The following is a 247941-nucleotide window of genomic DNA, read 5'->3' as shown; positions in this document are numbered from 1 at the left end:
GAGCCATAGAATTTATTTCTTAGAGCTATATACTTTTGATAACTGATTTCAGAGCCAGAACTGATGCAGCAGATGTAGACAATCTCTAAATCAGTAAGGTATTTATACAACAGAGGAAAAAAAGTGTAATCAAACTTCAACTGAGACAAGGGAAATGAAGAAAAGCTGTCAGACTGGGATAAGTTTTACAGGAGAACTCTTCACAGTGAGGTCTTGTACACCTACCTTGTTCATATTTGTAGTAGTGATGGCAGCACAAGAATTAGGCATGTAAGAAACTTACAAAAGCAATAGGAAGGATTATGCAAAATGCCTCAACATTAAGGCCTGGAGTTACATAAAAAGGGACAAGTAAATTTACAATAGTATCATGTGCAAGATCATATAGCTCTGAATTCATGAAAAGGCACCCTAAGAGCTCATCTCTTGAAAGGGACAGAGGATAGCTGGAGCTTCAGTTGCACACTGGAGGAACAGGAGCCAAGAATAAGATGTGGCTGTCAGAAAAAAAATAATCCTAGGAAGTTTTGGACGTATTTTTATTTTTTTAAATCTTATTTTTAATATAATGTGGTACAGAAATTTTCTAACATTTTCATTAAAATCTTAATGGAAGGTGGCTTGTTTGTAAATGTAAAATGAGGCAAGTCATGGGGCAAAGCATAAGTGAAAGGGTAATGCTGGCTGCAGGGTAGTTAGGTAAAAACTGTTAGCAATTTTCATCCACATATTAGGCAAAACCCTCATTTGAGTAAGACTCTTAAAGATTTACATCAGTGACAACAAGAACCTGGAAAAAGCTTTTGGGATAAAACTTGGTTGTTTCCAAAAGAGTTGCTATGGGATGGTTTTCTGCAAGAGTAGAAGACCAGACTCTGCCTCTGAAGCAAATTTCTTCCAGTTCTCTGGTACAGCTACAAATAAAAGCTATTTCACTTGCCCTCTTCCAGAAACATCAGTGCAAGGGACCCCTTTTAAGTTCTCTGCAGAGATTGCCTTTTTGCTCATTTCCTGTTTTGATTGTGAGCACGTTGCAGTGTAGGTCACAGAGATGATCTAACCTTGTCTTTGATACGACTGTGCCTGGTTTAACGGAAAGATTCATGTCTGAGATAACACAGATTATATTTGCTTCATGCTGTTCTGTTTCCAAGTATCTGATGTCTCCAGGTTGGAGGCAGAAGTGATATTATTTCCTTTTGAACCACCCAGCTGATAATGGTCTGTGTTAGACCGTTGAAGTGGAAGAAAGGAGCTACCTTCAGTTATGTTCTTCAGTTATTGCCAAATTCTGCTTGCTTGCATTTGGTTTGCTCAATAAACCATACATTGTAGCAATGTGCCCCCAGCACCCCGGGTTGGACATTTAATTGCTTGTGACCACAAAAACTGATAATCTGGTGGCCAGTGATGTGAGCAGCCCTTCCCTTCCCAGTGTAACAGAAATTGCTCAAGAGCTACAGCGCTTCCTGCCCTTCCGCGTGCGGCTCAGCAGCGCACGGGTGCCTGGGCAGGCACAGCCTCCCACAGCAGCCAGGGCACAGGGAGGCATTTCCAGCTGGGCCTCAGGACTCTAGGCTAACCAACCCAGCAGGAAAACCACAACTGCCATCACCTCTGCTGTGTGCCTGCTGCAGCTGGACAAGATGACTCAAACGTAGCCAGGAAAACCCTGATCTGCAGAGCAAGTGCCACAGGTGGCATTGCTAATGTACTTCATCCAGTGAGCCAAAAAATACAGGAAACATGGAACTGAAATCAGCATTAAAAAAAGGGGTAGCCCAAAGATTACAACTCTGTTTAAATTTTTCATATAACTTGGATTAATTTCTCCTTTGCTCAGGTGAAGAATCTCTCGTTCTGTAAAGGTGAAAGGAAGAAGGGCATAAATAAAAGGGAACATCATTTAAGGGAATATCAAAGCTCTGCTAATGTGGGATGACATTGCAAGACCAGCAAGTTTATGCTGCTTCAACCTGCATATAATAGTTTTCCATTACTATTATGTGCTCTTCAAAGTGAAGAGTTCCCTGGAAAACATACCACAGTGGTGCAGACCTGAACTCCAAACCTGTTGGTGGGTGTGGTTAAAACATATTATGTCTCTTTAAGAGCATGTACATACCTTCTTGTGCCTGAAGAAAACACAGTGAAAAAATTCCATTTAAGAAATTTCCATCCCAGTAACTTATCTGATACCTTATCAGATGCCAACATAGGATCAGGGATCTCCCATGGGGCAGAGTTTACTACCATAAAGGCAGCACATGGTATTATTTGTTTTCCATTAGTACCTGCAAACTTCTGTGCATCTGATGCTGCAAAATCCTGTTGTAAGAAATGAAAGAAGGGTTGAAAACAGTGATTTTCTTGGGGAGGTACAGAGTGGCTGTATTTGGGAGCCAAGACGAACTGAGCATGGCCCTGCAAAGGCCCAGTCTCACACTTCCCCATTCTCCATTCAGGTTTCCCATTTCTGTTGGAGGCCCACACTTCAGGCAGCCATTTCAGAATGTGGGAAAACGTCAGTGACCAGTCTGAACTCAGCTCAGTAACAAATTATTGTTACATATAACAAAAAACATTACATATTGTTACATATGTAACAAAAAACATATTTTTCAACTGGTGTGCATTTTCCCCAACAATCCCACAAGAAAATTCCCACTCAGCTGCTGAACCTACTGGGCATGCACAGCCTGAACTCTGCCTGCCTGGGCAGCTGCCAGCAAGAAAGTGCTCCCAAGCATCCAACAGCTCTTGATCCCATGATCACTGCATCCCATGATGTTGTCACTTTCAGGTTGTCCAGTGGAAACACCCAGAAGTGATATTTAAGTGTTTTAGTGCAATAATGGGTAAGTCATTACTTTTCACGTGGGAGCCTCATTCAAAGACACAGTTCTTGCTAAAAACAAGCTTGAATTCCAAGATGCACTGTTAGGTAAAGCTACACACCCTCAAATATCAGCCTGTGGGATGTGACTGAGATAAATGAAGAAATGGTGCCGGCAGGTACGACATGAAGTAAAACAAAGTCTGCCACAGACGACTGAAGAGACAGGCGATGTTCACTGCCTGTTGAAATACAGCAGGGGCTCGTCTGTCCCACCTCTGTGCTGTTAAAAAGTCATCACTACTGTGGCTGCAGCACTGAGCTCTGTTACCATCTCAGGGGAGTCCAGATGCTGCGGTGGAAATAGCTCAGAGAGCTTTCCAGGAGCTTGAGGGCTTAACCTAAGTGGACCATTTGTTTATATAAAGGTGAAACTAATTGACACCAGCTTCGTTAATCACATCTACCGTCACTGCTGCCGCCCAGCGAATGCTACAAAACACAACTGAGTATGGCTGCCAGGATTTCTTCTTGTCTTCAAAGTGAATCAGGCAGGACAAAAAAAATCATACACATCCTCAAATTTGCATTTCTATGGCTCTTTTGAAATGAGACATGTTGCCAAGCCATTTCTAAGAGAATACTTATTTCTTAGGGTTCAATATTTACTAACTGGAAAAGGTGTAAAGACGAGTAATTCCTGTTCCATTGAAAAATCTTTACCTCATTTAAAATTGTTCATAAAGGTCCTAGGCATAAAGAACAAGATATTTGTCTCAGCCCAGATTCCATAAGGACAGGTTTTTTAAATGAAATACACTTTCTGTCAGGGCTCTGTTGCCCAGTGACCTGACTGTGTGGAACCCTGGTGCTGCAGGGAAGGATCACACACACACAAGAATTCACCACTACCACCACCACCACCACCTCATGAACACCAGCAGGGAATCAGAGCAGTGTATGGGAGTGGTATTTGCTGGGTCCCCAGGATGAAGGAGGAATTGGTGAATCTGACTCCATGTTCTTAGAAGGCTATTATATTATATTATATTATATTATATTATATTATATTATATTATATTATATTATATTATATTATATTATGCTATACTAAAACTATACTAAAGAATAGAGAAAGGATACTTACAGAAGGATACTTAACAAGATCTTAATTAAAAACCCGTGACTGACTCATCAGAGTCCCACCACAGCTGGACAGTGATTGGTCATTAAGTAAAAACAATTCACATGAAACCAATCAAACAACCACTTGTTGGATAAACAATCTCCAACCACATTCCAAAGCAGCAAAAACAGGAGAAGCAATCAGATAATGATTGCTTTCATTCTTCTCTGAGGCTTCTCTGCTTCCCAGGAGAAGAATCCTGGGCAGAGAGGATTTTTCAGAAAATATGATGGTGACAGTATGGGAGTCCCTGAAGCACCACATTCCAGGAAATTGTCCAGCTGATCTCCTCACCCAGCCGCTCTTGTTAACAGTTTAAAAAGCTTCTGGGATATTTTTGGGCAGTTACCCCTCCTACCACCACCAGGCTCCCTCCTCCCACATGGTTTCTTCTCCCCAGTGCAGCACCACAAGGTCCCGGGTGGGGGGACGATGATGAAGATGATGACAAAGGGCTTGGGGAAGGCAGCAGCTGCCAGGATTCAGATCTGCTCAGGCCTGCCCTGAGCCCCCCCTCCTCCAGCCATTGGAGCAGTGCTGCCAGTGGGCTGTGTGGAGACTTTGGAACTGCCTTTTGCCCCCAGACCTCCCCAGGATCAGCCAGGGAGCCTCAGGGCTGAGCCCAAACACGCAGGGTCAGGACTCTGCCGCCAGCCTGGGAACAGCAGCACGGTCCTGGTTCCAGACCCAAAGCAGAATCACAGAATATTCTGAGTTTGAAGGGACCCACAAGGATTGTGGAGTCCAATTCTTCAGTGAGAGGCCCACAGGGATCAAACCCAAAAGTTTGGCACTACCAGCACCAGGCTCTCACCAGCTAAATCCCAGCACTGGGCTCTGTCTATGCTTCTGAGCACAGCAGCACAGGACTTGGTCTCCTGTGTTCCAAGCCCCAGGTTTGACCAAATGAACCTCCTTTAAGCCCCAAAGCTGCACCAGTTAATCCCCATCTCTCAAACCACAGGATTTAGCCTCAGTTTTTTGGCCTCCGAGTTGGCCAAACGAGTCTAGTTTCAAGTCCCCAAAAAAACACATGACTTGGTGTCTGTTTCCAAGCTCAACAGTGCAGAACTTGGTCTCCAATTTGCTAATCCCAAAACTGCCCAAATGAGCCAATTTCCAAGCCCCACCAATGCAGGACTTCAGGACAGTTTTTCAAGAAGTAAAACATAGTACTTGATATCAGTTTTCAAAAACTTAAACTGCCCCAGATGAGTCTGGTTTCAAATTTGTGAAACACAAGACTTCTTTTGTTTCTCAAGCCCTCTCAAAAAGCGCAATTTACTTTTTCTAAGCCCTAAACCTAGCCAGTTTGGAAAAGCCTTACTGGTTGCCTGAGGGCAGATGAAAGAAAAAATGTAAATTCAATTAAAATCTCATCTAAGCCAACTTCATAATTTCTAAGGCAGTGAAGAGAGGCAGGCAGTGTCCATCCTGCTGCTGCTCTGCCACTGGGATTTCTGCTTCCAACACTGCCTTCAGCCCTTATTTGACACAACTCCACTAGCAGCAAACTCCAGACCAGCTAGCACAGCCTGGCTGTAACCTTTCATATCCCTGACCCCAATCTGGCATTTCTGAGCCAAATTCACCTGCTCTGGCATGGCTGGAAGCAATGCAAGGGGGAGGATGGAGATCTCCTGGTGTCCCCATAGATGTGTACAGGTTTCCACCAACCATGCACTTCCAGCATGTTCCAGCTGCAGTTTCCTTTCTGGGTTGAATTGAGCTGCATTTAAATCAGTATCATCTGCAGGAACAGGTCCTGATGCCCCTCAGAAGGCTCAGTAGGGGAGCTGTTGGTTCTGTCAGGCGGGACACACATCTCTCTGCATGGTAATCAGTGTCTTTGGCAGACTCTAAAAAGGCTGAACTTTATATAAGCCTAAGAGCCTCAAAGCCTGCTGATTCCATAGACATTTGTCCCTGCAGCTACAGCCCCAGTAAGCCCAGCCATAGAGCTCTTTCCCATTAGTGTTATGGTGGCACATCAATAATTGTCACTCATCTTTGATGGATGAAAATGTAGCATTTTAATGGACACTTGGTCTCCTCTGTTTGATAGGCTTGAGCTGGAGGCCCAGTGCTTTACAAAGTTCTTTCTTTCTGTACCACCTGATGGCACACTTGCATTAGCACACTGCAGGCTGAAGGCAGCACAAGTCAACCAGCACATCCTGCCCAAAGTTGTTCCACTTAGTTTCTTCTGAATCATGAACATACCTGTTTAATTGATTAAAGCATCCTGGAGTATTGAGTAAAAATAAGCAGGGCGTACAAAATAATTATACAAAAAAAAGCCCTGTGTTTTGCAATTTTTATCCCATATGATACCTGGATAATTAGGGTTTTTTTCAGTTGATTTGGTAAGAAATTTGTCATTGCCTTACTGAGACTTGCTTCCCAAGGATGAGAAATTTTCCTTGCCCTCTATGAGAAGGTTTGTAGCAGATTTGTCAATCACATTTGTTACTAAACTGTAAATGGAAATTAATTTCTGTCCTTCAAGTAATACAATTATGACCCAACTACATACCAAAGAAACAAACTCCAGTGGGCCATATAGGAGTGCAAATTGTTATCGTGGAATATTTTGGGTTGGAAGGGCATCCCTCGTTAGTGAATGAAGTCAGCTTTCAGAGGCGCAGATTTAACATTTAAGTTATCACATTTGCCAGGTACCACTGGAGGGTTATCAATACATCAGCAAATGCTGCAGATGGTTACAGACCAGGTAGAACAACTTGCTGGTCTGATGGGTTTTATGACTTTGTGAAAAATGTACTATAATATTTATTAGCTCTTTATATGCAGGACCTTAATGGAGGATGTAAACAAGCTGTATCTGAACTTCAACATCTCTGAGAGCCTCTTGGAGAGAGCTTTTGATGCATTTCCTGTCCTGACTTCCTCCATTACCCACTGAATGGCATTGCCTGTGATAATTACAGCTTCAGGAAAAATAGCTGCTAAACAGTGATAGCAGAAAAGCCCTACAGCCATTTTCTCAATTAAATTAAGTGGAAATTTAGTCCTTGAGTGCTGCTCCTGAAACTGGCTGAGCAGAATAAGAGCAAGCACCCTGGTGGCTTGGAGGATAAAGAGGGCAGGAGCAAGACTGCTCAGTTTGCTCTGTGACTGTCACTCTATGCCCATCATCTGAAAAGTCAGTGGCCACCTCTGCCCTAGAGCTAATGCTGGCATGAGAATAAAACCAACAGATTGCCAGCTGAATCTACTCTAACAGAGGCCCCTCAAAGCTGGTGAATTTTGAGGAAGGCCATCTCTGTAGCAATGTTCCTCTTCTGGTTTTGGATCAGCAGCTTGTGTTTCTGCCATTATTTGTCTCAGCCACAACCTCTTGATCTCTGAAGGCTATTTTGGTATTGTTAGTATGCCCTTCCCACCTCATTTATTTCTATCCTTTCTGTTTATCCTGGTACTGGTGCTTTTTATCAACACCATCTGCAAACTCCTCACATTCGTAACTGGTTCTTCCAAATTTGGAAATTTTGTCTCTGTACATTCCTGTGCAAAGGGGATCTGGAGTAATTTTCAACAACGAAGCAAATATCTTTATTTGATGCAAACTATCTGAAATGAAAGGATGAAGCAAACAAGTAAGAAGTCTTTGCCATAATACATATGACAAATAATGTGAATCCAGGAGATTTTCTTCAAACGATATCTAAAAGCATTTACTCCAGCCTTCATAAAGGAAGAGAAACTGCCTTAATGAACATTATTTGGGATAGGAATAGAAAGGACAGTGTTTTATGGAAGAGAACAGCCTGCAAGTTGATAAAGCCTTTTAACATCTTTCTGCAGTGCTTAGAAAGTTTAACCCAAATATATGAAAAGGTTTTTAGCTGACCTTTACATAATGTAGCTCTTGAACTGTTGTCTCAAAGATTCGGGTCACAGATTTCTGCATCCAAATTGTTCTAAGTGCTCAGGAAAAAATATCTAAAGCTTTGGAAAGCAGCAAAAGCAGCACATGACTGTGACCTAAAAAATCCAGGTGCATTCACCTATGTCTGCCATCCAAAGCTTGTCCTCAGAACTGAATTTGTGACATTGTCCCCATAAAGTTACCAAGCTCTTCATGGTCCTTGAGTCCAGTCTCAAGCTCTCTTTCTCCCTTTCATAATTTCTTGTGCCAGTTCCACATTTGTTTTGGTGTATTTTGAGCAGCACTTGACCCCAGCACTGACAGGCACTTTATCAGTGCAACAAAGCATCTCTGTTCTCATGGGAAACAGAAGCAGCCATCTGTCAGAAAGCAGCCAAGACTTACTGCAGGTTGTCATGCAAAGTCAGAGACTGAGAAGAGAGGAATTGTCAGCTTCACCTTGATAAGCCCATGAGTGTGAAAGACATGTCACATGCAATTTCCATTACAGAGATCACCAGGATTCCATGAGAAGCAAGAATGAGTAGAAGAATCAGGCATACAGAAAATTATTCAGACCAGAAACTTTGGGCAGTTCCAGGTGTGCCTGTTTTCCACAGGAATTAAAAGGATCCTCAACACTGTCTTGCAAGATCAAGAGAAGATCACCCATTACAAAGTATATCAAGATAGCAAGGAAACATTTTCAGATTTACCTTCCTATATTTTTCCCCTCCAGCAAAAAAGATGATAAATCCTCTCACAGTCAGAAAGCAGTTTTGGTATCATCCAAAAATGCTTTATTGCTTTCCACTCAGAGCCATCTCCCTGTTTCACATAAGAGCAGTGTACTACACCCTCCTTGCCTTTCCCTGACGCTGGCAACTTGACCTGCAGGTACAAGCATCTTCTCCCTTTGTGCCAGGGGAAGGATATGGACTGGTGGGGCATCCCCAGTTAGGGAATGGAGTCAGCTTTCAGAGGCACAGAACCCCAGCTGAACTTACAATGAGAGACCAGGAACAAGCTCTTCAGCAGCAACTTCAATTCTGTAAGCTGCACGAACTGCTCCCAGCAAAGGCACTGGCATGCACTGTGCCAAAACGTGGGAAGATCCATCCAGGGGCTGGCTGCAACTGGGCAATGGAGAGGACAGGCTGGACACCTGCCACCCCTTCTTCTCTTCCTGAAGCACAGCAATGAATAATGATCTACAGTAAACATTTGCACTGCAGTAACACATGTCACATCCTTGAACTTAGGGTTTATCAGATGAGAAGTCATCTTCCTGAAGTTGGATGTTTATTGTCAGCTGGGAGAGACGCTAGGAGCCACGAAACTCAGACATTGTTTGTGCTTGTTTTCCAGGCTCTGACTTTGTTTTGAAGCTGGTTGCAGTTAAGGAAGGAAACAAGCTTTTGTTATTTACATTCACCTTCTCACAGAAAAAACCTCTGCACCTGAAAGCTGGCAGCAGAACAGCATATTTGTACAAGTTAAAAATACTATTTCACTTTGGGAAAATAATACCCCTTTGAAAACTGCAGTTAGCTGAATAAGTGGTGTAATATGCCTACAAAATCTTTCAGACCAATGCTACCCCTGGATAAACTGTTTGATCATCAATACAGTGCTAAAACAGGACCACTGCAGAAGTTCAGTGATGCTAAAAAAAAAGGCCTAGTTTTAAGAACTCAAGTGACATACTGGTTACTGTTGCAGGACAAGTAGAAGAAAAGTCTTCTTGTATCAATCAGTATGAAAATGTAATTTAATTCAGTGCAACAGTAATACCTTTTTCTCCTAGAACCTAAGATATTAGAAATTAAACTGAGTGTGCAATATTTACTTATTTGTAATAACTAAATTACAAATAAATACATGTTTGTACTTACAATTTTCACTTGGAAAGAGCACAGTCCACACTTTTGTTACATATAATTCATTTCTGTTCTGCTTTACTGCTTAGAAAAAGGAGGCTCACAAAGCTTCACATTGGCAAGTCTTACTCCAGTTCCGACTTCTTTTTGGTAACCAGCAGGTGGAGGCAATGCTCCATCAAACCAATCATTGGTGTCACTAAAGCAAGCTCCACAAAAGCAGGAACACAAACCCAAGGGTCCTTAAACTTTAAAAGAAACCCAAAACCAGAATAAACCCCTTTCCCCAACATCTACCTTCTCTAGAAAAGCAAAAGCACGGGACACTAATTCAAACACTTTTCAGCCCTCCAAAAATGTGGATTTGTCCATCAGCACCATCTTGCAGTCCAGGAGGACCTAGCTCCCAGGCCTGGGATAGGATATCTCTCAAAGCAAGCCAGGTCTCTCTAGCACAAACAAAGGGCCCTGTGCCTTTGCTTTGTCTTGCCCCATGCACCTCCCCACTGCATCTCCTGGCCTCTCTCACCTCACATGTCCCCACAAGGAGCACTTGGTGACCAGCTCCAGAACAAACCTCAGTGCCTGTGGCATGGGCAGAGCTCCTGCTCCAAGGGTGTTCAGCCAGTCAGGGCAGGCATGAGCACACAGGGCACTCACCTGGGAGGTGGGAGACCAGCAGCAGGGAGCTGGCAAACAGGGCTGCTCTGCTGGAGAGGACAGAGCAGGATGCACAGGTCACCATGCCACAGCAGCTTCACCATCACAGGGCACTCTGCCAAGCAGCACAAGCAGAGCTGGTGGCATTGACACGTCCCAGCATCATCCCAGCGACCATCAGACACACAAAGGCAAGGCCACTCCCAGGGCAAACCATGAAATCTGGTACTGGGGTGAAAGCTGGGGGCAGGAGGAGAGGTTGATGAGGTTAATTCTTCTATTAGCACCTTCACTCTGCCAGCTGGCTCTCCTCAGGCTGCTTGGAGTCAAAGATTTACCACTGGTCTATGAGGCCCAGTAGACACCTTAGTTTCTGAAATTCAGGCTGCATTTCCTTGGCTAAAACACTTTCCACTTGTAATAAATATTTCCATCAGTCTTCTCTCTCTCTTCTGACCTGTTTCTTGTGTCCACTTTTCCTGCAGCCCCAGCAGCCTGTGCACGCAGCAAGGTCTGCCGGGTGACAGCCCCGTTGTGCTGTGTCCTGCCCGGGAGGGCTGCAGCCCTGGTGCCTGTGAACCACCACGGTGGGGAGAGCTCTGGCAGGGGACAGGGCAGCCCTGCAGGGGGCCAAGATCCCGTGTCTCTGTCGAGGTCTATCAGCACCTGCTTGTTAAATAGGCCTTGGCTGAACAAGCTCAGCTCTCCAGCCCCACTGAGCTCCGATGCTGCTGAAAAAATGTAAATCCCCCCCTCCACCATCTCTTGAGCTGAAAATAGACCTATTTTGATTGCTGCCTGAGCAAAGGGAGTTTTAACTGTGCCCATATTTGCACCATTTTTCACCACTTGTGCAGATTCTGCTTCTCTGGCGTGTCAAAGGACACCTCTGTGGTGTGAAGAAAGTCGCTTTGGATTCTCCATCTCCCTCCACAGTGAAGGTTATTGTAGCTGGGGCAGGAATATTTTGGAGGTCCTTCCTTGCCAGCCATTTCCCTCACAGCAGTTTTATTTATATATGTGTGTGTTGACAGACACCCAGCTGTGTGTGCTGGGGGATTATCACATACCCCCAGAGCTGGCACAGCCCTCTGCGTGCTGCCTGTGTCTGGCAGGGCTGCAGCTGCATCCCTGCCGCTGGAATGAGAGAACTCTGCTTTGTCTCTGTAGATAAAACAAGGTGGGAAGCTGCTGGGCCACTGGGCAGGCATTTCTTTATGCAAGTGCTAAGATAAGGAGAGCTCTTCCACCATTTTCCATACGTCCCAAATTTTCTTTGTGCATTTACTGACTGCTCTGGTCATTCAGCTGCTGCCCACCCATTTGCCAGCACTATTTATACCACAGCTCTAGGGTTTCAGAGGGGTTGGAAACCGAGCAGCACGGTGCCATGGCAATAGGGATGCTTCCAGAGCCCCAGGAAGAGAGCCAGGGTGAGGGAGGCAGCTGGAGGCAGCGAGTGCCCAGGGAATGTGTCTGAAGCAGCCCACGAGCTCCCAAAGCTCGACCGAGAGACGCCTGTGAGCCGAGCCCGGGCAGAGCAAGGCTGGGCTCTGGGGCTGCCAGGACAGCAGGAGAAAAGGGAGGTTTTGTCAGCGCCACACAGAGCATGGTTTGATCCCACTGACCACAGCACACAAAGGACAAAGGGTGGCAGATGCCAAGGAGTGGGCTTTAACTGCCTGGGGAGCCTTCCCGTTACAGCTGAGTAACACTCCAAAAACGCAAGAGGCAGTTATAGGGGCTGTTTATCTTTTTATTATAAATTTGGTATGAATGACCAATGGAAAAATCACAATGGAGTACCAAGAACATTTTATCAAAATTTTAGCAGCATTTAAACAGTAATAGATTCCCAACCTCCTCTGGGCACCCCTTGCCCTTTGCCTCCCACACATAAATCAGTAACCTTCACTCAAATGTGCTTTCCAAAGGCGTGCAGGGGATGTAGCTGGCCATTTTCCCCTGAGCTGCCGTGAAAAAAATCTCATCCCAAATGCTGGTTACCATTCAACCTCCATCCACACAGGGCCAGGCTCCCGTCCCCTCCCTGCTGCAGGAGCACAGCAGGAGGCTGGCTGGCTGTGGCTGGCACGGCACTTGCCAGGGGGGAGGCAGCACCTGCTCACGCCCTCCCCTGCATGGATCAGCACTCCCGTGGGTGCCCATTGCCTCCAGGCACAAATCCAGGGCTGAGCCCTGTCCCGCCGCTGCTGCCCTTCGCCTCCGCGCGCGGGGGTGCCCCAGGGCCCCGCTCCTGTACCTGAGAGTGAGCTTGTGTCTGCATGGAGAGGAGGAGGGAGGCTGGCGCTCGGTCCTCCCACAGGAACCCAGAGCAGGGCAACCGGGAGCTGAGACTTGAAGGGGGAAGGTAGAAGGTGAGCAGTGAGATACTCGAGTATCAACCCACAAAATGAAGTCAGTCTACTATCAGCTAATGTGGAGAGCCATGGGCTGCCTACTAAGTACGAGAACTAATTTTTTGTGTGCGCTTTTTTTTTTTAAAGTTACATTAAGACATGAACAGTACTACCCTGGCCTCACTGGCCAGAGCTTGGTGAAACAACATTGAATCAGAGGTGGGGAAACACAACACACGTGGAGACAACAACATAATATCGGCAAGCTATTCCCCTGCTTCTTTGGTACTTCCTAAACTTTCTTATCCAAAATATATAAGGGAAATGCACCATTTAAAAGTTACTGTTCATAAGTATTTACACAGCCATAACCATCACACTATGATACATGAAAATCAATGTGATATGAACAAAGTTATTTTATGAAAAGCACTTCTGCACATTTTATTTTGTTCCAGTATCTTAATAGCTTTAAAAAAGTCATGTATTACACAGTCCTGTACCTCGCTTCTTCTTGTATCAAATGGACAAGAAACATTTCCTAATCCATACTCTTCTTCAAAAGATTAAAAAATAGCCACCAAAATGATACACTATGTACAAATTTTACTAAATATTAAGTTCTAGGCAATTATTTTCACCCCACTGATGATATAACTTAGGTATTGTTACCTACTATATGCATATATATTTCTTTAATATATAAGAAATGGCACCACATCACCATGTCACCAATATGACACATTGTTATGTACAGTAGATAAGAAGTTAGGTATGGAAGATGAATCCTCTCCGACTGCTTCTTTCATGGGAGCGTTTCTCCCATGGGTAGTAGCTCGGCCATTTCCCCTTTTCCCAGCAGAGGCGGCTCCTCAGATGTAAGGCAGGATCCCGTACATCAGCAGCGCCATCACGCCGGCGCTGAACAGGCCGGCCACGGGCACAGTCACAAACCAGGCCAGGAAGATGTTGCGGAACAGGCGCCAGTCCACGGCTTTCTTGGAGCGGATCCAGCCCACGGCCACCACGGAGCCAACCTTGGGAGCGTGGGGAAGAGAGAGGGAGACAGGGGGTGAGGGGTAGGTCTGAGCACCTGTGACATGCCCACGGCCACACCAATGCCAGTCAGCTGATACCAAGCGCTGCCCTGAGATAAAGGAGCCCCTGAGGATGACAATGGCGCTGTTCTGGTGTGCTGGCAGGAGGGTGACACTTCCAGGGTACTTAAACCTTTGTTTTTCAATGTATTTTTCATGGGTCTTGGGGTCAGCCAAAGGCAATAAACTATGCTGGTGAGTTTTTCTCTGCCCTGCTAACTCCTACATGAGCCTTCAGTGCAAGTGAGGCAGCCCTACACTTGACTCAGTCCACGGGGGAGAGAGCAAGTGTCCAGTGACTCTGGTCTGATTGCAGTTTAAATCAGGAAAACACCAAGAAAGCTGTTTTTAAGGCTCTGCTGGAGAGCATCTCATGGGGCAGGCCAGGACAGCTAGTATGGCTCCTGTCCCACTGCCTGTCCCCTTGCTGGTTTGGGATGCCCTGCCTGTTCTCCCAGCAGCTGCTGAGCCTCTCTGTGCAGCTCACAGCCCAGCCTCAAAACACCACATCCATATTGCAATACTGCAGGCCACAAACAGGATGGCAGGGGCAAGGTAAAAGCAGCTGAGCCCACCCTGTGGCAGTGATGGTGGCTTGGCAGGGGGCAGAAAGGCAGGGCAGGCTTAGACCCAGTACATCAAACCCATCAATCTGAGCCCTGTGAGGGAAACAAACTCTTCTGGACCAGCTAGCCAAGCAAAGCATCCAGAACTAAAATCCTGTCTTGCAGAAAAAGGCACCAGACTATATTATGGGGCACACTAACTGTCCAGACACCAAGAGGATGGTGGGGAATGGATAAAACACCAAGATATCCTTCAAAGACACTACTACCAGGGCAGCTGGGTAGGTCAGTGGTTTTGTAGACAAAACACACTGTGTTTTATGGGCAAAGCTGCAACCTTTTCTTCCTTCAAAGGTATTTTCACTTTATAAACTCAGGTATAAACCCAGCATATCAGTTTTTAAGGAAAAAAACTGGACTGAGAAAAACATTTTCAATGAAAAATTATACAAGAATTTCATAAAGACTACATTTTCTTTCTGCCCTGCAAGTGCTTTCCATGCTGTTAGCAAAAACAGTGTAAGTCTATTCAAAGTGCACAGTAAAGCAGCAAGAAATGTGGAAGAAATATCCTGTTTTGAAGGTAAGGAAACTCCAAGACACAGCTGGGTATGTGCTCCCTGAAGTGCCATCCCTGCCTCCCTGCTTATTTTCTTAATGGGAGTATCAGTCCCTGCCTATAGATCAAAAGATGGGTTGCTCCCCTTGCACAGAGCCAGGAAAATGATACATGCCAGGAGTACAGGGAATCAGGGAAAGATAGCGTGGGGATATAAAATCTGCATGTTTTGCTAACACCTGTTCAGCTTCTAACTACTGCTAAACATTTCTTTTTGGAGAAGAGTTACTTGTGGAAGACCCTGTAACTCTAGGAGGCCTGTGACAGAACAAGGGAAAACTAAACTTGATATTCTATGACCAATAAGGTCTCTGTTGAAAATTTGACCCAATAATGAAATTTGTTGGATAATATTTCATCTGAATACTCCTGGAGTGAACAATATGCTGTTCTGCAATTAGGAGGGGTAAGTGTGCTGAGGAGGTGGAGGTGTATCTAGGTGAAGAGGAACCCCACACTTGTGACTACATCAAAGCATTAACCCAAGAAACAGCATTTGGGTTTTCAGCAGCTCAGCTGTCAGGCTCAGCTTTACATTTGGTGTGTGTTACTTATTGAGCAAGGCTGCAGTCTACGTACGCTAATCTCCGAGTCCTTCCTGAAATTTAAATGGTATCAGCAATGATGGCATTGGCAATCTGTTGTAAACATGATTAAAGTTTAGTTTATTAATAGTGATTTTTGATAGACTAGAGGTTAGGAGAGAAGCTAATCCTTGGGTGTAGGCACACTACACCTTCTGTAGAATTTCAGATGGTATCTACTTTGAGATTGGTTTGAAACCAGTGCAGTTTGCCTTCAGTATGCTCTGCTTAAAGCATTACAGAAATGCTTTTGGCTCTCTTGTTCCTGTGCAATGCTGTATAATAAGAACACACAGAACATGATAATTCAATCATAGCAAAAGAGAGTATTTTTCAAAACCGCAAAATCATAATGGCAAAATGGAGCTGACAGAATGACCTCAGCAAAGTCACTTCTGCAGAGGAAAAGCATCTAACTGCTGCACTCTAATTTTATTTTACATGAACACACTCTGTTACAGCTAAGAAATGCCTATTTCTAAATCTCCAGTCTGAGAACAAAAAACAGGCACTCTAAGACTCTATGTGACCATTTGCCCACCTGGGCAGCAGAAAGGGAAGGTATGCATTCCCACCACTCTGGCCTTCCAGTGCTAAACCCCAGGGGAGGTTGAACTGGTGCAGCCAGAGCAATGTGGCTCCTGCATTCAGACCCACAAATTCCTTTGAGGCTCAAAAGACAAGGTCTTTCCTCCAAGCCCTCTTGACTTGGAGGCTTTCAAGGGTCTTTCCTCTCCCCTTGGACCTGTAGCAAAGATGAAAGTGCAGTTCAGGCTCTCAGCAGGCACTGGGTGTGAAAAAGCTGCTTGGCCATTGATGTGGGACAGGCACGTGGGGCAGTGACACCTCATGGAGACCAAAGGCTCTGGTTTAGGACCAAAGGCAGGTCCTGATCTGAGAGGGCTTTACAAACCTTTCCCAGAAGATAAATGCTTTTATTCCTGCTACCAACCTCCAGTTTGCCACTGCATCTGCTATGAGATCTGAAAACTGCTGCTCCGAGCTTCATACTTGGTCTCCATTTTTCATTACAGACTAGTGTTTCACTTCAAAAAGGTTTCCCTCCACCTCATCTGTTTCATGCTGCTCCTTATTTGCCATCAGTTTATCCAGCTGCTGCACACTCAGGTGACTGACACCCCTTCAGAAGGGCTTCCACTCAAGCAAATGCTATTTTGCAGTGGAGCAAATATTGAGGAAAAGAATAATTCCCAATCCCTGATGCTGGAGGCTCAAGATTACACTCACCTCAAACCTGTTTTCTTTTGGATTTCTAAGGCAAAATAATTTTTCTGCTGAATTTTAAGAAGGCATTTTTGACTCAGTGGTTGACAGCACTTTCAGCGAAGCACTTTCACATGGACCAAATGATATTTAACAATTCTTTTATTCCTTCCCTGGCCCTCAAAGAAAGCAAGGAATACAAGAATACATCAGTTACAAGTGTTTGCTTTATCTTGTGTTGCTCATTTAGGATCTTTCAACTCAGGATCTCATTTTGCTGAAACAGAGTCAGTTATAATAACATGACATCCCTGGAACAGTCTAATCCTATTGCAAAGTGGATCTTCCTATTAAGAATGATCCATCTAATGAGATACAGCAAGCTGCAGGGAGCAGACACAGACTAACCACATTAGCTGCTTTTATGGAAGTATTTTTAAAAAAAGAACTATTTTGCTCTGCAGTTAGAAAAGACCAAGCTTTTAGCTGCATTGAGTGAATGAATACCCCTCTCATTAGCTTCTGGCTTCCAAGACATTTTCTTTTTAAATTCAGTCTATTTGTTTGGACCAAAGTATGTTTTCTCTTTTACAACAGTTGGCTAGAAGTGTTTCAGGCATGCAACTGGGATAATCAAAGCTGTATTATTCTCCCTGGCAAATTCTTCATCATGCATTTGATATACCAGTCAGCCTAAAGGGAGGAGTTTCAGGCTAGCATTTTTAGAAGTGGATAACATTGTTATTATTTTTCCCCTCCCTGCCTTATTCAGAGGAACCAGAGTTCTGTCAATGCCAGGAAATCTGAACGGCCTTTCAGAGCAGCTCAGTCTTGGCTGCTTCTCAAAGAGCACCAGGGTAAAAGAACTAAATGATTTTGCAATAGAGGAAGGCCTTTTGAAGAAATGGTTTGCACTAGAAAAAGGCCAATTGAACCAACTTTGGGCATTTTGCAGGATGTGTGGATTTCATTGACTCTTTTACTGGAAAGCAGGTCAATGTCACAGGCAAGGCTGCCAGGCTTCCTGCCAGCCTGCCAGCCAAGCCATGGAGCAGTTATCCCCAGAAACCTGCCTGTCCCAGCCCCAGCCAGGGGCTCCCCAGGGTGCAGCAGGGAATCCTACAAGGACTGCCTTTTGTTAGGACTTGGTCTTGGTGGTGTGCAATGATGCAGAGGGACTGCCATTCTGGGTTCTCTGATTTTGGAGGGGCTTCCCCACATCCTGCCAGAGAATGAAAGAAACAAACAGCTCTGCATGTCCAGGAGCTTGAGAGTCCATGGAGAAACAGAAGGAAAAAAGACAGGATATTTGACCTGAGAATTTCCCAGGGAACAAAATTCCAAATTTCCATTATGATCTTCCAGTAGTGTAAATGTCCACATGCTCCCTCATATATACAAGCTATATAAATGTCTTCATGACACAATTAAATTGTGCTCATTACCCAGCCTGTATCTATACTACAAAGTGCTCTTTAAAAAAAAAAAAAAACCCAAACCAAAAAAGCAAAGTACCTTGTTCAAAGGACTAATTACAAGGGCCAGATTCTGTATTACAATGCACAAAAGTGAGGACAAGTTGGTTTAAAAGAAGAGAGACATTAAAATATTAGCTTCATGAGGTAGCAGTGGTTTTCATACAGGTGGTTTTAAAATACACGTAACTGGGTTCACACAGACTACTAATCTATGTTATTTTAATATGTCTATATTAGTTCAATACAACCATGTAGAGGTGAAAGACAGTCCAGACTTTTGTGCAATTAGTTAAAATGCTGACTTTGCTTGGCTGTACTGCCTTTAAAAGCGGGCCCCGATATTTTGCGGTCACGGTCTGCAGGGCATGGCACAGTGAAGGCAATCTGCAACAGTTGGTATCTCCCAGATTTTGTTATGGTTTGTCCTAGTGATGTGATTTACTGATAGTATCACTGCAAACTCCAATACCTTGCAATGGGTGGAGCTTATTGGAATACCCACATTTGAGGCTACAAGTACCGTTAGCGCACACATTACTTCAATGCAAAATCCACTGTGAAGAAATAAAAAAAAAAAAAAAGACAGATGGAAAACCTGTAGTAAAAGAGTTATATGCAGGAAATCCCATGCCATGCACTTATCAAGAAAGTCAAGTATAAATGATGAATGGTGCGCAGCCTCTGAACAAGGGAGAAATGTTACCCAGCCAGGTTCAAATGGCACCGTCAGAGGAAACCAGGCTCTTCCTCGCAATCGTTTGCTTTAAAATTGAGGTCAGGCTTTTGTAAACACTATTCTTCTTCACCAACAGCTATGGGGTTTATGCTGTGGCCAATTCCAGTGACTTTAATGTGACAACTCCAACACATTTTCTGGAAGCCTGATTACTTTCCCACATTGCTGGCATGACCGAGATGAGGCACCCCTACCTAACCATCCTCTGCCAGCAGCTGCTTTCCCCGCACCGTGCCATTATCCCTGGCTTGAGCAGCACAATTTTAAGATGAATAGTCCAGACTGCCTTGACTGCAGTCGCTGGGCAAAGGCATACCTTGCAGTGTGTAGTACTGACAGGAAGTCCAACATTGGAAGCTACCACAACTGTGAACGCCGAAGCCAACTCAATAGTGAATCCACTGCGGGAAGCATAAGAAAACACTTCACAATCACTCTTTGCATCAGCTCGGACTGATACCATGCAGCGTGCCAAAGTCTTACCCGTTTCTTCTTTCGACTCTTATCTCCAACTGATTTTTGGTCATGTGAGTAAGTTAAGAGGACAAGAAAGGGCTGAACAATGGGAAGGGCACAGGCTAGTCATCCGCAGTACCCCGTCTGCGCGGCTCACTGTGTCAGAGACCTCCGCTACTCTACGCTGCCGTGGATCGTGCCTAATTAGTAATTTGGTTAGGCACCAGCAGAGGTCGAGTAGGCATTAAAGACAAAAATTACTGTAATGAATACATATGGGTTTAATGGTCTCAAGCACACTGTAATCTTGCCATTTCCAAATGCAACTTCTACCACGCTTATTAGGTCATCAGCAGAAGATTCTGCTGGCCTGTTCATGCAGACCTCTATGCCTTAAACACATTCAGTATTACAGGGTTATCCTTTTTCCTTTCTCTCTTTCTTTTTCTCATGTTTTCTTTTTCTCCTTTTTCATTTATTTCTTTTTTTTTTTTCTTTAGAAAGATGGAGAAGTCAAAGCCAGGTTATCATTAAAATCAAAGCACAGCAAATCCAGCAAACTGCATTACAAACAAAATACTGGAACAGCAACTCCTCAGACTGGCTCACACACAAAGGTCACACAACCACAATGACACCTGTGGACCTACCTTGACGGTGTGATTGGAGTGAGGTCTTTACCCATAGTCTGGATAACTCTTCTTCCCCAGACCCAGAGGCCCACACAGATGCCAACACCTCCATAGAACAGCAGCCAGATGGGAGTGGATGCTTCCTGCATTACGGCACCTTGCTCATAGATAAGCCAGAGTGCGACGAGGGGACCGATGGCATTGCTGGAGAAACAGAAACGTGTCACCTGAGTCACAAAAATGCACAGAGTTGCCTTGAAAGAAGCCTGTTATTTTCTGCATGATTTTTCTTCATCATGGGCGCAGCACTACCCTGACTTGACCCTACAGGCAGCACCCTTTCTCACTTGGAAAGGGTGCAGCAGGAGACTCTTATCGTGTTGCTCTTTCAGTTGTCACTTCTTCACTGATAACCAGAGCAAGGCCTGAAAAAAATTTCTCTTTTACAAATAGTTTCCTGAAATGTCAGAGTTGGAAGTACCTTGTTATGTTTGTTCTGTGACAAAAATCAATATTTTCGGTACCACATTGAAACCTCAAATTTACCAATTTTACCAACCTCAAATTTTTCCAAAACCTCAATTTACCAAATTTACCAATACCTCAAAATTTACCAATTGAGGAGCTGTGCATCTTTAAAATTCAAGTATCAACATAGCTCTTTTTATCAGAGGGGAAAATAATGAGCAAAATTACCATCACAGACAATAATATAGAAATATTTTCTAGCTTGACAGCCTTTAATGTTTGGGATATGATCTGAGTGCAGCTGGGAAGGTGACTTAGTTATCTTCAAAGATGTTGTAGAGTGAGTTGGACTGGATCAGAGAGGAGCCTTTGGTGACACAGAGCTGAAGTAAGCCCTTTTTGCTGCTACTATCTGGAAAAACATTGGAAGTCAGCAACACTGAATTCCCCACTCTTAACGCAGGTCATCTGATACTCATGTCTGGAGTCAGACTTCTGGCTCTGTTTATTCTAAAAAAGCATCAAGTTTCTAGACAGAAACTTCTAGCTAGAAGAAAAACTTTGAAAGCCAGTATCCAATTACTTTGGAGGCTTAAATACTAAAAAGCAGATAAGAATTTCAACGTCCCTTTTGTTTTCAGCTCTTTTACTAAACCAAGTAGCTGCCTGCCTTGCTGAGCAGCATTTATTCACCAAGTAACTAGTGAAGCAGTGCTATATTTATGTCTAAATAATAGTGAAAAGAGCAGAACAAACCTGACCAATGTCATTCCAAAAATATGAAAACTATCAGGGAAGCTCCCCTCTCTGTAAGCCAATAGGAAAGCAGGTCACAGGGAGCACCGCAGGCAGGACTGACAGCCATGCTCGCCCCAGAGCCAGGACCTGCTAAATTTAGTTCCTGGTTCCACTCCAAAGCACACAGATGGAGTAAGGGCCAGTTTTAATGTCAAATGTTGTGCAAACCAGGCCACTGTATATGCCAGTTAATAATTTCCTTCCATCCTGTCTTTACCAGATATGAGGTGCCAGGGGCCGAGTGGTGATTGCCAAGAGATGAGGGTCACCAGCAGCCCAAAGCTGGCACATCTCAGCAACACAGGACCCTCCTGCCTTCATCTGGCCCTTGAGAAACTGAGCTCTGAACCCTGAGAAGTGATCCTGAAGCAAAGTAATAAGGAAAAGCTTTTCCCTCGTAAACACACGCAGCAACATTCAAGCTGCGAGGGAAATGAAAGTAGTTAAAAATGCTCTTTGCTATAAAAAAGAATTACCAATTTTTACAGATTTTGAGAAAGATCCTGAAAATAAATTAGTGAGCTAACATGAATAAGAAAATCCAGTGGGTTTGAAGACACTGGGTAGTACAAGAAGAACTAAAGACTCTAAATAAAGAGTGATTTCTAGCTAGAACACTTTAAAATTCTGTTCTGATACTGTGCCCAAGTAAGCATTCAATTCATTCAGTTTTGAAAGGACAGTATGTGAAAAGTCCTTAGGGCCTAAATGCAAGAATTATTTTACTTCCATGGAAGAAGAGATTATTGACTGAAGCATTTCTAATATTTTGAAATCAACCTGAAACTGTTTTTCCAGTGTTTTCAGGTGTGGATTAAATTACTTGCACACTTAAATGCCTTTTTGGGCACAGAAAACAAAAGGTAATTCAGTGTACGAAGGTACACTAATAAACTGATGGATGCTGAAGGATGGATAAAGGCAAATAATACATTGATCAGATGAATAAAGGCAAAACTGATCATCCCTTTTTATAGTGCTGTATGACATGGAAAAAAAAACTTCCCTGTTGAAAATAACAGCCACATTTGAAGTGAGATCAGGTACTGATTCCTGACTCTTCTGAAGAGATTATGCATACATATTTGTCAGTCCCAATGTAAATGAAAAGGCAGAAATGGCTTCCATAACTGCAGCAGCAAACTATGCTCTTCCATATCAAAGCCCAGTTTTAATTATTTGCAAATGCTACACCTTTGTGAATCAACAAAGCTTAATTCTTGAGGAAAAGGTTCTTATTTGTGGCAAGAGAAGACAAATCAAAACTCTGCTGACTTATGCTGAGCCTCAGACAATCTGAGTGGCTGATTCTGTCCAACAGAGCAGAAGAGATGACACTGCTATCCACAGAGGCAGCATTTCTGATACCTTCCCTGTAAGAAAAGAAAGCCAAACAGCACTAGGCTGATGATAGGCTTGAAAAGGCAAAAAGGTAAAAACTAACCTCATTTTCCTTTGTGGGTGTCTGCATCACTGGTTATCTATACCAGAGGGACATTTTTCCTCTCCCAGGAAATCATTTTCAATGTGACTTAAATGTTCAGCTCTTTGGAAGAGTGGCATGTCCCAGCCTGAATATCTGCAAGTGGCTACAAACAGCAACAACAGTGGCTTGAATCTAGCACCATAACAGCTCTCCAAGGGGCTCCTTCAGCTTCCAGACTTGTCCAGGAGGTGCAGTCCAAGGGGCCTGTGGTATCAATGCTCCCTATGCCAATGGAAAACATCTCTAGAAGAAGCTGCTGGGCCTGTCCCACCATGAAACTGCCAACAGCTCAGAGCAAATGGGTCTGACTCAGGCACTGCAGAGCCTATCATCTTGGCTCTGCACAGAGGTAGAAGACAAAAAGCCACTCCCAACAGCACAGTAAGAGAGGGTAAGGGAGAAACAACACACTGAAAAAACCCAGCAACAAAAAAGGCATTGTTAGATAAGACAGTTTGCTTAACAGATGTCTCCTACAGCTGAGTGACTAACCAGATGAACCACAAGGATGCTGGCTAGACTGGGATGTGGCTTTCACAGTATTTCCCACTGGTTCTAGCTCACTTGATTCAAGACATGACTAGCAGGAAAGCAGACCTCAAATCTTCCATGCATTTGGCTAAGACTCACTTCACAAGTCTATTTTCAATAAGTTATTTTCTCTTACTCTTCCACCCAGGTTTCTACTTACCTTAACTAACTCTCCTTTCTGCTGGAGCTCCACATCTTATCCATTGCAGTTTAGAGAAGAAAAAAGCCTGACATGGTCACACAGGGGCTCTGAACTCCCATCCACATCTATCTATATGTAAAACTGCCCTCAGGTTCCTATGAAACTGAAGTGCTTTAAAGAATTTGCTGTATTATCTACCTGTTGGGTTTAAAACAGAAAATAGGCTGCTCCTGTCATGGTATTACTTTAATTTTGCACACCTAATACACACTTTCCCACTGAGCACAAGGGGGTGGCCAATAGAGTTAATTTTAGGATGAGTTTATGAAATGTTATGGCATAAGAAGCCCAAGTCCTGAGCCTGCCTGCTGCAAAGTGTATTCTCCACATCCACACTTCCCCCACCTCTGCTGGGCTCCCCCAGCCCCATCACTCGCAGGGCACAGGGCTTTGCAGCTGGGGTGCTGCACAGGGGCTGTTTGCCTTCCCTGGAGCTGCAGTGCAGGATTTAATGCCACCCACAGCAGTACTTGCACTGGCAGAGGGGTTCCATGGTGGCTCACTGAAGGGCTGCTCCATGGTTCTGAGGTGCTGCCTGACCCTCGGGATGATTTTCCTGGCGCTCTCGGCTAACGTGAATTGGCACAATTCTCTTCTGCTGCTCACTGGTGCCAGTTTAGAATCTGTCACACAGCATTTATAAAACTGTTGTGAAAGATAGCATTTGACAGTGAATCTGAACTATAAATAGAGCTGGCTTCTCCTCTCCCCTGTGAGACAGATAGTATTACCAACAAAAATAACCACCCCACATTCAGCTATCATGAGACAGGCTTAGAAATGACAGTTTCCCATGCACACACACACACACAAGCAGAAATTTTTAGGTACCTTTGGGTCACAAGTGCAAGACCTTCTCTGGAGGAATAAGGACTAACGCTTTATTTTTTGGTAAAAAACAAGGGGCTTTTTCCCAGTCATTCAACCATCAGCTGAATGCTCTGTGACCAAAGCCCATCAAGCTTGTAGTAACATGTTATGATGCAGCAACATTGCTATTTCCTGGCTGCTGTTTGAGGGGAGTAGTGAGTTGCTCAAAAAGAAAATCTAACTGTATTTGAAAACTACACTCTGAATATGCTTTGTGAATAATGTATTGACTCCTTGATGACCATGCTTAGATTCTCTGCCACCTGAAAAAGGAGATTGCTTTTTAGTCCCTTTTTCTAGTGGAGTGAAAGAACCATTATCACAAACTAAAGCTGAATGATGAGCAAAACAGCCATCTGAAAAATCTGTAATAGGTGTCCAAAATTACAATTACAAAATGTCCAGCCATTTGACTATTTCCCAAACCAGGATTTCACAAACAAACCTTCCACTGGGAAAATCAGTGGGATGATATTTCTAAATAGGCTGCAGTTATGTCTTGAGACATCACCCAGCTGAGCAAGAGTGGAAGACAGATACGTCTGTAGGTAGCAACAGGAAAAAAAACATGCTCTAATCTCCAAGGTTATCAGATTATCAGGAGAGTTTTATCCTACTTCAAATAACTGGACAGCCTTGACATCTACCACAGCACAATAAAAGTGTGTCAGAGCTGTGCCCTGTGAAGTGCAAGCTTTGGGTGTGTTAATGAGTCAGGGTGGACATGCTTTTATTCCTGCAGCTCATCTCTGTGTCCTGCAAATGCTGGCCCTGAACCCCCAGCCCTGGATCCTGGAGGGTTGGGTCTGTGCCCACCAGCATCAGCTTTTCCCCTGGCAAGCCCAGCCATGAGCCCTGCTCACAGAGGGATGGGGAGGGATTCCCACACCCACTGGAGACCCCATTTCTTGCTGCTCTTCTCTGACTTGCCTGCATGGCACAACAAAAATGTCCTGTACATGCACAGTAAAGGACAGAAATGAAGATTCACATCTACTTGGGCACCAGCTGAATTTACAGAATGGACTAAAGGGAAGAAATCAGAAATCAGGCTTCCCTCACTAAATATAACAGACAGATTAGCTTCCTAAATATTCGAAGTGATCTTGACTGCAGCTCTCAGGGAGGAAATAAGAAATACCTGTTTTGTAATCCAGCCTTACTATAGCTCCTTTAGACTCCTTATTTAGCCAAGAGGCTGAATCCCACTAAGCTCTCCATGTGCAGTGAGATACTGGCAATGGTCTGGCTCTTCCCTCCTTTAATCCCATTGCCTTTACTTCAGGAAGAGGGGGAAAAGGTGAATCCTACTGCTGTTTGTGCACTCTGACCTAAACTCCAGTGAAATCTGTATGAAGGTGAGAGGAGAAAGCTCCTCTTCATGTATTTTGGGCAAACACACATTTCCTAGTTTCTCAAACTGTTTTGCTTAAAAATGAATTCCCTACCTAATAGCAGCCAGCTTCCCTAAAATCACTGAAAGAATGTGCAGAAATATTTTTTAAAAATCAAATATTTTTACTATAGCTCTGAAATGGTTTTAAATCCTTTTGTCAGTAAAGTAGCCTATATTGTTTGGATAATGAGAGGCATTCTTTCTCAAACTTGTGCCATAAATCTATGTGACATTACCTGCAGACTCTAACTCCAATGACCCCTTTTTCCTAATATCTAAGCATGAATATGCAAAGGGAGTCCTAAAGTCCTCCACAGGAAATTTAATTAGAGCAGACACACTCCAACAATTTATGCAGCAGGAACTCAGGAAAACTGAGATCCTGTGAAATGACTGCAGGCAGGTTTCTCCTCCCTGCAGCACCTACCAGCCAAAGCTCAGCACTGCCTGTCCCTTGGCAGCATCACACCTCCTGCCACTGCCAGGGCCCTAAATCAACCTTCCTCCATGGGCCCAGGTAGCTGCCTGCTCACACCAGCCAAGGCACACAGGCCATTCTGACACCCCCAGGGTTTCTCCTGTGACTGCAGGAGTGATGGAGGGCAGGAAGGGACAGAAGAGGCTGCCCATTTATAGGAGAAGGAATCTGTGTGAGAAATGACTGAACACATGCATGGACAGGTGTGGAGGAGTACAAGGCTCAGGCTTTCCTCACAGCATAAACAGCATATTTTAATCAGCAAAACTCACACTGACCTACAGCATCTCTCTGTGGGTCATCCTGCTTTGATTGCAAGAATTCAAGGAATAACAAGCTCCAGAGATTGCTTGAGCAATCAACAAAAGCATCTTCCCACTTGTTAGGATAGGACTGTGGGGCAAACACTCTTTGCTCATAGCTTTCTCATTCCCAGCCCAGTAGCAGAGCAGCCACAGCCACTGCTGTGCTGAGCACCAGAGAAAACACAACTCCCTGTTCCTTTTAACACACAGCTGCCCCAGCCAGCATCCCTGCTGAACAGGGAGCCCTGATGGCTACAAACAGCAGCTCCTACAGCAAAGATGGCTGATTTCATTATGATGCTAAAAAGCATCATCTCAGAAGAAACTGGGGTCTAAACTACCCCAATGAGTTAGTTAGAATTAGTTCTGTAGTGAGGGTAAAATATTGCTTTAACTCTTCCAGGTCTGTGGGTAAATCCTGGACAAAGAAACAAGAGAGATCTCCTTATGCTCTTCTGCCCACCAAAGTGCTGTCCAAACTATATGGGGTATTTCTGACCCATGAAGTTTTTCTGAGCTGTATCACAGTTCAGTCTGTACTGTATACCTCATGCTTAAATATGCTCCAAAACAGGTTAATCATTTACCTTGCAACCACTTGCAGTTTTTAAGTTTCATATTAGCTTTTTGAGGTTAGCAATCCTTTTTAGCCATGTCCAAAATAGCCTGCCCATCTGCCTTTGGTTTTGAGAACTAGTTAATTCAGACATGTTTCAGACTTTAAAATACAGCACAAACCCTACAGCTTCAGCAACTGTTCTGCTATTTTGTTGTTACACAGGTAGGCTGCTGTGGCTGCAGCACTGAAGCTCCAGATGACAATTCCTGCTGAATCAGCCTATATCTACAGAAAAATAAGCTCAGTCCAACTCAACCATAGGTGCATATAATCCCTGCTGGCCGACAAAGCCCAGCCTCCCAGCCTTTCTGGAAAGCTGGCTCTGAACAAGCATTTAGAAGCTGGCAGTTCTCCTTGTGTCACGCTCCTGGCCCAGGTCTTTTTTCCACCCTGCCCTTTTTATTCTCCCATTGCCCTTGCCCTGACCTGACGCACTCCCTTTGTGCTCACTGCTGAGCCAGTGGGTCCTGCTCACTTGGCGCCGCTAATTAACTTCAACAACAACGGGGTTTTTTCAGCGCTTCTGTCCCAACACATTTATTTGGGATTTTAAATTCTTTAGATTTCATTCAGTCCATGTGCATGGTGGTGTCACAAGGCTCTGGGCCCGGCTCAGCTGGTCCCAGCCCTGGAAGGGCTCCAGCACCCTTGACACAGTGCACATAAGCCTGGAGGCAGGGCAGGAGAGGATGGTCCGAACAAAACAGTCACCCAAATAAGGAGCTACCATCACTGCCTTCTCCTTTTAACACACAGCTGCCCCAGCCAGCATCCTTGCTGATGTCAGCCTGAGCACAGGCCCTGATGGCTACAAACATCAGCTCCTACAGCAAACATGGCTGATTTTGTTATGAATATAAAAATCATCATCTTAGAAGAAACTGGAGTCTATAACCACCCCGTGAGTTAGTTGAGAATTAGTTCTGCAGTCAAGGGAAAAATACTGATTTAACTCTTCCAGGTCTCTGGGTAAATCCTGGACAATGAAACAAAAGAGCTCTCCATATGATCTTCTGTCCACCAAAGTGCTGTCCAAACTATATGGGGCACTTCTTATCCATGCAGCTTTTCTGAGCCACATCTATTCTGTATGTACTGTATGCCCCATGCTTAAGTATTCTCTAAATTGCAGGCCAATTGTTTACCTTGCAATCACCTGCAGTTTTTAAGTTTCATATTGGCTTTTTATTTTTATCTCTTTGCTCCTGCAAACAGCCTGAAGGAAAATAAATAGAAAACATGACACAAGAGTAAGTTCCAGGATATGGAAAGAAAATGTTGCAGTCAAGTCCAAAAAAAAGGTGTGGACAATGGAGGTGCTATCTTAAATACATGAGTGAGGAGCTTAAAACGAAATGCAGAGGAAAGCAGGATTTTAACAACAGGATTCAAGGCTAAGGAAAAACGTTAGAGAAACAGCTTGACAGCAGCACCTAAAATGAGCCAAAGGAAAGTGTATGAAGGAGGGAGATGAAAAGGTAGCAGTCATCAGTGGAAGATGGACCTGCCAGGGCTTACTTCCTTACATAAATGTGAACAAAAAGCTGTGCTACTGACTGGGTTCTACAGCATCATTTTTTAAACAATGCACTGCCTTTTGAGCCCTGCAGATCTTCATGCAACATGTGGCAGAGCTAAGACATCTTTTGCTCCACTAGATAAAGACTGACAAAACATCTCTGCTATATGATCCACAGGATAGACATCAGCATTCCCAGGGAATTTTATCTAATAAATCTTCTAGGTATATGAAGGGGTCTTTAATTTTATTGTTTAGCTGGAATTCAGTGCAATTGCAAGGATGGATTCCTATCCAATATCCTAGACACATGAGCACCTCCCTGCTTTTCTACCAGCTTTGACAAAACGAAGCCAACTTGTTCTTTAATTTTGCAATTATATGATTTCAGCTTAAGAAGAGGTTCTGGAATAAACAGCATTTAATAAAAACACGTTTCCTGGCAAATTTGATAGGATCACCAACAGAACTAGGGATCTGAAAAACACTAAAAGCATTTTCAGGAAAGGATATTGCTACACTAACAAGCTAGTCCAAATGCCAAATTCTAAGGGAATGAGGCTGTAAGATGCAACAACACACACAGCACAGAGTCTGAACTTTGTATTTCATCCAGCTCCTGTCAGCACCAAATCTGATTTCTGAACTAACTGCATGCTTACAGATCACTTCTAACAAAATCAACTACCCTTTCCTCCTATATAACATGCAAGTGATGCATGCATAAACATGTGCATAAACATAAGTATCACCTGCAGGGAATAAAGGAGCTGTGACACCTGCTGAGGTAGGCTCTGAACTTTCTGCATAATACCCTGGTATTTCCCAGGATAAATTACAAGAAATATCAGCAGTCTTTGTTCTTATCCCTGTGTTCCCTTCAGCACTCACTGCTGGCCACTTGCAGAGCTTGGATATTGACTCCCATGGGTCTCTGCTCTTGGCCAGTATGCTCAGAGCAAAGGTCTTTAACAACAGAGACCATCTGAGAGGAATGAAAGCTACACACCACTGCCCTCTGATCCAGAGGATGAGGGGCCTCTGGATTCCTTCCCAGAGCCAGATCCCTGTGGATACCAAGGAAGTACAAAAGGCTCTTCAGAAAGCCCTGGTCTGAATTCCCAGGATGCGGGATGGACGGGGAGCAAAGAAACACGTTTGTAATTGTTTTCATGATGAGTTACAAGTTAAATTAGGAAGCTGACAAGAGCATGAAGCACTAAGTGTTGTCCTTGAAGAGTGGAACAGGGTGTGCCCAGAAGGCTAAGGAGGACGATGAAAATTATGAATGCTGTAAAGTCCTGCTGGAAACACTGAAACCAACACCATAAGGGCATGGCTGACACGGCAAGGGTCCAACAGAAAGGGGACTCAGTACAGCCCCAGCCACAACCCAAATAAGGACAGCTGCTCCAACAAGCCACTTGAGAGAATTTCTCAGGGGACCTTATCATGATACTGGAAAAAGCATCTATTAAATACCAAATGGATTGCTCCAGGTCTAGGGAAGAGGCAGCCCACCCAAATCCTAAAGGAAAAACACAGAGTGTTCCCAGGGCACAGAAAACCCACCCAAACTGCTCCTCAGCCACATGCCACTGAGATGGTGAGGTGCTGTGTGACAAGAGATGAAATTCATCTAATGGTAAAAATAGTCTGAAACTCCTTGTCTGTTGAAAGTTTCTGATTTCGCAGTTAAAATAGGCTTCAAATTCTGCAGGGCTGGGATTGTCCTGTTTGCCTTTACAGTCGCTGGCATGTTGGGTGGAGTCTCAATGCCTCCAAGACTGCCAAAATTAAAGGTAAATTAAACTAATTACTTCACAGTTAGTTAGCAAATAAAAATATTTTACCCTTGAGAAGAAAAGAAACCATAGACTAAGCAGTGCAATTCCTGGCAGGCACTGAGGACACTGATGATACACAGCCCTGATGATCATCTACCTGCAGAAATGAATGTGCTTTCCAACCAGCAAAGCTGGTAAACCTTGCTCCATGTACTTAGACTGTAAAATTGCTGGCTTGTGAGATCTCCTCCTCTTACCTGACATCATTGCCTCCATGGGCAAAGGATCCAAAGCAGGCTGTTAAGATCTGGAGGAAGTGGAAAAGTAGATGGACCTGAGAGGTGTCTTTCTCTTCCTTATCCTCTTCCACGGGATCAACGGGGGGCCGGTTGGGATCTGCAAGTTCCGAGGCCAGCTTCATTTCCACCCCGCCTTCCTCCGCCTCAATCTCTGCCTCGGCCACTGCATTGCAGTAGCTGGAGTAGCTGTCGTAGCGGACTCGCTTCTTGGAGTAGGAAACAGTGTCTCCCACCAGCTTCTCACTGTCCTCTGGAGTAGATGTGTCCGCTGCCTTAAAGGAGGAATGCACGGGCATGCCACAGATAGCAGCAGTGTAACAGGTGTAGCTGTTGTTGCGCCGTAGGAGTTTGTAGTTGTTTTCTGCATTGGGCCTCTCATCGTTGGCCCTGTCCAGGTGTATTTTGTGGAGCAAGTCTTTGTACAAACCTGAGTCCTTGTGCACAGTGTGATACACGTGGCCATCGCTCCTCACGTGGCCGTCGAAGCTGAAGGTGCCGTTGGAAACAGGTGATTTCACCGAGGTGTGCGTCACCGAAAATGCCCTTCCTAGAAAGGCAGAGATTCAGAGGTTTTGTTTACACAAAATGCAATACAAAAGCCCCCTTCCTCCAACACAAGACAATATTGTGGCCAGCATCTGAGAATACAGGACAATGAAGATCCATTTGCACTACATGTAGGAATAAACCAAGATTCAATTTATTGCAAAATAAAGTCTCATCTTCTGCGCAAAAAGAGGTTTCTTCCAGTCCTGAGTCTCCCCTGACATGCTGCATGACCTCCAGAATCACTTGGGATCAGCTATTTGAATGTGATACTTGATGGTTAAATCCTCAGGTTCTTTGAAAATAGAAATTTCCAATAAATTCCTTTCTTGTAAAGCAAGCTCTGCTTTTTCTGAGCTTTTGTCTACATTGAATAGGAATAATTAGGATTTCTGAAATGTGGTTTACTGCATTTTCATACTGGGACTTATCTGTTTAAGAGACATTTATTTCATACTCATTTGTTTAGGAGACATTTACATAGCTTTTAAAAATAATTAAAAAAAAAACAAATTAAAAAATTCACATTCTTCAGAAGTATTTCCTTAGTTATTGCAACATTTTCCATAGACTAGTTCTATGAACATGATGATGTATATTCCCACTGTATACATTTAATGTTAGCATACACTGCAGGACACGCATCAAAATGTATCACAGGTAATATTTCTGAAGAAACTGTCTTTTTCATTTCCTGACTTCCCGGATTTTCACTGTGCAACAATCAGAACTGGGTTTAGCTATTTTTAAACTGGAAGCACACACTCTAAGGGCTCCACGTCATGACTTATTTGATTTTGTAAGAACCAGTTGAATATATCAGGCATTTATTAACCAAATTACAAGGCTTTGTAGATGTTAGCAAAGCGATATCAAAGTCAGCAGACCGCTAAGTGGAGGGGGGTGTTCCCACCACGTGGCAGAACAGAAAGAGCTTTATGCACAAGTCTACTTCTTGCAAACATATGTTCAGAAAACAATGTGTGACATTTTTCCAGTGGACATGCTCCAAATGGTCATACATTTATCGACTAAAGTCCAAATCTTTTCATCTCCTTTTGTAGTATGCTAATCATCTTTATGCTGAATTTAACCTTCATACATCAGCAATCTGTGTGCTCTGTATTTTTCCACTGCTTGATAGGATGGAAACACCATTAAGAATACAAAGCAAAGCAATGCAAAAAGGCAAGTAATTTTTTTTCAGCTGTTTCTAAAACTGAAATACAGCCAAACAAAATGTAATTTATTTTACGTCCTCTCCAGAAAATGTCACTTGTAAATGAGCATCTTTCCAAACAAGCACTGAAAAGGGATTAGAGATGGAAATTCCAAACTCCAATTTACTATTTACAGCAGAGACCTACTTGAAGTTAAGAAACCTCATTGAAGCAGGAAGAGGACAAACCGTCCAAGTTGTCTTAGCTCCTTACCATAGGGTACACGTGGATGGTTTCCATTTGCAATATTATCTGATGCCCCAGCAGCTTCTGTTACTGAGCCAGTAAGGGGAATCGTGCTCTCATCAGATGCTTTGGCACCAGGAAGCTCTTTAAAGACTGGTGTTTCTTCTTCCTGAATTTTATCAAGACTTTCATCTGATATCCTTGACAGTGCAGCATCTTTCTTTAACCGGCCTAAGGAAAGAATAGTACTGTAATTTTAAACCCAAGGTTACTTAAGTTTCCACTGTTTGCATCAACAGCATGGTTTAACTTGGCTACAATAACCAAGCTTTGTTTCATACACACACTATTTATTTCTAACACTCTACTAGGTTCATGCGTGAAAATTCTAGAACATCTTTGTTTCTTCTGATAAAATTCACCAAAGTAGGTAACTGAAGAAAAACACGGAGCTGTTCATCTGTTAATGAAACCTGACACTTTTCTCTGCATTTGTTGAGAGTAGCAAAGCAACTAAAGCTGTGATCAGCCCAACTTACTGTAAAGCTAAAACAGTCACTTAATGATGATCAGTCTGACAGGCTTTTTCTCTAATCTTTTCTTAATAAAATATAAACCAAATTATATTCCAGGTTTTATTTTGCTGTTTCTGCTAGACTTCAGAACTTAGCACTCCAATGGCTTGCCTAACAAGGTTTTGAATTTCTACCACTGCAGCTTTTTCAGAGCAAATTACACAAATACATGAGGAATAGTTTAGGCACATCCTGCCTGTGGGTGGGAACTGAACTAGGTGACCCTCAAGGGCACCTCCACCTCTGAAATGTAATATTCCATGATTTTATATCACTCACATTTCATCAAATAACTACTTACTTTCTATTTTTCTCTTCATCCAGGGACACACAAAAATCCAGACTAAGACAGCAAATACTAAGGACACACCGATTGATATTAGAGCAATGGCCCACATTGGCAGGATCAGTCCCAGTACTGTAAAGACAAAGCAATAAAACTGAAGCAAGCCATTAATAAACTTGTCTTAATTATCCCAGGCAGTGGAAGAGCAGTCTGTAGCAGAAAAGCCAGTGTCCACAGTGTATTCAAAGCCAACATGAAGGAGCTGATGACTTTTAACACATTACCAGTTACTGCAGTATTTAAAGGTATAGTTGACATGAAAACATTTGCAGGTTTAGTCTTCCAGTTTCCTGTTGCCCCACTGTGATGTTATTTCCCAAAGAGCCCCACATCAGGGCTGCTAAAACAAGTTTGCAGTGCTTTTATAAATGAATGCACATTAAACCACATTGCCCATTAGGGTTAAGTCTTTACTTGACCTTTGCTCTGGTCCATAAAGCCTGATGCTTAGCTTGCTCTAAGCCCTTATTTGCTTGCAATATGAGCTTAATGCAGCTGAGGCTTCGCCCTGCAATGCACAGCGACATCAACAACTCGTGTTTCTGTCATTATTCCCCCAACAGAGATCCTTGCACTTGTTCAATGAAACAATCTGACTCTCAGTGAAGAAAGAGCTTGGACTCTGATCTTTCAAACCCATATATACATTGCCTATCTTTAAACCTACATGATTAATTCATCCTTGTGAATGTTGCCAGAACAGAGGCCTTGGAGAGTAAATATGTTTTTCCCCAGTATCGAAAATGGAGTCCCACCTTTTTATTCACACACTTTAGAGACTGCTAAGCTGAAACAAAGGGAAAATTAAGATTCTTATTTCATTTATTTTGCTTAATGAGTCAGTGCAGAGTGCCTGACCTACTTCTGCAGTACAACTAATGAGGAAATGTGAGTTATACAGCAGATTTACTGTTAAACATCTTGGATACATAGCCAATTAGACTTAAGAGAAATAGTAATGTTACCTTCAAATTGGGAATGTCTCAAGTTTTTATTAATTCCAGTAATGTTATGCTATGGAGTAGGGTCTATCAACTGTTTTTATCTAGTACATCTAATGTGTTGGATTTTAGAGAAATATTTCCATTTAAAAAAAGGTCACTTTCTAAGCCTGCTTTCTTAATTCAGGGCCATGTTCAGGAGTCTATCTTCAATTGCCTCTTCATTCATGGTTCTTGGACAATAATCTAACCTAAAGACAACATTTAATGATCAGAGTCTTCAAAAAAGTAGTTGAGATCACTGAATAGCTTTGTTCTGAACCCCTTTGCTAGAAGTGTGTGTTTAAATATACACCACTACAGTAAACTATAAAAATATAAATGGAAATACATAAAACATGAGAATATAAAATATACAAACATAAATATAACAATATAAAAATTCAACTAATATAAAAATTCAGATATAAATATATATACGAATAAACACAAACATGTAAGAACACATAAAATATATAAATATATAAAAATATAAAGTCCTTCAACTTCATTTCCTTCTTCTGAGTTGCAATCAAACCACAACATCAAAAAAAAAAAAATGAGATGCATTCAATGAAGAAACAGGTTTGGGGATTCTTATCATTAAAGAGAAATAAAGTAGTAAATTTAAATAACAGTCTTGGAGCCAGACATGCCAGAACAGCGACTCTGCTGATGTCAGTGAAGGAGTGAAGGTATTACACTGACAGCATAAAGCACCTGCTCTCCACCCTGCTCTGAACCTTCACTCCCTGATGCACAAACCTAGAACACCTTTTAGAGCTCAGCATGTGCTCAGATTTACAAAGCCAAAGCTGCCTCTCAGTAATTTCCCTTCTTCTAAAGAGGGATTCTGTTTGTAGCTATGCTCTTCCCCACTAACCAGAGTGATCAGGAGGGTGTCACAAAAACACACACACAAACAGAAGCATGTGGGGAGGTGAATGATTTACTCCTGCCCTTGTTAACTCCTAACACAGGAGATAACCCTGTGGTGTCTGGGTGACACTGGCAGAGCATCCCTACACACTGTGGGAAGCCTCCCTCCCATGCCTCCCTGGCTCACTCACCTGGTGCCCCAGTGTACATGATGGAAAACACGTTAATAGCTATGGTAGCAGCATAAAACACCGGGAGCGCGCGGAGACCATTGGGCACGGGGTCTTCCTGCAGAGAAACCACAGAAAAAAAGGAAACATTAGCTGCATTTCACACCAGATTATTCATGTCAGCATGAACCTCCATGTGGAAAACATGTGCTCCCAAATCAGTGACAGGCAGATGGAGCTTTTGGATGTTGAGGAAAGGATAGTGATAGCTTGGTTACACCCAAGTCCACAATGCTGGTCCTGGCAAGTACCAGCACTCTGGGGGAGCTTGACACTGTCAATGGGAACCAGGGACTCATGTTGTACTTTCCAGTCAGCTGTTGAGTGACCTGGGGCGGGTTTCTTTCTGCAGGTGTGTTCTTATTTATTTTGTGTCCGAGATGAGAGTCCCTTTCACTTAGCATGACTGAAGGGCGCCAAGCAGGAGAGGGCTTTGATGTTTTGGACTTGTGCTACAAGCAGCAGTGCAAGGCATCCATCTCAAAACCATATTCCCAAGCTCTCTTCTTCAACTAAGACAGCTTGGCACTTCCTACCAGCTAACAGAAATCCCCGAAATGCCAGGTGTCTGGCTGCATTAGCAGGTGACACACACAAAGTGAGCAGGCAATGTTTAGCACGGCACCGTGCCCGCTGCCCTCAGCGCTCACAAGGAAAGACTCAGCTGAGAGAGCAGCGGAAACGCAGCATGCGAGCCACGGACAGAGCCTTTGTGAGGGACTGCTCTGGCCTTTCCAGGGGCTCCACGTGTTTGCAAAGAGCCTGGCAAAGCTGAGGTCTGGCTAATGTGGTTTCATTTCTTGCTGCCATGAGCTGTAAAAGGGAGCTGAGAAAAGGCTGTGGTCACCCTGTGCTATGCCCGGTCCCCAAGCAGGATGCAGATGGGCTGAATTTGCAGGGCCAGCTGCTATTCACTAACATCCCCAGCAAGGGCATGGAGCCCTGTAACAGGCCACAGACTCACAAGCTAGAAAGCTGCTCTTTTTTTATGCATGCACACAAGTCACTACCTGCTTATGTCAGAAGCTCTACAGATCTTACTGCTTTGTGAATGGCACAGACGGCAGTTGGGAGGCAATTTCCTTAACTTGAATTTTTCTGCCTCTTGAATGTTTAAATATACAGCTTTAATACCAGAGTTCACATGACTTTGATGGCTAATTTCTTAAGTTGCTAGGCTTTAAATACAATAGTGGAACCTTTCCTTATCTTTCATGCAACTTGAGTTATTTTTTATTCAAAGCTGAATCTTATCAAATCTATCATCTGTTTTTATCACTGACGTTTATTTAGAGCAGAAATGAAGAACGATGAAGCTGAGGTTACAGGTGGTGCTATTTATAGCAAAAGAATTAATCCCTCATCTATTTAAGTTCCCTGTATAACTGCTAATATAGTGTCCCTTATTTTAGGTCACTGTCATGCTCTTCACTTCCCCATTTTAGCAAGTTGAATGGTGTGAGAGAAATGGAAAAGGCAGTTCAAGTTTCCAGACCATGCTGGGTGGCAGGCAAGTCATCTTTTGTACTGGAGATACATGGACCAATGTTACCGCAGGTCACTAAAACCCATTGATTCAGGTTTCTTGAGAGTCTACAAAACAGGCAGATGCCCATATTCTAATGAATGATGTGCTGGAAAACCAAGGCTTAAAATTTCACAACTTCAAAATCCAGTTAGAGTATCTCCAAGGGAGGACTGCTCTTTTTAAACCACAGAGAGAACAGCAATTGTGAGGCTAAGTCAATGCCAGCAAGCTTGTGCTAATACAGAAGCAGCCTCCATGTACCATGCTCTGACCTAACAGAATATACAATATTAATTATCACATAGCACCTTCTAAGCCTCAAATACTTGTCAAATTACTTACTGTGAGCTTTCAGAACTGCTAAGAGCAAGTATAACTCAAATGGCTATTAAAAAAATGCCTGGTCTCCTGTCCAAAAAGAAGTCATAAACTTTCAACTATGGAAATGGCAGCACTCAATGGGAGGCTAAAACACAACCTTCATACTAAGCACTCATTATAATAGTGAGATTTCTTTACCTTGTTTAAAATGAAGAATCTGATCAGCACAAATAGGATTCCAGACATCAAGCCAGATAACAGTGGGGAAATAAACCAAGAAGCAACTGCGTTGAAGAAAGAATGAAACTTGAAATAAACAGTATTCTTGCATAATAGTTAAGTACATTGTTAATGAGCAATAAATCTAAAACAATTCTTGTACAACTGGAATGAATGTTCTGTATGTTCACTTACAACTGGTGCAACTCAATGTCCACCGACACTCATGAAAGTCAAAGTAATGCTAAGCACCATTAGAAACAACAGCCAAAGCATTTCCTGCTAATTTTGCAAGTTTAGCAATCAAACTCCTCAGGAAAGTTTCTTGTAGTTTGAATCAGAGTAGACCAAGAAAGCATTGTAATTTCCTAATCACCACCACCATGAATGTTGCAAGCAAGTAGAAAGCAACTGCATCCAGCGGGATGACTTGCTGCTCCCAGGGTAAGAGTCTTGAGCTCCAAAATGCCACAGGAGCATCAACTGTAATGTATGATGCATGCACATCTTTTGCAGGCCAGCACTGCAAGTGTCCAGGATGATTTAACTGAAGTAGGTGGCAAAGCTCCCACTGATTTCAATAAAACCAGATTAGGGCAGCACTCTGGAAATCTCATCCACAGTGATGTATTGTTTGCAGCATGGTTAACAGATTGATTCTGCTGTCACTGAAAACTCTTTTACTATTGACAGAATTTTAAAAAACCACATGCATTGCTGAAGTTATAATATATTACCATGCCTTCCTTCTAATAGAGACTTTAGACTGCACCTCAAGTTCCAAAGGCTTCCAAAATAATAAGAAAACACTCCATCACATCCCTGCTTGGATGTGCCACTGTTCTTGGCAATGGGAGGCTGTGAGTTAAACGTGCTGTGTGCCCTGAAGGTGGTGGTGGGTGGAGGAACACGACTGTGAGCATTCACATGATAGCATTCATATTGTTGAGAGCAAGAACAGGGTAGTATGAGCTGCCTCAAAGAGAATTAGAAGAGGAGGAATGTCACCTTGAAGCATGTTTCTTGAGGGACAATGTGTCCCCAGCTTACCACTGGGGAAGTACACCTTTTGCCTTACCCCCTTCTCCACTGGAGACACACTGCAGCCCTTAATGAACATGGCACCAGTGCATTTTCTGAATGATGTGACAGGGGCGGAAAATAAATTAATGAGGGAGTTATCAGCACAAAGCAGATTTCTGGGAATGTTTTTCATAGGCAGCACACACTATTTCACACACTCTCACACATAAAAGGAGACAGCACTTACCAATCTTGACAAGCTGCATCCACTGCACACCCTGCGTGCCAATTGCCACCAGAGAAAATCCAATCGTAGCACCTACAATGCAATGGGTCCCTGATATTGGGAGCTTCAAGAACGATGCAATTAGCTGCCAAACAGCAGAACCTAGAAACAAATGAACCATATGGTATCGAAAACAATAACAACAATGTAACGCAGAAAATTCTTTGCCACACATTCTTTTACAAGTGCTGCCTACACTCCTCATGCATAAGAGAGATCTTCTAAAGAGGGTTTTGTTCCTGTTCTGTCTGTAAATGCAGATACTAAGACAGTTTAATAGCAGCTTTGAATGCTACATCTTACTTATGACTGTTTATGACTAACAGCTCCCTACAACCCATGACAGTTCTGCTTTCAGTATTTACAGCCTGTCTGATTAAGTACACAAACTGCTCCCAGTGTACATCAAGCTTAGAAAACCTCACTCTTGAGAGCTGACCCTGGAAGCCTGCAGGTGATCAGCATAAGGAGGCATTCACCATTTCACTAGTGAACCACCCATGCTCCTAAAGTTGGATACTACCAGAGAAAGGTTCAAACTGTGGGACAGAGAGATTTCATGCTTCATCTCAGTGATACACAGCCATCCAGTCCTCTACAGGAAAAATGGACTGAGGAAAGAATACAGACTCTCTCACTGCCTTCATCTGCAGCTCATTGTTGCAGAGAAATTCAAGAAGGATTCCAAGAGAAATTCAAGACTGCTGAAAAGGCTTATGTTAGTCACGGAGAAGCCAAAGATACCCTGGCATAAGGAAATAAGTTCCCCTAACTAACTAAGGGACAGTGGGTAATGGTCTGTAAAGTAAATGCAACATCTGGCATTCCAGCAAGAATTCCAGGAAGAATGCTGGCCAAGAGTACAGGGGGAAAAAAAGTATCCCAAGCACCTCTTTCAGGAGTTAGATCAGACACAGCTGGCCACCAAGCTCTCGAGCATGCAGCTCCATGCTCTGACTCCTTTTCACTTTGCAAAGACACAAAATCCCTGCTCCTCTTGCAGTGGCAGTAACCTCAGGACAGCAAAATACTTTTGAGAGTGACACCAGCTTTCTGTGAACCCCCCCTAATGTTAGAGAATTCTTACAAAGACCTCATTGTAATACTTCATGGCCTTAAGACTAAATCTTTGTGTGTTGAGTCACCAGTGGCAGCAATCAGACTGCCATAAGAGAGCCATAAGAGAATTTTCTGGCTCATGCCTCCTCTCTTAACAGATCTGCAGCAGATACAGGTGATAAAGCAAGGTCACTGAACATATGCTGGCAGACTACCCAAAGTTTCAACCTCCATCCTCAATTCCAACATGAGAAGATGGTTTGAAGGTCTTGAAACAGAGCCATCTGCAAACAGTGATTTGCTGGTATCATATGTGGCTGCATTTGGAAGTCAACCAGTTTGTAAAACTGATCTCTCCTGGCGTACTATCCCAAAACAACTGTTACTTCTCTTGCTAGTGGAAATTCTAGATCAATCAAGGAACACCTGCTCTTCAATTTTTTGGCTTCTTTTCCCCTGTACTAAAATAAAAATAAAAATAAAAACACTTTGAGACCTTTGACATGAACTTAGAGACCAGCAAATGAAGTGAGGAGAAGGAGAAATCAGACAGTTACATCTGAAAGAAGCCAAACAAAAGGCAAGCTACCCATAGATATGTAATTACAAAATACTTAGTATAAAAAATAGGGGAAATGCAACCAAGCCACAGCTGCACTGCAAATGTCTGGTGAGGACTGGATTTATTGTCAGGGGAAATAGAGGGAGTATGAAACGATTTCTTGTTCATTTAACTTCATAGAATCACAGAATGGTTTATGTTGGAAGGGACTTTAAAAATCATCTAATTCCAAACCCCGTGCCATGGGCAGGAACACCTTTGACCATTGCTCAACTGAAAACAAGCAGTAGAGAAAGAAACAGGTGGTGAAGGACCAATGGATGGCCTGAGAAGGACAATGCATAATCTAAAGAAGTTTAAGGAAGTGTTAAGGAACAGAAGAAAATACAAAGGAAGCCAGAACAGGACTTTACTCTGGGACTTGCAGTGCTTTAACTACCTACATCAAAGCTTTAAATCCTCTTTAACATAAAATGTATGTTCTCAACTTTTACCTTCGCAAAACTAACTTAGGAAGCAGGAGGCTCACTAGGTTGGGTCAAAGAGTCCCAAATTCTGACCCTTCATGCCTGTGGACACTGTGGCCCACACCCTTTCCTCTGGGTTAGCATCCCCTGAAGACGGAGCGCTGCCTGCAGCCTGCCCCAGCGTTCGGCCAGGGTGCGTTTCACACTCCCCTGCCACTGAGGGCACCTCGTTCTCCTGAGGCTCCAGCGCTCAGTGCCAGCTGTGAGCCCACACCAAACACCACAGCACCTGCAGGACTAGATTAGTTCTTGGCTCTGCTAACCCTGGCTGGGATGGCCTCTCTGTTGGTGGCATCTCCTCAGTCACATCAGCTGCTGACTTCAGCTCGCACCAGAACCTCGAGAACAACACACGGGCAAGTCCTGACAATAACTTGACAGTCAATTGATGCTGGGCAAGTACTACAATCTACCCCAAGAGCAACAGTCCTTAACTTCTCATCTGCCTAATAAACAACATTTTAATGTGCTCCAAACTACAACAAAATGCTACATATTAAAATTTTAATCCCATTACTTCCCGCTTCCTTTTCTCTTAGGAGAAGAGGTTGACCTGAAAATTACATCTGCTGTTTGCTGCAAGCATCAAAGGATCTTCCACCAACATCTGGAAAGAGGATACAGTGACTTTTGGTCTCTCTCAGACTGTTGACTCATTTAAGCCTCATTGAAATTCAGAAGCTAAATCCATTTGCAAAAACATGATCATGAGGCATGAGAGAACAGGGTGGGGGAAAATGCAGAGCAAAAACAGAAAAAGTAAACATCCAAAAAGGCAAAGAGAAAACACAGAAAAAATATCATACATCCAGAGAAAAGCTAGAGATGGATTTGAGGGAAAAAAAATACTGAAATCTGCATTTTGTAACTTGTGATTAATTCTGAGACTTATAATGTGGAATTTCTTCCTAATGCCCCTACTGGAGGAAGGGAATGCAACTGGTCATGAAGTTCACACAGGCTTATGTAAATAGGCATGCAAATAAGTTGTTTTCTTTGAGCTTCTGGCCAGTTGCCTCTACAGGGGGTATCTGAGACTTAAAACTTTGCCCTGCCAGTATCAGGATACCAGAAATAGATCCAGGAAAGAAAACGGACCCTTCCTTCAAAGGGAATCAAGAACATGCAGGTCACTCACACTTCAGTGCTCCCAGCTCACCCATGGGAAGGGCCTGAGCCATCTCAGCAAGCACAAGGATAACAGATGCAAGTGGGATGGATGGTGCTAAATAGCCACCCTCCACCTTGAGGGAAAGAGCAAACACCCACAGCTGACCCTGCAAGGTACCAGGAAAGAGGAACTGATGGGGTGGGGGGCAGGGAAGGAGCATCTGAGGTGGGTTAAAGTGGCACCATCTGTGGAAATGGCTGCTGCCCCAGGGATCTCTTGGTGACCAATCCCTCTTCCCCTTGGGCAAGGAAAGGTGGCCAATCTTCAGGAGGCTCAGAAACAGCCACAGAACCAAGGGAACTACCTTCCCACTCTCAGGCACACAAAGCCACCTCTGACAACTCCAGAAACTGTCACTGAATGTCCATTTTGAACCATAAAAATAAAAGAACTTTTTTTTTTAAAGGCACTCAATTTTCCCTTTTCCCAAAGGAAACAGGAAAATAACCACATGTAGTAAATCTCTGCACAGACTCACCTAACTCCTGTGCAGGTCTCACGTAAAAAGTGTGCAGAGGTTAGAATGGATAGGTGGAAATAATATTTAGGTCAGGTTTAAGTAGGTTTAAGGAAGAAAATCTTCAAGTGGAACATCCCTCTCAAGCAGAGGATGCTGTGATGCCTGTGTAAATCACCAAGCTGCCAGACTGAGGTGGGAGGGCTGGCCCCTTGCCGGGGCTGCCTCTCCCACAGATAAAGGGTTTCCTCCCTGCTGCCCTTTAAGAGAAGGTTTGCTCCTTGGGGGAGCTCTCTAAAAGCTCACAAAGCCTCTTGCACATAAACAAAGAGTAAATACCGTGGCTTAATGTTACTTACCTCAGAATATGCTGTTTGTTCTGAACAGAGATTTAGTTAACTACAAACACAAGCAAGGGGAGCAGACTCTAAGGGCTGACCTGCTGTCGTTTGGGTCAGAAAAACTAAAAAGACCTTAAATGTGTGATTATTTTTACTGCTCCCTTAGTTTTGCCGTGGGTAAGGGTGAAATGTAGGACTAATTGCAATCGCTCAGCCAGGCAATCAGTTTACAGAAGCGTTTGGATTTTCTGAAACTTTTTAAAAAGGATTCTTCCTCATACACACTCATTGCAAACTGCTGATTCTGTAGGATCTTCTGTACAAACACAAATGCTAAACTTTTATATTTTCCATTTACCATCACAAAAATCTCCAAAATAATTTTTTTCAGTGTCTTATACACATATAGGATCCACTGTGTTAAACATTCCTTTTCATCTGTTAGTTAAGTGGCTGAACCACTGAAAAAAGTAAATTGTTAGAAGCAATTTAAAAAAACATAGGAGACTTAAAAAGGAATACAGGCCCCTGCATTCACACAAAAATGGATGTGCAGGTCCAGAAGATGGGAAGACTGAATTAACAGTGCTCACAGTTAACAGGGTGACAAATACAGAACAAACATTACTTGGAATAGGAAAGTGTTACTTACCAACCATTGCACTCACTTCTCCTGCCATCAGCAGTGGGACAGTGTTGTTGTACAGGTTAACATCAATGATACCTTTCCGAATTGTTTCTCCTACTTTTGCTCCCAGTAACACTGAGCCAGTGGTTTCAAAAACTGAAGCCAAAATGCAAGCCTGGCGTAAAGTAACAACACCAGAGCCCACGGCCGTTCCGAAAGAATTTGCAACATCATTTGCACCGACCGAAAAAGCTAAAATAAAAGCAATGATAAAACCCACAATGACCATCCACAGGTACTCATCCATTGCCATCTTTCCCCAAACTGTAGATTAGCTTCCCCTTTGCAAATAGTTAATAGTCAAGGCTGGAGGGCACCGCCACGGATTTGGAAAGCAGATTTCTTGTAAACAATGAGTTCTCTCTGGAAAGTGCTGGGTAGTGTTAGAATGTGAAGAAACTGCTAACTGCTGATTTTCGAACTACTATAAATACTGTTCATTTGGCTGCCTTCGGTCAGCAGTGAAACACATTCCATATTTTGCTTCCAAACCGGTAGGACTGCGATGTTCTGTCCTGCAACAGAGAAAAAAAAAAAGAAAAAAGAAAATTAAAAAAAAAAAGGGGAATACTCAGCAGAGCTCATAACAATGCGTGTTTTCAGAAGTAAACAGATGATTTAAACCCACTAATGGGGTCCTACCTCAGCATGTGACTGCTCTAATCATAAAGCAATTCAGAAAAGATTCAAATTGGGTCACCTCCAAAGCAATATGTTTCTTGCAATATCACTGACCAAGAAAATCTTTGGAGCAATTTAAAAGGATTTAGAAAGTTTGAGAATTTTGTTAGTGTTGAATTTACCAAGCAGAGCAATAAGCCCTCTTTCTAGCAGGAGGATTCCTCTTGGCTTTTTGCACCCAGTGAATATAAGACAAAGGGTACACAGACCATACCACACAGCCTGACTCCCAGCTGATACAGAACACCTGACCACTGACCTCAGCAGAGCTCTCAACATTTTATCAGCTGCAGCCATGGATATGCTCCTTTGAAAAATTGTTTTATATGCATGTCTGTCTAGGAAATACCACTGAAAATACTCTGAAGAACATTAATATTCATCTGTTGTTGTTGTTATCACATACACATAAGAATATAATTTCCTTACAGCTTTTCAGTCACTGAAACAGCACAATAATTTCAATATTTCCATGTATTCCTACTGGTTTAGAGAAGTCTATGAAAAAGGTGCAAGGAAATCACTGAACTCTGTTTTTTCCTATAGATAGTTACCAATTACTAACAGTTATTATATTCAAACTATTGTCACAGATGTCTTTGAGTATTTCTTTTGACAGTTTCAGTTTTATGGCTGCCTTTTGAATTACATCTTTCTTAGTCCAATAAAAGAGTAAGCTTCTTCAAAGCAAAACATGGACACGGAGAAAGGGAGTTTAAAAAATTAAACCTTCATCATCCAAAAGACTGTTAAATGGAGTGATAAGGCTCACAGTGACAGCAAGATGGTCAAAAGCTAGAAGGAAATTTTCCCAAACCACCTGCCTCCTCCAAGGGCCAATTCTCTTCTGTTACTGGCCACCACAGAGACTTCCTGAGGTCCTGTGGCAAGGGGTTAATGAACATTTAGCAGCCAATCTGCATCAGCCAACTCCACCTCTTTGAAGAAGCACTTCTAGAGAGCAGGGAATGTCAGATTAAAGCCCTGAGCCCACTTCCTGCTCACTCTATTTCCCCACAGTCACTTCAATACAATGTTCCCACACGGACAGTTTCAAGACCATGCTTAATTTCTTTCAATTTGGGTCCTGTGGTAGCAGGGAGGAAGGGTCTCTGACACCCCTGCAATAATAGCAAAGTTAAAAAATTAAAAGAGATTTTGCATACCCAGCATCCTGAGGTGCTGGGTTCTTGAGAACAACCAAGAGGAAAATAAAACCTCTATCCATAAGTGTTTCCTAGAAAACTCTAAAATTGATGTCAAGGATTGATGCTTCCTCTGCAGAAACATATTCAGCAAAAAAAGATGTCCCTCTTTCTTTCTGCAGGCTCCAAACTGGCTGAACAACTGTTGCTCCAGTCTTTTCCAGACATGGAGCAGACATCAATCCTTGAATGCCTTACACTCTAAAATAACATTTCAGAAGGTCTTAATGGCTAAAAACATTTGTATAAGGATTTTTATACTATGAGATAACATGAGAAAACGAAGCACCAAAGCATGTTTTCTGTTTGAAGAGTTGTTGCTTTTTTATAATTCATGAGCACTCAGCCCATTGAGTGGAAAAGGACTTGACAGAAACAGAAAAGGCTAATGATATTTGGAAGAAACAATTACAGTTAGCACTTGTTTGCCTGTGAATGAAGACCAAACCCCACTAAAAGCATTTGTTAAAAAATTTCTATTATGCATGTCAGATTTTTGCCAGGAGATGAAGTACTGGACCAGGGTCCTTCCTTGATCCTGGAGATTAATGATTAAATTCTTCATCCTGCATGCATTTCCACAGTACCTTTGCCAAGTTAGTCTCAGTGCCCCAGTTTCTTCTCCTGAAAATGGGCAAAGCTGACTGAGGTCCACGCATGCACCCACAGACTGTGATTATACAAGACCCATTCCTTTGGACCAGCTAGATAAAAGCACACCCTTATTCCCAACAGAGATCTGTCTTTCCTCCACTTATCAACCAACCTACCAATTTATTGTGGTGGCCCAGTTCCTGGGACTGAGAGAAAGAGCAGGGCGATTGTGACATTGCCCCACCACAAGAGAATTCATGGGACAATGTTTGCCAAATCTGGCTCCTCCAGCCACGGCGAGTTCTTGCAGTTACCAAAATAAACCACTAAGTCACAAGGTTGCCTTTATTAGCTTCCCTGGGAGGAGGATGGGGTGAACTCCTCCAGATGGTCCCAAAGAAATGAAGACTTCAAGAGTGCGTATGTGCGCTCCTAAATCACCTCCTGGAGGCCAGAGAGTCTCCAGGAGACTGTCAGCAGGGCTTCTGGCAAAGGGCTCACAGAGGCAGCTACTCAAACTCCCTCCCTGTGAAGTAGGATACGTGGCCTCAGGAGAAAAGGATGTCTTAAGTAAGAAGTCACCCCACCTGTCATTTTATGCAAGGTGATGGTTCAAAACAGAGCTTCCTCCAAAACTTGAGAGGCTCAACTGTGTTGGCACAAGCAACAGCACCAAGCAGCAGCTAAGCTGTGTCTTTAACAAGATGGAAATCAAAAGGAAAAAGGAAATAAACACATGTTTAAAAATTAACATGTAGGTTGCCTGTGAATGGCTAGGTGTTACTACTTTCAACCTTAAAAAACGATAAGAGATTTTAAATGCTTATAAAAGAAAAAAGGAAAAAAAAGGCACATCTCTGCTGAGAAAGTTTTCAGAAATGCAAAATATCCTGCAAAGCAGGCCAGTGACTAAATACAGACTAAATCTTAGTCTGCTTCCTTCTAGAGCCCAAAATACATTTGGCATGCTCAGACATGCTGAACTATGCCCCTCATCACCTAATGTAACCCAAGAGCTTGTGATGTTGTTAGTGGGATGAAAAAGAAACTGGAAAAAACACCACACAGGAGGGAATGGCAGGTGATCTGCTCCACGTGTGACACCTGGAAGTCACCAGCCTGTGTCTCTCCTGTTCTCATATTTCATCAACGTGCCTCTATGCAATCCAAATGCAATTCAACCCGACCTGCTGGGTGCTGGGAGATCCTCCCAGTTACCTCTGGGACTGACACCTCCTCTGCAGTCAGGTGTGCTCTGCCACCACAGCAGACTCTGGGTGGAAAAGTACATTTTCCTATTTAGGCTTTGGATAACTCTTCCTGAACCAGCCCAACTCGTTCTGCCATGCTGCAAACTCACACTTGGGCACTAGCAGGGCAGAGGAATTGTGTTAGGACCAGGAGCTGCAGGACCTGAAACTGGAGTGTGCATCTCTGATGGATGGAGAGAAATGCACAGAGATGGCATTTCAAGCTGGAAGAAGCTAATTCTGCATTAAGGCAAGTTTTTTAGCTAACAGAGTTTCCTTACAGTCCACAGTCAGTGCACCATACTTACAAGGTTTGAGTTGAAGCCTTTTAAATGGACTTAAAAACTTGCACCTCAGCAAGAAAATTTTGATTTTTGGAAATGCTAAGCACGTCCCTCTGCCTCACTGGCAGATGATCCAGACAATCCCCTCGGACTGTATTTTATTATTCACTTAACAGCTTGTTATAACTCTGTCAAGACAGAGTGCTATTTCTTCCCTAAGGGAGAGATGAGAACAAAACCTAGGTAAAAAAGCACCTCAATTCATGCACAATGACAAGTGAATCCTCAGGAAAAAGTTAGGATCTCGTGTTAAGCATGAGATCATTTTAGGACATGTTTATATACAGACATTTACTAAGACAGGTCTCCTGGAAGCTGTTCACAGTACACTACTGAGCCTAGACAAGTTTTAGTGAAAAAAATAATACTAAATTTGAAAATCAGAGATGTCAGGGTTTGGGGATTTTTGTTTTTGCTAAACAAATTGCTGCTAAAGAGAACAGAGAAGTATCAAACAGCAGGAATGAATGGATAAATAAAAACTCAGGACTAAGTTCAAATTCTAAGGAAGTAATCAGAGTGCATTACCATCTAGCAATCCGACTGTGTGACATAAAGGAACAAACAGAGATCCCATAAATGTCCTTTAATATTCTCTTCACTGAGAATTAGGGAAGAACCTACAGCATTTGTAAGGCATTGAAAGGTATGCAGCTCATACCATATATAAATCATGCTGCATGCAGCTCTCCTACTCTCAGAAGTTGCCCCAAGCTGCAGCTGAAAATTTTCTTCTGCTCTGGATGGGACAGAGACTCTGCGACATCCCAGTTTTAACTGATTTGTTGTTGCCCAAGTATGAACAAAAATCAAAGGACAGCAGCTAGTGTAGCATTTCCCAAAATAATTTATATGACTACTCCACTTTGCATTATGGCAAGGCAGACAAGGGAGGACAATTTCTTTTCCTCTGCTGTGTTGAAAACAGTAGATGTTTAATGACTGACAGCAGCACTGGATTTGTACTGACAGGCAGGTTCACTTCTAGTTACCAGTGGGGGAAAAGTCTGTCTAAAATGCTTACCAGACAGCAGCTCCTGGGAGGTTAGTCCGTATCCTCTCTTTTATATCCTCAGCTTTTTATATAAAACCAATCTGTCAGGTTCCCACCTATGTGTACAAACTCAGGCCAGATCTGGCATTCCAGTCTCCGAATCTCCACTCTCCAGTGCTCTGAACGCAGCACTGCATAGAAACCGAGCCTGGTTTATAACCAGAGCTTCTAATGTGGTTCTTATCAATAGTCCTTATCATTTCCAGTTCATGCTCAGGCCACAAGGCTCACAAATTATTTACTTAAAATTACTAACGCTACATTCATGATATGAAAGGTAGTATTGAATCAAGTGGTTCCAGACAGAGAACACCCCTATATGGCTCTAAATTACATGCACAGGACTTGTCACAAGGCCAAACATTATGCAAGTTTAATGCTCCAGTACACAAAAAGCACTCTGAACTTACTATAAAAGAAAAAAATCAATTACCACATCAGCAGAAGCAGGTTTTTCTATCAATCAGTTCCTATTTTAACACAGTCACAATGTGTTTAAGCATACTTCATGCTACTACTTGATATGGAAACAAGACTGAAGTTGATAGCTTTCCAAGGATTCCTGTCCAGTTTAACATTGCAGAGAGGGACAGTCACTGTCAGCTCCCAAAACTTCCAGAGGATGCTTCCTTTTCCTAGTCCCTATCAACCTTCTGTTCCCACCACTGAAAGGTCAAAAATGGATATAAAATACCTAGCATGAGATTTTGTTGCTGAAAACATTCACTAAAAACACAGACAGCAGTCACTTTAAGCAATTCTACAAACAAGTAAGAAAGGTGAAGTATCAGCAAACTCTCCCATGCATTTGCTGATAAACATATTTTTCTCTAACTAAAGGACAATTTGATCCTTCAGTGACTTAACAAAGTCTTTCTAACAGGCAAGTAGTTTTATGACTCAATACTAGAGATTTGCAAGATCCATTCAGAGAAAACAAGTGTTCATGGTTACAGAAAACATGTTTTATAAAAGAAAACCATGCAGAGAAGTCTTTAAAACTCACCCAGTATTTAAAAGTTTTATCAAGAGAAAAATGAGCAAAGTTCTTCTAGCAACCTTTCCTCCTGATCAGAAATACAGGTTGCAGTCTAAAATAGATATCCTATCATTCAGCACAGTCACATCTGAACATGCAAACTTTCAGAGGGTAGAAAGAGGGCTGTAACTTACACCAGGCAGTCCGGGGATAAAATTCACTCCGGCACAGGAGAGCACACAAGACAACACTGAGAAGCATCAATGCGAGTCCAGATTCTTATTCAGTAGGTGAAAATCTGCCTCCTCTTAAGCAAAGAATTCTGCTGGGGGTGGGCACTGATAAAACACAACACTGCGTCACGACTGCACCAGAGAGACAAACCAATCCAATGAAGCTCGTATTAAAAGCAACAAAACGCTCCCTTCCCCCTCCCCACCCCCAGGCATAGCCATAGACAAGAAAGGAAATCTCATTTTTGACTGTCAGTTGGGTGTTTTGGTGAGATCAGGTAATCTCTGAGGAGTCCCAGATCTTTTATTTGCAAGCACACTTAAATGCACTTTTAATTCACGTGCCTGTGACAGTAGGGTATGTACATCCAATTTGGGAATGATGTTGCACGCTTGCTACTTTATCCATGTCAGTAGAGGTCCCACAGGCTACACAGACTGCAGAAAGTTAAAGATGTGCACGAGTTTTGTCTGGATCGATGCCTAAGCAAACAACTTCACTTTCAACAGTTCAGCCTAAATTATCCAATCCAGATTCCTTCAACCACTTTCCTTTAAGTGGGAAACATTTTTTGCACATAAATCAAGGCAAAACTAATGTTTGCCTAAAAGTACCCGGCTTAGCTTTATATAAAATAATTGCTTTAAGACTGTATAATGCAATTAAGTTATCATATTCAGCAAAAAGGAATTCAAATCAAAACTGCATTGTCACAGTTAAAAATCTGACAAAAATTTATTTGCACACTTTTATGGTTTATAAATTTATCTGCTAGGTTTTACTCCATTCAGAGTAATTAAAATGTGTGTAATGATATTAGAACTTAATATAATTAAATCTGCACATTTTCCACATCCTGAACATTTGAGAAAAACCAAATCAATTCAGTTTTGTGAACACAGACTTGGAAACATAATCCTTCCTGATCTATTTTTTCAAGTTTGAATAAAGGATATTTCCTAACAAGAAGTCAAAAGTTTTCTGAATTGGTTAAATTCAGCTGCACATCTGCATGGGTTATTTGGTGATAATAAAAAGTATTTTACATTTCTTAAGAAAACTCACATGGATTAGCAAGCCTACATCACCTTCTAAAAAGAATTAGGAAAAAAACTCCAACTAGAAATCTGCAATGAAGAAATGACATTCAAATCCCCCCCCCCCCCAAAAAAAAGAATTATACCTATCGAGCCATGATTATTTTTAAGAAATGGTGATTCTTTATTTAAGGTCGATACCCCACTACAACTAAGTCTGTGATACAGCTGCTACCTTTATGAAAAGCTACATCTCTTTAGTCTGGTTGTGATGTCTTTCCTTTTGCTCCTGTAATAGCTGACAAACAGGCTTCCAGTTTTTAGAAAACTGAGGGGCTAAGACTTTCACAGTGGTTTTCCCTTTTGGACAAAAGCAACATATTTTAACAACAACAGCATGTTAATCTTTTCCTGCAGATTATATATCTTAATACCTTTTTTTACTTTTTTTTTTCCTAACAAGTAGCACCCATCAATTCAAGTGAGAGCGACCATAATGGTAAACATTAAGTCAGCTTGTATTTATAGATCTGGATTCCAAAGTTTTAAGAAAGCGAATAAATAAGCGCAGAAACTTCTTGTAGCACTTGTTTAACTTTATAAGGTAAAAAGAAAAAAAAAAGGCAAAATATTATTCCATGTTCTGTTTATAGCTGATGTCTGCCTCTCCCAGTAAGCGTTAAATCCATCCTAATTCTCCTTTAGAGAAGCCAAGGACCATTCCCCCAGCTTACAGCAAGCACCACCAGCGTGCAGGTAAAAACACTGCCCAGGGCACATGTGACCTGAGAGGTATCTATTTCAATTCCAAGCCCCAGAAGCTGCCAGCCTGACCTGTGGGAAGCATCTCAGACCCAGGAGAGCTGCAAACTGGAACCATTTGAGTGCTGCTTCCCACGAGCCAGCCTGGCCACAACGGTGGCTTCTTGTTGACCTAAGCTTCAGAGCTCGGTCTACACACAAAGCAAAGGATATAATAAACAGCACAGAGAAAAGGAAATATCTTCAAAGTTTCTGTTCTGCTACATCAGCATTGTGGACTTCAGGCATGGGAAAATTCAAGCCAAGATAGGCTGACCATTAGAAAGAGTTATAATTTGGGACACCACTAAAGAAGCAAGCAAAGGAAAATTTATAAGACCACAGAATAAATTGCGAGGATTGGGTTTTGGAAATGGCAGCACCAGTTTGGTTCCCATCAAATCAAATATTTGTAGAAATGATAAATTACAATCTCGATCAGATATCATAATTCGGTTTTAATTGTAATTTATTTTGGTAAATCAATAATTGATAGATCCTTGTTTGATTCAACAAACTCATGCTAGGCAGATTTATATTCAGGCTTAAATAATGTAATAGGACAAGCCAATTTAAATATTTCATTTTAAACCCCCTTTGTTCTGCATTTCTGGATTAGCTATTTTTTGAAAGATGCCCAGGTTCTCATTTCCCAGTGACCACTAAAACAAAGTTAATTTTGCAACTAAGGGTAACTTTTATATCAAAGGTAATTGGCTTTTTTTTGCCATTCAGGTTGCAAGGCTACATATGTAAATGATTATTCAGATTTTAGAACGCCTACTTTTTGAGTAGAAAATAATGGGGGATGAGTATAATTTTCTAACATAAAAACCCCTAAGAATTGGAACCTGAATGCCTGTAAAATGCATTTACTCATGAATAGAAATACAACAAAAACATCCAAAAGCTGCAAGCTTAGTGACCAGCTACAGGAGTTTCTGGGCTCTCACATACCTGCTGGTACTCTAAAACTGGGAACCATAAGCACCTGGAACTGGAGACACTGACCCTGCCTGGGAACCCTTATTCCCCCTCAATCTATAAACAAAGGAAATCAAATCAATGAGGAGGAATGAAAAGGGGTGGCAGACAGCAGCCCATCATACCTCAAAGAAATCTCCAGCCCTCTTCTTTCTGGTACTTAAGGCCCCCATGACCATCTCCACCATGGGAGCCTTGAAGGACACCACAGGCCAATCACTACCTGGAAATCAGCCCTGAGGCCCTTCAGATTAATAGAGATTTAACCAAACCTGCTCTACCAAACACAGCACCACTTCTTGGAGCTCTGGTAGTTCTATTATGCTCAATGAATACCAACAAAACTCTGAGCATCTGCTCTGTAGAGAGCTGCAAACACAGTTTAAGTTAAAAAGAGCCAATAAAGCACATCTGCTTTTGCATATTGGATAGCAAGTTCTGAAACATTCTGTTATCTATCAGGATAATCTCCAAAAGAGATACATCCATGTTTCACTGCAAGAAAACCATCTCAGGGACTCTGCAAAGTTTAATGCAGTAGATATAAAAATTAAGAAGTCATTTAGCAGGGAGCAACTCCTCTGCTTTGATTCCTCTAAGGAATCAAACCCCTTGGATGGGCATTCTTGATGGCTCTGAACTCTGTTACCCTGTCATCCAAACATCTTTTTTTCCAGCAAGCTTGTGGGCTCTCAAAGAGGACATCCCACCCCAGTCAAGGGACTTCCACTCCCAGTGGTCGAGGTGAATTAGCTGTGCTTGCACAGGCATGCATGGAGAGCTGCCATGTTACAGCATGTGACTCTGCTTGAGATCACACTTGTCTACTGAGTGAGCCAGCCCTGGGAAATGAAAGGGAGGAACCCACAAGTGGAATTGCTGGAGGCCAAGGCTGGCGCATAGGATGACACAGGCTCCGGGTGCTGTGTGGCCTGGGAGAGCCATGCTGACTCCAACCTCTACCACAGCACAAGCCCATGTCCAGCCAGGAGGAGTTCAAAGGCAGCAAAGCAATTCTGAAGGAGCAAGGCTTTGGCCAGTGCTGATTCAAGCTGGGAATGGTCCTTTCCCAGTTAATACTGGGAACTGGACTTGGATCGCCTGTGATTCCAGCCGACTGACCAGAGACTGGGGCACACCCATGTCCACACTAAGACCAAGGAAAAGGGTGAGCTGCTGTTCAGAGCCACCCTGAGCTTAATCTTCCCCTCCCCAGACCCATATCCAAAAGAAGCAGTCAGCATGGGCACAGTACTATAAAAGCCCTGGCTACTGCTGACAACTCAAGGAGCATTATCCTGAAATATTAATGGACCTGTACCGACTTTACACAGAACATAAAAACTGCCCACAAAACACTCCTCTGGCAATCCAAAAATATGCATTTTGCAAATTCAGAGGCATATGTAAAGATGCCCTTGGTGAAAAGCCAGAGTGTGGTTGACAAAAGTCAACAATGCAAATTTTTCAGATAAAGGAAACCTGACACATCCAGCCCCAGATTGCCTGCCATTTCCATTTCAGTTTGGGTTTCAGAGAACAACCACTGTGGAGCCTTCTGTTTGAGACAGAAGACATGGCTGGAGCTCCCCTGAGTCCAGCAGCCCCCTCTCTTCAGAGCTGGAGTGAGTGAGTAGCTATCAACATGCCAAACCACACCGGCTGGCTCTCACTGCCGACCTCCAAAATCAGTGTGGCCCACAGGACAGAAGACCAAGCACTCCTGATCTAGCTGAATGTCAAAAGGAGAAAAGGACCAGGGCTATAACCAGAGGAGGGACAACACTCACAGAGGTGTCAACCAGGGTTATGGGGGTAAATGGAAATAGATTAAGCCAGTACACTCTGGCAATGGAAATTTTGCTGCTTCTTTTTCCCTATGAGCATTGCAGTAATAGAGATATAAAGGGGGAAACAGCAATGAAAGCTGTGACCTTGGCTTCATTTCACAGGAATCGGAGACAAATATTCATGCTTATGCTGCCTGGCAACCATGCAAAGCTTGGCATCTGCCAATTAATAGGCCTGTTGCCCCCTCAAAGCCCAATAGCTGCTGATCTCTGTTCTTGAGTCCATGTAACATCCACATCTGTCTCCTGCAGCCTTTGCTGCTAGAGGCATGAGGACCATGATGGGGAAGCAAATACCTTGAGTTCCACCTACCAGGCAACATTAACCTGCTGGTAGCTTTACCGTAGGTTGAACAAAGAAGTGCCCAACAGACTTGTGACATGGGCTACAGATTAAATCACTGTCAATGCAACGTGCCAAAGAGCGTCCCACAGCTGGGTTCTTGGCTTAGCAAACACCTCCAAGAGGGCTTACTAAGGGTGTGTGGTCATATGAAGTAGGTTGAGAAAAGTTAGGCTTTATCTCTCCTGGAAGGCCGAGGAACAAACCAGTGGTCCAGTGCCAATGTCCAGGTGGAGCACAAAGAGTCTTCCTAAAGGTTTGGGCAAGATAACAGGACACAGAGACTGATGAGCATATTCATCTTCCAAAAGAGCTTGAACAACTGAAATTTCTCTGCTTGACCCACAGGCTGCAGGGAAGAGGAAGTCACTAGGCAGCAGAATGTATTTGAGTACTTGGCACCAGCAAACAGGGCCGGTGGCCTCTGTGCCTCATCCTCAGGATAACGCATTCCTAGCTAATGATGACACCAATGCATCTCAGAAGCCCCATGGCTGCCCAGAGGAGAAGAGATAGAATGGATGCTGCTGAGAGGTCAGGAATAGCAAAGGGGATTCCATGAGGAACCCCCCCCTCTTCCCTGCCTGCTGGTGTGAGAACCAGGGCTGGCCATGCCATGATCCTGCTGTGGCCACCATGGCTCAGGCTGGGACTTCTCTAGACTACGCATCCCCCATGCAGAAAATGACCAACCCAAAAATGGGAGTGGCACTGACACAGACCTCTCTGCTCCACACAAGCACTGTGAGAAGAGTCACACCACTCCAAGGAAGGGTGCAAATTCCAGAATTAGCTGAAAAAATCAAGCAGAAAAAGAGAAAATAACCCCCAAAAATAAATAAAATTAAGTCTATGGCAGCCACCCATGACAATCACACCATGTCAAGAGTCCTCTGAAATATGGAAGAACATGCAGAGCACATTTCTTGCAAGACCTGAAAGGGAACAAGGACTATCTCTGTCATACTGATAAGGAAAATTTACCCACTGTTATCCGTAAAACAAACGAGCAAGTAGATAATCATATAAACAAAGAACACTGAATACACAGGCAAAAAGAATATAAAGTATTTTTTCCTTTAAGGAAGTAATCAAGGAATCTACAATTAATTAAAAAATGGTTTCTTGTCACCAAGACCTTCAGAAGTCACATAAATCTATTCCTCTTCCATCTCTTCTACACATAAATTAAAAAGGGGAAAATTAATTGTGACATCTCTTCAACTATCAATCAGTTTCTCCACTTTGAATTAAGCAGATATTTAATTAAATCAAATTAATAAAATTATGTGAGGAAAAGAGTTGCTCTGAAACAGTGGAATACATTACTCCCCAAATGGGCTTAATATTTCAATCAACACTGTCTCCAAGCCTTTAACCAGATATCTTTCACAATTTGATTTTTTTCTTTAAAACTTCAGCAGACATGAAGATATCTTAATCACTTAATTTAAAACTAATAGCTAAATAGATTACAATAAATTTGGGTTATATTACAAGTTTGTTTCTTTCAAATCCAAAGTACTATGAGTTTACAAGAAAAATAATACTTTTCAGTTTAAAAAATTCCTCAATTATGCAAAAAGTATTTTCCATTCTCTAAAGTAATCCAGAACCTGGACTGTATTATTCACTAATGTACTTTCCATCTGGGATAGGCTGGTCACTAATCATATGTGAAATTCAGGGGTACAGAAGACCGTTCTCTATCTACTTGCAAACACTATCATCAATTACTGAAAAATCTACTTAGAATTGGAAAAAAATAACAAACTCATCCACTGGCTACTCTAATCCTGGGATTCTGTTTTGACTGAAATTCTCTAAGGTTTATTCAGAAAACAGATTAATTGCACAAACTCAAATGCACAGTTCTCCATCAATAAAGTCTTCCACAAGAACATGCAGGAACCCACACTGAGTGTGCCTCATGGGCAAACACCATGAAAGGAGTAATGCTGGCAGAAACACTACGTGAACACAAGGGTACAGGTAACACGAAGAAAACAAATATGCAGATTTACTTGTTCCAGTCAACAACAGTAGCTGAAGTTTATTGATTTCAGTTTCAGCAGCTAAAAATCCATGAAAACATTCTTATATGATACAGACAGTACTATCCCATATTCAAATTTCTATCAAAGTAATAAAATAGGCGAGGATTTTCTCACAGTCATTGCAATTTACTTATCAATTATTACAATAAAGCCTATTTTAAAATGTAAATATTATAAAGTGCAAATAGTTTTTGTATCCCATTGTGATGTAGCAGCTCGATTATATGGAAATATCTAAGTAAAGAGACTGAAAAAAATCTAACTGGAAAAATATAACTACAAAAATAGCTGGACACATTCTCAGCCACTGTCTCTCAACTGTTCCCCTTATATCCACTGTAAAACTATTTCCAAGACACTAATCACATCTATTCAGAAGAAACTAAAATTATATGATTTCAAACTATTTTCATTTAAAAAATAGTCCTTTAACAACTGCTTTTACTCTTCTATCTAATTATATACTCTTAAAGGCCAAATATTCAGTCAGTATACAAAAATAACCATAGCCTTTTATTAAGGATAAGACACCAGATAGGAGTTGATAAGAAAAAAAAAAGATGTCCTTTGCCTGCCACTACCACCAATACTTTTCAATACAGGAAAACACATTTACTTTTAAAATTTTAAATACATATACATCAAAGTCTTAATAACTTTGTATCAGAGACTTACTACAATCAAATCTGTTCACAGCATCATTAAGTTGTTGGACTGCATGGCCAGTATTTCCTTCGAGATACTTCACGGCACAGCCAAGATGCTCAAAACCTCTCTCTCCAAAAAGCTCTCTCCTAACTAAGAAATCTGCGCTTATAACCCTACAACCCTGGCAAGAAATCTTACCTAGAACATTTTTCTGACCAACAGTCAGATAGAAAAGATAAAATTGATTGATATTTGATTCTGGCATCTGCCTAAGGACACCACAAGAACAATACATTATAAGGTTACTCAAATTATAGGGCTAGCACTATTTTTTTTTCTTTTACCTATGCACCTGTTGTCATACTTTCTATGCAAAGGCTGTTTATTAAACTTAAGCAAAACCTCTAACTTCCTATTTGTAATGGTCTGAGCTTTTCCATATTCAATGTATGTTTCAACAAGAAAAACCCCAAATTGATTTAAAGTACAAAGCAGCAGCTATCTCATCCACAAATGAAAACTACAGCGATGTTCTGCTCTTCCTAAAACAAGCTTGAAGCCACGATTATATTAAAGACACAGATGTGAGGGGATTTTTCAATTTCCAAACAGACATGCAAACAAAGTATTACAGTTCAGGGGTGCAGGTAAATAAATAAGCAAGAAAACTACGTGACGTCTGTGCAGCGTCCTCTCAAATCCTGCAATCCCTTCTAGAAAGTCTGGGTCTACATCTCCCTCTTCTTTACTCATGTTCTTCTCGCATGGCTTGGTCTCAGAAACTTTCCATGCCTGTAACGGAAACTTGAGCCAACTTCTTAAATGTATGATTTCTTCATCTCCACTCATCATCCACTTCTGTTTCTGAGAAGCTCCTCATCATGACACCTGTATCTCAAGAAGCAAAACAGGAAACATCACAGGGATGAAGCAATGAAAGATGAATAATAATATGCCTCTGTGTCTTTAATAAAATCCCAACTTTCATTCAAGTTCCTTTTAGGAAATCAGAGTTCCTTTCACAAGCACAAAGCTTACAAACCTAGTTTGGCAAAACATCGCGTGCCAAAAACGGGGTAACCAATCTCCCAATCTGCACCTCTGATCCTGACACCATGAGCAGGAGAAATCCTGCACCAGCTAGCCTTACACACTGTGGAAAATATGACCTGGTGCCAAGCTTGCAGAACTAGTCTGCGGCAGCCAGCTCAACTAAAAGAAACTGCTGACCCATCTGCTGACTTACCCGCTACTGAAAACAATGCCAGTTATCTTTACCCAGGACTCACTTGTCCAAGTAGAGCTCAAGCCCACAAGTTAGATTAAAAACAAAGATGTGAGTAAGCTTCTCCTCTACTTTTCCCATTGCTCCCTAATCTGCACAACTTCCATAGCACACAGTTTGTGGTTTTATACACTTATCAGGTACAAGAGAAGACAAAGCTTTCTCTGTGTTACAGCAGCTTAACTACAAGGTGACAATGGCCTAAGGTACTTGCAACCTATCATAAAACTTGGCATTGGGGTAGAGGGCACTTGCCTGCTTCCACCATCCAAAACTTGGGGTCAAACAGGCCCAAAGCCAAGAGCAGCACTGTTTAGAGTCTAACAACAGAACAGCAAAGGGATGACTCATCTGCAAAATGGACACACAACCCTCTTGTGTCCAAAGCTGCAGCTTAAACCATCTGCCTGCTTTACAGTTTTGCCTGAATGCTGAATAAGGGGGTACAGGAGAATTATTTCTGCAGCCTCCCCAGCCATGAAGCCTTCAGAGCAGATAAGCAGGCACCAAAACCATTCTGCCAGCCAGCTCTCAGTGAAACAGAAGCATGAAAGCCATTTTATCTCTCCCTTTTAGGGTTAAGGCCGCATTTAAATAAACATTAGCATCAAAACCTCTTTGTACTAGAAGCAGAGCAGACCCTACATCTTATCAGCTACCACCTAAACTTCTCATAATTCTACATCCCATCTAAAATCCTTCTTTATTCTGCAAAAACAGTTGACAGCAGAATGCTCCATATGCATGAATCAGAAAGACAGTGTAGTCCTTCCCCAACTCCTCCCTGTGAAACAGGGCTCATTTTGGCTTTCTTACTGCAGAAATGAGGGACAGCTGTAGGGACAGAGTCCCACCAGAGCACAAAGTTTTGGCTTTGCTTCTTGCACATCACAGTTGAGAAGATAACTGAGCCTTAGTCAAATCAAGAAACCCTCTGAGAGCGCTCTGGGTATTGCAGAAAAAACATCTTTTAAGTAACTGGACAGAAATGTATTTGCTGTGCTGGGATTACATGTCAAAGAAAAATAGATACTTCCCCAATTCTGAACTCTTGATTAAGTCCTTACCCTCAAAAGTGATCAGAAGGCAAACAGTCCTGAAAGCTCGTGCCTCAGTGATCATGCCTGCTACTGAGACATGCTACTGCCTACTCAGGAAAGGTAACTATCACAGATTTCAAGAGCTTAAAAGCTTTCAAAAGCACTAAAGCTGAGGCAGTCACAAATATCCAGCTGTCAGGACATCCAGAATTATTTTATAATATATATACCATTCAATTATTTTACACCACAGTGATTCTTAATCTTTTAGCATGATGATCACTGTATACAAGAAGCAGAAACCGTAATTTTACTGTTCGATAGTCATCATAACTCCATATTCTTTCTGAGCAGCAGAAATTAACTGAGGACAAGTAATTCAATCTATTATTGACATCTTCACTTGTTAATCAGATGTCTACAGTCAGCTTACACACCATACACACTACAAGACATCCAGGCTGCTCACTGTGGCATGCAGAAAGAGAACTGCAGGAAAAGGTTAATAGTTGTCCAAAAGATCTGATGCTGGCTGCCACCTGAAACAACCTAGGAATTTTCAGTTTTCTTTTGAAGAGACAATTTACTGGCAGGCTGGTGCTTCTAACTTTGATCTTCCTTCCTTCCAACACCAGCAGAAGCTCAGTAACAGAAGTTCTGAAGCTTTGTAGCTCAGTAACAAAACACAGAAACCTCCCAGAATGTTAACTCAATTACAGTATTTTGGCAGGGAAACCTTTCCCTTGTACCTAGGGGGAAATCTTAAAAGATTAAACAGTGCATGTTTTAAAAGTACACACACCTCAATTATTTGGTGTAACTCTTCATTCACCTGATTGCTTTGAGAGAAAAAATATTCTTCAGTAACTTGCTTGAAATACTGAAAGCGTTCCTTGTTTCCCAAAGAAACAATGGTTATACAACCCCACCGATTGTTCCATGCAAGGAAATGTAAACTATAAGACCAATTTCAACCTAGTCTCCTGCAAAAGTTAGGAGATTGCAGAGGTGCTCAATTCCCACAGCAGACTTGCAAAAGTAAGCAACCAAGGCAGTCACCTGAGCAAAAGGTCTGGCTCTCAAACATCAGGGAGACAGCATGTTTTGATTAAATATGCCCAAGAACTAACTACAAGGCAGTGAGAAGCTGCTCAGGCACTGTGCTGTGGGGAAAATCAGGGATGCTAACAGCACTGCTGTGTAATGGAAAGAGAGAAAGAAGGAAAAATGTGTAAGGTACTGCAGTGCCACCAAAACCAAGAGAGCTGCAGGAAAGATTTATCTTCAGTAGTTCAGCTGCTCACAGAGCTACCTTTGAATCTATGGAGCAATACAGCAATGCCTTATGAGCCCATCACATCTTCCATCTCTACGTGGGCTGCTGCTGACATGTCAACAGGCAATTCTCAGGATTCATTAAAGGCACTTGGACAACAGCTGTCCTGTTTCACCAATGGGAATCTGGAAAAGCAGACATACACTGCAGCACAGGTGGCCTCAGAAACCACCCCCCCCAAAAAAATATGCTTTTCAAACCCTTCAACAAGATCCTACCCAGGCACTGGCACGACAGGTCAGACTGCTGGTCCATTTTTCTGAGAATCCTGCCTCCTGTGATCAGGACCAGATGCTACAGAAGGTAGAACAGTTCAGGTAGTGAGCAATGATGTAATTCCCCCAAAAGGGAAATTCCTTCCTGACCTCATCAATAAGCATGAAGGTTTATGTGCTTAATTTATTTTTAATCCTATTTACAGCAACTCTGGACATTGTCATTAAATATATAAATGCCCAAGTCTGCTTGGAATCCGACTAAACTTTTGCTCTCGGTACTATTGTGTGGTGTGTTTATGCCTAATGTCATTTAAATATCCCTTTGTTCTTGCACTATGGGAACTAGCATAACCATTAACCATCTCTGTTCCCCTTCCAAGAGCTCCAGCCTGCCTTGCACCATAAATTTCCATGCCACACTATGCCCTGTGACAGGACACAATCTGAGGATCTTCAAGGAAACTACTGAGCAAATTCTATTAGATATCTAGCAACATTTAAGCTACACTTCTGGGATCTGCAGGAAAGTTGGCAGTTGCACCAAGATTTCAGCAGGCTCTCCCTTCTAGATCTTGCAAGCTCACTTTCATGTCGTTTTCCACTCCAGGGATGCCACTCTTATAAGCAAGATGTTTTGCTCTATGTTGTGCACTTTGAAACCCTCCTTCAATATTCTGATAAATTTACTTAGAACAGAGGGCTGTACAGGAACCTCTCTGAGCAAAGAACTGCCCTCTGATCTCCATACCTGAATAAAGAACAACAGGGCCAAACCATGCAACACCAATCCTATTTTGCTCTTGGCTGATGTTCGTGTGGCCTGCAAGTTCCCCTGTGCAATAACTTTAGCCTGTGTTGCTACTTTTGTTCCTTATGCATGAGCTCATGGCACATTCATCATGATTATTGCGCCAAGTACTTATTAAAGCTCCAGTGCTCTCTGCTGTTTCTGCTCACACAATGTATGCATCAACGTATAAAGCCACACCTTCATTCAACAAAAGCTTGGTGGGGAAAAAAAAATATATATGCAAGCAGCAGACAAGAAAGGGAGACTCTTAAAGCACACTTGAAGTTCTGGATCCTCCCCAAAACCTGCTTTCAGTCATTACTTGGGCTGCATTTTCTTCTCCAAGCCTTTGAAGCTAAAACTTTGGACTCCAGGCCACAGGTTCTCAGTCCGAAAGTCTTCAGGAAAGAAAGAGAGAAAGGCTGGTATCTCATGGGAAGATGGCCTCCCAAGGAGATGACAGAGTTTTTACAGCATCTGTGAGAAATACCACACAGTCATTACTGTTTGACCACAAATGTTGTGATTACGGGCTTGGAACTGGTAAGCTATGGTAAGAGAATACTTCTTTGCCTCAACCAAAATGAAAATTATACCATTTCATCTCTCTTTGGAACAACCTTCAGGCAAGCAAGGGGGTGAGAGAAAAAGCCTGTTCCAGCTTATGGTTCAGAAACAAATGAAGTTCTTTAATGATCAAAATAGCACTAACAGAAGTGGTAAAAGGCCCCACTTTGTCAACAGTTACCTCATTAAATAATCCAAACACATGCAACTTTTTTCTCTATTTGAGTATCAGAGACTGATTAGTCAATAAAGTGACAGGTCTCATAATGGCAGTAAAATTGTCCTTTCACATATTTCTCAAAGACCTCTTCATGCTGTTTAATAGTTACAGAGGTCTTAGAAACTCTGTTTCAGAGCAAGGATCTTGACGGTTTCTTTCCAGAGGCCATAAACGTTTTCCTGTTCTTCAGTCTCACATGTGTAAAGACAATGTACTGAGCTGGGTACTTGTACAATGCTCTTAGGCAATGCTGAAAGAGTGGTCCAAGCCACAAGGCTCAGAGCACTGCCATACCAGCACCGCCAGGACCTCGGATCAGCCAGCGAGTGGTTTGCCCTTGGCATTCCAGAATGTGCTGAGGTTGAAAGGGAAGACAATAATGATACAGAACAATTCTCCCATCAGCAGTGGCAAAAGTAATCTCAGAGGCACAGAGTGCAATGCTTTCACCACTTTGGAGTCATTACTGACTTTGAAGTTGAAGTGATATTTTCTGTTTGTCACACACAGAAGCAGACTCTGGGTAAGGAGACTTTTTTTAACGGACTCAACTCAGGTATTTCTGGTTGCTAAAATTCTCAATCTGTTGTGATAAAATTAGCTTTAAATAAATGTACAATACAAGCAGTACATACTTTGCCTAAGAAAAAACCTGCTGGCCACTTACAGATCATGTGAACCCAGTTATTTAGCTGAGCTAAAAACATCAATTATTCTGAGCCTTATCTGACTGTAGATTTGGATCTGTTTAACAACAGCACTGCCACATATCAAAACGCATGACAACCCACAGTTCTTTACTAAAGCCAGGAAAAGTTCCTGCAAACAATGGTTGCTGCCATTTAACAATACAGTCATGAAGAAAAGAGGTAAGAGGAAAAAACCTGCACCTTTGCCTCTATCTGAAAAGAAAAAGCAACTTTCCCTCTTCTGTCAGTCCACCCTTCCTTCCATATTACAGCAGAAAGAAATGGGCTGCCTTCAACTACCACTCCCTGATGTTCACCAACCAAAGCTATGGAAGATGATAATCTCATTTTTTTCCCCCTTTGCAAGGTTTTCATCAACCAGTACAAATTCTGCTCTGTTCTTTCAACCAGTGTCACAGAACCTGGCTCTGTACTGCTTATCACCATGATCCAAGCAACAGCAAAATAGTCACTCAAACATACCTAGAGCTCAGTGGTGGGTAAAGTTCACAGCAGCTGTTTGAGTCCCAGAAAGACATCTGAGAGAAGCGCCATAAATAACGACATCACATGGAGTCTCCCATTGCACAACCCACATACATCTTCCCTGCTCAGGAATTCACGCCTCGCACCCTTCGCTGTCAGTCAAGAGCATATTACAAACCATGTTTCCAAGATGATCCAGAGGATATTTTGGAAAGTAATACAGCCCTCCTGTTGGCGGAGTCTTTTCAAAATACCTGTTCTACTCCATTACAAAAATGACAAATGTTGCTACTATCTTATCAAACCATGGTCTTTCTCAGGAGCAAGCTGTAGATCCACCTGTGCATTTTATACATCACGGATGTCCAAAACCAGTTCCAGCAAGTCTGATAGCCTGGCAGAAACTGAAGGGGACTACTCCTTCGCAGACTCAGGATCTAAGTTCTTCTTCAGATATGCAAATGTAAAGTATTTTCTCAGACTACAGTTTCAGTAAACCCCAAATTTGAACAGCCCCTTTTAAAGATTAATTTATTTCACTGCTAGATTAAAATTAAACCAAATTCTCTTAAAATACCTCATTCCTAGGCATTTGCAAGGAGAGAATCACTTTTCAAAGCAGTGCCTAGATATAATTTTATAAAAATGAGATTTTTTTTCCTGGAGTTTTGCCATAAATTGCCTTTGAGGGCTTGGTTCAGAAATTCCAAACTTAGTTTATTGTTTTTCATATTGAGAACTAATTCCTTTTAGCAATTCTGTTAATCTTGGAGTTTGAAGTTATTTTTATTAAAGTAACGCCCAGAGTTTATATATTCCATAAAAAGATCAGGAATTATTTTTATTAAAGTAACACCCAAAGCTTAGGCATTCCTTTCAAAAATAAGGCAAAGCACCTTCATTCTTAAAAAGGTTCTTAGTCTTTTCAATGCAAACACAAATTTCACAAAGACAGCTGAGCACTGCGAAGTTTTATCAGCCATTTTTTATCAGAGACTTGAGGAAAAAAGTAATTAAGGCAGGATTTTTCTATGTTTCTGCCTAAAAAAATCATGAGCCTTTTGCTCCAAACAGTACATGTGTCTTTTTTTTCTTCCTCCCTTCTTGCCTTCTGTTACAGAAGAAGCAGCACCGATTTCCACTCCCTGATGTCAGATTTCTCATGAGACATTTGTGCTGGCTCTGGGCTGCTCTGCCAGCAGTCAGTACCTCTGGTCATCCTCTGTATCTCTCCCTCAGCCAGCAGCGAGGCCTCTCAACCCAGGCAATGCCAGCTTCTGGTGGAGCTTGTTAGACTACAAAAAACTGGATCATAGCCCTTAACTCTTATGCCACAACAGATGCGGGGCTGCAAAGTGAAGGCTCTTACCTCCATTCTCGAGGGCCTGAGGCACTGAAACCTTCTGCTCCTCAGCGGCACCCCTGTCTCAAGGACAAGACCGAGTGCTGCCTTTTGTTTGCATGACTACATTAATAAACAACACCCAGGTTCCTCACCATGACTAAAGTGCAGTTTAAGTGTTTGGAGGGGACAGGGAACGCCTTTTGATCACTGCTTCTGATCTGGAGCATAAGCAACCATGACTGAAGACTCCCCTTTGTCAGCAAGCCTCCTCCAATTGCTGTTGCTCCTTAGGCATAACAGGCCAAAGACATCATGGATTTAATAACACGTTTTCTAACAATGTGCTGCTTCCCTGTTGAAGAAGGCACGCAATGACAATATTCAATTTCTTTAATGCAGAAATTAGGGCTGGGACAAAATCTTTTCAATTCCTCCAAAAGAGATGTTAAGTTGCAACATCCCCACCTTGCTCCCTGCAGCGTGTATAATTTCAGCTTGCTCAATAGCATGGGCACTCCTGAGTTCAGGAAGACTTTAAAAGGAGCGATTAAAGCTCACGGAAGTAAGCTAACGTGAATAAACTGCCCAGGCAACAGGAAAACATTCCAGAGCCCTGTGCTGTCACCAGGCTTTTGTCCAATGCTGCTTAATCATATATGCAAAACATAAATTACAGAAAGATTCATCACTGGTTAGAATATTCATAATTAATAATTTTGCATTGCACTGAAGGAGCTTCCCTGCAAACTGTCCTCAGACAAAAGCACTGGGATCTTCTCTCCATTCTCAGAGCTTCTACTGGCATCATAAGTACTAGTGGTACAACAAAGGCTTCCTCTGTGGGTCTTTTCAATAGGTCAAGCAGTTTTGCAAGGAAAGTTTGAGAGCAAGTTTAGGACCACTCAAGCATCACTCTGCTGAAATTCCTAAATCCTGTGGCTGGCTATAAGGCATCATGGCAGCTGCTGCAAGACACGTTCTCATCTGGGCTCGGCTTGCACATACCAGCTCATACTATCTGGGCATGTAACACTGGACTGAAACACAAAATGCTCATGGCACAGGGGAGGAAATTTTCACTACAAGGCTCTCAGAGTTTACGACGTCTTCTTTAAACACAGACATACTCATAGCTTAAATACTTAAGACCCTCTTGAGCCTTGTCACAGAGCTGTATCAAAATCCTTTGATCTTCTGCGCAGTGCTGAGTAAAAAACCTAGCCGGCCACATTTTGGGTTACGAGGAGAGAGATGACTTTTCCACCACTTAACAGAAGATTATAGTTTTCACATAAGATTATAGAGGCATGGTTGTAATGCCATCTGAAGAATGCATTTACAAAGATCTGACATTCAGCAGCTCACGTGGAGACAACAGAGTGGTCAGATTCTCAAAAACTTTGGAGTTATAATTGAGAGCAACTTGTTAATGACTTTCTGCAGTATCTTACAGATGTAAAGTTTTAACTGCTTAGAAAGCCTTCCCTCACATGCTTCATGTGATCAGACACCATTTAATCTAGACAGCATAACAGCTTTTTAAACAGTATTGGGTAAGCTAGAAACAGTTCCCTCTGTACAGCATTCTCAAAAATAAATGTAACTGAAGATAACTTTGGCCCAATTTTTGTTAGGTCATAACTTTCCCCATCCAGCATATCCAAAGTTCTGCATTAACTAAGTTCTATGAGAGTTTGAGAAGCTGCTCCTGTGCATGCCTATAAGCCTGACTACTAAAAATGGATGCATAAAACAAATCTATTGTCTCTCTACCCTATCTGCCTTTGCTTTTAGAATCATGAATTAACAGGTAAAAATCAGTGCAGATATTTGACTACAGTCAAAAGCTGACTACACCTTCTCTCCCAACACATACTTGTACTGTACAGCTGAAAACATAAACCCCCCTGCAGAACAGGGTATAGTTTCACTGGGACAGAACTCCCGTGGCTGCACTTGCCAGGAAAACAAACCACGACCTGCCCTTCGCTCATGGCTCAAGCAGCACACTTAGAACACCCTAGCACAGGCAAAAGGCACGGGCCCTAGAAAACCTTTTGCTTTTGCTACTTCTCCTTACAAGCTTTTTGCTCTGGACAAGTAAGTTTGAGATGCCACCGCCCCAGGTCCATGAATACAAACGAAGCCGCACGCTGCTCCAGATTTCGAAGCCCTTCACGGTGCTTTCAGCTGAACTGAGAGGCAAACCGTGAAATGATTATCTGCAGCCCGAAAGGCAGCTGTGCTGGGAAAGCGGCAGGGCGCCGGTTCATTCTCCGCCACGCAGCTCCACTGAAGCGAGCGGAGCCGCACCGGGGCTGCGGCGGGCAGCGGCGCCGGCCGAGATGCGCCATTGGAAAGGCTCCGTTCCCTGCCGGCCCGCCGGGTGGGCAGGGCCGGTGGGAAGGAGGGAGGGCTCAGCTGTCCGGACCGCCACGAGCCCCCGTGCCGGGACATCACCGCGGCGCGAACGCGGGCACGGGACACGCGGGAAGCGCTCCCGCGGAGGACGGAGCGGAGCGCTCCCGCGGAGGACGGCCGTGCCGGCCCGGCGGCGGCACCAAGCCCTCCCGCGGGAATGGAGCCGGACCCGGACACCCCTTCCCCGCCCCCGACCGTGCTTTCTCCTCGGGCGACCCCTTCCCGCCTCGCCACGGCCCCCGGCGAGGCGCCCCTTCCCCTCCCCTCGGCGCGGACGGGCGCGGGGGGCGGCGGGGGCTCGGGCGGCGCGGCCCCACTCACCGCCCGGCGGGCGCCTCCGGCCTCCGAGCAGCAGCGGCAGCGGCGGCGGCGGCAGCAGCGGGAGCCGGCGCGTCCCGGAGACGGAAGCGCGGGAGGAAGTGAGGTCGCGCCAAGGGGAAACGGCGCCGTTTCCGGGAGGTGGAGGGGGGTGCGGACCGGAGATTTCCCCTGCGCCCGGGGAGCTCTGCTGGGCGTGGATCTCTGTGCCCCGTAAACCCCGCGGAGTGACGGGGACGCGCTGCGGAGCGGGGTCATCACACGGGCACAGTAACGTGGGGAGGACACGGCACCGGCGGCCCCGGGGCTCCGCGCCCTCCCCGCTCCCCGCGCCCGCCAGTCCTCGGCCCCGCGGAGTGACCCCGCTGTTTTCCGCGGTTCCTTACAGCGAGGAAGCTGTCACAGGGAGCCACCATTCACCCAAAGGAGCCTTTCCATGGGGCAAACCTTCTGCCACTGTCAGTTCGGCCCGGGTCACGTTTTACAGTCCCTACAGACACTGAAGTACAGATCACTTCAATATAGTAAAATTTGGTGCTCAAAGCCAAGTTTCTTAATATCCAAATGTAACCGCAGTGGTACTCACCACTGCTCCAAGACTTAATAGATTTCAGAGCAAAACAGGTGAGAACCTCTGGACATAAACACCCAGCACTGTGCTGGTTGTTCATCATTCGCCCAAGTCACGTTGTGTAACCTTAGGAATTACAGCATGATACATCTTCAAATAGTTTCCATGATTAGATGCTTTTATTAAAAAGTAATTTCTGCAGAATCCTTTCAATTAACTGATTTTGAGATGTACCTAGAAAGAAAAAGTAACTGCAGTGTGAAATCTCTTTTGGACAAGCTGCTTATACCAATTTTTACAGGCAGACCCATTCTTTACAGCAATTTGACTAAATTAAGCTAACCACCTTTGCTATTAACATTATAGTGGCTTTAAGTGTCTTCTAGATGTGTAGTTCACTGTGTACGTCTCAAAGTTTCTCCAGGAAAGGTTCACAGTATTGCATACACAACTCCCAAATAAACAGAGAGCAGAACTTTTCTGCACTACCACCAGTGACACTCTGGGCTCTCAAAGCTTCACCTTCACCAGGCAGTATGACCCAGTGCCTTCAGTCACACTTACTGACTGTATTCAGCAAATTCAACAACTCATCATCAAGGAACACAAGGCTTTCCAGGCAGACAGGTACTGCCTCGCTTTCTCCAGGGTGCTGTTGCCAGAGAAGGTAGGAGCTGATTTCCAAGGTGCTGGCAGAGAGAAATAATTTCAGACATTGCTAAGACTGCACTTCCCTGCCCTCATGTTCCTCTGAGCAGGTCTGCCCTGTGCTGGGTGCTTTCATGCTGAATGTTCCAGTGAGCACTCGCTTTACCGCACGAGGGCTCAGAGAAAAGCTACTAAGAACAAACTTTTAGGGACAGTCCACTCCCTTTCCCCCTTGCCTTCAGCTATGTGTCAATTAAAAACCATTGAAAATAGCTCCACATTGACTCTTAAAATCAGCACTGGATATATGTCCTGAGTTCCTACAGAACTGTGGGCTTCATTCCACTGAGAGCTGTACGCTTTCAGTCTGTTTTGGTGGCTGCTGCTGCTGCTGTTCATACTTCCTTGCTGAAAAAAAGAAACACCAATCAACAACGATTATACAATTTATTTTATATTATTGTTACTATTATTGTATTATTTATTACATACATATACATACATGTACATATATATGTTTATATATATATTCATGTAACTATGACAACAATCAAGAAACCGACGTAACATCAGAGAACCTCATTTCAGCCACACAAGGCGAAGTTTCAGTCACCTTGTGGAACTTCACCTTATAAATGCTGAACAGTAGAGTCATAGCAAAATGTCAGTGAATCAATGGCAGAGAACTATGATTCCATTCAGGTCCTTTTATTAAAATAAAAATAAATAAAATTAAAGGCTATGGCTTCAGAAGTTTTATTACCGATGACCTGAAAGGCTCAATAGTCACAAGGCTGATGTCCACATTTCTCATCTTCTCCACAATATACAAGCCACAAGCTAACAATTACACTGACTTCAAAATTAATCTGGTTAGCAAGGCAAAGGGAGATCAAAGAGCTGTGTGCAGTGGTACAAACACCATCAGCAAATGCCAGCAGGCATTCCACTGTAGGAAGAACATCCAATTTTGTTCCTACAGAATGCAATCGCCTGGCGTAAGAATCTTTACATCAAGTCTTTGCATTTAAAAGGTGGTTTCAGACCACTAAGAGGTTTCTCTGTATTTCCTCTAGGCATGCATGCAGGACAGGTGCGAAGCAAGGTTGTGTTTCTCTGAATTGGACCACTGGACTATCATGGGCATGGGGCTCTTTCCTGCCTCCATCCTGACCCTCAGCATTGAGATTGGAGCAGCAACACTTGTTGGTACAGTAAAATTCTAATTTATTTTCAATTTATGTGGTTGTCTTACTCATCATTCCACAGTCCTCTCAACTTTTTTACAAATCCGTCCAGGTATTCACGACACCCAGACCTTCCTAGCTCTTTCAAAGTGTAACATGGGATTCATTGTGACGTTTGCTTTAGGACGATTGCACAGCCGCTCCCTCGCTCCGTATTTCCTCACGCAGCAGTCCTGCGGCCCCGGCTGCTGCCCAGCCCCTGCTCCTGCTCCTCACAGGGCGCCACAGCACCGGGGGCGTTCCCGCTACACCAGCCTCGAGGCCGCCCCTCTAGGAACGGCCCCCAGCAGCCCGCAGGCCCGGGGGATCCCCGTTTCCCTCCGACTTACCGATGGAGTACATCTCCAGCTGCTGCCGCAGGCGGATCTTCTTCATGCTGTCGTAGAAGTTGGGCTCGGGCGGCGTCTCGGCGGCCGGGGGCAGGGTGAAGATGCGCATGATCCTCCTCTTGTTCCTGCGAGCAGGAGGGAGGGGGGCGCGGCGGTGAGGGCACGGCGGGGAGGGCGGGCGCCCCTGTACGTGCGGGCCCCGCGGGAGCCCCCGCCCTGCCCCGCCCGGGCCGCCTCTCACCGCCGCGCGTAGACGAGGAGGGCGAGGCTGGCCAGCACCACCAGCAGGTACACGTTGGTGGCCTCGTTCCACGCCTCGTGCACCGAGTAGTCGATGGCGCCGCCGTCCCCCAGCGCCGCCGAGGCGCCGCCGCCTCCGGCCCCCGCTGCCGCCGCCGCCGCCATGGGGAGCGCGGCCGGCAGGGGCGGCCCCGGCCCCGGGAAGTGACGTCAGGACGGTGCCGCGCGCCATGGCGGGGGGGCGCCGAGGGGCGCCGGGAGTTGCGTTTAGCGCTGACAGTGAACTGTGCCGGGGAACGCTAATGCCGCTGTTTGCCAACATGTATACGCAGGAAAAAATTTTGATAGTCGGCGCGCCGGGTTTGTGGGACACCACCCAGCACCTGGGCTTGTGCACTGTGAAATAAATCAGAGAATCAGTGAGTTTGGAAAAGAGCTCTGAGGCCATCGAGTCCATCCCGTGAGCGAATACCTTGTCAGCCAGACCATGGCACCGAGTGCCACATCCAGCCTCTCCTTAAACACCTCGGGGAGGGTGACTCTGCCACCTCCCTGGGCACACCAGTCCAGTGTCAAATCACCCTTTCTGTGAAGAAATTCCTCCTAATGTCCAACCTAAACCTCTGCTGGCACAACTTAAAACCACGCCCTGTCACTTGTCACCATGGAGAAAAGGCCGACCCTCAGCCGTGTACAAGCTCCTTTTCAGGGAGCTGTAGAGAGAATAAGCAATGTCTCTTTCAGAAGAGGTTCAGATTGTCACGAGCTCTCGCTTTTCATATAGGAACTAAATGTAACAGTTTAAATTTGTCAAAATAGAAAAAGCGCTTTCTGAAAAAGCGCTTTCTGAAAGATTTTGTGCCTTTTTTTTTTTTTTTTTTTTTTTTTTGTACCAAAATGGGAGTTGCTGGATATTCAGATGCTGGAATAATATAGCTTTATTGATGGTCCATATGATGCTGTTGCCAAAAAAGCATAATTCTAGGATTTTGCTTTGGCAGAGCAAGTGTTTCAGCTCAGAACCTGGAAAAGTTTTCTGAACTGCTTACTGAGATGCAGGTAAACTAGGCTGCTCTAACACTCACACACAAACTTTTTCCCTAATGCCTGATGTGGAATGTTTCAGCTACATGACAGCTTAGGTGTGCTTTTCGCTAGGGCCTTCTGCTTCTTTCTATCCACCTCTGATACTTCCTTTTGCCATAGCTTCCTTCAGATACTAGAACTGTTACATTTTAGGCATCAGTGATATGGTCCATGCTCAGCATGTGTTTGGGGTATGTGCTTGTGTTATGGTTATCCATCTTCACCCTTTATAAGACAATAAAGGGGGAAAACTCAAGTATTTCTAGGGTGTGATTTATTTAACCTGTGTCAAACATTCAGAATCATGCCTCCTGTGCCTGGGAAATGCTCTGATCCCTTACTGAGTGCAAGGAGTCTAGACACCTCATTTGGATGGCACTTGCTTTGCAGATGTCTAATCAGCCTGAGGAAACTCTATCCTTTGGGGAGCTGTGTTCTCACTGTGAGATGCTCCAAGTCTTTCTCTTTCCATGGTATGGAACAAATTCATTTTAAGAGGCTTTAGATCAGGACATAAAAGAATATGAGTGAAAATGACAATATAAAAAAAACAAAACAACCTAAGGCACTGGTGTCATGAGAAAAGTTCCTTGCCCCACATGGTGTGGGAAAGGAGGATAGAATAGCAATTAGACATAATTCTAGGTCATTAAATTGGGATGGCACCCATTCACAGAACTGTGGAAACCACTAAGAGAGATTAAAAAAAAAGTCACTTATGCAACACGACAAAAGACATTTAATTAAGCATGGTTTCAGAGGGATTTTAAGCAGTTTCCTGTGAAGTTGAGGCTTTTTGTTTGCTTTTCTAGTATGTTGAACTTCTCTGCTAACAAGCCTGACAAGAAAGCATCACACATTTTTGAAGAAAAGTGGAAAGAACAAATGTAAGTAACTTTGGTGCTCTTTATAGTGCATTACTGTCTCTAGACCTCAGCTGAGATCAGGCTACTTTGGATGGGGAGGAGAGAAGCTGCATTTAAGCTGTAACTAAAGGCACTGTTTGTATTAACCCTGCAGTTCGCTCTGGACAAGCTGGGAAGGAGCTGGGACACCCCAGGACTCTGCCCACAGCCTCCCATGCAGAGGGAACCAAGGATTGTCTCCACAAAGCATGACCTCAGGTCCTGGCATTTCCTCTGCAGCCTCCAGCACACAGAAACAGACTGCCTCACTCAGCATTGCCCAGCTCGTTGAATTTAATGAAATGGTTGATTTCTAACTTTGATTATCCACCTGCCCCCAACCTAAAAGACAGGCAGAGACAGATTTTCTGCTTCCACATACCCCTCTGAATTTAGTAAATGTGAATCAGTGGATAGGACAGGGTTAGACTGAGGAGCATAACAGCTGGTGCTGCCCTGAGTGTGACAGCCTTGCAGACCTGAGGAAAAGGGGGGATCTTCCCCCTGTTTGACTGTAGAAATAGGAGTTCTGGGGGTGAAGGCCTTCTGCATGACTTCCTTGAAGAATCTGCCTCAAACAGCAAAGGACTCTTAGACCTACAGGTTAGCTTGCCTGGTACACTGTTATTTCCTTTTAGATCTTGGGTTTTTGTTTCAGTCTTGGGCTCCTAAAGCACGTTCAGAAGTGGGAATGCAAGCTGCTCTTGAATTCAGTCAGAGCACGGTCAGTCCTTGCAGTTGCAATTTTGTGTTAGAATTGTGTTACCTGTCCATGTAGGTTAGGTAGCACATTTATTTGTGGCTTGGATGAGGCAGCATGGGATGACCAATACTTCTGCATGCTGTTCATGCATGAGGATGAACAGCATGCACAAGTTGTTGCTTTATATTTTCTTGTACAAAAGCTGCATGTAGGGAAAGGACAGTCAGTTTGTGCTGTGCCTTTATAGCATCTGACCTACAGGATCCTGGCCCATGACCAAAGCCTGTAGGCACCAAACTAATAATATGTAATGATAATATATGGCACTGGCATAAGCTTAACATAGTTAATGGAGACCCAAGCTTAGTGGCTAGATTTCCAACATTACAGGCAAATAAGCCTGGAGGGTTTCAGTTTGAGTTAGACACAGCACCCTACTCTCCCTCCATACCAGGAATGAGCTCTTAGGGAGAAAAACACTTTTATGGAGACTTTGTTCATTCCACAAAGAAATCCAGAGTGTACTTGACAAAAGTACTCACTTCAGTCTCATAGATTTATCAAGAGAATTGCTGAAAAGGGTCTTCCAGCTCTACAGGGAAAGAATTCACTTTCCAAAAGTCATTAGCATCCAGCAACTACTAGAAATTTGACCGAGAGCTACTGAATATTATCAGTTTTGAAAATCCGGTTACTGCATATCCAAAATGTGAATGCTGAAACAGTAAGCTTGGTCTTTTAAAAATTATAGCCAAAGAATGTGTGTGTGTGTGTGTGTGTGCGTGTCTATATATAAATACATCTTTTTTAATGCATTTTGAGTTACCCAGAGCTAAACAGAATCAAAAATTGCTGATATGTAAATATCACTGTAATGTAAATATATTCACCATTTAATCCTGATAAATACTGGATTGTAGACTTCTGAACAGAGACTGACAATTATTGGAAACCTTGTGGTCATCTCAAGTATACAGTGCCTCAATTAAAATAAAACCACAAAATCCTTTTCCTTTTTTAAAAGTACCATGTAGCATATAATTTATTTGCTTGGACTCTACAAATATACACATTATATCATGCCAGAAGAACTTGAGAACCACTTTTTTCTTGTTCCCAGGGTCTCTTGACTGTTGGTAAGACGTTACAGTCATAATGATAGAATCGGTTTACAGTTGCATATTCTGCCAAATAGCTCACAAATTATATTTGGCAAACAAGACTGCCTCTGTTTCACAAAGATAATGATCTGATGTTTTGTTTATGTGGAAAGGAAAATATTATTTTAGAGATTGTGACAGAATTTCAAAAACTTTGTGTGGTATTCTCAACATGTGATACATTTAAAAGTTACCACTCTATTAAATACAGAGTAACACAGATTTTCAACGGATCCTTCAAAAAGAAAAAAAAAATCAAACAGGAAAAAAAAATCAAACAAATGTTCAATTAAATACATTGTGTCCATTTTACCTCCTCCGTAGCTACCCAGACCTATACAACAGCTGATGCAGATATTCATGCACTGCTTTTTATGTCTGATGGTGTCAAACATACAAACGAGTTGCCATGTAGGCTGCTCACCCCTAGAGGATTTAGTGTTATAGGAGTGCTTTCAGGATGAATTCTGAAATCCATAGTACAAAATGGGAAATGCTCCATCAGACTTGACCCCCCAGAAGCGTGCAGCCAGCAGGCAATGTGGAAAGTAAATCAGCATAACCTTCACAGTGCTATTCTTTGGATGGCCCTGAGGAGAAAATGAAAGGAGCAGTGGGTCTCTGCTCTGAGACAGACCTCTGAGGTGGTTTCTATTCTATAACCTGCAGTACAAACCTGCCTGGTCAAAGCTAAACTTTAGTAGGAAATCCACTGGGAATTTGTTTTGGCAGCAGCATTGGGCCAAGGATAGAGTGCACCACAGCAGTAGTGGGCCCTGACTCAGCTGCCACCATAGCCAGACTGTCAGCAGGCTCAGCTAGCATGGCCTCAGTGTCCTGCTCTCCTCCACTGCTTGCACAGCAGTGTCCCAGCAGAGCTCAGTCTGGGAACCAGGGGCTATTTCTTGAGTCTGGGAGAGGGCTTCTGCTCTGATTCTTTGTCTAGCAGCTGGGTGGGTGAAATACGCTGTGGAACTGCTGCAGGGATGGCAGAGATTGCCCAAAAGAGAAGGGTAAGGTGGTTACACTAACCTCAGCAAAAGGGTTGCCCTGACCCTTGGAAAGGGGCCAGACCCAGGGCCTTTATCTTGAAAATGACAGCAAACAAAGGCCTGGAATGACTGGGATCATATCTGCCTCGGCATTGATTACCTAGGGTAGTTTGGGGAACCTCCTCTGAAGTTTTCTGAAGGAGATAAGCATCAATCACTGTCCTTCTTGTGTGATCTGCATCTTTGTGCAGTTTCTTTGACTGGCTTTTTGGGATGGAAGAAGAGTAATACAATAAGAAACATGCAAATGACCATTGCCAGAGAAGCATATTTTGTGGGAAAAGACAGGGATGTGGGACACTTGATCAGAGCTTGAGATAAGAACCAGCAGCTGTTGTTGAGGTTAGGCAGAACTGCGGCAGTGGTCTTAGCAGGGGAGGTCATGGCCACTGGTCTAGAGCTGGCTGGGGACTTGCAGGCTCCCAGCTGTGAACAGGCCTCTTCCTGCCCTTCATCTCCTGATGCTTTCCACTGGACAGACAAGAGGTGCTTGTACTGAAGCAACAAAGTCCCTGAATGTTTATCAAAGGCTGTGACTGGTGGTAAAAACTGAAATGCCCAGAAAAGAGAACTGGAAAGAGGGGAGACTACTGCATGTAGGGCTGTCCTGCCTCTTTTCCCCCTCTCTGTCATGCCTTGCCTTTTTCCTTTAAGGGAAAAGAAGCTGGAAATGTGGGAAAGACTGGAGGGATTCATGCAATCTTGAGATTGCAGAAGGAGCTAGCAGGGAAGAATAGAAAGATGCATAGGGTACAAACACCTGATTTTACAGAAAGACTGGAAGGAGGTGACATGCAAACTTGGTTTTGGTCTCACCAGGTTGAGATAGAAACGGACAGTAAAGCACACAAAGACCACGAGCAAGTTAAAGGGAAGTGGCATGTGTGGCATGTGAGGTCAATAGGTCAGCCCCTATATCTATCTGTCTTGTTCCTTCAAACTCACTAAAGCAAATACAATGAGATCTTTAAGCGGTTTACCTTTAAGGGAAGTTTGCTAGGAAAATACTGGCTGCAAGGCCAGATTCTGCCTATGTCTGGGCTTCAGAGGCAGCTGCTAATAACTGACTCTAAACTGACCTTCATGCTGCCATCTAATGTTTCCTCACAGACAGAAACAACATCCCAAAAAAGAAAGTGCAGCTCCATAATGTTGTATTCAGAACAAATCTGATTTATTCCTGCTGGAATAAATATTGAAATACAATGCTGGACAACACACAAGCTGAAGGAGAGGGAATGGGAAAGAGACATGGAGAAGCCACTGCTCAAAGTGAATGTTTAGGGAGACACCTCTTTTTTAAAAAATTTGTAACTATTTCATCAAGGAACAGGGAATCATCTCCATGGCAAGATAATTATTCCGAACCAGAATTTTTCCACATTTTTTTCACTTGGTGAAATTAATGTGGCTGTTTGCAAGGTGCAACAGTACACAACAAGGCAAGAATCCCAGCAGAAGCTTGTCTTAACCAAGAGACACCAGCACAAGATGTTTGTCAGGTTCTTGTCTATCCTTGCTACACTCTTAAAAACCCTTCATGGAATAGTTATTTACAGCCATCAGATGATGATTTCCCTTTCAAGTGTACATGATGGCTAACAAAAGGTAACAAATTATTGTGGGGGAAACATGCAGAAGATGTGACTTATCCCTGGCTTCAAGGTGCTGTAACAGGAGACTTTTTCAACTGCTGCACATCCTGTATTCATACTGGAACTGTAGTACTCTAACCCTAATAATAACAAGTCAGGAGTCCATGGGTTGGATGATGCATTTTCAACAGAGCATTTCTTTTCCCCATGCTTCTTTTAGGCACTTTGAGTCAAAGTCCAAAACAAACCTAAAGCATCCACAATCACTGCTCTCTTATGGAGAAGCTGATTTCTAAGCTTTGTCTCCTGACAACCTCAGCAGGAAAGCTGCAAGGAAGGAATGAGTAAATTAAAAATGTCTAAAGTCTAATTTAAGAAAACACACTGCCCAGAGGGAAAGGAAAGGCATAATCAGCAGCTTATATTGTATGATATCAGGAATTAATTTCCTTATTTGCAGGAAATTTTTCCCATTTATAATAAAATTCTGATACCAAGATTTGAACATTATGCATTATGAAATGACTGCATGATCTCAGTGCAGTCAGAACATGGCTGGTTTATGTGCAGAGGAATAGCAGCACAGACAAGAACAAACCAAACTCTTCAAAAAGGAGCAAAAAGGACAGTGTGCTTCTCTGCTTACAAATCACCTCTCAGATCACAATATGGAAGTTGTCTCTTAGGCCTTTCAAAGATTTAGTCCACAGCAGAGAAAGTCCTCAGGTGGACGATGGTGGAGTCCATGTTTCTCATTCATATTATTCCTGTTTTTTCACCAAGGGGACTACATCCTGGATCCCAGTCCCACCAAACACAGCCTATTGCTGGATTAAGGCATCATTGCTCTTCCTTTCTAGCTGTTGGTACCAGGCTGTTACATCCATGTAGTTTACCTCAAGCTTTTTCCTAACACACCAAAAAGGTTACTTTTTAGCAGCCTTCCTCTATCCTTAATGGACTTTGAATAGAGTTGTATGCTCTGAATACAGGAATTTTCTTTTCCAAAGCTTGTGTTTAATGCTCATTGCTGTGGAAGTCACATTCTCTTTCAGTTCCTTGTTATTCTCCTCTCCATCAAATCATGATGACACTAAGCCAGGATAGGTAGGTGAATGAAAAAAAAAAAAAAAAAAAAGACATGCTTCAGCTCTTTTCCAAGTGTTCAGCATTTCTGTGCTTTACAGAGGAGTGAGAGACTTGCATTTGACAGCTTCATCTTGGAAGAGCCCATCTGGGAATACCACAGGACAAAGGCTTGAAAACCAAGAACCTGTATCTGTAAGCAGACTCTTCCGAATCTGCATCATCTTCTTGCTTCCAAAAGTGGCCACACACTTGCTATTGTGGGGTACAGGAGCAACAGCCATACGGCTCCAAAAACAACCTATGCCCCAGCCAGCAGGGAGAGACTGTCACTGCAGCTCTGGCACTGGGGCTCACCAAAACCTGAAGTGAAACAGGGCACTCCTTTCTGAGTGACCACTGCTTTTACTGCATGGGAAAGAAGATGAGGGCTCTGTAGATACAACATAGGCCAAAGCCACAGTAATCAGCACAAAGCTTGTGGGGGGCATGCCATGGTCTCTGCTCTCCAGTCTCCACCAACAAGTTAAGGTAGACCAATATTTTTTTAGGTGTTTTTCTCTAATTTTTAAGATATTTTTTGTGTAAATGTTGCAAAAGAAAATTTATCATTTCTTAAGGAACAAATTTTCCCTGCACCCACACAACTTCCTTTCTCTCCCTCCTCCTCTTCCAATGGTAGATTAAACATGCCAATGGAAAGCTTGCACAGCTCTTGGATTGGGGGGATTTTTTTTCTTTTAATCAAGAGGTACAAGTTCAGCTGTTCTTTTCTTCTCAGTTTTGGGGACAGAGATTTTGCCCATCAGGCAAGCTACATAAATAGGAACTAGTGTGTTGTTTGCCTCATGATTCACTATAACATTTCTCTAGTACCAGGCATGGCTGCCTCCCGAATAAGCAGAGTTAAAACTTTCCTGTAGGTGTCTAAGACCTCTTGGGCAGAGGGCCGTTCTGCCGGGTCCTTCTTCTTACACGCTGCATGGATGTCAAACAGATGCAGTCGTACAATGTCACTTCCTTCAACATGGCCCAAGAAAAAATTGGAGACATCTGGGATTTTCCAGATGTCTGTTTTCTCATCATAGGGAGGCATGAGGTCATCTTCGAATGGCACATCTTCTCCATAGGGCCAACGCTGCTCAGGAGCTACAAACTCACCCCGGAGCTCCCTGTGACCACACTTCACCAGCCTGCCAGCACTCCTGTTCACAAGAGGCAGAGCGTCCAAATCATTCACCAGAACGTGGAAGTCACTTGTCAGGAGATACTGGGAGAGAACCTTGTCCAGGTCATTTGAGTCACACATCACTAAGGTGCCCAGGGGGCTGTTGTGCAGGTACCGAATGACACTCACGTAGTCTATAGCAAGCATCAGCCTGCGATGCCAGGTGTTCATGCCCTTGTATTTGGGAATGTGGAGAGTTTCATTCAGGCCTCTCAGTGAACCAAGAGGATGGTACTCGGTGAGGATTGTGAACTGCTGCTCACAGTAGCCAAGCAGCCGGACAACATGCTTGCTCTGAAGGGCTTTCAGCATCTTCAGTCCATGGAGAAAGTCCTCCTTCAGCTCTGAGTTGGTGAGCTGTGAAAGGACCACTTTCTTTTCCTTCCACTCAGAAAGGAAGACCTGAGAACATACAAGAAACACATAAGACATGTGGAGAGCCTTCTTCGATGAACAGCTACCAGCTGCTGCCGACCTCTTCCTGTGACTGCTTAGTCACAACTGCAAATTACAGTCACCAGGCACAGTCAGCTTTAGGTAGAGCAGTGTACCTATCACAGCAAGCCCCTTCCGATGCCACAGTTATATCACGATTTCCTACGTTTCCTTTGGCATGGACAATGCATATGAATTAAGTTATTTTATATCACCCAAATAGCCAGTCTCACTCTGCCAGGATTGTACCAATCTGTGATTCTGCTTGTATAGCTGGATGTCGTTTGGTGTCAGAGAGGTGGCCCAGGTTATGCTCTCGTACCTGTTGTGTTTGCCTTATCAGTAGCCATATGGTCCAGGATGCCTACAGTAATTAGCTGCTGAGAGGATAATCATAACAGCAGTGCTGGCGTTAATTAGCCAGCAAAATGTGAAAGCTCTTTATCCAGAGAAGAGAAGAAAGAAAATCCAAACTCACCTTTTTCACAGCACCTTCACCAACACATTTGACTTTCCTGACTTCCCTATTTATGGCCTCGCAGGAAAGCCACGGGGAACAATTCTTCACCGCTCCGAATTTGAAATGCCCAAAAGGGCAGAGGCCAGAGTCCGTTTCGACACGTCCCAGAGAGCTGGAAAACTTGTTGAGGTACAGGTAGAGAAGGGCATTAAGGAGCAGGACGGCTGCAAGCAGTAACGCCAGCGAGATGGATGGCACCTCTCTGGGAAGAAGCTCTCTCCTAACGAAATGCTGTTTCTTTTCCATGGCCGTGCCTTCTGCATCCTCCGTGAAAGACGGAGGCTAAGCAGAACCTTCTTCCCAGCCCGGGGATGAACGCCTGTACGGCTTTTTCAGTGCCGGCTGCCCAGCCGTCCCGCAGGCACCGCGCCCCGGCGCCTGCAGCCTACGACGAGAGGCCACGCGTGGCAGCGGGACGTGTTAAAGGCGGCCGCAAGCTCGACGCTCGCCGCGCTGCGCATCCTCCCGCGTTTCCGCGCAGGCGGGCCCGAGCTGCGGGCGGGTAGGGACGCCTGACCCCGGAAAACACCGGGAAGCGCGGCCCGCGGGGCGGTGGTGGTGGCGGCGGCCCCGCCCCGGGGCGGAGCGCGGCGCGATGGCGGCGGCGGCGGGGCTGGTGGCCGCGGTGGCGGCGGCGCTGGGCGCGCTGCTGATGGCGCCCGGCCTCTCGCAGCCCGACGGGCAGGGCGCGCCCGGGCCCCGCGGCGGGGCGGCGGCGGCGGCGGCGGAGCGGCGGCGGTCGGGGCGGATGGACCAGGCGCTGCTGCTCGTCCGCAACGAGCTGCCCGCCCCGGGCCTGAACCTCGCCGCCCGCTCCGGCTCCTGCCACCAGGTGAGGGGCTGTGCCGGGCGGGGGTCACCCCCGGCCTCCGCTTCTGACAGCCCGGCCAGCGGCGGGGCTGCTCGGCTTCTCCGGCGTCTCCCCGGGGCTTCGTCAGGTCGCTTCGCTTTGGTTTTACCTTCGAGCAGCACGCAGGGAATTCCCGCAGCAGGAGATGCTCCAGCCCCGTGGCATCTTTCCTTGTCTTTGCCACCATCCAAGGCAGAACCCCGTTTCACTCTTCTTTGGCACTAATGAGCTCCCTTCACCCTCTTCTTCCACAGTGCTTGTATCAGTTCCTGGCGTTTGTCCCACCAAGCAACGAGAGCCTGAGAAAACCAGGCACGGCGTCGGTAATGGTTGATACGCAGCATCCACTCACCCTGCTGCTCAACAGCTCTGTGGGTGACAGAGATCTCTGCAAGTAGGTGGCCCAGCCCCAGGGAGTACATGGATAGCGCTAGCCTCTATTTGTGCTGGTTTGGTTTGTTGTTGGTTTTTGGTTTTTTGGGTTTTTTCCCCTTGGAGCCATGTGCCTCTTCACTGCCTGCTCATCTCCTCCTTTTTCCCAACTGTGTAGACCTAGAGCTCAGTCTTCACCCGACTGCTGTAACAGTGTGGTGCACTTTGGAATTGTGCTGAAAGGTGCGAGCAGGAACAAAAACGGTGTTCATTGAGGCAGCATGTGCAAGCACCTGGTTTCTCTTGCAGGGAAGTCTCTAGTTCAAGAAAACAAATGATGGCAGTGCATGTGTGGTAAAAAATTGGTGCTGGGCTAGGGGAGGGTAATGCTTGGAAAAGGCAAGTTCCATGTTAGATCACAGTGTTGGTCCAAGTTTTTGGCTTGCCTTTCCTCAGGCTGACAGCCCCCCTGAGTGCTGCAGTGGTACCTGCATGTACTGGGGGTGGCTCACAAGTCTTGTTACCTTTATCATTTGCAGGATTCAGTATCATTTTGGAGAGTTTGGCAATTATTCCCTTGTGGTAAAGACCCTAAGTACAAGCAACCAAACTGTTTCTTGTGACCTAATCATCAATGAAGGCCCTATCAACAGCTACCTCCGTATGTAGAGCTCTCCTTTTCCCTTTCATTCTACAACCCACATGTGCAGCCACTCATGTTGTGCTGGAGAGTTGTCATGAGCCTTCCCCTCTTCTTTCCTGACATCCTTGCCTCCTTTTATACATCCGTCTTGAGGCCCTGACCAGGATCAGGCCTCTTCACATGATATCCTGTCTGCCCACAACATTTTTGCAGCAGGCATTAGTACAGAAAAATCAGTGGGTACGTGTCTGGAGGGAGCTATTACTTCCTGTTTCCCTGCATGTTTTTGTATATATGCAGAATCCTCCCTCTTCTTCCCTCTATCTTCTCTCACAAAATGGGAAACAATCCACACAGTGTTTGTTTGGATTTTTGTTGTTGCACTTTTAATTTAGAACCTGACCCTCTTCTTTTTTGTTCATCTCTTATCCAGGACTGTTTCAAACTCTTGTCTATGTCTGTTCTTTTCCATTACATTATTCTTCAGTTCTTCCAGTTTCCTAACTGTAAAGAAAAATTCTCCATGGTTGCTAACTAGGTGTATTGCCCTTTCCCCTATCTTCTGCACGTTGAGGCTGTTTTTAAATCTCTACTTCCTTCTTCAGAACATATCACAGCACATCAGCTCTTCTCTCACTAGTGTCTTGTGATGCAACGCGGTTTTATTTTGCTCTTTTTATGCCAAGATGTGGAGTTACTGAGCTGCACTTTGAAACTAACCTGCTTTTGCATTGGATAGTTTGGGGGTTTTGCTGTTGGTTTTTTTTCCTCTGGGATATTTATTGCATGGAGAAGGGGGGATAACGATCAAGGAGTTGGGCTTTGTGTCGTGTTTGTGTCTCATTTGGCCAAGCCCAGGTTGCTGGATGGTTTTGTTAGATCATTTATAGAGTTGTGTTCTTCTTTTTCATGTAGCTATTCTCTTTGCTTTCCTGGTTTACATGGGGATCCTTGCTCTCCTGATTGCTGGGCGCCTTCTAATGAAGTAAGTGAACTTCTTCCTTGCACGTGCCAGTTTAAGACCACACATCTCAGTGTGGCAATACTTTGGAGTCCCACTTGTGGCCCTGCTTGCAGATCAGATCCTGTTATCAGGTTCCATGTGCACGTTGTGGCACATGTGGCAAGAAATGCAGAGTAATGCGATTTCACTCGAGGGATATCTTGCAGCCTTGGTAGTTTGTGTGCAGAGCAGCTGATGTTCACTGTAACCTCACAAATGCCCTGCTGCACCCTGATGTCCCTTGTTCCTTGTCTAGCTCTGGATCAGTAATCCAAGGCAGTGGGACCAAAGTGCATGTAACAAATGCAACCTTCTACCCTTTACTGAAAGGTGTAAATCATCTTTGCCTGTAAGCAACCCGAGAATAAAACCCCCAAACATGAGCTTGTATCAGTGTATTTCCACAGCTGGACTTAACTGAGATCCTAGGTGCTGGCTGAATCTCAGTATTACCTATGTGAGCTGTAAAAACAGAAATAGGAACTGTCAAAACTTCTGTTTTATTCTGCTAAATAGCTTCTTTTAAGGTGAAATTAACTATAAAGTACTTTCAGCTTTGTTTTGTGTTTTAAACTGTTACTCATTTTCAGAATTGATCCAGTCAGAAACTGGGTTTACAAGAAACTGAATCCCAGAGCAACTGATCGTATGATTAACTCCGTGAGTGACCACAGTATCTTTAGTTTGCATTCTGTAGTGTTTGCATCTCTGAGAAACACACACTATCTGGACATCTGGGGACTTGTTTATTACTAATCATCTTCCCCTTGCGTGTGTTCCCCTTAGCAAATCTTGTACTTCTGTCAGATAGGCAATTTTATGTCAATGGAGAGTGCTAGACTGGGTTTCCATGCAAGTGTAGTGGATTCCCTGTAAAGCTCTTGCAAGTTTTGAACATACATCTTTGTGCCCTCTTTAATTCCTTTGAAACAAATGTGTTGGTATAAATACTGTTCCCTTCTAACATAGTCAGTGTAAGGGAAATCACAGCCTTCATTGCTGCTTCCAGCAGAGCAGGAATTTAGCAAAAAAATGAAGTCAGAATTTCTCTGGCACCCTAGAACTGGCATTTCTATGTGATCCTCATTTTGTAGTAGAATGTATATAGTTCATCAGAGTCTGGGCTTCATATCTAAGAGGTCCAAACCTGTCTAGAATCAAAAGACTTGGAAGCAGAGCTCTACAGCAATTTCCAAACAGTCTCTCTGTGGTGTCAGACAACTGCTGATGGGTTGGGAGGTCCTGTTTGAGAGTTAGCAGCTGGATCTGCTCAGTTCTGCTGTAAACCAGTACTCAGAGTGTTGGCAAGTCTCTGGTTGATTTGGAGGGGACCCAGCTCTGATGAGTCTCAAGCACAGGCTCATTTCACTGCACTCTTGTTTTGCCTGGTCAAAGGTAGAGTCTGGAGCATCTGCAAGCATTATTGCAATGTGGTGAAGCCAGGAAGAGGTTAGAGGTAGACAGAAGAAAGACAGGGAGAATAAAGACAGTGTGTGTGAAAATTTGCAGTTTACTATCCTTTGTTCCCTAGTCAGCTGGTGCAGCTGCTGACGTGCTCTTCATGTGTCTGGTTTGTTCCCGAAGGAGCTCGGATCCCCGAACACCACAGACTCCATTAACTGTGATCCTGCCCCGCAGTCGTGGAGCTCGGGCTCGCGGCAGCGCCTGCGGTCCCTTGACACCTTCCGAGGGTGAGCCTAAGAGCTTGCTCAAAAGCAGCTCCTCCAAGGGGAATGAGACTTTTCCAGTGGTTTGACAGTGCATGGCAATATATAGCAGATGGACAGTTCAAGGTGGTCTGTTTTACTTGGAAGTTAAGATTTTAATTCTCAGATATTCCAAAATACTTTGTAATTGATCTAATTTGAGGAGACGTCAAAGTTGTGGCAGAGGGTGCAAAAGAACGTGTTCAATGTGGAAATGCTGCAAGGAGCTTGCCTTGGTTCACCACCAGCCATGATTTTTGAAACATGGCTTACTGGTTGGTAAAGCTGGAAACCTAGGAAATCTTGCTTTAAAAGTAAAATAAATCAAATCTCAGAGTTAGAAATGCATTAGTGGGAGTAGTAATCATTAACTTTGTGTTCATAAATATGCATTTCATTGACATGTGATACTTTGTGGTTTTGTTGTCTTTTTAGGCTCTCTCTTGTAATTATGGTGTTTGTTAACTATGGAGGAGGAAAATACTGGTTCTTCAAACACGAGAGCTGGAATGGTAAAGTACAGTTGAGACAGTTGCTCTGGGTTTTAACTGCAGCAGTATCTAGAAATGGTTGGTGTTGCAGCTGCTGCAGCGAGCTGTTGCTCAGCCAAAGGCTGGGATGCTGTCCTGGTTTGCCTGAGCAGGGAATCTGCATGTTGTTTAAATGGGCAAAGCAGAGTATGGTCCTCCTTGTGACAGCATGGTTTCACATCACAGTCTGTGTGTAACCTTTTCTTTTGTGATACAGGGTCAACTCTCGTATGTTGCTAAATGACCCTAGTCAAGCTGATGTTGCTTAGTGTTGTAAAAACATAATGCCTTGATTGGTAAGCTGATGGGGATGAAGTCAAGCATTTTAATGCCCTAGTGGAGAATAGCAAGGATCCCATCTCTGAAATCTTTCCCAAGGACAGCAATCAGTTTTGACCCTATTCTTGAAGAGTGGTAAATGAAGTGAAGCAATATGATTGTTTGTAGGTTTGTAGGTTTTGTTTGTAACATGTTTTAGGTTTTGAGACATGAATAATTGCTAGCAGCCTGCAATTCCTCTAGAAAATCAGCAGTAATATTGTTAAATGTGAGGAGGGTTCAAGGTAAATAACACGCTCCTTTGTATTTCTCTGTAGGATTAACAGTGGCAGATCTGGTGTTTCCATGGTAAGTTTTCCTGAAGAATAGTTTTTGTATCAAGTGATTCTTTATATTAAACATTGCAAGTGGAACTTTGTGTGCACCTTGCCTCCATGTGGAAATGTATTTGGAAGGATGAATTTGTGTTAAACAGTCAATAGGACTCTGCCCCTACAAATAACAACATAACCCTTATAAACCTGTAGAAGAGCTAAGTGGTTTTGGTGCCCCACATCCTCCTTCTTCCCACACACAAGGCCCAGGGTTACCCTGCCAGTGGAAGTGCAGTATCCCTGAGAAGCTCAATGCCATGCCACTGTGTTAAAAGCTGCCAGTCTGGCAAGATTCAAAGCTGGACTGGTGTGTATCCATAGATAAAGGAGCCAAATAAATTTTGGATTAAGCTGATATTTCTATAACCAAAGAATGGTCTTGTGGAGAAGCAATTATCCCATCTGCCCCTAGCATGCTTCTCTACACCAGCTGTGGTTTCTGTTGGAGTAGGGAGCTGGACTTGGACTGTGAACCTAAGCTAGAGGAGAGGAGTGGGTCAATTCTGAATTTGAATCATAGATTTGAAGCTGGTGTTTGACTGTTCTGAAGATGCTGATTTAATTTTGGGTAATGGATTTTTTTGGTATCATGTGAATTGCTGGAAAAAGAGTCGACTGCAATTACAACCCTACCTCAACTGACCACTGAAAAAGGTAGAAGTGTCCCATAGTGCAAGCTCAGTAGCCTGGAAAGTCCTAGCAATCAGAGGAAATAAAATCACCCAGTTTCACTCAGTGCATGCATCTCTGTTGGACCAATGCAGGCCACTCTGCCAGCTTTAGTGTTTGCTGTTACTCATACATGTTATGAGACATCTGTCAGCTCCATTTCCCATCTGCTCTGTTCTCCAGGTTTGTGTTCATCATGGGGACATCAATAGCATTGGCACTGGGCTCCATGCTGAGGTGGGGAAGTTCCAAGTGGAAGATGCTTAGAAAAATCATCTGGAGGAGTTTTGTGCTAATCCTGCTGGGAATCATAGTAGTGAATCCCAATTACTGCCTTGGACCTTGTGAGTGGAACTTGTCTTCCTTGCATTTCTGTAACTTGTTCCTGCCTCCTTGGTATCTTGTGGAGTGCTGTTCAGTTCTGCACTGATGCAATTCTCTCTGTTAGACTCTTGTGCCAACCACTGTTGATTGTCTTAGTGACTTTCCCAGGACTTTGACGTACAGAAAATTGGGATGGCAGAGGGGAGGTATCCCTTGTACCCGCAGGTGCAGTGGATCTCAGCTCTTCCTGAAGAAGGATCACTTTTGTATTTACAACAGAGCCTATGTCTGCTCCTCTTCCACATTGCTTGCATGTCTTCCAGTGTCCTGGGATAATCTGCGTATTCCAGGCGTCCTCCAGAGGCTGGGATTCACATACCTGGTGGTTGCTGCTCTTGAACTCCTGTTTACAAGAGCTGATAGTGGGACCTGGGTGAGTTATGTGGGGAGATGACACTGAACTGATGCTGGAGCAGGGTTTGGGAGCCTTTGCTCTTGTTTGGGCAAAAAGAACACATGAGAAACAACATGAAAACAAGATGTAACATCTTGTTTGATGTGTGGTGCAGTGTGGCCTGGCAGGGGTCAATGCTGGGTATGTGCACCCTTCAGTGTCGCACTCTGCATTTTGTCACATCTAGCTTTACTATATTTGAGGATTTCAACAATCCATTCAGATAGTGCTTAAAAATAGGCATTCCAAGACACTTTTGATGACTTTTTCATTGCCAAGGAAGTCCAGGGACAGGCATCTCTATGCTGAATCCTGTAGTCTGTGTTTTGTCCAGTTAATTTTGGCAAGGATTTTTCACAGCAGGGGAAAGTAATACTGGGTTTTGGCCTTTCTGTTTTCCCAAAAGGCTTTTGTTCTATGCATGAATCAAAATTCCTTTTGACATTTTCCAAGTTAAAAAACATTAAGGGCTTTTGTTTTGGTTTGTTTCTCCCCCCTGCCCCAAGTAACTAAGTGTCTGGAAATTGCTTGTGAAAATGAAAGGTCTATTGGTGGAACCCAGTTTTGTAATGACATCTCCCTCTTGTATCTGGGGTGCAAGACTGCCTGCCAGGAAGTGCAGGTTGTCCCCAAGGGCATGTTTTTTACTTGCCAGCTAACACCCCCTCCCTCCATCTCATGCAGGAAGGACGATTCCCTGCTCTGCAGGATATCCTCCCCTACTGGCCACAGTGGATTTTTATTCTGGTGTTAGAAACAATTTGGCTCTGCCTGACCTTCTTGTTACCAGTGCCAGATTGTCCCAGGTAAGACCGTGCACTCAGACAACTTAATGTGGGGTATCAAGTTGGTTCTCTTCTACTGAGTAGAGGGCACATTTTATTAGCCATAGTGAAAGAATGAAGGGAAGAGCTTTCAGGCCAGCAGGGTTAAAAGAAGCATCCATCATGTGAAAAAACTTTCTTTACTTTGGTACTAAAGTACCAGATGTTATATGATGTCACTCTTCCTTTCTATTTATTTTAAGAAGAGGACTAAAATCTCCCTCAGGTCTGTGTGCAGCAATATATGATCACTGCAGTGCCATCAATGTGTGCCTCTAGCCTGGGAAAACAGAGCATTTAGTGTGCTGGGTCAGTGGGCCAGTGGCTGTGCAGCTGAACTGTAACAACATTTTGTGCTACAACCTCTCTACCTCTGTCCTAGGGGCTATCTTGGTCCTGGGGGCATTGGGGACTTTGGAAAGTATCCCAACTGCACTGGAGGAGCAGCTGGTTACATTGACCGTTTGCTTCTAGGAGAAAAGCATATGTATCAGCATCCCTCTTCAGGTGTAAGTAGTTTCTGGTTTGCAGTATGTCAGGAGTGGCTTGGGAATGATACGTGCAGGGGATTTAAAAGAAAGGAGTTTGGTTGCTTGGGTGCTCTGTAACAGATGTGTTCTCTCTAAGGTGATTTACCAATCAACGATGCCGTATGATCCTGAAGGGATCCTGGGGACCATAAATAGCATTGTTATGGCATTTTTGGGACTGCAGGTACCTCATTTTCTTTCTGGCTGCATGCTATAATGGGAAGATTTGAAGGAAACTTGGAAGTGGGGAGGCAACTGGGTTTCTTTACTTAAGGCTGAGACTGGTTCTAACAAAACCTTTTTCAGAACAATGCTTTCGCAATGGCTTAGCCTGAGGTGAGTGCCAGAGAAGTGGAAGCTAACATAGCAGCAGCTTGCATTAGATACACTGAGACTTCTCAGTTTTTGTAAGGGATGGACACAAGAAGCTTGCAAAATAGCCACCTGGTGTTCCAAGGCTGGGCTTATGCTGGGAGTAGGCTGGCTCTGCATGTTGGAAAATAAGGCTGAGACACACAAACTTCACAGCTTCATTGTAAGGGTTTCAAAAGTTGCCGATGTACTTGCTCCCCCTTGCTGATTTTCTGCTTGTCATGCAGTGATAACTATCTTGCACAGGTGCTGTGTGCTCACCTTCCCTGACAAGAGAGATGCAGGGCTTCATACTGGTGTTACCAACACCAAAAGCTCACAGCTCACAACTGCTTATAAGTACTGTACTTTTTGATGCAGTTTTGACGCACTGCTGGTTTTTCTGACGGTACAGCAGCTGTGAACCAAACTGGAACTCTTGTGCTGGGAAAGAAATGTTACCACATGTAGCACTGGGTAAAAATTGATTGGGAATATCTGTGAGGCAGAGCTTGGAAGAGAAGTGTGACACTGAGGAGTGAATTCTCAGGACATGTTGCTTAGTGGTGTATGAAAAGAAGCATGTGCTCTGGGCGGGTCAGGGATGCTGTGGAGAAGCTCTTGGGGCTCGCTCTGGTGGTGTTCCTTACCAAGGGAGAGGGAGCTCAACTTATGTTGTGTTGACCTAATAAAGATGCTTGTCCCCTTCCTCAGTTAATAGTAAGAAAGGGAGAAAAGGTGCACCTCTACTGCTGATTGGGTTGCATTTGCATACTTTCCCCTTGTGTGTCCATTCTTTACAAAGAGTCCTCATTTTGAGCCTTTCAACCACCTGGCTGATAGAAATCCCATTCGTGGTCTCTATCTTAGCACAGGTAGCTGGTGGAAAATATATCTGGCTCTTGAAATGTGGTTACATTAATGGGCATTAATTATTTTTTTGTAATTTTTTTATAAGGCAGGAAAAATTACTTTGTTCTACAAAGACCAGCCCAAACAAATTATGAGTCGGTTCATCATATGGGGCATAGTAATGGTAAGTCTGATAGTTATGTAGCTCTTTAAAAGACATGTATTTTATTGCAATGCAAATATTTCTGAAACATGCTGCAGTGGTTATATAAACTTTACTTTCTATTTCAGGGAGTTATTTCTGCTATCTTGACAAAATGTTCTAAAGAAGAAGGGTTTATTCCCATAAACAAGAACTTATGGTAAGCAAAGAGATGGAACACTTCATACGATTTCATTAAAGCACTATTTTAGCTTAGAGACTGTTTTATCTTTTGTACATTGAGATCTGTATCACACAGTTCTCTAAATATTACTCTTTCTACTGAAAATGTTTGTAGGTCAATATCATATGTGACAACCATGAGCTGTTTTGCCTTCATCCTATTACTGCTGATATATTACCTTGTGGATGTCAAGAAATGGTGGTCAGGTGCTCCATTTTTATACCCAGGTCAGTAAAACACATCAGGAGACATATTCCTTATGATTCTTTCTGCACTGATACTATTCTTTTGTTTTCTTCGCTTCCATTGTCTGTAAGAAAGTAGGGATTTAGACTGAGGTAACCTGAAGGATTCCAGAATGATTGAGTGGAACCTTTACATAGAACTGGGACACTTGAGACCAGATATTTAGGAGAGAGGGACAATAAATTCTTTAAATGAGGGCTAAAAGCTGCTATTGCCTAATGACTGTTCTGAGTTTGGTATCAAGTCAAGGTCTCAGTGAACAGCTGCCTAGTACCAAGCAAAATACCACAGCTGTTCAAAGTTGGTTTTGGAAGGGACTGCTGAGACTTGTGTAACCTAATGGGAAACTCAAAGGCCTGTCAACAGAGTAATACCACTTCTGAAGATGTGGAAGACTAAATCCCCTGGGCAGCTGTGTAGGTTGTGTCTCTGTGATTTTAGATAAGCATGTTTCCCAAAGTATGCCACTGTGGTTTGAACCACACTGGGCACACAACAAACATGAGTAGAGAATGCAAAGCCACAGCAGAGGGGACCTTTCAGCAACTTTGGTCCCTGTTGTCTGGGTAGGAAAATAGGCAGGGTGACAGCAGGGTATCTTACCTCCTACCAGAAACCCCAGAGCTTTGAAGGGCAGTCAGCATTTGTTTGTAAAGGCAGCAGATCTGACCAGATTGGTTGGCACTCATCCACTCTGAAAACAGTTATTATTCTCCTTATTAATATCATTGCAGCATACTGATTTGGTTGTATTTTCAATTTAGCACAGAGATTATTTGTATTTCTTTTAATAAATGTTTTGGGGGAGAGAACCCCTCAGACTGTATTTGAAAACAGTGTGTAGCATCTTTGGGGCAAATGACATTAGCTGTCGTTGTCTTGGTGCCACTCTCTTTTATAAGCCTGGCACACCTCTGCCTGCTTGCTCTGAAGCAAGCCCATACCTGCTCTTTCAGATGGTATAACCTGTGCTTCCTTTCAGGAATGAATTCAATCCTGGTATACATTGGACACCAAGTGTTTGCAAACTACTTCCCTTTTAAATGGAAGATGCAAGACAGTCAATCCCACGCAGAGCATCTGACTCAAAACCTCACTGCAACAACTCTTTGGGTCATAATATCATACATACTTTACAGGAAAAGGATATTCTGGAAAATCTGATAGAGGTGGTCAAGGTCTAGCAGGCCTAGATTCTGACGAGGCAAGTCGATTAGCCTGAAATATGATGGATTAGCCTGAAATATTGCCACTCAGGCTGTATTACTAAAAAGGGATACTAGTTCAAGTTTACAGTGCCATCATCAAGACTTTTATGTGACTTAAGGGACAGTATTTTCCTATTTAACAAAAACTTACTAGTCTATTACAGTTGCTCTCTGTTTTCCATCTTTTGTAAATATTTTACTGATTTCCCTCTTTCATATAGAGAAGCTGAACATACCCTAACAGTTGGGCAGCCTAAGACACCCTGATGGTGTTCATGAAAGGAACTGCAAGGGATGGGGGATGGTGACTGCAAGGAGTTGTCAGAAAGGGCCTGTGGTAACAGTCCCTGCACGTGACACAGAACCCTCTAACTCAGGTGGTCTGGGGTTTGTATATATCCTTGGCACCTCTTGCATGCCTGTCCCTTCTGGTTACTGGCACACATTTAACTTGGCCAGTGACCATCTGGGAAAGCTTGGGGGCACCTTTGTGTCACAGCCTGGTGGTGCTCTCAGCTGATCATGCTTCATTGTATTTTTCCCATTTATTCAACCAAACCCTTAGGTTTAGGATCCTGCTGAAGCCCAAAATCTCTTCTATTGGCTTATTAATCAGCAGGCTGCTCCTACAGGTTTAGCAGCCCATCTGTGCATGTTCTGGGCCTTTGTGTAACACACCTCTTGCATGGCCGAGGTCCAAGTTTCATGTGCTACACTCTAGGAGTGCAGAAAGGCCATTTCCTATTGACTTTGCATAATCACTTGGGTATTACCAAATTTCAATCAAAACAATCCTCTTTCTACATGAATTTACTTAAGGACCCTGAATCTGAAAACCAGCAATACAGGTAGAATTCTGCAGACAAGGAAGACCTAACAGATCAATTCAATGTAAGATAACAGTTTTTGGAGATTCAGGAAATTCACTCATGCTGTGATTTCCAAACTAGTGCTAATAAAAAACCTGAAATAACTTGCTATGTTCTCTGTGTATGTGCAAAGATAAAAAGAACTATGACACACACCTTAGTATAATGCTATGGAAAAAAAACCCAAAACAAATAGGATATTACAAAGACTTCTTAAACAATGTTTTATTTATAAAGTTTGATCTACTCACGTAAGAAATCAAGCAGTGCAGAACCTGTAACTTACAGGGAACTTCTTGACCCTCTGAACAAGAGATTTTCCACTGCTATGCTGCTTGTTCATACAAAGAGCCTTCCCCTCTCTCCATAAAAGACACTGCATCAGGATCCAGTCCGTTCAAGCAAGAGTCTGCAGCAGCAGTATTTTCTCATTAATGCAGAACCTGTGCAAGACCACCATGAGATTTTCCCCACAGCGCGAGACCTGGCGCTCCATGGCCAGGCGGAAATCCTCCTTCACTCCTTTCGTTATACCCCGGGTAACTGTGTGGTGCCTTAAGCCGTGGAGGAAAGAGAAACAGACAACATCAAATCATGGTTATCTAGTGAACTACAGGCTTTTAAAAGGTACTGTGTGTCACCTACTATATATTTATGGTCCATAGCTGAGTTTATTTAATGAGAGTCAAAGAGCCTGAGCTATGCTATTTTTTAAAAATCATGTTTAGTAGTTTACAAGTCTTTCAACAGTTAGAAGCTGCAAAAAAAATCTATGTTCTCACTGCTTTGACTATGACTGCTGAAGGGGGAAATAATGTCAATCTTCTGGATAACAGGAAAATCTATTCTCTTAACCCAGCAAGTACAGAGTTCTCCTTGCTTGGGGAAAGGAATTTTTTTCCCTCTCTACCTTTGCTGCCTAGGCCACTTCTTCCCTGCAATCACCTCTATAAATGGTTGGGGTTGAAAGAAGAGTGAAAAGATGAACTTTCTTTCTCTGGAGCACAGGTGCCACCATAAAGAGCAGAGGGCATCTTCTATCAATATCAAAGTGCAGGAAGGAGCTTTATAACCCTGTGGGCACTGATAATGCTGTGGCTAGTGAAGGGCACAGTGAGCACAAAACCCAAATCATGCCAGGCTGCATCAGTAGAAGCCAGCTCTTATGAAGATACTAGACACCAGGCAAGGGGTTACATTTATTCTGAACACAAGTTCAGGACTTACTTTCAAACAGAACAAAGGTTCAGCTACTGAGAAAGCTAAAGCAGTGCTGGCTGGGGAAACTTATGGGATATTGCTCTGTTAAAGGCCATTTTTATGAACAGTTCTTTGTCCTCATGCTGGCCTCAACACCTAAATCTTGTCCTTAAAACAATGTTCTGCAGCACCAAAGCACTTTACTTGCACAGGTCCAGAATTGGGTAAGTAAGATCAAGACTTTGTAACATCTACCTGCAAGCCCTACTTGGGAAGGGGAGAAAAAGACATGCCCTGAAATGAGAACCTTAACACTACTGAAGGAACCAACATAAATTAATTTAGAGAGAAAAGCATAATGCTAATGCTGAGATGAGTCCTGAGTCACGGGTAAGAAGGGAATAGCTGGTCCAAACCCAGCAAGCCCACTGAAAGACAGAAAGAAAATAAAAAATAAAGGGTGAGGGCATCTGTGCCCATCCAGAGATGCTGGGAACGAGGAAGGGAAACATCTCAGACTTACCAACAATACCACACAACTTTCAGGTAAGTCTGGCATTTGAGAAGAGACTTCTCTGCCAAAACAGTAGAGACCTTTGCAACACATGGAAAAGGCAAAGCCTACTGGGCAATTCCTTGGTGAGCTATGCTAAGCAAATCCTTGGTGAGCTATGCTAAGCAAACCTAAACTGAAGACACTACAGTATATTCAGAGGCTATGGGATAAGTCCTGTTTTCAGTCTTTACTGTCTTAAACATTGCTGGCAGCTGAGTGCTACAGTCAGTTACAGCCTAAAGGAGAATATGCAACCTACAGCTACTGAGCAAGCCAGCAGCACTTTAGAGGATGAGTTATATTACAGCTGGAAAACACAAAACAGAATTCAGAACAACCTAAATGAAGAAAAGTTGCTACAAATGGATCCAGGAACCAGTATCTTGAAAATAAAGGGTTATGCTCTTGCTAATATATGATGGAACATCAGTAAAACTTTTGAGGATTTCTACATTATTGTTTAAATTCAATAGCCATTACTAAACTGAAAGGACACAGATACTGGCAACTTATGGGAAAAAGAAAAATAAATGTTATTATAGAACAACATGGTTTGCCAGGCAATGTAGGCACAAATGAAGAAATAAAAAAAAAAAGATAAATATTGAGTAACAAATTGCTGAAAACCATGGGCAGTAAAACATGTTGACAAAACACAGCACACTATGAGCAGGGTTTTTCCACTTGGTACCTGTCAGCAGTCTGTATGCTGGGCTGTAGCACAGGTATGAATTCCTGCTGCAGTAACCCCATGGGAGGGCTAGAGGTCCTTTAAAAAACAGCAAATAGCAGCATTCAAACACCCACACACCAACTCCCCCTCTGGTGCAAAACAACTCTCCAAAAAAGGAGTAACAGAAAACTAGGGTGAGCTCACGCCGAGCAGCCAAAGGGGTGCAGGACTCTAACAGCATCAAACATGCAAATATCTCCAGATTTCATTGCAAGGCTGTTCTACAGCTGTGGTCTAAATATATACACGTATTTTTGGACAGTTACACCAGGAGAAAGGACAGCAGCAGGTGCAAAACCAATACACAGTTGTACTCCGATGAACTGTCACAGCTCTTCCAAGGAAGCATGTCAGTCAGAAAAGATTTAATCAGAGGAGCACTGCAGATACCACAGCTTCCCTTCAGTACTGGCAAGAGCATGTCAGCAAACTGGGAGAGCCCACAGCTTGGAGCCAAGGGATTGGCTGCTGAGCCCAAGCCGGGTGCATGCACAGCAGGTATCGGCCAGGTTGAGCACATGGCAGTATTTGTTAAAGGTTGCCCAAGTATCTTTTCATTAGCCCACAGATGGACTGTTCCACCTTTACAAATTCTAACTGCATATAAAAACAGCTCTTAGAGCATGGTACAATGCCCGAGCACAAATGCCTGCTCAAAGCAACCTCCTATTTATGACCAGGGCTACAGGAACTAACCACCAAAAGCTGTCTCAGCTGAAAGACTGTTTGTCTTCTCCAGGAAATTACATTTTTATCTCTGTGTGCTATCTAGAACAAGATAATAACCTAACAGGTTCAGTCTAGAGCAATACCCCGCTTCAGGAGAAGAGAAAGGAGAAATTTGGTATATAGGAGAGTGGTTTAGCTTCTTAATCTAAGTCTCTTATATCACCTAAATTTTAATAGGTACCTGAGAAGTGAGTGCACCATTCACCCCCAGAGATGCTATGAAGGGAGCAGAGAAGCAAAACTCATACTTAGATTCCTGTAATTCTGAGTTAAGTGCCTACCTTCAGATCTCACAGGTGGGCATTTGGGTTAGCATCTCTGGTTTATTGATAGATACAGAGCTTATAGAAGTCAAATAAAGATGAGACATTTAACACTCTAATACAGCTACAATGACCTGAAATAAAATAGCCACAAAAATTATTCCACCAAATGAGGTAATTTTTCAAGAGTTCTTGGCATGAGTAAGTTCAGTACTTGCAAAAACGGACATGGGAAATAGAAAATACAAAGGACCAGTAAGATGTTATTGGTCCCAGAGTGGCAGATGTTTGCAAAAGGAATTCTGTGCAATTGTGTCTTCACTACTGTTTGCAAGATCAGCAGTCAGAACTAAGCATACCCATGTGCACAGAGTAAAAATTACACTTTCAATATACTTTGTTTCACTTCAAAGCAACTTCCACAGTCCCCAAGGAGAGAGAGATGTGATGGGAATATGAGTAAAAGGAAGGACATAGCTTTCTGATGAAGTTTATGCCATTAGGTAGGCTATGATTAGATTAATTAGACAAAGATTTATCAAAAACAGGAGCAAGATATTAAGCAGCAATAAAGAGGAAAAGAGCAAATATTGCTCTTTTCCTCTTTAGCCTCACCAGCTAACACTGCCCCTACTGACATGAATATCAGATAAACTGTGAAACTTGGCTTTTCTAGAAGGGAGTTCAAAAGCACTTAATGGTGCTAGATTCAAAGCTCATAAAACAAATCTTGTTGACACCACAAATAGAATGAGCTGGCTGTATCACCAGTTAAAACCAAAACCATGGACCTTCTCATTCCCACAGTAGATGCAAGCAAAGGGAAATATTTTACAGAACCTAATTATAAGTCTGTAGACTACAAAGATCTTACTTCATCTTTTGTAAAAGTACACTGCAGTTTGCTCTACTGACTTCAGAAAAAAATATAATTTCCTATGAAGTATAAAGTACTTAGAAAAAAGTACTGGAAGAAGAATGAGGAATTCACCTGGGGAGAACATGCCCTGTCAGTCATCAAACAGCAGTCCTTATAAAAGACATATATTATCTGCAATACATTTCCCATCCATTAAGATGCAGGATTACTACATTTATGCTGAGAAAAGATCAGACAAAGGAACAACTGCTTTATCTTTGGCCTGTTGTGTTGAACTCAGAGTCTTTCTGAGCATGAATGAACAGCATCTGAGCTGCTGTTTTATGGGAGGATGGTGCAGCAGCTCATCATCAACCAGAACTGGTGATAAGTTTTGAAAGATGTAAGCAGTCTGCAGATACTGAGCCTACCACCCATTGTCCCAGGAAACAGGGCTACACTGGCACACTTTAGCAAAAACCCAGCTGGGGGAGGCTGTGAGCTAACCAGGTCAACACTGGTGAGGGACACCAGCCCTGGGCCTCACAGCCAGTCCAGCTAAAAAAACATCTGCAGTACCAGGGGAGTAGACATCATCTCTGATCAGTGGCTTATGGCCTCAGCTATCCCTTCCATGGGCTCTCTGGTGAAGTGCTTCCAGTCCTACACAGCCACATGAAACGTTGTACACAGCTTTTCCAGCTGGACAGGATATTTAACTGTTCTGGCTCAGTGAGCACAAAGAAATGGACTTCTCTTCTACAAGCCTTTTCGTCATTGAGAAAACATCACAGATCAAAAGGAGGTCAAAGAGAGATTCTATCCTGCTAGAAACACTTCTCCTACCTCCTTCCTGACCGAGGGGGTCAGAACAGAAAGTGACTGTGGCCACGCCAATCAAACAGAGCCAAGAGAAACAGCGCTGACCTACTGCAACGAAATGGAGACAGCAGGTAAAAGTTACCAGATGGAGTCTTCAGTGCTAAGCCCTCTTGCTGGCACAGCTTATTACTTAACAGCCTATGTGGTGCAGCATGCCCTGAAGCTTGTTTTCATACAGCTGGTTACAAGCAGTGAGATATGGCAAGGGGAAGAGTTTGAAAACCTAGAGCTTAAAAAAGAAAATTCTCCATCACATAATTAAGCATTTGAATTTCTACTTTTCCTTTAATTACACCTAGTATCTCATTTTTGTGTTGGTTACCTAGATCTCTGAAAAATCTATTTACTAGTTAAAATTTGGATCCCATTGTCTGATGTTAGGCTCTCATTTTGAAAACTTCAGCCTATTTCTGGTTAGTGAACAGACAGAATACACTGATCCTAAGTGGAATTTCAACAAACTTTAAGCAGTCCCCCTTTTAGGAAGCAAAATATTACAAGTTCTCATAAACAACCAGGATACTCCAAAACATTATGTCACTAAAACCCTGCAGCAGATAGTTTTGAGTCAAGACTGAACAAGTAAAAACACCTAGGAAGTTAATCCAAATTATTAATTTACTTCAGCATCTTGTAATAAGCTAAGCAGAATAAGGTGACCTGCTAATTCTAACAGACAGATTACTGGAGTGTAGCTGGAATGTAATTGAATTTGTATTTTTACTCAAAGTTTTCATCATTCAGTGGTCTTTCATAAATTTTGTTTACAAAAATAAGCAAAATAGTGCTTCTTGCTCAGCATTACTCTTCAGCAAAATTAGTAACAACACCTTGCACTCATGCCTAATTACTTGAAGAATTCCTGCAAAGTGCAAGTGTCTACTTGAAAGAGCACAACTGTAATCACTTGAATAGCAATCACTCTAAAGCAAATGCCACACTCAGAAATAAAGTCCTGTAAAAGGAGGAATTAAAGCTGAAGAACCCCCCCCCCACCACCAAAAGAATACATAGATCAGCAGGAGTCAGAAAAAGAAACTCACGGCCTTGTTTGAACTCATTAAATTTAAGCTCAAAGACATGACAAACTATCCAGAAGATAACATGAAAGCAAAGACAACCAGAACATACTCCCTTTTTTTTTTGCCAAAGAAAACAGTAAATGCTTTTTTATCCTTACTTGATCAACATTGCTTGATTTGGCAGGAGTTCCAGATGAATTTTCCCTCCTTCCTGTGTTCTTAAATAAGCAAATTCCTCCAACATATCAATATCTGAAGAAAACGTTAAAGATTTGAGTAGGGAAATGACGATTGAGAACATTCTTTCTTATGCCTCCCATCTGAAGCCACATTGCTGAAAGGAGAGTCAAACTAAAAAGCTATTGAAGTACCTCATTATTAAAAGTGATAGAGAAGATCACAGCATGTGTTCCTAATCCTCCACAAACTGATGAGAAATGGCTTTTCAAAGTGAAGATCACATCCGTTAGTTTCTTTTCTTTCTTTATTTCTTCTTATGTAGTCAGAGGTAAAGAAGGCTGATCTCAAAATTCCCTGGGTTTCACTTCCTTTTCCTGCACTCCAGGTTATGAAAGCAGTGCAAACTGAGGCAGCATCTGAAGCAAGTGCCACCACAGTGGCACATTATCACCCTTTTTAGTTTTCTACTTTGATCCCTTATTTAGCTGCTTGCTTTGTGTGGGTTTTTTTCCCTTTCCTTTGACACCACAGCTTATTTAGTTGTCACAGACAGGAGTTAGACCCCCCCTGCTTCCTGAGGCCCATGGCTGGATGTCTATTTAGGTTAAACATGAAACTGTCCATTTGTGTGTACGATGGTCAAAATTTATGTCAGATATCTGAATAGATAAATCAGACATGCTTTGCATGATCTTTGACATAGCTCATTATCTTACTCAACCCACACGTTACCCGCAGCAAGCACTTCACAAACAAGAGCCAAAATCATTCAGCTCTGCAGCACAGGTACCACTTTGTCTTTTTTGTTAACAGCCTTGTACATAATGCCCTGTATTTCTTAATGAAGAGATTGCTGTCACTTGCATGAGCAGCCTGAGCTCCTGCTGTTTTCCTGAGTGGAAATGCCATGGCAGTGTACTTAAGGGTACTCTCATGTGCCAGGGCACAGGAGGCATATTTACAGTCCATTGTGTACTGAGCCTACTACAAGAGGTTTTCTTGGAATGAAAATAAATACAGAATATGTTTCAGAGAAAGAGCTGCTGTGGAAACTAACAGCTTTTTCAACACTACAGCACAGGATGTGAAAGACATTCTTGGTTAGAGAAAGGATACTTGTGACATAGTTGAAAAAATTCTCATACTGGAAGTTTCCTTGCTGGCAGATTTTGTTGATGGCTTTCAGGAACAAGTTCTCACCCCTCGGCCACTCATGCTGGAGCAGAACAACTACATGGCCCAGGGCCATATCATCTCTGCTGTCTGTGAAAGCTCTGAGCTTCAGGGAAAAAAATTACATTCAGACAATCAGGAAATACATGTTGCTTTCAAAAACATATAGGATTTATCTCATCTAGATCTGTGCAAATAGAGAAGTTCTTTAAAAGTATGTATTAAGGCAGAATGAAATACACTTCTGAAGTAAGCTGGAAATTTCCAGCTAAAATACCAAATCCTCTCCCACTGACCTATAAGAGAAGTCTGAACAGTGACAAAAATTTTGAGATCTCGTCAATCTTCTCTGCTCAAAAATTAAACAAATAGAGAAAAAAAGAGAAAACAAACCCTCCTCCATCAAAACTCCACTCCCCTCTCCAAAAGAAGACACTCCCCATACCTACTTAGGTAAGAAGGATTGAGGCACAGCCCTGGGATATGGCCATGCAGTTTCAGGATATATAAACTAGGCCTTAAGGACAAGAAAGCTCCAATTACCTTGGAGCTATCTTACCTTGAAACAAGCTAACAACAGATGAAGGCAGTAAGGCATGATAGCTCTACTGGTACATGGCCAAAGTTTCAAATCAGACCCTGCAACAGAACAGTTCTTTAGGGGTCTCACAATAGGTAGGTTGAAAGAAATTTAAATGGAGCAAAACAAATCCAAAATTACCACATCTCAGGTAGGGAGGAAAGCTTTAAATGTAAATTATGACTGATTCAAAATGTGAAGTGAAACATTTAAATTTTTCTTCTTCACTTCTCTTTTCCTGAGGTAGGACTTTGCCACCGATATACTTTAAAAGGTACAAGCAAGAAAACCTCAATACAAAACCAAAAGAAAATAAAAAACTTCCTCCCTTTTCATAACACAAAAATTCAGCTGACATTGAGTTTAGGGTAATAGCAACTCCATACCTTTCCTGAATTTTGACTTGACTTTAGGTTGCTCCTCTTGTACTTTACCTCCTTCTTGTATTGGAAGTAAAATACAGCACATGAGGTCAAGCACTTTTTCGCACGTTTGCTGTAAAAGAAGGGACATGATAATGCTAAATTTAAATTCAAATTCTTAAATATTCAGATATGTTAATAACAATAAAAAATTTCAGACACCACAAAAGTACAAAACAATCCCAAAATTCTTTTCTAGAACTTCAGTTGACTTAATACACAGTACAGTCTGGCTAAGCAAAAAGATTCAGCTGTCACTAAACAACCTCTGAGAGCCTACATAACATCACTTTAATTGTGAAAAAATTGTATTGGCATTCTTCATTTCAGGAGGATAAGATCAATAAAACTGCAATCAAAAATTCTTTTGTTTTGAAGGATCAAGTTTTTAAATGAATTATTAAAATAGTTTTGTAAAATTTATTTTGTTCATGGTAAAAATAGAAAGGAAAATGGCAGTCTGACAGCATGATGGAAATTAAATGAATTTTTCATGCTATTTCCTAGCAAGGAGTCTGTGGGAATATATGATCACATTTCCAGTGAAAAAGTATTAAAGGGGAAGGGACAAAAGCACTTGTCCAGCAGTACCAGGATGAGGTAGATCCTTAGAGACAGAGCCTTTATTGTCAGTGCTGACTCTGACTGACCTCAGACCATCACACACTCCTGCAATATTAAAAATTGCAAACAAAACATCTATTGCAAAAGTAGAGCAAGTTCAGAGGTCAGGCCAGACAATATTGTTCTGGTGTCTCTCATATTGTCAGCTAATAACTAACTTTCTTTTAAGATGATCACAGAAGTTCCTTTACTTTTTCTTTCTCCTGTCCCATGAAGCCTGTACCTAAAAGAATACCCCCTCAGTTTAAGGAACTAATTCAGTAAAGTTAAGGAATTCAAATTAAGGATACATTTACAGACAACTCAAACACATGTGGCCACAAAAAATCATAACTAACCCTCCAAATCTTCTCTATCAAAAAGACTATACACATAAAGAGTGGCTAATGGACAGTCAGTTAATGTGGCACAAAGTATAATTCTCCCAGTACAGCATGGATTTTTCAGTAGACCCTGGCTTATGTTTGATATGCTGCTGAAAGCAGGCTCACAGGAAAATTCTAAGGGAAAAGAGAAATGGGAAGCACAGGGCCAGCTGCTGAAGGCCCAGGTGTGGAATGCTGTACGTACCCGATATTCTCCAAGGGCAAAGTGGCACGATGCTAACTGGATCAGTGCTCTCTGGTTTTCTAAAGATCCTTGTCCTGTAATTTGCTGGGGAGAATGAGAGCCCTGAAGAGCTGCCAAGTGATGTAGGCTGCTAATTGCTTTTTTGTACTGCCCCTTTGAAAAAGAATATTAAAAAAAAACCTGTTAGAGTCTTTTCTATACAATAAGTAGAAACACAGAGAAAAAAATATCTTACAGAAAGCTTTCAAAATGGTTTGTGTCCAAGCCTTCAAAATTTTAATCAAAACTAGTAATCTCCAGTGATGACTTGCATACAAGACTGTGTGGGGGGTCAGTCATTTACAAGGCAGTCAGAAGGCAAACAAAATTCTGCTTTAAAATGTCAGTTTACAAAGTCATATGTGTAACTGAATCAAATAATTATATTCTTGAACTAATCATTACTTTATTTAGACTAATAAAGTTTGAAATAGCTCTTGTTCAGGCACAAGTAGAGGCAAAAATAAAAGACTCACAAAGGAAAAATAAAGAACAAGCTTTCTTCTGTAGATGGTATTGGAATGAGCACAGTTATCCTAATTTTTGTGGAGAACATAGATGTTTTTCCACATACCAAAATTAGCTGGTATTAGCTGTCCCCCAGCTACTGGGAAAGGACCATCCAAAGTAGGGTACCAAGCTTGTGGTGCAAACAGTGTAGCTCTATCCCCAGAGGAGTCTTACTTTAAGGCATAAAATCAGTAGACACTATAAGCAGTCAAACTGGCTAATCAGAGTTACTATTTACAAGAAAGAAGTAAATTGCTTTTACTAGAAGGAAGAGCAACACAAGGATGGTGTTTTTCCTAGTTTATAGCATATTTTTTTTACCTGGTAGATGATCATGTCTGTAAGAAAGATTCTTAACCAAAGCCAGGTTTCTGTCTTCCATGACAAACAAATTCTGGTGAACTCTGTGTTACATGATTAGAGAAGAAAAAACCAAAGAGAATATGAAACGGTTCACAGCTTTAGGTTAAACATTAAAAAAAAAAAAAAATTATATATATATATAACTGAATTTAAGAATGGAAAAAATGGCACCAAAACAGTAAGAGGATGAAATCCTTCACATATAGGATATTCTCTTCCTATACACTCATTCTTTGATTATGCTTCTCTTTACCATGTGCAAGAAACCTAAAAGCAGCTAGGTGGTACTGTTTGCCTGCTTTTTAGGAGAGAAATTCTTTTCAAGTTTATCACACCAGTTATTATCAGAAAGGGAGACACAGTAAAAACACATGTTCTTAATCATGAACTAAAGCAGCACATCCTCACTGAGCATTATCAGCCCTACTACTGACCAACTGCTCCAAGAGAAGTAGGGGTGAATGAGCAAAGATGCATCAAGAATGAAATGCAATACAGCAACGAAATATTCAGAAATGCAACGACTGATAAAGCTTCTTACTGGAACTTCTATCAGAAGTACTCAGGACACAAAGCAATTTAGATTTTAAGGATTCATAATGGCAGGAATTCCATTTTAACAATAAAAAAAGTGATTTCTATGCCGAGCAATGAAGTCTAAATGCAGTTACTTTACCTTTGTCAAGTGATTCCAGAGAATAAAGCAGCTCCCAGCTCTCTCTTGCCAGTTTGAAACTCTCTAATACTTCAATGGAGTTTGCAAGATCAGCCTTATTTACTGTAATATGGCGACTTCTTGCCTTCCCAGAAGGATCCTCATCATCTGAGCTCTGCTTAGAAGTCAGTATAAAACACAAAGATGAACTTCTTAATTTATACTTTCTTCAGGAGTTCCACTGAACACAAGAAAACAATTATGTATAGAGGTGCCACAGTCCTAGTTTAAGTGGCTTTAAGTGATTTTTCACTTAGCTTGTTTTAAGGTTAGATCCATCTGCTTTGCTACCAAGAACTCAGTGGCACAGTATGATGAGCAGTATCCCAAACAAATTTATTCTGTTTACCACCACTGAGCTTCAGCCAGATTATCTGTTGAAGAACATACACACTTCACACTTTATGACTCAATTTAAACCTACAGTGGCATAATGCAAAGGAAATCCTTGTATTCTCTTTATAGCAGAGAAATTCTATAAAATAGTCATTTTCTACCATTAAAGCAATAGATATATTGACAATTTAAATCATGAAAAGTCAATTACTTTGGAAGTTTACCTGTAGAGTATCTCACTGCTATAGCTACTTTTTTAAGTGCCTCTGCTGAACTCCTTTAAAAGTTCAAGCACTTACAGCAGAACATGTGTCTACAGCAATTGCTGCAGAAATTGTTTCATTCTTGCTGGCTTTAGAAAAAAATGTTTGAAAATTGTGGTCATAAACAGCTAATTCAGGGTAGCTCTAAAAATATGTCTTTTACATCTATGTCAAAACCACTGTTGTTTAAATTCCAGTAGCAATGCCATTCTTGTTATGAATTAAAAAGTCTACAAAAGTTACCATTGTTTTTTCTCTTCCTTCAGCAAGTTTCCTTTTCTTGTGTATGTGTTTGTTACGATCAATATCTGTATCACCATAGATGTTGGGTACATCCTCAAGAAGCACCAGTGGAGTTTGGTTTGGAGCATTTGGACCTGGATTTAAAATAAATTAATTAAATTAATAAAAATAAATTAATAATAATAACAATAATAACAAATTAATTCACAATTGCCCTAAACTGATCTGAAAGGTCTTATGCCTACAGCAAGCTGGTTTATTTTTTTTTCCTTCACAAGTAATGACTATAATGCTACAGACAACAATCCTGAATTAAGTCACTTAAATTGCTTAAACTGTTCTGGTAAAGCTGTGGTTTCCTAAATGCAGCCATACAGTGAAGGTCAGAATGCATTTACCAGACATCACCAGAGTCTGATTGAGAGCTTCAGAGTATTTCTGAATCCCTTTCTTCTGGAGCAGGCACAAAATATACTCAGGCAGCAGGTGCCCTCTGATCAAGCATTATTTGCTTTAAATAAGTACAATTATTCAACAGATGAACTCTGAAGCACAAATGGCTCTGAAGTTAACAGCCACAAATATGGCAAAGCACAACAATATTCTCAAAATATTTCTCATGAGAAACCAAACCAGTATGCTGACAGACAACAACCCCACAAAGAAGTTTGTGTATTTTATGACAAGATTTCCCCAGCAGGATCACTCAGTGTCAGCTTTGTCCCCACCAATTTTAGTAAACAGAATTAAACCTTTAGTTGACTGCCAGAGCTCATCTTCACTCCCAAAAAATAGAAAAGCCTCATTTTGAAACACAGAAAACAATTTCTACTTTCACTGGTGTCACAAAACATCCAGCAGGATCTGGTACCTATTATTTCACACCCCAGTTTTTAAGTTTCACTAGACATAAAATAGGAACAACAGTACTTCTTAATCTCAATCAACATTGATATGTGATCACTAGTGAGACAGCTTTCCTTCCAAAACCATTTTCTCCTGCACAATCAAGCTGCATATAGATGTGCAAAGCTCAGTCAAAGAGAAATGTAAAGGGAAGAGGAATCCTTTAAGCTGTTTTCTCTTTCTGAAATCTCTGTAAGACAGTAGTGCAAACAAGTATTTTCAGTTTGTGTATTTCTTCTATTTGCAGAAAGATATGAGGCTAAGGTTTCATTTGTAACTGCAAAGAACTAATTTGAGAGTTTAGTAGACGATTCATTTTATCTCTTGACATAAAAAAACTTCTATTAAGCTTTTCCCATCTACTCAAAAGTGATGTGGAAGGAGTTCACTACAACAGAAGCTCCTCTTAGAAGAAACAACCAATTTGGTCTACCTAACAAATACAGGTCAATAAATACAGCCACAATAACCAGGTCAATCAATACCACCATTGAAATTGCACCTACAGCACACTGTGATCACCTCTCCTGTACCATCATGTATTCTACTATGTCAGAATCTCATGTGTGAAAACTGAAAATAGAGCCAAGACATAATGCAGAATATTCATATCTGTTTCTCATTATGAATCTGTTTCATTCATTATGAATGCAAAGTACCACAACTGGGATGCTGGAGGAGTTTCACCATTAGAACCTCAAGAGCTGCGTAGTTTTAACACCTGAGAAGAAAAATATTGGGTTTTTCTTATACTCATACTGACTTAAATTATTGCCAGCTAAGTGCTTTGCTTTCCAAACAAGTATACTCCTCCCAGTACTAGAAGTGCACTGCAGTGTTTATTCCAAAACCTCCAGTCCTAAAACAAAAGAAAATCCACTGTCACACTTGACTGGGGCTGCAGATCTTCTCTTACAGTACTGAAAGTCACACAGGCATACAAAGAGCAGCATTGTGTTTTTCTGTCTGAGCTCTAGAATCAAAGCTAACAGAGTTTTTAATTGTTTTCTAGCAGAGAGTGTTATAAACAAACCCCCAAAAGCATCAGCCCAAATATTAACTCCTGCCAAGACTGGAGGCAGCCTCAAATTATGAGAGGTGTGAATTGCCTCATTCATTTCTCAAGTCTTCAGCAAAGCAGATACAAATTATGTAAGAAAATTGCATTGAAAGTTTTCCCTCAGGAAGCCTCTTGCAAATCCACACACATGAGAAGAGAGTCACAGATCTAATCCTCACAGATGAGGAAACAGCATTTTTCTCAAAAACCATGCTTCCAAAATATGTAGGATTCTACATTTCTACAGTAAGCCCTCCAGAGAGAAGGAGAAAAAATTCTAATGATAGAAAAGATATGAAAGGCACTGAATACCACTGGACTTCCATGCTAAAGCAGAAATGAGTAAAAGATGTCTTGTTAATATGTTCCTGATATCAGAAAATGACAGAGGGTACCAGAAAAGTTGCACAATAGGAACTGCATTCTGTGACTTCAGTATGCATTCTTTTTCTGGTGGTTCAGTCAGAAGATGTGAGCTTTGAAATACTCAATTGTACAACTTAGAAATGAACATTTTCCCTAGCTCTTTACTTTCTTTCTTCTTTACCTTGGAATCAAGCAGCTAAAACTACATGCACACCTGAAGTATCTTCCTGCCCACCATAATCCTTCTTTCTTCTGGACAGAACAAAAACTCGATTCATTAGTTAATTAGCTTCTGTATTTGTTAAAATGACTGTGCTCTTTGCATAACAGTTGCCATGTCATTTGTCCTCTGAGCTTAGCTATCTACTGACATTGTTCAGCTGATCCCCCAACACACTGTACAGCTGTTTAAAACCCATCATTTGTATTGCCTACTTCCTTACTCAAATGATCATTTGCCCCATGCAGAAAAATGTGATGAAACTTATGATCACAACACACAGAATTAAAATTGTAATTTTAACATGAATCAATAATTGTAGTATTAATAAGTATGAATTACCTATAGTGACAATTGTTATTGTTGCAAGGAATTTCCTATCACATAATTAAGAGCTGAAATTTCCTCTTTGTGTTGCTGTCTATTTCAGTAAGTTCTAAAACAAAATGGAGCTTAGAAAAACTTTCCTCAGCTTCTGGGCCACCCCTGAAAAGTCCAATCAATCCCAAAAGATGCAATCCAAGCAATCTAGCATGTCTGAAATGCAGATGGAGTGGACAGGAAAATGCACAAGTAACACACATATATTAAACACTTAATTTACCAATAATTACTGATTAGGAGTAATGTACAGAACACACCTCAAAGATTATGCTTAAGCTATATAAAGAAAGACAAGTTGGAAGCTTGTGAATGTCAGGAAATCTTTTCCTATTCAGTTTTATTTACTTAATTACAAATTTGTGTGTTTCCAGTGCAAAAATATTTTCACTAATTTTGACTGAAGAAAAGCAGGAAAATGTCAGCTTCAATGAAACAAAATCAGAGGAGAAATGAAACAAACACAATGCTCATGGAAGAATAGGAATCAACCCTAGGGATGTTTCCCATAACATTTGGTCTGTCCTTTCTCCTTGCTAGACAATCAACTGCTACTGGCCAGGGCTGAAACCACAATGCTAAGCTAGACTGATCTTTGGTCCGATCCACGACACATTTGTTATGAACTGCTGTTGGCAAGCTTAATGACTTGGGAGAATTATGACAAGTCATAACAAATGTAAATGTTGTTTTGTGAGATGACAGTTTCAAAAGACTAATGAGAAAGTATCTTTAAGACATTAGCAATGAACCCACGAAGGGCTCATTACAAAAGTTGAAACATTAGAAACTAACCTTGAAAGAGTGACGGCTGGATGTTGCTGACATACTGAAAAGCATTTTTAAAGAAGACCAACATCGTGGAATACACTACTTGATTCTTGTATTTAATGTGGGCTTCACTATCAAAGTTACTGATGTATCTGCAGAGATCTTTCATTCGATGCAGAATGTCACCGTAACTCCTGAGGGGAAGAGAGAGAACAAGAATTCAGGATGTTACACAGACTCTGCAACTAAAGAAAATAATGCATACTGAATATGAAAATCTCAATGTTTCTGCTGAGGATATCCCCGAGCATCATGTCAGTGGAGGCTGGGAATACATGCTAGTGAAATTTCACAAAACATTTACCATGCTTCTCTTTACTGTGGCACATAGGGAAGGTTACCCCACAGCAATATAGTGCTTATGCTTGACTTTCATCATCAAAAGTTGATTTTAGAGACTAATTTGAACCTCTAGAACCCCATTTCTGCTTTACATTGTACAGTCTTGAAAGAAAAGCTGCTGTGAACTTACCAAAAATGTTTTTGTGTTAAAACTGTTTTTCAATGAGAATTGTTCTTATTAAGAATCAAAAAGCCAAATTCTCCATGAGGGGAAATACCCAGTAAAGCAGAGTTTTCTTACCTTCTTCCCTTATCCATTTGCCACTCACACCTCATTCCCACCACAGACAGTATTTTAAACAGCCTCTCCCAAGGATCTGTAATCTGGGATGATTTCTCTGTGAGACCATCTATTACATATTTCTGAGAGCTGCGCTTGCTTGGAGACATAATATCAGAGGAATCTTGTGAACCTAGGAAAACCAGCACATTTTTCTCTTCATAAAGAAATCAAACAAACTGATGCATTTTCAAGAAGAAGACATGTAAAAATTACATTGGAGCTTTCAGAGTAACCATTCTTTACACCGAAGTCTAAGAGGGAGCAGCAAGCATTTCTGCCTCTTTGTACAAGAGAGCTGACAGGCCAGATAAGGACATCTTGGACATTCTGTCCCACCTCTCATATGCTGAAGCATCATAAGCAGCATGACTAAGTAACTGAAGCACCATCTTAGTATTTTGGAATCAAAGAACTAAGAAACACTAAATACTACTATTAGTGGTATCCTTGTCTGTGGGATACATTAACATAAAAACAATGCATTTTTTATTTATAGATTTAGATATTTCAGTGATACTAAGACACATTCTAAGAAAGCTTGATTTTGTAAAAATATTCTTACCTTGATATTGACTTTCTGTCTGCGTAGATCTAGTTACGTAATTAATATAAAATTCTGCTGCTTTATTCAGGTATTTATATAACAAGCTGGCAGGAAGTCGTACATCAGGGTTGTTAATTATCAGAGGAAGAACATCACAAACTAAAATGGAAAACAAACAAAAAAATCCTTTAAGTTTGTGGAGTTTTTTGTTCTATTTCTCCTAGGTAAGGTTTCTCCATCAGCAATGGGATGACCATACACCAGAAAGAACCTCACATGAATGGCTCCAGGAGAATTTGTTCCATATGGCCAGCCTGGATTAACATGACCTGAGCCTCTTCTGACTAAAGCAGTTTTCTAATCATAGTATCATGAAAGAAGTTTACTGACCTCAGAACATTGCCATACTAAAAAGTTGTATTGTAAAACAAATACATTAGTATTTTCTTACCAAATAATTTTCTAAAGCAATTCACTGGAGATTCTTGGTCTTCAATACTTTCAGCATCTAATAATGTTTCTCCAAGGCCTACCTGTGTGAGCAGAGGTGACAATCAAACACTGGACCAGTGGTTTCAGAAACTTTTTAAACTGCAATTTAGTGGGGTTGAACAGTAATTCAGTAAAAATTCTATGGCAACAGCATGTGCAAGTCTCCAAATATACAGTTAACTATCCACACATAATAGCAGGTGAAAAGCAATGTCAGAAGATAGCAAAACCAGACCAAGAGAAAAACTGTGCATGAAACTGTTTCAATAGAAAGATACACAGACAGGTGAAAGCGATATCTGGCTGATATTCTTTCATTTACAAAAGAAACTATTGTTTTATTTGCTTCCATTTGTATCCTGCCCAACCCCTTCCTGGTGGTAAACTCAAGATATAGCAGTCTGAACTATATGTCACAATCAAACATAAATAAAAAGACCCACCCTCTCATTAAGGAAAACACATTCAGTCTGAACTATATGTCACAGTCAAACATAAATAAAAAGACCCACCCTCTCATTAAGGAAAACACATTTCAGCAGAACCTCAAAAAACTGAGTGCCAATATCCTTAATAATTACTGTGAGTTTCCCTTCTCTTACCCCATGTTGCACGACGGTCTCTGGGAAACGCCGCAGAAGGAGAAGGAGCATTTCTGCCCTTTCTAATGTGTTAAAGCACTGCTCTGTTGCCTTCAGGAGCATTTCACACTGCACCCGACCAGGAAGGGTCTCAAATAATCCTTAAAAAAAAAAAAGAAAACATTTAACTTGTTGTGTCTGAATTGTAAAGATGGCAATATGACAAATAATTGTAAATACGACAAAGCATAAAAGTCAATTGACATCATCCTGCTTTGCTGAACAAAAAGGGATTTCCTTATGCATTTTCTGCTTTTAACACACATACCTGAAAAAAAGTCTGTTTCTTTCAGAGAAGACGAAATAAATATTTATCTGTAATAGTGTTTATTTGGGTGCAAGGAACTTGAATTAACAAGTAAGACTACTAGTAAGTGGAATACTCTAAATCCCAATACTTCAGTATTTGACATTTCAAGATGCTTTCTCAAAACTGTTTATTTATTTTTTTACTTACATTCTACTTCTACAATTAATACTTTCATTACTAAAATGTAGGGTTTTTTCAATTTAAACATCCAGTGAGACACTAAAAAGAAATTCACATATTCTCCCATGTGTTTTATGTATTTGCTCTAAAAAATAAATACACTCCATGAAAAATCAAAAGTTTTCTTAACTGGAATATTCTTAGAGCTTCTGAAGCACGTATTCAAACAGCAGATTATAGTTTCTTAGGTGTGAATCCTGCTTTCAAAATTGCCTGTGGTTGCCAGCATGAATGCCAAGCCCTTCTGGACACCATTCATTTTTATAACCCTCCCTACATCAACAAGAATTCACTCCATTTTTACAACCATACACTGCTCTCTGCAATCTGTGGGACGGTGATTTTTAAGTCCCATTCCACTTATTTCTATTCAATTGCTCTTCTATGTGCTTCTTGTTCTGGCAGAGTAAGCCTACCTGTATCAGAGACAAAGCAATGGGAATCAGCTTGTCATGTCCATTTGTCTTCCTTAGCCTAACACACCAAATGAAGTCTGTATGAATGAACTGAGGGGAAAAGAACAAACCCTGCAGTCCACAGGCAAAGTTAGAAAAACTGACATTTACTTGTCAAACTAGATAAATAATCAGAGGGCTCATCTTTAGATTACCTCAGGATAGAATCCTTACCTCTTAAAAACTGTGTCTGCTTGTCCTGGGAGTCATTCCTTAATGCTGATGTAATAACACTGATCTCCCTCCACACAGCAGGTTGGTCTGGAAAATTCACAAACCTGTAACAAAGTTTAAGGAATGTACAGTGATCTCAAAATCTGTCTCAAAGACAAAGCTTTCCCATAAAAGTATGTGTTTGGGCAAAACAGAAAATAAAACATTCCTTTGTTTGTTTTTAATTAATTAGACTTTTTGTGCTTAATTTATCCACACAGATTTTCAAAAACTGTAAGTTTATATTTTTGGAAATCCTGACATTTGTCTGTCCACAGAAGGGCAGTGCAGCTGGTGAAGGGTCTGGAGCACAAGTTCTGTGAGGAGTGGCTGAGGGAGCTGGGGTTGTTTAGCCAGGAGAAAAGGAGTCTCAAGAGTGTCCTTATCACTCTCTGCAAGTCCCTGAAAGGAGGCTGTAGCCAGGTGGGGTCAGTCTCTTCTCCCAGGAAACCAGTGACAGGAAAAGGAGACATGGTCTTAAGATGCCAGGGAAGGTTTAGGTTGGATATTAGGAGGAATTTTTTCACAGAAAGGGTGATTAGAATTGGACTGGGCTGCCCAGGGAGGTGGTGGAGTCACCCTCCCCAAGGTGTTTAAGGAAAGACTGGATGTGGCACCTGGTGCCATAGTCTAGTTGACAAGGTGGTAGTTTAGTCATAGTCTGGACTCAATCATCTCGGAGGTCTTTCCCAAACTGATTCCATGAATGGAGCACCTGGGATGAAAGCAGAGTTCCAGCTCTGATTACTTACATGTCGTAGAGCAGCCTGCCTGCAGACGCTGTCCTCTCAGCATTCCTCTCAATAGTGTACATCTCATACTGCAGCACAAGAACACAACATCAGCTTTCCCAAATATATTTATCAATCACATCAGTCCCTCCACTCTAAAAAACTGCCCTCGATTTACCACAACAGTCTGCATAATAGAAAATAAAAGGACTGCAACATTTGCTGGAGAAATTAGAAGGTGCATTAGACTATTTAATCACATATTGATTTAGACATAAAAATCTTCTTGACAATATACTTAATATTATTAACACTTACAACCTTCTAGTATCTAAAGGAGGCCAACAGAGAAGTCAGAGAAGGACTCTTCATCAGGAAGTGCTAGGACAAGTAGTAATGGGTACAAACTGAAAGAAGGGAACTTTATATTATATATAATGACGAAATTCTCTAGTGTGAGAGTGGTGAGACACAGGAACAGGCTGCCCGGAAAAGCCGTGCGTGCCCCATCGCTGCAAGTGTTCAAGCCCAGGTTGGATGGAGCTTGGAGCAACCTAGTCTAGTGGGAGGTGGCGCTGCCCATGGAAGTGGGGTTGGACCAGACGATCTTTAAACCAACCCTTAACATTCCATGGCGAATACACCGGCTTAATTTTTACACAAACTGAAAACTTGGAATTCAGAGAGTCCTTTGACCAGGGTTTGAACCCAGTCGAATGCAATGCAAAGCCATTAATATTCCACAAAAGCTATAATGAGGAGAGATACTTTAACTAACAGTAGTAGCAGTAGTAGTAAAGGGTTTTCTTTGTTTTTTAACCGCGAAGGCACCACGACACCCAGCAGCCCCGCCCCTCCCGCTCCCATTGGCCGAGCTGCCTGTCAATCAAGCAGGGCCCCAGCACGGCCGCGCGGGGGAGGGCCGCGCGCCCCGATTCCGAGCGGTGCGACAGCGCTGGCGCTCACTTGGATGTTGAAGTCGGCGGGGTAGAGGCTCCGCGCCGTGATGAGCCAGGCCTTGGCCGCCCACAGGTCCCCCGGCACCAGCTCCCGGGCCCGCTTCACCAGGAACTCACAGTCCCCCTGCGCCGACATCTTGCACCCGGCGCGGCCCGGCTCCGCCCCGGCCGCCGGGCGGCGCGCATGCGCTGCGCCGCTCCCCGAGCCGCGCTGCTTCCGCCCAGCCTGGCGCGCCGCCGGGGAGCGCCGTCACTGGCCCGAGTGTCGGAGCGGGCCCGCGATTGCCGGTCTGGTGGCCCCGAGCGAGCCAAAGCACTGATGTGAGCGGCAGCGAGCGCTGCCCTACTAAAGCTGGTGTTGCTGCAGGCCAAAGCCCGCTCTGGAAGTCCAAGGCATTGCTGCCTGGGCTAGTGCTTCTCTAAAGTTCTTACAGTCCACTACTAAAGTCACCACAGGCAAATGGGAAGGAAAAGCAGGAGCTTTCACCACAGATGTGCATCCACCTTTCAGCAGCTTGGAACAGAGTCTTGCTTCTTATAATTAGATTTTAATGTTAGGACGCTTGATTACAAGCATAACCCCTTATGTTACATAGCAGGAGTTCTCTGTTTCTTTCCTTGTCACTTTCTTTGCTCCTTTCAACTAGCCTCTTCCTTTCTGATGTTGCAACAGACCTTACAGACTTTGCACTTGGGGACTTCCACTGATTAAATCCATAAATTACACATCTAAGAGCTATTGCAATAAGCATTTCAGCAAATAGCTTTAAGAGACTTGTAACCTCTCTTACAGGTAAAAGGCAAGGTCCTTGCTTTCCTGCTGGGGTGACTGCGGTCATTCACACAGAGACTGTGGCCATTTGTCACCACAGAGAGGTGACAAAGGCACAGCAGAAAGTCAGTCCCTCATAAAACAGGTGCCTCCTCTTCTCCTGCTCTTGCCGTCAAACTATAAACTGCTGTGGGATGGCACAGGTTCTAAAAAAGGCTTCACAGCCCTGCAATCCCCTGCAAGTGCAGCAATGTTAATCACTGGCCGGTGTGTAGGTCTACCCAGAGCTCTTCTCCATGTCCCTGTGCAGATGTATACAGCCAAATTTGACTGAGTAATAATAATAATAATAATAATAATAATAATAATAATAAATTAAGAATTATATAATTGCATTGTGGGACTGAATATGGTAATAAAGTTGTGTATTCTGTCTCTTTGGAAACTGCCCAGCAAGAGCTGATGGGCTAGTTGGGGTTCCCCCTATGCTGCTTGTGAGGCCAGAATCAGGATGCTGCAGGAGTGAAATGGGTGAGCAGGGGATTACCAACAGTTATTTCTGAAAATTAATGGATGTGTGAGGAGTGCCCTGAAAAATTGCTGGTGCAGAATCACCCCTAGCTAGACATCAGCTAGGCAGGGAGATGGTAGTTTTGGAACCAGTTTCACAAAGTATCCTGAAAGCAAGATTGCTGTATTTAATCCACTAGGCAAGGGGGAATACTTCCAATAAATTAGAAACACCCTTTTATCTTTTTGTTTTCCTTTTGTGTGTGCCTGTGTGTCCTCTGGACACTGGATTTTTTTTTTTTCAAATTTCTTTTAAAACTGTAAATAATCTGTTGGGTTTTGTTGTTTTTTTTAATTTTTTTTTCAAATGAAGTACTGCTGTCTCTTGCAGACAGTTGTTGAATCCTTGCTTCTGCATTCCAAATGCTCCATGTGTTTGCCAGTCCACTCAGCCCCCCCAGGAAAGGAGAAGTTGAGGGTCCACTTTTGTATGGTACAAACAGCATAACTTGACAGAAGAGGACAAGTCTGAAGGGCACAGTCTGGTTGGGGCTTGGAAGAGTTTAAACCTAAGGAAAGACTTACATTCAGGCTGCCCGACCTCTGGACTTTGGAGGTAAAACTGTTTGCTCTGTGATCCTCACATAGATACAAGACAAGCAGCAGGATCAGACTTGCAGGGGATTGGGGCAAGTGATTCCACTGAGTAAGCAGGAAACACCACTGATGTTTCATTTGTGGATGGGAGGAAGAAGAGCACTGTGCTTCTTCAGAATATGGGCACTGTGTCTGCAACAGGTGACATCAGACTAGCATTTGAAGGTACTTGGAATACAAACTTGGTTTTCAGCCAGGCTGACAGTTTAGAGCCACTGCTGTTCTAAACTTGAACTACTGATGTGCTGCCAATGGCACTGCATGCTCCTCTCCCATTCCAGGAGCCAGGCATGTAGGTGGTGGTGGGGTTGGGCTAAGCCTGTCAGGGTCTGAAGCTTCCTCTCCACTTACAGTGGCATTCCTGAGTTCTTCCCCAGATTGTACTGTTTGGATTTCCACAGTGCAGGACATGCTGAATCTCAATGTTTTGGCTAGACAATTGGAAGTGCACTCAGGCCTCCTTCCTGCAGGAATACAGGACTCAGCTGAAATACCTACATGAGCCTTGTTTTTCAGGAAGAGGCTTTGTGACCTTCTATAGCAGGAAAGAGGCAGCACTGACCTCAAGGCAGTAGTGAAGCATGATTTTTCCCTGGGAAGATTGTCCCATTTCTTGAGGAAGGCCTGTGAGTAACAGAGATATTTCAGGCAGTGTAGCTGATGCAGCACAGGGATGGATACATGGATACATGATGTGTGCAAAGGTCATATTGTAGACCTTGGTGGTAGTGCTTAAATTCCTTCTGCACCACAAAAGCGAGTCTTCATGAGTCAGAAGAGTGTTTGAAAGGTATTGGGTTGGCACTTGGCGGCGGCAAAGGGCTCTGAATGTCATTCTCCACCTTCCACATTTCTGGATCAGTATAGTTCCAGCAGATAGCATTCCTTCTGTGTTGGATTTCCTGGCTTGCTGCCGTAGGCTGCTGTCACTTACACACGACTGGAGTATTTACAACAAGCCCTAAGGGTGTGCAGGTTGGGTTTTAGGTATGGGATAAAGTGGTCTATGATGTGGCAGTGCAAATGTTGGGATAAATGCTGTGCTGAGTGGTGAGGGCTTGAATTGATAGCCACTCCTTAGCCTGGGGAGCAGGAGTTTATGTCTGGCATGGGTAACAAGGAAGCTAAATTTTTGCATAATACTGACAGGATTTGAAAGGGGTCATCTTCTCAACATCTTCTAAGTGAGGCCTTGGAGAAGACAGTATGTGTTGAACTAGCAGTGTGGTGGAGTCTACACAAAAACTAGGGAACATGCAAAAGGTTTTCTTATTTTGTAGATTTTTTTGTCAATTCTGTGTCCTTTGTGCAGAGGAATTTCTAAAGCTGACATGAGTTGTCTGGGCTTTCAGTCACTCAGAATTCTCAATGTCTTCTTTGTCTCTTGCAGCAGAAGGACACTAAATTGAGATTGGATGACTGGGTGATAGATAAGAAGGGGAAAAAACCCAGAGATTGGGAACCCAAGAGTGGAGCAGCAAGGGATGTGTTGGAACCAATACAGCTCTCTCCATAAAGTGATATCTATTAATGATGTCACAGACAACAATATCATTACAAATGCTTATGTTTTATGTTTCAGCAGATCTGGTAGCTTCTCCCAAAGGGATATAATGGAGATCTTTGACTCTGAAACTGCAGCTGACAGTCAAATCCAAATTATGGCTTCAAAACACTGAAGTTGGCCACAGTCCACCTAATTTCTGTAATAGCCTAAGGCAGCTTTTAATAATTGACCTCATTTTCACAGAATCAAAATAGTTTAGGTTGAAAGGGACATCAGGACATCATCTGCTCCAGCCACCTGCTCAACTTGAAAATTAATCTACTTTTATTATACTAAATTAAACAAAAAAAATCAATTTCAAGAAAAGAACAAATATTACCAGTTTCCTTCTACTTGCAGTGTGACCCTGATGAGTGGTGGGGAGTCTGGATTTATAGGGGGAAACATTTAGGTAATCTTATGAGCAGATATTATTATTGTGAGAGTATTAAAATACCTGCCTAGCTTTTAGGTCTGGGGAGCTGAACCAGATTGTAATTATCTTCCACACAGCACAGACAGAATTATTAATTACTCTATTCTCATGTGGCCAAATCTACGCCCATATCACTCCAGTGACACTACAGCTGGGGCTTTGGACACAGTGAGTTGTCTGGTGTTGTGAGAACACAATAAAGCAGCACACTGCTTGGTGCACAAATAGGACCTTGCATTAAATTTATGGGGCTAAAAGCTTAGAAAATGCTGTATTTCACTTCTAAGTTGAAGGTACTTTTTGCAAAAGCTTAGTCTGTCATTTATGGAAACACTTTTTAGGAGAGAAATTCATTTTCACCTGGAAGGATTTCAAGAGAAGCTGTTAAACCAGTAATTTTTCCATACAGAAGTTCATAAAGTAGAGAAAGAACACAAATAGAGAGAATTTAGTTCCTGCATATACTTCATTTCCTTCTGCTGCCTTCCCACATATTCAGGCTCATTATGTCCCTGTGGCAACTCCAAAAGTATGTATAAATAGAAGAGAAATTCTAAATCAACCAGCTGCATATGTTTGTCCCCACTTTTAATTCTGCAGTCACATTGAAAAGTGTATTCCACAGTTTGTATTTTCCCTTTTCTATTCCTGTCCCTTACCAATGGTATTCTTCCTTGCAAGTTCTTTCTGCGCACATGTTGCAGGCATTCATCGCCTTGTCATTTGGAGTGGCACTCATCTCTAAAAATGTTGCTGTCTGCAACCTCTTTTTGGGAAAGCCATCATGGATTCCCTTTGTAGGCAGTGGAGCCCAGAAGGCAGCTCAGCAGACCAGATGCAGGTTGGAGTAGGTTGAATGCCTTTGCTTAGGTCTCCATGGCTTGTAAAAGGAATGCAGGGCGCTGTCCTCACCTGCAGAGATCTGTGTGGCAGTTTCCTGTATGTGGTAATGAGTGTGGCTTTACTAATGTTTAACCAGGTTATTCTGTTCACCTTATGTACACGGGTTCAGCCCCTAAAGATGTCCTCAGTGATGGAGCCATCATTACTGGGAGGGATGGTTCACTCATTCCATGTAGCTGCAGTCTCTGGTGGCTCTCTGAGCTCTCTGCATTACACACAAAGCTAGGCAGCAGCATGTGACTACTGATTTCCTTTAGTCAGAAAGCACTGCTGGGGCTGCAATGTCCCAGTGGAATTGCATTAGAGGTTTCCTCTCTAAGTACTGTGCCTTTCAGGATTGCTTTCCAACAGCACACTGAATGGTCTAAGTGGGGAAGGGAGTTTTAGCAAGCAGTCAGTCATCAATAGCATCCTGCTCTTAAGCCAAGGTAATGATGGCTAGTTTGAGTGTGCCTGCATTTTCCCTAAGTGCCTGCAGTTCTGCTCCCTGAGTGCAGGTATGTATACGTGTGCAATTGCCCTCATCATGTGCAGCCAAGCCAGGAGAACAGTGTGTTTATAGAAACTGTCCTTAAGAGCGATTGCCTCTTGAAGGAGTAGAGCCCAAATAAGAGGAGTGGGACTGTCTCCAGCCAGCCCTGGGAGACGATGCTGAGAGCATATTGAAAAGCTGTCTTCAGCAAAAGCTTGCCAGTTTAACAACTCTGTTCACTGTTCCTATTGCACAGTGGGCTCTTTGACGCAACAGAAAGAGCTGCCTTTTTTTTTTTTTTTTTTGCTTCCTCTTAAATCCGCCTGGCCAATTTAAAGCTTGTGGATATTTCTTCCCCCTCGGGGAAAGCTTATGTGAGGATTTTCTTTTTTAACAGTTCATTCCGTGAAACCATTTTTTTTCTCCTTGTTTGCTGTTAGAAAATGTTGAAGCTGAACATAAGGCTTTCATTGCAGGTCAGTGACTGAACTCTTGACCAAAGCATTTAACATTTGAGTGTCACTTTGGTAAGCACTGTCGTTTGGGAGGAAAAAGCAAGTTAATAAGGCTGTATCGTGTGAGCCCATGTGTGCCTTCTACTGGAATAGAAATCTTTTTATGTCTCCAGTGTCTGGGTTCTGTGTGGATGAATTTACAATCTTCCTTTTGTGGACAAATGTACTGAATTAATATTTTAGTGAGCATGGAGGTAATATCACAGTTAAGTCTATATTATCTAATTCCTGAATGTCTCTACTCCCTTAAAATGCAATAAATCATACTATGAATTTCAAATATATAAAGTTCTTGTCTTTTTTTTTGCAAGGATTGTCTTTTTGAGTTTTAATTTTTTATTTCTTTTCTGCACTCTTTACTGGGAAGTGTGTTATTCCTGGGCACATGCTGTCTGAAGGAAAGATAGTTATTTGCTACTTTGTATTTCTGCTTAGATTGCTATCAAGGGAACTAAGAAAGGATGTAGGCATATTGTTAATGTCTCTCTTCAAGCTGTATTTGAGGTAAGGCAATTTTTTATCCTTATCTCTGAAATTAGACTATGAAGTAGATGCAGTATTTACTTTCATTATAGTTGCTAAGATTATCCTGTTGCAATTTGTTTTTCTTATTGATAAAATATGTTTATACTTGTCACAAAACTGTTCCTTCTCTATGTGAGACTTAAAATCCTGTATTTTTATTTCAACAATGTCTACTACATATCTGCATGTTCCTATTAGCCTGTGTTCTCTGGATCAATGAAAGATCATTTTTTGCAATTGCTTTGATTTTGTCCACTATGCTTATCATATTGTGTGGAAGTGAGCGGATTTCTTGACCTGGGTGGGCAGTTCTTATGCAAACTTTGTAAAACTGAGTTTCAAATTGTTTCCACTGTGAATCACTTTCCTTGTAAAAGAATTACTTTTATGGTAATGTTTAACTTGAGTAGTATTGTTTTCAAACATATACAATGTACTTTTTGTGTATTCTTTTTTAAGAGCAGTCCAAATAAAATAGTTATTCATATCAAGCTGTTTACTTCCTTGTCTACTTAATGTTGCTTCTTACAGGAAGTATATAGCTTTAAAAGGTTGAATCGTTATTTTTGAGCATCAGAATAGCTGAAAGGTGTCACTGCAACATTGCCCAATGCAACTGCATTGAAAATGGATTTGTGTGGGACACCACTATTGGTGAGTTCTAGTTAATACATGGGGAATTAGAAAATACCACTTCTTGTTTATATTTCTTTTCAAGCAATTTAAGAGCTTGCCATTCAAGGGATGTTAACTTTTCTTTTCTGTATCAAGGTTGCAGTTTTCATAATTCAAGATTTTTGCTCATGCTTTCTATAGTTTTCTCATTATTGAAATCAATCTAGCTGAATATTTGGGGCATCTCTCACAAAGGGAGTTTGTATCTTTTAAGGCAGACATACTGTACTGCATGTGTAGAAACACTTTTGATTTAGCAAAATGTTTTAAATCTATCTTGTTTGGCTCCTCGCATCTCTGAAGCTGTTTGCTGTTTGAATTCCACCTAGTGTTAGCTCCATTCAGACGTGTCCTTTAACAGTTTGTCAAGAGGTTTTTTTTTACTTGGGATGGGGTAAGGAATGATAGAGGGCAGAGTTACAAAGTTACACTAAACTATTTTTCATTTTATGGAACAAAAATATTTACCACTGTAAACATTTACAATATTCAAATGAATAAATTAATTCTAAGAAGGTTTAAAACTCATTGAGGCTTAACTTTCTTTAATCAACATTACACCAAATCTTATTATTTTCTGTCATCTTATTTTTTGGAGTTAGAAATCCATATCCTGTCACAGTGCAAATACCCACTTTATGTCTGCAACGTCTTTTCTCTGTCAAAAAAAATTTCCTTTATTTCTTATTCTTAAAGTTATCTCAAGTTGAATGTTCCTTTAAAAACTTAAAATTAAGCAGTATAATAAACTAATGCAGTCTTTATAGAACATGTTTTCTGAACCTTTTTATGAAAAAAATAGATAGGATCTCTGATTCACCATCCCTGGCAGAGGGTGTACTGGGCTGCCTCCCTTCCCTTCTGATCTCTGGTTTGTGAGTAGCCAGTACTGATTTCCAAATCTTATTAGAGTCTCACCATGATGTGTTGACATTTCTATGGACATTACTTTGCCAGAAAACATGAATGGAAAAGGAGGATAAGTGATGTGTATGGCTTGGTGTGTTTTTTGGGAGTTGATGTAGTATCTTACTGGATTCCATCCTTCTTGCTTTCCATGACTTACTGGAAGGTGTTCATTTTTTTCCATGATGTTTGTGGTGTCAGCTTTCTATCTAGTCAATGTAGCAGAGCTCATGGCTTGCTATATTTCACCTTGCATGCCCCAAACTGGGCTCCTATTACCTGGTTAACTGAGTGCTTGTTTTCTTACCTGTGTCTTGCCAAGGAAAGGCTCATTAATCTAAACCATGCACTATTCAAGAGAGGTTAAGTGGAAATGCACTATGAACTTTTGTTTGTAACAGTTAAAATCAGCAATGCACTTAGAAACACTTACTGAAGATATGGACAAAAAACATAAGGCAAAAATGCTGAATCTATTTACACCTAGCTTCTATTTTCTTTCACCCTGTCCTGCTGACTTGATCCTCTTCTGACAAAATTTTTTTGTTTGCATGTAGCTTACCTTTCAGGCCACATCTTCTAGAGAAAGCCTGCTCACAAGCCTCCATCCGTTAGTTACCCTCTGGTGAGAGAAAGCTCTGTCACACTGCATCTTTGTCCACACCAACATACCTCAGGGCATTTTCTGATTCTTGAAGAAACTCTCATTTTTTATTCAGTTGCACTACAAAAGTTTTGAGACAGTGCAGTGTTAATCTTTCATCCTCAGCTGTTTGTGTGTACCCAGATAAGATGTCATCATTGTCCTCAATTGTTTCCTTGTTAGAGACTCACAGATATCTTTATTAGTGTAGGTGTTACATTCTTATATTTGACTGGTTAGTCAAAATAGGAGTAAATGTCTTCCCCTCACTTTGGGACTTAGTTTTCAGAAAAATGTCTTCATGGTGAGCTGTATTCTCTACCAATGAGTAAATTAACACATTCAATGTTGTGCAGAGCTGTCTCTTTCCTCTGACATGGAGACAGAAAGTTGATTGTCAGAAGATAGCAGAGAGCTGTGTGTTTTTTGGTTTTGTTAAGGTACCTCAGTGTGAGAGTAGTTACAGTTCTGGATTCTGTTTTCAGGTTTATCATCAACAGGTTTATGTGTTTTAGGCTAAACTGTACTTTTTTAGCCCACTTCCATGCCAATGGCAATGTTCTTAAAAGTACATTGCATTGAACATTGTTTAAGGATCATCTAGTTCCAACCCCCCTGCCATAGGCAAGCACACCTTCCATTAGATCAGGCTGCATTGCCTTGATAACAGAAAAATGTTACTGAGTCACCTGGACATGAGCATCATCCTCCTAAAGTAACAGAACAGTGATGGAAACTCTACTGAAGTTAAATCCTCAGAACTGCTTTTTCCTTTTTCCTCTCCATTATGTGTCTGACAGTGGTTTGCAATTTACTGGCAAGAAGACATGGAGCAATATGCACTCCAGCAACATTGGAACAGTATGTAGATACCCCTGGGAATTGTTTCTACTGGAGATGGCTGGGCAACAAGAGGTTTCTGGCTCGCTGTTTCTTAAAAGAATTTTTTTTTTATAGCTGAGGCTATAAATAGTTGACAGTTCTTAAATTGAATAATCCCAGCTTCCTTTCCAGGATAAGAAACTGGATCAAGATTTTCAAAGCCAAAAGTCTGCAGCCCAATATATCTATTAATCATCTGCTCATAATGTTGCTCGGATTTTGAGGCAATTCTCTTATTGTTCCTGTTTTGTGTATGGTGAAAAGACTCACATGGAATCTTGCCACTGGCCCAGTGGCAGAACCAAAAGCTGGACTTTTATGTCCTCCATTTAAGGTCAGATTTTTGCCTACTAGATTATGTTTTATTGTATAGCCATATTTAGAAATCAGAATCACTTAATTCAAACTAGTTGAGTGATCTGTAACTTCATCTGGTTTACTAAGAGATAATTTCTTTTGAAAGTTGGCTTAATAAAGAATTACAGGCCAAAATGTTCAAACCACAGGAGTGATTGAATATCCAAAGGCCTCCCAGGCACATGCACCAAGGCAGAGAGTTTCAGAGAGTTTCATGTTACCCAGACCAGTACTGAGGTCAGTGGTTTGTGTTGCACTCACACCTTTTGCTAGGATGTGAATGGTGAAAGGAAAGGAGATGTTCTGTCACCTGTGCTGCCATTCCTGCTACCAAGGCGGTACTTCAACTACATCTGGGAGGGCAGAATATTTCAATCTTAAAAGTGGGATTTTAATACTTGTACAATTTTAAGATTTTTCCAGTATTTTCCCCTATGAATTGATTTAATAGAAGGTAGTTATGAAAGTCCTGACCATGATCATAACAGAGTTAGACAGAGCTACATGTGCCAGGGATCAGTGGTAATCACTCAGTGAAATAAGTGGCTTCCAGTTTTTAAGGGTGCAATTTTATTTTTTAGCTTTTGTAGCCAGTCACCCAACCCCTGATAGGACAGTTAAATTTCAGCTTGCCCAGACCAGAGTATGTCTATATTTGAGTTCTTTGATTCATGTATCCTATCCTACAACTGATATTTTCATTAACATTTACAATGACCACGTACATACCGTCTTTCTTCACAGAGGGAAACTTTGAGTTGTATTGATTTTGAAAGGAGGAGCTTTACATCAAATAGTCTTTCCCATGTGTGCTTTTAATGTGGAGCCAGTATTTTAGGAAAGCATTCCTCTTCAGTTAGAATAGTCTGAAAATAGAGGTAATAGAGGTAAAGTTTTGAAAAACCCTTTGTACAGGAAACTTTGTATTATTTTATTTGTGAGAAGGTGTAGCCTTTAGATTTCAGGGAAGAGATTTTAAATAAACTTTGGGAAATCTTGTAAAAAGCTATTAGCCAAATATAAAGTGGTGTGCATAGTGAATCATGTTACCTGCACTGCTTTTTTCTCATCATACTTCTATTAAGTAAAAAAACTGTCTGAAGGGAATATATAACACATCATAATGTTACCTCTAATCCTAGCAAATTTAAACAGAAATAATTTTAGATTAATGAACTTACTGTGAAAGTATTGGTTGCTAGCTTAAAAATTGATACAGAGATTTGTTTGAGCCACAGGGATAGAAAACATGCCACTGACCTTTCAATTTACAGGATAGTATAAGATGATTTTATGAGATAAAAGTCAGTGGTGAAGTTTTCTGATACTTAATTGAACTATGTATATAAATTTATGAATTAATAAGCTACTCCAAAAATATAGCGGCTTTCTCTGAAAATTGTTCAGGAAATGAAAAGCACTTACATAATGTTAAAGGAATGAAAGGAAAATTTCTTAGCATTAGAGAAAGGAAAATAAAGCTTCACTCTAAAATCCTTAGGAACTAACTACACTAAGAAACTAGATCTTCACAAATTAAGATACCTGCAAAACAGTTTTGAGAGCACATCTCAGAACCCCTTAAAAGTATTGTTATGAATTGGTGGCCCTAGTTTTCTGATGGGGACAAAAAAAGTTTAGAATTCAGTGGGTATGGATGTTTGCATTTGTCCAGTGTGGTTTAGACTTCATTTTTCTTCCTTGCTATTGGATCTGCCTTTTGCTATGACAGCCAGATAGAAGAAGCTGAAGAAGGCTGCTGTAACACACCTTGTTTGCCAGCAATTCCAGGGAGTGGCAGGAGAGACAGAGCTATGTGGGGTGCCTGCATGTGCTGTGTACTCCAGCTGCATGAGTATGTGGGGAGCAGAGCACTTCAATTTCACCAAAGCACCTCTTATACTGGAGTGCTGGTTCTTCCTGGTTAGCACAGGTGGGCAAGTGAGGAAGTGAGTCATGTCCAAGGAAAATGTAAGCTTTTTTTAGAGATTTTACAGATGTATGTGACTGAATTTTTCCAGTAAATTCAGGGCCATAATTTTCTTACTTTCTTTCAAGCAGTTAATCTGCTTGAGTTGGTGAAAACAGGCTCATCTGGTGGTAAAGCTTTTTCGTTTTCTTAGGGTACTTGTCCATTTCTCATACTCTGATTAGAATCTTTTGGGCTATTAACTACTGCTAAGGTCAAAGCTTCAGAGCCCAAGTAAAAAACTTGTCTGGCAGCTACTTAGTAATATTGTAAACTTATTAAACATCAAGAGAAAAAGAGACACAAAGGTGTGGATTAGATTTATGAATTAGGATTTAAAATAAAATCTCAATTTTACCTCTTTTCTAGGAGAAAGGAGCTTGTAAAATGCATTTGAAAAGGCTTTGTATCTCAGTTGGAACCCTCTGGCATTTTACTGAAGTGATATTAATTTGTTTTCTAACGTCCATCACTGATATCAAGGATTTTTCACTTGTTTAATATTACACTATGATTGCACTTTCATGCAACTCCGGCACGCCCTTTATGTGGGTCACATATTCCTCGTCCTCCTCTATATTGGTCTAGCATTTCTAATTATTTCCATATTCATGGAGCTCAGTCACTACACAGCCAATTGAAACAGGCAGGCTGCTCAATGTCTTTTCCACTCCAGGAGTAATTTAATCAGGGAGTGATTGCATTATTTTTTCAGAGAGCTGAACTGTGCGTGCCAGGTGATCTGCAGCGGAGAAGAGCATCATTATTAAAAGGCTCAGACGTTCCATGCCATTTGTGCTTCTGTGACTTGTAGTGCAGCTAACGGTACTGTCCTGATGTTTCTTCTCATGTGCATGATTCAAATGTAGTCAGTTAGAGGAGGTAGAAAAGAGGATGGATGGATGGATGGATGTATCAGGGGACTGAATTTATGCTGCATGAGACTGAGTTTCAAAGATGTTGGGTCCTGTGAGATCCTTCATCGCTGCTGTATTTGTTTTACAGAAGTGCTGGTAGTCACAGAGCAGATTAAGTGTATTTCTTTAGCTTCCTTTTGAAGTTCCATCCTGGAGTTAAAAAATCTTACATGGAATTTTGATATTGGTTCATTCCCACCTAAATATTTCAACTTTCATAAAGCGGCAAAGGAGAGATTTAGCTTTGGGGGAAAAGCCATCAGGGAGTTCTTGCATCCATTATAATCTTCATCTGGGCTGATAATGTGCTCAAACAACCAGAGGGAATAGGTAAGCCTTGGCTGTCACAGGTACCTTAGAACCATGAGGATTTCCTTCCACTGAGAAGAGCCAAATGGGTGTCCCTTGCTATCAAAGGGAGTCCAAGGGAAGGGTAAGCTCTTTTCCAGAGTTACCAAGGAAAGAGAGAAGGTGTGGGTGAGGCAGATCACAGAGGGCTTGTGTCACAAAGAGCTATGCTGCATCAATTTCTTGCTGCTGGGGACTGTTATTTAGATGAACATTGGGTACAGGGGACAACTACATTTTTCTTTGGAGTCCTTGGGCTGGATTACAAGCTTCTGGGCATGATTCCATGATGGAAGAATGGCACAGGTGAGGTGAGCATCGCCTTGGGAGTGCCACTGCAAAACTATCCTGAGGTCCCCTTTCAACCTGGTATTCTATGATTATATGATTCCTCAGTAAGACTTTTCTGCTATTTCTTTTAGGAGTTGTGTTTTCACTTTTGTATTGTCTTTCAAAAAAATAGAAATTGAAAAAAAATTATGTATTCAAATGATGAGAGTCAAATTGTGTCCACAGCTCCTCTCAGCTGAGTATGCACAATAATTAGGTGATTGGTGATAAAATCATCTGAATCTTACAGTCACAGAGTCAGTTAGACTCTGTCTAACTGATACTTGAACCTTTACAGTGGCATGTTAAAAGCTTTCATGTTGGTCTAGACTTCTTTAGTTTCTTGTTTCCTCACTGCAGCTGCCATGGGCATCGCCAGTCTGGGCACATTTTCCCCCTCCTATTTGAAGTACATAGACATTTTCCAATTAATATTTATGATAACATACCTGTGGAGAGGGAAAAACTCCAACCTTCTAGAGGTGAAAGTCTGATCTAGAGGTGAAGTCTGGTCTTTCACCCTGATATTTTTGGAGAAGCAGTATTCAGCGTATTAATAGTGATGCTAACTCTTACACTGCTAGGGTTGAATCTGGATTGTCCAGTTCCAAAATGCATTTCAGTTCAGTATCTTGTTATGCTTCCTTGCATGATAGTGAAGAGAAGAAGCTACAGCAAGTTATTTCATCTTAAGTACATATCCACTTCTGTTTATTTTCATCATCTTATCTAAATGCATAATATCAGTGATGATACAGTGGGCATCATCATTGTCTTTGCTACAGCTGGAAATATCAAGAGGAAGACAGGGAAATGACTTGCTCAGGATCATCTTACCTTCAGGAAGGAGACTTGGCCTGCATATGCTGCTGTTCAGTCCCACAATATAGTGACATATATATCTGTCATGTAGGAATTGATCAGGACTATCTTCCAGACCAGTTTCCAGACTCTTTCCTTTGGAAAGATATTGGAACCTGCATGTGGTGACCTAGGAAGTGCAGTAGTGTTTTGAAAAGTTCTGATGTGCTGCACGCTCGTCACCTCAATGCACGGAGAGCTTTTGCTCTTTCTTACAGTGTTCTTTTGTTTTTACTCCATGGGCTTTCTTCAAGAGAGGACCTATTTCGCTATATGAAGGCTGTAGTGTACTTTTGCCTGCTGAATGATACAACTTCTGAGCTGTTGCTCCTCAGCTTATGGTACACACTTAATACTAAACTTTTGGTCTTTCTCATCAAACTGATGTGTATGGTCAGTAGCAGTTCAAGGCAAATATTTCAGATCTCTTAGGACTGAAACAACAAAGCCAAGCCAAAAAAGTGTTACCAGCACTTTTTATATTGCACAGGACAATTTCCATTCAGCTATATCTATTTTCTGGCTAAATATTTATTTGTTTTCCTTGGATATTACATCTTTTTCTTAATTTTGATCTCTTTTAAATTTTTTATTCTCTTTCATCTTTCTGGTGTTCCAGATTAAAATGAATTCACTTGCATTCCTCAAGATTGTATCAAGGTAGAGGAGAAGAATTTCTAAATTGCATTGTTGTTTTTTAGATCAGAAAGCAACTATGACATGAAAACTTATCAGTGAAGATCTGTTGCAATTTACAGAGGAAAAAACCACTGATGTCCTTGTGTTTTGATACTTATGTCAAAATTAAGGCCTGAGTCTGCATTTGATTCTATATAAGCTGCAGCTAGAATTGGATTTTTGACAGTTTCCAAAGCTAAAACTGACATGGAGGTGCCTTTGTTTTCACAAGTTCCAAAATAGCTGTTTTAAAATTAATCCAGAGAAGGCTGAGGTGATACAGGAGGCAACACAGAAATGAAAAGCTTCTGTCTTGCCCAGTGTATTATTCATCAAGCCTAGGATACCAAACTGGGCTGCAGTATCACCACTCTGATATATTGACACTTATTGCCAATACTGCACTTCTGTGTTCTCATCTATTGAATAATCCTGTTTAACGCCCAGAAATGTCAATTTAACGGAAATCTGGTAGGTCCCAGTAATTTAAATTTGACTCCTGCTGAGACAAGACAGCGATTGTATGTTGTTATTATGTTTCTGCCTTTTTGGTGCTTCATACTTTGTGTCCTCATACCTGTCTCCAGAATACAGTCTCTTATGCTGAATATCTGCTTTTGTCCAGGTTTCCACCAAGTTGACAGCCTCCCTCTTAGGCTGGCCTAAATTGTGATGTACTTACCACAATAATTTCTGTCTTTCCTCAGGCATTTCAGTATGTGCAGTCCTGGGAGCCTGGACTTGATGTCTCTTTCCAGGGTTCATTTGATTTCTCCTATTTTTTCCTCTGTCTCAATGTCTGATTAGTTTGATACAGTTCACATAACTGTACTGTGATGCTAACTGCATTATATCTGAGTAATCCAAGACATGCAGACTGACATTTGATTTTCAGTGGAATAGCAACTGGGGAAGAGGTCTGGTTTGTCTTCACAAATATATTCACATGCAACCTATATTGTCATACGTTATTTGTGCAAGGATAGGCTAAAAGGTTCTGAAAGATGGAAAATAATAACAAATTCCTATGAAGTAATGTTGGGGTGCTTGGCAAGCAGTGCAGATATGTACCATGGCCCTGAAGTTCCACATGGTAGAAGGAAACACAGAGAGGCTGACAGAGATCAAAGAAGTAACACTGATAACCTATAAGGAACTGGCAAGATCCTCTTCAGTTTCTGCAGAGGAATCTGGGTTCAAGCTTTTTGGGGATGTTTATTGTTCTCTGTCTCAGGAGCTCAGTTAGGAGTCCAGAGTGCTAAGCTGAGGTGTGCTTTTGGTCAGAGAGCAAGTGCAAATTTATGCCAGAAATTTCCTCAGAAAATGATTATTCCATGTGGCTTGTGGGAGATATCTAGGCTATGTTTTGACCTTATATTTCAGGCTCTGTTGCTGCTCACCATGGCAATGGGAACTGTGGGGAAATGCTGGTTGTAAATAAGCACTGATACCTTTGATTCAACTGCATCACAGGACATGTGACCAGGAGTGTCTGAAGTGCAGAGCAATGGGCCTGGGGAGGGAGGCAGACAGTCAAAAGTCTATGGGGAGGCAGAAAGCCAGATAGAGGCACCTCCCTAGGGTCAGAGAGAAGGACTAAGTTTTCATGTGGGGATGTGTCCTTTCTGATGCTTTTTTTTTTCCTGCCCTGGTTTACTAAGTTCCAGTAAACAAATAAAATATGTTCTCTTTTTGATGTAGCTTGGCTGAGTCACTACATTTCATAACAGTCAGAGGTGCCCAGAAAGTTTGTTGTAGCTGGATTCAGGCCTATTGGACTTGCTCAGATAAATACACTTGGTAGAAAGAGGAGTGTTAAGAGCTTTCTAACCCAGCCTACCTTTGGGAAGAAAAAAAGCTGGTAGAGGCTGCACAGGGAAAATAAGAGAGCAAATTGAATGAGGATCCCTGTGCACTTCTTCCTGGGGAGAAGTGTAGTTCGCATCCAGCCTCTGTTGAGCTCTCTAAGGCTCTTCTGATGTTCTCTGCAGATATGTACATCTTGAACATGTGGGGAGTTTTGTTGTTTTGTTGGGGATTTTTTCCCAAACACATTTCAGAATCCAGGCCAGCTACTACAGCTGCTTCCCTTCAGCAAAACTGCTTCAAACCATGCTGAGGTTTTGTGGCTCTTCGTAGCTGCTAACCTACTCACAGCCAATTTCCTCACTTTACAAGGGTATTTTAGCAATATAGTAATTCTAAGTTGTTCCACAAATGCCCTGTTTTGTCTCCATTTGTTTACTCCTCACTTGTTTCTTCCAAACATGTTTTTCCATCCCTTTAGCAAAGCCAAGTGAGTCCATAGTGCTCCAACAAAGGTATATCAGTGTTGATGGAGGAGACTGGAGGAATGCTTGAGGACAACACAATCCACCATTTAACCCAGTCCTTTCTGATTCCAAGGATGCAGATTTCAGGTTTAAGCCGAGTGGTTTGTTTTCCCACAACCATATGGCTTCTCTGCATGCATGTGGTCTGAGCATTAAGCAGCAGCAATAAGCAGCAGCAATCAGAGCCTGCAAACAGCCTGATGCATTAGGAAATCTAGACTGTGCTGCTTGTTTACTTGGATTGTAAATGTCATCTTGGCAAGTGATCTCCTGTCTTGCATACACAGTTTGTAAGTTCATTGCTGAGTTTAAATGGCATCAGCTGGGTAATGAATTTTAAGGTTTGTGTTTCTGTTCTTTAGTGACCCTGTGCACATGACGTGAAGGTGCAAAGCACCTCTGAAGCTCCTTTCAGATGTTCAATCACAGTGTATGTACTGAGCTAATCAGAGGGATTTGCCATTTTGATATTGAATAGATTAACTAAGGACTAAAAAAATATTACTGTAATTTTCAATGAAGTCAGGCATGGACTGGTCTAAATAATGGCTCTGGTCAGATGGTCTACTTGCAATGTTCATTAATAGCAGTTACTACTGCTGTACTGATGTTTTGGATGGACAAAATGCTTTACAAAGAATCAGTACTGATTGATATTCAGCAGATAATACTGTTCTATGCCTTGAAAAGAACATTTTTTTTTTTCCCTCCTTTAGAAATGAAACTAAAATTTCCACAATAAATCATTATGACCTTGGTAATAATTCAGTTTTTCCATTTAGGTGATACATAGATACTCTGCATTTTTTTTCATTCAAGTAAAATTTGGTAAATAAGACAAACCCAAAGTCTCTTGATCCCCAATCACAATGGCATTCCAGAATAAAAGGGAAAATTGTTGAGAACATGCCTGCTTATAGGGGGGGAAGTAGCGAAAGTTAACTAAATGTATCCAGCTATAGGGCTCTAAAAATAATTTTCATGTTGTGTCTGCACCTTTGAAATCTACCAAGGATGCATAAAATCAGATGTGTGAAAATGTTTGCTTTCCATCACTACAGCTGATTTGCTTTTAATAGAAAATTACAATTTGTAAATTCTTTCTCATTTGATTCCTCAGTAGTTACTGAAGTCAATGGTGTGACTTCCTCATGTTATCTGACAAGTATTAATAAAGTGTTGTGTCAGTGTTCCTGATTTTATGTTCCCTTGAATACAGAGGATTTTGTCTCTGGCACAGGTGTGTCTTGACGGTTTTCAGTTACAGCAGAACTACACATTACAAATGTTCCTCTTCTAGTATCATGTCATCATTATCTTGACTCCTTGTGGAACTTCCCCTTTTTCAAAAGAAAAAAATTTAGTGACCATCACAGTAATATCCTTTTTGTAAGATTTTTTTTGGTTACATGTTTCAGTATCTCTAATGAAATTCAAAGTTGAGCTCTACTTTCACAGTGAACCATCTCCTTTTAGCACCTCCTTTCAAGTAGTCTGTGCACTGTTTTAGTTGTGTGAGAAACCTTATCTAGACACCTCATTGCCACCCTGGTGAAAAAAAACAGTGTGTCCTTTAGAAAGCCTCCTCAGTGTTGCCAGGAATGGATGCAGTGTTTCCAGCTGAGATTGACCAGGTGTTTATTACACCAGGAAATGGCCATGCTGGGGTCTTCAAAATCATGCACTTCTGGTCTATAAAGTGTTTAAACTGTTCAACCGGGCTGTCTTCTGTGGGTGTGGTGGAAGCATTTTTTCATCATTTTGTTATTTTTTTCTGGTCAGCTTTGCAGACTGAAATGGATCACACCTGAGAACTGATCTGTCTAATGAGTATAGCCTGCATCTTGCAGTGTTGTGCCAAAGTGTGGGTTTGAGCTGAGGGATGGCTGTGTTTTGCCAGTGCTTTAGAGCATGAGCAGTTGAACTTTATTTCTTCTCAGGCCATAAAATATGCTGCTAACAAATGCTCTATTGCATGAGCCTCTAGTGCAGTGTGTATTCAGAGAAAGACTCTTAGATTGAGCTACTCTGGAAAAGGAGGCTGCCTAAAAGAAGCAGCTTCTTTTTCCACCCATTATATCTAGTTGTCTTTAGTTTTGCCCCCTTTGGCTGGACACCAGGGACCCATATCTACAGGGACTTCCATGTGCAGTTCAGCATCTGAGGAAGCCACTTCTCAGCTGCTCCTCTTGTCTCTCTTCAGGCTGGGAATCCTTTGCTGCCTGTGCTAATGGATATAGAAGGCTTATCCTATAACTGCAGGCTGGGGGTTTTGTGTGTAGCTGCCCTCCTTAAACTGCAGCTTTCTGCTTGTAAAGGAGAATGTGCTTGGAGGGAGTGAATTTCATGGGGCATCTCTTCTGGAAGTCAAGGAGTGTGTAGAGCCTCCACCCAGCAAATGGTGCACACATCAAAATAATCGTCCTGAGGGTGTGCCCTTCTTAAAAGTAGGAGGTGGAAAATGATGCTGTGAGATCATGGCAAGAGTATTTACCTCACATTTGCTCCTCAAATTCCTCCTTGTGCTCCTGTGTGACAGACTCATGTGAAATTCCAGATCTGTCAACAAATAAGGAACCTCACTGTGTAGCTGCAATATGTGCACAGTATTTAGTTTTAGACTTCTGATTTTAAAGGCTAGATGAGATTACAGAGTTCTAATTTCAAGGTATTTACCATTTTCTTACCCTTTTTCCTCTGGGCTGGAGTCACAGTTTGTACCATATTTAAGGTTTCCAGGCTGATTGCCAGCACTAATGCTTCATTTCAGTAGACCAGCCAAGATGGTTCTGCCAGGGCCTCTGAAGTGGCCTGCACATCTGTTAGGGAGAAAGAAGAAGCTATGGGCCACCATCTGATATTTGATACCTTGCTGTCATAACAGATTCATTGAGGGCCCAACTGGACCTGATTTCTACTGTGCAAAGTGTTGAACAGTAAGGAACACAATTGTTCTGGGAAGGTTTGCTGTGGAGAAATAGAAAATGGGTAGGAAAACTCACTAGAGAATGTGCAAGGAGTGATAGAAAATTGTGTAGCTTTCATCTGGAGTAGACCCCACTGACTGGGAGCCTGGACATTCTGAAAGGAATGCAGCAAGAACCCAGGTAGAGCAGTTGGCTCTAACATCACTGATAATGATGGCAATATTTGCCTCTGGAAGTTGGGATTAAATTGCTTTATTTCTTTAACCATCTGTTTGAAATAGCTTCTTACCATCTTTTTTTCTTTCATCCACAAATTACTTTTATATCAATATGCCACATTTTGCTGTACTAAGAGCCTCTCAAAGGCTTGCTATTTTTAGGCTTGTAATAATGGATGTGTGCATGACTCCTCAGCTAGCAAGCAGTTGTTAAATCAGACTGGTGCCTGGTTCTTGCATCTTTTTATATTTTGAGTCAACTGTATCTTTTGAGGTAGAATATATGAAATAAGCAGAAGTAGGTGTATAAAACCAAAGGGGAGGCCAAAACCATCTGATTTTCATTATATTCGTTCCCTTTTCTGCTGAGTGCATCTTGGGTGTGTTGGACTTGCTGGAGATACACTGAACTATTGCACTGTACAGGCAGGCTGATGTCTTGTAATCCTGTAAAAGTAACTAAAGTTAGAAGTAAACTGAATAAACAGTAGGACACTGGATTAGTCTTACAGGGGGCAAGTCAGTGTATAAAAGCTATCAGGAGGGATTCCACTCCCTAGAATGTTACCTTAGTTCAGTTGTGGCAGTAATGAACACACTGCAACTATGTAAAATAAGTTAATTGGCATTATGTGATGATGACTCTTAGGTGATTAAGTTAGCCAGGTAAATTCCCTGGGCTCCCATCAGGAATGTGGCTAGATGGAGTCCAGAAGACAATTCAGGAGCTAAGTGCAGGAGCCTGACCTTAGGTAATGTAATAAATGAGACCTCTCAGCAGCATATCTCTTACAGTAAACAAGGGAGAGTTCTGCCTATGATTGTCTGTAAGATATTCATGTTCTTTGAACTTTCCAGTTATTTACATATAATACACTTTTCTTTGTCTTTTTTGACTGCAGCTTAATAGAATCAAGTACTGATCAAGAAGAGTAGCTATTGAAATTGGTTGTCCTCTTTCAGAAGTAGCTAAAAGCAGTGCCTAAGCATGTAGTAAATGCAACTTCTCTGAGAAGGAGATGGGAAAATACCAATTTTGAAGCAATGAAAGTCAAAATTAGGGTAAAAATCCACAAAAGTAATGAAGGAAAGTAACATTTCCCAAACAGAAGAATTGTTTCTTGTGCATATCTGCAAAAATACAAACTTATGCTTGGGGAATAAATTGATCATCAAAATCAAAACATTAAAAAGATTTCTTTGCTTACAAGATTTTTTTTCACCTTCCAAAGCACTTGGTATCCTCTAAGAGATGCAATGTAAACCATTACAGAGATGGTTGATATCATCTGCTCTATCAGACAATTTTTCTTACCTATATTTTCCTTTAAGAACACAGGGATTTCCCACAGCTTCTTCAGTTTCACTGAGTTTTTGTCATGCTTTCAATGCAAAGTTTGTTGTCAAGGGTACGTGCCACAGGAGAGAATTAAACCACCAAAATCCCCTGGGCATGCACCAATCTAGTGCTTAAAAATTCTCCCTCTCTGTGAATTTTGTTTGAACCAGGTATGACTTGCTTTTTATCACATGGTCCACATCCACATGCTGACACCATTTGCTCATATTTCATTCTTTCCTGTAGGAACTTTCAGCTGCTGTTTAATAACTAACATGTTCCACCAAAAGTTACTTTCCTTCCTCTTTTAGACAAAAGGCTCTTAAATTCTCTTGACATTTGTCCTTAAGATGCCAGTCCTGGAAAACTCTGCCTGTTATTTTGACTGCAGTTGGAAAAAAGAGCTGCTTTTACATCCTTAGGAGAACAACTTTTCTTTTAGGGACTAATGAACTATTTGTAGTGAGACATTTCACTGCTGTTTCTAATAGCCCTTGTTGAACCCTTGCTCTGTGGTAATGGAACAACACAGGGAAAGAAAGCAGTGGAGATGTAGGGAGTTACACTGAGTTAAGCTGTCACAAGTTGGTACTGAAAATGGTATGATTTTAATATTTCACAGAGAACTGTGGAATATTAGGAGGGAATGGAAGAAAACTGTAAAGGCACAGCAGCAATTTATTCTTTTTGTTTCATTAGCTTACACAGCTGTGCCAGCACACATCCTAGCCAATCTTTGTTAAAATAAAAATAATGCTGTCATTTGAAGACAGGTTTCCATGTGGAGAAAAACAAAGACTCAGTAGCATAAAGCTTAAACTCATAAGGAAATTTCTTTAAGTATTCTGGTAGGCTATGAGATTACACTTTTTTCTCTATTCCTGTTTTCTGAAAAGCATTGCACCTAAGGAACAAGGATAAGCAGAAAAGTGTTTTCTTAAAAAAAATTAACTATCCTTAAAAAAAAAGTGTTTGCATCAATTTTGATACAAAGTTACATTAAACCGAGTCAGAGACTCGTGGTACAATGAGGAAAAATGACAGAGTAAGATCATATTGTGTGCATTATTTCATAACTTCACATGGAATGGTTTTGCTTCTGATTGAAGCCTGAAGTTCTTTCAAGGGATAGGCTCTTTGTAACTTTTCAGGAAATGCTGAGCTGATTGCAGGGTTTTCCTCTCCTGTGTAACAAAAGGGGAAAAAAGGATAGCTCTTGCTGGTAGGGGAAACTGACTTTACTTATGTCGTCAATCAGCTCTGTGTTAGGGAACCAGGATGCCTCTTGTGTAAACTGTTAACATTTAATGTATTTCTAGCTAAATGACTGGGTTTAAGGGCTATTGACAATATGCAATAACTGCAATTAAAATCTCCTTAATAAACTACAGTTTTAATCCCAGATACCAATACAGTCAATGAAGGAACTGAAATTTCTTAAGAACCAATGAGAAATTATGTTTATGGCTGTAATTTGGTATATAAGAGAGGTGTAAAATAGAATATCAGACTACTTGTTTGAATTACTTGTTAGAATTGCTTATAAAGCAATTGAAAGATAGATTCCATTTTTAATATGATTTGAGGATCAGAGATGAAAACTTAACCAAAGTAACTGTGATCAGGTGTCTCATTAACACTTGAAAATGTGGCTTGGTTTACTTAACTAAAGGATATAGAAATGTGAAGACATTTTTCATAAATGTAAAAGAATATTTTTTTCTTGTAGCCATTTGACCAAAAGCAGTTTTCTGTGGACCTGTGTGCATTCTGACACCTTCAAAGATACAGAAACTGACAGGAATTGGAAATTTGAAGCCCTGTGATTTGTTAAAACAAAGTAGGGATTCTCAACTTATTGAAATATTCTATTTAAAAATAAATCTATGTAAGTAATAAAATATGATACAATGATGAACATCTTCATTCTGTTGAAATCAATTGACCTGAATGAAAGTTTGTAGACAGCTGTGTTTTGCAAGATAGTTCTTTAATTTTTGGTTGTACTCAGGTTTGGTTTTTTTAAAATTCCTTTTTGGAAGAAGAATTTCATGGTCAAGAGGATAGAAAACTGTATAATATAAAATATTAAAAAGCCTTCCTTTCTTTTCATCTCTGCCTAGACCTTTGCTGTGATTTATCTTTTCAAGTTCCCATAGTAAAGAATAAGCTAGTTTAATGATGAAGGTGAAGTCAGTGAGATTCAAGTATTATGTGAGCTCCAAATTAAAAAATGGAAAACATATTTGGAAACTTCTTCTAGAAAGAGGAAAACTGTTTTACTGAAATAACTGAAAGAGCTTGGGCTTTTCAAAGAATTGCTAGGAGGTGGTTTCCTGGTATATCAAGGAAACCCTGGGCCTTTGACCAAAACCACGTATCAAAACAGTGGTGCTGAAGGAAAGGACACCTTGTGGCACGTTGTTTTCGAGTAACACTAACCTGGAGGAGGAAGGAAGTGGGGGCTGAATCAGGGCCCTGGCCTCTTCCTGTCAGTACAGACCAGACTGACAGCCAAATGCAGATCAGTGGAGCTTGGGGGCTGGTACAGGAGAGCTGTTAATGCTGCATGTATTGGTGCTCTGTGCAGAGCCTGGGTAGCTTCTCTAATTCTGAACCAGGTTGCAGTTGTTTTCTGCCTTCATGGTTATTAGTTTGTAGTCTAAAACTTGATTTTCTCCTGTAATGTAAACCACAGATTAAAAGTCATTTTGGTCAGCAAAATTAGTTCCTATCCTGCTAATTCTTGCTCAGCCTAGATAACCTACCTAATCCTTAATACCTTGGCTATCAAAATGTTTTTTTCTGTTGTCTCTTTTGCTCTTAATTATTTTATTTAAAGCTCTGTATTGATACCATGCTACCCAGAAAATTTAATTTCAAGTACAAGGAGCTCAAAATTTAGGGCTCTGCATTGCTATAAGAATATAACATTAGACTTCTGGGAGCCAGATGTCTCTTCTCAGTTCCCACATGCTGGACTCAGGAGGGAGGAAACCTCTTCCCCTGCCAACTCTGCTGGAGTTAATGAAGTTCAAGTCCACATCCAGCTTGGTACAGAGCATTCTAGCTGTACCAGGGATTTCTGGCAAGGAGAGGAAGACATAACCTCCAGGTCAGGCTGGATTGTTCAAACATCTTAAATCTTTATTGCTACCTTACAGGGACCTTGATGGGATAGATACCTCCAGTCCCTGTTACTGTACTTTATCACCTCACAGTTTTTCTCAAATCAGGGGGGTTTCACTGCACTGTGCACTTGTAGATGAAGGCCTGGACTGGCAGCTAAACATATGAAAGGTTTTATAGCCTTGACTAAAGAAGTCCTAGTCAAATATGGGAAGAGATACAAAATGCTTTCCACCCTGCAGCTCAGCCTAGCTAGGCTTTTCTGTTTCTGAACACAACTTAGCCATGCACGGATAAATGATGCTTTTGCTTAATTAGATAGGTGTTAAACCCTCCCTGATTCATGACCTACTGGGCTTCAGATTTCATTGAAAATCTGGCTGTGGAACTTTGGGATGTACATCTGGGAGAATCTTTGGGGTTCCTTGCATAAAGTGACATTAATATGAATTTTGTACAAGAAAATGTTTTAAGTAACACTCATGAAGAGATGGTCTAAACCAACAAGCATTCACAGAGTGTCCCCACATAGGTGTAGATCTCTTCAATTTTACAGGGCTTGATGCTGCTGACCTGAGCTACTTTCATAAAGCTGTGGACACCTTCATTCTTAAAAGGAATGACTGCTAATTCCTGTGGTGGCAGTCAGTTTTCTTTTGCTTGTGTAAATCACTGAGGGTGCATGTGTAAACATTTCAAAGTGAAATAATAGCATTTTTTCCGAGGTACAGAATTAAATGGATAAGCAAAATGTATCCCATTATTTGTTTTAATCAGGAAATACTAAAGGATTTAGTATTACTACTAATAATTATTTAATAATTTAATAATACTCTGATTCTAAGATATTTCAGAAGCTGGTATAGATTGGTGTTATGCTAAAGCTGAGTTAGTCTATCTGGAAGCTCTCTACATGCAGAGAAATTGAATTAGATCTTAAAATGAAGTAAATTAGAGTAGCATTATTTAGCTGTTCCCTGGATGTAGCTTGTCCTTGTTTTGTTAGCTAATTTCCTACAAAAAGAAACTGTTCTCAGCATGCTGCTATATTTGATGCTGTCTTGCAGCATCATATGATTGGACAAAAATGCTCCTCTTTTCCATATCTACAAAACAGAGATGGTACTCACCTAAATGAAATTAAAGTGATGATCATGTTCAGAAGATGCTGATCTTCTGGCTAAGTTGGACATCTCAGATGTCCAGCCCTGCCATCAATTTTTAGTTCTGGAAGCTATGATAGTTTGCTAATTTGCTCTAAAAAGACCAGGTTGAATTCCAGCTCAACTCAGAAGCATATTCCTCGTCTCCATTTTAGCAAAGTTCAAAACTCTTTTGGAGTAACTGAATTCCTAAAACTCCAGGCCAGAACCTGATTATGAGAAATGGACCTTTAGAGAAAAACCTTGTCTTTTTTTCTTGTAGTAGCATGGAGATGGTCTTTGTGAGTCACAGCATCTCTGCAGCAGCATTGCATTCTTGTTATCTCTTCTCTGCATTTTCTCTTTGGAGCCTGACAAGGCATGGATCAGTCATGTCCTTACTGGAGGAAGGACAGAGTGGTGGAAACTTGCAGAAAAGTCCTGTGAAGGCTTTTGGAAGTGCCCTATAGTACCCCCAGGTAATAGTTGCACTGAGGATGTGCAGGTTGTACATCTATAGATCAGCGTGTTTAGCAGAGAAGGGTGGTGTGTTTTGGTTGTAAAGTGGAAATCTGAGTACCTCATACAAAAAATAGCATTCCTAATACAGACCCTTGGAGTGGCTGGTTATTGATCTCTCAAGAACTGCCAGGTCTTACACAGATAACATTGCTCTGGGGCAGAGAAAGCAGTTTTAGGAGTGTTGTAGTTATTTGAAGTAATGGGGTTTTTATCAGAAAAAACAATGTTATTGGAGTGTGGAGATAATTTTAGGTTCTTTTCAGATGTAGTTAGAAATTAATTACTGCTTATCCTCTGTGTTTTTTTTTAACTTTAAAACTAGTTTTGTTAACATTGGAGAAAGGAAAGCAATGGTGCTTTCACTCTTTTGTGTGTATACACATTGATAAACCCACACACAGAATAGGTATGCACTGGGAGGACCAAGGGACCTCAGTACTCCTTTTGAGTGCTTTGTTTAAATAGAAATGATACTGTAGAAGAAATAATTATTACTGGATGTCTACTGTAAGAGTAATAATGGCTACTGTAGAAGTTAAAACAACTCTGGCATGTTTACTGCATATGACAGCAGAAGGCTTTCAGAGTAATCTTGGTTTCTGTTCTGGACTGTCTTTGGGAAAGTTCCCTTCATGAGCAGTGAGACCACATGTAAGTGGATGGTCTAACACAAGTACACATGGAGCTCAGAATTCAGCTAAAGTGGCACAGCAGATAAAGTTAATGCTTCACCCTTATAAGAGGAACCCAATTAAATTAGCAGAAATAGGGTCCAGATACTATCAAAGGCAAAAGTTAGGACTTCTGCACTGGTTTTGTAGCTTCCAGAGTGAGAAGTCTATAGCAATATCTTGAATATAAGCTGCTTCTTGAATGAAACAGCTACTTCTCAGTTCATTTACAAGAGGAAAATACAATATTTCCAGGACTGTTAAAGTTTTGAGGGCTTCTTCTTTTGAAGTCAGCTTCTAATTGTTGTTGTAACCTATTTGCAAGAGGATCAGTCTGTAATTGTTATTTACAGAGGGGAACAGTGTAATTGTCCTTCTGTGGGCAGGGTTAGATTTTGAGGATTTCTGGAGAACATGTGACAATGTAAGTAAGACTTTCTGTTGAAGATGACTCCAGAATCAAAGATTAGGAAATGAAGAGTTTTACAGTAAGTTGTCTACTGTCTTCAACTATTAACATTTAACATTTTCATTCTGCATACTATTTCTTACTAACCCTTTATTTGGATTGAAGATTGGAAACCAGATGTTAAGATTTTGAGTGGTTTGTTTGGGATGTGTGAGTGTCAACCCAAGAGGGAGCGGTGGCATTTTTAACAGGGAACAATAGAAGAAGGCCAAGAAGGTACACCCAGTCCATTTATCAGACAGGCTTTTTTCTTTATTCAGCCTTCTGTTTAATTTAGCCCTAGACAGAAGAACTGGGCTGAGAAGTAGTTGAGAAATCATGATCTAGCCATAAGGAGAAATAGAATTAATTTTTGCATAAAGTATGTAAATTGTTATGTGAGACTAAATTTTAATCCCTGTGACATGTTCTATTCTGCTGAGGGTCTTGGATTCCTGTTGAGAAGCTAAGGGGAAAAATCTTGCTCCTAACATTTAAAGCAGACTAATTTGTCTGCAGTGCTATGCACAGTCCTTGTAATTAAGAAGTTCAAGGTAAATTACAAGTGGCTGCAGAATGTCTTTCTCTATTTTTGTAAGGCACTTAAAAGTCTGGGTGGAACATCTGTTTCCTCCTCCCCACAGCTCATCTCAGAGATTATTATGATTCTACTGAAATCTCACAGCGACATGTGCTGCTATTCAATGAAGATGTTTCAAACACCTACACAAAACCTAATTGCAGCTTCTGCCACTTACTGCCTCTACTGAAAAAAAAAGAAAATAAAAGGAATTTCAAAGTTTTGTGAGCTAAAATGGGAGTTGCCAGTCTGAATTACACCTACAATAAGAAGCTGTGGCAGAAAGTACTTAAAAACATGGAATTATCCTGCATAATGTCACATGTGCTGAGAGACCACTGCCTCTGCAAATATGACTGAGCTTTTGCCATTCATTTCTGTCCTCAACATGAGGAGTGCAGAAATTGTGAAGCTCAGAGAGGAGATATATATACAGACATACTTTGGTTTGAGTCCCTTTCTCCTGCACAGATTCTCTGTGTGGTTTTCGAGAGTCAAAAATTCAGACTTGAAATACATTGTCATTTCTGTGCAGAGGTGAATTTCCTGTATCTCTACAGTCCAATGAAAGTTCAGATGTTGGTGAGAAACAGTGATGGGTGCATACCATCTGAAATTTCAAACCAACCAATTTTCATTTTTTGCCGCTCCCTGTGATTGGGTGCAGCACCCTCCACTGTGCAGGAATGTTCACAGAGTGCTTAGAGTGATGACAGAATCTGTTTCTGTGTTTAGAGCATTTTTTGGGCCCAGGCTCCTTGAAAGCAAGTGAAAAGCACCTCTGTGAGCAGGGCTGACCTCTGGCTGGGCTAACAGGTTGAACTGAGGTTGAAGATGTTTTTGCAAGTGAAGGCTTTTTTAAGAATTAATTCCCTTTCCCTCAGCCACCAGACTAATCACTGCATATTTGTTACAGCTTCTCCTTGCAAAGAGACTAATACTACTTGATGCAGCTGACTGCTGTGAAAATACAGAGGCGTTTTTGTCAGTTCCTAGGAAAAAAAATAACATTTCAGTTTGTCTTCTCTTCGTCTCGGTTGGTGTGAAACTGTGTTGGTCTGGTGAAATCAACAGAATGGTTGTTAGGAGGAGTTACCATCCCTGGCTTTCTGGTACTTGCCTATGCAGCTGACATGCCTTAGCTGTGACCACCTTTGGTGTTGATTTAAAGTAATCTGCTTTTTTTGGCACTGACCTGGATAGGGACTGCTTTCACAAGCATGCCCATGAGATAGTAGGACAGTAACAGCTGTATATTTAAATGTCAGTCACTGTAAGGCAGTGCCACTGAAGCTACCAGTACAATTTAATAAGACAGATCCAGAGTGCAAGCAATGAAAGCTTCTTGTCAGGATGCCTCCAGTCATGATGGTAAAATCCTGTGAAGAAAGTTAAAGTCCCCATGGTCTCAATTCCTTACTATGAAAATGGTGTTTCAAAGGACAAAGCAGCTCTGCTAATTTACTGTCCTGAAATGTTTATAAAGATCCATCTTTGATGGCAGAGATTTCAAACCAGAAAACTATGTAGAAAAGAGATAATATCCTGAAGAGAGAGATACTACATTTTAGTGAAGATGGCTATCTATATACATATATATTCTTAGGTCAATGTTTGAAGAGCTCTTTGACCAAAACTCAAATCTGTTGCTGCTTATAGAAATTAAATAGTGTGTTTATCTAAGCCATTGAGATGTAATTTCAGTTTATACCATGTTAGTACAACTAATCCTTTCACTGATGTTCAGCTTCTGCCAATTCAGTCAATGGACTAATTGTGTGAAGGGAAGCATACAAGCACAGCAGTGTTTTATGTACTACATCTCACCACTTCCTGACCCTGTCTCCCTGCACACTACCTTCTTACAGTCTTCTAGCCAGATCTGTTGTACAGTTAGAAATGCCCAGATTAATTTTCCCTGCTTTGACAAGCTCCTTTACATTGCAGGAGGCCAACATTTTTAGTGCATCCATAGGAAGCGTCTCCACTACAGCCTTTCACCACACGAGAGACAGACTGAAGATGTAGGCAGCTGACAAATATGAAAGCAATGAAGAGGTGTTCTGAGGTTGACAGCACTTTTCATAGTACACTCATTTTCTGGGAAAGGCATGAGAAGGGAGATAAACAGGCAATGGTTTTGGCAAGCTGAGGAGAAGCTGTAGCAGACCAAGATGTTCCAAAGAAATCACATCAAAAAGGTAAGGGCGCCAACTTCATCCTGTCCTTTTCTCCTGCTGCTTGAATATTTTCTTGAAAATCAGCAATTCTTTCTTTGAAAATGCTGACATTTTCTGGAGAATCCTAGAAATGCTATAAAAGTAATTTAGCATTACTTTGAAAAAAACACAGTACTATTTTTATGGCTCATTCTAGCCCCCTCAATTCCTGCTCAAAGTTGGGTTTTTTCCCAGAAGCTCTGCAAACTGATAAAATAATAACAGTCCAAACATCAGAAATATCTCTGTGTAACTGCTGCATATGGAGTAATAGTCAATCAAGATTGGGGGGGGGGGGAAGCCACAGAGCAGTTTATAAAAAGTCCTACATAAGACTTTGATTCAATACTAGAAATAACTGAAAATAACTCTGAAAGTCTTATTCTTAGTCAAACTGCTTTTGCTTAAGGGTGTGCCAGCAAGGATGTATGCCTAAAAGGACTGTGACTCTCTCTGTCAAAAGAGTAAAACGATGTCATGCATGCATCCAAGGGGAGAGCACCAAGGGGTTAATTTGATTGTGTTTGTGTCTAACAATGTGTAATCTAGGATGTCACTCAGCCTTGATACCTAAGTGTACAGTCAGCTGGGTATATGATAAAGTTCCTTGCACCAGTATGGGTTTAGGCCAAACCCAAGGGATTTTGAAAATCTCTCTGGTAATGTTCTCAGCACAATTGTTTTAATGTAGCTTATAGCTAGATCAATATTCAACTTCAATAATCTAATTTTTTCCCCTTTTCTATATATACTTGAAGAAGTTTTATTAAAAATTATAATGTTCCCAGTTCCACCTTCTCTGTGGTCTATAGTCCTAGGCAGACTGGAAAAAATGGTCGTACTGTACATTTTTGCACAGATTTTCATAATGTTATAAGAAACAGAAGAGGGTCTTGAAATATTAAAATAATGTGCAATGATGACAGCTTCAAAATTGCAACAAAGCTTCTGTTGAGTTTGGGTAAAATTGGTCTGAGTGTTCCTAGAATATGTCCTCTTCCTCATTATCTGTTTTTTATGGGAGCATCTGGTAGGATATATAAGACAATGATAGTTGTGGTAATTGGCCTTGATAACAGTTTTTAGTTTTCTGGTAATCAGATTTCTACTCCAGGTCAGGCTTCATATGTTCAAATGGACTATATTTGTCATCTGGCATTTTTGAAAAAATCTGCCTGGAAGCTAAAATGTATGCGGTAGCTCTGGGACTGAGTGCCTTCCTTTCAAAACTTGAGTGAACACTCCAAGATTTGAGAACACCTGAAGGGCCATCAATGCCTGGATGAACTGAGCATTTTAGCATCCGACCACTAGACTCTTCCAAATTATTGTGAAGCATGGGAGTCTTTGAGGCCTGGACTAGTTTCCCATGGCAATGGGCCAAGCCATGTTATTAACAGTGAAAGGGATACATATGGGATTTTTCACATAAGGACCTTGGCACCTTTAGGGTCTTAGCCCAAGCACTTCACAGCTTTGAGATCTGCTAGAGCAGCTGAGAAACAAGCTAAATTAGAACACGCTAAATGGTCTGGACTGAATGACCAAATTCTAACTTGTCTGTCTTTGTCATTTATCTTTCAGGTCCTCAGGCTCCATCAGCCACCGTCTGATCATATTGCAACAACATAGGTGTTGCCATGAGGATCAGGACGTGTCCTGTTTGCTTCACAACTTGTCTTTTGGTCCTGCTGGGTACACACCAGAGAGAGCTCCATATAGAGGCAGAGCACACATTTCAGGAGAGCTGACAAACCAGTTCCTGCACATACATGTATCTGTGTAAGAGTACTCCAAGACCAGAGGCCTCTGTGGCACTGCATGGACATAAGAACTGTTGCATGTGTGGGGTTAGACTCTGCTTTTTTGAGATATGATGCTCCGACGAGGATTTATTCTATTTCTTCCCCGACTTGTAGGCCTGCTGGTGGTGGCCTGTTGCTCAGTGTCTATTGTTTATATGTTGGCTTGCACACCCAAGGGTGACAACCAGCAGCTTGCCTTGCCCAGGGTGCACAGTCCAACTGTGAAGGAGGGATATGAAGCCATTCTGCAAGAGCGAGAGGAGCAACACCACAATTACATCATCAGCTTGAAGAAACAAATTGCCCAGTTGAAGGCTGAGCTCCAGGGCAGGACCGAGCAGCTTAAGAACATGCAGAACCAGTACCCAGACCCCTTGGACATTCAGCTTGACCACAGTAAGCCAGAGAAGGCCCAGGCCAACCTGTTGGCCTTCCTGCGTTCCCAAGTAGACAAAGCAGAGGTGCACAGCGGTGTTAAGCTGTCCACAGAGTATGCAGCAGTGCCCTTTGAGAGCTTCACCCTCCAGAAGGTTTACCAGCTGGAGACAGGGCTGACACGGCACCCAGAGGAGAAGCCTGTAAGGAAGGACAAGCGAGATGAGTTGATAGAGGTGATCGAATTAGCAGTGGGGAGCCTGAACAAGCCAGATGGGGTCAGCAAAGCAAAACCCCGCCTATACACAGCCTCCGACTTCGTGGAAGGTTCGTATGCAGAGAGCAGGTTAGAAGGTGCACACAGTGCTGGGGAGGAGTTCTGCGTGACTGAGTTGCTGAGGGAGATGGGAGCTGTGTCAGAGCACAGATGTCTGGGATAGTGTCAGTGCTGTGACCTAGTGATGCTGTCTCGGGCACTATTGCAAAATGGCAGCTTTCCTGGGGAACAGGACCTGGTGACAACGTTGTGTCCTGTAGTGACACCAATGTGTTCTCACAGCTCTCTAGTCATGCGCTTGCCTCAAAACTTACAAAGCAAGGAGCGACTGACCAGGCTGCAATCCCAGATCTATTTCCAGAGTTAACATTGGCAACTGCAGTTCAAATCCATGCTGCCATTCTCCTCCTTTCTGTTTGTTGTTTAGTTTATCTTTTCAAAATATGTTTCTACAGTTTTTATAGGTGCTGAACAAGCAGATATGACGGTTTGGCACCACCTTTTCCATGTGAGAGGGTCAGGAGAAAGATGTTTCCTGAAACACATTGCTTAATATCAATTAAGCTGTGAGCCTGCCTTTATGCATAATTAAGAGACTTTGACAAGGTACCAGTGCTGTGCTCGGGGAACAAGTGCAGGAAGATGCGGGGAAGAGATGCATGCTAGTGCTGGCTCTGTGGAGGTTCTTCATGCACTAATGGTCTTGCTGGCTTTCTTATACCATGGTGAAATTCTCCAGAGGGAGGAAGTCTTTCACATGACTTAGAGCTCAAGAAACTGGAGGCCTCTGTACAGCTCAGTCTGAGCTCAAGGAACCTTCCTTATGTCCTCCCCTGTGAGGCAAAAAAGGACCTGTGAGGCAGGTCCTTACTTCTGCAGGTGCAAGGGAACAAATTCTAATTCTCACTCATCAGGGCAGACTGATTTGTTTGCCAATGCAGTGATCCATGTATTGGGGCTGGAAACAAAGAGACTTGGCAGAAAATTTCCCTGCCAAATCCCTTTGGACATCTCTGTGACTTCTTGTCACTCTTTTTTCCCCCCAACTTTATTCTCCCAAGAATGGCAAAAACTGCCAATCAAAGGACAAATCCATTGCTCTGTGTAACTTCAGTATGTGTAGGGAGGACTGAATTATCTGTTCCAGTTCTGCATTTCAAGTATATTTTGGACTCTGAACTTGTTTTGGAAACAGTGCTCTGCAGGTGCTACTGCCTACACAATGAGTAATAAGCTGGATTCTGTGTCAGCTTCCGGCAACTTAGTATAAGTCCAGCAACACCGCAACCACGAGTCGAGTCCATTAACCCAGCCACCAAGCCAGATGTTTTCATTTTCTGGAACTGCCATGGGCAGCTGGAGATTTCTGGGAGTGCCCAGATTTGCACTGAAAGTAATAGCACTAACCCTCTAAGTGTTTTCCAGCTGCTTAAGCAATAACAGCACACAAAACTGTGTGCCTCTCATGTTAAATGTGGGGCTACTGCTCTCATTGAAAGGTTGATCAGGTGGAGAGATGTGCTGAAATGAAAATCAGGTAATCAGGGTCAGAGACAGGATTTAAAATCTGAACTGCTGCTGTCAGTATGTGGGATTTGTGTCCTTGTTTCTGCTCTACTTAGAGATGCCTTTGACACCAGCTTTGCTCAAGTGTGTTGCTGATCCTGAGTCTAGCTAGAAGATAGAGTTGTGCACAGTAATCTTGTTTTCTCGACCTCCTGTGTGGATTTTTCTTTTCTTGTGGATCCTGGCACCTGCTATCACTTTTTCAGTACTAGTTCATTGTTAGGTAGAGCGGTGGTGTGTGGCAATAAACTCAGTTGGGGTCTGTATCTCTTCCTTTTTTTAATTTTGTGCATTTATTCTTGTCTTTGCAGAGGGGAAATGTTTCTTCAAACACTTCTTGCATTAAAGGAGAAATGTTTTATCTCTGTGGCATCTTAAAATTAGTGTTGCATTCTCTGCAGTTTCTAGACAGAGTAACTTGTGTGTGGAAATTAGACTATGACCCTAGTACCTTAATCGGAGTTAAACTCCTTCTCAGCAGATTTGCTGTTACATGAAATTTGGATAGGATTCTCAGTTCTCCTTCCAGAGCAATAGCTGACACGTAGTGGAATTTTCCATTTTTCCCCCCCTTAATCAAAACCAAGGGAGCCACACCTTCTCCCTGGAGCTGGAGATGTATCCATCTGGCTGCTTCTCTGCTTAGCTTCTCTCCTGACAGAGGCACTTGGACTGTTCAGCTGCTATACTGCTTCCCTCTCCCCTTTATTCCTCCCACTTATGAACCAAGTTCACTAGCTTTCTGCCAAGGGGAGTCAGTAAGAAACAGCATGGGGAAAAAAAAAGAAATTTCTGTGTATTATAAGCAGGCAAAGGACTGTTCTGTTTCCAGTAGAAAGCCACTTGCTCAGAAAGCAGGATAACAGGTCTGGTCATTAATTTATGTAAATAGCAGCAGCACCAAATAGATCTGGGAGTTGCTCATTTTCTCAGAGATGGAGATGATAATTCAGAGACTGACAAGCCTCAGTATTGTGTTCCATAAGTGAATGGAATCACTGCCTGATGATATTCTTTCCTAATGTGAACAGCTCCAGAAAGTCCCTGGATTTTTAAGAAATGCCCTGCCATAACACCTTCAAATATGCTGGATCAAACGTTTTCCTACTTAAAGTATGTGGCTGTCTAGTGACTGGAATTTTAATCAAGGTCTCAGAGGCAAAGGAAAAAGGAATAGCTTTGCTTCCTCAAATGGGCAGCTACTGGTAGCGATCTATCTGATGGAATTTTGCCATGGCTGCTTACTGGGAGAAAGGAATTATGCTTTTCATCAAAGGATAAGATGCTGTATTTTACTGCATGTGAAGTGGGAACACCATTGTAGTACTGAGTTAAAACGAGGACAACAAATTCTGATAAATCCTCATAGTGGCTCCTACATCATCTAACAGAAGGGAATTAATGAACATGAGTCCAGGCAGTGTTTTAGAGACACTAGGAGACTTGAAGCCTGTAGTCTGTAGAACTGAGGCTAGAATTGTCATCCACTCAACAGCATTTTGTTCAGAATGCATGGCTGTTTGCTAGTTACACATTTCATGTCGATCCATATAGTTGGCAGTTGTTTGCCTGCCCTGCTGAATAGACATCAGGTGTTTTCCATTTCTTTAGAGAGCTCTGGGAATTGCTGCCCTGAAGACTGGAGACTTACTGCTCTTTCATCAGTTCTTCAGCCCAGGCCATTTTTGCCTCTCACTTATTCTTTCCCTTCATCTTAGGGCCATTCTATCTGCTGACACAGAGTTCCTGTTTACATTTTTACATTAGGTTTCCAAAGGCTTTGACTTTTCTCTCTGTCTCTGAAAGGAATGGTGCATATTCTGAAACATATCTGCTGTAATGGAAGCAATAGATGATCAATTAACATTCTTTTATCCCTATTTAATATCTGGCCTTTCCAAGGCTTTCATTTCAGAAGCAATCTTTGAAGGAAAAGGGTTTTTTGTTCACTTTTTTGAGACTACTTTTTCCTCCCCTCATAGTTCATATCTCAGAATTGAGGCTGTTTAACACATCTTCCTGGATCACGTAGAAAGTCCTGGTGGCACAAATAAAGTAGAGCCTTTGGAAATGGAAAGCATTTGTTAAAGGCAGGATGTTCTGCTGGGCGAGTCACCAGAGTGACTCAAGACATTCAGACTCATTTCCAAAGCTCACTGCCTGTCCTTGGGCAAATCACTTTGTTCTCTGCTTCTAAAAAGAAGATACTTTAAAAGGAAAGAACATTTTTAAAAATGAAAAACAAATAGTTTAAATATTTGTGAAGAATAGCAATATTTAATTAGAGGCATTAAACTTGCATACAGTTCTCTTCATTATAAAATGTTATGACTATAAATTATTGGATTACCATTTTGTATAAATGCCTACACCTAAGCTACTTGTTTTCAGCCATAGTAGAAGTACTAAACAAGAACAAAACTACAGATTTAGAAGCAGCCTCTGTGTGTATAGCCCTGTGAGGGACCCCAGCCAGGTCACAAACTTGCATTCTTCTTTAAGGTACTTCTTATTTGGCAAGGTTTCCTTTATTGGATAGTACATCTCTCTCCAGGGAAGTGGAATTTGTGGGGTCACTGTTTCTTGGCTGGGTTAGGTAGAAGAGAATGTAAAAGCAAAAGCTGAAATATTGTGTGGTAGATACTATTAGATTTGTTAATTAAATTTAGAACTTATTTATTATGAAAAAATGTCAGTTCACTATGTCAAACATGTGAAACACGTTTGAAACAGTCCTATCAATTTATCTCTAAAGGGAATGAAAATCAGATTTAATTTAGAATTTTGTTTATCTGAATGTCAGAAGGTTGCCTTAACCTTTCAAACACAAACATCTTTGGTAAAACCTGTGTTCAAAAACTGCCTGAGCAAATGAGTGCAACCAACAATGCACTCAGATCATCAGCAGGCTTTCTGTAAGAATAAATGGGTGAGCAGAGTTCAAAGGCCCAGATTTCTACTCTCTGGCCACCAGGAGGAAGAAATCAAGGGACTATTAGGCCACTATTCAGATGAGCTCCAGTTCAGTAACAGATGTAGTTCATGGTCTGCAGCTTGGGCAGACTTTCTGAAAAAAGCTAGGAGGAGTCAAGGGCACAACTCTGAAAGATTAGCAGCAAAAGAATTATGGAGCTGCTATCTCCCTAGATTCATTTACTATGCTAGAAGGAGGATTGGAGCATTTGTTGAATCAGCTTATATTAAAAATAAAACATGAAGTGAATAATGGATCAGCAAATCTGCATATATTATTAACCAGCTGAAGTGTTCATTAAGAATAAAAGACTTGGAGAATGATAGTGAAGATAAGACAGCCCACAGAACTCTCTCCAGATAAAATCACACCTCATTAGTTTTTTGATTATACCAATGTAAAAGCAGCAATACAAGATGAAGAGATTATGTCACTTTGCTCTTTGAAGAAAACTTTGACCCAGACTTTCACAAGAAATACAGACAGAGCTGACAGCCTATGGGTCAGATGTTCAGCAATGTTACACATCAGGGAGTAACCAAAATTTTTTAAAAAGCAAGCCTTATTTTGGTCTTGTTTTTCATAACCAGAAGAAGCTATGCTTCCTAGCCAGATGGAGAGGAAAAAAAAAAGAAAGAAAAACAAGTTAAGAGGAGGAGTTTTTTTCAAGACATTTGTGCTTGTCTCTTTAACTTCTGCAAGAGATGGAAGGCATTGCAATTATACTCTTGTACTGATTAAGTTGTTAAGATGTTTACAGTGGCTTAATGACTAGTTAGAATTAGCATTAATTTTTCTTTCTTAAACCTAATGGATTTCCAGTGAAAAAGCTTTATTTCAGTATACACTGTAGGGACTGAAGTATCATTTAGAGTGGGTAAAATCTATAGCCTTTTTGCCAATTTGATCTCATTTAGGATATTATAGTATTTCAGTGGGGCATGATCGAGGCTTTTATAGTTCATGTTGGCTCTCAGCATGAACCAGAGCAATTTCACCCATCAAGTATGTCAAAAGTTTCTTACATACAGGAAATAAATACATGATTGTATGAATTAAGTATCCTGGTCTAGCCTCTGACAAACTGTAGTGTTATCCTTGCAGACCATTACTTGACCAGGAGTGGGCATTCATACAGAAAATAGCAGTCTCTTGAGAGCTGAGTAACAGGAGAGTTTTGTCCTGACTGACAGTGGGTGAAGCTGATGGCTGGGGCCTGTTTACACAGTTTTATCAGGGGACTTTCCAGAGCTCCTCCCAGTGCTCATCAGGAAATGGCCTTTCTGGGAGATGGCCTAATCCCTCCTGTTGCAGAGAGGCAGACTGCCTTTGCAGTCCCTCTGCATCCCATTACCATACATGTCTGCAGTGTGCAATTGGAGCAGTCTGAAAAATAAGGACAGTACATCTGCTGGGTTATACTGAGAGTGAGCAGTTGGCAATCTTCAGGGGTTTGTAACTCAGCCAAGCTTTGGAATGTGCCTGCAAGAATACCAAACAGCTCCTGCAACCCAGGGCTCTGTCCCTGCTACAGTGATGGCCTCCTCCAAATGATAGTGGACTGTGTATTGGTATAAAAGTAAATATCTCATTGCCTCTGCTGCATTTTCAGCTTAGATGTAGCAACTTAAGACTTTCCCCCTTTTTCCCCCTAGGAGCCCAACTTTAATACAAAAATCTCTTCATTTTTGTTTTCATGCAGGGATCTACCGTACAGAAAAAAATAAAGGCACCTTGTATGAGCTGACTTTCAAAGGAGATGCAAAACATCAGTTCAAGAAGATTGTTTTATTCCGGCCATTTGGTCCTGTAATGAAAGTGAAAAATGAAAATGTCAATATGGCTGACACACTTATTAATGTCATTGTGCCGTTGGCCAAGAGAGCCAGCAAATTTCGGCAATTCATGCAGAATTTCAGGTGGGTTTCCTTCAATGCTGCTTTACTTTTTCTTACTAGGAAAGTAAGATGCAATTAAAAGAGTTATCTGTGGTATTCACGTGCCCTCTGAACAGAGAGAAGCTGTGAGACAAGCAGAGAAGAAGGAAAACACAATTCTTATCTCACTTACTGTGCCTGTGTTTTGCCAAAGTAGAATGCAATATGGAGATTGTTTGCCCAAAGTGAGGATGTTTTGTTCCCTTGGCCCATCAGGGCCAAAAAGGTGTGTGTGTGTCAGGCTGTCACGGGACAGTCACGAGAGAATCAGAGATGAGTGCAGTTCTGTGCAGTTGTGAGCAAGAGTGAGTGCATGGCAGATTCAGTTTAGATGAAATATATATAGTATAGTATAATAAAGTAATTAATTAGCCTTCTGATGATGGAGTCAGATGCATCATTCTCTCTCCCCTTCGTCGGAGTCGCCTTTGATTTACAATAGTTATCAAAACCTCACTCACTGCTACTTTTACATAACAGCTCATTGTTCTACACAGTGATTTTTGAGATTACAGACTGAAAGGCATTTGGTTGCTTAATGCATTGTGATTAGCGATAAAAGCAATTATATTCCAGTCATCAGGGTTTCTGATTTGCATGTACCTGACTCAAGAGTCTCAATCTATTTGTTGGGCACATACAATTGTGGCAACATGAGAATGCCATGCACTAGTTGCAAAGGAGCATTTCTCAGGAAAAGGGGAATCAGTGCTCCTAGACACTTTTCTAGGCTCCATTAGATAAAATATTAAGGCAACAAAAGGCAAGATAAAAATGTATTTAAGCTTTCAGCATAGTTCCTCTTAAACTATTATTTTTTCAGCACAGATGTGATGTTCAGAGGAAGAACTGAACTGAGATGTAACTTTAAATAGCTGCCCAGAAAAGACTGTGTTATCAAAAGATACTTACTCTTACAATGGGATGTTTTGTCCAATTACAGCCATCTAAAAATAGGCTCCTTGTCTAAATTAGCCTTCTGATTAGTATTCTGATAATCTTGTTTTAGACTGGGAGAAATTGCCCTCTGGTCATGCTGATCTCTCTGCTGATTATAGATGAACTCTTACAAACCAAACTTAGTGCAAGTGAGGCACGGTTCTAGCATTTGCTCAGATTGGTCTTACCCTTGAGCTACACATTTGATCTCTGCTAATACTTAGGTTTTAGTTAATGCCAAAGATCTGAACTCTGGAATATCTGTTGCAAAAACTCAAGGTTATGAGGTAGGATATTATAAAAATCCCCTTTCTCATGTTCTCCTGAGTGCTGAAGTTATTGCCTGCCTGATCATTCTTCCTGGGGCTGGATGGCCTCTTTTAACAGTGTCCTATTAATATAACAAATGCTGCTTAGAGAGCTGGTACGTAATCTGCCTGAAAGACTTCTGTCTCTTCTAAGGGAGAAAGCGAGCAGCTTTCTCAGGACAAGAATGCCTGTCAGTGAATCACGTCCCCAGGAATGCCTCTGAGGTTCACCCTACTCTGCCTTCTCCAGCTGCTGTAGGTTATTGAAGGAAGGTAACTTCTGGAACAAGTCACAAGTCTGTCTCTTTTCTCCAGGGAAATGGGCATTCAGCAGGATGGAAGAATTCACCTCACTGTAGTTTACTTTGGAAAGGAACAAATGAATGAAGTCAAATCAATACTTGAAAATACTTCTAAGTAAGTACCTGAACATCTGGTACTGTTTATATGCAACAATCCTACATGAAGTGGAGACTTGATAACTCAAAACTCATAGTTGTGCCAAAAGGTTCTAAAGTGCATTGCAGAAAATAGCTTTCTTTTTGTATCAAATAAAAATGGTGTTACCCAGAGTCCCACAGAGTGGTCTTTAGAACTGCAGAGCAGATTTTAACTCAATTTACCTCAGTGCAACTGCTTTTTTTTTCCCTCCCCCCACACACTGGTAAATCTTTAGTTCTTTGAAAGTGGCTTTGACTGTTAGGATGGAAAACTGACTTCTGAAGGCAGGTGGAAGACAATTTCAGTAGAGCACAAAGGAACTGTATACTTTTGGCCAGTTCTGCTCTGTTGAGTTTGGTTACATAGCTGTATTTGTCAAGATCATGTGGCACCACAGCCTTTTGCTTGACTTCTTTGTGTAGGAAGAAAACCCTTGTATAGATACAGTAATGTAATCACAGGTAATTGAAATTTGCATACTGAAGATATTTTTGTGAATCTAAACTTTGTTGGGATTTTTGTGAGATCTGTCCAAAGAAAGTCTGTGGCAGGAATGCTAGCGTGTGCTTGGCACAGGTCAAGCTCTGAACGTAGATACGAAATCTCCTCAAGAGTCAAACAGGACATCTCTTCCCTCCAGTTGCTCTCAGAACTGTGATACTACAGGTTTCTATTAATCTGTTAATTCTTTCATAGGGGGTTCCCATCCCCAGCTTGTATTAAGAGCTGGATGGACAGGGTAAGTCGCTGAATATTTTCCTTTCTAGGTCAGCCAACTTCAAGAACTTCACCTTCATCCAGCTGAATGAAGAGTTTTCCAGGGGCAAAGGGTTAGATGTTGGTGCTCGATTTTGGAAAGGAAACAATGTTGTTCTCTTTTTTTGTGATGTGGACATATACTTCACAGCTGAATTCTTGAACTCCTGTAGACTGAACACACAGCCAGGTACTGCTCCTCATGAAGTGCATTGTCTTTCAACAGGTTCCACCTATTTTGTAAAATCCTTCACCAGAGTATTCTTGTCTTTGAATTGGTAATGAAGGTACTGTAAATCAGTTGTAACAGTTCTTGCTCCAATTGTGATAGAATCTCTTGCCTTCAGCACCTTTCTTTCTGGAACAGGATCTTTTTATTAATTATATCCTCACATTTACATTCTTGTGGAAAGAACATAGACTTAGTGCAAAACTTGTGTGACTTTGTCTGGATATGGTCAGGTCTGGACTGTACCATGTAAGAGACAAGTGTGTTTTATACAGCTTTTTTTAAAAAAACAACCCATTGTCATTTCCAGGGAAGAAGGTATTTTATCCTGTTCTCTTCAGCCAGTATAACCCCAGTATAATTTATGGTCATCATGATTCCATACCATCTTTAGAACAACAGCTGGTAAGTACATGCATCTCTGAATGCCTGCTTCTATTTGAACAAAGCATTTTTTAAAGGTACATGTGCTCTTGGATAGCATTTCCCTATTCCTTGTGCACAGTGACCACCACAGAGACAAAATTAACTACAACACTCAACTTACTGTGAGTTCTGCAGTGTTTTTCACTGGGAAGTACCTTGGTGCCATTTATTTTAAACCTTTTTGAAGTTTTTACATGGAAACTAAGAATTTTTTAAATGTCTGCTTCTCTCTTAGAAGGAATTTCCTAACTAGTGAATAATTCCTCCATGGTGTGCTATTTTGGGGTGACAGTCATTGACTTGCTCTGATTTCTTCCTGTCACTGAATACTATTTGCATTTGAAGACATGACATTTGTAAAAAGCAAAGCTGTCCTCAGATCAGTCAGTAAAAGGAGAACTCCAGGAGCTGTCACAGTTATTCCCTACTTACTTGAACACCTTACAGTGGCCTTTCCCTTCCCACAGTTCATGACTGAACTGCCTGTGAGCAGACAGTGTGTTTCTGAAGTGTCTGACTCAAATCACATGCTTGGAACTGTCACTTTATTCTGGTACTGATACAACACAGCACAACTCCACTGATTTTCATCTCACCTGCATAATTTTGATGTGAGAAAAAAGCAGTATTTTTAAAAACATTGCCATAAGGCATATGATTAAGAAATGTATGAGTCTCCTGAATGAGGAGGGAGCTGTTGTGAGGAAGAAAGAGCACACAGATGAGAGGTTCACATGAATGTTAGTGACCAAGCCATTGCTTGGCACTGCTGCAGACACTGTTCTCCATTCTCTTGTGCTCTGGTGTTGCACTGCTGTTGGGCCTAAAGGCCTGATAGAAGGGAGTCTTGCTTCTCTCCAGAGTCAGTGGGTCAAAGTCCTCTGCCCACTAGTGCTGCTAAGTGGCTGAACTTTGAAATTGAAACATAAGCCAACTATGCAGCTTCATTCAGTTCCTCTGGGCCAGGTCCTAACCTGCCACATCTGCCTCTCTTACTGCCAGGCACTGCACTTACTAGGGCTCATCCTGTCCCAGGCTGGACACTGTCCCCAGAGCATCCCAGCTTCTACTGTTGTTCTGGATAAGTATGAATTAAGGGTGGTGTGAGCCCAGAGACAGTCACAGTTGAAAAAGATCACCTGGTGTCTGAGTCCAGTCTTCTGTCATCACTACCTCCACCTTGTGCAGTTCCTCCATAAAAATGAAGAATGAGAGTTTGAAAAGTCAATCCAAAATATTTTAAAGTAATTTTTTAAACTACTCTGTGTTATGAGACATATAGCCAGAAAGCCTTTTACCGAAGTGTCTGGAAAATTCCTTGTACTGTTTTTATTTCAGAAGAAACTTGTTCTGATCATACCATGGGATTCACATAAGCTTTTCTTTCTCTGCTCAGAGCCTGTCAGGGATCCTCAAGCTTGTAAAAATTGTGCTTAGGGAATGAAATAGAGTTTAGCTTTCAAGCTAGCATAAATTCCACAAAGTATATTGTCAGGATTGTGAAAATATTTATAGCTAATATTGAATCATAAAATGTGATGCTTATGTCAGAAAAGCTTTTTGATTTAAAGAAGTACAGCCAATCACATTTTTATGTATATTTTTGTACTTTTAGCCCACATTAGTTGCCAGGCATAAGGCCAGATCTATGCCAATAAAATAAGACTGTGTTGGCTCTCCGTCCTGGAACTTGGGCTTCTGAGGAGAAAAATCCTTCAGAAATCTTGGATAGAATTTGATTTGTGCAGCAGCCACTTGCCCTAATGGGAAATAATAATGCTAATGCACATGAGTAGCTTGCTGTAAGGGCATCGTGATGGAGACTTCTTGTTACAGTGCAGGCCTGACAGATTCAATCTTATTTCCTTTTAATTGGCTTCTGCAGTGACTTGGCTTTTTCAAGGAAAGGAGAAATGAGAAATGAAATGTATAGCAATGTAAGCAGTAAAATAAATTTTTTAAAAAAGCATTTGAAGTGACAAGAGTTATAAACAAAAAGAGGAGGCATGAACAATAAATCAGGAGAGAAAATTTTGGAAGAGCATTTCTTCATAAAGGAAATACTAGGATTTGTAAAACCAGAAATGGAAGTTCTTTTTCCTCATCTTCTGAAATTCTGTCACAACTAAGTCAAGATTTTCTAAAGAAGCTGCTAATGGATAGGTTTCTAACCAGGCATTCAAGAGTGTGAAGTACTGCTGACTTGCTCAGAGGATTTAAATGCCTATCCCAGTCCCTTGAAGCTCTTGGATGTCTCACCAGATTGGGTTAGGTCACTCACATGCATGAATTATGACCTTAGAGATCTGTACTTGGATATCTGCCTTTCAAAATTATAGCCATAGTTTCTCAGTGCTCTGATTTTCTACCTGTAATACATAATATTTTGATTGTCCATCTCAGGAAGGCAGACCATTCATCTCTACAAAGGCTTTCATGGGATATATATCTATCACTAAGCATTTCTGGAGTTCAATTTTAGGTGGATATAGCATTTTCTGTAATGGAAAATTATTCTTGTTACTCAAAATCAATGTAATCAAAAAGCTGTAGATTGTGTGATCAGATTAGAACCACTGTTTTCTTCTAGAGCTCTTGTGGTCCACAATGCAGATGCCACCATCTGTTCTGACAGCAAAGTCTGGCTTCCCTGGTTTACCAGTATGTTTCTTACATCAGGTGTGAATCCCACAGAAACTAACAGTTTTGGAGGATGCTTTGCCTGCAAAGAAATTATCTCCAGAGCTGTGATATTGTTCTACTTGGTCTACAACAGCAGGAGTGGAGCAAAACCTGATTGTTCTGGATCAGGGGGGTTATCCATGATAGCTAAGAATACAGCTGTTTTGGGGGGGCAGATATATAGATATATCCAATGAATATCTACAAAAACGGGTTCAGGACCAGCTGTGGATTCACATGGGGAAGAATAAAAGGGCAGTTGCTCCTATTTCTGACCACATTCAGGTCAGAATGCTCACTCTGAAAGCATTTCTGCTTCTATATAAATATTCCTTTCCCTCCGTGCAGATTATTAAAAAAGAAACTGGATTTTGGAGAGACTTTGGTTTTGGGATGACTTGCCAGTACAGATCTGATTTTATCAACATAGGTAAGAAAAATACATTCCAATACACCTGCCTGTTTGCTAAAACATAGAAAATTATGATTAGCCTCCCTTTCCTTTGCCAATGTGTCTGTCTCACTAATTTGCAGCAGTGCTGTGGTTAGATGTTCAGGCATTTCCTAGGTGTAATAGAATTACCAGAATCTAAACACTGTTTACAAATAAAATTACAAATAAAGAACTTCTCTCTGATGGTGAAATATTTGAAGATGGGCAGTTAAATGTTCACAGAAAGTGTGTGTGTTTTAAAGGGCTGACTGGAATCAGAAAACAGCTGCAGTGCAATTAATAGCATTGAGTTTGCTAATGGATTTCTAGTTTTATTTTGAATTTTGTCTGTGTCAGGTGGCTTTGACCTGGACATTAAAGGCTGGGGTGGTGAAGATGTGCATCTGTACCGCAAGTACCTTCACAGCAACCTGATGGTGATCCGAACGCCTGTTAGGGGTCTCTTCCATCTGTGGCATGAAAAGCAGTGTCTGGATGAGCTGACTCCAGAGCAGTACAAAATGTGCATGCAGTCCAAGGCCATGAATGAGGCTTCCCATGGCCAGCTTGGGATGCTTGTTTTCAAGCAAGAGATTGAGACACACCTGCAAAAACAGAAATTGAGCAGTAAGAAGACATGAATACAGAAAGGGAGGTTGAAAGCCTCTGAACTGGACTCCAGGGTGTTTTGGAAAAGAGGTTTTAACCAGAAAAGTTGGGATGAGACTGAAAGAGGATGGAGATTCCAGCAGGATGGCAGCAAAAGAAGAGGGAAAGCATCTGTCCTCCAAACTTTTGTTTTTATTCTAATGAGGTTTTTAAGTACTCCACTATCCTGACTGTTCAGCACTTGCTTCTGGAGAAGACTTGAACACTTGATGAAATTCAAGGTCACATCATAGAGACAATGAACATTATATGTTATTATGTGACCAGTGTGGTATTCACACTAACAAATGGATGTGCTTTTCCTTTGAAATGTTTGTAAGATGTGTACAGTTATTTAAAGGACTGATCTTTTGGTGGGCCAATAATTAGGAGTTATTTCCTACATCTAACTTGACATATCTAAAAAGGGCTATTTTTTAAGTCCAGGGACTCCTGCTCTGAGGACATCTGATTGTTAACCATGGTAAAGCTGGAGTGACCAAAAATACTTTTTCTTTAAGGGGCTGGGATGGGGGCACAGCAGCAGTGCGTTAACAGGCCATTCCCAGTTAATCCAGAGAAAGAGCTTTCTCAGAAAGTGCTTTCTAAACTTAAGAAAGAGAAAATCTTACTGGTCAAGTGTGATGGTTGAAAAACCATCAACTGGACGGTACTGTTTGTTCTCCTCTGTGGACAGTGAGCCATAAGCAATGAGCCACATCTGTATCATGTGAATCACATAGTGTATTTCTGCTTTAGAATGCTGTATGTATTTCAAGATTTATTTTTAAATGAAATTCATTTGGCTTGAGAATTATTTTGCCATACTTCAGGTTTTCTACTTCTAGCCTTAGTAGGAAATAGTACAACCTTCCAATGCTTGGAAAATGCTCTGCAGATCTGTGTTCCTGTGGATGGGAACTGGAATAGATAAGTGATTTTTCTACACAACCTGGGCATTGGAAGGCAGAAGCTTTATCATGCTAAAGAAAACGAAATACATATCAACTTGCAGTACTGATTTAGCAGGAGGCTTTAAACTCCAGATGCCAGATACCAACAGTGATGAACATTTTCTGACTTTATGCCAAAGTATTTCTTCTAAACCAAATAGAGTCTTGCCCAGGGTATAAAAAGCTTTCTGTAATTAACAAAATAAATTTTTGTGATGGACTACTGAACCCTGCAAATTCTCTTATAATTATAGGTACTAATTGTAAAAATTAGTCATCTTCTTGATAGTTTTTGTTGCAATTGCCTAAAACTGTTGAAAGTTTGAGTTACTGCTCGTATAAAGCATTTTCTTTTAATGCTGACTGCTATTTACCATTTTAATATATACTAGCCAACAAAAACTGCACGGGCTTGTAAATCCCATTTGCTTACCTAAATGCTGTTTCTCTGAGCAGCCTCTTTGTTTTTTGGATTCAGATTAATTCAAGGCAGTCTGAACCAGATTCTAATTTGGTTTTTGGCTTGCAAAAGCTGGGAGAAAGAAAGGTAGCACTGAACAATGAATGAGCCACTCTTTGTTGTGCAGCTGTGCAGTAGGAAGAGCACTATGAACCTCTTTTGAAAGCACTGCATGCAGGTTCTGCAGACAGACACCATGCTGCTATAAGTACCTTTCCCTTGGATGGGTTTATATATGTTTGACTTTTACTGGTGCAAAGGATCTGCATTGCACTTGCCTTGCAAATCACCAAGTGTCCAAAACACTGCAAAAGTACAAAAAGAATAGAAACTTTGTATACTTCAAAACCTCAACCCCAAAATACATCACTTACCATAGAAACTTCAGTAATCACTCAAGTAGATCCTCCAAAGAACTGGTTTGTTCCCAGAACACGTGATAAATTATTTATAAAGGGCTTTGTATTGATGAAGTAACTTTACAAACGTTATGCAATAGGAGGAGACAGGTATGGCTTGTTGAGTGCGTATCAAAGTGTGGTTATGCAGCTGGTCCAAGGCAAAAGTTGTTCCTACAATCCCACTTAAACCTGAATTTGAAACTGGGTGTTGTACACTATGAAAGTTTTGCAATCATGACCTGTGCCAAGCCTCACCTTAACTTTTTCCACGATTGTTTTATTCAGTCTTCCCTGAGCCACACTTGTAGAGCAGAACTAGACCAGATATCTCCAGAGGTCCCTTCAAGCCTCTATTAGTCTCCAGTTCTAAGCACTGGGCAGTTGTAAATTCAGCACTTCATTACTTTGCAAGCACATCATCCAGATCCTGTCAGAGTTTCACAACTTATGTTTTTAAATAGCACCTTTGTGATTCTTATGTCTGTCCTTTTCCACAGAGACGCTGTTCCTCTTGCCAGGAATAATACTGTCTATATAGTTTCTTTCCTTGGCTGCAGAAGCCAGTTTGGCAAGAGCTGAGATGGTATCAGTGATGGAGAGATCCAGCCCACAGTCACTGATGATGTGCAGGGCTATCTAATCACAGCAGAGATCTGTCAGGGCTCTCTTACAGGTGGAGACTGCACTGACAAGAGAGGTGAGGAACAGCATGAGAAAGGGAAGCTGCTGTTACTCATGTTTCTGTCAGCCAAGTGGAGCTCTAACAGGTCTTCTAGCCCAGTTAGAAAAAGGTGAAATCCAAAGAGAACAGTCAACAGAACAATAGATTTTGTTATGAAGGTGTCTACCTTCCTTGTCCCCAAACCAGCTTGTGATCTTTCTCAGAATGACAACTGATTTTATCCTGGTTGAGGAGGAACTAGAGATGGCCCTCTGCAGGTGGGGAGGCCATCCAGGGACTCCTTGCTTTACTTTGTGATGACTGCAGCATACTCTGGCTAAAGGCATTGAGCAAAAACAAATTCCCATGCTCCTCCAGGATTCATGATCTCTCCAGCAAGCAACTTGCAAATTAACTCCTCTTGTAATCCTTACACAGCATCCCTTGAAGAAGGAGAGATTTTACAGAGAAAACTCCCAAAGGTATGTCATCACCCTTGATTCTCAACTGCTGCAAGACATCCTTGCTGCACAGACTTTCAGGGTAACTGGATTTTGGAGCAATAGAAGAGCCAGTCTTAAGGGGATCTGTTCTAGCAAGGTAGTTGCCTTTGCAGTCAGTGTAGTCATCTAAATATTCATATTTCTTGCCTCACAGCAGAAAAGTGTGTCTTTGAAAAACTGAGGCATGACTCAAACATGTGGGATGATGTGAACATGGACAGTAGTTTTCCCTAGGCTGTACTGAGACAATATTTGCAAATAAGTAGTTTAATATAAAGGTAGTAAATCTACTGGTCCACTTGTCAGCAGGTCAAAACCTGAGGAATTTTACTAAAGATCTTAGACCTAAAATTAATTATGGCCCGCTATGTCCATGACAGATTGCCCTGCATCTTATTTTGCAAGTTAACACCCTGAGTTTCAAAATACCTTTTCAGAGCATACTTTTCCTCCATCTTTACCAGCCCAATGGTCTGCAAAACACTTCACAATTCGTCTCAGCAAGATATCAGCTGTGGCATATTCTTCACATGAAAACAGATGTTTTTCTGAAGGACCTTTCATTTTGACAAAATTTTTAAAAGCAACAGTTCATAAAGAGGGAAGGAGGGATGTTTTCATGATTGATACAGATCATATTGAAATTATCTCTTTGATACATGTGATATATTGCTCAAGAAGCTCATGAAGTCATTTGCAGTGGCAGAGTGTCTTTACATTCAGAATCTGTTTACATTAAGGCTTTATTTCTAGCAAGTGAAACTTGCTGTAACTGGAGTGTAATCTTCTCTTTCCTGGAATGGAAAGCACCTGTCAGCATAGCTGTAAATTTTAAGACCAGATGATCACAATTTTTTTAAATCTGTATTCTGCAAAACCCAGATTAATGTAAGACTGGAAGTTTTGACTGCTTCTTCAAGTTGAGTAGCCCTGATCTAACAGAAAAAAGAGACCAGGTAAAAAGAGGTAAACAACTGAAACAAGACCAACTCTTATTCACTATTTGAGGATTGTGCCTCTAAAAATGATGTTTGCAGATTCAGACCCCTCAGCTGCAGAGTTTGTCATGTGCAACAACACTGGGGAACCTGGATGAAGACTAATTTCTTATGTGATTCTTTCCAAGCTCTCCCCCAATCTTCTGAATGATGTATTTAAAGAGCATTGTAACAGATAAGAAAAAAGAACATGATGTTGAAAGAACAAGTTCTATAATGAAGTTTACACTAGATGCATCTCAGTAATTGGGACACAACTTGCAATAAATAGCTCCATTTTGGAAAACAGCATTCTTTACTGGCAAAAACTCTTCTGTAAACTGTTTTAATACTGATATAGGTGTTCCTTCTTACATTTTTAGGCTCTGTACATGTGGTTGTCATTCATAAAAATTACTCTGTCCCATCTCCTTTCCTTTTCAAAAAGGATAATCCCTCTCAATGCAGAAAGGCCTGTGTGGGAGTTAAATGCAGGTTAAAAGAGTGAGGATCTATATTCAGAGGCTAGAGGAGTTTAAAAAAATGCAGTCTTCACGTGTGCCAATCTCTTGTCACAGAGAGCACCTTTCACTGAAAGGCACTCAGGGTTTGCTTGGATGTTTGGCTGAACATCCTTCCTTCCAAGGACACAGCATTTTATAGAATTAAGCTTCACATTTTGCAAATTACATATCAAGATCAATTCACCTCTCCAAGTTGTTTTGTGCCTTTGGGAAGGTTATAATCTCATTCAACTGTAGGTACTAATCTATTTCCCAGAGAACCTTGCATTCAAGAACAAAAGGCAGCTTGAATATAGAAGTCCCCCAAGGAAACCTTCAAAAACCCAATGAAAATCCATGGCAGGATCTCCCTGATCAACTGATTACTTCATCAACTCATTCTCTCCATCTTGTGGGATGTATCCAGGTTTGCAGCTTGCTGGGCTATTGCATCCTGTAGCTCACAGTACTTATCCTCCTACTGCTTTGTTGTGAAGGATACAAAATAGAGGCACTGATGGTTTCAGGTAAGTATCAGCAGCTCTAGTTCCAAGTCCAGTTCCAAGTTCTTTGTGAATACAAGTCCGGGGCTGCCCAACGAGATGGGGAGGTTTACTCAAAGAGAGAGATGTAATCTGGCTCTTGGTCCTCTTGGCCACACGGATAAAGCAACAGCTCCTTCCCCAAGGAAGTGATGGGTTCGTCCTGTTAATATAGCATATGATCAAACACCAGTTTCCAAACAGACCCTGCCTGTCACAACTTCACAAGGCAAACAGCAGTCTTCCTGCCTCTGTTACGTTGTGGATGTGTTCCCACTACTGTGTGATACAGCTCAGTTTCCTGGAGAACTCAGGGAAGGGCCCTCTGCCCTCATAACACAATGTGCTCTGTGCCATAACTCAGTGACACAGCTCTGGCAGTTCTAGGAAAGAGCTGTGCTCATCCCTGAGAATGGATGAGCTTCTCTGACATGGAGAGGTGCCCTGCCTAGAAAGTGCTGGAGCCAGGAATGTGCAGCATGCAGGTAGAGCCAGACGAGGGATTGTGAACTGTGCTTCTGACTGTGTTTGTGGGAGGGACAAGGGTGGATTCTGGAGAGAGCACACACCCTCTGCTTAGGCAAGTCCTGTTCTAAGTACAGTGCTTCCAATCTCATTCTCCATCCTAGCAACAGATGCATGGTGAGAACTTGCCTTCTTTCATGCTCACCTGGTGGGTGATAAGCAGAACCCAGTGGGGCACTTTGGCAGAGTGGGTTCATGTGCCCACATGTCCTGTAGTGCAGGGGAGCTGCAGGATTCTTTGCAGACTGTGGGCTTGGCTCTATATTCCATGTAGCTATGCACAGCAAAGCTTTAAATCCTTTAGCTCTGGTACAAATAGCTGTATAACTCCTGCTTTTAATACTTTCAGCCTGAACTGTGAAAATCATGCAAAAAGCAAGCTCACGCAGTCCAGGTAAAGTTCCGTAGAGAAAATGAGTATAGCTATTGTTCTCATGTCCAGTTTTGTTTACCATGTCTGTATTAAGCTAGGCACTTTTTTAAAAGAAACAGGGATTTTAAATGAACCCATGAGAAAAATTATTGACGTGTCCCTGGGCAGATCTTACAGTAAAATGAATGAACAATCCACCTGGCTCTCCTAGAAACCCATGCAACTGCAGTCAGTGCTGGTAAACACCACTGTTATTGTTGCAAGAGCCTGCCAACCTTCCTCCTTCCCTTCTATTTTTTACCTTTGCTCAGTACCACCCCTTGTCTGCTTTGATATACATGTTGCTCTCTTTCAGGCTGAAGGTAAGCAGGAATTTGTGTTTACCCAACTTGCCACTGACCCTTAACGAAGGAGAGAATACAAAAGAAAGGAGTTTGTATGAGTAGGCTGTCACCTCTCATCAACATTTCTTCTAAGTAGCTTTTAAGTAACTTGGGCCCAGTATGCAAGGTGTTCTGTGTGTTTGAGGGTGAGTGAATCAAATCTAAGATACCTGAGATGTATTAGGTCACCTGGGCTGTACCAGTCAGGCCGACATACCCTTCTGGAGCATCACACAGGATACCCAGCAGCAGATAAAATGGGTCTAGTTATTACCGACTTCAAAACAACTGAATCTACTCTGTCTTATTTTGAAGTGCCCTGAGGCAATTAAGCAATTAGTGAATGCATTGCTAGACGTTCACCTTGTGGTAGTCTACAAGGTCAGCCAGTGTTGAATGTTGCAGCTGGTCCACTCCAAGAAAGCTGTAGGAATCACTGGAGGCATCAATGAGGAAATGTTTACATCCTTCCACAGACCGATAGGAGAGCACATAGCCTTTGATTTTCTCACTGACCCGGATCAGAAAACTCCCTGGTAGTGTTTTATTCAGAAGCTCTTCTGCTTTCTTAGAGGTTAGGATACCTGTTCAAAACCAAAACACAAAACTTCAGGGAGAAAAGCATTTGTGCAGGATTGGATAGAACAGTTCTCACAAGAAATCTGCTCTAAAACTAGTCCATGGCACTTCCATCCCTTTCACTGTTTTCTTGCCCAGTAGACCAAGAAGAAGAGTGCTGCCATTGCTAGTAACAGGCCATGGCCAACAGCTCTTTGTTAACTGTGCCACACTTGGCCAACAATGAATGACAAATGTGGAGAGCTTGAAAGGACTGTTGCTGTGTTATGAGAGAGAATGGTATTGCAGTTGTTGAATGTTGATTCCAGTGTAGGAGCTTTACTCCCAAGACCAGTCCATATTAGCAGCCATGTTAGCAGAAAAAACTTCTTAAACACTTGGGTTGGGGTGGAAATTCCCAGGACTCACCATGGAACCAAGGTGCTATTGTATCTGTGGTTTTCAGATAGCCAGCTCGGAGGGGGAATTGCTCCTCTTTGAACCACTTGATGATGCTTTCTTCTGTGGAATTGGAGATTGTCCTCTGGACTCCCTCTTTCCTGTTAAAAAAGACCTCTGGTTTGTGCATCAGATTCAAAAGACAGGGTTTGAGTCTCTGCATGGGACTTACATTTTGCTTAGGATTTTAAGACCGTCCTTAAACAGGCAGCTTACACCAGTTCAGCTGTATGGAATATGGTTTTCAGTGGACATCTGGCATCATAGGGGCTCTCTGTGCTCCAGACTTAAGACACTCTACTAACTAAACCTGTTACCTTCCAGGAATGAACACCTGAAGGCCTCATCACACCCCAGGCTGGAATATAGCCTAGGCTCTGTATTTTGCCCTGCTGGGTGTCTCTTCCACAGACGGAGGAGAGACAACCATCTCAACCATCTCTTGCTAGAGCAAAAGAATCTCATCCCTTCTCCTTTTCACAGTGGACAAGGGCTTCCTTACCTAATTGCTCTCCCATTTGCCGTTGCAGGAGGTAGAAGTTTAGGCTTGGGGGGGAGAGGTGGGTATTGAAGTGGTCGCCGATCTCCTGCTGTGGCACCCTTGGAAATATCTGCCTGCTTCCCTCTGTGGATGCCCTGCAGTGAAAGCCTCCTGTAGTCATCTCTGGCTTGCCGTGCAAGGGAGCGTCTCTTCTCGTCTGCTGCCTTGGATTTCTGCACTGGAACAAAAAAGGAGTCCTACAGGAGCGAACAAGCAGCAAGTTTAAAGCTTGCTACCCTTTGGCCACCTTCCTGCTTGTTGAAATGTAAGAATAATCCATTCCACAAGCTGAAAGAGTCACTCAATTGTGAGACCATTTGCCACATCTCTCCCATGTGTTAAGTGGCATAGTTTTTATTCCTTTAAAAGATTAAAAACCAATTTTTTTCTGGGACAAGATTCAAAATCTGTGTGTTTTTTCTCAGTACCAAGTCCTTTTGTACACTGATACTTCTTGGTTTTGTTTCAGATGCTGACTCCTAGTTCAGACATGGATTTCTGTAGTGCGTTTCATGTAAATTCGGGGGGGGGGGGGGTGGGGGGGGGGGGGGCAGAGCTTGAAGCTGCTGGAGTTGAAGCTGCTGAAATTACCCCAAATCAATAATTTGAAGGATTTGAAAGTGCTAATCAATTTTGGAGGGTGGGAAGGAGCCTTGCTGAAACTATTATGGAAAGTGGAGAACATGACTGTGTTTTTGTTTGTGTTTTTTTTCCTGTAAAACTGCCTCTATTGTCTAGGTCCATCTCTCCCTGGAGTCTGTATGAGTAACCAGCTCTCCAGTCAGCGGTTTTATCAGTCAGAAAAATAAAACCCCTAGACTGAAGTGGAAACAACTAGTGGTACAGCATTGCCATCTACTGAGCAGCAGGGGAGGAACTGGGAAGAAAAGTGCATCAGGTTCTCCTTCAGGAAGCATTTGGCAGCAGTGATGGCTGCTACTGCAAGTCTCATACTATTTGCCATTTTCGTTTCTATTATTGGGATTCATTACATGAGACAGTGCAGAAGGGCTTTACTTGGGTGGGATCATGCTTGAATGACAGGGAAGCCCTTTTTGTTAGTCCCTGTTACTCTTGAGGACTACCCTTGTCCTCAAGAGCAGTTACTGCAAAGTCCTACAAAAGGCCAGCTTCTAGTTTAAAATTAATTGTACTGGCTATACTCATGTGGTTCCTATTTGTTGCTTGTTTTAACATAGTGTCAGTTGGAAAAGTTTTCAATTTCCCTGCCCAGCTCTAGTCTCAATGCTGTGTGGACTCAAAAATATTCTGATAATACAGTGCTGTATTTCTTGGCAATTCTCTCCACCCTCTGACCTATTATTCAGTTCTAGTATGGCAGGGGAAGAGTTGACATGACCCTACAGAGCCCTAGGATTTCTCAAGCCTTATAGGAAAAGGTAATTTTAAGATCTTACAGAATTCCTGCCATTCAGGCTCATTCTCATCCGCTTTCTGCGGTGTTCTCTGGCTCTCTGTGCTGGAGCGGCTCTGTGGTATTGGCTTCTGGGGGGCCGTGATCTCTTCTGAATTTTTCCGCTGTGCTTCCTTCATCTATGAAAGAAACAATATGTTCAGCTTTGTCTCAGGCAAGCTTTAGCCCTACTTTTTAGCTAGCCTTGAAATACTGGGAACTCTGTCCTTTACAGTGAATCCCTCCAATTTCAACAATATAGAGGCCCTCTGTCTTTACTGAAGGTAACAACTGAGGCAGGAAGGGAAAACAGCCCACCAAAAATCATCAGGAGCATCTTCCTGTGCTACTCCCCAATCTGCCAACCTGGCCTGCTTTGTATCATCTTCAAATCATCACACCATACATGAGGAACATAGCAATACTGGATAAAACTGGTCCAAAAGGTGAGAACATTCTTGCCTCATATGAGGCTCTGAAGCTGACTGGGACTCTAGGATAAAGCACTGACACCACTCAATGTGTTAGGAGCACCATAGGTTGCCACTTACCTGTTGGTAACTCTGCTTCCTTGCATGGCAATCCGCCAGCATCTGGTGAACATTTCTGGTTCCTCTCTGAGCAGAGCAAAAGAGTGGTGAGAAATAAATGTGACATTAGGACAATTGCTCTTCTTTTTTTTGTGCAATGGGTGCTTAATGCAAAAGCAGTTATGTGACAATAGTTAACAAGTTTTTCCAGCCTGCTCTGACAAACATTGTGGGGGTTTTCCCATCATATTTGGCCAAACATGCCACAGGAGGAGAACTCAGGGGTGTCAGGATAGCCATAAGCATGCCTAGAGTTGCTAAGCAATGCTCACAAGTGCTCCCAGGGAGTAGTCCCTTTCTTCCCTTCCTCTAAAGCAATCCCTTGCAGAACCAGCTATCTACAGCTTTACCTGCCTGTACATGTTTGCAGCTGTGGCTGGATTTGCTGCAAACTCCTACTTGACAAACTGATCCAACTGGCTGGATATTTCGTTTTCTCTCTTCCCTGAGAACCAGCCCAGCTGCCCTGCCAGCAGTCCCTAGCTGAGAGCTGCCTCTGCAGACAAACTGTTAGGTTTGGCTTTCAGTCAACACCCACCCACCTCCCCATCAGCCCCCGACTGCCTCTCACAGTACAAGTGATGAGTTAACTGTACTATTCTGCTTACCAAGGTCACACTTCCTTTTAGCTCCATCACCTACTTGGCTGATATTTAATATGAACATGGCTTTACAATTTCCCTCTCCTCTTTAGGAAACTAGGAACTTCAAATGTCTGTGGAGCAGCATTTTTTTTTTTGTAGATCAGCCCTATTCCCTGCAGCATGATACCTGGATCTCTCAGGTTAAATGGGAACTAGTGCAATTACCACAAACAAGATCTCAGAGAAGACATTTTATGCAGGAGGTGGGAAAAAGCCTCTCTTCAGGCCTAGAAAATACAACAGGAGACTTCAGTCTGGAGCCCTCCTTCTAACAGTAAAAGCCCCAGGAACCTGGGAAGATTTACTAATAATATAATGACAGAAAAGAAAGGAAAATATACAACCCCCATCTATTTCCATGTGCAAGATTTTGAAAGGGGGGTAGATTTTTGGTGGTGGCTTGTTTGTTTTTGGGGGGTTGTTTTTGCTTTGTTTTGGGGTTTTTTGGTCAATTTTGACTAATAAGTTCCTTTGAAAAAGAAGAACCTCCCACATAGTTGCTCAACTTCAGCAAACAGTGCAGAGAAAATCCCCATGTGACTCAGAGGCTTTTGATAAAGGAGACAGTCACTCCAAATTCCATTCACTATTCTGGTAGCAGTAGGAGAGTATTTTGCCAAAACCCAACCTTCTGTTATCATACTTTTTATACCCAAGTATGGAACGGCAGTATGATAAAAGAATATACACTCATACAAGGTCATTCAAGGCTGAATGAAAAATGCAGAATGAGATAGGACTTATCCCATTAAATTGGCAGGATGTCGTGTTCCTTTTGCTCAACTGTAGTTGCACGGGTAGTTAATTTAACTCTTTATTTTTTCCTTTCTCTGCAAATGGCTTTTTGTAGACAGTTAAAAAGCACAAATGTATTTATTGCTGGAAAAAATATTTCTGTAATCAAACACCACAAGAATGCAGACACTGTATTACTGGATTTGGAGCTGTCCTGTGCTATCAATGTCATAAGCTGTTTTCTGTATTAGAAGACAAAAAACCCCAAGAAACACCTAAAATATGCATGTCAGATGATGCTGGTAAAATTATCTTCATTTGGTCTTTTATAAAAGTAAATTATTTGGCTGAGGGCTGTGATGTTCCATTTAAAAATCCTAGGATAGCCTCCCTGGTCTTGCCCCAAAAGCCATTCAAACCAGCCATGGTGCAGAAGGGAAAGTACTGCACTCCTTGTTTTACCCACAGAAAATGGAAGCAAAGCAATTCAGAGTAGTTTATCCATTGGTGCAGAGCAGATCTATCCCAGCTGAGAACAGCACATAGACCTTCTGAGTCTTAAGGAAGGATGTAACAATATGGTTTCTTCTCTTCTGTGGAAGAAAAGCTTCAACAGATAGATGGCTTCTTCCTTCAGATTTGTATTTACAGCAACCAGGATTTGCTGCACTTCCTAGACCTCAAAAAACATGTTTCTTACGGGAAAATGGAAAACTACCTTTGTGAGCTCCTGGCTCTTTCCTGTTGTATCAATATCAGTCATTCTTCTCCCATGCTCTTCCTTTTTCTCCACAGTGTTTTTTGTATTCCCATGAAGATCTGTCTCAGCCAGAAGTCCTGGCTGTGGGTGTGGAGACCATGTTGCAGAAGATTCAGTCTCTCTGAAAGGCAAGAGAGAGAGGATTTAGGAGGGAGTCACTTTCTGATGTCTGAGAATCTCGTGAGGAGGCTGCACGTGAGCAGAGCTGCAATCATGCCACATGTGCACAGGCAGTTATATCTCCAGATCAGGTAGGTGGGTAATTAAATTAATGACTTGTGGTGAGTAACCGTTGTCCAGCTGTACTCGGGCACCTGCCGGTGAATCAGAGCGATCTGAGCCCATCACCTGCTGCAGTGGCAGCATCAGTATTTCCTGTGGTCTGCAGAGGGTCCCACGTAGCAGCCTTGTCACAGGAGGCTCAGTGGGCCGGGCAATTCTCAGGCTGCAGCTGGTCTCTGCCAGCAATGTGTGTCCTCTCAGAAAACCAACCTTTGCCTGTGGCTTTTTGCCAGCAAGAGTAGCATGACAGTGCTAACCACAGCCCCTACAGAGAAGACCCAGCTCATGTGTCCCTAGACAAAGCCTTCTCCTCTATATCTACCCACCAAGTCCTTCAGCTGAAGGGTGCTTACCTGCCCTCCTGGCCTTGCTCTCTCGCTAAGCGCTTTGCTCTTTGTGCCTGGATCTCTTCACAGATGGCTGCATAGGATTTATCTGAAGGATGTTCGCCCATCACCCAGACCCACACTTCATTGTCAGCGCCCAGTTTCCATGTCACTGACTTCCTGTTGGCTGGAAAAGAAGCAGCTCTTTGGCAAATGCTCTTTGCTGGGTACCTCTCTGCAGGGCCTATGCTGCACTTGCTGTGCCCTACCATTCACTGTTGGTTACGCAGCCCCCCCAAAAGCAACTGTACATGAAGAAACTAGACTTGGATGCAGCCCACACTTGCCAATTTTTTCATACTCCTTGAGCCAGATGAGTGAAGGAGGCATTTCTGAGACTAGGAGCAAAGGAGAAGAATCACCACTGTTTCTTTTCTTGCCTTAATTCCTGACCACTGTCCTCCCCAAACTGTGTGAGGGTGAGCTACTTACAAATAGAGCACATGAGGCAGACCTGGGAGAAGAGAGCTATCTTCCTAGCAGCCAGCATGCTGTGTAATCCTGGCAAGGGAACTTCGGTGGGAACTGCCCATCAGATCTAGTGCCTCAGGAGAGCTACTCAAATCCATGGTTATGGTAAAGACAGATTCTGAGGCACCATTTAGTGGGAAACTTAATGAGATGCATCTCCTGGGGGCAAATAAGCCCTGTCTTCCCAGCTAGGGGAGTTGAGCAATTTGGTCAAGGACAGAATATCTGGGCCAGGGAGTAAAAACCATTTTGTGCCTGGCCAAAACTACCCCATTGCAGGTGGATTCATTTATGTTTGAAAATAAGCCTATGCCATGTTCCTTGGAGAAGAAATTAATCTAAGAACACATTGCTTCCTATTTCTAGGAAGCACTTGACTAGGCCAGATACATGCTAGAGGGTGAAGCAGCCAGGAGGCAGAGACTTACCTTTTCTTGGCAGTGGCTTCTTTGCTGAAATCTTTTCTGCAGCAGCTTCTCTTTCCTCCCACCGTCTGATCTGTTCCTGCCTCATCTTGAAGAAGAGGATCTGCTTCTGCTCCTCGCTGAGTTCTGCCAGCAGCTCCGGATCAATGTACATGTCTGATAATATCTGTTTCAGCATGGCTGCAGGTTTCACTTACACACGTTCGTGGCGATAATCTTCAGGGATCGGATCCTCTTCCAGGCTCTGACAAGAAAGAGTGCCTGCCCGTCTGAGACTGAAGTAGGAATGCAGGCGTGCCAGAGCAATTATACTCGTCTCCTTTTTTTTTTTTTTTAGCTCAGACTTCCTGCGCAGACCAAAAAAAGTAAATAAGTACCTTAAAACCTGCTGTTAAGATTCCTTGGAATAAGAGGTGAGCTCAGCTCCCATGCAGCCCCTGCCGCTCTGCAGGGAGAGCTGGCCAGAAGGGGCGAGGCCTGGAGTGGGGAGGTTGTGTTGATACTGTGATAAACCCGGCTGATAGTATATCAAAGAGAGAGAGCGCTGCCTGTTAGTCATCAGAGGTGCGGCTTGGCTGTGCTCAAGCAAACATTCTTGCTGGGCAGGGAATCAATGAACCCATGACTAGATGGCTCCTCCTCCTTCCAAACAGGAAAACTTTGATGATTAAAAGTGCAGCCTGCCTCATTTTACCAAAGAAACACAGTGAGGACTTTCGACTCTGCTTTTGAGGTGGGAGCAGGAATTTCGGAGTGCTCCCATCCATCAAAGTCAGCCTCCCAGCAAGTCAAGGGAGCACAAGGAGTGCAGCTGGTTTGATGAAAGCCCATTTGGATAGCCAGTGCCCTAGACAGCTCCTGCTATGACACATCTTGCTGATGAACCTGCCCACGTGGTGAGCCTGGCAGGGGACATCCTTGTCTGACAGGATGAAGCTGATGGGGAGAAGGGGCATCCCTGTTCCTGCCCGGGATACTGGCTTATGTCCAGCATGCTGGCAAGGTACTAACACCCTCACAGCCTTGCTTTGTGCTCATGGATTTACATTTACAACAGAGATTCCACTGGAAAATTGAAAGCTCTCCTGTCACTTGGGAAGGTGACAAATGAGAAAGTAGAAATGTGGACTAAAGACCTTGAAAACAACTATTTTCCTTATCTGGATAACTCATGGAGATCAGGAGATTGGTTGGCAGTGCTTTTGGTGACACGGAGAGGGTGACAGTCGCATATTATTTGCAACACCAGAGCAGGGTTGCTGACCGGCCACAAGTGGCAGGGACTTTCTGGACAAACTCTTGGGAAGTGTTGCTATTGGACTACAAAGAAAATTAAAGCACTGGTATTCTTCATCTGCACAAATCCTGGGAGTCTGAGGAACAAGTACGTCAGAACATAGCACAGTAGGTGGGAGGCAGAAATGTGGAAATACAAAGGACACAGACATGGTAGGACCTGTGCCAGGGTGAAGTGGGAATACATATTAAATCAAGTTAATGGGGTCAAATCAATTAGCCACCTTACAGGAGAGAAACTAGACTACTAGGAACCCAAATCTTGGAAGAAAGGTGCTGGGAGCATCTTCTCAGTGTAACTGCTTGGCTTTTGACCAAAAAAAAAAAGAAAAAAAAGGAGGTAGCCAAGCCAGCAAGTGCAATACTAAAGCTTCCCAAGGATCATGCACAGAGCACACAATTATTTAGATGAAATGGGACAGCACAACAGCAGCCATCGTGAAGTCAGACTGTCAGAACAGTATCTGCTGCGTTGGTCCACCTTCCTCTGTTTTGCACCGGTGCTGGAAGCAAACAGTCTGTCCCAAACATCCCCCTGCTTCTGAATATGGCTTGCCTTAAAATTGCCAGAGACACAGCTGGCTAGAGCCCCACTTCATTTTCAGCAGGAGGAGCTTGAAAGGAGCTTGGAGCAGGGGGAGGAGCTGTAGGCAGGGAGATAAATTGCTCCTCAAAGACCTCAAGAAAAAAGAGAGCAGATCATGGTCCCAGATATGCATTGTCTGCAGCAGAAGCCAGGAGCAAGAGTCCTGGGGAGCGTGCAGTGACCAGGAGTTGGTCTTAAGTCTTCTCATTTCTATTTTGTTTCTCTGATTACATAATACTTTTCCTATTAAAAAATATTAACTTCATTCTAGAAGGAAACATGAAGCTGCTGTTCCAAATCAGTATGGATTTGGTTTAAACAAATTACTTTCTTGATTTAAAAAAAGTTTTTAGGGGAGATGATCTGACTTGAGCAATGCTTTCTGAGTACTGCCCTGATGGCAGAGATTTTTCAGCTCAGCAGCCAGAGGGTCTTGGGCTGTCCTCGAGCCATGGAGATGGCATAAATAGAGAGGGAAGAGCTTCCTGGGACATGACACATGAGAATCCATCAGCAGAATGCATGCAGCAGCACATCCATGCTGCTCTGGCCTCTCAGGAGTTGGAATGGCTTTGTTATGGCATTTACTTGGGTGAACTTGATGTGCTGTGCCATATGCCATGGTGACAAACTGGTCCCTCTTTCCATGCCTGGGGGCACAGTGTGTTGACAAAATGGAAGGGTGCTCAGCAAATAAGTTTCACAGTGCTGATGCAGTTTTGCAGAGTTGGATTTCCTCATAATTTTGGTTGTAAGAGGAGATTTATAATGCTGTATTCCCAAAGGTACCCTTTAAAGCACCCGCTATTTTAACACAGGGAAATGACACAAGTATCTCAAGAGGTTTGCAATATTTCTGTGTTAGCAGTTGTTCCATTAAAGATCTAGGAGCTGGAAATCCTTGTAATCAGTCATACACTGTTCCCAAAATCTGAATCAAAGCCATATTACTGACACCTGGCTGGAAATGGTTTTGCAGATGCTGTTTCAGCTGTAAGTAGTATATTTACAGCTCAAACTTTGTGAGGACAAAGACTGCAGTAATGGCACAGGGACCTCCAAGCAGGTAACTTGCAGGAAAACTCTAGTAGAGCTCCTGTTAAACTTTCTACTGTTTGCATTTTTTTTCATGGGAGTGGTAGGTGGGAGCTGGTTTTGTGGAGAAATAGAGATGGGAGTAGCCAAAAATAGCAAAAACTAAGTGGGGGGATGTGGGAAGCCAAACCAGGGCTTTGGGGCTCTGCCACTCATGTTTAAGATACTCAGCCTGAAAGCCATTATGATAAACACGATTCAAAGGCTAAATGACTCTTCAAAATGTTGTCCTTCACACAACATTTAAATCTCCTACTGGAGGGCAGCCTCTGCTCTGTGCTCCTGTAAATCATCTACCATGAACACGGGAAGTAAGTCTATGAATACACATGAAAGTGCCATAGCTTTGAGAAGATCTGGCACGAGCTCCTGCTCACGTGTGCAGCAGGTGACACTTTGGACATCACAGGCTCCCAAGACACTCCCACCTGGCCATACTAGTCCTGGTCCTCACCATCAGTGCTGCCAGCAGAAGGGAAGTTTCTCCAAGAAATCGACAGACAGAAAAATCATAGATATGTGTTGCCATCATATTGCAAAGGTTCCATACCTTCTTGGTGATTTCTCATGGGCAGCTCCTTACAGCACTGACTCCTTCTTCTCCACAGTACAGCTAACAAACTCCATCTCTCTTCACAGCACAACCAACTCCAACTCTCATCTCCACCAGCTAACCCTTTTGTAGCACTCGTCTTCTTATTGGACACAGCTTGGCCTGTTAAGGGCAGGCCTGTTCCTAATCTTTGGTGATTGGTACAGCTGCAACTCCTCAGGTGTGAGATTACCTTCTGCACTATCTTCATTTTCTTACATTCTAGCCCTCCGTGGATATGATTTTCACCAAGAAATCAAACAGCACAGTGTAAATGTGCTCATTTTCAGGGAGGCAGCTTATTCAACCTACTGCACACATCTCCACTGTAAATGTGACAGTAACTGTAAATTTAAAATAACCCAAGAAACCAAACAGTGAGGAGGAAAGAGAATGCAAGAAAAGCTGCTTCAGGGTACAGGCTGATGACCTAAGAGGATTTCTATTGTCATAAAGTAGTTTTCCCCTTAAAAGGCAGATAAGAGCACTTTGCTCAGTAAATGGTGAACTATATTATTTTGAATCAAGAGCTTCACCTTGTAGCTGATTATTTGTTTAGTGAGAGGTGGTTTTAGAGACTCCACTGGGAATTCTTTTCCCTGATCAAGAGGCTGGACTGTGAGAATGCAAATGAATTTCCTTTCACTTGCCAAGAAGCCTTGCAGCATTAGGAAGCTCAGGTTTTTCTGGATTTCTCCAGTTCCAGCCACTCCAATGCCATCAGCTCTCTGCCAGACTTCATGAAGGCATTTCTGATTTTTTTCAGAAGTGAAGCAAAGCAGAATTGCAAAACCCACCTGAAATCACTGCAGCCAAAAGTAATCACCACCCCAGCCTCGCTCTGAGTACACAAGCCTTCATGGGTTAACTGTTACACATTGGTTCATAACGTGCACTTGTGTCAGAAAACATTTATGTTAGCAGCTGCACCGGCAAGGTTAGTACCAAAACATCCTTCCGTGCTTTGGGGTTTGGCTGCTCATTTGTTTGTTTTGTTCTTGTTCGTTTGGGGCTTTTTATAATCCTCATCCTGTTCTAAATAGGGGAGTGATTAATTCCTCTCTTTCTGTTTAATTTTGCTTCAGCCTACTGTTTTTGGTTTGTTTGTTTTTGGTTTTTTTTAATTTTAGACGGAAGGAAAAACTTCTAGTTTGGATATAAGAGAACACAACTGCACAAGCACAGCCCCCAAAAGACAGAACCAGACCTGTTTGTATCTTAGCATTATAGAATGGCTTGGGTTAGAAGGCACCTCAAAGATCATCTAGTTCCAACCCCCCTGCCATGGACAGGGCCACTACACCAGGTTGCTCAAAGCAGCACACAGCTTGGTCTTGAGCACTTCAGGGATGTTCCAGTGCCTCAACACCTTCACGGGGAAGAATTTTTTCCTGATATATAAGCTATACCTGCCTTCTGTCAGTTTGAAGGCATTCCCCCTGTCCTATCACTCCACGCCCTTGTCCAAAGCCCCTCTTCAGCCATCTTGTAGTCCTTTATGTACTGGATTCTGCATAAGGCTGGCATATAATGCTTGAAAGAACAAGACCAATGAAGTCACCACAACATAAACTATCTTGAAATTACCTATAGTTGAACTGACTTGTCCTATAGGTCCCTGATATTGCTGGAGGGGGCAGCAGTTATCTTGTAGCAGGTAAGAATGGATGGTAATGACAAGAAGAAAAAATAATTTGATATAGCAGCAGCCACTGAACACATTCTGAGGCCGCAGGGCTCTATTTTCAAGGAAATGTATCTTCCCTCCTAGAACAACGTGCAAACATTTATTGGATCATCTCCCTGTATCAAAATTACTGAGAGAATTAACGGTGTGGTGAAAAGGGTGAGAGCTTCTATAGGTTAACACACAGGATCAGATACTCAACCAAACTCAGTCACTGTAAAAAGGAGATTTCTCTAACCACGTAATTTGATTTACTGTTCTGCACAGAAAGAGGTGCTGGGTGGTAAATCGCAGAGCCAGCACCCCGAGGCACAATCTTGGGCTATTAAGTCTTACTTAAGTCACTACTTGGCTTAAGTTGTTATTGGCTCATCTTTTCTCTACCTCAAATTAAAACCATTATGTCCCAAGAAATCATAGCCTATGCTTGGTGAGTAGTCTTTTTGTAGGGGGAGATGCCTGAGCTGGGGTGGGGTTTTTACTATTATAAGGAGCAAAAGTTCATCACTAGGGCAAGTTCCCACTATAGAAGCAGTAAAAACCGGGGATTTTTTTAGTTCATCATTACACATCCTGGATTAGAAGGGTGTTATCTTTCTGTGTTTTCCCCCTTCAAGAATTTATGTCATCAATGTTCTCTCTTCCACATTCCTGTGATTATTGCTTCCATTGCTTAACCACTTTGTTCTTTACCTTGTTTGGAACTTCACTCCCATTATTCATCAAGGTGGTGAGAGGAAAGCTCATGTCTTTACAATTTGATGAGTGACAGTATTGGTACTAACGTCTCTGAAAAGGGTCTTAATGTCTGTACTAACTTTAGGCAGCAGGTTTGTGGCAGAGACCAGACAGCTTGGCTCCTGAAACACACAAGTGGGTCAGCACAAGCCTGAACTTCTGAACTTTGAGGTAAAACAGAAGGTACAAGGGGGAATATGTGGTAGGTGGCTCGGGAAGGCTGTACCTTCTGAGTACCTCAGCTAATGGAGAAAGGAAGAGGGCAACCTGTGGCTGGGAGTTGAGGATAGAGGCTGTGCCCTCCGAAACCTCGAGAGAGAAAACTCCGTGAGCTTGTGCAGGAGTTGCTCCCTTTATTCGAATAAACTTGCAGGACTCCTCTGTCTCCCTTATGGACATAAATTTCTGGCGTTTGTGGATTTTCCTGACAGTGGGAACCGGTATTGGGGCACCTGTGGGGAATCCCACTGGAGGCTGAAAGTCCACTTGCATTGGTCCAAGAAGTTTAGTCCATCTTTAGACAATGTACAGTTATGTCCGTTCATATTTAAGTTATGAGAGTGATTGATTTGTGGCCCTGTCACAAACCAAGATCATTTGAACAAGCTCAAGCGGTAATGAGCCAGAGCAGAAATGAACTGGAGCCACAGAACATGGAAACAAACTGGAGCTGCAAATAAGCTGAAGCCAGAAAGAAGCCAGGGAAGGTGAAACCAAATTGGAGTCTAAAACATTGTGGAGGCACGAACAAACTATATGAGCTGAACCTGAGACAAAATGGGGACAGAAGCAAATCACCTGAAGCTGCAAAGGAGGTGAAGCAGAAACTAGAGAGAGCCTTCCCCGAGCTGGAGACGCAAACTAACGGGACTCACAAAGGAGCAGCAGCCGCCAGCTCCCCGCAGTATCTCTGTGAGGGCTGAGCCGGCTGGGCGCTGGCAGGGCCGTGCTGAGGGCAGGCAGCAGCGGCATCCTCCTCGGTGCAGGCATCCCGGCGTCTTCCTGGGGGATCCACAGTCAGCTTGGCTCGCTCGGGCACGAGCGGCTCCGGGAGCGGTCAGTTCGAGCTGTTCTGCCGGGTTACAGCAGAGCCAGCGCGGGGCCGAAGGGCTCGTCCTGCCGGCAGTGGCTCTGGGAAAGAGCTGGGGAGAAGAAACCAGGCGAGGCCCGGTGGCCGGAGGGGTCGCTGGGGGGGCTGACCTGGGACGGGACCCGCGGGAAGGGCCCCTCAGGCTCCCCGCGGCCCCGGGCGGCGGCGCCCCCTGGCGGCGGCGGCACGCCCCTGTCACGCACCGGGCGCCGCCTGGCGGCCGCGGCGTAACCCCGCAGTCCCGGGGCGGGGGCGGCAGCGCCCGGCCCGCAGGCAGCCAGACGCTGCTTTGGGATGTACACAGCAAGACTGCGTGAGGATAAGGCTGGCCCTCCACTCCTGGGAGTCAGCTCCGGGAGGGACACTGTTAGGAACATGAATCCACCCTGCCAGAGGTTTCTGTCCAAAAGGGAGAGGCCATGGAAATTTCCCATCGGGTCTCAGACTGCTGGGGGACTCAGCCCCCCTTTTATCCTAAGTTCCTGGTCACATCACCCTCTTCCCCATTGGCTGAGGTACTCGGAAGGTACAGACTTCCCAAATCGCCTACTCTACACCTCCCTCTGGTAGGCATCCCCCTTTTGATATATAAAAGAAAGAAGAAAAATAAAGGTATTCATAATTCTATTAAGTCTTTGTTCTTTTTCTCTAGGTTCAGGAATTTCACATGGCCTTGGCTAAGCAACAGTCCGTGTTGATTAGTAACATTTTCTAGAACTAATAGTTTCTTCTGTTACTTCTCTATCTATTAAAGTTCCTAGCCCTATCTACAAGCAGATTCACATGGTCTGTTTGTAACGACACATTCATCTTATTCCTTTCAGACACCATGCCTGGGATGGATACCGTAGCTGGAATATGGATACTGTAGTTTGAATATGGACACCATAGCTGGATCATCACCTCCCCAAACATGCCCCGAACACGGCAGAAAGACCCTCACACCCTCCCACTCCCACCTTCAACCCATGAATAACCAGCCACAGCCATAAAGAATTTGTCAAAAACCAGCTTTGCCACTGAAGCCACTTGAGCAGAAAACAAGTTTTCCGTGGCTGGAAAGGTCTCATGGAAGAGTCTCATGTCTCCACACAGACGTGTCCTTCTCCATGACCCCTCTGGCCATAGGCCCCTCCATGTCCCCAGTGCCAGCCACACACTCCTCTGTATGTGCACTCAAGACAAGCACCTTTCCATGCTGGCCCTGGCCATGTCCCCCTGAGCCACCTCAAGCCACATTTACGCCCATGTCCTCCCGCAGCCGTGTCCACCCCATGCCCAGGGACACACTCCCTCCCGCATTTAGATCCCAAAACTGTGCTGTGCTGCCACTTTGAGCCACAGACCCCGTACTGCATTCCGTGTTCGTACCCACGGAGACACCCCGGGAAGGGAACACGGACAGGAGCAGGGATGGCCGCGGAGGGGCTGCCAGGGCTCCCTCCTGAGGGGACACTGCCTCCGCCTCGGCCGCGCGCCCTTTCCCCGCCCACCGACCTTTGCCCACCAATCAGCTCTCGCTGCCCCCGAGCCTTGGCCAATCGTGACCTGCACGGCGGGACGCCCCGCTCCCCCGCCCACTGCTCGTTCCGGGCCAGTGCCGCCGCTTCCGGCGCGCCGGGGCCGCGGTGGGGCCGTGCCGCCGCCATGGTGCGGGCGTTCGTGCTGCTGGCGCCGGGCGGGCCCGCCCCCTGCCGCGTGCTGTACGCGCGCACCTTCGGGACCCCCTCCGGCGCCGCCCCCGGGGGGCCCCGGCAGCGCCTTCGCCGCAAGGAACAGCTGCTGGTCGTGGCCAGGTACATGCTGGACATCCGCGGGAATCCCCTTCCTGTGCATGCTGGTGGGACACCCGGCACCGTCTGCCCTCCGTCTCCTGAACCCTCTGGACCTGGGACACCTCCTCCCTCTCCCTGGGATCCCCACAGCCGTGATATACACACTTTGTTTGATGGGAGGGCTCTTGGGCATTGCCTGACCCCCAGGGCTGGGACACCCACCCCTTGACTGTGGGACACCTTCCATTCCTGAGGAGAGCCTGTGGCAGCTCCCCTTTCGGGGAACAGGGCTCAGCGAGAACCCCAGGGATCATTCATGGGACCCACCCTTTTGGGAATCTTGGGTTCGGCAGGACCCCTGGGACCCTGTTCCCCAACAGAGGGGTCACTGTCCCTGGATGAGGTGGGAGTCCTTAACATGAGTGTCCCCCTTTTCTCTTCCAGGCAAGTGGCCTCCCAGTGTCAACTGCTTCAGGCATCCTTGGGGTGCCCGTCCTCTCCACAGCTTCCCCAGCTACCCGATGAGCCAATGTCCCTGCAAGATGCTCCAGGGGGTGTTTTCCAGATGCCCCCCGGAGACCCATTCCCTGAGCGGGTGACAGTAGTCTGGTTATCGGTGCTGGCCCTCGCCTTCGCCCTGGTTTGTGAGCCCCAAGAGAATCTGTCCTTGGCTGAGATCACCCTGCGGCGCCTGGCTCCCCGCCTGCTGCTCTCCCTGCGCCTCCTCGGCCCCGGCGCTGACGTCCTGCTCCGTCCTGATGCCGCTGATGGCCTCCTGGACCGACTCCTGCCCCATGGGCAGATGCTTTTCCTCAACGAACGTTTCCTCCAGGCAATGGACCGAGAGCTGGGTCTCAAAGTGTCCCGCTGAGCCACAGATGGCATTCCTGCCTACCACCCCCAGATATTTTGAGGGATGAGAGACAAGGGAGGGATGATGGTCACCAAGCCACAGTGGGATGGATGAGAAACATAGTTCCGGTATAAAGAGCAATGAGCCAGCTAAGAGCAGGGTTTTAATCCATTTATTCCCCAACGCCATCATGGGAGAGCTAATAGCCATCCCCATAAATCCACCTGGAGCTGGGACAGTGCCAAGTTCCTGCACTGCGTTCCTGCACCACTCCACGTGCACATGACAGCGATTGGAGGCTGCACGTGGCCATGAATGGACGCTAAAAGAGGGACCCTGGGTTGTGGTTACCCCAGCTGGGCACTGTGGGGTAGGCAGGGTTTCCTGGCAGGGGAAACATGACTCTGGGATGGGACCTTGCCAAGGTACATGGGGCAAGCAGGGGTGTGCATCCATCCTCTGTGTAGGGGATTAAATAAACAGGCAGTGGGGCAGGATGTAGCCTTGTGCCTGGCACACCCAAGCAGGGTGCTTGTCTCTAGATGGTGCTGCTTGGAGCCAGGGGACTTGAGTGACACTCTGGGAGGTGGCAGGAGCTGGCACCCACCTACCCAGCTCTGCAGGGTGCAGTGGGGAGCAGAGTCCTACCCTATCAGTTTCTGGATGCTGGGAATTCCAGGGAGCCAGGAGCTGGCATGCACAGCTCTTACACCGCTGTGCTGGGAACAGGCTGGGCACTGCCAGGCTGTGCAGAGGGGCTGTCACGGGGCAGACCCCAAAGTGCTTTCCCTTGTAACTGCACCAGTAAAGCTGGAGCACCTGAGGAGGGGTGCTGGGCACTGGGCTTCAGCCATGGTGGGTCTCTGGCTGTGCCAGGGGATCTCACTGTGTGCTGGAGGTGGGGGGACATTGCAGCCCACTGTGGCATCCCACCCATAAGGGGAAGGGAGCACCATCTTCATCTTCCCATGTGATAGCAGCTGTCACATACTGCACCCACAACTGGCTTGAATACAACCAAGAGCCAAAGAGTTGTCCTGGAGTGTTTCAATGGTGTTAGCAATTGTTGATGAGAATCAACTGGAATCTGAATGTATGGGCCATTATTGTGTCTGCACTGATAGGATTCCAGTTGCTGTATTTCAATATCACCTGGTTTATGGCCAAAATTCTCTTGCAAATCAGCCACCTGAGTTGGATCAAATGGGATAGTTATTTGTGTGTGGTTTTCCTCTCCACCCTGAGGTCTAGTAGATTCAGGGGGAATTGAAGGAGATAAAGAATCATCTTTTCCCAATTCTCTGTCATGGAGATCGCCCCGTATGTTTCCATCCCATGTAAGTCTGCCAGACTTTTCCTGGAACTTTGATATCATGGTCACCATATATGGCACCATTTTGGCAGCAGTTTGCTGACCCTGTCCATCATCTGTATTTCAATTTTAAGTAAAGGTCATAATGTTATTTCCTCATCATCAGATGAAAATGTTACATATATTTTTTTGTTAGGGTAACAGACCTGACAAACTCCCAACTCCCTCATTGGATACAGAAGGACAGAATTGTGAGACTGTATTTCTGCAAATGGTCCAGATGCTCTGTCCTGCACTGGTGCCTCCTTTCCCAGAGACTCCACTGACCTGGCGTGGGCCAGGCACCACTTGGCTTTTGCTTCTCCTTGATCTCCTCCTGGAGCAAGAGCAGCACCTGCTCCATCATGGTATGTTCCTGTACTGCACAACCTGCTGGATCAAATCATCCAGGATGGAGCAGATCAGCCTATGCAGCCCTTTCCTACAAGAGACATCCAAGGAGCACTCAGGAGGGCAGAGTCCAGGGCTACCCCTGCTTGCAGCACCCTCAGCCAGGTCCATAGCTGTGCTCCGTAGGTGAGCCAGCTCTCATGAACCTTTACACCTTGGGTGTGGCAGGAGGGTGGAGGTTCCAGGGCTCCTGGGCACCAGAGCACATGGAATCCTGAGAGGTATGGGGGCCCTGGGTGGCAGAGCTGTCTCTGCACCTCCACAACCCCATGGCACTCATTAAAGGGGCTGTGGCTGGGGAAGAAGTGCAGACAGGTGGGAGGAGAGATGATGCTGGGCTCCATTCCTGACCCCTCATGGCTTGGACTTAGTGCCTGGCCAGCATCCACGTTACCGAAGTATCTTACCGGCATCAGGGCATGCTCCCATGGCACTGGCAATACCTCTTCCACGTGTGAATTGGGCTGGACTTTGCCTGATAGGGCACTGCCCCGGGCACAGTCCTGGCACAGGACCCAGTACTGCCTCAGGCACAGTCCTGGCACAGGTGCCAGCCAGTTCGGAGGTTGTGGAGGCTGCCAGCAGGGAAGACAGCCAGTGCTGTGTGGACCCACTGTCAGCCATGGAGCAGGAAGCTGAAATCACACAGGAGATGGGAAGCCTCCATGGCATCCCCCTCTACAAGAGCTTCATCGAGGGCTGGCCACAGGTGAAGGCTTTCCAAGCCCGTCCAGATGACCTGCTCATCTCTACCTACCCCAAATCGGGTGAGTGGTCCTGGGGAAGGGTGCAGGGGGGATGAGGTGACACCAGCCTTTGCAATGCTGTCCCTGTGTGGCAGGCACAACGTGGCTGAGCGAGATCATGGACATGATCTACCACGATGGCGATGTGGAGAAGTGCCGACGGGATGCCATCTACAACCGTGTGCCCTTCCTGGAGTTGAAGGCCCCCATGGAAACAAGTGGTGAGCTTCCCCAGCCCAGCTGCCTGGCTTGGGTGGAGAGGGAACAGAGCCAGCATGGGGGTGAGGGTGCTGGGGTTCACACCTCTAAGTCCCCTGTGCCACAGGTGTTGAGCTGCTGGAGAACACCCCATCCCCACGGCTGGTAAAGACCCATCTCCCAGTCCAGCTCCTCCCGACCTCCTTCTGGGAGAAGGACTGCAAGGTAACGTGGCAGGTGCTCCCTGTCTCCCCATCTGGGTTGGTGGGGAGGAGGCACCACTCTGTACCTCCCAAACACATCCTTGGCTCTCTCCAGATTATCTACATGGCCCGCAACCCCAAGGATGTTGCCATCTCCTACTACTACTTCCACCAGATGGCCAAGATACACCATGACCCTGGCACAAAGGCTGAGTTCTTGGAGAACTTCATGGCTGGCAAAGGTGTGAGCTGAGCCACCTGTGGGAAGGGCAGCCCCCGCTACCCCTCTTTCCAGCTAATCCCTTGACCATATCCCACAGTGCCCTACGGATCCTGGTACGACCATGTGCGTGGATGGTGGGAAAAGAAGCAGGAGAAGAAGATACTCTACCTCTTCTATGAGGACATGAAGAAGGTGAGGGTGGGATGTAGGGGAAGGAGCCCTGGTTGCCCCCCAGCTTTTTTGGCAGCCTCCTCATGTCAATCACCCTGCAGGACCCACGGCAGGAGGTGCAGAAGATCTTGCAGTTCCTGGGCAAGGAGTTGGCAGAGGGAACAGTGGATAGGATTCTGCACCACACCTCCTTCCAGGAGATGAAGAAGAACCCTGCTGCCAACTATGAGACCGTGCTCTCCACCTTGATGGATCACAGCATCTCCCCCTTCCTCCGGAAAGGTGGGGGTTCAGCTGGGGGTTCGGTGGTGGAGGATTTGGGAGGGATGTCCCTGGATTGTATTTGAACCCCCGTCTGCGGTTGCAAATATGTCATGTGTGTGAGGATTTACCCCAGTTATTTTCTTGCTCCCAGGGATCTCTGGAGACTGGAAGAACCACTTCACTGTGGCCCAGAACGAGCGCTTTGATCAGCACTACCAGAAGCTCATGGCAGGCTCTGACCTCCACTTCCAGATGGAAGTGTGAGAGGCTCATCTCCCTTCCCAGGAGGACTGTGCTTCCCCCTGCTCTCCCAGTGGGGAGGATGGATCCAGATGGAGATTCTTGCACTAATTCACTTTTCTCCTTGCAATAAATTGTGATAAACAGAGGTTGAGTCATTGCCTTCAGGGAAAATGAGGGTGAGGCTTGAACCCCCTGAACTCTAGGCAGTGTCTGGGAACACCTTCATGGTCATCAGGAGAGAGGGTGGGCACACAGTGGATTTTTAGTGATGGTCAGGCATCACCAGGAGTGGGCACCTTCCCAGAAACCACCACTGGCCCCTGCCAGCTTGGGCTGCCCCAGCCTGCCAAGGTGCCTGGAGGGAACAAAGATCGATGATGAGTGGAAAATCCCCAGAGCACCAGCAAATCCAGTGCTGCTGCAGCCCTTGCGTGCAAAGGAGCTTTCATGCCTCTGGGTTGGGGCAGGTTTCTTGACAGAGTGGGTGGTGGTCAGGCTCTCCTTGGCCCAGCTGGAGCTTGGCAGCCCATGGTCTGTGGGAACAAAGGTGAAGGAAAACAGCTCCTTGCTGCTGTGTGGCCAAGCTCAGCAAAATCACTGTCCTTGCTGGATAAAGAACACACCTTTCAACATATAACCTGGCTGCACCTTGCCCTTGCTCTGGGATGCCTGGAGCAAACCAGTCCCCGTCCCACTGGGGGCAAGGGTCTGCTTTGGACCATTTCAGCCTGGTCCAAAGTTCCCCATTTACACCCCATTTCTGGCCGGTTCTTCAGTCTCTAAGACTGCAGCTTCTTGGCAAGACAGCCTCATGGGGTTGTTCTATCCTGAAAGAGATGCAGCCCAGATCCAACCTCTAAAGAGCAGCAGCGCTATGAAGGGACCTGCCTCACAGAAATAAATCCTTTTCACACATTCATGTAAATGCCATGATGCCTTCCACTGGAAGATGTGCCTACTGAGCTCCTGGCTTTGCACGTACAACCAATTTTGCTGGCACGTGGACAGCAAAACACCTGAACACCTGCCATGGCATGCCTCATCTTACCAGGAACTTGGCCCTGGAGATAAATCAGGGACGTTTTTCTCAAGGCTGCCAACAGCTGAGCTGCTGACCCTGCCCAGCTGCCATCTCTCCTGCCCTTCCCACTCCCTCCCAGCTAAGGTAAAGAAGAACATTTCCCCACCATCGGCACCGTTAAACACTTTTCCCAAGAGCACTTGTGCTTTGCAACCCCGCAAACTTTGGACCCGTATTTGAGTGGAGTAGGGGTACAACCAAAGCCTGAACGCCACATCCCGCTCGTAAGCCCCACGTCGGTGTGAGGAGCTGGGGACGTCCACGCAGGTGACTCTTGGACCAGGACAGGGTGATGTTCAATCTCCCGGGATGTGGGTTGGGATTTCCTCCCTTTGTTTACTTCAGCGGGTGGAGAGGGAAGCTGTGATTTCCACTCCCGCTGCCCGTGTGCGTCCCGACGGGCGCTGAGCGCGGACAGCTCATCACAGGCATTTGGGGACCGTCCTCATCCCCGCTCGCCCCTTCCCCGCACTCCTCCCACCGCAGCACCGGGACCGGGTCGCTCCCGGCTCCTGTACCAGCGGTGCCCCCCGGCGCCTCCATCTTCCGGGCAGGGGAAGGAAATTAACAAATCCCGCCCCGTAAGCGGCGGGCCAAGCTTTGCCTCCTCCCTGCCAGAGCGCCCGGAAAAGAGGCGAGTAGCCGGGGGGCTTTGGCCGCGGCGTTTCGGGGTGCCCTGGCCTCATAAGCCAGGGGCCTGCGGGGCTGGGTGCGGGGGCTCCGTGTCCCTGCAAGCCCCCGGGAGATGGGAGCAAGACACCAAGCTTGTCTCCAAAAATCACAGCGTGGGGGTTTTGCCGCTGGCATGTCCAGCGTTTCTATCCTAAGCCGTGGGTGGAAGGGCTTCCTAGGGAGAGAGTTCTCAGTTCTGCTCCTCGTTCCTGTCTCTGTCAAACCCTCACTCAAGCCCCCTGAAAGCAAGGCTTTCCCCAGTGCTGCCGTACGACAGGGAGATGGGGAGGAAAAAGCAAAGAGAAAGCGGCCTGCAGCTCCAGCTAGGAATGCCCCTGAGAGTTTTTACCCAGGAACAGCGCTGCCAGCTTGCTATGGGCAGCTACCCACTGCCTGTCTGACCTGAGCCCCCAGAGCTGGCCATGCCCTTCCACTCTCCCTGCACTGCCACCTGGGCCCCAAACCCCCCATAGAACACAGGTGGCACCACCTGCAATGCCAGCAAGCGGGGCATGGTTTCCATCCTAAGGCCAGGATGGCTGGGTACAGCAGGGATTTTGGGGCACCTAGGGAAGGAGACAGCCCCATGATGCTCCTCGCTGCCAGCCATGTCCCTGTCCCATGTCCCTGTCCCCAGCAGGATGGCAGATTCGGACACCTACCTGCGGCAGCCCTGGCTCACCGTGCACGGCATCCCCATGGTGAATGCCTTTGCCCACAACTGGGAACGGATTGACACCTTCCAGAGCCGCCCTGAGGACATCGTGGTGGTCACCTACCCCAAATCTGGTGAGCGTGCCCAGGCACCAAAGGAGGGCCAGGCTCAGGGAGGGAGCCCATGCTGCAGGTGCCTGGGCTGGGACCAGGGGTGTGCCAAAAGGCAACACTGGTAGATGGTGACCCTCTGGTGCCTGAGATGGGTCTCCAGTGGGAATGGCATCAGCTGGACACCCAACCTCTCCCCACCAGGCACCACCTGGGTCAGTGAGATCATGGACATGGTCCTGAAAGGCGGTGACCCGGAAAAGTGCAAGCAGGATGACATTGTGTTCCGGGTGCCCATGATGGAGTTTGCTGCTCCTGGGAAGTTACCAGCAGGTAGTGGGGTGGCAGAGGGTGGTGGGAGGCACTGGGTGCTGGATGAGGACAATTTGGTTTTGTATGGGATGGCACCTCTGTGGTGTGGTGGGGGGAAAATCACTCCTGGGGGAAATCCTTACAGGCACAGAGCAGCTGGAGGCCATGCCATCCCCTCGCATCATCAAGACCCACATCCCAGCTCACATCTTGCCCAAATCCTTCTGGGAAAACCGCTGCAAGGTAACAGGCTGGAATGAACATACCTGGAGGGATCCAGCCACCATAAGGCGGCTCCCAGCCCCATTGGGACCTTACAAGTCCTCACATGCATCTTTCTGCAGATGGTCTATGTGGGACGCAACGCCAAGGACGTGGCTGTCTCCTACTACCACTTTGATTTGATGAACAAGTTCCATCCACACCCTGGGACTTGGGCCGAGTACCTGGAGAAGTTCATGGCTGGCAGAGGTGGGACAGGGCACCCCTGAGTGCATGCAGGGGACCCTGCAGGGGACTGTCACCTACTGGCTGCTCTCCCCATGCAGTGGCGTATGGTTCCTGGTACGACCACGTCAAGGGCTACTGGGAGCGCAGGAAGGATCACCCCATTCTCTACCTCTTCTATGAGGACTTGAAGGAGGTGATGGGGCAGGGGGGATGGTGGTGTGGAGGGGGTCCGGGGGTGGCAGGAGGGGTGAGTGTTGGCCTGTGTCGCACAGGACCTGCGCCGGGAGGTTGCCAAGGTGGCCCAGTTCCTGGGGCAGAAGCTGTCGGATGCGGCGCTGGACACCATCACCCGACACACGTCCTTCGAGGCCATGAGGGACAACCCTGCCACCAACTACACCAATATTCCCTCCGACCTCATGGACCAGAGTGTGTCGCCCTTCATGCGCAAAGGTGAGCGGCTGCGGGGGCCTGGCGCACTGCCTGCCCCGGCCCCTGCTGAGCCCCATCTCTCCCGGCCACAGGCACCACCGGGGACTGGAAGAACCACTTCACCGTGGCCCAGAACGAGCGCTTTGAGCAGGACTATGCGCAGAAGATGTCAGGCACCGACCTGTGCTTCCGCTCTCAGATCTGAGGGGACGTTGCTGGATGCCCCCCAGATCCGCCCTGTGCTGTGGTGGCACTGCTGCCATTCCTTCCCTCCCCTGGAACTGCTGGAGAGAAATAAAATGTGCTCCCTGACCCTGCCATGGGGTGCTGCTCACTGTCCTGAGCCTCTGCTGATCCCAACCCAAGGGTGCCCCTGGGGCTGCTGTTCTCTTCGTGGGCTGGGACAAGCAGGTGTCACCCCTCAGCCGCTATTGGGGGGGATTGCCACCAGCAGCAGCTCATGGCATTGCAGAAGGTTTTGGCAAATCTGTGTATGGGGAACATGTTGGGTGGGTGTGGGCAGTGAGAGGTGTCCTCCCCCCCTCACACAGCAGGATGTTGCCTGGGACCTGTGGGGCTGAGATGTCCTCTGTGGCCCTGCCTGCAGGTCAGTGGCTGCTGGTTACTCCCTGCCCTTGCTCCTCCCTCTCTGCAGCTGCTGGGCTGGCAAACATTTCTGCCCTCAGCGCCCTGCCTCTTTCCTTCTCCTTCCTGCAATTTCCGAGGGAGGCCCCGAATCTCCCTGTCCTCTGCTGTCACCCTCCTGGAGTCACCGTCCCGGCGTCGCCCTCCCGGCGGAGAGCACCAGGTCTGAGGTGAGATGGGTGTCCCAGGGTGCCCTGTGGGTGCTCTGCCCATGCTGAGCTGCACAGAGCTGCATGCTGCAGGGTCAGGGTGGTGGGTTTGGAGCATTTTGAGTTTGTGTGCAATCAGCAGCCCTAAACCTTGCCCTGACCTGTGGTCTCCTGCAATATCCCCAGGGACTCAGTTCCCTGCTCTCCACAGGTGCTGAGGCAGGGGAAGAGGTGCTGTTCTAATCTAGTCCCCTAGGTCTGGGTGATGCTGGCATGCTGTTGGTGCCTCTGTCCTTGCTGGGGCTCTGGGTGTGCTCCTGTCCCCACAGCTGGGATCCCTGTTCCCAGCGGTGTGTGCAGCGATGGCTGCGGTGACCTCTGGTCTGTGCTCTGGTGCTATCACTGCCGCTCCCTGAGCAGGCACAGGGCCAGGTGACCGGGCTGCCCTGGCTCACAGTCACCCTGAGAGGGTGGGGGGAACCTGCCCTCATCAGCCATCCCTGTCCCATGTCCCTGTCCCCAGCAGGATGGCCAATCCGGACACCTACCTGCGGCAGCCCTGGCTCACCGTGCACGGCATCCCCATGGTCAATGCTTTTGCCCACAACTGGGAACGGATTGACACCTTCCAGAGCCGCCCTGAGGACATCGTGGTGGTCACCTACCCCAAATCTGGTGAGCATCCTCAAGGCAACCAGATGTGCTGGTACTGTGTGGGCAAGTGTGTTGTTCAGCTGAGACCCACTGCCTGGGTCTATGCACCACATTTAGGGGCTGTCAGGACCGAGTTGTGTAACATTTCCCTTTCCCCCCATGGTATTCGGTTGAGGTCTGAGCAATTGTCAGTGCTCAGACACCCAATGCTGCCCTGGCTGCTCCCCTTTATGGTTTCCTTTCCCCAGGCACCACCTGGGTCTGCGAGATTGTGGATATGATCCTGCAAGGTGGAGATCCTGAGAAGTGCAGGCGGGACATTATCAGCAAGAGAGTGCCCATGCTGGAGTTCTCTGCCCCTGGGAAGATGGCAGCAGGTAATGAGGTGCAGGGGTACCCCACAGGGGCTGAGTCCCAAGGGTCTTTACCAAGGGCTCACTGAGGCATTGCTCTGGGATCCCTCAGGAACAGACCTGCTGGCCACCATGCCCTCACCCCGCGTGGTGAAGACTCACTTGCCAGCACATATCCTGCCCAAATCCTTCTGGGAAAACCGCTGCAAGGTAACGCCCAACCCTTGTCCCTGCCCTGGAGGGAATTGCAGCAGCCCTATTCCCCTGAGACAGGACTCCCCACTGCTACCTCCAGCATCTTAAGTGTTCGTGGGAGATCTAGGAGCTGGAACATCCTCCTGTTGGGGGTCCTGGGGCTGCCCCTCATACGTCCATGGCGCATCTGCAGATGGTCTATGTGGGACGCAACGCCAAGGATGTGGCTGTCTCCTTCTACCACTTTGATTTGATGAACAAGTTGCTACCACACCCTGGGACATGGGCCGAGTACCTGGAGAAGTTCATGGCTGGCAGAGGTGGGACAGGGCACCCCTGAGTGCATGCAGGGGACCCTGCAGGGGACTGTCACCTACTGGCTGCTCTCCCCATGCAGTGGCGTATGGTTCCTGGTACGACCACGTCAAGGGCTACTGGGAGCGCAGGAAGGATCACCCCATTCTCTACCTCTTCTATGAGGACTTGAAGGAGGTGATGGGGCAGGGGGGATGGTGGTGTGAGGGGGTCCGGGGGTGGCAGGAGGGGTGAGTGTTGGCCTGTGTCGCACAGGACCTGCGCCGGGAGGTTGCCAAGGTGGCCCAGTTCCTGGGGCAGAAGCTGTCGGATGCGGCGCTGGACACCATCACCCGACACACGTCCTTCGAGGCCATGAGGGACAACCCTGCCACCAACTACACCAATATTCCCTCCAACCTCATGGACCAGAGTGTGTCGCCCTTCATGCGCAAAGGTGAGCGGCTGCGGGGGCCTGGCGCACTGCCTGCCCCGGCCCCTGCTGAGCCCCATCTCTCCCGGCCACAGGCACCACCGGGGACTGGAAGAACCACTTCACCGTGGCCCAGAACGAGCGCTTTGAGCAGGACTATGCGCAGAAGATGTCAGGCACCGACCTGTGCTTCCGCTCTCAGATCTGAGGGGACGTTGCTGGACGCCCCCCAGATCTGCCCTGTGCTGTGGTGGCACTGCTGCCATTCCTTCCCTCCCCTGGAACTGCTGGAGAGAAATAAAATGTGCTCCCTGACCCTGCCATGGGGTGCTGCTCACTGTCCTGAGCCTCTGCTGATCCCAACCCAAGGGTGCCCCTGGGGCTGCTGTTCTCTTCGTGGGCTGGGACAAGCAGGTGTCACCCCTCAGCCGCTATTGGGGGGGATTGCCACCAGCAGCAGCTCATGGCATTGCAGAAGGTTTTGGCAAATCTGTGTATGGGGAACATGTTGGGTGGGTGTGGGCAGTGAGAGGTGTCCTCCCCCCCTCACACAGCAGGATGTTGCCTGGGACCTGTGGGGCTGAGATGTCCTCTGTGGCCCTGCCTGCAGGTCAGTGGCTGCTGGTTACTCCCTGCCCTTGCTCCTCCCTCTCTGCAGCTGCTGGGCTGGCAAACATTTCTGCCCTCAGCGCCCTGCCTCTTTCCTTCTCCTTCCTGCAATTTCCGAGGGAGGCCCCGAATCTCCCTGTCCTCTGCTGTCACCCTCCTGGAGTCACCGTCCCGGCGTCGCCCTCCCGGCGGAGAGCACCAGGTCTGAGGTGAGATGGGTGTCCCAGGGTGCCCTGTGGGTGCTCTGCCCATGCTGAGCTGCACAGAGCTGCATGCTGCAGGGTCAGGGTGGTGGGTTTGGAGCATTTTGAGTTTGTGTGCAATCAGCAGCCCTAAACCTTGCCCTGACCTGTAGTCTCCTGCAATATCCCCAGGGACTCAGTTCCCTGCTCTCCACAGGTGCTGAGGCAGGGGAAGAGGTGCTGTTCTAATCTAGTCCCCTAGGTCTGGGTGATGCTGGCATGCTGTTGGTGCCTCTGTCCTTGCTGGGGCTCTGGGTGTGCTCCTGTCCCCACAGCTGGGATCCCTGTTCCCAGCGGTGTGTGCAGCGATAGCTGCAGTGACCTCTGGTCTGTGCTCTGGTGCTATCACTGCCGCTCCCTGAGCAGGCACAGGGCCAGGTGACCAGGCTGCCCTGGCAGATGGGGCCCCTGAGAGGGTGGGGGGAACCTGCCCTCATCAGCCATCCCTGTCCCATGTCCCTGTCCCCAGCAGGATGGCCAATCCGGACACCTACCTGCGGCAGCCCTGGCTCACCGTGCACGGCATCCCCATGGTCAATGCTTTTGCCCACAACTGGGAACGGATTGACACCTTCCAGAGCCGCCCTGAGGACATCGTGGTGGTCACCTACCCCAAATCTGGTGAGCGTGCCCGGGCACCAAAGGAGGGCCAGGCTCAGGGAGGGAGCCCATGCTGCAGGTGCCTGGGCTGGGACCAGGGGTGTGCCAAAAGGCAACACTGGTAGATGGTGACCCTCTGGTGCCTGAGATGGGTCTCCAGTGGGAATGGCATCAGCTGGATACCCAACCTCTCCCCACCAGGCACCACCTGGGTCAGTGAGATCATGGACATGGTCCTGAAAGGCGGTGACCCGGAAAAGTGCAAGCAGGACTTCATTTTGAACCGGGTGCCCATGATGGAGTTTGCTGCTCCTGGGAAGTTACCAGCAGGTAGTGAGGTGGCGGAGGGTGGTGGGAGGCACTGGGTGCTGGATGGGGACAATTTGGTTTTGTATGGGATGGCATCTCTGTGGTGTGGTGGGGGGAAATCACTCCTGGGGGAAATCCTTACAGGCACAGAGCAGCTGGAGGCCATGCCATCCCCTCGCATCATCAAGACCCACATCCCAGCTCACATCTTGCCCAAATCCTTCTGGGAAAACCGCTGCAAGGTAACAGGCTGGAATGAACATACCTGGAGGGATCCAGCCACCATAAGGCGGCTCCCAGCCCCATTGGGACCTTGCAAGTCCTCACATGCATCTTTCTGCAGATGGTCTATGTGGGACGCAACGCCAAGGATGTGGCTGTCTCCTACTATCACTTTGATTTGATGAACAAGTTTGAAGCACATCCCGGTACATGGGCCGAGTACCTGGAGAAGTTCATGGCTGGCAGAGGTGGGACAGGGCACCCCTGAGTGCATGCAGGGGACCCTGCAGGGGACTGTCACCTACTGGCTGCTCTCCCCATGCAGTGGCGTATGGTTCCTGGTACGACCACGTCAAGGGCTACTGGGAGCGCAGGAAGGATCACCCCATTCTCTACCTCTTCTATGAGGACTTGAAGGAGGTGATGGGGCAGGGGGGATGGTGGTGTGGAGGGGGTCCGGGGGTGGCAGGAGGGGTGAGTGTTGGCCTGTGTCGCACAGGACCTGCGCCGGGAGGTTGCCAAGGTGGCCCAGTTCCTGGGGCAGAAGCTGTCGGATGCGGCGCTGGACACCATCACCCGACACACGTCCTTCGAGGCCATGAGGGACAACCCTGCCACCAACTACACCAATATTCCCTCCGACCTCATGGACCAGAGTGTGTCGCCCTTCATGCGCAAAGGTGAGCGGCTGCGGGGGCCTGGCGCACTGCCTGCCCCGGCCCCTGCTGAGCCCCATCTCTCCCGGCCACAGGCACTACCGGGGACTGGAAGAACCACTTCACCGTGGCCCAGAACGAGCGCTTTGAGCAGGACTATGCGCAGAAGATGTCAGGCACCGACCTGTGCTTCCGCTCTCAGATCTGAGGGGACGTTGCTGGATGCCCCCCAGATCCGCCCTGTGCTGTGGTGGCACTGCTGCCATTCCTTCCCTCCCCTGGAACTGCTGGAGAGAAATAAAATGTGCTCCCTGACCCTGCCATGGGGTGCTGCTCACTGTCCTGAGCCTCTGCTGATCCCAACCCAAGGGTGCCCCTGGGGCTGCTGTTCTCTTCGTGGGCTGGGACAAGCAGGTGTCACCCCTCAGCCGCTATTGGGGGCGGGGAATGCCACCAGCATCTCATGGGATCCCAGAGGTTTTTGACAATACTGCATGTGTGGAACATGTTGAGTTCCTCCCCCTCCTCACACAGCAGGATGCTGCCTGGGATCTGTGGGGAAGAGCATTACTTCTGGGGCTGAAACATCTTCTGTGGCCCTGCCTGCAGGTCAGTGGCTGCCGGTTTCTCCCTGCCCTCGCTCCTCCCTTCCCTGCAGCCACAGAGTTGGTAAACATTACTGCCCTCAGCACCCTGCCTCTCTGCCCTTAAAAACTGCTGCTGTCACCCTCCTGTTATCACCCTCCTGGCGTCACCTTCCTGGAGTCGCTGTCCCAGCGTGGAGCAGCACGTCTGAGGTGAGACCGGTCTGCCTGGGTGCTCTGTCCATGCTCAGCTGCACAGAGCTGCATGTGTGGGGGTGCTGGGTAGTGGGTTTGGGGTACTTCAGAGTGCAATCAGCACCCCTAAACCTTCCCCTGCTCTGGGGTCTCCTGCAATATCCCCAGGGATATTGAGACAGAGGCAAGGGCAGTGTTCAGTTCCAGTTCCCTGCTCCCCAGGGGTGCTGAGGCAAGGGAAGAGGTGCTTGCTCTGGGTGATGCTGGCACGCTGTTGGAGCCCCTGTCCTTGCTGGGGCTCTGGGTGTGCTCCTGTCACTGCAGTTGGGCCCCCTGTTCCCAGCAGTGGGTGCAGCCATGGCCGTGGTGCCCTCTGGTGCTATCACTGCTGCTCCCCAGGCAGGAATGGTGTCTGGTGACCAGGCTGCCCTGGCCATTGCAGCCTGCCTGCTCTTTTCCCAGATCCTTCCTGCCCCAGCAGCAACTCTCCCACTAAAACAAACGATTGGCAGGATGACTGGGAAAGTCACGGGAAAAGGCTTGCCATGGGAGCATGAACAGCAAACATTCATGAAAAGGTGGAATGGAGAGAGCAACTCCTCCCTTTTGGGCTGGTCTAGATAAGTCTCATCATGTCCATACCCATGGGATTTGTGGATTTGCCCATCACCATAGCATGCTGCTTTCCCTGGGAGGTTGGACAGATACTGGCAAGATAGGGGTGTGCCACATCTGCAGGGAGCTTGGGCAAGTCTGCTGCTGCTCCTCACTGACAAGGACAGGGTGCAGCACCTATTCTTCCACCAACAATGCAGATTCCTAGCAGGGACACCAAGCTTGGCCTGAACCTTCTCTCACTTCTTTAATGTTTTGGCTTTGCAGAGTGGAAATGGCTCCCATGCCAGTCACCCTGATTGCTGTTGTTTACTTGCCTGCAGCATTACAGAAGCAGTGAAGAGAGTTCATAGAATCTCAAAATGAATCAAAAAATCCAAGTGTCTGTAAACCTACCCTGTTTTTTTCACCCTGCAGTAACAGTGCAGAGGTAAAAAGATACAATTTATTCAAGAAAGATGGTCATGGTGAGGCAATTTCATCTCATTAACTTTTGCTGGAGTTTCCTAAACCCCAGGGATTAGAAAGCACATTTGCTTTTACTGAGTGTATGCACATGTGACTTTGCAGAATTGCTCAATCCTGTCACATCTGCATGTAGAGATGAGCCAACTTTGAAATTTTCCCAATTTAGTACACTCCCTTCCTGCCAATCAGCCCCCCCCCCCAAAAAAAAAAAAAAAGCTAGTGAAGACTTTTTAAAGTCTGCTTTCAGACCAGAAGCTGCTTCATTGCATTAAGTGAAAGGGAAAGCACAGAGCCATTTGGTGCTTCTTCAGGGCAAAAGCTTCCCTTTTCCAGCCTGGCCCAGAATTTCTGGGGCTCTGGCTGGCATGGAGGTTTCCTGGAAATCAAAGTGCCATGCACACTGCGACCGCCAGCCAGCACAATGGTGAAGAGACCCGTGTGTGGAAAACATCAGTTTGCATTGCCTAACTTTTGCATGAGGGCCTTAGCCTTGAAAAGCCTGTTGTTTTTTAACAGGGCTGGAGGTTGCATCACTATCTGCAGCACTGCTGTTAGTAATGTTAGATGGGTGAAATACAGACACTTAACACCATCTAATTTCTTCTGCTCCACTTCTCTCTCATGTGCTAGATTTTGTAGTTTAATCCTCTCAAAACGCTTATCTTCTCTGATCTGAGTAATCTGAGTATCATCTTTAGAACTGGCCATGGAAACAAGACAATTTTAACTGTTTGGTTCCCCTTGCAATTGCTCTTGTTTGCTGTGGAGGAATTTGATACTAAGGGGTTGGAAACAAAAAACAAGTTCCCATCTAAGGTTTTTTTCCAGGCAAGTGGTCACAGCACCAAGCCTGAGGGAGTTCAAGAAGCATTTGGACAATGCTCTCAGGTATGGTGTGATTCTTGGGGCTGTCCTCTGCAGGGGCAGGAGTTGGACTTCAATGATCCTTGTGAGTCTCTTCCAGCTCAGGATGGATTCTATGGCTCTGTGATCTGCTCTAGCCCATATGAACATGGCCTTTCAGTAGTTGCTGGGAAAATTAGAAGTTTCTTATAGGACTTCATATAATAAGCTATATTAGCCTGAAAAAAATCTTACTCTGGATACACAGGTCTGCGGAGAGACTGTAGTGAAATTCCTGGCTGTAAGGCCAAATTATGGTTGAAACATGCTGGCATAATAGTCCTGGATTCTGAGGGTAACAAACAATTTTGTTTGTTACATAGTAACAAACCTGGGACCATAAAGGGAGTAAAAAAGTATTTTTAGCAGTCAGACACCATATTTCTTATCTCTTGCATACAAAATCTTCCCAGGAACTTGGCTCTGTAACAACATTATAGTATATCCTGGCAAGGGAAATACCATCTCAACCATTAAATTCCCAGGGCATAACAAAGCAATGAACAAGTACAGAATCCATGCCTTGTTGCCATCATCCCGTATTTTATTACTTCCTCCTTTTGAAAAGTCCAGTTCAGAGGGTAATTTACTTAAGCTCCTTCTGCCTGATAACCAATCCTGCTGAAGCAGCCCAGGCACAGAGGAGGAGAGCAGCAAGGAAAAGCAGCAAACAGGTGTAGCATATTGCACCTTGCAACTCAGAGCACAATGTTTATGTGCCTTGGAAGATTCTGCTAGGTAAGAGTTTTTTGCTGCATGGCATTTGTTCCCCAAATTGTGTTGATTGAGTGTGTCATTGTATGTGTGGGTTTTAGTTGCCATTTTTGCTCCAGGTGGTTAAAGAACTGCTTCCAGGCGTGGTGTTTATATTCAAGGGACAACTTTTCAAGTGAGAGCCATCCCAGATGATATAGGTTTTGCTCTTTAGCACCTTTAGGACCCAGAAGAGGCCCAGACCCATGTTTAGATATCTGAACTGAGCCCACAACATGACCAGGTTGGTGGTGATGTGTCAGAGGCAGTAGCAATGGACTCACTGTCCATTGTTATCTGGGAGCAGTTGGAAGCTACCAGTGACCTATTATAACAAATTGTCTTGTTGTTATTTGCATTATCATTAACCAAAGGAAGGATTTGTTGACTTCTCCCAGCATAAGAAATATCAGCACTTTTATGCAGAAATATCAGCATCTCACTGTGAAAAAGGATGACACATCCAGATCAGCCCTGTGGCCTCTTATTCCTTGGCCTGCCTCTGGCATTGCTAGTTCATGGAAAAAATGCAAGGGATTTGTTTGAGTCTCAGGGCTGGCATCCAGGGGACTGGCTCCTTTGACAGCAGGGAGGATTGCTGTCATCCTCCTAACAGAAGAATAGAACTCCCTTTAGTGGGAAGCTAACAGGGTAGAAGGCAGAAAGGGAAAAATGAATCACCAAACTTTTTTTTTTTTTTCAGAGCTCAAACAAAACACAGGTTATAAAGGCACTGCCTGTGCAACAGCAAAGTCTCTTTTCTGCTAAGAGTGCTACTAAGGAGCCATCAAACACAACTTAGAGGTGCAGAATTCCCAACTGGAAGGGAAAATTCCCGGACTATCTATTCCCTGACTCTGCCATGGCCATGAAAACAACTGGCTCAAAGAAATACTTCCAGCTGCTCCTTTTTCAGGTTGCTCTTCTAGGGCCTGTCTTCTGTGGGAAGGTACTGGTTTGGCCAACAGAAGGCAGCCACTGGCTGAACATGAATGTAATGGTACAGGAGCTCATCCGCCGTGGGCACAGCTTTACCATCCTGGTAGCCAATGCTAGCCTCTTCATTGAACCCAGGCCTAAGACCACGGAGAAGTTTGAGATCTATAACGTGCCCTATGGGAAAGATTTACCTGAGACCCTGCTTAATGATATAGTGGACCTATGGCTCAACCACAGGCCAACCATCTTGACCTTCTGGAGGTTTTACAAGGAGCTGGGAAGACTGTCCATAGGCTGGCAGGAGATGAACAAGATGATGTGCGACGCAGTGCTGAACAACCAAGAGCTGATGGATCGTCTGCAGGGCTCTGGCTTTGACCTGCTGCTGTCAGATGCCGTCACCCCCTGTGGGGAGCTCCTGGCTCTCAAGCTGGGCATTCCCTTTGTCTACTCGCTACGTTTCTCCCCAGCCTTCACTCTGGAAAGGCACTGTGGCAAGATCCCAGCCCCACCATCCTACACGCCTGCAGCCCTCTCTGAGCTCACTGACCGCATGTCTTTTGGGGAGAGAGTAAAAAACTTTGTTTCTTACCACCTGCAAGACTATGTTTTCCGGAGCTACTGGGGACATTGGGATACCTACTACAGCAAGGTCTTAGGTAAGCCTTCTGATACTTCACTTCTTGTTATACAGTCTATCCTTATGATCTGCAGAGCTAGGAACCCACCAGGGTCACAAAGTCAAGAGAAAGATCAGCAAGAGTTTGTCTATTGTCCCTAAAAAGGAGCTGAGCCACAAGCAGTCAGGGTGCTGTGCTGCTATGCCATTGCATAGAGAGAGGATCAGGGTCATTCCAATTGATGGATTTGACTTTTGTCATAATTGTAGCATGGAGTTTGATATGACTTCCACACCATACAGGGCTCTCAGCAAGGGTGACTGCTTGCACAGAAAGCAGCCAAGAACAGAGCCCTTTTCCTCATCCAGAGGACCATAACAAGGAGGGGAGAGCTGATGAATTACAAGCCGGCCTTGTCAGCCTCAGTAGCAATATTTAAGTGCATTGTGGCTTTGTAATAGAGACCTCACTTATGTCACTGGTCATATAAAACCAATTCTCTCTGCACAAAACAAGTTTTGTTTAGCACATACCCTCCTACCCACAAAGCAAACTGAAAACAACAAACCTTTCTCTGCAGGCTTTTCTTCTGGACTGTATTGAGTGATCAGGTAGAAAAACATGTTTATTATTAATCACATGTAATTTCTACTACCTTCCCATTGAGCTCTTTAAAAAGACTCCTTGCAAATCTCTCAGTGTTCAATTGCCTGCAAATACCTGCATGATGCAAGATTCCACCAGTACACCAAGCTGGTGTCATGGATACAGTACATGGGGTATCTCAGTCTGGCTCTTCACAGTCCAGCTGTGACCTTCCATGACCCACATTTTTGTCCCAGAAAGGGTGTCTAGGCAGCATGGAAACCATACCAAAAGCCTTGGACGACAACACTAGGAAACCATTGTGTAACAGCACTGGGCAGAAACCCTGTAATAATGATTCTTTTGCACACAAAAGGGAACTTACAGTATTTCTTAACTGCACATCAGGAGGGACCACATAAATTAAACTGATGGATTTTCTGGTTCAATTTATAGTGCATAATTGGCTCTTAGTAGCAGGCAGGAAGCCTGTACTATCCCCTCCTGGTCTCCCACAGTGCTCTGTAGGAGGCAAGTTCACACGAGGACAGTCTTACTCTGATATTGGAGTAATTTGCTGTGTAGTTTCATGCATTTGAGATGCAACTCTTGGGCTGCAGCCCTGGATCAACAACTTAAGTGTGTTCTAAAGGAATGCTTAGTGGCTTTATGAAAGCAAAAAGTTGCCCATACAGTCAGTGAACATCTTTGCTACCCAGCTGTGTTTCAAAGAGCCAGAAGAATGAAAAAGTTACCTCTTCTACCAAACAAGTAACACAGAACCTGTAGTTAGATGGGCAGGAGGGACAGAATTACCAACAGGATACAATCCTTGCTGGACTGAGCCCCCCAGGGCTGACGGCTCTCTCTGCTGCTCCAGAGGAATCACATCTTCCAGCTTCAGCGAGCTGCTTACCACCAGAGGGTGCCAGCTGGTGCCAGTCACCTTTTTTGTGCCCTAGGTAAACATGATATTAAGCAAGCCATTATCCAGTACAGGATTTCACACCACCTACCTTTGGCTCCCTGCCCTCGGGATCAAGGCAGCGTCACCTCCCAGCCCAGTTCAGGAGTGCCACTGCTCCCGGTGAAGGAAGGCCACAGGGGCATTGCCACACAGGGCAGGCTATGGCAGGGAAGGAGGTGGCTGTGCTGGTGCTGCTGGCCCTGCTGGGCTGGGGGTCCGGGGGGAAGGTGTTGGTCTGGCCTGCTGACAACAGCCACTGGCTGAACATGGAGCACATACTACAGGAGCTTGTGGCCCGGGGCCACGAGGTGACCGTGCTGCTGCCTTCGTGCTTCCTCATCGTCAATCCCACCAAGCCCTCGCCCTTCCAGTTTGAGGTGATTGAGGTGCCAATCACCAAAAAGGAGATGACTGACTTAATGGATAAAATGTTTTATTTTTTTTTTAATGAGGAGAAAGGGCTACCTATCTGGAAAGGTACTTACAAGATAGTTCAAATGATATTGCAGATGAAGAACATAACCAAAATAATTTGTGATGGAGTTGTGAAGAATGAGGCCCTGATGGAAAGACTGAGGGCATCTGCCTTTGACCTCCTTTTGGCAGACCCACTGTTTCCCAGTGGGGAGCTGGTTGCTGAGAAGCTGGGTATCCCCTTTGTGTATACGTTCCGATTCTCCATGGGCAACACGGTGGAGCGGCTCTGTGGAACACTCCCATCACCTCCTTCCTACGTACCAACCACCCTAACCAGGCTAACGGATAGGATGACCTTCTGGGAAAGGCTAAAAAACATCCTCGGCTATGCTCTGCATGATTTCATGTTTCATTACGTTCTCTGGGCAAACTGGGATCAATACTACAGTGAAGTTTTAGGTAAGGCTGCTCTCTTTCCAGAAATTACATCTGCTGTGCACACAAGAGTAAATTCTCAGAGATGAGAGGTTAAGGCACAAATCAGGAGCAAGACAGCCCCAAATTCACTCTCCTTCCTTCAAAATTCCTGCATCAAGTCAAGCAATCCAGGCAAATACAAACATTGCCTGTTAATTCTGACCTGTTACAGTGGTAGAGCTAAGTCTGTACAGTTACTTCCAGGATATGTAAAACAGTGCTAAAGCACTTGAAACAGGGCTCATTAGTCATATTCATAGATGAATCATGACATAAACTAAAACAGTAAAATACTATATACCCAACAAACACTAGTACTTTTTCTCCCATAGCACACTTCTTACTTGCTACCTTGTCTCAAAATTAGAGGCAATATCCTCCTCTGGACCTTTAAAAATACGGGAGATTAGATGAGCCCCAATTCACAGTGATAAAAGGCCGTCTGCAGACACATGGTTCTTTGCTTTTCTGAAAGTGTCTGAAAAACTATTATAGTTATATTTATTTGTAAGTTGTTTTTAATTTTTAAAAAAATAATAGTTGTGTAATTGTTTTTCCATTTTTGTGGGGAGATAAAATGGGTATTTCAATATGAGACTTTAAAGTGTTTTTATTTATATTTCACTAGTAAGGTGTAATTCTGAGTAACAACTTAGCTGAGAGAGCTAAGTTGTTAAGGTATCCTACTCTTAAGAGTATCTAGCGGTGCCTTTGTGTTGCTTATCATATTATGATGACAGAGACTAGAAAATCTTGTGTTGGCTGAAGCACAGTTTGGTGTCTGTTGTGTAAGCCTCAGAGCTGTTTGGATCTTGTGGTGTCTTTTTTTATTGTGAACTGCAGGGTTTAGCATTTAAGGCTCCATGTGCAATTCCTGTTTGGTTAGCTTGCATGGGCTGCATGATGGACTTGTGCTGAAAAGAGTTTTGATAACATAGGGATGTTTTAATTACAGCTGAGCAGTGCTTACAGAGTGTCAAGGCTTTTTCTGCCTCTCAGCCCACCCCACCAAAGAGGGGGCTGGAGATACACAAGAAGTTGGGAGGGGACACAGCTGGGACAGCTGACCCCAACTCACCCAACGGATATTCCAGCCCATAATGCTTTTGTGCTCAGCAAAATAAAAGATATGGGGGAGAAATTTGTCAGGGCTGATGTTTCTCAGGGACTCACTGGGCATTGGCTGGTAGTGAGCAACTGTTCTTTTTGCTCTTTTTCCTTTTTCTTTTTTTTTTTAAGTTGTCTCATTCTCAATCCATGAATTTTCTAACTTTTGCCCTTCCTTTTCTCCTCCTACTGTGGGAGATTCAGAGGCTCTGTGGTGCCTATCTGCCTATCAAGATTAAACCACAACACAGGGAAAAGGCTTCTAGTCTTCACATGCTGCAAAATGCACTTTGTGGTGAGCAGACAGGAGCTGCTGTAATTTTGAGATCAGCTGTGGCTCTGCAGAACACTCCAGAATGAGATTTACCGCTTGCCCGGTCCTCCCATGAATGTTGTTTTGTGTTATGACGTTTGCCAATCTTGTAACATTTGCCAGTCTAGTCACCAAACAAATGCCACTTGTAATTGGTTGGCTCTAAAATATTTGCACAGTGAAGCCCTGAACTCTTTCCACTTCAGTCAGACCAGAGCTGTACGTGGAATGCTGAAATGTTGGGGCCAAAATTCCCCTGGCTGCTCTGGGCCTACACATGCTGCTGCAGCACTGTTTTTTGTGGGAGGGTGGTGGTCTGGCCCACCGATGCCAGCCACTGGATTAATGTGAAAGTGCTTCTGCAAGAGCTCGTTCTCCGGGGTCATGAAGTGACTGTGCTGGTGCCCTCAAGCAATCTGCTCATCAACTACCAGGACACCTCCTCCCCTTTCACTTTTGAGGTCCTGCAAGTCCCCTTTAGCCAGGAGACCCTGGATGCCTTAATGGAAGACTTTCTCAATTTCTGGATGAATGAAGCCTTTAATCTCTTCCCCTGGGAGATCATGTGGACGATGAAAGAGCAATTGGAGGCCTTTACCAATATGTCAAAGCAGACCTGTGACACCTTGGTGATGAACTCTCACCTGTTGGCAAAGCTGCAGCAGGCCAAGTTTGATGTTCTGATCGCTGACCCCCTGTCTGTAGGTGGGGAGCTTGTAGCAGAAATGCTAGAGATCCCTTTTGTCTACAGCTTCCGCTTCTCAGAGGGGAATGTGATAGAGCGGCTGTGCGGTGGGCTCCCGTCCCCACCTTCCTATGTGCCTGCCAGCACAATGGGGCTGACACACCACATGTCCTTTGTGGAAAGACTACAGAACTTCCTCTTTTACATTTTCACGGATTTATTTTTCATGAAGTTTTGGCGAGATCAATGGGATGGGTACTACAGTAATGTCTTAGGTAAGGCAGCTGTTGAGCGGTTTCTTTTCTTGCATAGGTTGTGCCTTTTGAATGTTTTGGGACTGTCATGCTGTTGTCTCAAGATACTCTTTCTCAAAGGCCAGCAGAGGTGGCAATCCTGAAGTATCTTGCAATTCTGTATAGTGCAGGATGCTGAGTGTGAGCTCAGATTCTCAACAATAAATGCTGTCACCTTTCCCTTTAATCCACCATTCAGAGTTTGAAAGAGTCTCCTTAAACTACATACATACCTGAAAATTTTACTCCAACATAGTACAACTCAGGCATGATTCAACATTTAACAAAGAGTTCATTTTAGTTCAATGGACTTTGAATCTTTTCCAGGGTATCTAAGTTTAGGTTGATAACGAGTGAACAGCAAACACAAGGGCATTTCTTCTGTTTCTGTCCAATCTTTTCCTGCATTTGCAAAGAATGCCTTTGTGCTCTGAAATCTAGTCCCTCTTCACCAGATTTAATTTTTTAATCCAACATAAAGATTTAATTACACCTTTATATCACTCTACTTGTAATGCAAACTTAATTTTCACTTCAGCAACTTCATAACTGACTCATTGCTCTCTAATTTAAATATAAATAAAAAATTACTGGTGTAGATTATTATACTGATCAATTAGTGTAAGAAGATGCCCTACGGGATAATTTTTATCTTGCTGCTTATTTAGGTTGATTCCTGCTTGCATTAGGCTGGCTTTGGGAAACTATTAATCAATACTTCTAACCCTTTTACGCCCCAGTTTCACATTGTGGAGAAAATACTGCAAAGAAAACTTGCAACATCTACCTAAGAATATATATTTTGCCAAATGGTAAACTATTAAACATCAGATTACCAATAGATTTTTTTTTTCAGATGGATTTCTAGAAATATTGGATATTGCATAAAATGACATTAAAAGTATCTAGAAAGATACTTTTAGTATCTAGAAAGATACAACAACCAAAAGAAGTTGGCCAATTTTTCCCAATATGTGTCAGAAGCCACTGATCCAGTCCTCAAGAATACTAGAGATGTCTGTACCCGTGTTTTATTTGTTATCTGAGCAGCCGCTAAATGACTCACCATTTGAAAAATGCTACAGAACTTTGTTTAAAAACTTTCCTCCTCCCTGACAGGTGATCATCACTCTGTGATTCATTCATTTTTTATTTGGAACTAAATTTTCTGTGATTGTTCTCTTTCCCAAGTGTGTTCTGTTTTTACTACAAGCACTTCAAGAATTGCACTTCTATATCAGATACTAAAAGCTTCTTGCTTGTATTTCTCTGAAGTAATCATGAAGGTTCAAAATCCTTTTAAGGATTGTACCTTGTGGCCACCTGCTAAAGCTGAGCACAGGACAGGGCAAGGAATAGATCCAGATTTGTTGATGTTTTCCTTTTATGCATGGTTTGATAAACTATGCTGATTGGGAGTGCCAAAAGACAAAGGTAAGGCTCCTGTTTCACAATCCAGAGCAAACAAGGTCACTCCCGTGCATGTTGTAAACCTCTTGTACCTTGTCCACAGGAAGGCCCACAACCCTGTGTGAGACGATGGGGAAAGCAGAGATTTGGTTAATCAGAACATATTGGGATTTTGAATTTCCACGTCCTTTCCTGCCCAACTTTGAGTTTGTTGGAGGACTTCATTGCCAGCCTGCAAAACCATTACCAAAGGTATCCCAACTTCGTTTTTCTGTTAGCTGGTTTATTACAATGACTGTTTCTCTCCCTGACAACCACACAAGCCCTGTCCTGGAAAAGCTCATTGTTATTTAGCATCGGTCCATCCTTGTCCAAACTGAGGGCTGGTTTACAGCCTGCTGTCTTAAAAGAGGATAGCTGATGTCAGCACGGGGTAATAGAGTGTCTGTTTTAGGAGAAAATAGGTGCTACTTCAGGGTACTTAAATGTAATATTTAATTCTAAGACACAGACTTGCAGCCCATGATAACATTGAAATACCTGATGCCAGAAGGCACTGTGACAAGACAAATTCTTTAGGTAAAACGGGGTCAAAACTTGCAGAAATAGATGAGTGATAAACACTTTTTCTTTTTGTACCTTAGTTTAAGACAGCTTAAAGGGAGTAATGCACTGAGTATCTCCAGCTTATGCTCTCTGTGAATTGAAATACTCAGGTGGAATTTGAAACTCCCAAATACTGAAGATGACAACATGACAAGCTCTGGTGTAGAGTATCTTTTCTGTAGGAGCCTTGGAAGATAAAGGCAAGTTTTCTACTAAAAGAAACCTTCTAACTCTCTTCCCACTCCCCTGTAGCATGGGTTGAGCTTGGGGAAAATGGATAACCATTCTCTTTTGCATGTTACTGCTCCAGTTCACATGATACTAACTAATAAAAGGAACAGGAAAACCTATTGGTCTGATTTGTAGATGATGTTTTGAGCAATGTGGTACATTGTAAGAAATGAGAACTGTCTGACTAGCAAAGTGACAGCACCAACTTGGTGAATCTGTGATCAGGATGCTGAAACACCCTCTCAGGTTTCAGCAGAGCTATGTAATACAAAGCACTTGTTCCAGTAAAATCCAGAACCATGATTGTGCTAAGGAGAGTGTCACAGAGTATGTATGGCCTGCTCATGATAATGCCAGGATTCATTCCTGCTGCTTGAAATGAACCCCAAAAATTGCTTTCAAAAAGACAAAGCATCTGTCACCTGTCTCACCTTGTCCTGCTCCTCGTTTGGGAGAAACTGACTGTTTTCCACAGGGCCAGGTCTGTCTTTGTCAAGCCCTTCTGTCAGGAGGTGTTCGCACCACCATCATTTCCTTAATAAGCTGAAAAGGTTATGCTCTCTATTCACAGAAATCTGTGAAATCTGCATTGTGTAATTACCCCTGGTATGTTTTCTGCCTCTCCTAGGAAATGGAAGAATTTGTTCAGAGCTCAGGGGAACACGGCATCATCGTATTCACTCTTGGGTCAATGGTCCACAGCCTAAGTGATGAAAAAAGTAATGTGATTGCCAAAGCCCTCAGCCAGCTTCCACAGAAGGTGAATTTCTTTTCAAGCCTCAAACAAGTTGCCTTGTTTTTTTCACTCCCTTTTATGTTTGGAGTGACCTGTTCTTTACCTGGAATCCCTGCTGGATGTGATACAGCCAGGAAGCTGGGTTCTCTCAGAGAGACACACAGCTGAGTTATTTCATAGGGAGTTCTGGTGTTTCACCTCCTCTGACCCAAATGACATGGAGGTGCATCTACAGGCCAAAATACAAAAATCACTCCATGCATTTTTTATAATTAGCACATAATAACCAGTCAAAGAGTTCAACTGCAGCCAAAGCTATCTAAATTATTGGAAAAGGTATATGGGTTTGAGATAAAGCTCTAAATTACATGTGATAATACAGAAAGGCACATCACATGCACTGTGTTTATCTTATTCTTCCATTGTTCAAGGTCCTCTGGCGGTACAAAGGGAAAAAACCAGAAACTCTGGGCTCCAACACCAGGATTTTTGACTGGATACCACAAAATGACCTGCTTGGTAAGACTGTTTCTATGTGGGATGGATTGCACGCTTGGAAAAACTGTTTCCTTTTTTCTTTCCACTAGAATGGTTAAATCTAGCCAGAACCATGTAATGCTTGTGGATATACTTAGTTTCATTCTTAAGCTGCAGAGCTTTGCTCTTGGGAGCCTTTGTTTCCTAAAAGGCTCTGACTTAGAGAGCTTGGTGGCAGTTGTCTGAAGGGCTCATAAGCACCTGTAGGCAGGAGTAAAGACCAAAGTAGAGATGTACTCTGGAGTTGGATTTGGCCTCTGCAGTTCATCTCCAGGACTCATTCTTCAAAATGCTTGACCTAAGCAAGGCTGAAGCACGGGTCTGTTCTCACTCTGATACCGTGTGAAAACTACAACTGCACAATAGCAAAGGGCTGAAGTAACTGTGGGGTAGTCTGGAGGGACGTGCTGACTCATATGTTGTGTTAAAATAATTATGACTGCGTGAAAGCTAAGAATGCAAGCTCTGCTGCTGATCCAGAGGTCAGGGCTGCTCCCTTCTCTAGCAGTGCATTGTCCCCTCTATGCTGTGTTCACCTCCCAGTGAATGCAGCCTGCCACAGCTGCTGTAACACACCCCTCTCCTTCTTTGTTCCAGGCCATCCTTTGACAAAGGCCTTTATTACACATGGTGGGACCAATGGGCTCTATGAAGCCATCTACCACGGGATCCCAATGGTTGGGATTCCCATGTTTGCTGACCAGCATGACAACCTTGCTCACATGGTAGCAAAAGGAGCTGCAGTTCAGGTGGATTTCAACACAATGAAGACACAGGATCTGGTTGATGCCCTGAAGACAGTAATTTACAATTCCACGTGAGTTTTGCTCTTGTCTTACAGTACTCTTTCCTTAAGTAGATGTTATTAAAACCCTGGGCTGCTCATGTGAAAAATTCTGCTGGCTCTTCTGGGAATGGAAAATGAAGAGTAGCTAAGTTTGGATTTCAGATGAAGGCCATCTTTCCTGTCTGAGAATCAGCATTTCTCAAAAAGGAGAGATCAGTAATTTGCTTTTCCTTATACCACATTTTATGAGTGGTTTGAGAAAAATAGGTCTTGGAAACTTCAGAGGAGCTTTTGAGAGTTCTCTACTAGTGTAAATCCTCTGGAGGACTTAATTCTAGTTTTATTAGATCTTAGCTGCCTGTAGTCATAACAGTTTTTTCTCCTACCCCTGACTTAGCAGTACTGTTAGGTTATTGTACCTATCAGTCAGGACTTAAGAGGAGAAGGAAGCCCAGCAGCTGGGATCGCTTGCTAAGGATAAGACCACAGACAAAGGGATTGGAAAAATGCAGAAGTCCTCAATCTTTAGCAGCAACTCCCATCCAGTGTGAAGGACAGGCGTTCCTTCAAGTAAGAACCTGCAAATTTCTGAATCAAATGGGCCAGCACTGATGGAGGTATCTAGTATCTGAGGGAGTCAGCCACAGTGGAGGTGATCTGTAACAACCTGGATGGCAGCTGGTACATGAACTTGACGCCATAGGGTCTGGAATCACCTTAGGTCAGTTGGGATCAGCTTTCCTTGCTGTGCCCCCTCCCAGCCTCCTCACTGGTGGGGTGGTGTGAGAGACAGAAAAGGCCTTGACTCAGTATAAGCTCAGCAGTAAGGAAAACATCCCTATTGTATCAGCACTGCTTCCAGCACAAATCCAAAAAATAGCCCACACCAGCTACTATGAAGAATGTTAACTCCATCCCAGCCTAAATCAGCACACTCTATTATACTGGAACAGAAATGCTGCAAATGCTTTCATGGTGTTTTTTTATTTTTAAGGAGTATCTGGAATAATTTTGAATAACTTTTTTTTTTGCAAAATACGGGCTTTCTCTATTACTATTCTTAACCCAGTTTTACGCATAGAGGAATAAACTGGACCAGCTTCAAATATATTTATATAAGACTGATGAAAGTAAAAGCAGGGCTGTCTACCTTCCTCAAGAGGACTGCCAGGTGCTAAATGGTTTATTTCAGAAGTAAGTGAAAAATCTCTTCGGTTTCTGCTTTTGTTTTTTTTCCCCAGCTATAAGGAAAATGCTCTAAAGTTATCCAAGATACAGCATGACCAGCCTGTTAAGCCTCTGGACAGAGCTGTCTTCTGGATTGAATTTGTCATGCGTCACAAAGGAGCAAAGCACTTGAGATCAGCTGCTCACCATCTCACCTGGTACCAGTACCACTCTCTGGATGTTCTGGCATTCTTGTTCACCTGTACAGCCACTATTGTCTTCATTCTTTTCAAGTGCTGCCTATGTTGCTGTAGAAGATGTGGCAGGATTGCAAAGAGGAAGACAGAATAGACACCTTGTTTCCATCAGCAGTTTTCTTCTCCTAGGCTGACTCAGCAAGGCATTTATGCACATCGGTTGGTGAACAAGTTTATTGGGATGTGCTTTAAGCTGGGCTTATCATGAATGCACCACAACAAAGCTGCTGTGGGGCAGAGCTGCTTGCTTAGCCAGCAAATTCCTTCTTGTTTAAATAAAACTAAATTATAGTTGCTTTATCCCTTGGGACCATGTTAGCTGATCACATATGGTCCTTGCTATGGTAAATTGTTGCTCTATATTTTCAAGTATCTCAAATATTTTGGTATATTTCATAAATTCAGCCTTGCCCTATGGGTCTGCAACTAGGCTCCTTATCCTAACTCTGTCCTCTCCTCTAGTGTTATGCAGGCTTGATCACTGATTCACAACCAAAATGCCTCCCCTCTTGTCAGAAACTCTCCAGACTGGACAGTGAATCCAAGATCAGGGGCTCCTAAAAAGTGCCTATCTGAAGGGCCACCATCATGAAAACTGGAAGCTGCAAGTGGCAAATGCACTGACTACTTGGGGGCTGAGGGGAGATTAGAATCCTACGACCACCATAAACATTACTTTCCTGGGAACCATTTCTCTTTCCCATTCAGTCAGGAATTTCTACTGCACAGGCCATCATTCCAACTGCAACATTGCAGGGGTGTGAAAAACCACCTTTGTCAGGAACTTGCCCATCTTAACTCCCAAAGGCCTCTGAGCCATGCTAATTGATAAATGCAGGAAAACCTCCAGAGAGGGAACTTGCAAAGAAGTAACATTCCATGTGGAAACAGTGCAATAGCCAACTTGCCTTGCCTGAAGAGCTGGAGAGAAAATAGTGCTGCACTTGGGCCAGATAGGAATGGTAGTAAACGTAGTACCTCTTTAACAGGTATTAAAGATGCCTGTAAAATGCTGCTAGTCCAGGCCTCCTGTTCCAGGTAAGGTTATTTCACTGCTGTGCCAGCTTACTCAAGAAAAATCCCACTCAGATTTTGACTGATATTTTTAAATACTCGGGAATTGTTTTAAAACAGAACATGATTATTTGTTTACATAATAAAATTCCTTATGCCACATCAACTTTTTTTAATTAGCATTGTCATGTTTCAACATCTGCTTAAACTTCTTCACACTACAACATGTACAAAAGCTCAACTGTTTCCAAACTATAGAGGGGTTACAAGAAGAATACTGCATATCATGGCAATTTCTGGTATACTGTTCCTGTTGTCATGATGGGATCATAACCAGGAATATGCACAGTGAATAGAAAGGGGAACTGCATGACACTAATCAGAAAGGGGTTGCTGTAACTGTTCAGAGCTGGGTGGGTCCCTAGGCACAGCTCCATCAGGCTGGATCACTATGAGCTCCTGTCACCCAGTTGCTGAGATGTCAGTTTGGATGCCAGAAGGCCAGCAAGCCTCCCAGTATGCTGCACAGGTATTGGTCAGACAGGGCTAACAAAGGACACTGGAAACAGGATAGATGGGAAAAGATGGACAAAGTGCTCCACAGTACCTGTAAGGAGGTGCATCATTTCTGTAACCTACTCTGAGTAATTTGGCTTATCTAGTACTGAATTTAAAAAGTAAAACAACCAATCAACCAACCCAAACAAAAAACCTCAAAACCAAAAACCCCTCTTCATTTTAGAGTCTGTATATAATGCAGAGAAAGATATCAAAGTATGAGGGTGGTCTGTGACACATTTCTCCAATTAGACACAGAATGTATTCTAAATCTGACAGACTGATCTAATCCTCCAGCTAGCAGGCACTACCTCTCTGTGCACAATAAACTGTGCTGAGGAGCCCAAACACATATTCAGCCTCTAGTACTGCTTAAAGAAGCCAAACGTATTTGTACATTGGAGATCTAACCTTTTGTCTAACATATGTAGATGTCTACTGTGACTGTAGACTAAAATAAGCAGAGCACAAATCAGATCAATAAACCACATTTCCACAAATGCCACACAGTGGCCAGTCCTATACTAGCATTTATAAAAACAGCTGCAGCCCCCAGCAGGGTGGAGCTGGAGGTGTTTAAAGCACAGTCTGGATTTGTTATATGAGAAGACACTGAAGGAAGTTTATGAAGAAGTCCACCAAGGCAGTGCTACTCTTACAAGTTTTGGAAAGTTGGAAATTGCTGGATAAACTGAAGAACTTTCAGTACAAGTTTTAATTTTTTTACCCCCCCTCACATTTTTACCATTGGCATAGATAAAATACTTGTTACTTCTTTTAAATAAGAAGTGATCACTACAAAGCGCATAGGTACAGACTCTGGATCTTACAGGACTAACACATTCCTGAGACAGGTATGTCGTGGCTGAGGACAGCCTCTCAGCAGCTTGAAGATCGTATGATTATGTTGAAGATGTAGGGCCTTAATTATGATGAGCTGAGGGAGTTATTGGCCACTTCACTATGGAAACAGAAATGCAATTACCTTTTATATCAACAGTCCTTTTCCTTAATTCAGGCTTCAGATCAGTTTTGTTTACCACAAAGAACACTTGAACTATTTCTGAACATAGATCTTTTTCTAGAACTGCTGGAATCTAGCAAAGCTGTCAAGCTTAGAAAACCAAGAAACCCGACATGGAGTTTTAAACATTTCAATAGTTACCAATTTATTTTTATAAAAAAAAAAGGTAGCAACGTAGAATACAGCAATATTTTCTGGTTCCACGCACGCAGGTTGTGAACATTCCAAGCAATGTGTACATTTTGGAAAGAGACCAGACAAGAGAATTGACCAAAATGTTACTGAACACAGGAAGATTTTTAAAAAAGGCTAAAAATTAAGTATCAATAGTGTCTTCTTAATATTGCTTTCCTTACTGAAGACTGAAAATAAACCACTTGACTTCACAGATAGGGTTAAAAAATGGGGGGGAAAGAGGGGGGGGAAGGGGAAAAAGGCTGCTACAACACTGCCATACCGTCAAAAAAAAAGAAAGAGATCATACTTCAGTATTTGCATACTTGATAGCAGCATTCTCCCATCGAACCATATGAAACTACAGGAAGAAAACATCAAAGCAAAAAAAAAAAAAAAAAAAAAGGCAGTTATCCATCAGTATTCAAAAACCTAGAATGAAGTCACTAAGTAGAACACTTATTGAGAATTAATCAATATCTACATTCTTAGCTGCTTCCAACTTTGTTCCAATAGAAACATGAAGTTGTGTGTCAGCTTTGTGTATTTTATTTTTGGCCTATTTGAATTTTTCCAGTTCATAGTTCACTGCATGCTTGGAATAGAGAGGGTCATTATAAATCCTTCTACACAACGAACTTTAAGTAGACAGCTGAAAATAAAATGTACTACTTGTAAACACACAAAAAAATACAAGCTTTTTTTTGATTCAAGTGAGCACTGCTCCAGATAGATTATCTTCGGTATCTACCTCTTTCACCTCTGTCTCTGTCCCGGTCACAAATCCTCTCTCTCTCCCTTTCCCGATCACGGCCTCTGTCCCGTTCTCTGTCTCTCCGATTATCTCGAGGCCGGTCGCGTTCCCGCTCTCGGTCCCTCTCCCGGGGCCGGCTTCTCCGACCGCTGACAACAGCTTGTGTGCGGCGAAGGAAGTCATCTACTCTCATGTCATAGTCGTGCTGTGATGAAAGGAGAGCTCTGCTATTTTCTTTCCCAGATCAGAATTCCCTCCCTTATCTATAAGTCTGGCTGTAACTCCTCAGAAAGCCCAGTATTTAAAAAAAGGCAAACCCAACCAAACCAACTGTCCAGCATCCAAGTGCAGAATCTGGGGTTCAAATGCCAGACACTAGCAAGAGACCTGAAAGCGAAGGAGCTTCCAAGTCAGCTAACAGGAAACTTAATAATCCACCCTGTTTTCTGATGTGTCTGTAAGAAGTTTTAAAACACAAAATTCTGCTGATAAAGTAATTTGTTGCCAATGAGCATAAGCAAAGTTACAGCCCTGTCCTTACTCAAACCAGGTTTCAGGATGAAAATGTTCAGAGGTGGACAAGCCGGAAGCCAATTTAAGCATACACCTCAGTTTAAGAGTATGAGAATTTTTCACCTCCACCTCACCAGGGAGAGAAAGGCTTTTCAATTTTGCTGTAAGTGTGTAGTCAATCTAAACAACTGATCTTTCCAAGGAACTCTAATACAGGTCATAAACATGCTGCTTATCATAGCAAACAAAGCTCAGGCTAGGCTACCCCTGGACCCCAGATTCCTACTCCAGCCTGCAGACTTGCATCCCCTCTGTCTGTGTGGACACTTACTACTCGTTTGTCTCTGTATCTCGCTTCATGGGGTACAGGATGATGTCCTGAGTATGGAGGGTGAGCTTGAGGTGGAGGTGCATGGTGCTGATAGTAAGGGTGGTGTGGTGGTTGCTCCATACCTGGATACGGTGGCTACAAGAAAGTTACAGGAAGTTTGTTGAAGCAAAGGAATGCACACAAGGAGTGCATCATTCAGATGGAAAACACAGCATCTATATAAATCTGATCACAGCCTCCTAACTGAACAGCAGACTACTTTCCATTGGGCTGGCATGCTTGACTCCTTCTCTACCATTGCTTGGAGAAGTCTGGTAACCACCCCCCCCCCCCCCCCCCCAATATCCCTTCCATCTGCATCTGCCTCAATACGACACCGTACACAAAACTTCTGCTATTTTAATGTGGCAGTTTCAGTTCTGGGTTTTTTAAACCTTTGTGTATAGAATGTGAATTCTGCCCAAACCAGTGAACTCTTACAGAAACAAGTCATACTCATTCCTTATGAATTTGTTTCTATTCTAAATTAAAAACCAAATAATTTGCAAGTCAAATTATTTGACAAAATGCTAGCCCTCTTTTTTTGTTTGTAACAAAACCTATTTTGGCCGATTTCTTTCATTTCTTCAATCTGCATAGTCCTCCTTTGCCTAGTACCAAAGCATCTTGGCTTGCATTTTTGTTTCAAAGCGAGTAAATGAAAGCACTGGATTCTAGGACAACTACTTGGACTGCATGCAGAAGAGGGGAGGAGGAAAAAAAAGAGAGTTTCTGGAGGCTTAACTGTTTAAAAAAACTGTTTTCCCTCCCATCTGACAACCTTGTTTACTTCCTTCAGTTGTAAGGAGTTGTGTTTCAGCTGACAAAAATGAGAGGCTATAGGAGCATCTCTGTATCTGGCACTGCTTTTTGCTCATTGCCAGTACAAACAAGAGCCAAATGACCCATTATAGGTATACAAAATCAGGCCAGACTTACTACTAAATATAACCAAAATAACCTCACTATGACTACTTCTCTTGACATGAAGGCCACAACTTGTACAAGTGAACTATCTACACAGTTGTAGATACGTCCACTCATGTATCTGCTCATCTTTCTGGGAAAAAAAGAGCACTTCAGTGGAGGCTGCAATACAGAAAGACTTAGTTTAATTAGGTTGTGCAGCACATTTTGCTAGTTTCCTGCATGCTTCATTGCCATAACCAAAAGCAAGCCATTGCACAACACTAGAGCCCAGCAGCCCATTCCATGAGCCTCTTCAACAAGTCCACATGTTTGAATGCATTTGCTGTTTGAGAGCCAAGTACCATCAACATTTAGCAGGATACAGAATGTGATCACACGCTCCCATCTAGGCTAAAGGAGGGTTCTGCTACTTGTTCAGAGCTTACTAAAAATGCCAGACTACTGTTGAAAGTATATTTCAAAACACTTATAATAAGTATTTTTCCCCTAAAATTTTTACACTGTTACAGCAAAGATACATTTTAGGAAAAGCGAAGAGTTGAGAGCACACTGAATATGGCAGCCTCCTTAGGGGGAAACAAAAAGAAGCTGTATGCTAAAGAGAAATATCAAATTCAACAAGACACAAACCATTCCTTGCCATGGTGGTGGTGGTCCCATGTTGTGGAACTCCCTCACGTAATCATTGTAGGACTAAAATGAAAGACAGTAATATTAAAATTTATGTTGAGTGTCCTTTGGAAGTGCAGAAAGATGACTATAAAGTTGCCCAAAAAACTGCATGCAGTAACTTACCCCATTTAAAAATACATCTCGTCGAACTCCTGAAAATCGTCTGTTGGGAATAAAAATTTATAGAACTAAATCCAACTTATCCGTGCAGACAAGTTACCAGGACATTAAATGAGTAACATGAACACACCTTACCTGTCTACTTCGGGATATCTGGGATCCTTTATATACCCTGTTCGAACATCAAGCAGTATTAATTCAATTTACTGTCTCAAGTTAACAATCTTAAAAACTATATTCATTAGAAAGTATCCTTTCATTTTTGGCTACTACAAAATTATGTCTACCTGCTATTACCCTCACTTTAAAAATAACTCTTGAAAACTTACAGCTTTTAATAGACAATGCAGACAAATAGCATAATAAAAAAGTGACATCAACAAACCCATCAAGAACTTGCACACAGTACCAACAAATATGCAAGAGGGAAACTGTGCAAATAAAGACTTGAAATTTAGTCAAATGAATTAGGAATGCACATGAATTTGAAGAGTGCTGCCTCCAGGCATTTAGCACATGGCTGTTACTACTTCCTAACTGTGTATTCAGTAAAAAGCTAATTTCCCAATATGTTTTGGATACAACGCTATACGGGAAATTAAAAACAAACTATAAAGTATCTGGAAAAGCCCCACAGGGCAAAGAATTCTTACAGCTTCAGTAAATCCCTTTAAAGAGCTCAGTAGAACAGTGCAAAACATCAGGCATGCTTGCACTACAATAAAATAGTGACCTTCATTATTTTTTAAAGAATCTTGTTCTGTATTTTAAACAATGGCCTTAGAAAGATGCAGAGCAGCAACAACACTTTTTGCATAAAAGAATGCAGTCTTTGCAGACAAGCTGGACAGATACAGGCATGTTCTGAACAGGTTTAGAAATCTACGACTGAAATAGGAGAATGCGCTTTTCTAAGAGATGTGAAGCACAATTTGGTAGACTAAAAGCAACAAATTCTTAATAGCTGCTTTCTGAAGGAAAAAAAAAGCTGCCACGAGCAATGCTGTTGCTGTAGTACCACTGCAAACACTTCTTTCTAGGGAACAACAAACTTCCCTTCATCATTAGATCCTCTTGTAAAATGCAGTGCAACAATCCTCCTCCCTAACTCATGTCAAGCTTGTAAAAAAACTCTCTCTGAAAACACAACTGAATGTCTACCATCATCTCCACACAAAGGCTACTAGTCACACAGTCTCAGCTGATGTTCCCAGGTGGAAATTTCTCAAACATTTTCATCTGATGATTAGCATCTTGACAAGTAGGTCAGATCTATTTTTGTGCCCATATTAACACAGCACTTGAGAAGATCATTCACAACAATGAACACAATTCAACGCTCTTAAAAAGGGCTCAGCCTAGGTTAAACTCAGCTCTCAAACCAGTGAAACCGTGTCACTGACTTCTTCGAGAGGTGGGTTAAAGCAGCAGGCAGCACTTAAAACAAGTCACATTTTTATATCCAAGTTATATCAGTGTTTTACTTTTGAAATAACGAGGATATGCTAAAAGAGAAAATACTCATGAATTGGTGCACACAAATCTTCATAGTAAGATATTAACCTGGTCTTTGGTGAAACTCAGGGGGATAGTCAATCCTTGGTTTCTTTCTGCTGTTATGAATATCATAATCTTCTGGTCGACGCCTACACAAATTAGATATCAAAGATTAAACAAGGTTGCTTGGAGCATTTGTCACAGCAGAATACCTCACAGGAATAGTCTGAGCTGCCCAGGATATCAATGTAATCATTCTCAACTCTATTTGCTTCAAAATATTCTACAGCTTTAAATCTGAACTGAAAGAATCAGAAACAGCTCAATTACATACACTCCACTGTTACTTTCTGTCTACAGGAATTTTGGTAGTTAAGGAAGGAACTCTACCAAACCGTATCTTCATCCCAAACAAAAGGTAACAAATTTGTCTAAACCAAACTCAAGCTTAGGCATTAACATTACACTTTCCACATTACATTTTGAAACACCTACTGGACAACAAAGAATTTCACAGAACATTGCAGTCAGAGGGTATGAAGACTACTGCATTTCATAGCTAATGGGTAAAGAATTCAATAAAAGGTCTACTTCCACAACATTTATAAATAAAACTCTGCATGCTTTGTGAAATTGCAACTTTTAAATGTGACTTCCCTAATTGAATAGGCCAATTATATTATTTCTAATAATTTCTGTTCTAAGCAACTTACTAGCAATGCACTGGTGCATTTTTCAATTTAATAACACTCAAGCTTCCCAATAATTAAAATAATTATGGCTGTTTTCTATAAAAGCAGCTCTTTGACAGAAGAGATATTAAAAACTCTGCTCTTCCTTATAAAGTTACATTCCAGTTGCTGTTAGGCTCAAAAAAGAGCTGACAACTGGGTGCTTATTTTGCTCCAAGGTACATAAACATTACTGTACTGGGAGACTCTAGTGCTAATGTAACAGTGTTTCTAAACACAAAGCAGCTACAGAACCATTCCCTTCTCACCCCCCTCCCCCTCCCCAACAGTATAATTCATTATGACAAGACATGAACACTTTCTTATATTGCTTAATTACTGTGCAACTTGCCAGCTGAGTAACAAGCTTATATAGCTTTTAGTTTTATAAATAGTGACTTCTCCCTCCCTTCCCCAACTTCAGTCATTAAAGCCCACCATACCCAGTTACTAAGCTTTTTAAAATGGAAGCAGATTCTTTAGTATGAGCAAAAAGCCCAAAAACCAAAGCAGTTGCATCTACAGCAAATTCAGATCAAAGAAAATAAAAGCTGGTGTAAAGAATAAACATACCGCTTTCTTGTAGTTTTGAGAGTGCATTTACGACCGGTATATAATATGATAGAAACAGTTCATATAGTAGTCCAACTACTGACTTTAAGCTGTAAGCCACATACATAAATGGAGGCCCTGGCAGGCTTGAGAAGGTGTGGTGGTGTTATATGTATAGTTTGCAGTCCATTGCAAAACCTTCACTTGTATATACTTTATTGCACTGGAAACCTCTTAGCTTAACTCCAAAAGCCATCTTGGTGTTCAGTCCTTTAAAGCCAAAAATAGGGGGGGCGCTGCCAGGTTTCCTCCTACCTACTTGTTACAGTGTCCTTTTTTTAAGCTCAAGGAAATGGGGACTCTTGTTGGGGCTCTGTACCTACCACAGGATGTTCCCACAAAAAGGAAACTTAACCAAAGGTTTCAGCCCAAACCATACATCAGTCTGTATGCAAAGTGGCTACCACGGGGAAAAGGTGTTTGGCAGAAGGGCTAGTATCAGTTCTTTGCAAAGACTTCTCCAATTCTGTAACAAGTTATACCCCCTTTTTTCTGGAAAATGATGTTAAGTTCATAAAGCAGTGATCAATAACCATGTCGATCCTCTAAAAATACTTAAAGTCCACAGGTACTGCCAGCATCTGGAAAGGTTGTATATACAGACACAGCAACAGCCATTCTTTTTGGTTTGTTGCCGGGTCTCCAAGGGCCACTTGATCCCTTTTGGAAAGAACCTACTGTTTTCAGAAGCTCAGCAAGATGTGTGAATTCAGTGGTTACATGTTAGAGAATATTTGGCAATAGGGTTAACACATCACGGTGACACAATTTGAAACAGTCCCAATAATGCTCCTCTTGAATATCAAAATAACTTAAATATTTTATCCTCAAAATGAGGCGGCATCTTCTGCAAAATTCTAAGTGATCCTTATAAAAGTCCCATATTTGATAAGGCTTATCCAGAGACACACCTGAAAGAAAAGGCTTTTACAAGATATTAACACATTTTTGGCACATAAATATTTCCTCCTCTCCATCTAGCCTGCTCATAATCAAGCCAAGCTTACCTACAGCTAGCATTACAAGTTGCATTAGCTCAATAAATGATCTAGTCTAAACTAGAGACAGAACTTTAAGAGCTTTTTTCTGCAAAAGCAAAGATCCCCATTTTCCTCTTGAAAAATGACAGACCGGGGAACCATGTGAAATCCTCAATGAAGCCACAAACTTGTCCATGCAGCTTGATTTGAGGATTTTCTCTCTTCTTTATCGCAGGGCAAGCTTTGACGAATCACATTCCTCCATCACGTTATTCTGACACATGTGCCTATTATCAGTCCAAAGAACGTTTCTAACCTTCCCACATCCCGAACGGGGTCTCGACGGGATGGGCGTCCTCTTGATCGGGGTTGTGAGTGCATTCTTCTCTTGTGCCTCATTTTATGAATGACTTGATACAAGTCAATACTTTCATCAGGAGGGAAGAGAAGACAAAGTTGGGTTCCACATTCCGGCTCAATTTCCTAGAATTAGTTAGAAGTTCAGTAGTGGTTTATAAACTGAAGAAATTAAAACTCTCCCCAAATATACTGACAACAGACACTTAAGGGAAAAAAAAAAAAAAAGGACACTTCAAAGAGATTTCAGTATCACTAGACACAGCAAAAATTCACTTACATTACCTTTAACTCTTTAGGTACTAATTAGAATTTTCATTAAATAGTCCAACACTTTGGGTAACTGTATCTTCCCATAAGATATACAGGCCACATCACTATAAAATCACATTACTATAAAATCAGAGGACTGTTTTTCATCACAAAGAAAATGATTAACTATTACAGAAAGAAAAGTGACACACGTAGGAAAAAAAATCCATCCCACCTTCACACACAAAGCCATGGCCTGATGAAGTTGACTACTACCTCTCAGTATGAGTTCTTCATTATATGGTAGACAGGTCCATGAAAATACCAACTCATGGTCTGACCACAGTCAAAACAAGCAGTTTGTGTGCTTAGGGTTATTAGGAAAAGAACATGGAATAAGAAAGCCATTGTATCACATTGAATTTCATGTTCCACCCACACCTTAAATATTGGGTGCAGTTGTGCCCTTGCATCTCAAAAAATAGGGGGACAATAGAAATGGAAAACTTCAAAGCAGGGCACCAAGAATAAATGAAATAATACAACAATTCCTACATGCAATGACTGAAAAGGTCAGGTCTCTCCAACCTAGATTAAAAGTGAAATATGTGGGATATGGGGAACAAGATGGAGATAATGGGACCATCAGATACCGCAAGTTGTCTGGAGGAGAAAGGGACAGACATGAACTTGCTGACTCTCTCTTCCAGTACAACAACTCGGGCCATCAAATAAATCTAGGAGGAGCCAGGTGCAAAACAATCCCAAGAAGTGCTTCTTCAAACTGGTGACTGCAGGCCTGCAGAACACCCTCCCAAATGATGTCATAAAGGCAGATTTTCAGTGTACATGTCCTCAGAAGAGAGATCCATTCACAGTTGTGCAATTATAAATGGATAAAGGACAACCACTTCAGGAAATAAGCAGACTTGAAAAGCAGAAAGAGCAAGCATCAGGCAATGCTTGTCCAGACCATAACAGTACAGTAATTTGATGAAAAAAGCTGAAACCCATGTCCAGATTGCAAGTATACTGTAGACAAAACATTAGGAAAAAAATAAATTTCCTTGGCCATTTAACAGTAGCTAAGTTAACTGAAATACTTTTTTTTTTTAAAGTTCACACTAAACTAAAAACAGTACCAAAACTATTGTTTTTCTCCTGCTACACAACAAAGCAAACATACCTGTGGGCAAAACAACGCAACATGGAGTTGACATTTTCCATACAGTATAGAATTACCTCCCACCTTGTCTTAAGAAAGCAGAACCTGTTATTTTACCCACAGCTCGGGTACACAATGACAGAAGTAACATACTTGCAACTCTGTATGTCTGACAAGACAAAGAGCCAGCCCCACTTGAAATTTGCTTAGCATATATTCTATAGTGGGACTCTATGCCTTAAGCAATACAGTACATAAAAAAAAATGTAATGCAGAGCACAACCGGAAACACCAGACCTTTTTCTTAAAACCTGATGCTATGTGGTTTGCACACTATACAATGCAAGGCACATCACATTTCAAATTCAGAATACTATACAGTTTTGAAGCAAACATTGTTTATCATAAAGGTGAAAACAGAATTGGCACAGTATTGTTTCCTTTTCCTTCTTCCACAACAGCATTAGAGAGAAGCAAAATGCCTTTGCCATAGCACTCTACTCCAAGTAACTGCTATAAAACATTCCTACTCTCCTGCACATTCTAAGCTGGAAGCAAGCACTACAGGATGTCAGTTATAGAAAAAAAAAAGTAAGAATTAACAAACCTGTCCATCGCGTCCAATCTTTACTGGCTTATGTTCGTTCCAAGGATTGGTCAGGTGAGCAGATTTAGTGAACGGCAATTCCCGCCTAAATATCAAGTGGCACCATTTATAGTTTTGCCTCAGTTTTTTTTATTAAGAAAAGAACTAAAAATGTATACAGCAGGAGATTACATTTAAAATAATCTTGTTATTATTTGTACTGTTAAGTCTCTGAACATATTCTTATGGTCTATATATTAGTAACTGAAGATTTCACTTGGACTTACTCCAGTAGTAACTAATATAGTTCTTACTATGACAGGCCCTCCTTTAAAAGAGAGTATTTTGGTCTCCATGCAATATTGAGATTGTGATTGTTTATTATCTCACCATCCGAATACACTGACCAGTCTCTACATGTGGTAGCTCTTGGCACATACTTAAATCCCTGAGCACTGACCTAACTATGAAGCTAGAAGTGCTTTGAGTGAAGGTGGGAGTCAGTAGCTTCAAGAGGACCTTTCCAACACAGATTTTTCTCTAATTTAAAGTCTCACTTTTCCTCTATTCAGTCTTTCTGGCAGTCCAAAGTACTTGTACAGCCATGCAATGTGTTTCATGGGACTGCTGTTAACTTTTTTCCTTAATAAGAGATTTAAAATCTTTTCTGGAAGAACATACTGCTCACAACCTGTACATTATGCAATACTTGCACTATTTCATATGTTGCTTCAGAACAGCAGTATTTTCTTTGTTCAGTCAGATCAAAACAGAAAAAAAAATTAATGTAAGGACAAATCTTTTTCATCCACAGCTGTCTATTCAAGTGAGCAGTGAGGACAGATCTCTGGTTGAATCAAGTTTCAGAAGGATGCTGTTGGCACTTGAGTAATACGCAAAAGTTATATTATAATGCCTTGTTACTAACAGCAACATAAATGCACAATTGGTTACCTGCAAATCCAGTCAATTTTAAAGACACCTCCCAACATTTTTGCATTCATTCCTGCAGGCAGCACCCAATGTATAGGTGATCCTCCATGATGGGACTCTGAAGATAATCTTGCAAACCCTGAAGGATTTTGTATGAATTGTAACAAAGATACAACAGAAAGGTTATTGAGTATAGAACTCACTTTGACTCACCTTGAAAATAGCTCACTTGTCCTTACCTTGGAATTTGCCACTCTCTCTTACAGAAAATATCAAAATAACACTCCTTGCTGATCTAAATGCAGCATTAAGCTTTTTTTCATTCACTGGAAGTGTTGACCATACTCCCTAAAACAGAAAAACACCCACCCCATCACCAAAACATAACAGTTAATGTCAAATGATTTAGCGAGCATAAATATGTAATGTAGATGAAGAAAACAAGACCAAAATATTGTACTGGAGTAGAAGATAATAGAAAGAAAAACATATTGCTAAATTAATTTCCATCAAGAAGTATTTTAGCCTGCCTTGTACTAAAACTTTTAAAACACTGGCTTTTCAACCTTTTTTTGAACACTGAAGATGCATTTAGATCATCTACAAGACGTCCATTGTAATTATAATGATGGGCAGCTAACTGAAAAATAGCAAGGGTGAAAGTTTTCACATGTTTCAAGTGACTTAAGGAATTTATGTATTATATAACACACAGGAATTATGAAAAACCAACAGAATACTACTAAAAGGTGGGCAGGTAGACTTGACTTTAGTACTGCAGAGTTGCTGAAGACAGTCTGCAGACTTTAAAATTCTTTCAGTGAAATGCCAGCAACATGAAAGACACCGAAGTAACAATTTGAAATGGCAAGACAACTCAAATCACTTTGTTTAGCCCTACACATCTCCTCCTACTACTAAATATTATCTTTTCCATTTCACCAGCTGTTATGCAGCCACACAATAAAACCCAACCTGTTTTAAGGTGCCAGCTGAACTGATATAGAATAACAATTTATTGAATTACTCCTCCATCCATTTTCTGGGTAAACAAGCTTCAGCCTCAGAATAGGCTATACATACCAAAGTCAACATTCCTTCCCCTGCATTTTTTTAGTGCAGGTAAGTATTTATGCCCTACTCTGAACTCAGACCAGTATTTGTCTGATTCTGGTAATTCACTATAGCCCCCAGAGAATATCTGGGGTTTTTGCTAGCTTTCAGTCAGATTACATGGCTTTTGGCTGCTTGTAAAGCCCTGCTGTGAACTCAACAACCTATTACACTGGCACCACAAAAGTGAGTTTGATGAAAGTCCAACATCAAAGCACTGATGTCTCTACACTGAGAAACAAAGCATCCATTTCAATAACTTCAGGAACAAGGATACTACTGCAGCTCCATATGTGGATGATGCACAAAAAAGGACAGACTGGTTTACAGAGTCACCAGTCAGAATGGTGTTCACTGCACCTTCAAAGGTGGAAGGAGAGGTGAGAACCAAACATGCCCAGGACTCTGAGATTTGTTTAATCATTTTGATGCTACTTTCATCCTAATTTAGAAAATCTTCATTAACAGAATCACCTACTCTATGTATATTGTGTAACAGCAAATCAAGTATTTTCTCTCTGACCTGTTTCAAAGAACACATGCCAATACAAAACCACCAGAGTGGTGCAATGGACACCTAGTGCAATTCCTCAACAGCTGGAATCTGGTGTTCTGGAATCCCTCCCAAAGAACTCACTCACACCAGCACTGCCAGGCATACATTTCCACAGTAAGGCTTCAGATCCTGAATCACCTGATCAAAACTACTCATGTAGCATTAGAAAAAAGCCACACAACCTTCTGAACCTTCTCAGAGTACAGCAATAGGAACAGAGGTGCTGATGGAGGGAGAAAATACCATCCCAGTATTCTGATAGAGCCTGGCTTAGGATGTTATCAAACAGACCCTAAGGCCCCTTTTAAGCCCATTCTTGCCAAGATAAATGGCCAGTGGTCAGGACCTTTTCTAGGTTACCCTGGAAGCCAAAGAACAAAGGCACAGCAGCTTTGTTGCTGCATCCACCGGGATCCAAGCAATGAAGAAAACGCATCCAACTACACACTCTCCCAAACTGAGGTGAGTGTGTCTGAAAACAGACAAAGGGCTGAGTTTGAGGAAAATACAACATACCTTTGCCTTAGCAAGTGATACATTTTCATGGTTATTACTCTTGATGAGAAAGAATCTTGCATCTTGGAGAATGTATTTAAGTTTGCTTGTTTGGTCTGAAAAGAAAACAAAGTATCAAATAAGCTGAACTGTAAATACTTACCAAACAGGTTGCTTTGAGTACAGATAGTTGCTTGCTTCCTTCAAAATACACAGTATCCCACCCATTTCCTATCTATGTATTATCACAGTCAACCACCCAACTTAAAGTCAAAGCTGCAGAGCACAAAATGCCAGGGGAAACCAAACCAAAACTCAGATATCCAAGTAAAGAAAAAAGCAAAATAAAATCAGCATGATTCAGTGATGTTCCGATATGTAGGACTTATTTCCTTGCTTAAGGATCTTTGCATAAATGATGGGTAACACTCGTAACAAGCACAAACTGTTCAATAGAGAATGGTGAATGCTGTTCCTCTTTGCAGCTTTAAGCACTTCCTTTTTAAATTTGCTGCCTCTGCAAAGAGCACAGTGACTGAACTTTTTGCATATCGCTCTCAAAACATGCAAAAGTAGCTCAAGATTCAATTATCATGCTCAGAACAATGACGTGCTTAAATTGATTTATATCAGAACATCACTACTTACAGGTAATTTAATCAACAGAGACAATGGCTTGCTATGGGGCATGCATTAAAAATTCAAATTTAAATGATACCTTTTTGGACAGCACGAACGGAAGATGATAATTTCTCATGCTTCTTTTCTGAACCTGTGTTTAGCCAAAGTACATTTGTTCAGATTGAGCCTTAATAGAGATAATATACAATTTCTACAGCCTTGTCCCATACAATTTTCATTCATGACAAATTATGCTTTCTGGCGCGCACCCACACACACAAAAAATACTATTCAATGTGCACGAGTGTTTTGTTTTGTTGCTTTTTTTTGTTTCAGTTTTGGGTTGTTTGATTTGGGTTTGGTTTTTTTAAAATAATATTTGAACAATTTCCTACTCAGAAAACTAGTCACTGAATCATCATCTTCCAAGTTTTAAAAAAATAAAAAAAAAAGTGAAATTTCCACTTAAGCAACAGAATAGCATTAAAGTAACAAGAAAGCCTACTTCCCCCCAAAGGTATCCACACACAACATGCCAGAAGTCAATACCAAATTATACAAAGCTACAGACCCTATAAATCTCTACAGCCAGTTACATTTATTTTAGGTTACACATTAAGATTTGATGCAAGTCACAATGACAAGCAACAAAAGGGAAGAATACCTGCATATGATTCTGATGCAGAACTCCCACTTCTGTCAAAAACAATTGGAGAGATACCTCTAGCTCTCTTCCTCTCCTTCTTTTTCTCGTCTAAAAGAAACCATAAAAAATAAAAGCCATACTTTAAACACAGGCAAAGTTGAGATTAAAAAGTAATGAGACAGGAAAATAGCATCAGTAAAAGTGAAGGTACCATTTGGCTTGCACATTAAAATTGTGGTTGTTGCCACAAAACTATCATGCACAGAAGAAGCAAATGCTAGTTACTCAAGCTTTTCATTCACAAAAAGGAAGATGATTGGCACAAATCTATTAAATCTGTGCAATATTTAGAGACAGAATTTATTATTATTATATTTTTAGTAAGGGTGGGTTAGCGTTTCTTTCCAGCCTTCACTTAAATGTGCAACATCTAGCACAAACTGTGTAGCAATAGTGATATGAGCTCATTTGCTCAGAGCTCAAAAACAGTAAGAGACAGGGAAACAAAAACACTGTGGCACACAGGCAATTATTTCCACTCTTAAGAAAGTGTTACATTATACCACAGAGTTTTTTAGAACAGTTATTACAGCTTCACTTGTCTTTAGGTTACACCTTGCTGTCTCTAATTCCATACAGCAGAGCTGAGCTAAAAGAGGCAGCATATTAAGCAGGATGACCACCTATGGAGACTTCAGACAAGGAAGATACACAATAGGAATCTTAACAGGATTGCAAACTGCTTTCCTAGAAAAAACAAACAACGAACAGCCAAACCCAAAAGTATTTACGTCATTAGCACTTCACATCTGCAAGTTAGGACCACTTACAATATACAAATACAAACCAATTGTTTCTAGTTTCTGCTTAAAACATTTATTCCATTCTTAATTTGCCCTAATAATTTCAATATAGGTTTAGATTTCCTATGCTGAGCATAGGCAATACTTAAGATTCAGCTATCCTTCCCCAGGGACCTAATGTTTTACTACACCAGTCTACCTGGTCACTCATGTAGATGGACACCAAACAGCTCAACGCTGAATTAAAATTAACCGTGTGGAAAACTAAGCCATTAGATACTCAAGAAAGTACTAATTTTAGTGTTATAAAGCATTGAACAGCAAGGCCAAAGCAGTCAAGAACACAATGAATCCTCAACACAGTAATCTGGATATTCACAATTTTGTTTTACCACTTTCCAGTACATTTTTTCCTTGCCTATGGTATTTCATAATTAACATCTTCCTGACTTCTGCCACCACGGCTTACTTTTGACGTGGTCAGGAAGTGGTTATTATTCAAAGCAGTCAAACTTTCAGTGGCAAGGTATTTCACATTAGCATGGAAGATGCTGCCTACCTGATGCATCTGAACCAGACCCAGATCTGACTGACCCATCTGTGAAAGAGGCAGATTCAGAATCAGAATCGCTGGCTTCACTCCGTGTGTCATAGTCATTTCCTTCCTTCTGATCCCTCTCATCCTGTTCATACTCTTCTTCATCTTCCTCACCATCTTCTTCCACCTCTTCATCCTCCTCCCCTTCATCATCTTCCTCTTCTTCCATTCCTTCCTCCTCATTCTCTGTGTTGCCTTGTTCAGAGGAACCACTACTGCCAGTCTCGTGATCTGAACAATATTCCTCAGAGTTCACCTCTTCTTTAGAAGAATGACTAGATCTGCTTGGTCTTCTATCCACATCATGCCTGATTCTCTGATGTTTAAAGAAAAAGTGAATCAGCAGTCATATAACATTGTCAGGATGCACACACAGTCCTAAGAGAACGTGCCTTACAAAAGTCTCATAAAATTGCTTTATTTATAAGGCAGCAAGAATACTTAATACCTCTGAACCATCCGGTGTAGAAGACTTTGCCCTTCTGTCAATATCCCTCTTCCTCATGTAAGATTTTTCTGGTTGTCCTTTATAAGGTTCCCTGGAACTGCTTGACATTCGCATCTTCCGATCGCCATCTGGGCGCTTGTTTCTGTCAGACCTCTGGTACTCCTCAGTCTTGTACTCTGACACCAGCTTTCCTTTCGTGCTCACTATTCTCTTGTTATTGCTAACTGATGAACTGGGAGGCTTTGGCATCATCTGCCTCGAAGAATGCACAGAAGGTTTTTGCCTCTTGCTTTCAGCATTTTCCATCCTGTCAGTTTTTCTTTTTGATCCTTAAATAGAAAGAAATATCAAGTTCAGTGTTATTTCTGATATCAAAACAAAACCTGTACAGAGGCTTCTACGTCCTCTATTTTAGGTAATTACCTTGCTGCAGTCATAGGGAACATCTTCCAGTTGTAGGCTTTGCAGCAACACTAAAAACTGCTTCTTAGGAACAGCTCATGTTCTAAAACATGTATTTTACTTCTAAGATGTATGTGTTTCTCAGATTTTACATTTGGAAATCCTAATTTAAATGCTTAGGGGATTGGCCTAAAGCCAAATAAAGAACTGAACTGAAATCAGACTTTGCAACCCCTTTGCTCCACTTCCATCTCACTTCACTGAGCCAAAAAGGACAATCATTTCCTAACAGCAAATGAATTCAGAACAAGCCAGACTCAGCAACTGCTCTTGAGGAAATGGATCTGACTGTTTGCTTGGAGGGTCAGGTGAAAAAGTACATGTCCATGAAATAAAGACTTTTGGAACTCATTCACTCTTTGAATCAAGTTATAAAATCCACTACTTCAAAGACTAACTGAAATAAGACAGACATTTTTACCACTTATGTTCCTGCAGAACAACCACTACCAAAGTCACATACCCTTTTTCTCACTTTTGTCTTGCTCACTGTCAGGGTTATACAACTCATCATCCTGGTCAGGAGCATCAGTCAAAATGTCATCCAGAACGTTCAGTTCACCATCTGAAAATACACAAAAAAAGTCAAAACCAACCATAAAAAGTCTGGATATGTAAACCACAGAACTAGTAGTTATAAACCCAAACATTTCTTTCAGGGCTGCAGATCAGCAACAATGCAAAAAATTGATGTCTTCTTGATTTATTTCTACACTTTCATTTGGAAGGATCAGGTAGAGCAATAAAAAAATTAAAACATGTCACAAGACCTCTAAACAAGGTCCAAGTTGGCTCCTCATGTCACAAAAGCTTTTCAGAAAAGCTGACCTACAAACGAAAGCTGAACATAAAATTTTAGAAAAAGGGAGACCAAGAGGTAGTCTGAGGGCCATTAGTAAAGAGAAGGGATCCTTATCTCTGCAAAATTCTGAAACTCACATGATGAATTAGCTGTGTTAGAATGGTGGGTTTTGTGGTTCACTAACAAATAGAAAAAACATAATGGAGAAAACAGTATTTATTTGCTGCATCATCAACTCTGAGTTGTTCTGAAAAAAAACCCCACAACTTGATCAGAAGGGCAAATGTTAAAGAAAATTAATGCCAGAGGCAGTAAATGACCACACCTGCTCACAAAATTTTAAAATCTTTCACAATTTCTGGCTGTTTCACTTTGCCTGAAACCAAAAGGGATATATGGTGATCCTATTAGAAGAAGGAGTCAAGCTTTAGGGTAGCAGATCTATATTCCAAGCACTTTAAAACAGTGAACTAAGCCTAAACATGCAAAGGAAAAATAAAAAATTATTAATTTTGGAATCTCTCCAAAATTCTTAGTTCTTCCCACATTGTGATTGATTGCATTTTCTGTGCTCAGGAAAAAGAAACCAGAGCAACCTCCAAGGATTCAGCTGGTTTATAATATCCATAGCAGACACAAGGTAAGGACTCCAGTACAGCATGAAACTGAGGTAATGCAGCAATTAAGTCCTCCAGAGTTTGGCAGCTTGTCTATCTCAAAATATTGAGCTGAGCCACAAAATAAAATTTACAGCTTGATATTGAAAAACCCCAAACATAACCCACACGATATATATATATATATATATATATATATATATATATATATATATATATATATAAAAATTAGTATTAAAATTGTCTCTCTACTCTATACTACCAAATCTGAAGTCAGCATGTGCACTAACTTTCCTGCTGGCACTTCTCCACACTTTCAGTGGTAGGGAAATGCATAAGTGATCCCTGGACTGCTCAGTTGGTGTCTCTAATGCAAAGGAAATGGTGCAGAGTGAAGACGATCAAACCTTCCCCTGCCAGTTTACAGTTAGCAGGCATTTAAATGCAACACAAACTTGCATCACAATTCTCTTAGGAACAGCCCTTTATGTTTGTAGACATACATCTATAGCAAATATTCTTGCTGTAACTGATAAATATATGAGAGTCAGATTCATGGCTGTGTAACTGCCAAACATGGGATGCAATTTCCTGGCTTGCATTCTGCTTGTCCACAGGAAACTTGGCAAGTCTAGAGCACAAGGTTTTTTTACTGGACACTAATGAAAAAGAGGTGCACTGAGATTAGAAAATTAAACATATCATCCATCTCAAATCACATGTATTGAACCTTAGATTTGTTTCCCTCTTGGTGAGACAACAGCATACTTGAGTAAACTAGATTTAACCTACCTACTGCAGCAGCATTGGAAGGTGCTAAAAGACTCCAGTATCAGCTCATTCAGAAGTATGAGAAGGAAAATTTAACAGAAAATGCAACTCTGATACACACTCTCTCCTAAATCCCTTCCAGGTTAGATGGGCCTCATTTGCAGCTGGAATGTTAAAGAGGGTGCAGGAGACAGGAGCAGGATCCCCCATCCCCTTCTATAGGCACATCGACCAGACTTGTTTAGAAGCACATCTCCAGATTCATTTAGCAGCCTGCTTCCTGTCTCGCGCTGGATACGCTGCTTGACTGACTTGCACAAGATCATTTCTCTCACTGAACCACCACTGTCAGTGTTCAACCTGAAGAGCCAAATTATCTCAGAGAGCTATCAGCAAAAGCAGAAACAGAAAAATGGCAGAGGACAGGTGTTTTATAGTCCATCACCACAGAAGAGGGAGGGACCAAATGAGTTCTTTCTGTGACAGATACTCCCAACAGGGCTCTCCTGCCGCTTGTCTTTTGTGGGATCCTTCCATGAACAAATTTAACTCACCCAAAATAGCAGGAAGGTAGCCTGGGAGGCCATTTCGTCTGCTGCCCAGGAGAATTAGAACTACTGGAAGGGTCCAAGGAAAAATCCGATTCGGCACACCAAAGAAATAAGACCCTGTGATCTAAACCTAAACAGGTCTGCAAGCCTTATTTTTGCTTTTTTAAAGTGGTAAAATGGCATTTCTCTTCCAATGGGAGCACTTACAGCAGAAATCAGTTTAGCTGCAAACGTGCATCAACACTTGTTATTCAGTCAAAATAACCCCTTTCACATGAGAAATAATTAAAAACAAATTAAAGTAAAAATATAACTTCACCACTGGCAGCGATTAACAAACACTAAAAAAAATTCCAGCCCAAGTGGATAAATACTTATATGAACAGAAATTTATAGATGACAACAGCAAACACTTCAAATTCACGGCTCATCCACAGTGGGCGATCAGATCTGTTCTGACGCAACCTGATCATATCCCAATCTACCAGTCTCACAATAATACCACTAAGGATCAAGCACCATCAATAATTTTATTTATCAGCTCTGACAAAAGCTACTGGGAATTTTCCATGTCATATAGTTTCAAAATAAATACCAGACAGCAAACCTTTACCACTCCAACAAAGCCATTTTGTGGACACATATCCTGCAAAAGGCTTTACAGGAAGCATTACTCTCCACATAAATCCAAAAGAGCGCAATCCAAGCCACACTACCCTAGTGATACTTTGCCCTTTTTATAACTCCGCAACTCTCTGCACTAACCACCAAATGGCAATCTGCTACACCTAACTCTGGTTTGGCTTCTTAAAGAGGTTATTTCGTGAGGACTGACTGACATAATCTCACAGATAACATGCGGATCACTTCGGCTTCCGTGGATAGCGGTAGCCACTTATAAGAGCTGTGATTCTATTATTCGACACTAATTGCCATAGATTATTATTATTATTCCAGAGTAATGACTCTGAAATCGTCCGATTCCTCTAACTCAAATTTATTTATCCACAGTGCCCAGAATTCACAGCTCACTGCAAAAGCCGAGCAACAATCGGCAAAGTAAGATTCCAACACAAATTTCTGCTTACTAAAGTAACTACATCCCCCCACAGAAAACCGTGCAAAAAAAACCCAAAACCAAAACGGCCTAGTAATCCAAGCAGAAACAAAAAGCCGCAATAAAAATAGCAAATACTTTTTGCGAAAACATAACCTGCAGTAACTCGCTGTCGATGATGTAAAACTTACGGCCCACGAACTTCTCCCTCTTCGCGCTGCTCGAGTCACCTTGCCCCGAGCCCGCTGCTGCCGGGACACCAAAGTATGAGGGGCCCTATTACCTCCTGCTCCCCAACAAAACACAGGCAGCGCTTCCGCAAAAAACAAAATCATCCTCGAAGGGTCATCCCTGACCTCGCCGCCCCTCCTTTCCCCCGGAGGAGACGCAAGTCTCCCGGCTGAAGGCCCAGCACCAGCTTCCAAGGTGGCCCCGGGGACGGGGGAAGGCTCAGGCGGGGGCCCGATCCCCACCTGAGCCTTCCCCCTTCCCCGGGGCCTAACGCTTGCCCCCCTCTCTACCGCCACATACCCTTCTCCTCCCGGCCATCCGTCGCCATCCCGCCGCCGCGACGAGCGCCTAAGATGGAGGCTCCCTCTTCCTGCACGTAGCGCTTCCCTCTTCCCACAGGGCGCCGCTTTGTTTACGCTCCCCGCGTCAGAGCGCGCCGCGGGCGGGCGGCGGCGGCGGTGGCGGTGGGGCATGCGCCGCGCGGGGCCGTGAGGGCGCAGCCGCCATGTCAGTCCTTGGCAGCTCTGGGCTGCGCTCGGCCGGCTGGGCGGGGAAAGGAGGAGGGTTCTCTGCTCTCGGAAGTGCGGGAAGCTCGCATGTCGCCCGTGCTGCTGTGGCAGCTGTGTGTGTGAGGTGTTGGAGCCCTTGCTGAGAGTCTTGAGTGGGGCAAAGTTTAACAGTACTTACTTAACCCCTGGTGTTGGGTGTTGCTGTTCCCTGGTTTTCTCTTGTTTTTTTACCTTCCTCCCCCCACTTCTCATTGTTTTTTCCTTTCTCCTGGCAATCAGGCCAGTTCAGAGGAGGGTTACCAAGCTGATGGAGGGGACTAGAGCACCTCTCCTATGAGGAAAGGCTGAAAGAATCGGGATTGTTCAGCCTAGAGAAGACTTTGGGGTGACTTAATTGTGGTCTTCTAGTACTTGAAGAGAGTCTACAAGAAAGATGGTGAGAGACTTACAAAGGTGAGGGCAAGGGGGAGTGGCTTCAAAATGAAAGAGACTAGGTTTAGATTATATACCAGGAAGAATTTTGTTATGGTGAGAGTGGTGAGGCACTGGCATAGGCTGCCCAGAGAAGCTGTGTGTGCCCCATCCCTGGAAGCATTCAATGGATTAGATGGGTTAGATGGAGCCCTGAGCAACCTGATCTAGTGGAAGTTATCCTTGTCAGTGGTAGAGGGGTTGGAACTGGATGACCTTGAAGGTCACTTCCCATCCAAAGTATTCTGTGAAATATGAAACAAGTGTGCTTTATCTATCCACACTGTTTTTAAAATAAATTTCAGTTTAGAGCGTAACTCTTTTCTACCATAATGTAGGTGGAAACTTTACCACCTCATCTTAGTTGCCCTTTTGGGCAGCTTATGAAGAAGCTTGGGCACTAAGTTGCATTTGCTAGTTTATTAGTATGTACAATACAACCAGAGGATTAGGCCATAGCATGGATTTAGGAAAGGCAGGCCCTTCCTGACTAACCTGATCTCCTTTTATGACCAGGTAACCTGCCCATTGCATGAGGGAAAGGCTGTGGACATGACTACATGGACTTCAGTAAAGCCCTTGGTGCCACAGCATTCTCCTGGAGAAGCATGGCTCACCCAAAAGAACAGGAAGCTCGGGGGAGACCTTGTTGCCCTCCACAACTACATGAAAGAAGGTTGTTATGTAGTGGGGGTTGGCCTCTTCTCCAGGCAAGTATCAGCAGAATGAGAAGAAATGGCCTCATGCTGTGCCAGGGGAAGTTCAGGCTGGGTGTTGGGAAGTATTTTTTCACAGGAAGGTTAGTTAAGCATTGGAATGGGCTGCCCAGGGGGGTGATACAGTCACCACCCTTGGAGGCATTCAGAAAACAACTGGACATGGTACTTACTCCTACGCTTGACATGGTGGTAATTGGTCAGAGGTTGGGCTTAATGATCTTGGAGGTCTTTTCTAGCCTTAATGATTTCATGATTCTATGATTAGGGCTGTGTGTAATTTGCAATTATAAAGTAAGGCTTGTTTTGTCCACTATGGTAATTTATATGTTTATATCTTATTACCTGACATGCTAACTGTTATAAAAGCTCTGTTATAAAGCTCTACCTGTCTTCTTTTTTTTTTTTTTTCCCTTTAACTGGAGTAGAGGCATAGCAAGGTGAGTACTGCTGTAGACTATGGGATACTTTTTGTTGTAAGGCTGCAGATATTTGCTAGACGAGCCTGAGAGGTGCAGCCAGTCAACTAAATACCTTGAACTCCCCTCTCCAAAACACTGCAGTTCCAGCAATCTTCACTCCAAGTATTGACTGTGTTTGCCTGTGCTCCCAGAGTGGACAGGTTGGTAGAAATGCCTGATCAGCACAGCAGCTGAATGCTGTTGGCTAGCTTAAGGGAGCACTTTGCCTTTCCAGTGGTGGAGGCTGGAGTGCAAAAGGCACTCTGTAACACTGCTTGGTGTTGTCTGTCTCACCTCAAAGCTGTGCAAGCAAAGTCTGAACAGAGAATGAAAACATGCCCTGAAGAACTGAAGTATTTCTGCAGAGAGAGATGATGAAAGATGGAATTATGTGATGAGGTAAAAATTAGGGGGTGATTGTGAAGTTTTACAGAATTAAACAAAAGTACCTATTCTTCAACTTTCTATTGGCTTCTTGATTTGATGAAAGGTGATTACTACTGTAGTGCTGCAGCTTGAGCTCATTCAAAATTTATCACATTTATCTGTTCTCTGGAGTGTCTGAGTGGCAGAACTTGACACTAGTAGATTTACTGGCACTTAGCTTCTGATTCTGTAGCCAAACACTGAAGCAGTTCTTGTGTGTCTGTTCTGATCACATCAATCATCACTTGGGTAAGGTGCTTGTGGAGTGACCTTTCAGTGTCTGGTATGCACACCACAAGTTTATTTAACCTGTGTTATTTATAAGCAATGCCTCTGTTTTCTATTTTTACTAGAAATTACTGTGTGGTGTTAACTTTACGTCCTGTTTTGCTACTTATGGAAAAAAGGTCTGTAATGCACTAGATGGTGCTGTCAGCACGACTTAAATGGAAGGGCACTTCCGTGGGGCTGCTGCTGGTGTCAGTTTTTGTACTTCCCTTTGAAGCTGCAGGTACACCAAGACATCTTTGGAGAATACTGTACTTTAAAGTCCATCATGGACCTTTTGGTGGGTTTCACGCCTTTCACATGGGACAAAGTTCAAACCTTGTTAGCACGAGTCCAGCACCTTTACTGTAGTATGTTGTTAATGGTGGTGGGTATCTGCAAGTGAGCATAGCTGCTGATGCTTTTTTCAAGGATGTAATGTTAGTCTATATAGACTAAACCATCTCCAGAGGTCCCTTTCAGCCTTAACCATTTTTATGGTTTTTTTAATTGATGGGGTCTTGTTCAAGAGTTTTAGGGTAAGAGAAACTCCTTAGTGCAGCAAGCAGCTGGTAGCTGTGGCTTCCTGTGTAGATTACAATATAGCAAATCAGTCTGGAAGGGAGGAGGAAAATGGTGCTAAACTTGGTAGTGAGTTCCCTTTTAGATCTTGCTGTGTCAGAGATTTGATAGATACAGTTATTGAAAGGGACAGCTAATTGCTTTGCCCTAGCCTGTTTTAAAGGGATGTGGAAGAATTACCTCAGTGTCTGCCAAATCCCTTTCAAAATCAGATCACTACAGTTGCTTGGAAATTCTCCCTTTGAAATGTCTTTATAACATCTTAATATTAGCCCATTTGTCCTTTTTTGTGCAAGTAACTGCTGATGGACATTCTCTGAAGACTGTCTACTGAGATGGGCCACTGCTGAGAAAGTGACTAGGGTAACTGAGAACATCTGTGTTGCACATAAGAGACAAACTTGGGCTTGCTTTTATGTCCAGGCCTTCTGCTATCTATCAAGGAGCTGAGTGGGAATGCTTGCTGATTGCTTGAGGTGTGTTTTTGGGAGGTTTTTTTTTGTAGGCCTGTTGCAGTCTATATAACTTAGAACTGTGGAGAACCAAGGTGAAGTGGGACTATCACTTTTAGATCAGTGCATCTAAAATTAAAATGAAGAGTCCACTGGTTTGGAATTTGTGCTCCAGATCATAGGATAAGCCTTGTTACTGTTCCTGCTCTTATTAAAATTAGACTTTTGTGATGTAGCTTAGCAGGGAGCCATCCATGTAGCTGCAGCCTGGTATTTAAGCCTCTACTGATACACCCATATATTTGACTGGTGTTACCATGTGTGTGATTCCCATAAAGCCTGATACCTTCCAGAATGTATGAGCACTAGTGCTTGTCAGCTGCCTATGACCCCAAAACAGTAAGGTGCAGGTTACAATAAAAGGTTTCTCTGCTTTGCTCTTATTTATTTATGCCTAAAAGCCTTTCAAAAGCCACTCTGGGATGCCTGTAAGTCTTTTGGCTACATCAGCCCAGGGAAGATGTTTACAGTTAAAAGTAAGTTGTAATTTTTCAAGAAAGCTTCAGAGAGTGCTGGCAAACACTTTTTGGTGTAGATATTCATGACATATCTGTTTTAATTCCTGATTTGCATTTGAAATAAGCTGCAGGAGGTGCTGGTGGAGAAGTATAACTCCTGTGTGCTTCTTGTTCCTGTGCCTTGATGCACTGGCAGCTTCCTGTTTACAAAGTAACTGCTGTATGCTGGACTGTGTGTCAAGGTCACGTACTTCAGGCCAGGGAGTTTATTGGATCATGGAGTAACTGCTGTGTAAACAGGAAACTCCCAATAAGGATTACTCAAAAAATATTTTTAATTAGTAAATTAATAAGTTGGAATGGGGAGGGGGGAAAGGGAAACTTAAGTTCTTGGAAGCCAATGCGATTTTTCCCTACTTGCCTACAAACCCAAGATATGGGTTCGACTGCTTTTCCTGTAGTTTTTCCTGTTTGTGTTTGTTGCCTGTCTTTTTTCCTGGTCAGGCTGCTTCCTTCTCCCCCTGTCCCATCAGGTGGTGTGATTCTTATGCTGGTAGTGTTAAGGGCCATATCTGTTTGTTTTCACTGGGTTTCAGGGAGGGTGAGCTTTTTATGAATAGCTAAATAAAACCTGATAAATGCTTTTGGAAGTGCATGTTGTGAGAAGACTGACCCTGAAGAGTTGAATAGTTGCTTCAGTGACAAGCAAGTTAGGACAAAGCTGAGTTTATTGAATGGTCTCCTTTGATTTTGGTTTTGTGGGGAGACCTGAAGAATCTGCATTTCATAATCACTGCAATTTTCCCTTCTTTGAGCACTTCTGCTTTAGAGACCAGACTGTTTTTCTGTCCTTTACCTTTTCAAATCCCATGAAGTAAGGTTAAATGATACAGCTGAGGTGGTCTCTGTTTCTGCTGCAGGATATGGTGACCTTCTCTTCTATCTTGCCTGCTCCTTGCTTTCAGTTGTGCTACCAGTTCTCACAGTCATCACTGACCTAATTTAAATTGCTTATCTGAAATAAAAGTTTCTTTTTTTTTTCATGGATGACTTTCCAGAACATGAGTTGAAATAGCTTTTCGAGAGGCAGGGTGAACACAGAGAAAAGGAAACTGTCCTCTTTTGGCAGCCTTGAGTAGTGTTTAGATGGGCTCAGTCCAGCTGCAACCCTGTTCAGCTTTGTGGGTTTTCTAGGTCAGTCCCCTACAGAATCAGGAGGTCACAGCATCTTATGTTTGGTGCATATTTTGATTCTAAATCAATATGAACTATTTTATTTCCTTTGCTGCAGTAAAAGGGTCTACAGTGCTTATGGCTGGAGGAAAAGAAATGCAGGATCCCCTTGAGATCACTGTCATGAAAGTGCTGTTCGGCGTAGTTGGACCTTGTGTGGAGATGGTGGGTGGGATTTGTTTGGGTGATATTTCAAGTAGTAAATTTTTGCTCCTTGTCTGCTTCCCTGGGAAATGAGAGGCTGTGAAGTTGTATTTAAGGTTATCCCTGAGATGTGTTTCTCAGATCTGTTTTTGACATTTGCATTTGCTGAGTTCAGCTGGGCCTTTACAGAACTATGAGAGCCATAAGATCGTAACACCTGAAGTTAAGCATGGCCTTATGGTCCTTACTAAATCCTTTTGCAGTTACTCTTTACTGGCAGTGAGCCCTATACTTGGAGTTCAGCTCACATGCTCTCCTGCACTGAAGGGGTGGGGTGTGTATTTGGTAATCTCTACTCACTCGCCTCTGCTGTGATTTATATTTGCGGAAAGTACAGCTCTCTTCTTAGCTGTCACCTCACTGGAAGTGTATGAACAATTACTGTGTGGTACAAACTGTCTAGCCCAATTAGACAGGGGTTTAAAGAACAAGCTTGACAAGACTAGGTGTCTACATGGTACTGTAGTAGACCCTATCATTAGCTAGATAGCCCTACCTTAACTTATCCTGAAATAGATGAATAGCACCCTGATGTAAACCAAGGAATTCTTTGGGTAACAAAAATAGTGTCCAGGGCTCTGTGCACAGTATTCACACCCATGGGTAGCAGCACATTTTAAAGCTATACAAAATGGACAGATAGCTTTCAATAACATCATGGAGAGAACACATCAAGTTTCTCTGTCTTGTGCCAGTGTATTTTTCTCTATTCTGTCCCGAGGAAGAAATGTGGAGGGTTTCAGTTTCTGATACTACAGACTTTTAAGAAAGAATTGAAGAGAGGCAGTGCCATGTGCCTGACTGTAAAGGTCACCTTTTCAAACTCTCACTGTCGTAGCCAAGCACAGCAAGGCTTCAGTGTGCTGACAGTTCTCAACACCTTCTGCTGGGTTTCTCTCTGCAGAGAGCTGTTCAGAGTTGAAGGTCTGATTAAAGACTGAATGTAATTATTGGGATAATATTTCTGGGAAGTCGTCTTTAGAGAAAGAAGGAAACTTGTATTTGGTGAGTTTGTAGGGAGTTTTCTGTTAATAAGTGGTTCTTTGGGAATCCTAAACAAATTAAAACCCAGTCACCTGCATGTCTTTAGCAGAGTTTCTGGTGTCTAACAAGATGTGACCATAAATGGTGTTCTCAATAGGGGTAGTAGCCTCTTTTCCTACTCTGCTCCCCACCTCTTCCTCCAGCTCTTAAAATGTCAAAGCCCATTGAGTTTGTTGGGAGACACTGCATTAATGGTCTGTCTTTGAGAAATCAGGTTCAGAGTAGCAGTTGCTCAGAGGTTTAGTCTATTAGAAGCAATATCCAAAGGGAGTCAAAGGGCAGGAAGCAGCTAAGAAAAAAAATGCTCTTCGTCTCATAATTGTAGAAATGCTTCTTTGGCATGCATATCTGGTTTTGGGTAAAGGTTTTGTATGTATCCATCTCTTGATCCCAAAATCATGAAACTACATCAGTGGGACCAAATGTTACGTTTGTTCACTTAAAAAAAGGACAGTGTGTAAATAGACATAAGCAATTGCATGAGGAGTTGCTGTCTCATTCTCCACATATAAGCATATAGATGGTCAAGTTGAGACATACATTTTACACATTTTACTGTGAAAGGAAATTAATTTGCTCCCAATATTGTTCCATTTTGCAGCTACACTCTTTCTGGTCAGACTCTTGGTTGTGACTAAATGTCTTGGTTCAAATTGTAAAAGCTGTGCTGCTTTTCAAAGTGGCTTTACTGTGTTTGATTGCAGATGGCTGCAGTGTGCATTGCTGTCAGGACATAAGCTGGTAATAGCCATTTGTGTTTGTGATGGGTTTTGCTTCTGTCATGGCTATAGTTTTTCTTATTATTTGTACTCATGAAACAGGTTGCCCTGTTCTTAACCTCTCATTCCAGCACCAAAGGGGATGTTAAGGCTGTGACTGTGTGTTGTCATTACAGTGCAGGTTTTGGCTTGTCTCTTGCTTTTGTACTCTCATTGTCTTCCAGCTGAATCACTGCTGTTATCTGGTATCACACCCTATTTTTAAGCCACAACGCTTTTCTGTTTCTGGGGCTGCTGGAATACTCATGCTTCATAGGATTGGAGTTTAGACTTGCTGATTCTGTGTCCTGCTTCAATTATCTTATGTTTTGGAATTTTTTTTCATGGGAGTTTAATTGTTTATCAAATAGTTTGATTGCTTATCTGTATTACCCTCACTGGATACTTAGAATCACAAGTCAGATAGCAAAACTATGGGACTTCATAGATCAACATAGAGCTATAATAGAAGCTAGGGCTCAAAGGATATTGCTGGGTCTTCTGATTCCTCTTCCAACTCACAAATTATCAACTACAGTTTAAGTGCTCTTTACTCTTTGTTTACTTAATAGAAGCTTTAGAATATCTGTAACTGAAGCTTAGAAGAACAGATTGAACAGTTATTAAGTGCTCAGATACCATAAGAGTGGGTGTTCTATTGCCTTTAAGTTTTAAAAGTAGGATTCATACTTTGGTGCTTTGTGTCACTGTAAATGTTAAAGAAATGAAAGTAAATTACCAGGAAGTGCCTTGCCTGCAGTAAGGTGGTAAGAGGTGAAATGTTGGAAGGAAATGATTAGACTCTGAATCAGTGATCAGGATCAGTATTGACAAGATTGCATGTGTTTGAAGCCTTGATCTCACGTAGTAGGTTTCAATGTAGCACTGAAAAAGTTGAAGCTCAAATAATTATACATCTTTCTCAGGAGATTGTCCATGAATTGGATTCAAGAACTGTTTCTTATTTGAGATGGCACTTCTCAGCCTGTACATATATTCCTCTAAAATTTTAAATTATGTCCTGAAGGGCTTCTGCACATCTGGAGCCTTTAAGTCTCCTCCAGTTATGCATATGCCTCTGACACCTTCGCTGAAGAAACCCCTCACCATTTAAAATTGGGTGACCCCTCTCCTTGTACGGTGTGTGTTGTGGTACAGTGCTTTGGCTGGATAATGTTTGTGAGCTAATACTTAATGACTGAGTCCTGCTGCTGGAAGCTGAGGTGCCAAGTTGCATGGCACAGCTTCCTGTGGGGCTTGATAAATCTTGATGAAACACAGTGATTGTCAGGGAGACAGCACATGTGCCAGAGGTAGCAGGAGGGGCCTTAGGCAACTCCTGTGCCTTCACAGGTTTGCCTCAGAGAGGAGTTATTGTAGGAGCAGGTAATGAAATGCAATAGATTTGAGATGACGGCAACAGTTGTTCAGTCCAGAGAAGCTCATGAACTTAACTTGACCTTTCAGATGTTTTCTGGGAGCATCTACTCACCAAACGTCTCTGTACGGCTCTGTGTTGGTACATATGGAATGTGGTTTATCCTTTTCTTCTCAACCTTGGTTCTCTATCTGCTGTTATTGTACTAATCTGCTTCTGCAGCTCATCACAGCTGTACTCTGAACTTTCATTTGTTCTGTCTTCTTTCTGCTCCTCCTCTGCCATCTGGCTTTCTCTGCAAGGCACCAACAAGTTCTGCTGCAAAGCAAGGCAACTGAGTACAACTTACCTTCTGTGACCCAGGTGTAGAAATTCTTCCATGCTGAGATGTTTTTTCAGACACAGCTTGCTCGGCAATTATTCAGATGAGTCATAAATACATAGGTCTAATTTAATCTGTGGTGTGGTTTTGAATTTGTCAGCACTGTTGGCTTACTCATTTGCTTTTTTCTGACAAAGGATTTAATGTTTCATTTTGAGCCTGTTTGTAGGGTTTTATACTTTGACCGCTGTAACATTTTTTTTTCTCCCTGAGAAGTACTTTGCATTTTTCTGAAAAGGGTTAACACAAGCCTGAGGATTTTCTGTTCCACTCCGTTTTCTCCTGAAGTGAAAGCAGATGCAGAAATACGTAGTGTCACTGCACTGACTTTATCTGCCTTATCTTTCTCCTGGTAGCTTAGAACCCGTTCAACCAGCTGGCTTCTGATGTATTGAAAAACCTACGTGGTTTCTTTTTTGTTTTCTGCTCCTGAAATCCCTAGCTATTACAATAAATTTTCAATTCACCTGTAGGTTTTTTTTTTTTTTCAAGAGCCCCGGGTTATCCTAAATTTTCTTTAATCTGACCTGCATGACTCCTTATTCCTTGGTTTGTAAGGAGTAACTCTGTCTTTTGGGATTCTGAAGGGATCTGACCCTGGTTAGCAATTAATAATCAGCTGATGGCTCAGGTCCAGTCAGCAAGATGAGGGAGAGAATCAGAAGAGCAAATGTGAGGGAAACTCTTGGGTCAAGATGAAGGCAATTTAAATGAAGGACAAGGTGTATGTGTGTGGACATCAACATACACAAAGGCAGTAACTCGCCACCTTCCACAAGAAGTGGGATGCCCAGCCAGTCTCCAAGACAACAATTACTTTGGAAAACATGACCCTCGGACTTCTTTGCCAAACAATATGTGATATGATGATATGTGATGAGGTATTCCTTTAATCAGTTTGGGTCAGCTGTCCTGTCAGTGACCCCTCACAATCTTCTGCCTACCTTTTAGCCTACTTGCTGGCAGGGAGTGGAAACGTAGAGTGGGAAACAGAGAAGGTCTTGTTGCTGTGCAAGCACTGTTCAGAAATAGCTGAAATATTGGTGTGTTATCATTACTATTTTGATTACAAATCCAAAACACAGTACCAGATGGGCTGCTGTGAAGAAAATTCATCCCAACCACACCAAGGATATTCTCCTGTGGTAGTACTCTCTGCAGTCAGTTGAACAGTTTTAATTGCCTCCTGTTTTATTTTATAACCTACTAACTGCTGCTTTGAAGTTCTTTTTAAATTTGTATCATGTAGCAACATGTTAGTAATTCTTGCAAGTATTGAAGTAGAAATCATAATTACATCTGCATGATAGGTTAATTATCTTAGTTATGGCTTACTTGGGTATTATAGTTGCTTCAAATGTGGATATATTAGATAAGAACTTGACAATCCAAAGAACAGCCAAAAAATTTCTTTGCTTTGGGAACAAAATAACTTTTCTCTGGGAATAAAATGTTTGGTGGTTTGAGGTTTTTATGCCCTTCAAGGTCATTCTGACGATGCTAGATCACTTCAGTTTTAAAGCTTCTATATTTAAAAAAAAATAATAAACTGATTCATAATAAACAGTTTTTCAAGTTGTTCTATAGGGTAAAATAATTTTCAAAATTTCAGTTTCTGAGTTACTTCAAATTAATCAATTCCATTTATTCTACTCATCATGGCTATAATTTTGAGAAATGGCCACAGGATATTTTGTTCAACCTCAGTAAACATCTTCTAGTCTTACATCTGACGAGGTGGCTGTGACACTGAGGAAGCCAGGAGCCTTCAGATTTGGTTCCTTATCATTGTTGTCTCCTCATCTTGGAAGGCTGTATGACAGCTATCCCTCTTCAGAAAAGACTCCTAGATTTTGTAGACCCCTTGGTTCTTAGCTGCCCTTTTGCTGTGGGAAAGTGTGTGGGCACTGTTTTGTGGCACAGCCACCTTACAGTGCTTATGGGATTGTTTGTGAAAGGGACAGGTTTCAGTTCCTGTGTTACAAAGCAGATCACATCACATATGGGTGTTTTAATTTGGTCAGTCAGTTAAAAACTCTTAAATGGATGAAGTCAGATTAGGGCAGTATCAAGGCAACCCAAACAACATGAAGTCTGGCTTCCTCAAAAGAAAGAAAGGAACACCACAAGATAATGGAACCTAATGTCTAGGATGTAATCTCTGCTTGATTGG

At 43.1% G+C, this 247941-nt stretch overlaps 14 protein-coding genes and 2 long non-coding RNA genes across 31 annotated transcripts; 8 read left to right on the top strand and 8 right to left on the bottom strand.

Annotated features, from left to right (window-relative positions):
* Positions 1-12189: 12189 nt before the first annotated feature.
* SLC20A2 (solute carrier family 20 member 2) lies at positions 12190-69006 on the bottom strand. Of its 4 annotated transcripts, none has more exons than XM_071431747.1 (13): positions 68888-69006; positions 58842-59057; positions 50410-50553; positions 44073-44623; positions 39265-39405; positions 37974-38059; positions 35888-35984; positions 33793-33909; positions 32944-33147; positions 30923-31511; positions 20225-20410; positions 19435-19519; positions 12190-13851 (listed from the first exon to the last, which is right to left on the bottom strand). In XM_071431747.1, the coding sequence occupies exons 4-13, from the start codon at positions 44359-44361 to the stop codon at positions 13687-13689; spliced, it is 1959 nt and encodes a 652-aa protein (XP_071287848.1). In that variant the 5' UTR covers positions 44362-44623; positions 50410-50553; positions 58842-59057; positions 68888-69006; the 3' UTR covers positions 12190-13686. The 4 variants fall into 4 exon arrangements, with proteins under 4 accessions (XP_071287848.1, XP_071287851.1, XP_071287849.1 ...); XM_071431750.1 differs by lacking the exon at positions 19435-19519 and adding an exon at positions 18852-18936; XM_071431748.1 differs by lacking the exon at positions 58842-59057 and having other exon boundaries at positions 68888-68979.
* Positions 69007-69612: 606 nt separating this feature from the next.
* On the bottom strand, positions 69613-72108 carry SMIM19 (small integral membrane protein 19). Its single transcript, XM_071431751.1, has 3 exons — positions 71921-72108; positions 71680-71804; positions 69613-70511 (listed from the first exon to the last, which is right to left on the bottom strand). The coding sequence occupies exons 1-3, from the start codon at positions 72082-72084 to the stop codon at positions 70441-70443; spliced, it is 360 nt and encodes a 119-aa protein (XP_071287852.1). The 5' UTR covers positions 72085-72108; the 3' UTR covers positions 69613-70440.
* Positions 72109-76055: 3947 nt separating this feature from the next.
* On the bottom strand, positions 76056-82286 carry POMK (protein O-mannose kinase). Its single transcript, XM_071431745.1, has 2 exons — positions 81648-82286; positions 76056-81136 (listed from the first exon to the last, which is right to left on the bottom strand). Exons 1-2 carry the CDS (start codon positions 81933-81935, stop codon positions 80363-80365), a joined length of 1062 nt encoding a protein of 353 aa, XP_071287846.1. The 5' UTR covers positions 81936-82286; the 3' UTR covers positions 76056-80362.
* On the top strand, positions 82187-94263 carry HGSNAT (heparan-alpha-glucosaminide N-acetyltransferase). The gene is made up of 17 exons (XM_071431744.1): positions 82187-82521; positions 82794-82933; positions 83451-83572; positions 84470-84539; positions 85148-85217; positions 86142-86248; positions 86699-86775; positions 87390-87420; positions 88299-88459; positions 88763-88872; positions 89578-89699; positions 90100-90226; positions 90345-90431; positions 91557-91634; positions 91742-91812; positions 91951-92063; positions 93065-94263. The coding sequence occupies exons 1-17, from the start codon at positions 82285-82287 to the stop codon at positions 93244-93246; spliced, it is 1905 nt and encodes a 634-aa protein (XP_071287845.1). The 5' UTR covers positions 82187-82284; the 3' UTR covers positions 93247-94263.
* On the bottom strand, positions 91838-93068 carry LOC139592203 (uncharacterized). Its single transcript, XR_011679938.1, has 2 exons — positions 92686-93068; positions 91838-92146 (listed from the first exon to the last, which is right to left on the bottom strand). It is a non-coding gene; the product is annotated as an uncharacterized lncRNA (long non-coding RNA).
* Positions 94264-94369: 106 nt separating the features above from the next.
* INTS10 (integrator complex subunit 10) lies at positions 94370-115523 on the bottom strand. Of its 4 annotated transcripts, none has more exons than XM_071431740.1 (18): positions 115343-115523; positions 114398-114465; positions 113607-113710; positions 112449-112588; positions 111806-111887; positions 111373-111513; positions 110769-110940; positions 110150-110319; positions 106422-106555; positions 105541-105697; positions 104823-104905; positions 103953-104105; positions 102723-102831; positions 102316-102395; positions 101700-101862; positions 100562-100655; positions 96607-96684; positions 94370-94713 (listed from the first exon to the last, which is right to left on the bottom strand). In XM_071431740.1, the coding sequence occupies exons 1-18, from the start codon at positions 115469-115471 to the stop codon at positions 94557-94559; spliced, it is 2214 nt and encodes a 737-aa protein (XP_071287841.1). In that variant the 5' UTR covers positions 115472-115523; the 3' UTR covers positions 94370-94556. The 4 variants fall into 4 exon arrangements, with proteins under 4 accessions (XP_071287841.1, XP_071287842.1, XP_071287843.1 ...); XM_071431741.1 differs by having other exon boundaries at positions 105541-105694; positions 115343-115522; XM_071431742.1 differs by lacking the exon at positions 96607-96684.
* A 5207-nt stretch (positions 115524-120730) lies between these two features.
* CSGALNACT1 (chondroitin sulfate N-acetylgalactosaminyltransferase 1) lies at positions 120731-162742 on the top strand. 3 transcript variants are annotated; one of them, XM_071431733.1, is made up of 11 exons: positions 120731-121107; positions 121582-121650; positions 127819-127928; positions 145494-145747; positions 147350-148272; positions 154465-154681; positions 156262-156363; positions 157155-157333; positions 157683-157777; positions 160829-160910; positions 161271-162742. In XM_071431733.1, the coding sequence occupies exons 5-11, from the start codon at positions 147639-147641 to the stop codon at positions 161552-161554; spliced, it is 1593 nt and encodes a 530-aa protein (XP_071287834.1). In that variant the 5' UTR covers positions 120731-121107; positions 121582-121650; positions 127819-127928; positions 145494-145747; positions 147350-147638; the 3' UTR covers positions 161555-162742. The 3 variants fall into 3 exon arrangements, with proteins under 3 accessions (XP_071287834.1, XP_071287833.1, XP_071287836.1); XM_071431732.1 differs by lacking the exon at positions 127819-127928; XM_071431735.1 differs by lacking the exons at positions 121582-121650; positions 127819-127928.
* Positions 123821-135392, bottom strand: LOC139592198 (uncharacterized). The gene is made up of 3 exons (XR_011679937.1): positions 135258-135392; positions 125864-126000; positions 123821-123976 (listed from the first exon to the last, which is right to left on the bottom strand). It is a non-coding gene; the product is annotated as an uncharacterized lncRNA (long non-coding RNA).
* Positions 162743-165809: 3067 nt separating the features above from the next.
* SH2D4A (SH2 domain containing 4A) lies at positions 165810-183644 on the bottom strand. 2 transcript variants are annotated; one of them, XM_071431737.1, is made up of 10 exons: positions 181977-183644; positions 175111-175454; positions 174179-174338; positions 173502-173664; positions 171366-171431; positions 170819-170954; positions 169362-169578; positions 168830-168960; positions 168206-168426; positions 165810-166724 (listed from the first exon to the last, which is right to left on the bottom strand). In XM_071431737.1, the coding sequence occupies exons 2-10, from the start codon at positions 175283-175285 to the stop codon at positions 166632-166634; spliced, it is 1362 nt and encodes a 453-aa protein (XP_071287838.1). In that variant the 5' UTR covers positions 175286-175454; positions 181977-183644; the 3' UTR covers positions 165810-166631. The 2 variants fall into 2 exon arrangements, with proteins under 2 accessions (XP_071287838.1, XP_071287837.1); XM_071431736.1 differs by lacking the exon at positions 181977-183644 and having other exon boundaries at positions 175111-176965.
* A 132-nt stretch (positions 183645-183776) lies between these two features.
* AP5S1 (adaptor related protein complex 5 subunit sigma 1) lies at positions 183777-186293 on the top strand. Its single transcript, XM_071431739.1, has 2 exons — positions 183777-183987; positions 184411-186293. Exons 1-2 carry the CDS (start codon positions 183839-183841, stop codon positions 184835-184837), a joined length of 576 nt encoding a protein of 191 aa, XP_071287840.1. The 5' UTR covers positions 183777-183838; the 3' UTR covers positions 184838-186293.
* Positions 186294-186435: 142 nt separating this feature from the next.
* On the top strand, positions 186436-188774 carry LOC139592196 (sulfotransferase 1 family member D1-like). Its single transcript, XM_071431738.1, has 7 exons — positions 186436-187348; positions 187423-187548; positions 187653-187750; positions 187844-187970; positions 188049-188143; positions 188224-188404; positions 188538-188774. Exons 1-7 carry the CDS (start codon positions 187009-187011, stop codon positions 188648-188650), a joined length of 1080 nt encoding a protein of 359 aa, XP_071287839.1. The 5' UTR covers positions 186436-187008; the 3' UTR covers positions 188651-188774.
* A 1522-nt stretch (positions 188775-190296) lies between these two features.
* Positions 190297-192659, top strand: LOC139592193 (sulfotransferase 1B1-like). Its single transcript, XM_071431731.1, has 7 exons — positions 190297-191171; positions 191352-191480; positions 191605-191702; positions 191804-191930; positions 192008-192102; positions 192182-192362; positions 192434-192659. The coding sequence occupies exons 1-7, from the start codon at positions 190991-190993 to the stop codon at positions 192544-192546; spliced, it is 924 nt and encodes a 307-aa protein (XP_071287832.1). The 5' UTR covers positions 190297-190990; the 3' UTR covers positions 192547-192659.
* Positions 192660-192762: 103 nt separating this feature from the next.
* Positions 192763-195385, top strand: LOC139592190 (sulfotransferase 1B1-like). The gene is made up of 8 exons (XM_071431729.1): positions 192763-193156; positions 193662-193810; positions 194038-194166; positions 194255-194352; positions 194531-194657; positions 194735-194829; positions 194908-195088; positions 195160-195385. Exons 1-8 carry the CDS (start codon positions 192897-192899, stop codon positions 195270-195272), a joined length of 1152 nt encoding a protein of 383 aa, XP_071287830.1. The 5' UTR covers positions 192763-192896; the 3' UTR covers positions 195273-195385.
* A 93-nt stretch (positions 195386-195478) lies between these two features.
* On the top strand, positions 195479-198023 carry LOC139592191 (sulfotransferase 1B1-like). Its single transcript, XM_071431730.1, has 8 exons — positions 195479-195882; positions 196388-196536; positions 196717-196845; positions 196969-197066; positions 197168-197294; positions 197372-197466; positions 197546-197726; positions 197798-198023. The coding sequence occupies exons 1-8, from the start codon at positions 195623-195625 to the stop codon at positions 197908-197910; spliced, it is 1152 nt and encodes a 383-aa protein (XP_071287831.1). The 5' UTR covers positions 195479-195622; the 3' UTR covers positions 197911-198023.
* Positions 198024-201779: 3756 nt separating this feature from the next.
* Positions 201780-213546, top strand: LOC139592188 (UDP-glucuronosyltransferase 2A2-like). 4 transcript variants are annotated; one of them, XM_071431724.1, is made up of 7 exons: positions 201780-202699; positions 205086-205207; positions 209137-209285; positions 210499-210630; positions 211038-211125; positions 211741-211960; positions 213172-213546. In XM_071431724.1, the coding sequence occupies exons 1-7, from the start codon at positions 202083-202085 to the stop codon at positions 213446-213448; spliced, it is 1605 nt and encodes a 534-aa protein (XP_071287825.1). In that variant the 5' UTR covers positions 201780-202082; the 3' UTR covers positions 213449-213546. The 4 variants fall into 4 exon arrangements, with proteins under 4 accessions (XP_071287825.1, XP_071287821.1, XP_071287823.1 ...); XM_071431720.1 differs by having other exon boundaries at positions 201780-202811; positions 204559-205207; XM_071431722.1 differs by lacking the exon at positions 210499-210630 and having other exon boundaries at positions 201780-202811; positions 204559-205207.
* Positions 213547-216066: 2520 nt separating this feature from the next.
* On the bottom strand, positions 216067-236825 carry YTHDC1 (YTH N6-methyladenosine RNA binding protein C1). Of its 4 annotated transcripts, XM_071431725.1 has the most exons (18): positions 236668-236825; positions 232802-232903; positions 231877-232205; positions 231390-231744; positions 230046-230135; positions 229479-229532; positions 228782-228876; positions 226836-226944; positions 226618-226735; positions 225685-225769; positions 223620-223786; positions 221047-221129; positions 219619-219655; positions 219487-219526; positions 219322-219384; positions 217723-217857; positions 216876-217083; positions 216067-216485 (listed from the first exon to the last, which is right to left on the bottom strand). In XM_071431725.1, exons 1-18 carry the CDS (start codon positions 236693-236695, stop codon positions 216436-216438), a joined length of 2148 nt encoding a protein of 715 aa, XP_071287826.1. In that variant the 5' UTR covers positions 236696-236825; the 3' UTR covers positions 216067-216435. The 4 variants fall into 4 exon arrangements, with proteins under 4 accessions (XP_071287826.1, XP_071287827.1, XP_071287828.1 ...); XM_071431726.1 differs by having other exon boundaries at positions 216067-217083; XM_071431727.1 differs by lacking the exon at positions 229479-229532.
* Between the last annotated feature and the right edge of the window lie 11116 nt (positions 236826-247941).

Source organism: Agelaius tricolor, unplaced genomic scaffold (assembly GCF_023055355.1).
Source record: "Agelaius tricolor isolate 1412-34295 unplaced genomic scaffold, bAgeTri1.0.p SCAF_8, whole genome shotgun sequence".
Classification (NCBI taxonomy): Eukaryota; Metazoa; Chordata; class Aves; order Passeriformes; family Icteridae; genus Agelaius; species Agelaius tricolor.
The sequence above is the reverse complement of the archived record's forward strand: the minus strand, read 5'-3'. Positions and strand labels throughout refer to the sequence as shown.

Excerpts from the sequence above, each read along its gene's own strand:
- SLC20A2 (XM_071431747.1), bottom strand. The coding sequence starts at position 44,361 with ATGGCAATGGATGAGTACCTGTGGATGGTCATTGTGGGTTTTATCATT. Across the intron at positions 33,148-33,792 it reads GATGAAGAGAAAAATAGAAA|GCCGGTTAAAGAAAGATGCT; the intron begins GTAAGTAGTTAT and ends TTCTTTCCTTAG. Across the intron at positions 31,512-32,943 it reads CCATCCACGTGTACCCTATG|GAAGGGCATTTTCGGTGACG; the intron begins GTAAGGAGCTAA and ends CTGCCTTTCTAG.
- SMIM19 (XM_071431751.1), bottom strand. The coding sequence starts at position 72,084 with ATGGCGGCGGCGGCGGCAGCGGGGGCCGGAGGCGGCGGCGCCTCGGCG. Across the intron at positions 71,805-71,920 it reads CTCCTCGTCTACGCGCGGCG|GAACAAGAGGAGGATCATGC; the intron begins GTGAGAGGCGGC and ends TCCTGCTCGCAG. Across the intron at positions 70,512-71,679 it reads GCTGGAGATGTACTCCATCG|CAAGGAAGTATGAACAGCAG; the intron begins GTAAGTCGGAGG and ends TCTTTTTTTCAG.
- POMK (XM_071431745.1), bottom strand. The coding sequence starts at position 81,935 with ATGGAAAAGAAACAGCATTTCGTTAGGAGAGAGCTTCTTCCCAGAGAG. Across the intron at positions 81,137-81,647 it reads GTGAAGGTGCTGTGAAAAAG|GTCTTCCTTTCTGAGTGGAA; the intron begins GTGAGTTTGGAT and ends GTATGTTCTCAG.
- HGSNAT (XM_071431744.1), top strand. The coding sequence starts at position 82,285 with ATGGCGGCGGCGGCGGGGCTGGTGGCCGCGGTGGCGGCGGCGCTGGGC. Across the intron at positions 88,460-88,762 it reads CAATTACTGCCTTGGACCTT|TGTCCTGGGATAATCTGCGT; the intron begins GTGAGTGGAACT and ends CATGTCTTCCAG. Across the intron at positions 90,227-90,344 it reads ATCAGCATCCCTCTTCAGGT|GTGATTTACCAATCAACGAT; the intron begins GTAAGTAGTTTC and ends GTTCTCTCTAAG.
- INTS10 (XM_071431740.1), bottom strand. The coding sequence starts at position 115,471 with ATGTCGGCGCAGGGGGACTGTGAGTTCCTGGTGAAGCGGGCCCGGGAG. Across the intron at positions 101,863-102,315 it reads TGTTGTTAGCTTGTTTCAAG|CTCAGAGCTTTCACAGACAG; the intron begins GTAAGATAGCTC and ends TTTTCCCTGAAG. Across the intron at positions 96,685-100,561 it reads AATCAAGCAATGTTGATCAA|GACCTCTAGCCCTCCCATGG; the intron begins GTAAGGATAAAA and ends TGTTTTTTAAAG.
- CSGALNACT1 (XM_071431735.1), top strand. The coding sequence starts at position 147,639 with ATGATGCTCCGACGAGGATTTATTCTATTTCTTCCCCGACTTGTAGGC. Across the intron at positions 154,682-156,261 it reads CAATTCATGCAGAATTTCAG|GGAAATGGGCATTCAGCAGG; the intron begins GTGGGTTTCCTT and ends TCTTTTCTCCAG. Across the intron at positions 156,364-157,154 it reads ATACTTGAAAATACTTCTAA|GTCAGCCAACTTCAAGAACT; the intron begins GTAAGTACCTGA and ends TTTCCTTTCTAG.
- SH2D4A (XM_071431737.1), bottom strand. The coding sequence starts at position 175,285 with ATGCTGAAACAGATATTATCAGACATGTACATTGATCCGGAGCTGCTG. Across the intron at positions 173,665-174,178 it reads GAGCAAGGCCAGGAGGGCAG|AGAGACTGAATCTTCTGCAA; the intron begins GTAAGCACCCTT and ends CTTGCCTTTCAG. Across the intron at positions 168,961-169,361 it reads GCAAATGGGAGAGCAATTAG|GAAAGAGGGAGTCCAGAGGA; the intron begins GTAAGGAAGCCC and ends CTTTTTTAACAG.
- AP5S1 (XM_071431739.1), top strand. The coding sequence starts at position 183,839 with ATGGTGCGGGCGTTCGTGCTGCTGGCGCCGGGCGGGCCCGCCCCCTGC. Across the intron at positions 183,988-184,410 it reads CAGCTGCTGGTCGTGGCCAG|GCAAGTGGCCTCCCAGTGTC; the intron begins GTACATGCTGGA and ends TTTCTCTTCCAG.
- LOC139592196 (XM_071431738.1), top strand. The coding sequence starts at position 187,009 with ATGGCACTGGCAATACCTCTTCCACGTGTGAATTGGGCTGGACTTTGC. Across the intron at positions 187,549-187,652 it reads GGCCCCCATGGAAACAAGTG|GTGTTGAGCTGCTGGAGAAC; the intron begins GTGAGCTTCCCC and ends CCTGTGCCACAG. Across the intron at positions 188,405-188,537 it reads CTCCCCCTTCCTCCGGAAAG|GGATCTCTGGAGACTGGAAG; the intron begins GTGGGGGTTCAG and ends TCTTGCTCCCAG.
- LOC139592193 (XM_071431731.1), top strand. The coding sequence starts at position 190,991 with ATGTCCCTGTCCCATGTCCCTGTCCCCAGCAGGATGGCAGATTCGGAC. Across the intron at positions 191,172-191,351 it reads GGTCACCTACCCCAAATCTG|GCACCACCTGGGTCAGTGAG; the intron begins GTGAGCGTGCCC and ends TCTCCCCACCAG. Across the intron at positions 191,703-191,803 it reads TCTGGGAAAACCGCTGCAAG|ATGGTCTATGTGGGACGCAA; the intron begins GTAACAGGCTGG and ends ATCTTTCTGCAG.
- LOC139592190 (XM_071431729.1), top strand. The coding sequence starts at position 192,897 with ATGTTGCCTGGGACCTGTGGGGCTGAGATGTCCTCTGTGGCCCTGCCT. Across the intron at positions 194,658-194,734 it reads GAAGTTCATGGCTGGCAGAG|TGGCGTATGGTTCCTGGTAC; the intron begins GTGGGACAGGGC and ends CTCCCCATGCAG. Across the intron at positions 194,830-194,907 it reads TCTATGAGGACTTGAAGGAG|GACCTGCGCCGGGAGGTTGC; the intron begins GTGATGGGGCAG and ends TGTGTCGCACAG.
- LOC139592191 (XM_071431730.1), top strand. The coding sequence starts at position 195,623 with ATGTTGCCTGGGACCTGTGGGGCTGAGATGTCCTCTGTGGCCCTGCCT. Across the intron at positions 197,467-197,545 it reads TCTATGAGGACTTGAAGGAG|GACCTGCGCCGGGAGGTTGC; the intron begins GTGATGGGGCAG and ends TGTGTCGCACAG. Across the intron at positions 197,727-197,797 it reads GTCGCCCTTCATGCGCAAAG|GCACTACCGGGGACTGGAAG; the intron begins GTGAGCGGCTGC and ends TCCCGGCCACAG.
- LOC139592188 (XM_071431720.1), top strand. The coding sequence starts at position 202,083 with ATGGCCATGAAAACAACTGGCTCAAAGAAATACTTCCAGCTGCTCCTT. Across the intron at positions 205,208-209,136 it reads ATACTACAGTGAAGTTTTAG|GAAGGCCCACAACCCTGTGT; the intron begins GTAAGGCTGCTC and ends CCTTGTCCACAG. Across the intron at positions 210,631-211,037 it reads TCAGCCAGCTTCCACAGAAG|GTCCTCTGGCGGTACAAAGG; the intron begins GTGAATTTCTTT and ends CCATTGTTCAAG.
- YTHDC1 (XM_071431725.1), bottom strand. The coding sequence starts at position 236,695 with ATGGCGACGGATGGCCGGGAGGAGAAGG. Across the intron at positions 226,736-226,835 it reads AGAGAGTGGCAAATTCCAAG|GGTTTGCAAGATTATCTTCA; the intron begins GTAAGGACAAGT and ends AAAATCCTTCAG. Across the intron at positions 217,858-219,321 it reads CACCACCATGGCAAGGAATG|CCACCGTATCCAGGTATGGA; the intron begins GTTTGTGTCTTG and ends ACTTTCTTGTAG.